Source organism: Sceloporus occidentalis, unplaced genomic scaffold (genome assembly GCF_023333645.1).
Source record: "Sceloporus occidentalis isolate IW3139 unplaced genomic scaffold, rSceOcc1.0.p SCAF_2, whole genome shotgun sequence".
Lineage (NCBI taxonomy): Eukaryota > Metazoa > Chordata > Lepidosauria > Squamata > Phrynosomatidae > Sceloporus > Sceloporus occidentalis.
In genome coordinates, this window is record NW_028316982.1 from 21,259,809 (window position 1) to 21,509,044 (window position 249,236).

Sequence of the window (249,236 nt, forward strand, 5' to 3'; positions counted from 1 at the left end):
AAATGATGAATGTTATGTCCTGCCACCATTTTGAGAGGGACTGCAGAAAAAACAGAGTTATTTGGGCTTACTGTGAAGGGAGGGAAGAGAGGTAGGCACTTAAAAATGATGAACAATAATTTTAATATTTTTATCTGCAATTATTTTAGATGTATTAGTTTTAATTTTGTAAACTGTCTTAAGCTAAAATCTTGCAAACTCATGACCACAGCTTCCTTGACTGAGTCCATCTACCTATAATGCTGTCTTCCCTTTCTCCTGCTACCATCTCCTGAGATGTCCGAAATATGACAGCTCCGGTTCAGTCCGCTGGGCATCTAGGGAGAATTCAGGCTTGAATTGCTCCAGGACCCATTCATTTGGCCGTACATGGTATTCATAGAATCCTTCTCCTTGCAAAGAGTTTGTTGTTGTTGTTGTTAACCTCCTTTAAGTTGATCTCGAGTCATGGTGATCAGAGATTTCCAAGAATTGCTATCCTCCACTACTCTGCTTAGTACCTGCAGATTCATACTTGTGACCTCCTTGATACAGTTCATCCATCTAGTATGCAATCTCCCTCTCTTTTGACTTCTCTCATCCTTTCCTAGCATTATTGTCTTTCCTAATGATGTGGACAAAATATGACAGTCTCACTTTAATTTTGGCTTCCATGAAGATTTCAGGCTTGACCTGTTCTAAGACCCATTTGTTTGTCTTTTTGCTTGTCCTCTGTATCCTCAGCACTCTTCTGCAGCACCCCATCTCACATGAATTGATTTTCTTCTTATCCACATTTTTGGTTGTCCATGTTAACTGTCCAACAGAGTACACTGGTTTAAAAGTTTGGCTTTTGCAAAGGCACTTGCACCAGTCTACATACATTTTACTATTTACTTGTGTTCCTTATAGTACAGAGGTTGCAGAATGTAAACCTAAATCTTGTCCTCCTCCTCTGGTGTTCCATATTAACCCTTGTTGTGCTATGTACCCAGTGTAGCTTAACACTCCTAGCATACTGAAAACTATAGGCTAAAATCAATTCATCTCCCTTCCAAGTGAATTCTGGAATCTGTAGTTTAGAGAAGTATGGGCAAATGATTTCTAACAGCATTCTTTCACCAAACTAGGCCCTGTCCTGACATCAGGCAGAAAAAGGCTGCTGTCTCAACCAGCGCATGCTAACAGGCAAGCAACAGAGAAAAGGGGTATATTCTACACTGTATAAATAATGCAGTTTTACACTACTTTAATTGCCATGCCTCCGTCCTACAAAATCCTGGGGATTTGTACTTTTGTGATGCACCAGCAGCCTTTGGCAGAGAAGGCTAAAGACCTTGTAAAGCTACAAATTTCAGAATTCCATAGGATGGCATTAACACACTTAAAGTAATGTCAAATTGCATTTTTTCCTATAGTGTGTAGATGCACCCAAGGTGTGTGAGGACAGAGCTGTGTGGGCCATGGAGAGCTATATTGGTTATCTTTTAATGGTATACTTTAGTTGATAAGCTTAATATATAGGCATTTCTTTTGTTTGATGATATCCATTAAAATATCCTATAAATTCTTTGAAATTATTTATATTAAGTGTTAGATAAGTTGTACTTACATTAAAATTATTTCATGTATTGAAAAACTGCATATAGATTTCCACTGGGAAACATGCCATTCCGTTTTCCTTCTCTTTACTAATTCCTAATATTGCACTTTCTACTTTTTCTGATGCAGCACACTGGGTTGACCTTTTCACAGGGCTTTCTGCTGTGACCAAAATATTGTTTTCTGAGACATAATTAGATCCCATCGGGGTCTATGGAGAGCTGCATCAGGGCTAGACCTACCAATAAGTAGAATAAAACAACGGCCTCTGGCCACACTTCTTGAGAGGTGGGAAGCAACAGTAAGTACAGACCTGTGCCCTCAGCCCTCCAAACTAGCTTTCTGCCCTAAATGCAGTGGATGATGTCCTGTTGCCTGTGCAAATGTAGGATTCACTTCCCAGATCATTTGTTTTTGATACATGGTGTGGGGAGAGGGGCAATCACATCCTTTGCTTCAGGCAATAAATGTTCTGTGGTATCCCTAAGTTCTAAACTATCAAATGTAATACTGATGCAAAATCTTTCATGTAATCTTACCCTGGGTTGTATGATTAACACGATTTAATGATGAGAGGAGGATGCTTGTCTCCTGTGTGATAAAGTCCATGATCCCCCAGCTACCACAAAAACTGGTCATGTGAACTGAGGCAGTCTGGAAGCTATAGCCAAAAAATAACTTTTACAAGCTCTGAGTAATGATCATTGCAGCCCAAAACATCTGGAGGGCAAGAGGCTGCCTATCCTTTGGTAACTTCATATGCTCCATAGTTTAGTGGCTGAGCATGTGGTTTACAAATCAGACCATAGGCCTATGTAGCCCATGACTTTGTGCCCACAGCAACCATCCAAATACCCTTCATGGAAAGTGTGTAGGCAACAAGACCCATTTTGTGGCTCCTGAAAAACCCCAAAGCCCCAGGCCCCTCAGTTTTTTCTCCTTTTCTCTTTTTCTTTTTTCTTCTTCTTTTGCTCCCTGGCCTCCCTCAGTGCTCCACTCGCATCCCATCAAAATCCAGAAATCATCCAAAAAATGATATAAAAAGTGATATCATATTACTTCCACTTGTATCAGGTACACCAGAGAGTGCAGTGAGAAATGTTCCTTACCCCCATTTACTATGGCCCATCACTGGTCCATGGAAAACTCAGAACAGGACATTAATGCGTTAACACACTCTGCTCAGAGTTTCCAAGCAGTTGGTATTCATACTGCCTCTGATATTGGAGGAAGTATACAGTACATCAATCATCCCAGTAACCAATGACACACATACATTCTATTAATCTAATCCCTATTTAAGGCTATTCAAATTAGAAACAAGTAGCTTGGAATAGCAAATCTCACAGTTTAACTGTGCACTGTGTGAAGAAGGAAATTCTTTCATCTGTCTAGATGCACTTACTGTACTGCTTCAATTGGTGACCTAGCATTACAAGAGAGGATGAAACAAACTTGTCCTTATCGACTACCTCCACTATGCATTATCTTCCAGCTTTCTATCATGTACCTCTTGCTTTTTTTCAAATGAAGCTACAGAGCCTCAAATGTTGTAGCCTTTCTTCATAGCTGCTCCAAACTCTTGTTCCCTTTCTGCATTTTGTCCAGTTCTAGAACATCCTGCTTTACGTGTGATATCCAGAACTCTGCACGGTAAGTGTGTTTGCACACTTGCATTGATGTGCACAAGGAGGCCAGTGGACAATATAATATTGGGAATTTTATTTTCAACTCTTTCTTAATAATCTGCAACAGGGTATTTGTCTGTTTTTTCTTTTAACAACAACTATTTCACTGTGTAAATAATCTAATTGAATTTTTCAACACAGCCTCCAGATCTGGTATTTTTATTTAAAAATGGTCAACTAAAAATTATTAACCTGTTGCGAAAGACCTGTTTGTAAACTTAGAAAACAGTGTAAACACACCTGGTAGAAGAAATCATGGTCTGACTGATACATGGCAACATCATATGTTTATCCAGAAAAGGGATGCAGAATACCTCAGTCCTTCAGACTGTTTTTGGACCTCTACTTTGAGAAGTCCTGGCCATCACACCAAATGGGTAGGGGTTATAGGAGTTGCAGTCTAAAACATCTGCAGGGCAAAAGGCTCCCCACTTAATCCAGAATCAGTAATATCATTTTTGGATTTTCTGATCTTATTCCTGCTTGTATTCATTGTATTCCTTGGGAAGTTCCATTGCAGTGAGGCAACCTTTTCTCTAGCATTTGCGTTTTCTGCAGGCAAAGCATTAGCTCCAAACAAAACTGAAGAACAGAAATAGGGAGCTGAAACTGTAACATTTTATAAATATCTTATGGAAAACTTGGTGCAGAATCTAGACCACATGGCATGATCTTGCAGTTTTAGCTAGGTTAGGCTGCAAAATTTGGCATATAAACTTTCCACTGGATCAATAGAAAAGAGAAGAACAAAGTGCTGGTCATTGCCAGGTAAAGGGAGCTAATAATACTTAGCTGGAAGAAGGACAACCCAAGGCCATTTTAATAATAATAATAATAATAATAATAATAATAATAACTTTATTTATATTTTCCTGCCTCTCCCTATGATCGAGGCGGGATTACAGCCAGTATCAATTCACAATTTTGATTTGTTAATGCGTTTTAAGAAAAAAGTAGAAAGGAATAATCTAATTATCTGTTCTTCTCTCCCTTCTACTCCCCATCTGCTTTCCTATTCCAGTTGACCCTTCTCCTCTCCCTCCCTCCACCCATCTTCCTTGCTCCCAGGCTCCCATATACAGTAATCCAACCTAGATGTTACCAGAATTACTGTGTGACTGGACAATCTCTGTCCACGAAGGAATGCCAACTGAAAGTGGTGAAAGGTACTGTGTGCGATGGATGCTGCTAGTACAAAAGGTTGATTCAGGAGTATCCCCCAAGTTATGAATGTGATTATCTAGGGTAGTGGTTCCCAACCTGTGGGTCGGGACCCCTTTGGGGGACGAATGACCCTTTCATGGGGGTCGCCTAAGACCATTGGAAAACACCTATATAATTACAGTTATGAAGTAGCAACTAAAATAATTTCATAGGTTTGGGTAACCACAACATGAGGAACTGTATTAAAGGGTCGCGACATTAGGAACGTTGGGAACCACTGATGTAGGGGGAGTATAGAACCTTCACAAATAGTTCAGTACTCTTCCTCTAGGTAGAGATGATATTAACCAACAACAACTTTCTCTTGTTTAGATTGTACTACACATTGATGTCATCTCTCATTCAACCCACAACTCTAAGAATCTGCACATTGATAGCAGACCTTGGGACAGTTTCTCTTAAAAGTATCATGAAAATTTCAAACAGCATCATGGATTTGACAGAACTTATAGAAGAATGCAGTTCAGGAGTAGAGAATGTCTGGGCCTCCAGAAGCTGTTGGAATGCATCTCCCATCAGCCCTAGCCAACACAACCAGTAGTGAGGGTGGATGGTACTCACAATCCCACAATATCTGGAAAGCCAGACTGTTGCTAACAGTTTTTTCAGCACAATTGTCATAGAAGTGATGAACTATAGTCAACCACTAGAAACTGCCCCCATTTCTGAGAGGGAGAGAGAGAGAGAGAGAGAGAGAGAGAGACTGCATTTATTTATTTTATTTATTTCATTGATTGCAGTCAATCATATTTCTTCAAAAATGGGATCCAAGGCAGCAATTTCACCTGCACCCCCCCCCCCCGGCCCAAGTCTGGTGACCTCACAAGAGTTGAAGTTATAACATTGCACTGTTTTCTTTTGCCATTTTTGCTGACTGGTATTTGTGTTTGTGAATGTTCGACATGGTAAGAATATTTTCTTTACCTTTTTAAAAAAAAGTTTTACATGGTTAATGTTGGGATTGTGGAGATTTTCTCAAACCCCTCCCATTTCTTTGACTTACCCAAGTTTCAACACCCCCCAACACACACATTTTTCACCAAAACGGCACCAAACAGTTAATAAAATTTCACCACACTGTAAATTGCTGTTCTTGAATTATATTAATACAATCTGTCCTATCACCTTACCACCGCCACCCTGCAACCAAAAAAAATCTGGCTGGCAGCACCCAAATTGGCCCCAAACAGCATTGCTTCAAGCTGCACACAACTCCTTTGTTACAGCAACTCCGCTGGCTGCCAATGTGTTTCCAAGCCCTTGTTATGGCCTATAAAGCTCTATATAGCTTCAATATAGGTTATTTGAAGGATGATAGCTTCCCATTTGAGCCTGCCTGAAGTGTAAGGTCTTTCTGTGAGGAACTTCTCTCAATCCCATCACCTTCAGAAGTACATTTGATGGAAAGGTAGATGAAGGCCTTTGCAGTAGCTGCTCCATGCTTTTGGAATTCCTTCCTTAGGGAGCCTAGGTTGGTTTCCTCTTTGCTGTACGTTTTTGGCAGAAGAAAACGTTTGTAATCCAGCAGGTGTTTGGGAACTTATTGTTTTACATATAAAGGGATTTTTCTTTGAATGTGCTGTACTACTTTTATTTTCTCCCTTTAATGTTTGACATTCTAATTCTGCAGAGAGTCAGTGTAGTGGTTTGGGTGTTAGACTAGGACTCTGGAGACCAGGATTCAGTCCCCTGCTCAGCTATGGAAACCCATTGGGTGACCTTGGGCAAGTCATGCTCTCGCAGTCTCAGAGGAGAGCAATGGCAAACCTTATCTGAACAAATTGTCATAAGAAAAGCCCATGATAGGGTCAGCGTAAGTCAGAAATGACTTAAAGACACATCACTACAAAATCAGCAACAACAAAATTCTATGCACAGTTTAAAAATGATGTTAATCATAGGGGGGCTTATATGTTTTAGTTACATGTGCTTATGTGTGCTTCTTTTTATCTGTAACCTGCCTTAAAACCCAACCATGAGGGAAAATAAAGGGTGATTAATTGATGACATAGCCCTCTGTTCTTGTGCAGATTGGCCCCACACATGCTCTAAATTGTTGCCTGTCATTGGGTTACTGCAATATAATTTCTTTGAATTCTTTAAATACTAAATCACTATAATATCATGCTGTATTTTCCTTGTATGTCCAGGCAAAATATTCTGAAACTTCTACAGACATTTGGAGTCTTAAGGCAAAAACTATTGTGAACGGTTCAGTAGGAATGATGAGACCAAATTTTAGCAGATCAGTTTGTATGAACAAATGGGATAAGGAGACATCTTTCCAAAATTTTACCCAAGAGCTACTGCCAGGACAACATCCAGCATCTGTGCAATTAAAAATTAAACCCTTCAGCCAAGAAATCGGTTTAGGAATACAGACAAATTAATGTGCCTCCCAATGTAAGTTGAGAAATATAGGCCAATTAATAGGCCTCCCAATTAAATGAAGTGTGGGTTAAAAGAAGAAGAAGACAAAGCTTCCCTCCCAACATGTGTCTTTTGACTCAAGGTGACTTTATTACCCTCCTCTCTTACTCTTTCCCACCTGCATACTAGACCCTCTGGCTCTGAGAAAGCCTCCCGAAGGAGTAACATTCTCTAGATGCCAATAATGTATATGTAATGCTACACTTCCATTTCAGTTTCCAACAGCTTACTGACAAGCTAGGGACCTGAAAAGTGGATGTCTTGGCTTGCTAGCTCCAAAGCTTTATCCATCAACACACACCAGCTATCAATAATAAAACTGACCCTTGAAAGCATGTTAGGGAGGAAAGGGGACTGACAACATGCTAATGTCAGAGAATTGGCTTCTATATTTATATTAAAATTATATTTCATAATTCTTCCAAAAACCACAGTTTCCAAAATGTAAAGCAATGTACTTCAAAATAATACATAATAAAAAGAGAGGAATCATGTTACCATGTCTACATTTCCTAATATTTTTATATTATTATATTTATACTATACAGGCTGGTCTTTAATGTATCTTATGTTTACATCCAGCGGTAGCCATGCTGGCTATTTAGCAAATCCAATAAAAAATCCACCAAACAGTGCTACTTTTATTGGCCCACCAAAATGCACAATATACATGCTGCAAGCTTTCAAAGCCTCACTGGCTTCTTCATCAGGCAAGGTGTTACAAACTAAACAGGAGAAAAAAACTGAAGATGTTAATCATAGGCATGAATTTTGCTGTTTCTGTTCTTAGTTAAGATGGGAGGGAGGGCCAGCCTGCAAGATATGCCCCTCCATGCCATCTTAACTAAGAACAGAAACAGCAAAATGCAGGCCTATGACATCTTCATTTTTTCCCCTCCTGTTTGGTTTGTAACACCTTTCCTGATGAAGAAGCTAGTGAAGCTTTGAAAGCTTGCAACAAACCCCAGCGTATAACAAGTGTCCACTGTAGTAGACTTAATGTTACTTGTTGACAAGCAATTCAATGAAATGGCAAACCACTCATTTGGTCAATTTACCAAGCTGTATAGTCTTCTGCATAAAAACAAAGAAATGCAAAATAATGGATCTAACAGATGTCATCCATATCAAACTGTGCTGGTTTTCACATTTTAAACAGCAAAAACAAAATCAATGGGGACTGGAACAAGAATCTCTCTTGTGTCAACAGACAGATTTACATTACATTTTAATCCTTTATACAGAACTTGGCAACAGTAATTGGAGCTTTATGCCCTATTGCTCTGCTATCTCAATAAAAGCATCTATTTACTGTCATTTTCCCCAGTGTGACAAAAAGATAAATCTCTATAAATATAGGATGTAAGAATTGTGATTTTTTAAAAATACCAGGTTCTGGTAACTTGCAATTGTCCTCTTTTAAAAATTATATTCTGTCTTTTCAAAATGTTAAAAATGCTTAAGAAATAATATATATGTATATGGAAGGATTGAAATATAAAACGGGGATAAAGGAAAACATTAAAACAAATTTACTTAAAAATGTTGATGTAGCAGCAAACCCCAGATATATAAACCCATGAAACCAGCAGTAAAAAGCAGTTCTAATTCAAGTTCACAGGAGTCATTTGCACAGGATCAGCTGTATTTAGTAGCTTGTAGTTAGTTCTGTATTTGGGCCAAACAGGACGTCCCAAATCCCATATTCCACAGCTTGTTGAGATCAAGCACTAGCCATGTTCCCAACAAACCAATTTTTGAGCATTTGATACATGGCAAAATGGTCTTATGTGCCAAATACCTGTGGTCCCCTGGCATTGTGGATTGTATGGTGCCACTCTATAAAGAGGAACAGTTGGTACAACATCTTAAGCCGGGGCCGGCTCTAGCATATAGGTGACATAGGCAGTTGCCTGGGGAGCAAAAAGATCAAGGGTGGCATTTGCGCCCCTTTTGGAGCGCACGCACGTACAGCTCCAAACCCAGGGCACTGAAAGCGCTCCTCCTGGCTTTGCTGAGCTGTGCGCCGCCAGGAGAGTAAAGGGTGCTTGTTGGAGCATGCATGCGTGCACATGCACGCAGCCCCAAACAAACTCCAGGGCGCCACTTGTGCTCCTCTAGGCTTCAGAAGGAGCACAAGTGGTGCCCTGGCGTTTGTTTGGGGCTGCGCACGTGCACGCACGTGCTCCAACAAGCACCCTTTCTTCTCCTCCTGGCCCTGGCAAAGTCAGGAGGCGTGCAACTGCTGCCCCTTTTGCAGGGCTTGAGGAGGAGGCACCTGAGGATGAAGCCCTGGAGGAGAGGGAGGGAGGGACAAGAGGCTGCATCAGGCTGCATCCACACTAAAGAAATAACCAGGTTTGGCAGCGCTTTAACTCTTTGCTGGCTCATGGCTATGGGATTTTGGGAGTCTGGGGTCCAGATATCCAGGTTTTGACTCTTTTCTGGCTCATGGCTGTGGGATTCTGGGAGTTAGAGTGTGTTCTGGGGTCCAGATATCCAGGTTTGATTCTTTTCTGGCTCATGGCTATGGGATTTTGGGAGTTAGAGTATGTTCTTGGGTCTAGATATCCAGGTTTGAGTCTCTTCTGGCTCATGGCTATGGGATTTTGGGAGTTAGAATATGTTCTGGGGTCCAGATATCCAGGTTTGACTCTCTTCTGGCTCATGGCTGTGGGATTCTGGGAGTTAGAGTATGTTCTGAGGGCCAGATATCCAGGTTTGATTCTTCTCTGGCCTCCTTTTATAGGACACATCCTACATGTCAGACTTCTACCCAGAAGGAATTTCAAAATGTCATTTTTTGTAAGATGAGCAGATGTCCTCCTTTTCTAGGACGTGTCCTATGTTTCAACCTTCTGGCCAGGATGAATGTAAAAATGTCTTCCATTTTTGGTAGGATGACCACACGTCCTCCTTTATCCAGGATACAGCACACATTTCAGCCCTGCCCAGGAGCAATGTCAAAACGTCCTCCATTTTACCAGGGTGACCAGACATCATCCTTTATCCAGGGCACGTCCTACATTTCTGCCCAGGAGGAATTTCAAAACATCCTGGTTTGTTCAGAGAGTTTGCCTTTGCCAGTCTTTCCTTGAGGCTGAGAGTTTGTGACTTACTTGCCTAGTTGGTCTTCTTGGTTTGTTCAGGGAGTGTGCCTTTGCCAGTCTTTCCTTGGGGCTGAGAGTGTGTGACTTACTTGCCTAATGGGTCTTCTTGGTTTGTTCAGAGAGTCTGCCTTTGGTGACTTGAGTGTGTGCGAGTGTGCACCTTCAAGAGGTTTTCTTGGGACGTTTGTTCAGAGAGGGTTTGACTTTGCCATCCTCTGAGGCTGAGAGAGTATGACTTGCCCAATGGTTTTCTTGTTAGATTTGTTCAGAGGGGATTTGCCTTCACCTTCCCTTAAGACTGAGAGAGTGTGACAAGTGCTGTGATGTCCCTCATGCGCTGCACCATTTGGACATGGCGCATGAGCCACGTCATTGACACGTGCCCCGTGTAAGATATTTAGCCTTCTCTGTTGGGGAGAATCAGATTTTCATCGATTCCTGGTCTCCAGAGTCATAGAATCGTAGAGTTGGAAGATACCCCCAAGGGCCATCTAGTCCAACCCCATTCTGCCATGCAGGAACTCTCAATCAAAGCATCCCCAACAGATGGCCATCCAGCCTCTGCTTACAGAACTCCAAAGAAGGAGACTCCACTACAATCTCCGTGGAAGGAGTGTGTTCCACTGTCAAACAGCCCTTACTCTCAGGAGGCTCCTCGTAGTCCAACACACAAAGCTACAGTCATCCATTTCAAACTGGCTTCAGAGCGGGATATGGAGTTGAGACTGCCATGGTCGCCTTAGTCGATGATCTCCATCTGGGTATCGGCAGGGGAAGTGTGACCTGGTTGGTGCTTTTGGCCATCTCAGCGGCTTTCGATACCATAGACCATGGTATCCTTCTGGAACACCTGGGAGAGTTGGGTATCGGGGGCACTGCGCTCCAGTGCTTCCGTTCCTACCTCTCGGGCAGATTCCAGATGGTGCAGTTGGGGGACACTTGCTCCTCTAAGAGGGAACTCACATATGGTGTCCCTCAGGGAGCTATTTTGTCCCCCACTTTGTTCAACATTTACATGAAACCGCTGGGAGAGATCATCCGGAGACACAGAGCGCAGTGTTATCAGTATGCCGATGACACCCAAATATGTTTCTCTGTGTCTCCGACTGATGCAGTGACTAAGGATGGTGTCTCTCCTCTGAATGCCTGCCTGGAGTCGGTAATGGGCTGGATGAGGGAAAACAAACTCAGTTGGAATCCAGAGAAAATGGAAGTACTGGTGATAGGTTCCCCAGGCCCGGGGAAGGAAGTTTATCCACTTGTCCTGAATGGGGTCACACTTCCCCTGAAGGACGAAGTTCGCAGTCTAGGAGTACTTCTGGACTCGTCCCTGCAATTGACATCTCAAGTAGGTGCGACGGTCAAAAGTGCTTGCTATCAACTTCAGTTGATACGCCAACTGCGACCCTACCTGGGCCCAGGGACCTTGAAACTGTGGTACATGCTCTGGTAACCTCTCATCTAGATTTCTGTAATGCGCTCTACATGGGGCTACCCTTGTACCAAGCCTGGAAGCTTCAGTTAGTACTAAATATGGAAGCCAGACTGGTCACCGGTACATCTAGGTTTGACCATATAACACCTATTTTAAAAGATCTTCACTGGCTGCCTATTCGCTTCTGAGCGCAATACAAGGTGTTGGTTATTACCTATAAAGCCCTACATGGCTTGGGCCCGAGTTACTTGAAGGACCGCATCTCCCCATATAATCCGCCCCACACACTCAGAACCACCAGGAAGAACTTGCTGGAAATTCCACCTTCTAAATATGTTATTACTTCCCAGATGGCCTTTTCAGTGATGGCCCCGCGAATCTGGACTAGCCTTCCCGAGGAGCTCCGTTTGACGACCCCCCTAGAAACATTTTTAAAAAGGCTTAAAACCTTCCTTTTTTGTCAAGCCTTTCCCCCGATAAATGAAGTTGTGTATGTTGATGTCATTGATTCCCTGCCTTACCTTGCTGTATGACTGTGTTTTAAATTTTGTATAATTGGTTTTATCTAGAGATGTTTTGTAATGGTTTTTTTATGGTTGTAATGGTTTTCTACGGCTGTAAACCGCTTTGATCTGTGGAAAATATACAAATAAAATTTATTATTATTATTATCCCTCCATATTTGCGGCTTTGATTATTCACGGATTTCATCAATATGTTCTCTCTAGGACTGTCTAGGTCTTCCAGTGCAACTCTGTGGTCAACTTTAACTAAAAGTTGCACTGAAAGACCATTTGTAGCTACTCCCGTGCCATTCTATGGTCAGTGTATGTTGGATATTGACCTACAGAGTTGCACTGGAGGACCTTGAGATTCCTAGAGAGGTGTCCTCTCAGGTAAAAACAGTGTTTTTATTATTTGCGGTTTTTCCATATTCACGGGGGTCTTGTTCCCCTAACCCTAGTGAATATGGAGGGACAACTGTATTTTCCAACTTCCTATCCAGGAAGAATGTCAAATGTTCTCCATTTTGAGCATGGCTGAGAAACATGAATTTATATTGTTTTTTATTAATGTTTTTGGCTTTTAGTTGGTTGTGTTCTCTATTTTTGAATGTTCTACAATTTGTCCTACATTTTGTTGTACATCATGTCCTATATTTTTCTTACATTTTGAGGGGCTACCGGGGGGGGGGGGAATATTTCTCGCCTAGGGTAGCCAAATATCTAGAGCCGGCCATGGCTTAAGCAAACCTAATATACCTAGTAATGGCAGTTACTTTTGTGTACACGGTCAAAGGAAGTAGTACAGTGGATTTTGCTACCATAGTATGTAGTGATACATGCCAACTTAGCTAGCTGAAAGAGGTATCAGCCACAATCAGGGAGAATGGTCTATAAGGGCTACTAGTCATGGATGTTACAGACTACTTCAAGGCAGTATGTCTCCATATATCTACTACTATGGACCAGAGATGCTGTTGTACTATCCCCCGCCTGTGATCTTCCCACAGGTGTCTTGCTAGGCACACAGTAAACAGACTGCATTTGGTTTCAGACAGCATGGCACTTCTTATGTCACTATGATTTATTCCATAATTTGATTCACAATGGACATGGGCATGGATAGCCCGCTTTATTGAGAAAAACAGTGTTTTCCATTTGCATTTATGAGATTAGATGTTTAAGTGAACTTCTCATTTTACAGATAAAAAGGAAAAAGTAAGGAGTAGAAAAAGAGGAATCTAGCAGCATCTTGAAGACTATTTTAGCATGACCTTTCATGGACTGATAACATGAAAGCTCATGCTAAAATATAAACCAGTCTTGAAGGTGCTGCTAGATTCCTTTTTTCCTCCCCCTTTTTATGATGCAACAGATAACATGGCTATCTTTTTTTTTCAAAAAAGAAAGAAAGAAGTAAAATAATATGACTTCTGTTAGTGAGGCTGTCAAAGTCTCTTATTTTCAGCTAACTTAATTCTTCATGCTTCATTCTGCCTCATGAGGGAAGAGAGATCAATTCTTTTTAAAATCTGGCAAGTTGTTTAAACTTTTTAATGATAAGTAAAAACAAGCCAGGTTTTTATTCTAATGGAAACAAAGGCCTGTTACAGACTGCCAAAATAAAGCTGCTTCGGGTCTCTTTGGAGGTATGCTGTTTAAATGATGCATGCATCCTAAGAATCCGGAAGCTGCACCAAAAGCTGCACTCCAGTGCTTAGGAATGGAGTGTGGCTTTGGTGCAACCTCTGGACTCTTAGGACCCATGCATCATTTAAATAGCATATCTCCAAAGAGACCCGAAGCAGCTTTATTTTGGCAGTCTGTAACAGGCCAAAGAACATCCTATCAGACACTTTTGGCATTATACAGATACTGGTCTACTTGGTTGTCTATCTATCTATCTATCTCTATCTATCTATCTATCTATCTATCTATCTATCTATCTAATTAAAGCAGCATTTCTAAAGGCACTATTGGAAGTAAGGCTTGAACTTTGGGTTATATGCATCACAGGACTGCTGCTGAAGGCACATTCCTACATCAAGTTCTCACCTGGGATGTGAGAACACTCACTTCATGATGTGATGCCATCACTTTCTGAGTTGCTCCCCCTCCATCTGCCAAGTAATGTCATGGAACAGGGGCAGATAAACACACAGTGTGGTGACAACACAGCATGGTTTGAGTGGCAAAGGTGAGAACACAACATGGCGAGATTTCAAAAGTGACTGCTGTTGTTGGCGGCATCCCCATATCTGATGTAGTCCAAGGAATTGGAAATAGCTATTTGATCAATTTCCTGTAGGCAGAGTAAGAAGAAATGAAAAGGAGGAAACAGAGCAACCTTACCAATCACGTGGGTTAGTCAATTCCAAATCTGTATTGCAGTCAATACCTTTATTAGGTTAACTAAAAAAGATACAGATGCCAGTGCAAGTTCCTTTCCTATGGCAAAATGTTAGAAAAACCAGGCAGGGGAAGCAGGGAGTTGACATGATCTTAAAGTTATATCATAGTCCATACTGGAGTGTGTCAAGAGGAGGGTGATGAAAGGTCTGGAAACCATGCCCTATGAGGAGAGCTTAGGGAGTCTAGCCTGGAGAAGAGAAGATTAAGAGGTGATATGATAGCCCTGTTTAAGTATTTGAAAGGATGTCATACTAGAGATGGAGCAAGCTTTTTTTCTGCAGCTCAAGTGAATAGGAACCAGACCAACAGATTAAAATGACAGAAAAGGAGATTCCACCTCAACATTAGAAAAATGTCCTCACAGTGTGAGCTGACCAACAGTGGAATATGCTGCCTCAGAGTGTGGTGGAGTCTCTTTCTTTGGAGGTTTTTAAAAAGATGCAGAATGGTCATCTGTTGGGGGTACTTTAATTGTGTATTCCTGCATGGCAGGGGGTTGGACTGGATGACCCTTGAGGTGTCTTCCAACTCTATGATTCTATATTATCTTGAAAGATAGCAGAGAAGAAGGGACTGAAGATTTTCAAACTGGGTTCATCAGATATTAGATTTTACCTTGAATGGTCCCAGGATTGCTGGGAAGAATAAAAGTAACAGAAGTAACTTTAATTTGTCATTTTGAAAATACAAACACTTCTCCTTCCTGAAAACACAGAAGCATCTGTATCCAGTGCAAAGGTCACAGCCTCCTCTGAAGCCAAGTTCTTCATGCATGCATCTCACATAGCACTTAAGAATTATGCTTACAGAACAAGGTTTTCTTGGAATTACCTCCCTGGGGAGGTCTGTCACATTTGTTCCCTTTAAATTTTTAGAAGATCAGTTACGTCATTTTTTGTTCTACAAAACATTTGGGTTGGTTGTCTCTTAAAAGTTTTAATTTTACTTCTGGCTTTTTGTTATTGTGATACAGTTTATAAGACATTAATATTTTTATTTTTAATATAATTTTACTGGCCAGTCTGAAAGCCTCTAATGTTCAGAAAGAAAGGTAACAAATTCAAGAAATAAAAACATTAGCTTTTACTTTACATATCATTTAAGAGGCACCACTATTTGCATTCTATGGGCTCCATTTGACACTGATTGACCAATGCTGAAATTACTCTTGTTGGAAACAGAGGGGCTACAGTGAACTTTCCAAACAGAATAAATTCAATAAGTCTGTAATTAAAATGACACATTCCTTCCAAATGCAAGCAGCCAGTATATTTTAAATATAATTCCACATTGGGGCAACTTTGATTTGGCATCACCCTAAGAGTCATAAGCATTGTGTCATAAAGTGCAAGAGCAGAGGCGGTTGCATTGAAGCAGTTTTGAGAACAATTTTAAAAGTCAGGGCAAAGTTGACAATGTTCCAGACAACTTGACAACATGGTATTATCCAATCTTGTTTGGGGAAAATGTGTTTCCCCTGAAAATTAAACTATTAAAGGTCTCTTTCTTCCCTCCTGTTTTCCTCATTTTCTGTTGATTACTCTACTTTCTTAAAAATTACAGCACAGGTTGTGCAACACATGCTCACCTATGCAGGTGTGTCCATCAACATGAAGTCTATAGCCTGTATCACATTCACAATGGTAGGAAACTAGGGTGTTTATGCAGGTCTGCTGGCAGCCTCTGCTCTTCACTGCACATTCATCAATATCTAGAAACGGGAGAATATGTGGAGAGTCATGACAGAAATGCATATTACTGCAGTAGAGCCTTGCTATGCTCCAAGCAGTACATACTTCTTATTTGCACATGATCTACCCCAGCACTGAACATAATCTTGGTTCTCTTTGGCTTGATTATTTCACTGCTTGCTTTCCTTTCCTTACCTCTCACTTTATGACTTACTATGTGATGCTTCCTTCAGGTCATTCTGTTCTCCTAGATACTTTCCATCTTCTTTGAACACAAAGGTTACATGGCATTTAATTTCACAAGGGCAAGACCTTGCTCCCTGCCTTTTGTGATCTTCCCTTCTCTGTAAATCTTTGAGATATTTTTTTTTTTACTGTTGACTTGAAAGCACACAAAATCTAGGCCAGGGGCCACTGAAATTCAATAGTATTCTGATAATTCACAATCCTGAGGATGACAACTGCCTCTCCTAATGTTTCTCACTCCTTGCTAAATTCTCTCTGTGCTTTTTTACACTAGGCCACAATTCATAAATAGGTACTGCTGTCGTACCTCAGTTCAGCAAAGACACAACCATCAAACCAACTGCTTTATTAGTCTTGATTTGAGGAAGATGAGAGGTGAAAAGAGAAGTCTTGAGTTCATTTTTAATCAATATGTGCCCAGTAGTAGGACCAACAAGTAATAGGATTTACTAGGTTGTATGGGATTGCTTCCACCTTTCCAAACTGATAATAGCTATTCTTTCAGTTCTCTGATGCCACAATTCTTTTCAATCTCCCCCAGCCTCTTTTTAATTCTCTGCTTGTCATTAACAGCTGGATTACCAGGGCTGACTTAAATTGTGCATTTTGGTAAACAGACCACTAGTTACGGGAAAAGGTCTTTGAGAACAATATGTCTTTCACCATGAAAGACAAGGGAATCACATTGTCTGTGTATCATACTCAGAGTCTGTATCAGAACTAAGAATTCCTGAACTGGGAAGGAAAGGATTTTTAAGGCACTAAGAAGTGTTGTCTTCCTCTTCAACTTTATAATCTGAGCAGTATGTTAGATTTGAAGGGAATAAAGTTATCAATGATGCATCTTAGGTGCAATAAGACAACAAAATTAGATGAACACATGCTTTTCTTCACTAACAGAAAGTGTTATGGTTTGGTCTTGGTCTGAATGACATTTCAGGAGTCCCTTGTGACCTAGACCTTTGAATGCAAAGTGATTCAATACCCTTCTCATGTCCATCACTCTTGATTTTAAGATTTCATTAAGTAGAGATAATAGGGAAGATGCTGGGAGGTAAAATCTCTCAATAACTTGAAACAGGCAATGAATATCCAGCAACATTCTGATGATGTAATGTGAATTCTGTGCATTTTAATTGCATAGTATCAGTGTTTTGTGGATTCTTTTGTATTCTGATGATGTGTTTCAGTGGGAATTGGGGTGGCTCAAGAGGCATAGGTGTCAGGCATGAGTGACTCTCACTTTTCTCTTGCTTCTTCCCTAAGGAATGGGCTGAGTCTCAGCTGAGAACAAGCAGGAACACGCTTGGTCTGCTTCTGTCCTGGAGTGGGATTTGAAAAGGAGTCAGGGTTAACTTCTCACACTGCAAGAAATTCTATGGTGTGTTTGATGGGTGATACTTTTGCCATGTCATTGCTGTGAACCTAGACCTTATAATTTAGGCTGCAGGGAGAGAGAGACAGACAGAGAGAAGTATAGTGGTAAATTTTGCATTGCAGACCCTTTAATAACAGTCCAAGCAATATCTGCAAAGAGACTTCAAATATGCTAGCAGTTGCAGTGATCTGGGGGTGGGGGTGGGGGTGGGTGGGAGTGGAGATCAACAACCATTACAAGCATATGCAACAGTATGGTATTTGTTTTACAAAGCTAATAGCTTCAACTTCTCAAATCCAAGCTAAAGTATTTTGCATTATAACAGGGTTGGCTCTTACCCATGCACTGCTAATGAGAAAATCCATTTTCCATCGAGATACTATGGGCTTCCAGCTAAACTCAGAGGGAAGAGGCATGTCCAAGGATGGTGGTACAGAATCCCAGGATTTTGATCCTATGGGCACTGGATTCACTACAGATGATTGGTCTAAAGAAGCATGAGTTCTTGTGACATAGTTCCTTGGGTTGCATTCAGTTTGATGTGTATTTATTCCCACTTTTCCATTCTTCTGGGAAAAATTTTATAGTAATTTCTTAGATTTGCACTATGGCTTTTCCAAAGGATTTTTTTTAATGGGGTTTGATTTGCTGATGTGGTCCTATGGTTTGAAGGGTAAATTCTATCTATCTCTCTTTAATTAGAGTCAAAGAGTTAAAGTGCAAAGTATGATTTCACTGATTTTTTTAAAAGCACAGGTAGAAAGTAGTAGAAGAAAAAGGAACACATTGTTCCAATGTGTCCTAGAATTTTTTAAAAATCCACTCAACTGTGGGAATATAATGTAGCAGCTAGTGACAGAAATTCCATTTGGACCTTTGCATACTACAATCTTCTAATGCTTTGCCCTATCAATATAGCTGAGATAGACAGGTACATAGCTAGATAGATGTCACTTTCATTGCTTCTAGACAGGTTGCAGAGTCACCTAATTTGTAACATTATTTTGATATTTATTAATTATTGAAATGCTTTTAACCATTATATTGCTTTTGTTGTTTTTAGTGATGGTTGTTAGCTGCTGTGGAAACGTAGAACTTATCAGAGACACTTCCTTGCCTGTTCTCATCTCTTTGGCCGCAGCAGGAAAGGAGAACCAGCTGCTCACCTCAGTTAAAGCCTGGTCAATGTGACAGGGCAAGGAAGCCAATAAAATAATATCTCTGAAGGAGAGGCCCTGGAAGCTAGAAGACACAAGGTACAAGAAGGAGTTTGGTGTCTGTGTTGAAGGGGAAGGTAGGGTTGTGAGCATGGACTTGTGTAACAGCTGGACTGAGGCATATCTTGGATTGCTGAGTTGGAAGGACACTCAAGAGAGCTACAAACCAAAAGTGACTTTGAGGCAGCATGAAGATAAACCCCGCTACAAAGGGGTAAGATAGACAAGTTGGCAAAGAAAAGAGAGGACCCGGAGCGGCTGAAGTGTAGCATCCTTTTGTGTCTTGGCAGATACCTCCTCTTTCTTGGTTTGTTTGTCCTTTTGCTTGTTCTTTGGGACTATAAACCTCCCTATCCTGGGATCGTCATCCTGCAACTACATAACAGGAGTCCACCAAGGTCTGAATCCTGAAGCTACCTACCTACGTACCATTTGTATTTATTCTGCAGCCATGTACATTGCCCATTTTCTCTATCTGACTACTTTCTGAACCTAGAATAAAGACATTTTCCCTATGTGAGAGGCTCAGGGTATGACTGGGAGGTCATGCATGTTAGGGGACTTTGACATACCCCTTTCTATAGAGGCTATGACCTTTGCAACATGGATCATTCACACCCTTTTAAAAAAATGAGAAGAAACAATTAAGGTGTAATAATGACATAAAATAAAGGAATCATGGGCAAACTTCTCTGAAACTTTTCCCTGCTTGAAAGTGGGACATCAGCAGGAAACAGAATGGAGATACTTTGACTACTGTAGTTTTGGCACAAGGAAAACATTAAAAAACTGTATGGGAAAAGCTAGGGCTTGTTCAGAGCATGGGTGGCTAACAAGTAACCCACAGGCCACATTATTTCTTGCCTGTTCTCATGCATGCATTTAAAAAAATCAATCAGTGTTACCTCAACAGCTGGAAAAAGCTGCAAATTGCCTTATTTACAACCTGATTAATATTTCTGAGAAGATTCATGGAGTATGAATCACTTGTAAAAAGGGGGAAATAGTTGGTGTTAGTCTGTTGCAACAAAAATAACTTAAATATTAACAGTTTTGTTTGGCATCAGTTTTTGTAGACTGCAGCCTGGTTCATCAAAGCCATGGAGTGTTGCTTCAGTTGGCAGTTATTTAGCACATGCTCAAGCGGAGAAGGATGTGAGGGAATGTAAATATAAAAGCCTCAAACATTTAACATTATCTTAACAAGGGGCATGTACAAACAGTTGTTGGGTGGTAATGCAGACAAGCTAGCAAAGATGAGCAGATAACATGAAAAAACTTTGGCCTGCCTCATGTAACAGGAGACAGTAATGTTATTTTTAGTGTTGTTGGGTTTTTTTTTAACCTTTAGCCCTCCACATATTTTTGACTTCAAATCTCAAAGGCCCCAACAAACATGATCAAAAGAGATTCTGTGACTTGAAATATAAAATATCAAGAAGGCCAAGTGCTGAATATTCTGATGCTGCTGGCCCTTAGTATCTGCAGGGGTTCTGTTCTGGTCCGCCTCCCCCACCGCGGAAGGAATAAAACCAGGCCATCATCTTGTGGTTTTCAGTGGCCTCATGCACATGTGGCCATTAGGGGTAATGGGGGTTGCTATCCATGAATGGCAAGCCCATGCTTGGGGCAGGTGGGGTGTATGCATGAGGCTTCTGACCTGACTATGGGACCTATGTAGAGAACTGGACAATGGTATGTGTCTCTGTTGGTCCTGCTGGATCTCTTGGTGGCTTTGGATACCATCGACCATGGTATCCTTCTAGCCACCTCTCTGAGATGGGAGTTGGGGGCATTGTTATGCAGTGGTTCCAGTCTTTCCTGGAGGTATGAACTCAGAAGATGGTGTTGGGGAACTCTTGTTTGACCCGTTGGCTGCTGGCCTGTGGGGCCCCTCAGGGTTCTGTTCCATCCCTCAATTTAGTTAACATCTACATGAAACCACTGAGAGAGGTCATTAGGAGATTTGGGGTGTAGTGTCACCAGTATGCAGATGATACCCAACTCTATCTTTCCTTTCCATCTTACTCCAAGGATGCTGTCTCTGTATTGAACCAATGTCTGTTGTCACTAATGGACTGGATGGAGGGCAAACAAATTGAAACTTAATCCAGACAAGATAGAAGTGCTCCAAGTCAGTCGTAAGGCAGATCAGGGAATAGGGACGTTGCCTGTGCTGGGTGGGGTTACACTCCCCCTGAAATTTTAGGCTCGCAACTTGGGTGTTCTCCTGGACTCATTTCTGAGTCTGGATGTTAAGGTTTCAGCAGTGGCCAGGACTGCATTTGCACAGTTAAAACTAGTGTGCCAGCTGCACACATTCCTTGAGAAATCAGATCTGGCTACAGTGAGACATGCCTTGATTACATCCTGTTTGGATTACTGTAACACACTCTATGTGGGGCTGCATTTGGAAACTGTTCAGAAACTTCAACTGTTCCAGAACGCTGACCAGGGTCAATTATAGAGAATGTTCCAGAATGCTGACCAGGGAAATATATATATAATCCCCTTGTTGAAACAGCTTCACTGGCTACCAGTTCATTTCCGAGCACAATTCAAAGTGTTGTTCATGACCTAAAAATCTCTACACAGCTTAGGTCCAGACTATTTGAGAGACCGGGTCTGCCCATACGAACCTACTAAAACCCTAAGATCTTCAGAGGTAGGCTTTTTCTCGGTCCCGCCACCATCACTTGGTGAGGACATGGGAGAGAGCCTTCTCAGTGGCTGCTCCCAGCCTCTAGAACTACTTTCCATGGGAGGCTAGACTGAGTCCCTCCCTGCTTGCCTTTTGCAGACAAGCAAAAACCTTTTTATTTAGGCAGGCTTTTTAATATAATAATCAAGACAAGGTGGTTTTACATGGGATGTTACATTTTAGTTATGTTTTATTTTTTTGTATGTTTCTAATGTTAATTTTATATTGTTTTAATTAGATTATTTAAATTGTTTTAAACATTTTACTCTAAAGTTTTTTTTAAAAAATGTTTTTATTTTGTGAGCCACCTTGGGTCCCTTTTTTGGGGGAAAGGTGGCATAAAAATGAAATAAATAAATAGATCTTATATTCATTAATTCTAAACCAACCTTATAAGTTTGGAAGCGAAAAATAGAAGCAAGAAGGAACAGTAACTGTTAAAAATAAAGAATTTAAATAAATGGAACTTTTTCTGGCCTTAATTCAAGGTTCTTACAAGGTCAGTTGATACTTCATGTGTGAAACTTGCTTGTCTGAAGTAAGAACTGGAAATTACTTGAGTTAATTTTAAAACTAGAATACAAGCCCTTCTTTATCACTCCCACGTCAGTCTTGTACGCAAATATACTCATGCGTGGGGCTTTACACTAGACATTTCATTTTTGTTCAAGCAAACCATCTGGAACCATTTCAGCACTATTGGATGTTGTTTGATATGTAAATAATAAACAGAACATAATCTCCAGTTCCCTTACATTAACAAAGTTGAGTAAAGTTTCTGTATGTGAAGACTGACATTTATTATAACAAGTCAGTCAGAGAATGCCATTTCTTCAAGAACACCTAATCATCATGAGCAAAATGAGGCAGTTCTATTTCTGAGGAAATTAAAGGTTTTGGTTTGTTTGTTGTTTGTTTTGTTTAGAGGTAGCAGGTGACAGTATAGCTGGTTTACATTCCCACCTGCTTCACCCACAGACATTGGCAAGCTTTTTCTGAAAAGGAAATTTTCTGAAGGATTAGGAAGAAGCCTGGATTCATACTTCATGAGACTTTGGAATAAGTTTTGATTCTGATACACTGCCACAGTGTAGGGGTGTAAAATACATTGGAAGCACAAGGTAAAAAAAAAATATCATGTATGCTATATAGCTTCAGTAATCTGTGTTTGAATCTGTCTGGGGCAGGTACAATTTGGGGTGTATATAAATAAGTGGCCACAAGTATTGCTAAGAAACATTTCTTTCTCAGCCCTGAGTCCCAGGATGTTATTGTGCAACCTGCTCTAAATTTCCCTTGCCCACCAACTAGGTTTTCTTACTGCCTGACTGCTTGAAATGCACCAAATGCTCCTTGTTAACTATCATCAAGGAATCTATCCTCACTCCAAGCAGTGTAAAATATTAGCGACAATGCATACTCAAGATTTAGTTTCTTTTGCTGGAAGGATAAAAGAAGGAATATGGCATTTAGTAATAATTTAAGTTCATTTAACAATATACAAGGCTGAGGAAGGAGCACAGTTATACACAAGACCCTTAGTACTATAAGCAATAAAATCTGTTGTACATTACATATCTAGAGAACAGAGTTCGCAACAACATGAGGGCATTGCCCCCCTCATAAAAATTCTGCCTTGCTCAAAATTTTCTTTCACTCCCCAAATTTCTAGCATTGTGGAGACTGAGACCTTTAATACCATTCACATTATAACGCATGTTTGCTATGTTCATATTCCCTTGGTAACTTTGCCTGTATTTTTTGTTTGGACTCTGTTTGTAAATGTTCAACTGCAGTTTTAAGTGATAGCATTGCTAGAAATGCACATACCACAAGCCTCTTTCAACTTTCCAGAGCTCAAAGTTCATTTTCTCTTTCCTTTCTATCTCAAACTGTCATTTCCTTATTCTTTTTATACATATATCTGTGTGCAGAGGCACAAAGAGCTTTGGCAGAATAATAGGATGTGTTATCTTCCCTGTGTCTTGATAGGTTTTAGCAGCAGCAGCAACAACAACAACATGTTAAATAATCACCAAAGGAAAGTAAGCTGTAAGCTGGAATGTTTGGCCAGAACTGTTTCACATTTTAAAACAATTGTGTTTTGTAGAATGTATTAGCTACTTAGCTGAAACTCCTCTTCCATGATGTCTACCCTCCAAAGTAGCTTTCCTCTTCCCTTTACATTGCTTAAAGTGAATGGAAGCATTTTTTATTAGAATCTGAAAGAATAACATGATTTTCATGTAGGATACAAAGAAGATAGTCTCTGTTGATCTGTAGGCACAACCCACTACCTAATGTCTAGTAAAGAAGCAGCAAATTTAAACCAAAGTGTGCTGCCTAAAAATAGAGTCAGATTCTTATTTGTTTTCCTTCTCTGACCTGGGCTATATTGTTGTAATCATCAAGATTGCTTGGTGCATAGTAAAGTAGCAAATATGGTTATGTTTGCTCTGCAGGTTCAGGCTGTCGCAAAGGGGCTTATTCCTAGGCATGAGCAGACTGGGAGTTTGTTTTCCCTGACACCTGGCTTGACTGTACTATATTTGAAAATAATCTAGGGATCTTGGTTCGCACAAGTCTACTCAGATGGAAGAAAGAGAAAATGAACTTTGAACACTGGAAGGCTGAAAAAATCTTGCAGTATGTGCATTTCTAGTATTGAAATGATTTAAAACTGCTGTTGAGCATTTAGAAGTGTGTGTGATGCAGCAGGAAAGTAAAATATAGACTGCATCAACAGATCTACAGATCAAGCAGTGCTGTCACTAGGGGGCTGCAGTGGTGTGGACCACACTGAGTAGCACCTTAGAGGGGAGTGTCACCTAGTGGATAGTACACCTTGGGGGGAGTAGGTGCAAGGTCGCTGGGGCTGCTGAGAGGGGCGAGCACCCCCCCCCCTTTTGCTGCTATGGCACCATTTTATGCACTGTGCAACAAGATGGGGGAGTGCCCTTTTGGTCCCTCTCCCAGATGCCCTGCTTCCCAAACTAGGTGAAACCCTAGGCAGGAATGCCACTGAGATTAAGGTTTAGTCAGACCACACTGAACTTTGTTCAGTTCTGGACAACATTTAAGTACGATATCAACAAGTGGGAATAGTGTATATACTCATTTAGAAGTCTAGAATTCTTAGTCAAAAAATTGACTCAAAAAACCTAGGTTGACTTATGCACTGGTCAATGTAAGCACTGTACGTTAACTCTCATCAAAAAAGGAATCATGCCCTGGTGAAAGGTGAGAGCTTAATCTCTTCTTGGAGCACCTAAAATAAGTACCAACTCCTCTATTCTCTCATCCATCCAGTCTTTAGGGTGAGCACAAACAGTTATGCCTGTCAACATTTTAGAGATCTTTAGCATGGTTTTCCTTTGCTTCATCCTTATATCCTTCATTACATGGTGTAAGTTTTACCCTCAACTTATCCATGGGTCATATCAAAATCCATAATTTTGGCCTCAAAACCTGCCCTCGACTTATACATGAGGTCAACTTAGAGTCAAGTATATATGGTATGTCTAGAGAAGGATGACTAAGATCTTTTCCAAGACATAAAGCAAGCCCTAAGAGACAAAGTTGTGGAAATTGGGTATATTTAGCCTGAAAAAGACAGAAATGTTATATGATATGAATATGTAGTTGTCTGAAAGGCTGCCAGGTAGAAAGTGGAGCAAGCTTGTTTTCTGTTACTTCAAAAGGTAGGATACCTACCAAAGGATTCAAATTACAAAATGGATCAAGATGGGGCCAACTTCCAGGTGGTAAGAACCAATTAGTAGTGTAATAGTTTACTTCAGAAGGTGGTGAACAATCCTTGGCCCAGTACAAACCGCCAGGACGCAGAGTCCTGGCGGCAATACTAGGGTTAGGGAGTGTGCACCAACTGTACGCTCCCTAACCCTAGCATGTCATGGCGGCGGCCTAATGGTGGCCTCCCGTCCACATGGGGGCCACCATCATGACGTAAGCAACACACAGTGTACAGACATTGCTGCGCATCGTTTACGTCACTGGTGCACCACAGTGCACCAATGGCACACTTGTGATGTCTGCCAGGCACCGGAAAAAGAACCTGCTTTTCTCAGGGTTTTTTTTTCCCACGCAAGGAGGCTGCGCGGTTTGGCTGCTGCTGCCTCCCTCCTCAGGTAAAATGAGTGGCTCCAGCCCACCCTTTTGGGGTGGTTTGTTTTGCCCCCTTGTTGGAGTTTTTAAAACAAAGGTTGGATGGCCATCTGTTAGGGATGCCTTAGCTTGCAATACCTGTACTGGAATAGACAACCCTAGGGGCTCCTTTCAATTCTTTTTGCTGTGCCTTTAATTCCACTCACTATCAGAATATGGCTTACTTGAGACCCTTGCCAAATTGGAATTTGGCCCTTAAGCTGTAAAAGATTTCCCACCCTGAATGTGATGCACATCCATCCACATAAGTAAATTTACAGCGCTTCATAAATAAAGGTTAATAATAATAATAATTAGACTAATTTGTGTTTTAAAAAAAACCTGCAGCAACAGTTGGGTGTGTTCAGAACCAGTAGCTTCAAGTTTCAAGAGTAAAAACTTCAGTTGTGGTTCCCTTTACAAGATAAGTTAAAAGAATTAAAATGTCAAATAAATGGGGAAAGGCAAGCATGTGTTTGATAAGGAAACCTAGCTGTGACATGAAAACAATCTTGAATCCCAATGCACCTAGTTAGCATTTCAGAGCATGATATTAACAACCACAAAACCCACCCAAATTAAGCAAATTCTTATGAACTGTCATTTAACCAAGAAGTCAAACTGGGGGATTAAAAAAAAAGAAAGCAGATTATTCATATATGGGAATTGGTGATATACTCACATGGCTGTAAGGAAACATTACCTGTCTTCTGTGTGGCAAAAAATAAGAGAATTGCACATAATTAACTAAAAAAACTTTGTAGTACTTCAGAGCTGTAAACAAAAATTTAGCTAAAGAAGAGCCATAGAGCAATTATCTCTACTAAATTTTGTACCATATGTCTACATTTCTAAAAAAATAGTGATAATATTTGATTTGTACAGAGGAAGACTTCCATTTTGAAACAGGTGTCTCCCTCCTGTAGACATAAATGAAGGAGATGACACATGCAGCAGCTTTGATTGCTCCATGAAAACATGTGACATTGACAGAGAGCAATCCCTGAAGCAGATCGGTGAAGTAGGACACATTAGTTGCAGCTGCATTTCAGCTTCGATGACAGCAGCTCACATTAGAAAAGCATTTGCATGAGCATGCCTTTCTTGTATAGCTTGCCTACTGTGTGATAACATGGTGGGAAGGAAAGCTCCGAAACTGAAGTTAGCCCCTACTGAGCTAGGCAAGAACACATCTGCTTAAGCTGCTGTCGAAATGTAGAGATTTTCAAAAGATCAGATGTTTTCTTCTGTTTTTTTCTCCTAGCATAACTATATTTTCAAGCAACCATGTCCTGCTGAGAGAAAGATATTGAAGTCCCAGTTTGCAAATAATAATGGCACTTTCTTTTTTAGAACTTAAATACGGCCACTGATGGGTTGGGGTGTGTGTTTATGTGTTGTTTACTATAAAAATCAGAGCATTGGCCAAAAGTAAGCTATTAACCACAGGACTTCAAAGGAAAGCTTGTTGCACTTGGCGACAGGCTTGCTGTGCTGGAAAACTGAATAGCAATATTTGAAATTGAGATCGATCGAGGGGAAGGGAGTTGGTTTTTAGGTGGAGTTAAGGGGAGTGAGCACAATGCAGAGGGAAAATATACTTGGTTCCTTAGTCTAGTCTCGCTTCTAGACCACAAAACTGGAATGTTGCTTACACTTAACAGAGCAAGCACTTTTCCAGAGGATATCCCAATTGTTTCAAGTGATTCAAAATATGAAGTGTGTTACCAAGTCTTCTGTTTGTAAGCATGCAGAGACATAATGTCAGTTCTTCAGGGCTTCCAAAGCATGCTTACCATATAGCCCTGTGGATCTTTCCCCATTTGCTCAGGGCATCAAACAGACCCAAACTAGACAAATCAAGAAATGCATGCTGGTGTTTCACATGTCAAAGAGAGAGAGATAAAACAGGTGTAGACAGGACTGTGGTGAAGCCTGGGCTTGTAAAGTCAAAGCTGTCGGGCATTTAAATTACTAGGGACAATAACATAATCTTCTACACACACTTCTTAGCTTCTCCATGTCTCCAGAACTTTGCTGCAATTGGTGCAGTAGCTGAAGGTAGAGACTGGATGTTCCTAGTGACAATATATTCTAACACAAGCTTACAAACATATTGAAGAAATAAGTGGAGGGTTTTTTTTTGTTTTTGTTTTTTTGCTTAATTCTCACACCACCTAAAGTGTAAAGGAATACTGCGGGAAAGGAACTTCTTTGCAGAAGTGCCCAGTTACAGCTATGTGCACCTCAGGAAAACTAGACTAACATTTACTGTGTTGCCAGTCAAAGACCTTTTTATTCTCCTAAACCTTTGAACAACCTATAACTCATGACTATTTTATTACTGTTTTTTTTTAATTCATTTACTCTTTTTTTTTTTGGTATATTTTACCTTTTTTATTTACTATATTCAGATCCCACCATGGGTAACAACCATAAAACAACAGATTCAAATAGGATTAAAGGGCCTGGGAGAATACCGCCCCCCCCCCCCCGCACCACTGTCATTAGATGGAATGTGGAGAGAACTTTCCACACAGCCTCTTTTCCCATTGCTATCGCACTTCTGCCAGTCCATCAAACAGGATGTTTGTCAGGATGTTAGGAAGCCTTTGGTTCTTGAAAAGAGACTACACAAGGTGAGTCACCATCACACATTTCTTTCAAAGTGGGTTGTGCTCTAGGCATAGGGACCCTGGAGCTGTTTTCTCTGGGTAGGGAGCTCAAGACTGACAGTCAAGTCATTATGAATTTTGCATACTTGCAGATTCTAAGCTTTCATTAAAACAAGCAAGAAAGCAAGCAAAAAGTCTCAGAAGCTGCTGCCATGCTGCAGAATTAATGCAGTTTGACACCACTTTAACTGTCATGGCTCCATCCTATGAAATCCTGGGATTTGTAGTTTGTTGTGGCACCAGAGCTCTCTGACAGAAAAGACTAAATATCTCACAAAATTACAAATCCCAGAATTTTAAAGTATTAAGAAATGGCAGATACAGTGGTATCTAACTGCATTAATCCTATAGTGTAGACAGAGCATAATTTTTGTCAGAGTTGAAATATGGGGCAAATATGCTGTCACTGTTCAGCCCAATAATTTTGTGAGCAACAAATCTACCACCAACTTTTGATCTGTTTGGCCAATGGGTAAATTCTCACATCTTTGACCAATTTTTTAATTATTTTTTTTTAAAAAGAAAGAGATTTATAAAATTGTAAACTTGGCCTATTGTCTCCCAGTTCCAGTTCTCTGGGCCAATGTTAAAATTCTGAGGAAAGTTCCCATCTGGTCCCCATCTCCCTATTAACCCCCCACAACAACCTTAGGAGGTAGGTGTGACCAAGAGGTGGCCCAAGCTCACATCAAGGAGGGATTTACCATGGGTTTCCCTCTTCCAAGTTACAGCTTTTTAAACCTTATTTTATAAAGGTTCTCTCAGATCGGTGGTTAGCATAAAAATGGTACCATGGCTGAAACACAGTGATAGAACAAATGTGACAATTAATGTGCATAACCATAATGAAAATTAGAATAATATGCCCAATTAGAATAATTTACATAACATGCACATTAGGTGCCTAGATTTTAGGGAGTTGAATATGCGAACCCTACAATTGTACAGTTCTATGATTCCATATTCCTACAAGCATGGACAGTATATAAAAAAGATGCTGGCATTTTCTGAATTACATTTTTCCAGTGGTTTTTACTTCAGAGGACACCACATCCTCTGGTGTGACAGTCATTGTTATGCCTTTACCAAAAAGTAAAATGGCTCTCACTGAGCTGCAGATTAGAAGATGACACTTTTTAAACAAATACACTGAATAACAAACTATAATTTATGCATTAATAATTGCCCATTAGCTTACCAGTCACCTATTTAGAAACAATATTCCCTTATGTCTGACATTCTAAAATTATTTCTGCTGGAGTCATCCCAATGGCTTCCAAGGGGATTAATTTGGTGTCAAGAAGAAGAGAAGTACAGCCATGAAAAATCCTCTCAACATACTTCCCCCCTTGGAAAATGAATATCCATTTATTCTTGACAACTCCAAAGTGTATTCCTATAATTGCAGAGATAATAGTCAGGCTGATTACATCCATTTGTCAATGGAAACAACTCTTCCTCCCTTTTCAAACAAACAAATTACTGCCACTTAGGATTCAGGGATCTCAAGATGGCATACAATAAAATAAATGTAAACAGTTTAATGCAATTTAAAACAACAAGAATAATTTAAGCTGATTAAAAGCATATTAAACAATTTAGCACTTAAAACAATTTAAAAGAAAAAAAGACAATTTAAAACCACAGAAATGTGCAAATTTAGACAATATCAATTAGACCCCAAAGGCTTTGGTAAAAAGCCATGTTTTCACATGGTGATGAAATGATTTGCCAGTTAGATATTTAAGGAGAGGGTATTTGACAACTGGGGTGCCACAGCAGGGAAGGCATGTCCTCCCTTAGTGTATTGCTACCAATGGTGGGACATAAGAGGAAGGCCTTTTCAGCAGACAAAAGAGAGGGGTATGTGTCAGGTAATAGGTTTGACTGTTGTGACAGGGCAGAAAATTGTTACTTAGTTTAATTATTGTATTTTTACTTCCAGGAATGGAGACAGATATGCTAATGGGATTTTCTGCCTCATGTGCTAAAAATAACTTGACCTGAGTTTTTTGTTGGTTTTTAGGGCTATGTGCAGTTTCTCTCATGTTCTTTGATTCGTGTTTGAATGCTGAATTTGGTGGTCCCTATGTAGACTTCTCCACAGCTGCACGGTGGACATCAGAAAAGATCAGTAGAGCTCCCAGACCCAGAACAAGTGAGAAGACAAACAAGCACCCAAAAGGAAAGTATTTTACCATACATCAAAGAAGTCACAGATAGAATAGGGAAAGTGATGAGGAAACATGACCTCCAATGATCTACAGACTGACCAAGAAAAACCAGCAAATGCTGCACTCAGTGAAGGATAGGAGGGACTATCTTATGGCTGTAGGGGTCTACTGCATACCATGTAGCTGTGGATAAGTCTACATAGGGACCACCAAACGTAACATTCAAATATGATTCAATGAATACAAGAGACATGGCAGACTGGGCCATCCAGAAAAATCAGGAGTAGCAGAACATGTTATAAACCAACCTGGGCAGAAAATGATATTTGAAAACACTGGAATTCCAGACCATCCCAACAACTATCAGGTTTCCCTGCAGACAATGGACTGCTACTAGTAAATACACTTACATATCCTCTTGCATATCCTCCCACCCTCTGACCTTGCCATTCAACAATAGACCAACACATAGATTAACATGTAAATCACCTCCTCCAAAACAAGAGTCACACAGTATATATACCCCACTCACTCCCATGACACCAACCTCTGAAGATGCCAGCCACAGATGGAGGCAAAATGTCAGGAATAAATTCTTCCAGAACATGGCCATACAGACCAAAAAACCCACAAAAAACAATGGATGCCATCCATGAAATTCTTCAACTTCACATTTAACTTGACCTGGTTTGGGTACTAAATAAATAAAATAAATTAAAAAATAATAAAATAAAAATAAAAAATAAAAATCCTATTACTGTGCACTAGGATGTGGATGAGTGGAGTTTATTGTTAAAAAATAAACTTGTGGAGAGAGAGAAAAAAAATCACTTTTGTTCACTGAGAGGTGAGCACAATCAATGCAGATCTACGATCTCACACTGTTACTCTAAATGACTGTTATTTAGTTTGGTTTTGTAAGTACTATGATTTACCAAAACTTAGAAAGGCCATGAGAGTGGTGTCTCCAGCATGCGACACTGCTGCTTAAGTGAACAATGTAGCTCCAAATGTGAAAGAGACTAAAAATCCTGGTTTAGCAATCTCTGTGCTTTGAAATTGAAGGTTTTAATGTCAGACTCTTTTATTACTGCATACATAAGCTACCTTGAAAAAATGGTTGTAAGTTTTAAAACAAATAAATTAGAAGTGAACTGACTTTAAAATTAATGCAGAGAATGAAGATAAGCTCACCTCATAAGGTACCATTCATCTTAGTTTTCTACCTGTCTTAATCTTTTTAATTATTCAGGCCTAATCAATACCAGTTTCAACCCTTTTAATTCTGAATCATTGGGTGCATTTATTTACATCTATTCATAGGCTACAATTGTTACTTTTTCCATTTAATTTCTTCCCATTACAATTTTAAATTTCCAACTATTGTCTACTTCAGGATAACTCAGGCCCGATACAGACGGTGTGGAAGCGCCGTCCTCAAGCCAAAACTAGGGCTGGGGAGAACGCATCATCCGCACGCTCCCCAGCCCTAGTTCGTATCGACTGTGCCATTTTGGAAGCGTGCTGTGCATACAGCGCATGCAACAATGGCGTCATAAACGCACCACCTCCACATGGACCGGCGTGTGCGTGACACCACTGCGGTGCTGCAGGGCACTTGGGACGACCTTTCAGCATTGTGGGAAGGAGCTCTGAAATGGAGGTCCTGTGCACATGCATCGCTGGCATCGCTTCTACATGGCCACACCAGCGATGCAAAAGAGAAAGGGGCCAGGTAGCCCCTTTCTCCTTTTCGCCGCATCTGTTGGAGTGTCTGGAGGCATGAAGCCTCATGGACACCTCTTTCCAGGCCACGGAAAAGCAGCATTTTGCCGCTTCTCCGTGGCTTGGAAAAGCGCCATTATGGGGCCACAAGGGCTGCCGGTGAGGCTGCCCTGCCTGCAACCAGGCAAGAAAAGGGTTGTCAGTGCAGGTGGATGCGACAGTCAGGAGCACTTGCTACCAGCTTCGGCTGATACACCAGCTGTACCCCTTCCTCAAGCCAGGGGACCTTGAAACAGTAGTACATGCACTGGTAACTTCTCAATTGGACTTCTGTAATGCGCTTTACTTGGAGCTACTTCTGTGCCAAGTTCAGATGGTACAAAACATGGCAGCAAGACTAATCATAGGTACTTCCCAGAACGATCATAAAACACCTGTTCTGAAGTCCCGTCATTGGCTGCCAATCAGTTTCTGGGCAAGGTACAAAGTGTTGGTGATTACCTTTAAAGTCCTACATGGCTTGGGTCCAGAATACCTAAGGGAATGCCTTCTTCCGTACTGTCTGTACATTGAGGTCCTCAAGTAAGAACTTACTTCAGTCAAAAAAGCTAGGCTAACATCTGTCACTCAAAGGGCCTTCTCTACTGCTGCGTTGAAGTTGTGGAACAACCTGCCGGAAGAGAGCTGCCATATCTCCACTCTTACAGACTTCAAAAAGGCTCTTAAGACAGATCTCTTCCGACAGGCCTTCCTAACCTAGCCAATAAACTCCAGCTTCCTCCCTTGTGTATGAATATGATCTCAATTTTCTGATGTATGTCTCCCTGCCCACCAAATTGTTTTTAATTCTAACCTAATGCTGTATTGCATTTTATTGTTTTTAAACTCTGATTGTTTAATTCTAGTTTTAATATTGGGGAGGGGGTTGGGAAGGGACCATTTAGTATTTTATTGTAATGTAATTTTACTGTTGTAACCCACCCGGATTCCTAGTGATTGGATGGGCTATAAATAAATAAATAAATAAATAAATATTATTATTATTATTATTATTATTATTATTATTATTATTAAGCTGCGGGGTGAGATCATCCAGAGACATGGGGGTGGTGTTATCAGTACGCTGATGACACCCAAATCTACTTCTCTGTAACTCCGACTGCCACAGTGACTAAGGATGGCATCTCTCCTCTGGATGCCTGTCTTGGATCAGTAATGGGCTGGATGAGGGAAAAAACTCAAGTTGAATCCAGAGAAAACAGAGGTACTTGCGATAGGTACCCCAAGTCCAGGGATGGAGATTAGTCAACCTGTCTTGGATAGGGTCACACTCTCCCTAAAGAATAATGTTCATAGTTTGGGAATACTTCTAGATTCATCGCTACAGTTGTCATCCCAGTTGCTCCTCTATGAGAGAGCTGACATCTGATGTCCCTCAGGGCACCATTCTGTCCCCCATGCTGTTTAACATTTACATGAAGCCGCTGGGTGATATCATCTGGAGACATGGGGCGGAATGTTATCAGTACACTGATGACACCCAAATTTATTTTTCTATGTCTCTGACTCTTGCAGTGACCAAGGAGGGCATCTCCCCCCTGAATGACTGCCTGAAGTCAGTAATGGATTGGATGAGGGAAAATAGACTTAAACTGAATCCAAATAAAACAGAGGTACCTGTGATAGGTAACCCCAATCCGGGTATGGAGATAAGTTTGCCAGTTCTAGATGGGGTCACACTTCCCCTGAAAGACTTCGTCTGCAGCTTGGGGGTGCTCCTAGATTCGTCACTTCAACTGTCTTCTCAGATTGATGTGACAGCCAGGAGTGCCTGTTATCAGCTTTGGCTGATATGCCAGTTGTGCCCCTACTTGGAGCAGCGGGACCTAGAAACGGTCGTACATGCTCTAGTAACCTCTCATCTTGATTTCTGAAATGCGCTCTACATGGGGCAACCTTTGTGCCATGTCCAGAAGCTCCAATTGATACAAAATATGGCAGCCAGACTGGTCGCCGGAAAATCCAAGTTTGACCATATTACACCTATTTTAAAATCACTACATTGGCTGCCTATTAGCTTCTGGGCACAGTACAAGGTGTTGGTTATCACCTATAAAGCCCTACATGGCCTGAGTCCAGTCTACTTGAAGGAACGCCTCCTCCCATACGATTCTTCTCGTACACTCCGATCCTCCAGGAAAAACCTCTTACAATCTAGAAAGACCAGGCTGGCAGTGACCTCCTGGAGGTCCTTCTTTGTCACCGCTCCAAAAACATGGAATGACCTGCCGGAAGAGATTAGCCAATTATCCTCACTCGAGGCTTTTAAAAAGGCGACAAAAACCTTTCTCTTCTGGCAGGCCTTCCCTGATTGATAATGTCCAGAACCAATTGAATCCCCCTTCTTTTATTATTTTTCTTATTTGTTGTTTGTTTATTAATTTTGTCATATTGTTATGTATTTTAACCATGTTTTATTGTTTAATTTTATATTTGGGAGGGAGGGTTGGGCCGGGGTCTTGTGGGGCTTGTTGTTTTTATAGTTTTATATTGTATAAACTCTGCTGTTACCCGCCTCAATCCTCAAAGCGGAAGAGGCGGAATATAAATAAATAAATAAATAAATAAATAAATAAATAAATAAATAATTATCCCAAGTGGATGTGATGGGCAGTGCTTGGTACCAACATCGGTTGATACGCTAACTGCGTCCCTACCTGGACCAAAAGGACCTCAAAGCAGTGGTACACGCACTGGTAATCTCTCATTTAGATTTCTGTAATGCACTCTACTTGGGGCTACCCTTGTACCAAGTTCGGAAGCTTCAACTGGTTCAAAATACTGCAGCCAGATTGGTCACCGGTATACCTAGCTAAGGTCTCTTCACTGGCTCCCAATTAGCGTCCAGGCACAATACAAGGTGTTGGTTATTACCTTTAAAGCCCTACATGGCTAGGGCCTGAGTTACTTGGGGAAACGCCTCTCCCTACATAATCTGCCCTGCACACGTAGAACATCCGGGAATAATTTGTCGGAATATTGTAACACTCGATTAACCACAACTTCCTATAGAGCATTTACTGCCGCAGCCCCTAAATTGTGGAATAGTCTATCAGAAGTGATCCGTTTTATTACCACCTTAGATGCCTTCAAGAAGGCACTTAAAATGGATCTCTTCTGGTGGGCTTATCCACCGGACACCGTATAAAAGATTATGGTTAAAGCTCCACCCCAATTATGATTGTATAACCATTTGACGATTGGATATTTTACGGAACTAATAGGAATGTGTAATTCAGTATTAGTATTTTATAGATTGTTTTTCTGGATTGTACTGTATTATTTTACTGATGTAATCCCGCTTTGATCCTTGGGAGAGGCGGGAAATATAAATAAAAAATATTATTATTATAAAGAATCTTTAGTAATATATTGATGTTACTGTTTCGTACTGATGTTACTCATAACTTATAATTCCCACATATCAATGAATGTAATGGAAGTAGTTGTGATATATATATATATAACTTGCAAAATTAGAATTGTATCTTTAAATTGCAGTATCTTAAGTACAGTCCAAATATTTTTATATTTACATAGTTTCATAGGAGTAAATTCAAATTTGGTAAAACGTGATGTTTTTAAAGAAAATTTTAAAAGAGTAAAAAAAAATTAAAAACTGCTAAGGCCTTTGTTTTCTTCACCCACTGAGCATTGCCCCACTCACATCTTCTCTTCTTCTGAGCTCCAGTGTTTTATTTTTCCTTTATTTTTTAATTCCATTACTATTAATACAATAAAAAATACTTCCAACTTAGTTTGCATATACGGTAAATTTACATTATTGTTATAGTAATAAATTTGGAAGTAGTAAAGCTCCAAGGTTTTAATGAGTCAATTTCTGCCAAAAGGCAGACATTTGGGGAACAGTGGTATCAATCCCCCTTCAGATGTCACCCAGCATGACTTGCAACTGCCATGCCTCCTAGTGATGTCTCTACCTGTGGGAAAAGTTTAGGATGTTTGAAGCTAAAAGGCTTTTTTAAAAAAGGTGAATAGGAGGGACGTGACAAGTATGTATAAAATTACACACGGTGTGGAACTTGGAGTCATTCATAGAATTAGAACATTAGGAGATTCAACACAGATAAAAGGATGTACAGTACCCAGTAAACTAGGGAATTTTCCACCCCATGACAATAATGAATCTGGATAATTATAAGAAGAATGGACAAATTCATGGAGGATAGGACTATCAGTAGCTTTCAGTAAGGATGTCTATACATTGTTTGCAGAACTGGAGGCAGCATACCAGATGCTCCCTATCATCTGGTATTCAGTGGCATGCTGCCTCCCGTTCTACAGATAATGTATAGACATTCTTACTGGAAGCTACCAATAGCCTGTCTTCATGTTTCCTAAGTGGAGTATGCTGTTGCACTACAATCAAAGTCACAAGATATGCTCAGCATATTCGATCTGACTCTTCCTTGGATCTTGTGAAGGTAACTGTGGTTGGGAGGAAAAGGAGCTTAATGGCAGGGAGGATGAAATCCTATAATTGGCCAACTGTGACATCCAAGATCCTGAGGCCTATGTTGCAAGTTATACAAGAAATGATACCAAGCAGTTGCAGGAGTTAACTCGTGTTTTTGCTTTCTAAAGCTTCTTGGAGCTTGGAAAGTGTCCCTGACATGCTTTCATTGTCCTTCTGTTGGAGAAAGATTATTTCAGGATTTCACCCCCGTGTTGTGAAACCCATTCACACAACTAATTTTCAACTTGTATCAATTAATGAAAAAATTGTAGCCATCCATTGCTTTATCCAGAGTTACCTTTAACCCAAATAGGTGCCTTTCTCCCATACTATAATGCCTTAAAAAACACAAGATAGTGAAAAGTCATAATAATGAACTTTCTTCCTAGAAGTTAGAGAGACAGTATGATGAGTATCTCCTGATATGGATATGAGTCAGAATAAATTAGTTGACTCATGAAGATTTTGTAGGCACAATACCATAAAGAGCTCAGTGTGATGAAGCTCATGATTTTTAATAAGTTCATTAATATTCCTGTTTTGTAGATAGAGAACTTAAGCTGGGTGATAATCAATGACTGGACAAATCAATGGCTCAGTGCATAACAGGCTTTGAATCCACAGCTTCTCAGTCAAAACTCAATATCATGATGAATTGCACTGATTTTCATGATGTTCACAATGACCAAAGTGCAAATCATAGTAAATTAGCTAGGTTTTGATTTACAATAAAGGGGTACAATGACCTGTACCAGTGAAGCACTGAACGTATGACTGTGCAGCTGATCAAAGGAGTGGCCACACAATGGGATGGCATCTGGCTGGACATGGGAGGTACTTGGAGGTTGCAAGTTTTTTGTGTGATATTTTTGTGTGATGATGCCCATATATGTTGGGGAAGCAACAAAAAACCTTACCCGGACACAAGGCTTGACACCATGTGGTCAGACCATTTATATTTGACTCGCCTTGAGATTTTATTTTCCATAAAAACAGATAGATTGCATAAAATATCCACTTTTTCCAAGTCCTATTTTACTTCTGTTGCCTACTACTTCTTTCTCCTTTCTGCTCTACTCATAAAGAGAGATCCTACTTAATCAGTGATCGCACAGTGAATGGAATGGAATGACTGCACAATACAGTCAGTCAGCTTTAGATTATGCAATGTAATTGTGAAGATTAATGTGAATGATGACAAATGAAATGAATAAGCAAGTATTTTCAGAATAACTGTTGTAAAGTTCATATATTTTCCAGCAGAGCTACAGCACACACACACACACCTTTAAATATCTGAAGAGATATAATACAGAAGATGGAACAAGCGTGTTTTCTGCTGCTCCAGAAGCTAGAACACAAACTAATGGATTCAAATGACAAGAAATTAAAAGAATACTGAATATGTTAATACAGTAGGCCCTCGGTATCCACGGACTTGCTGGCCGAAGATCCTAGTATCCATGGACAGCAAGCCTGCATGGGGGGGGGGGGGGGGGGCAAAGGAGAAAGAGGTAGAGGAGGAAGAGGAGGAAAGGCAGTGGCATGGAGGGGGGAAAGAGGTGGAAGAGATGGAGGCGGCAGCAGAAAGAGGAGGAAGAGGAAGGAGGAGGAAGAGGTGGCGGGGTGGGAAAAAAAGGAGGAGGAAGGAAGAAGAGGCATTGGAGGCAAAGGCAGTGGTGGGAAGAGGCAGAGGAGAAGGAGGAGCAAGAGGGAGAGAAAGCAGCCCCTTGCAGATTGCCTTGGTGAGAGCAGTGACACAGGCTTTAGGCAGCCAGGACAGCAAAGTCCCATTGTCCCCAATGGCCACCATTGAGGACAATGGGACTTGAACATCTGAGGATTTTGGAATAGTTCCCCCTCAGATACCAAGGGTGACTGTACTCACTTGGAAAAACTCTCACCTCCTTCACAGCATCAGAATTTATGGAAAGATACTCTGTATGTTTAGACATTGTAGTTAATGGTAAGGCTCATTATAAACTATTTTAATTAACAAATTTATTGATAATTTGTTATCAAATGATAATGATAAAAGAAGAAGAAGAAGAACAAGAAGAAGGAGGAGGAGGAGGAGGAGGGGAGAGGGAATAGGAGGGGAAAGTCAACATAAACATTAAGAAACCTTTTACACTCCCTCGGAGTGTAGTGGAGTCTCCTTCCCTGGAGGTCTTCAAGCAGAGGCTGGATGGCCATCTGTCGGGGATGCTTTGATTTGGATTTCCTGCATGGCAGGGGGTTGGACTGGATGGCCCTTGCGGTTTCTTCCAACTCTATGATTCTATGATTCTAAGAGCTTTTAGAGTGTGGTGGACTAATTCTTTGGAGATTTTTAAACAGATGTTGGAAGACCAGTTCACAAGACTGCTTTGTTTGGAATATTCCTGTGTAACGGGGGCTGGATTATATGGTCCTTGTGGTCCCTTCCAACTCTGTCATTCTATAATTCTATGACACTCCCATGTTCACCAAGATAGATTGTCTTTGCTGAGAACTGGACAAGGGGAAAGTATACCTATTGCTAATGTTGGGCCCCTGAAGAGCTTGTAGAAGATGAAGTGAGTTTGTTCTCTGCTGCTCCAGAGACTAGAACATTAACCAGTGGATTCAAATAACAAGAAATCAGAAGAAAAGAGATTCCACCTAAACATAAGGAAATAACTTCTTGTAAGAGCTGTTTGACACTGGAATGAACTGTCTCAGATGGTGATCTGTCTCAGAGGGTGATAGACTCAACATCTTTGGAGAGCTCTAAATAGAGGTTGGATGGACATCTGTCAAGCATGCTTCATTCTGTATTCCTCCAAGACAGGGAGATGGCCTTTGTGATTCCTTCCAGCTCTGAATTTACTCTGATCTACTGTGCAAGATTTACTCAGAGGAGGTTTGCTGCCACTACCTTCCTGAATGTGGCTGCAAGAGTGACTTGCCCAGTGTCATGCAGTATGTTTCCATGGCTGAAAAGGGATTTGAATCATGAGCAATTTCAATCCTAGCCAGTATACCATGTTTCTCAAACAACTACATCATACTAGCTACTCATTAGGTTTACTTTCCTTTAAAAAAAACCTCTACTATTCCTACTCTCAAAAGTAATTAAAATAGAAACTTTTTTTAAAAAAAAATCTGAATGCTTCAGGGATATACACAACACATGTCCTGATCCCATGTCTGAAAATCCATGATTGAACATAAGGCAACAGCACAAAACAAGCCTTCAATCATGTGATATCACTTCATGTGTCACATTGTGTAACCTAAATATAAATTAACTACAAATTACCATTACATAAAAAAAAAATCATTAACTTACAATTTTAATGTGATATTGGCGGGTTACAAACTGCCGAAAAGCGGCGCTCTGCCGCCGCCGCCTGCTGCATCCGGGAACCACAGCAGCCAAACTGCGCGGTTCCCGGACGTAGCAAAGAAGAAGCGCCAAAATGGCGCTTCTTCTTGTGCCCCGGATGGGACGCTGCGAGGCGCTACTCATGCACTCACGGCATCACATCCAGGGCGCAATGTGCGGACGCTAAGCGTCCAGCACGTAAAGATGGCGGTGCCCGTGTGAATAGGGCGCCGCCATCTTTACTCCCTCGTCATGTGCTAGGGGTGAGGCCGGTATGGACGCTAGGTCCTCGGCCAACCCCTAGCTCGTGACGGGGCGCCGCAAAGGCCCGTTTGTAACGGGCCATAGCTATCTTTTACTTCCTGGAGAAAGGCACTCATAGATTGTAACTAGCATCTTCAACGCTCTGTTTGGTGCCTAGATTTTGGCTCCTCATAGAAGAAAAATGTCCAAAAACTTGTTTTAAAAATGGGAATTGCCATAAGCTAAGAAGGTGTCTTTTTAAAAACATCTCAAGAATGTTTGTAGCATGAGTATTACACTTGTCAGTAAAACAAAAGATCCATTTTATCAACAAGTGATCATAGGTCATCGCTCCTTTCTGGCTTTAGGAGATTTGATGGAAGAAAACTTGATATTATAAATCAGAAATGACAATCCACTGAAGGGAGCTAAGCATAGGGGTCATGAACTTTTCAGCTAATTTCTGAAGCTTACCTATGTGAAGAGACAACTCTATTTTCAGCCTGTGCTGCTCACTCTAGAAATAAGAGTATAGAGTATGCTGGTGTCTTGTGCTGAAATATTTACTAATTTCTTCTCCAAAAGAAAAAAGAAGATAATAGTCTCTCCCTTCCCTCGCTACATAATGTAAATTAACCATTTACAAACATACACTTGGAGGACACACTCCTATGCTCACTAGGGATGAGGAATATATGTTGATCATAAGGCAAATTCCAAGTCTGCATAGTGGTAATACTTTAATTAGGTTAATCAAAAAAGCACAAAATTATGTATATAACCTTTTAAAACATACTTTCCCCCACCAGTCAAAGCTAGTAAAGAAATGCATGCAGGATGAATCTGAGAAGGTGACAGATCAAGTGATGCTGCTAGGCATGTGGCCTACATGTAGTTCTGAGCTGTTTCCTTCATGTCATGCAGTCTGTATGACACTTTATCTCACTCTCTGCATGTTTTTTTTTTTAGAAACCATCTACACTTGGTGAAAAAAACATGCAGGTATCACAAACTTGCACAACAAAGTTTGTGCCTTTTCATTCAGCTTAATGTAGGGAGGGTTAAGAGCTAAGTTTCACTTTGATTCTGCTAAGAATTTTTCAGATTTACAGATTTCTCTATTATTCATTTTAAAAAAACAGTTAAAGAGAGAATGTTGTGTAGCATTTAGCATTTGCATGTCTATACTGCTTCATAGTGAACTAAGCACTCTCTGAGCTATTTACAATCTATAAGCCAATTGCCCCCAACAAGCTGGATACTCATTTTACCAATCTATGAAAGGTTGGAAGACAGTCAACCTGAGGCTCCTTGGGATTGAACTAACAATGTTGTGGCTGCAGTATTTAACCACTGCACCAACATTTAATCACTGCACCAGCAGGGCAAATGTAGTGGTTTGAGTGTTGGACCAGGATGCTGGAATCCAGGGTACAACTCACCTCTTGGCCATAGAAACCCACTGGGAGATCTTGGGCAAGTCAATGTCATGGCCAGCCAAGAGCAGGTCTCGGAGGATGAGGAGGAGGATGGCGTTCCTCCAGTGCAAGAGGCAATTGAGGCTACACCAGGTGTTAATCCTGCTCTGCCAGAATCCAGCCCTGATCTCCCAGCCCCAGAGGAGGCTCAGCCAGGTCCTAGTGCTGGTGGGATTCCTCTGGTGGTACAGCAGCCTAGTGGTGACTCTGGGGAGGAACCAGGCTTGGAGGTTCCCTCCTTCAGGCAGCGCAGGGCTGAAAGTGCTAGCAGACGCAGATCCCAGAGAATTGCTGTCAGGCAATTAGCTAACCAGCCTCCCCTGGTATGGGGGCGGGTGTCCCCTATTTAGGAAGCAAAGAGACGCCAACTCATGCCAGAGTTTATTGCACAATCCTTTGGTGTGATTGCTGCCGGCACTGGCTTTGTGTACCCTGACTCCTTGTTGCCTTGACTTTGGAACCGACTGGACTCTCGTTACTTTCTGTCTGCCTTGACCCTGGACTAGACTCTTGTTACCTGCTGGCTGCTCTGCCCCTGGACTGGACTGACTATCGTGATCTCTGTTCTCCTGACTTTGGCTTTGGCTTTCGGTTGCTCTTTCTCTCAATCCCTGCAAGGTTTGTGGACTGTTTCAGCTGCTTGCTTTGCTAATTACCATCCTTATCAGTGGTGTTTGTGTGTGCTGGCTGCAGTCCAGGACAGTCATACACTCTCAGTCCCAGAAAACCCTTAGGGTCACCGTATGTTCACCTTAGGGTCACTGTAAGTTGGAAATGCTGAGGACACACAACAACAATGAAGGTTTGCCCACAGTTTCCATACTGAACCAACTGATTAACACATCCACTTGTCCAGTATAGTGGTCACCTTGAGGTTGAAGTAGCAGATCCAGCAAGGGATATTACAGGTAAAGGGGCAAGGAAAGTGATAGCAGTGCCAAAGTGTTGAAACTGTGAGGCCAACTTGGATAAGGGTTCAGTCAGATTTGCAAATTCACAAATCACATAGGAAAGGAAAATGACAGAATTTCTCACCCCAACATGCAGAAAGTAAAATATGATTCTCTTTAAAGATGCTGCAAATTAAATGAAGCTGTCAATATCATTTGTGCATTTGGTACCATAGATTGCTAATTGGAGGTTTTATCTTTATAAAGATGAATGCATTAAAATTCTCCAGTATTCAGTGGGGTTTCAGACTGTAGATGAATCCACATTACATAATTTTAGATATTTGATATCAATTTAAATGACATGGCATCATCCTATGGCATCCTAGGATTTGTAGTTTGATGATGTGATTAGACATTTTCTGCAGTGGAGTCAATTGCTTTTGTTATGGGAAGTGGACTAAAGAATTCTAACAACCTCATCAAACTACAAATCATAAGATTCCATAAGATAAATCCATGGCAATTCCAGTAGTATCAAAATTCTGTAACTGAGCAATGTAGATATACCCTATGGAGTCTTAATAAATGGAGGGGAAGTATTCAGTCTAAATCAATCCCTCAGGCCTGTGGTGTTCAGAGTATATGCTGTTCCAACAGAGGTTGCCCCCATCTAAATTATATGTATCTACCCTGAGGACATTGCAAGGCATGAAGACATACAGCGAGCCTCTCTGTAAACAAGCATGATACAAGCTTTCAACTCACAGCGGGGCACAAGTAGTATTCTCTATTAGATATAAAGTTCAACACAGAATAAGAAAGCCAGGGATTGAACTCTTGGCCACCCTTGCCCTTCCGGTTTCTCTCTCTCTCTCTCTCAACATCAGTCCCTTCATGAGCAAAAGGGAATGACAAGGACTACAACACACTGCATGCTAAAAAGTGCTAGCTGAATGGCAAATAAGAAGATTTGTTTCCAGTGAAGTGAGCAAGAAAAACGACATGGTAGAATACGATTGCTTCTCTTAAAATTCAATGCAATTCCAATTACTTTACTAGAGAACCGTTCACCTAGATTTTGCATAACCCCAAATAAGGCAGAAAGGTCCCCCCCCCCATGTTATCTTCTATCTATGCTTTCTAAAGTCTGGTTTCTCATTTCTGAAACTGAAAAGACATTTATTGTCACAAGACACTTTGCAGTATGATTTATTCATTGCCATGTTTCTCAGCTTCTAATTGCCCTAAAGGTTATTCTGATAATGCAAGGGTGGCGAGTGTGAATCTTCATCATCATCATTGCTTATAAATTAAAAGAGAAATACAATTAAAAACACAAGTGAGCATTAAAAATAAAATTATATTTGCACACTATTAAAACACATCATTCCTTTAAAAAATAAAATACAATATTTTTTTTGGCGACGCTTTTGCCTATACACCCATTTTTCCCCACTCAATAAAGGTCAAAACATACATATATACATACTTTTATCTAAATACCCATATTCCTTATATCACATGACCATGGTGGTATAAATAAAATCAATTTAAGTGAATTAAAGGTAAAGGGGTCTAGTCATAACCATCTGTAGGGGGCAATTCTCATCTCCATTACTAAGCTGAAGAGCCAGTGTTGTCCTGGTAGTCAAATGGCCAGCATGACTGCATGGAAAGCTGTTACAGTCCCATCAAAGTGGTACCTATTTATCTACATGCATTTGCATGCTTTTCAACTGCCAGGTTGGCAGAAGCTGGGACTAGTGATAGGTGCTCACCCTATCATGCGGCACTTGGGATTTGAACTGCCAAACTTCCAATTTTATGATTGTCAGAATTGGCATCTTAACCACTAAGCCTCCACATCCCACTTAAGTGAATTAAAACAACTTAAAACAATAAACATAATTTTAACAGACTAAAATCATTTTAAAGTTAAAAACAAGATTTAAAAACTGGAAATTATTTCAACTATGTACATAAACAGTTGCTGCTATGGGAGGCCATAGCAAGCTGGAAAACCACTTCAAAATGCCAACAAAACCCTGGAAATCATACCTAAAGTGACTTCTGGTTCTGCTTGCTGGCTTCTTTTTGCCCACAAATCAATGCAATCCACCACAGAAGCAAGGAGAGTGATAAAATATCCTCTGGGCCCACTGCAGTTGACCACCCTAAACTGATGGTTATACAGAAATCCAACTTCCATTGACCTATTTTGCTGTCTTTGAATTCACTCATACTATGGACTTTCTCAGTAATGCTCTGCAACCAATGTAAGCTAAAAACCATCTGAATGAATACACAGTGCCCTACAATGCAACTGTCCTGGATTGGGCTCTGTCCCAATTAATCCTCTGTTGACCCATGTTTAAAACATTTTTAAAACTGCTTTTAAAATGTTCTGGTTTTCTCTCCTACTACTACTTTTCTCCTTGGTCCTTGCTTATTTCATTTGCCCTTCCTTGTAGAGTTAGGTAAAAGCAACCTGTTGCAGACACTCCAAGCTTGTTTGTTAATAATCTTTGTCTTCTTGACCACACTCTGATGTTTCTTAGCCATGTTTGTCTCTGTTTTCATATATGAAATGCTGAAGGGTACATCTTTGCCCTGCCCAAAGGTAAACATCCTATGTATTTATTTTTATTTTTTTAGAAAAATCTGTTATTAAAAGACAGGGTTCTGGATTCTAGCATTTACTGCTAAATGATTGTGAATGTGGATCTGAACCCTAAACTTAGTATTTAAAGTTAATTTTATAGAAGCGGTTTTTGCTAGATATTAAATCTGAATCCACTTTTACAAAGTTTGTCATATGAATATTTTACAACAATTGTTTGTCTAAGCAGTGGGATATAGGAGATAATTCTATCTTAACACAACAGATCCAGAATTAGCTTAGAAAGGCTAATCAGTACACTCCCTGCAGCATTCTCATTCAGCTGTGTATTACTTCACTAAACTGGAATTTACACTTCAGTAATTTACTTCCAGATGTAAAGGCTGCCCATACCAGTGTACTGAGAGAATAAAACATTTTACTCTGTAAATGAATGGCAGATTATGGAAGAGGTTCTCAAACTGTTGTAGTAGGCTTTCTCAAATCAAGGGAACTCTTGAAAGATCTGAACCTGGCTTTAAATAAAATAAAAAAGGGAGACAAGAAAACAGACAGTAGAACTGAACAGCTGTATAACAGCCACATATAAGTAATATATGGTAGCTTGTCATTGTTGTTGTGTGCCTTCAAGTCACTTCCAATTTATGGTGACCCTAAGGGGACCCTATCACCAGGTTTTCTTGGCAAGTTTCCCCAGAGAGGGTTTGCCATTGCCATCCTCTGAGAGAGGATGAGAGAATGTGACTTAGTTTTTTGTGGGTTTTTCGGGCTATGTGGCCATGTTCTAGCAGAGTTTCTTTCTGACGTTTCGCCAGCATCTGTGGCTGGCATCTTCAGAGAATCTTTCTTTACACTCTCTTTACTTTAGAGGAATAGTATGGGGAACCTCCTCTAAATAAATATTGCGAAGAAAACCCTGTGAAAGGGTTACTATCTCAGAGCCAACATGAAGACTTCTACCCCTCCTAGGAAATAGTACACCCCTGTGTTACATTGCACCATATTGTGTACCATACTGTAACACTGTTTTTATATAATCCAGGGTTGAGAAACATGTAGTGTTCCAGATGTTATTAGACTTCAACCCTATTACTATTGGTATTGCTCAAAGACCAAAAAACATATGGAGAATCACACATTCTTCATCTAAAAATATTGGTAGCATTGTCTAGAAAATGTCTCCCACAGACCCCTTTATTCTGTGTCTTATTACAGTCCTGAGATTTGGGGTTATAGGCTTTGAGAGGAGGCATTACCTCTCTCCTCTAGAGAGAATCTGAAATCCTAGAAACTAGAATTCTAAAGCTCTGCCAGTCTTGGCTGACATAAATGGACATTGCTTTGACTCACTATACAGCATCTTCCAACATATTCTTACTGTAACAGTAAGTAGCGTTATGACAGATCTATCTTTATGTTCAAAGAAATAATGAGTGTCTGCAGGATGTATAGATTGAGTTGGTTTAACAAGCTAGAAAACCTTATGTGTTCATTAATACAATGAGGGATAAAAAAAATACAGTGATGCTCATGCACCATAACAGTATTAAGCCCACACTGACCATGCCAACAGAATACAATGTTAACAAGCCCTATGGATTACTCTCCCTCTTTCTGAATGTGCAAATTACATTGGACATTCGGGGAAAAACCTGTGTGAGTGCTGGCTGGAAACCTCAGTTTTTAAATGAAAGAAAACCCAGCACTCTCCTTGTTTGTACATTTCACCTGCCACAGCTGTTAGTTTCCCTAGCATTCCAACATGGCAAAGAAGAGCAGGAGGTAAAACTTAACTGCAACAAACATTTCCACTGCTGTGGATCTAAGCTACTGAAAATACAAGGAAACAACAGAGGATGATGGAGTTAAATCCTAGGTCAGACAGCCATGTAGGGCAAGAGCTGTATAGAAAAGCGCTGCAATGGCAATTTATGAAAAATTCATTTAGCTTACAGGAGCACTCTTATCCAGGAGAGCAAATGCTGCATGTTTTATATAAACAACTCTACTTTCAAGGATAGAAAAAACTATCCCATAATGAAATCCAGGCATACACACAGCTTAAAACTGACCATCTTTATAAATGTCATAAAAGGAGGAAAAGCTCAAACAATGCTATTAAAGATGCATAAACATGAAAGTTTGGCTTCTTGTAATGGCAGGAGATTGGACTGAATGGCCTTTAGAATTCCTTCTAAATCTAGGATCATATGAGACTATGATCTGAAGACCCAGATATACAAACCAGTAGTACAGTATAGTAGCAGATTCACAGCATCGGTATTTCTTCTTTGTTGGTCATATATATACTTCCAGAATATCAAATTGCTGAAGCTGTAATTACAGCTGACATGCTGCAGGATAATGTATACAGTCAGCAGTATCAAGTGATAGATGTTTATCCTAAACTGGATTGCTTCAGCCTGCAGAATGAATGTTGAAAAGTTCCACAATCCTTCCCCCATCTCTTCCAAAAACTATTTCTAGCATGTAGAAAAATAGCCTTTGTTGGAAAGAAAAAAAATACCCCATGGGAAAAGGTCCTATCCTCTGTGGTCCTGTGCCCCTAAAAGGCTGATTGTGGAAGATGCTCCAGTGGGTATAGGGGCCATGTACTCCACTCCACTGCCACCAGTACCCAAAACTGAACTCCAAAATGACTAGAGTAAGTCACATCCAGTATTTAAGGAGAGGGAAACATCATTTGGGTTTTGCCTATGGGGCTAGAGCATGCCTGACATGAGAGCCAAGCTGCTTGGCATATGATTCTAATTCTAGATTTTTTAACAACAACAAAAAATATAGGAAAAAAGGGTAACAGTAGGAAAGGCCTCTGTGACTTCAAAAGGGTGGATGCATGCAGACTACACGACTGATCACCCCTCAGCTACTGCTATCAGCACTTACTCCCTGTCTCAAGGTAAATAGCCTGGACTTGGGGATAGAAAATGTTGGCAGTGGTACCATACACTTGCAAAACTGAAGCAAAAGAGTCTTATACATAGCTGGCTGCAAACAGGACCCAGCTTACCTCACCCTTCTGGGGGTATTCCAAACAGATGCCACATGGTATAATGGTTAGAATCCTGGACTGGAACCCAGTAGATGAAACTCACTGGGTGGCCCAGGGATAGTCACTTTCTTTCAGTCTGAACTATCTCAGAAGGTTTTGTTAGGATAATATGGGAAGGAATAAATTAATATACATCACTCATTAGAGAAAAGGTGCAATATATATGTAAGTAGCTATAAATAAATTCACTTCTCTAGAATCTTTACTCAAATACTGGCCATTCCTGTTTCTATGTGCAAGGAACTTTTCTTTTCAGTGGAGGCCATTCAAAGATGCAACCACTTTCAGGACACAACCCTCTAGTCTACAGTGGTAGAGTCCAAGGGAATTTTTATCACTAGCTCCAGTTGAGTGTAAAAGTCTGCTTATCCTAACCATATTTACAAAGAAGGAAATGCAGTAATTTGTAAAACTGAAGCCATAAAACAAAGCCTCCAAAAGTTTTTGAGTCCAGTTTCCACCAGTCTCAGCCAGCGGGGCCAACGGCAAGAGGGTGCTACTCGGGGACTGTAGCTCCAGTAAGAGGTACCTCACTTGTGGGGTTCCTCAGGGGGCTATTTTGTCCCCGATGTTATTTAACATCTATATGAAGCCGCTGGGTGAGATAATACGGAGTCATGGTGCTGGGTGTTATCAGTACGCTGATGACACCCAAATCTATTTCTCCGTATCTCGTTCGTCGGCCTCGAATTCCGATGGCATCTCTTCTCTCAATGAATGTCTTCAGGCGGTAATGGGCTGGATGAGGAAAAACAGATTGAAACTGAATCCAGACAAGACGGAGGTGCTCATGGTAGCGGCCCCGAAACCAAGAATTGGGTTGCAACTTCCAGTCCTGGATGGGGTCACACTCTCCTCCAATGACTGTGTTCGCAGTCTGGGGGTGCTCCTTGACTCGTCGCTCCTGATGACAAATCAGGTAAATGCGACGGTCAGGAGTGCCTGTTATCAGCTTTGGCTGATACGCCAGCTGCGCCCTTTTCTGGAAGTAAGGGATCTCGAGACTGTTGTGCACGCGCTGGTAACCTCACGCCTTGACTTCTGTAATGCACTCTACATGGGACTACCCCTGTGCTTGACTCGGAAATTACAGCTGGTTCAAAATATGGCAGCCAGGCTTGTCTCAGGAACATCTAGGAGGGACCACATTACTCCGGTTTTGAGGTCCCTCCACTAGCTGCCTATCAGCTTCCGGGCCCAGTACAAGGTGTTGGTTATCACCTTTAAAGCCCTAAATGGCTTGGGTCCAAGCTATCTCAGGGACTGCCTCCTCCCGTACAATCCTCCCCGCGCTCTCCGGTCCTCTGGGAGGAACTTACTGCAGCCTCTAAAATCTAGGCTTGCGTCGACCTCCCAGAGGGCGTTCTCTGCTGTCGCCCCCAAACTCTGGAACGACCTGCCGAATGAGATCCGTCAGATAACATCATTAGACAGCTTTAAAAAAGAGGTCAAGACGGATCTCTTCCGACAGGCCTTTCCAGATTAACCATCCCGGCCCAGGTTCCCTGACTCCCTCATTCCTCCCGTGGCCCCATCTTAGTGATGGTTGAGGATCAACAGAGGGATATCAGGGTTTTTTAGTTTTTAATTGTTGTTTTTATGCATTGATATTGTGTTTTAATATGTTATACTGTTTAATATTGTCTTAAGGGGGGGAGGGATAAAGTGTTTTTAATTGTCATATTTTATATTTTACTGTTGTTAACCGCCCGGATTGGTTTGCCAGAGGGTGGTATACAAATAAATATTATTATTATTATTATTATTATTATTATTATTATTATTATTATTATTGTGAGAGTTGACCAAAACATCTGGAGGGCATCAACTTGCCTGACCTGAGAAAACACAATAAAATGTAAGAAACTGGTCTGTGCTTATATCGTTTAAGCTACTATCATTTTTAATTCCTTAAAGTCTATAAGCTGGGTGAGTATGCACTGCATAGATACTAGAGATCTTTTTGCTTAGAAACTGTAAGCTAAAAGTAAATTCAACAGAGCCTGGTGTTCACTCTCATAATGCAGGATAATGTCAAGTTTGAAAATCTGATGGTTGATATGGCAGCCTCAACAACAACACCATAATGAGATATTTATCTGCCTTGGAGGAAGGGGGGAAATGAATTATCCAGCCTTATTCTTACACCCCCTTTGCCCCAAACAAGCCATTTAGTACCTTAAAGTATACTGATGTAGAAGATTATTCGACTGAAGTTCAGATGCATTAGATCAAAGTCCTTTATGCTCATGACATTAAGAAGAGCATCTGTGTTTGGATACTGCAGGGGAAAGATGCACATTGTTATGGCTAACACAGGAGGCACCTGTTTAGAGGAAACATGCCTCAGGACCCTTTCCTTCTCCTGAGTCAATTGCAAACTCTCATTCAACCCAAATCGACTGCCTGAATAAAAAACTAGCTTTAGGCAAAAATAACGATTGCAAACTAATACCAGTTCATTTCAGATACAGCAAGCTACTCAGCTGAAAACGATTCTGAAACAAATGCACTCACATCCCAAAATATAAATAATAATAATAATAATAATAATAATATATTTATATTCCACTTTTTCACAGGGAATCAAAGTGGATCACAATAGTAAAATGACACAGCATACAAGTAAAATTACAATTAAAAAGAAAGATCCCCAAAACCCAGCCCTCCCCCAATTGTAAAAGCATAAGTCCAAACCACAAAATAGGATAAAACAGCAGATAGTATAAAACATGCCAATACAAGCATAATAAAAAAGAAAAGGAAAAAAACTTGTGGGTGAATTGTGCAGGAGAGTTTATCCTATAGGAGAGGGGGCAGGGATGGTGATATTGGTACCAATGTCAATATCAATGTTAGGAGCAGTGGAAATAACAGCAACAGTAATGGTAGTAGCAGGGGGAGGCAGATCAAGGAGGCTGATCTGGGAAGGCCTGCCGGAAGAGATCCGTCTTGATTGCCTTTTTAAAGGCTCCAAGGTGGTAAGATGACGGATCTCGTCCGGCAGGTCATTTCAGAGCCTGGGAGCAGCAGATGAAAAGGTCCCCTGGGTCACTGCAGACAACTTAGGCCTGTTCCAGACTGCCAAAATAAAGCTGCTTCGGGTCTCTTTGGAGGTATGCTATTTAAATGATGCATGGGTCCTAAGAGTCCGGAGGTCGCGCCAAAGCCACACTCCGTTCCTAAGCACTGGAGTGCAGCTTTGGTGCAGCTTCAGGATTCTTAGGGTGCATGCATTATTTAAATAGCATACCTCCAAAGAGACCCAAAGCAGCTTTATTTTGGCAGTCTGGAACAGGCCTCAGTTTTCTTAGGTTGTAGCAGATTCTTCCCAGAGGACTGAAGTGTGTGGGTTGAATTATATGGAAGGAGGCGCTCCTGCATGTAGTCTGGACCTAAGCCATGTAGGGCTTTAAAGGTTAAAACGAACACCTTGTATCTTGCCTGGAAACTGATAGGCAGCCAGTGGAGAGATTTTAGGACAGGTGTAATATGGGCAGTTCTAGGTGTGCTGTAACCAACCTGGCTGCCATGTTTTGTACCAATTGAAGCTTCCGAACTTGGCACAAAGGTAGCCCCATGTAAAGCGCATTGTACAAATCAAGCCAAGAGGTTACCAGTGAATGTACAACTGCTTCAAGGTCTCTCCTTTCCAGGAAGGGGTGCAGCTAGCATATCAGCCGAAGCTAATAACAAGTGCTCCTGACCGTCGCATTCACCTCCGCTGACAGTTGAAGCGATGAGTCAAGAAGCACCCCCAGACGGCAGACAGACTCCTTCAGGGGAAGTGTGGCCCCATCCAGAACTGGCTGACATAACTCCATTCCTGGACTGGGGGTCCCTATTGCAAGTACCTCCAACTTACCTGTATTCAGTTTGATTTTGTTTTCCCTCATCCAGTCCATTACCAACCTAAGATAGGCATTCAGAGGAGAGATGCCATCCTCAGTTGCTGCATCAGCCCGAGACATAGAGAAGTATATTTGGGTGTTAGTGTACTGATAACACCCCATCCCATGTCTCCAGATGATCTCACCCAGCGGCTTCATGTAAATGTTCAATAGCATGGGAGACAGAATGGCGCCCTGAGGGATGCCAAATTTTAGCTCTCTTTTAGAAGAAAAAATTAAGCAAATCAACTCATCCTGTAACACTCTTATCTGAATATATTATCACCAAGAAGACAGTGGAAGGGGGGAGGCACATCCTGGAATCAGATCATCATAAAGAACTGGGTTCTGAGCAGTTAAATGTTAAGAATTTAGATAATTTTTAAAACTCTGCACTGATCTTTGGTGGTACTTAGACCTCCTGCCTTCTTCCCTGCTGTTTTGCCTACAGGGGCAACGTGCTGTGACGGAGAACTTTATCGTACGGGCCCTAGAATGGGAATGTCCGGTGGCAGTGGCAGCGATCCTCTGTGCAGTAAGATGTGTCCTTAGCCCCATCCCATTCTCGTCATGCCCCCTTTTTGGAATGCAACAGGCCCGTTATAGGGCCAGTGCGATAAAGTTCTCAGATTGACTTGTCTTTTAGGTCATCTAATGCACTGAAATAGGACTTGCCATTACAGTTTCTCTAGGCTGGGATGTTGTTGTTGTTGTCTGTGCTTTCAAGTCATCTCTGATTTATGGCAAACCTATCATAAGGTTTTTGTGACAGGATTTATTCAGAGGAGCTTTGCCATTGCCTTCCCCTGAGGCTGAGAGTGCATGACTTGTGCAAGGTAACTCAGTGGGTTTTATGACTGAGTGGGGATTTGAACCCTGGTCTCCCAGAGTTGTAATCCAATGCTCAAACCACTACACTTGTCAGGAGACCATAGCAATCTTTGGAGCAGTAATGTCTAGCTTTCCAAGCTGCAGCTAAAGAACGGAAATAACAAGTAATACTTCCTCAAATTGATTTGTTTATCTGGTAAGAATAATCTCTGGTTCTAACACATTCTGTTGCTTTGCAGAAATCAATCCTTTTGCATCATTCAGGAGAGAATGGGCCACTTTGTTACACCAACTAGGCAAATTATAAATGTATACATCTTGAGACCTAGAAACAATAGTTGGAGCCAGACTTAGTCAAGGTTAAAATAAACTTGTTAAAATTAATGGGACAAGTTATTCGTAACTAATATAAATCCTACAGATTTGAAGGAATCTCTTATAAGCATGACTAAGTCTGTATCCAAACAATATTTTATTTGTTCTGTGCCTGAAATATCTCAACAGCCCAAAGGAGTCCATCTGGCCTCCTGTTTTAATACACTTCTTTCCCTACAGAAATATCACCAAGGATACCTCATAGTCCCTCTTCTTTTTTTTTTTTCTGTACTTTTACAAACTTCGCACCATATCCCTTACCACTTCTCAGCCTCTCCAACTCAGGGATCTCAGCATCACTACCTCCTCTCCAGTTTTCTAATCCTTTAAAATATTTTCTAATCAACTATGACAGCATCTATTCTTCCTCTTCCTCCTCTTCTTCTTCTCTAGTGCTGAATAAAAACAGGTGTAGATTTTGATGTAGACTGATGAGTAATGGCAGGGTACCCTTTTTGCTTCAAGAAATCACTCCCTCCAATTTAGAGGTTGCACTCAAAACTGACTACTGACATTCAAATAACTGTCATGGCCAGCCAAGAGGAAGACTCGGAGGATGAGGCCGTGACTCCTCAGGTGCAGGAGGAACTTGAGGCCATACCAGGTCCCAGTTCTGCCATGTCAGACCCCAGCCCTGATCTTCCAGCCCCAGTGGTTGAGGCTTAGCCAGACCCTAGCTCTGTGGGGTCGCCTCCAGATGCTCAGTAGCCTAGTGTTGCCCCAGTGGAAGTGGAAGAACAAAGCATGGAGGTTCCTTCCTTTAGGCAAAGGAGAGCTGAGAGTTCTTGCTTGCACAGATCTAAGAGACTTGCAGAGAGGCAATCTGCAGATAAGCAACAGCTGGCACAAGGGAGTGCATCTCTGATTTAAGCAGCTGGAGAACGCCGACCCTTTGCCAGAATTTATTGCAGATCCATCATATTGGTTGCTGTTGGCACTGGCTCCTGGACTTCCATGTTTCTTGAATCTTTGTCTGCTCCTGAACCTACGACTTTGGAACGGACTTGACTAATCCTACCTTCTGGCTACCCTGACCTTGGACTGTACTGACTTCAGTGACTTCTATAATCCTACTTTGGCTCTGTAGCTTGGCTTGGACAGAGAAGAGGTTTGTTATCTGTTGGCTGTTCAGCTTAGTTCTTGCATTTAGCCATCTTATCAGCAAGTGTGTGTTTGGGTGCTGGCAGCATTCCCGGACAACAACAACAACAAACCCTGACAAATTAAGAGGCACTAACATGATGTCCCAATAATTTATGGTTTCCACAGACCCACAGATATTCTCTTTTAATATTATAGATTTAATTGATAGCAATGTTCTGTTTATTTTATTTGACATACTATGATCTGAGTAGGTTTCCACAAACCACAAATCAATCCTTTACAGCTGTCATTATCATCATTATAGAAGCACCAAAAACTTAAAAAGCATTGATCAATACATCTAAGAATTTCAAGGCAACATGTGACTGCCTCATTACAGCTGTTTTTTTTATACAATTTAAAGTTTTGTTTTTTGTTGGCTTGCTTTATATCCCACCTTCTTCCAAATCGAACTCAAAGTAGCTTGCAATATAAACTAAAACAGAGCATCTAAAACAACATGGAGTACAAAAGTTCGAAAGCATTAAACCATCAGACCATTTTAAAAATTACTTTTAAGGCAATGTAAAAAAACAATTAAAACACAGGGAATGCATACAGAAAACAGCATGCTAATTGCACATCCCTATTCAGTTCAGACTGAAGGTCTCTTTAAAATGGAAGTTCTTTTTCTGCCAAAGGAAACAGAAGAAAGGGGCCAATTCAACTGTCCCTCCTCTAATTTGACTGTTAAAGTTGTGGCTGATAAAGCCCTACAGGGCTTGGGGGCAAGCTGTTTAGGAGACTGTATTCTCCCTTAGAATTCTGTCTCAGTTTAAAGATCTTCAGTGATTCTCTGTTTAGTCTTGCCACTTTCGGAGGCAGATGTAATGAAGATGGAAGAAAAGGCTTTCTCAATGGCTTCTTCCAGGCTCTGAAACTCCCTGCCAAGGGCAAATAGAAGTTGGCCCTCTCTGTGTTGTTCTGTCATTAGCAGAGGAAATAATTTTTATTTAGATAGGTCTTTAGCATGTAGGATCTTAGAATCATAGAGTTGGAAGGGACCATAAGAAACATCTAGTTCAATTCTTAGCCATCTAGGAATACAAAATTCCAGCAATCCTATAAGAGGCCCATCCAAACTCTGCTTAAAGACTTCCAAGGATGGAGAGTCCACCACTCTCAAAGGCAGTTGAACAGCTCTTTAAAAGTGAACAACTTCCACCCCACCATCAACATCAGCCTAGAACTATCTATTGCACAAGTTCACTTTCTGGACAGCACAGTACAGCTACAAAATGGACAGATAAGCACCACACTATATCGCAAAACCACAGACCACTACACATACTTACATGCCTCAAGCTTCCACCCTGAACACACCACTAGATACATAGTCTTCAGCCAAGCCCTCTGATACAATTGCATCTGCTAAGACCCACAAGACAGGGATGCGGAACTCAAGGAATTACAACAAGTATTCCTCAACTACAGCACCCACCACATGTAGTGAATAAACAAATAAAGGTGTGTACCCAGGACTGATATATTACAGAACAAATTGAAGAAGGAAAGTGACAGAACCCCACTAGTGGTCACATACACCTCCCAATTGGGACCACTCAGGTGCATCATCAATGAACTACAACCTCGCAGTAGCAGAGGTTGCTTTCATCGTCCCTTTCCCTCAAATTTCTGAGGATGGGAGCTAGATCTTGCTTTCTAATACTGTTATATAATTGACAATGTAGCAGGTAACTTTAGGTGCCCCATATATACAGAGTCTATCAAGAAAAGGAAAATCGTGGTATCTTCCTTGAATCACATTTGAATCCCTTTGCTCAAGGCGAAGTTTGGCAAAAGCCTTCCGGTGTTCTCTTTTCATAAGGAAAAACAGATATTTTTCTTCCTGGAAGAGCGTTTTGGCCCTTGATAGCCATTTCAAGGATTTTACTGAGGCCAGAGCAGCTAGATCTAATTGTGCTCTAATGTCAAGCACTCTTTGTTTAAACAGACCTTTACTCGCCTGCAGACAGCCTCCAAACATCCAACAGGTACTCACTTACAGGACGACACATGACACAGATAGCAACACAGGTACTAAGTCTTGCCCACACATTTATCCAGGAAATGTCATCACAAGACCTAATGGTATCACCCATAATGTTAGGAGGAACTTCATGTGCTCATCCTCCAATGTGATCTATGCTATACTGTGTCAGCAATGCCCTTCAGCACTCTGCATTGGGCAAACAGGCCAGTCCCTGCACCAGAAATGGACATAAATCAGACATTAGAAATGGGAATACACAAAAACTAGTGGCAGAACATTTCAATCTCCCTGGGCATTCCATTTCAGACCTCAGAATAGTGGTCACTGAACAGAAGAGCTACAAAGATAGGTTGGAAAAAGAAACAGAACTGGAATTCATCCATCTACAGTCCCTCAGCAATGGATTGAACAAAGACAATGGTTTCCTGACACACTACACACACATCGTCATGGAGGTGCCCTACATTCACCTATTCCCCTCACCACAGGCTAGTCCCATTGCAAAACTAGATCTGCCAGTTCATCTCCATGCACAAAGATCAGTTTCCTATGTCTTTGTGCACTAACAACCACCGTTAAAACTGGACCTGTAACTTCATTTCCATACACAAAAGATTTGCAGTTTGCATTGACATCTTCATATACCAGTGGCATATATATGTCTGTGCCTGGCTTTCACTCCACCAAATGCATCTGAGGAAGTAGACTGAAAACCCTGTATAGACTGACCTGAAAGGCTGGCCTGGGGACAGAGTTGCGGTGTTGATTCCTGATGATGCACACTCTACTCCACCACCACAACCCCCGGGTGCCCTGATGCCATGTGTAGCTCCAGATGGCATGCAGGAACACGATGTGCCTCCGGCGCTGCATCCATATAGCCATGCTGCCATGGCTATGGTGCTCTTTCGAGGGTGTAAAAAGGAGCCACTTTTGTGGCTCCTTTTTGCATCCTCGGAAGGCTGGATCAAGGCTGCAGCATGAGGTTGCTGCGGCCCCAATACAGGTGAAGAAGGGGCAGCTGGAGGCCGCCCCTTCAGGGCTATTTATACAGCCCCCGAAGTCTACAAAAGTTCATGCTGCCAATTTCTTTATTTCACTTAGTCTCAAAGGTGCTACAAGATCTCTCTATGTATCGATTCTATAGACTAACACGGCTATATTGTTGAATTCTAGCTCTTTAAATGGTTTAATTGAAAAAGTAGAAAAGTTGGGTCCCACTCCAGGAGGAAAGTAACATATAAATGGAATGAATCAATGAATGAATCTCTTTTCTTGTAGTTTGGGTCTGATTACGTCTAGTCTATGGGTTAGTAGGGAAGAAGTTCACAAGAAGATCATTTACATCTTCAGAAGATGTACCTCTGTGTGTTTTTCATGTAAACTGAGTTATAGTTGAGCACAGTCCTGTTTCTTTTTTAATGACAGATTTTTAATGTTTAGTGCTATTAGTTTTCATTCCTGTTAGCCACTTGTGAGTACCATTCTTTTCTTTTTTCAGGAAGCCGAGATATAAATTTAACAAATAATACTGAAAAATTCCTGTATCTAGACATTCAGTATCAAAACTGAGGAAACTGTTCAAACTTTATCCACAGTCTGAAGTGTCCTTCCTTCCAGCTGGTGCTTTATAAACCAGATACAGTGGATCCTTGTTATACACTGGGGTTTGGTTCCAAGATCCACCGTGTATAACAAAATCCGTGTATGCTCAAGTCCCATTAAGTATAATGACATAGCAAAATGGTGTCCCTAATAAAAAATGGAACATCAAGGTAAATTTATACTTTTTTGGAACATTTTCAAACCGTGTATGCTTAAATCTGTGTATAAAAAATCCGTGTATAAGAAGGGCCGACTGTACAAGTTTACATTTGTATACTGAAGTCAACAATTGATTTCCCAAAAGCAAAGCCTGTCTCTCCATTCAGCATGTTCCCATGCAAAGGTCACCACACAGATTGTTACCTTCACATGATTTCTTGTCTTCCCCCAGTTTCTGGCCAACTGGACATTTACAGTAGAAACTGCCAATGGTATTGCAGCATTGGTCGTGACAACCTCCATTCTCGATTGTGCATTCATTGACATCTACAAAGAAAAATGAATTTTTAATTAAGTTAAATTCAACAAATATTACTTGTACATTATCATCATCTTATAGAGGTTTTATAAAGTATTTTATCCTATTTGTCAGGATATGTACTTTCACAGAGACTAACAATTCTAAAAGTAGCCTTGTTTACTCTGAAAGGCAGCCTTTACTAGCACAGGATCACATAACTGACTGTGTGGATGAGTGGTTAGCTAGGTATTTGCTGCCGTAGCAGCAGCAGCTATCATTGGTATTACTGTGCTGGAGCCTTGTTTCCACCATCCTAGTCCAGCACTTCATATCAACATTAAACTTGTTTGTCTCTTGAAGATCTGTGCAACTCATGCAGCATAAAATCATGATTTAAATCACTGAAGAGTTTTCAGATCCCTTTTAAATCTGATTTCTTATTCTAGAGTCAATATGATTCCTAATTATTTCAACAATAATTTATTGTCGGTTAGCAATTTAAAGGAGTCTGAATGCTACTTAGGAGGATAATCCAAAGCCTTTCGTGTACATCTTACTAACAATCAGGGAATTCTGCCTAACTAAAGGAAAACAAGAGGAGGCAAGTTTGAATTGATTTATTTCACAAATAATGACTATGCAAGATAATTTACTTAGAATTGCAATCCTATACACCAGAGTCTTGATTATCCATCCTTCGGTCATCTGACATTCCGGATTATCTGACGTCGCGGCTGCTTGGGGGCATGGCTGTAGACATTTCCATGCCCCTGACATGACCCCAAACACACTCCCAAACAAAAAATGTTATTAGTGCAACGTTACTGCAACATTACTTTTACTGTTACTGCACTAAAACTTCAATACATTTGCAATTCATAGTGATTTCAAGGCTTTTCTCGAACCCTTCAGATTATCCAACATTTTCGGCTATCCAATTATCAGCTCGCCCGTTTATGTTGGATAATCGAGATTCTACTGTATATTCTTACCTGGGAACAAGCCTTCCTGAACTCAATGGAATTTACTTCTCAACAGAAATGTACAAAATAATGTACCTATGCCCAGAAGTTGGGGAAGCAAGAACTAATAGGCAAATAAATGTAATGAAAAGTCAATAACTATAGGCATAATCTGTAAAGAATAAATTAGTCCCTGATGTAACAATCAACCATGATTTGCCATTATGTGCACAAGGTCTGGTAAACATGGTTGTTGTTGCTGTGTGCCTTCAAGTCTTTTTTTACTTATAGCGCCCCTAAGATGACTCTCTCACAGGGCTTTATTGGAAGAATTTGTTCAGATGTGGTTTGCCATTGCTTTGCTCTGGGGCTGAGAGATTGTGACTTCTCCAATATCACTCTGTGGGTTTCCATGGTTGGTTCGGGATTTGAACCCTGGTTCCCAAAGTAGTTGTGCAATGGGTGACCACTATGCCACACTCATACAATTTTGTAAATGTGGGCTCATACAATTTTGCCATTTCTTTCATTCTTCCTTGTTTCAAAAGAGTAGAAATCCAGTAGCTTCTAGTTGCAATAAAGCATAGTAGTGTGTTTTTTTTAAAATTGGGAACAGTAAATTGAGGTTTTTGCCCCATATCCTGTTCACATTCCAGGAGACAAAGCCTATAATCTACAATCAATGCATTACATGTCCCCCAAGCGTAAATTTATATAACCACTTGGCCATTCTTTCTTCTAGAAGAAAATATTTTTTATTAGACCTGTATATTTTCATTAGAAAAAAGGAAGAAATTATTGTATAACTGCTTGCTTAGAAATCTCACCACCCTGGAGATTCCAATCCCCCCTTAAGAAATTGTGATAAGTTGTTAACTTGGCCTCTGTCTCAGCGACCACACTCGTAGGGCTAACTTATTCCATGAACCATAATAAACTGACTTTGGTGAATGTCATAGCTCACTGGGCTTGTAATAAACTACTGGGGTGGAATAAGCTCTCCTAAAGCATTCAGATTCTCAGTTTAACAACCCATAAACAAAGTGCCAATCAGTTCAAGTGGTGCCTATTGACTACTCTACTGTGGTTGTGACACATGATAGCAGACTGGGCAAAAGACTGAAGTCCACAACTATTATATGAATGGTTTGGTCTAATAATGAAGAAATCACATGATAATTCATTATTCCTGTAAACAGGTTATACATCTATTTAAAATGCTAAATTTACCATCAAACTTACTCAAATTAGTGCAGTTTTCATAGGCATGTTTGTTTAAGCATGAAAATGAAAGTAAGGGATAGAAGGAATCTAGCAGCACCTATGAGACTAAATGATTTATTTTAACATGAGCTTTTAGATTTCATTACACAATATACAATGCAGAAGCACTGCTGATCCCACAGCCCACATGAGGAAGTGGATTGTAATCTACAAAATTTCATGATAAATTGAGATAAGTGATTCTTAGATGCTAGGATAAACAGAAAAGAATTTGCTTTACACTTAAACTAAAGTAATGACAACATTAGGTAGGATTCCTTAAGAAGAGCTTTCTAAAAGTGAGGTGTGACCACTCAAAAAAACTGTCCAGTCACTACTGTCTTTATTTCAGATGGCCAAGGGATCCAAATAAATTAGTATATCAGTAGGTGGGTGGATTAATATGGGAGAATGTATTGTACTGCAGCTGAAATTACATGCTGTAGGCAATCTGGAGTCTAGCATCAAGCATACCCCAAAAGATAAAACAATGCCAAAGCTTTTGCTTCTATAGTGTTTTAAAGGCACAAAAATGTTCTTGGTCTTAAATGATATGGTGAGCTTTTCTAATTGCTTTAAAAAATGCAGCCAATCCCAAGCAAAGTTCCAAATATCTGGAACTGTTTCTCAGGGCATCTGGCTGAATGCTATGCAACTATGCTACTTTTTCTATTGCAGTAATTTTTTTGCCATAGGTGCAACCTACCACAGTGTAAGAAATGGCCCTCCAGATAGCATATTGTGTTTCCTCTTTTTCCATAGAAAAAAGTAAATTATACTTCCAATCCAACTTGTCGCTGGGTTTTTGAGACAGTGAAATTGGCATTTCTGTTTCCAGAAACTTTATCTCAGTGGCCCTGGAACGGGCCTGTAGCATTCCAAAAGGGAGCATTTTGGGGACGCTCAGCAACAGGGAATGGATTTTTACTGCACAATGGGAACACTGCAGCCGCCGCCGCCAAGCATCCCCATCACATTCCAGATGCATGGCAGCAGCAGCGTTCCTGCTGTGCAGTAAAATCCATTCCCCACCGCTGAGCGTCCCCAGAACATTCCCTTTTGGAACGCTACAGGCCTGTTCCAGGGCCACTGCGATAAACTTCCAGTATCTGTGCAAAGATGTCAGTACAAAGCACTTTATGCAGGCTGAATTACCCACAGCTAAAAAGCACACACCCATCATTGTCCTGTGTAGAAGTAAAGGCCTCTGGAGAAGCATCAGGATATAGCAAATATACTATACAACAGTATTCTTCATACAACAGAAGAAGTGGCATGCATCAGTGTATTTCAGCTGAAATAGAGACTACAGGGCAGTTGCCTTGGTTTACTGTTGAAAGCAAGCAATAGCTAGCCTCGGGTTCACACATTCTTCTCTTTCTTCCTCTTTCACGTTAGAGGGTAGGAAACCAAGAGCTTCCACATTATGTTTTGAATAAATTAGTTTCCTGCTAAATTTCAGCTTGAGGAACTGGGGGCTATGCTGTGATTGCTTCAAGCAAAACAGGATCAAACTGGTTTCACATCCTGGATTAATAGCTTGCCACACTTGTAATAAACCACAGTGTCCTGAATTTAGATGTAACATGAAACTGTAGTTCAGTCAAAAACTAAAACAAAACCTTTGGGGCTCGACAGACTGCCACTAAGGGGCGGCTTCCAGGCGCCCCTTTTCTAGCTGAATTGGAGCCACAGCAAACTCATGCCACTGTCCCAATCTGACCTTTGAAAAGCACAAAAAGGAGCCACAAAAACCAGCTCCTTTTTGTGCCCTCAAATGGACACCATAGCCATGGCAGCATGACTAGGTTTCTCCTAGGTTTCATCCTCCCCAATCCATTTTCATTTTCTTCTACATACAAGGGGAGGGGGTTCAAAGGCCCTTTACAGACTGGCCTGAAAGGCAGGCATGGGGACAGAGTCAGAATGTAGCATCCTCACAATGCATGGCCGACTCCGCCCCCATGGCGCCCTGATGGCGTGCACCATTCCACATGGTCTGCATCCAGATCCTTTGGTGCTGAATCATCTGGACGCAGACCATGTGGAATGGCACACGCCATCAGGGCACCATGGGGGTGGAGTCGGCCATGCATTATGAGGATGCCACATCCTGACTCTGTCCCCATGCCTGCCTTTCAGGCCAGTCTGTAAAGGGCCTTTGAACCCTCTCCCCTTGTATGTAGAAGAAAATGAAAATGGATTGGGGAGGATGAAACCTAGGGGATCATTCTCATAACACTAAGCTTTAACACACAACAAACATCTATTCAAGTGTTTTTTTGCACTCAAGACTAAGCATGAGGAACATGTTCCAGGACAAGAACATAACATGGAGTGTAGGATGATTCTGATGTGGGTCAGAAGCCCTAAATTTGCACACAAGGGAAAACAAAGTCCCTATTTGCTTGAAATTGCAGTCCTTCTGGATTCAGAATGGGAGTATAGCAGGAACAAAGCAATAAAAAATACACACCTTTTGACTAAGTTTTTTTTAAAAAAAACACTGCAATGCTTGCACACTAGATATTAAAGTAATATGTAGTTCAGCATAGTTTGCAACTTTATGCCAGTAAGCAGCAATTTCATGGCTTTGTAGATGTGATTCAATTAAACAAAGCAACAACAATAATAATTCATTTTTAGAATCTTTACATAAGAAGACACAGAATCAACCATTTCTTTTCTAACATCTTGCTCTACAAAAACATTTTTTCACCTAAAGGTAGCAAAAATCAGAACTAACTTATGTAAGCCTTTCTTATTAATCAGGAAGTTTCCAGTATGCAATTACTCCTCTCAGTCAGATGCGTACTTCCTTTATATTATTACTGGAATTTTAAATCATCCGAAATATTCCAAATTAGTCCATGAAGACGGGATTTTGGGTGATACAATATGGTATTTGATATGATATGGCTTGGTAGGTACTACAGCAGCAGATAAATAGCTTCTTGAGAAATCATTAAGTAAATTATGCTTCCTATTTACCACCAGATTAATCATTTATTTGGGCTAGGCAGGGAATTGTGCCACACCACCATTGGGGAATAGGTGATGAGCACTACTGCCTAGGCAAGAGAGGCCCAGCAACAGTCATCTATCAGAGGCAGGTCTTTTGGGATAATGGCATCCATTTTATGGAACAGTCTTCTGGAGAGATGAGCCAACTCCCAACACTGGTCTCCTGTTTCAGAATATATGTGGATTCTCTTTTGAGGACTAATTGGGATACTGTTTTAATGTTTTGTTCTTGTTGTTGTTTTGATTGAGATTGGTGCACTATGTTTCATTCTCCCCCTCAACTTTTACTTGCTGCAGGCTCTCCACTCCATGGCCATTTAATGGCCAATCCAGAGAAGAGAGTATTGAGGAAGCATTTGGCTGTATCCCTATGACCACACACAGAACACTGACATCATCTGACAAGACATCCAGATGATCCTTGGAAGTCTCAGTGGATGGTTCAAAGACATGTCTGTGTTAATCTGAAAAATCAGTATGCAAAGAGTATTTACGGCAGCTTTGAAACTAACTGAAAGAAACTGGCACCATGAGCTTTCCTAGATTTGAGTCTGCTTTCTCTGATGCATTGATGCATCCATGGATGATGTCTTTGTCTAACAATGCCCCCCACAAATGTTCAGTAAATGGCCATGGACTGGGTGCTTCAGTAGCTAAATAGTGAGTCCTTGGGGGATTCTTAGCTGATTTCATGCTTGAAGAAAACAGCAAGCAATGTGAGCAATTTCCTTCCCATTGCAAGAAATTATTTGAAAACTGAGCAGTTTTCAAAATCCATTTGGGACTTATTCTGCACAAAATTAATGCATGACATTTTCGCTTAAAAACCAGCCTAATCTGCTGCACTGGACTTTAGTCTGAACTTTTTAAAGAAACTACCCAAATGCTTATTTGGGGGATAGAATTCAGAATCCTGGCTACCCCCTTCCAAGTTCAGACTGAAGTCCAGAGCGGATTCACCACCCCTCTGAAATAGAAGCCATCAGCTGCCACAGGTTGAATGACATTCTTGACTTGATAGTTTTACCTGTTGAGCCACTAAAATAACCAATAGACTGAAGGTGTGCATATAAAGCATATCATTTTTGTTTTCCCTTCCTTTTTCTCACTATGCAACCCATACAAGATGCATTCATAGCTGCTTTCAGAATATTGTGAGGATATTCAAGGATAAGGCAGGATTTACACCCAGCCCAATGAAAAAGCCAAAAAGTAAACCAAAAAGACTGCAAAAATCTGCAGTTTTGCCTGTTGCCTCTTAGAATTCCTAGTGCCTCTGAAAGCTATCGCATAGTATATCAGGAACAAGAGGGAAGCCTGCAGCTTGCTGTCTGACTTTCCTGATTAAGTAGCAGATGGCACAAAGAAGAAAAACAGCCAGTGCTAGATTATAACATTTGGCACCCTGCCAACTTCCTCCTTCACTCACAGCAAGATCCCTTAACTTTCTTGCCCCATATTCATTACAGAGGAGGGGGGAGCCAACAAAAAACACCAAATGGAGCAGTCTGTCCTGTTAAAAACAAGGTTACTTTATTGGACCCAGGGAATAAATATAATGGTGGGTTACTTTTGAAAGGGTAGGCTTGCACTTATAATACTTAAGGAGGCTCATATAGAAGTGAAGAAGTCTCATAGAACCAAATATGATTTGTTGTTGCTACTGCTGTGTGCCATAAGTCATTGTTGACCTATAGTGACCCTAAGGTGAATTTGTTCAGAAGGGATTTGCTTTTGCCTTTCTTGGATGCTGAAAGATTGTGACTTGCCCTAGGTCAACTAGTCTGTTTCCATGGCAGAGTGGGATTTGAACCCTGGTCTCCCAGTGCCCTATTCTAAACCTCTGCACCAACCACACTGGCTCTCAAATATGATTTACTTCTGACAAAATTTCCTTAGAATCATACCGCCCACAAGTTTCTAGCACCTTTACCCTTTGTCATCGACCCCGGAATCTGTATTTTGACTTCCCAACTGCCTGCCCCTTGTATTTGACTCTGTTTTTTAACTCTGTTTTTAACTTTGTATTGTTATATTTTTCCTGTGTATGTATGCTGCCTTGATCAGGTTACTGGAAAGGCGGGTTACAAATAAAACCTATTATTATTATTATTATCATTATTATACAGTCATCCTTTTTTTAAGTTCAGTAAGCGCTCTTCTTCTCCCTCCTTTTCCTTCTCCTCCTCCTCCTTCTTTAATTTTGCCCAAGTAGTCCCCTCTTGCCACTAGAAAAAGGAATGCCCTTATGTCCCAATCACAGATGAAAGATAACATGAGGATTTGTCCCTACCCTGTCCTCCCAAATGGGAAAGTGAAGAAATCTGTTTTGTCTCAAGTGATGGGAGATAGCACAGTGTTTATTTATTTAATTAATTCATATCTTACCCTTTGTCCCACCAATGAGACTCAAGGCAGTTTACAATACAATTAAAAACAATACAATTTAAAATATCAGTAAAAAGTATAAAAATATTTTAAAACCATTAAACAAGCTTACAAGTTAAAAGACTACATACCACAAACCACAAAACAGCACAGCACAGAAAGCCCATCCCAACCAGTTTTTATAACCTGAAGGCATAAGAATGTTTTGACTTGTTGGTATAAGGCAGGGACCAACCTAGCCTCCTAGGGAGTGAGATTCAAAGTCTGGGAGCAGTCACCAAGAAGACCATTTCCCTTGTTTTCACAGATAAGTCTGATAAATTGGTGTGACACAGAAAAGGACCTCTTTAAAATTTCAGAGCTTCGTGTTGTCTATCAAAATCTGGAATTTAGAGAGAAGTATTTAGGTGCTATAGCCTATATTTCAGAGGAAGGAACTGGCAAAACCACCTCTGAGTATTTCTTGCATAAGAAAACACTATGGAAGTCATGGGGTTGCCATAAGTCAACAGTTGACTTGAAGGCATATACACACATGTTTAGACGTCCCAGCCAAACAATTCAAATATCCCCAAATTCCATGGGAAGCAGCCATGTGAAATAATCCCAGGTAAGTCCTTAAATGAAGTTCAAGTCCTGCTAGAAATCTGGCTTCATTCCTTTCACCTCTCCCATCCTATTCTTCCTCCCAAATGAGAATGTGAACACTGTGGAAGAGTTCTTTCCACTCACTTGTGGCCTTTCACACTACACAATTATAGTGCTATGCTTCTCCTTTAACTACAGTGATTGAATCCATTGGAGTCCTTGGGTTTGTTGTTTGGTGAGACAATAAAGCTCTCTGCCTGAGAATTCAAAATAACACTCCTTAAACCCCAGTTTTCAGTTTAAAAGACTGAGTTGAAGGCACACTCACTACAATTCAGAGAAATAAGGCACCAGGAATGTATGGCATACCAAGAATTCCACCAAGCCCCTCCATGCTACAGAGACAGAATTCACTTTAGTTCCAACTAAAATCTGTCAACAAACAAGGAAAACAAAACAATGGTCCACAGACTGGAAATGCTCAGTATACATTCCAGTCCCCAAGAAGGCAAACACCAGGAATTGTAGCAATTGCAGGATCATTGTATTAATCTCCCATGCAAGCAAAGTGATGTTCAAAATTATACTATAAAGACTCCTACTATATATACGAGAAATGTCAAACTGGGTTCAGGAAAGGAAGAAGCACTAGGGATGATTTAGCAAATATATTCTAGATAAAGTTGGCCCTCCTTATACACAGATTTTTTATAAACAGATTCAAGCATCCACAGTTTGAAAATATTCAAAAAAAGTATAAATTTCAAGTATCAAACCTTGGTTTTTCCATTTTATATAAGGGACGCCATTTTGCTATGCCATTATGTTTAATGTGACTTGAACATACACAGATTTTGTTATTCACGGGGGTTCCTGGAACCAAAACCCTGTGGATAACAAGGGTCCACTGTAATAGAAAGTACCAAATAATTTCAAAATAAAATCAGTCTGTGCTTCACAGGTTTTAGCAAAGCATATGACTGTATAGATTATGTAAAACTATGGATCACTCATAAAGAAATGGGTGTGCCAAAGGGCAATGGCACCAATGGCGCCTCTTCATCCTGGAGAGAAGTGACTAGTGGGCTGCCACAGGGTTCTGTCCTGGACCCAGTCATCTTTATAAATTGCTTCAATGCAGGAATAGAGGGCATACTTATCAGATTTGCAGATGACCCCAAATTATGAGGGGTTGCCATTACCGCAGAGGACAAGATCAGAACTCAAAATGAACTTAACAGATTGGAGAACTGGACCAAAATTAACAAAATGATTTTCAATAGGGAGAAATGTATGGTACTACATATATTAAGCACTACATACATATTTAGGGAGAAAAAAATGAAATGTACAGATACAGGATGAGTGACAGCTAGCTCAACATCAGGCAATGTGAAAGGGATCTAGGAGTCTTACGCCTGAAACAGATGAGCCCAAAGGAGTGGCATGAGGCCACACCAGGTCTGTGGTAACCACAGATGCCCAGTCCCGATCAGGGCCACTGCTGTGGTTTTGAACTGGTCCACTGGAAATAGTGGATTCTATCCAGTCCTTCTTGGCCTGGTATGTTTTTATTGGCACAACTTCGGGACAGCTTCAGGCCATGTTTAGGGTGTGTGTCATGTAAATGGCATGCCCCCAACACGGTCTGAAGCTGCATCAGTTTGCCCATATGTTTTGGGCCTTAGGAGACTACAAGCTGACCATGAGTCAACAGTGTGATGTAGCAGCTAAAAGGCCAATACAGTTCTAGTCTGAATCAATAGGAATATAGTGTCTAGACTGAGCAAAATAACAGTACCAATCTATTCTGCTTTGGTCAGACTTCACCTGGAATAGTGTGTCCAGTTCTGAGCACCACAATTCAAGAAGGATAATTATAAGGTGGAGCGTGTCCAGAGGAGAGCAACTAAAATGGTGAAAGGTCTAGAAACCATGCCCTATGAGGACTAGCTTAGGAAGCTGAGTATGTTTAGCCTAGACAAGAAAAGATTAGAAGGTGACATGCTTAAATATTTGAAATGATGTCATATTGAAGAAGAAGCAAGATTGTTTTCTGCTGCTTGAGAGACTAGGACACAGACCAATGGATTCAAACTACAGGAAAAGCGATTCCACCTAAACATCAAGAAGAACTTCCTGATGATAAGAGCCATTCAACAGTGGTATACACTGTGTCCTCTCCATTGACACCCCCTTGTCATGGGGGAGAGGCCTGCGCACCCTAATGATGTTGTGAGCTATGCTGGCGGTGGTATAATAGCCACCGGCAGGGCCTCGCATGCCAGACAGGTCACAACCGAAGGGACTGACCAAGAGTGCCAAAGGGCAGGATGGGCTCTCTAGCCTTATGGCAACCATCCTAGGAGAAGGAAAACTCTAATCCCAAGCCCGGGCAGATGGTGCTTGTCTAACCCTGTAAGGTCAACCATCTAAGAGAAGGAAACTCTAATCAAACCTACGACTGAGGACCTCGCTGCTACCGTCCATGCTTGTCAAGGCCTCAGCAGACGAACCTCTGGTTTAATGGGTGAGGCCAGTTCTGTGCAAGCTGCGCTCCACCAGAAAAATCCATTGCACAGTCTTGAAGGATACATCCAATCTCTGAAAAAGCCCTGTAGCGATAGGTGAGGGATGAAACGGCAGGTGTAAAGATGCACTGGAAGCCGCAGACCCAACCCTGCACGCAGGCGGTTCAAGACTTCGGTCACTTGAGACTGACTGGGGATGACAGTCTTGTTTGGCAGCATCCTGAATGACCAAGCAGCCTTTTTTAAGGAGAGCACTGCTTGCTCCATATGGAGAGGGGCCTAGAAAAGGTGGCCTAAAGAAAGCTCATCCCCAACAACCCGGTTGGCCAACGGGCATCTTCTGATGCGGTCAAAGACAAAGAGACAAAGGCACACACCAGCCTCCAAAGGTGCAAATAGACTAAAGGTTGCATGCTGGAACATCAGAACCATGCAAGATTCTGCAGATAGTGGACGTCCTGAGTGTCATTCTGCCCTAATAGCCCATGAACTGTCATGACTTAACATCAACATCGCTGCTCTTAGTGAAGTTCGTCTCCATGAGGAAGGCAGCCTTAAAGAACACGGTGCTGGCTACACACTCTACTGGTCTGGCAAACCCAAAACGGAAAAACATCTTTCAGGTGTAGGCTTTATGATCAAAAACTCCATTGCCTCCAAACTCAAAACTTTGTCAACAGGACACTCTGATCGCATTATCTCCTTACGCTTCCCACATATTGTTCTCTTCAGTATATATGCCCCAACTATGCAAGCCGACCCTGCAGAGAAAGACAAATTCTACTCAGACCTACACCATCTTATACAGAAAGTCCCTGCAGAAGACAAAATCATTATCCTTGGTGACTTCAATGCCAGAGTAGGAAAGAACTTCGAAGCCTGGAAAGGTGTTTTAGGCAAGCATGATGTTGGAAACTGTAATGATAACGGATGCCTCCTGCTAGAGTTTTGTGCAGAACAGCAGCTGACTCTTACAAACACCATCTTTCAGCAGAAAGATAGCCTGAAGACAACCTGGATGCATCCCCAATCCAAACACTGGCACCTCATTGACTATATCCTAGTGCGCCAGAGAAATATTCGCGATGTCTGTCATACCCAAGTGATGCCCAGTGCAGAATGTCAAACAGATCAGTGCCTCGTAAGATGCAAACGAAATCTTCATTTTAAGTTGAAACCTAAGAGGGGTGGCATCCTAAAGAGGAGACTCCAAGTCAACAATCTTCAACAAGCTGCCATAAGAGACAACTTCCAGGGAAATTTGCAAACAAAACTTGAAGACCATCCTGTAGACTTTTCTCCTACAGTGCTTTGGCAACATATCAAAAACAGAATCCTGCAATCTGTGGAAGAATCCTTAGGGTTCTCCCTCAAGAAAAACCAAGACTGGTTTGATGAAAACAACCAAGAGATCCAGGAGCTGTTGGCAAAGAAGAGAACTGCTCACCAGGCACACCTTGCCCAGCCATCCTGCCATGTAAGAAAATCAGCCTTTCGCCTTGCATGTAGTCAACTCCAACAAAAACTCCGAGACATTCAGAACAAGTGGTGGATCAATTTAGCAGAAAAGACACAACGTTGTGCAGATCTGGGTGATTCCAGAGGATTTTATGAAGCTCTTAAAGCAGTGTTTGGATCTACATATCAGATCCAAAGCTCCCTATACAGTACAGATGGCCAAACATTAATCACAGATAAAGCTTCCATTCTGAACTGATGGGCTGAACATTTCCAAAGCCTCTTTAGTGCCAACCGAGTAGTCCAAGACTCAGCTATTCAACACATGACACAACAACCGATGAAGAAGGAATTGGACATAGCTCCCACTTTAGAAGAAACCTTTAAGGCCATACAGCAGATGAAAAATGGCAAGGCTGCCAGGACTGAAGGAATTCCACCTGAAGCTTGGAAACATGGAGGTCATGTACTCCATGCTAAACTCCACGAGCTCCTTGTGAGTTGCTGGGGAAAAGGCGAGCTGCCATCAGATCTCCGAGATGCAACCATCATCACCCTGTACAAGAAAAAAGGAGCAAAATCGGATTGCTCAAACTATCGAGGTATAACACTGCTCTCCATTTCTGGAAAAATCCTTGCAAGGATACTGCTGAACAGATTAGTCCCTGCTATTGCAGAAGAACTTCTTCCTGAAAGCCAATGCGGCTTTAGAGCCAATAGGAGCACTACAGACATGGTATTTGCCCTTAGACAACTGCAAGAGAAATGTAGAGAGCAGAACAAAGGACTCTATGTAACATTTGTTGACCTCACCAAAGCCTTCGACACTGTGAGTAGAAAAGGTCTGTGGCAGATCCTGGAATGACTAGGATGCCCCCCCCCCCCCCCAAAATCCTCAAAATGATCATCCTGCTACATGAAGGCCAGCAAGGTCAAGTCAGATATGGTGATGCTCTCTCGGAGCCCTTTCTAATAACTAATGGTGTGAAACAAGGTTGTGTTCTCGCTCCAACTCTATTTACAATCTTCTTCAGCATGATGCTCCAAAGGGCTATGGCAGATATCACAGAAGAAGATGGCATTTATATACGCTACTGTACTGATGGTAGCCTGTTTAACTTAAGCCGCCTGAGGGCCCGCACTAAGACTCTGAACTATCTAGTCCATGAGCTGCTTTTTGCTGACGATGCTGCCCTCGTTGCCCATACGGAAGAAGCTCTGCAGCGCCTCACATCTTGCTTTGCAACAGCTGCAGAGCTCTTTGGGCTGGAAGTCAGTTTGAAGAAAACGGAAGTCCTCTACCAGCCGGCACATCTGTGCTTAAGTCCGTCTAGCAGTTCACCTACCTGGGAAGCATCATCTCCTCAGACACCAAGATTGATAAAGAGATCGATCACAGACTGGCAAAGGCATATAGTGCATTCGGAAGGCTTCACAAAAGAGTCTGGAGTAACAAACACTTGAGGCGAAGCACAAAAATCAGTGTGTATAGAGCCATTGTACTGTCTATTCTCCTCTATGGGTCTGAAACATGGGTCACCTATCGCCAGCAGCTATGACTCCTTGAACGCTTTCATCAGTGCTGTTTACGCACAATTCTAAATATACACTGGATTGACTATGTGATGAATGTTGCTGTCCTTGAGCAAGCAGGGATCACCAGCATTGAGGCCATGCTATTGAGGATGCAGCTGTGCTGGGCACGACACGTTTCTAGGATGAAGGACAAACATATGAGCCCTAAAGCAAAGCAAATCTGAACTCTTCCTAGAAGTCAAGATATAAACTGAGACCGTTGTACTTTGAAGACATGAGAAGACAGGAGTCACTAGAAAAGGCAATAAGAAAAAAAGGAAGAGTGAATTACAGATAGACAGACTCAATCAAGCCACAGTCTTGCAAGAACTGAGCAGGACAATAGGGTGAAGGGTGAAGGATAGGATGACTTGGAGGTTTCTCATTCATAGGGTCACATAAGTGAAGTTGACTTGACAACAACAAAAACCACAATTCCATAGGATGCTAACAAGGCCATTCAAGTAGATTCATAGCACTATAATTGTGTCATGTATCAGGGCCCCTGCAATCTGCAAAACAAAGAGAACATGCCTTTCTCCCTGGAGGCACCACCTGAGAGCACTTTACTCCCTCTCAGCCACTTCTTCCTTGACACCTAGTTCCTTGCTGAACTGCCAGGGACTCTCATGACAAGTAGCCTAACATAGATGTTTATCACACTATGCTCTTAAAGAGCTACTATTCCAGTGTGACTCCTCTAGCAGCCTCCTGTTGCATGCTGGGATTGGCAGTTTTAAGGAGCTGAACTTCTCTGCCTGAGAATTCTAAATACCCCTCCTTAAAACTGCCAATCCCAGCATGCAACAGGAGGCAGCTAGAGGAGTAACACTGGAATAGTACCTCTTTAAGAGCATAGTGTGATAAACATCATAGTCTGGGTCACAGAGGACTGTAGGTACAAGAATCTAACCCCCACAACCCATTTCAGTTCTCTGCTCCAGAGCTTCATTGTGGACTACAACGCCAAGAACCTTTTACCAAAAGTGTCTAGTTTTAAAAAATCCTTTTTCCAAACTCTGAACAGGGGAATTCATTTGAATCTATTCTAGTTCCTTGCTGTGATGCCAGCTACAGTGGATGAAATATAGGAACAAATCCCACTACTCAAACAGCTGCAGATCAAATAAGCATGCTAAAGAGTGACGGTTAGTACACAACAAAAACAATGGAACCATACAAACATCTAACCATTTTTGAAGGGGATCATGTGCCCTCATTAGTTTATTTAACAAGATGTTCGAGAAGAACTAGTGGAGGAAGAATGTCAGAGCTATTTGGAGGGTATCCCTTCCCAGGTTTTTTAATGGCAGCTCTTTCCCATCAAGGGCAAAACAACACACATAGAAAAGATAATTAGATTCTCATCTATTTAAAATTGAGAGACAGACTCAAGGGGAAGCTATTGTTCCCTGATATTTCAATAGCCTAATTAGGTTTGGGAAGCTTCCTCATCAACGTACGGCCAAAGGGGCGAGACTGGAATCAAGCACACTTTAGCAAAATACTCCTGTCTAGTCACATCCATGAAGGACAGATGGTAGAAAAAAGGAGGGGAGGGGGACTAATAATTTGTCATTTTCAAGGTATCCAAAAGGGAGAAGAGCCCTTTTGAAGAAAACCTGCTAGCTGATTTTTTCAGTACCCACCAGCAAACAATTATTTAGCATTAGCTGAATGAATTCTGGGTACATTTCCACAATCTGAAATAGTATTTTTGAACTTTTAAAAGAAACAGACAAAAAATACAAAAGAAAAAAAAAACCCTATATGTTTTCAGAGCTATTGTAGAGGTGCTAGCCTGTACCCCTTCTGCAACCTGGCAGAACTCCTGGACTTTTAACAGCTTCATTGTTGCTGTTGTTATTACTGCTGTGTGCATTAAGTAATTTACAATTTATGGTGTCCCTAAATTGAATCTGTCATGAGGTTTTCTTGGCAAGGTTTGTTGAGAGGGAGTTTGCCTTTGCCTTCCTGAGGCAGAGAGAGTGTGACTCGTCCAAAGTCACCCAGTAAGCAAGTGAGAATTTGAACCCTAGTCTCTAAAGTCACAGTGCAACACTTAAACCATCACACCATGCTGACTCTCTATAACAGCTACAGAGCTGGTAGAATTTAAACAGATACAATTATTGCTGTTGTTTACTGTTATAGTTATACCTGCCTTCTTCCCAAGAATGAGACTCAAGACAATTTACATTTTTTTAAAAAATGAGTGCAGATTAAAAACATTAAGAAAAAAAGTCCAAACAAAAATGAAAAATGTGCAGAATTGCATATCATGCCTCTTTCATGATGGGAAACAATTTGTTTGTTGAATTTTTCCTGGATGTGCCAGGAAGGGGAAAAGTGGGGTGGGAAATATGAAGCTGAGCCAAGAAAAGATGTGGCACACTGCTCCTGACAGAATATTCTGTGAGAACAAATATTTCTATACATAGTTTCGGTCAGCCTTTGTAAATAATTCATACAAACCACTGAATAGGAAAATGGCATAAACTCTTACAGTTCAACTCTATAAAATCCATTAAATCCTCTACTAATTCTTTATTAAAGAGTGACATATGGATAGCTGTATTTCCTTCTTAAAACACAGACGGTTTAGAACAGAATTGCTGTTTTGTATACCATATATAAAGCAAATATCCTGATTTTGAATAATAGGAAGAAAATAAGCTTGATATCCTGCAAGTTGTATCCACAATAGTAAGCAATCTCATGTCTCCACGCTTATCAGATGTCAAGGGTGATCATAAGCAGAAATGAAAGGCCGCTTAATTTCCAAATCTAGTTCAGCTGATAAAAACGATTTGTGTGGAGGCCAAGAGAAGCCAATAGAACCAGGTTTTCACATCCTGTTGTGGATTTGACTTCATGAGGCAATGAATGTTCACCCCTCTACTATTGATGTACAGCCATAGCAAATTAATTTACATCCATTGACAAACAGAATTTTGCTTTCCTCAATTTGCATTTTCCACTACAGTGCAAATATAATTTCTTTTTGATGCTTTGTCTTGCAAATGGCAACATTTTTGTTGTCTGCACTGTTTACAGAGGAAGAGTTCTTAGATTCAGGGTGATCATCTGTATGAACAGGGTAGGACAATTATAACATATGTTATAATCAAGATAATGCATAATGCTGTTTACTTATGTCTGATACATCACACAATTAAGCAACCAGAGATGTACTGTAATTTATCCCTACTTTTCAGAAACAGCAAATTCCTTTTGTATCTTGTAGCATTTTTGAGACTAACTGAAAGAAAGAAGCTGGTACCCTGAGCTTTTATAGACTTGAGTCTACCTCCTCAGATGTATCTAAGGAAGAATCTGAGATACACCCCATGCATCCCATGAGGAAGTAGACGCAAGTCTATGAAAGCTCAGGGTACCAGCTTCTTTCTTTCAGTTACTCTCAAAGATGCTACAAGATCCCTTTGCATACTCATTTTCTAGAATAACCCAGCTATGTCTTTGGATTCCTTATGTAACTGATAGTCAGATACACACTGGCAGTGAAAACTGTCAGTGTGATCATCAGTGAGAACATCCTTAAAGTCCTATTCAGGTATTTCTTTATCCAGACAAAGAAAAGAAGCCAAGGACATATATGCCCCTCTTCTTTTTCTGCCCCCTCCCAGTGTTGCCAGGAAGGTCTGAAAAGGAGTTGAAAGGGCTACAGAGTAGGGTTTCTGACCATGTAGAGCACATCACAAGAACAATTCAAAGTCCTAGATTTGACTTATAAACCTATACATGGCTTAGGCCCAGGCTGTCTGATAGACTGTGTATGACCCTGCCCGGGGACATGGTCACACAGGGGATGGGACATCATTGTCTCGTTCTTCTTGTGTGATCGTGGGAAGTACTTTCGCATGAAATCGCGCTTATCTGGAAATTGTTCCATCCAGAAAGTGTGAATGACAGCAATCATAGAATCATAGAATCACAGAGTTGGAAGAGACCACAAGGGCCATCCAGTTCAACCTCCTGCCATGCAGGAAATCTCAGTCAAAGCATACCCAACAGATGGCCATCCAGCCTCTGCTTAAAGACCTCCAAAGAAGGAGACTCCACCACACTCCGAAGAAGTGTGTTCCACTTTCAAAGAGCCCTTACTGTCAGGAAGATCCTCCTAATGTTGAGGTGGAATCTCTTTTCCTGGAGCTTGCATCCATTGTTCTGGGTCCTGTTCTCTGGAGCAGCAGAAAACAAGCTTGCTCCCTCCTCAATATGACATCCCTTCAAATATTTAAACAGAGCTATCATATCACCTCTTAACCTTATTTTCTCCATGCTAAACATCCCCAGCTCCCTAAGTCATTCCTCATAGGGCATGGTTTCCAGACCCTTCACCATTTTAGGTGCCCTCCAGTTTCTCAATGTCCTTTTAGAATTGTGGCGCCCAGAACTGGACACAATATTCCAGGTGGGGCCTGACCAGAGCAGAATACAGTGGCACTATTACTTCCCTTGATCTAGACACTATACTTCTATTGATGCAGCCTAAAATCGCATTGGCCTTGTTAGCTGCCACATCACACTGTTGACTTATGTTCAACTTGTGGTCTACTTGGACTCCTAGATCCCTTAGTTTCATTCAGCCAGTTGTCCCCCATCCTATATCTGTGCATTTTATTTTTCCACCCTAAGTGCAGTACCTTATATTTCTCCGTGTTTAATTTCATTTTGTTAGCTTTGGCCCAGTCTATTCAGGTTGTTTTCTAGTCTATTCAGGTTGTATTGAATTTTGATCCTGTCCTCTGGGGTGTTAGCTACTCCTCCTATTAGGCAAATGACTGTCACATGTAATCATGCTGATCCTGTTTTGGTCCCATGAATAAAAAGGAATTGTCCCCTCATTTCCTGTCATTTTGCATTATTGGAAGATTCCATTTAATGCAATTCCTCTTCATTCACAGGACATGGATGTTCAGCGCTATCTCGTGAGAAAGCTTTTCACGAGAGAAGGATGGGATAAGAACAACCGTCCTCGTGCTATAGTGTCCTGGGCTTGAAGGGTTCTTTCCTCAATCTCACTACCTTCAGAGGCACTGTGGGAGTAGAAATGAGATAGGACCTTTTCAAATGCTTTCCCAGGGCTCTGGAACTCCTGTCCTACAGAGTCTCTGCAACCCTTTTGGCCACAGCCAAAGACTTTTAAAAAGTCCCTATAGGCTTTGGAGAACAGAAAGGTTTTTTAAGAAAGGGTTTTCAAGGGGGTGCTATACTGTTTTAACTGTAATTTTTTACGACTCCTTTTTATACTTTTTAACTATGTTTTAAATTACTTTAAAATGTTACTTTATTTCAAATAATTCCATCTTAATTTCAAATAATTTCATGTTCTTGGTGGTCTTTTGTGCATTTTAAACTACATAATGTTTTAATTTGTATGCCATATTCTTGGTAAAAATAGCATAAAAATAAGGAAGATGGCAATGATAATGTTGATAATATCAATAGCAAGTACTTTTCTATACTGCTTATTAGTCCACTTAAGCACTCCCTAAGCAGTTTACAATGTGTATGCTAATTGCTCTCAACAAACTGGGCACTTATTTTAGTGACCTAGAATCATAAAATCGTAGAGTTGAAAGAGACCACAAGGGCCATCCAGTCCAACCCCCTGCCATTTAGGAAATCACAATCAAAGCATCCCCGACAGATGGCCATCCAACCTCTGTTTGAAGACCTCTAAGGAAGGAGACTCCACTACACTTCGAGTGAGTGTGTTCCACTGTCAAACAGCCCTTACTGTCAGGAAGTTCCTCCTAATGTTGAGGTGGAATCTCTTTTCCTGCAGCTTGCATCCATTGCTCCGGGTCCTAGTCTATGGAGCAGCAGAAAACAAGCTTGCTCCCTCCTCAATATGACATCCCTTCAAATATTTAAACAGGGCTATCATATCACCTCTTAACCTCTTCTCCAGGCTAAACATCCCCAGCTCCCTAAGTCATTCCTCATAGGGCATGGTTTCCAGACCTTTCACCATTTTAGTTGCTCTCCTTTGGACACGCTCCAGTTTCTCAATGTCCTTTTTAAATTGTGGTGCCCAGAACTGGACACAGTATTCCAGGTGGGGCCTGACCAGAGCAGAATGGAGTGGCACTATTACTTCCCTTGATCTAGACACTATACTTCTATTGATGCAGCCTAAAATCGCATTGGCCTTGTTAGCTGCCACATCACACTGTTGACTTATGTTCAACTTGTGGTCTACTTGGACTCCTAGATCCCTTAGTTTTATTCAGCCAGTTGTCCCCCATCCTATATCTGTGCATTTCATTTTTCTGCCCTAAGTGCAGTACCTTACATTTCTCCGTGTTGAATTTCATTTTGTTAGCTTTGGCCCAGTTTTCTAGTCTGTTCAGGTCATTTTGAATCTTGATCCTGTCCTCTGGAGTATTAGCTACTCCTCCTAATTTGGTGTCATCTGCAAATTTGATAAGTATTCCCCCAATTTTGTCCTCCAAGTCATTGAAGTCATCCTCAGAAGGATGGTAGCCTGAGTCGACCCTGAGCTGGGACTGAACTCACAACCTTGTGGTTTGTGAGTGAGCGACTACAATACAGGCATTTAACCACTGTGCCCCCAGGGCTCCTGTATATGTATATGCATCTGTGTATATGCATATGTGCATGTTATTGTTGTGTGCCTTCAGGTTGTTTCTGACTTATGGTGACCCTAAGATGAACATATCATGAGGTTTTCTTGGAAAGATTTATTCAGAGGAGGTTGGCCATGGTCTTCTCTGAGAATGAATATATACAGAATACATGTCTGTGTGCGCGCGCACGTGCATGTGCAAAGAAAGAGAGAATACATGTATATACATATAGAAACAAATACACTTACATTATAAGAAGAATAGATATCTCTCATATTTTACTGCTATGAAAATCCCATACCCCCCCCCCCCCCCCAAGCTACTTTGAGAACTGCAACTCAGTGGAGAGGGAACAAAGAAGCCAGAGAAAGTGTGGTGGGAGACACCTTTGTCCCTTATGAATCAAGAAAAATTCCCAACAATTTGACACTCAGCTCTGGCTTCACTAGAATGTTTGAGACCTTAAGTCTGATGAATGGCACCTGAAAAAAATTACTTTGTGATACAGATAATGAATGCCTCAAATGAACAAGAACAAGGGTGATTATAAACAGCAGGATCTTGCAGGATCTACTTTGTTTTTGAGGTCAACTGGTGCAGAAGTTATAAATGCAGTTAGAAATGAAGATTTCTTAGGACATGATCACAGGAGGCTTGAAAAGTGGTATTAGAGCAAAACAGTAGCTTCTGTTGCTGCACTGTGTCACATGACACTGTGTTTTCCAGTAGCTGGTCTGTAGTATATCCATTGCTGGAACATTCATTTTCATTGACAGAAAAAAAACCCATCAATGCCTCCCAGCTATTTCTCCCCCCCCCCCCCCCAAAAAAAAAATTCTTTTCTTTACTTGTTATTTTTACTTAATGGATTGCCATGGTTATACAACTGCACCAAATTAAAACTAAATTAAAACAAATACTGACCATAAGGCATGCTGAGCTGAGGACAGGGCAGGGAGACAGGACTGTGCAGGCCAGTGTAAGAAAGGCAGAGACCGAGATAGAAGTAGCACCAGGATGATTTTGAAGAGCTAACAATAATTATTGTCCCCAACCCGGTATGTTTGCATTTGCTAGACTAACACAATTGTGGTGCCTTATAAGCCTGGTGTGATAAAGTCCTTAGCCCATGAATTTGTTCCAAATACCAGACATAAATTCACTTTATAGTCTTTCTGCAAAAACAAACAAACAAAAAACAACCCTGAGATTTCTTGCTTTCGGACATTTTATAAGGGGCAATGAGTGACACACTCTCTAAGCTTCAGAGAAAGGCAAAGGCAAAACCCCCTCTGAGCAAATCTTACCAAGAAAACCCTGTGTTAGGTTCACCGTAAGTAACAAATGACTTGAGAGTTGTGGAGGGGGGAGTCTTTTTGCAGTAAGAAATCCTCAGAAATCTACTCCAGATCACCCACAGATCTACCAGTAGATCTACACTGAAGTATAGAGTACAAATATTTGCATTGCATGTGCTAGTTTCACAGGAGACTTTCTGCTTTGATGTGGTATACTTTGTGTGCTTTTGAAGGTGACAGTATCTCTAAGGAAATTACAGGTGGTGCAACTATTGGATTCACAGTGATCCAGAATGGATGATTGGTGGTTTTTAATCAACTCTCACAAGTAATTTGTATGGGTTAGGAGGGGGCGGGCGGGCTGGTGAGCATCCTTTGATTGCTTCCTGCAAGATTTCAGTTTAAATTCTCCTGCTCTAGTCTTGGCTAAGGATGGAAAAGACACTTGCTTTAACCAAGTTTTTTTCCCTAAACAAATTTATCCAGTTCATACTCTGTGAGACTATTTGAGCAAAATGTGCATGTTTAAGGGAAATGTGTATGTTTCTTTTGAGAAACTAAATTAAAGGGCCTTTTTATTTTGGGGTTATATGCAAGTTAAATGCAAAAATATGTATGAGAACCACAGTGGGCTACTGTAATGTGCTCTACATGGGACTGCCTTTGAAAAGTGTTCAAAAACTTTAGCAAGTTGAAAGAGCTGCACCTAGCATGTTAACCAATGCAAATTATTATGATGATTTGTTGTTGTTGACAGGCACCATATTAGTCCCCTGTTACAACAGTTCCGCTGGCTGCCAGTTTCTTTCTGGACACAATTCAAAGTGCTGGTTATGACCTATAAAGCTCTATATCGTTCAGATCCAGTCCAGAATACCCAGCAGACCTCATCTCCCCATATGAGCCTGCCTAGGCCCTGAGACCATCAGGAGAGACCCTGCTCTACCACTCTCATAAGCAAGATTGGTGGGGATGAAAGAGAGGGACTTTGTAGTGGCTGCCCGTAGCCTCTGGAACTCCCTTGGTCTTCTGTTGGCATGCAAAACCCTTTTTATTCCAACAGGCTTTTAAAACAGGACAATTTTGAATGACGGGCTAAGGAGTACTATATTGTTTTAAACTGAACTGTTTAAATAGCATTTTATCTTTTTTTTAATTGTATGCTTTAATTGTTTTAATACTTTGAATATTTTAATTATATTTTAATGTTTATGTTTGGTATGTGTATTCTTCTTTTCAAAGTTATAAGCCACCTTGGATGTCAGTTTTGGAAGAAAGGTGTTGCTGGTGTTAACTGCCCTCAAATCAACCCTGACTCATGGCAACTCTATGGATGAAACATCTCCAAGCCCCCTTGTCCTCCACCGCTCTGCTCAGGTCCTGCAAATTCATATCTGTGGCCTCCTTAATAGAGTCCATCCATCTAGCATGCAGCCTTCCTATCTTTCTACTTCTCTCCACCATTACTAGAATTGTTGTCTTTTGTAATGAGATGTGCCTTCTCGTGATGTGGCTAAAATACAACTTCAGTTCAATCATCTTGGCTTCCAGGGAGGTGAGGCTTGATTTGTTCAAGGACCCATTTGTCTGTATTTTATGTTCCTATTCACTTTCCTCACTGTCCAGCTCTCATATCCATACATGGTGACAGGAAATACAATGGCTTGGATGATTTTTAAGTTTGGTTGTTGTTGTTGTGTGCCTTCAAGTCATTTCTGACTTATGACGACCCTAGGGTGAAACTATCATGGGGGTTTCTTGGCATGTTTCTTCAGAGGAGGTTTGCCATTGCCATCCTCTGAAGCTGAGAGAGTGTAACTTGCCCAAGGTCACCCAGTGGGTTTCCATGGATGAGCCACGATTTGAACCCTGGTCTTCAGTCCTAGTTCAGAGCTCAAACCACAGCACCACAGTGTTCAGTTGTATATCTTTACACTTTAGGATCTTTTCTAGTTCTTTCATAGCTGCCCTTTCCATTCCTAGTCTTTTGATTTCTTGACTGCAATCTCCGTTTTGATCGATTTTTAATCCAAGGTACAGGAACTCTTTTACTATTTCAACTTCTTCCTTGTCTAGGTTGAATGTATGTAGGTCTTCCATGGTTGTTGTTGTTGTTGTGTTGTTGTTATTCAATATTAAGCCCGCCTTTGCACCTTCTTCTTTGAGTGTCTTTAACATTTCTTCTAAGAATAAATATCATTGTCACCTGATCACCTGGGCTCTCAACTTGTGATACATAGTATAATCCAAGCAGGCAGAATTCGCATCAACATTCATTCTACCTAAGCACTCTTAAGTACTGGAATCTCAGAATATTAAATATTAAATGAGCAAGCTCTCTTTTAGTTTTTTAAATCTATTTGTATATATACAGTCACAAATATGCATATGCACACACACCACTTAGGGAAGAATACAGACTTTTCATTGTCTAGGCACATTACATTCCTTAAATAACATTAGAGGTAAAGGCATCATACATGCATAGAGACTGAACCTTTACATCTTCTTTTCTCTAGAAGATATCTCTTCTTCAGTCAGCTTCCTACTTAGTTGTAAGCTTTGTTTGCCTCTTGTGGCAATTAATAATAATAATAATAATAATAATAATAATAATAATAATAGGATTTACTTATATACCGCCCAATCACTGGGAATCCGAGTGGTTTACAACAGAGGGGATAATAGACGGTTCCCTGCCCTCAGGCTTACAATCTAAAAGACAGGAGACAAAAGGAGAAGGGAATGGTGAGGGGGGAAGGGGGAAGGGGATCAGGTCCAGCACTTCTTCTCTCCCTCTGAGGCCTGGACCAAGACAGATGGACTGGAGGGAGGGCTCTTCTTCTTCCAGGCAGGCCTGGTGGAGCTAGCCTGCCTCTCTCTCCCTCAAGATGGTGGGTAAAGGGAGGGCTTGTCTTCTTCCAGGCAGGCCTGGTGGAGCTAGCCTGCCTCTCTCTCCCTCAAGATGGAGGATGAAGGGAGGGCTTGTGAGCATAGCCTATCCCAGAGACTCCTCTTTCTATGGCTTCTCCACAGGGTCTTCACAATCTGTTCAGCAACCATGAGTGATTATGTATGGGGCATTAGTATGCAGTCAACTGTTTTGAGCTGTGCAATGCATAAGAGTGCTACCTTTGCAAGTCTTTTCATGCCTCGCAGTACAGGGGGTTCTGTCCTGCATTCCAACACTCTGATCAGGGGTACACACAGTTTCATATTTATTTTGGCATCTTCCCAACAGCTCATTAAGCCCCAACAGTTGGGGTTTAATTGCAGATTCACCAGCTCTCTCTTTGGAATTGTATTAGCTGCTGTGTGCCCCATCTTGGGCAGCACCTGAAATAAAGTTCAGCATTTTTGATAGCTCCTTTAAAGTTTATGCTAAAATTCAAAATGGATTCATCACCCCAGTGACAACCCTAACAGCTGCCTTTGGGGATGTGCCATGAAAAGATTAAAATCTACCTCTCAACTGTTTTACACAAGCAAGTTATTTGACACTAAAAGCTGCACACAAATAGCATACTCCTCAGCCTCTTTATCCACTTCAACATATAAAGCATAGTTTTGCTATTACACTTTTTATTTTCCTGCCCACATGGTCCCTTCCATTATCTGTAAGCTACTGATTAAGTTCCAAAGCATACGCACATTCAGAAGGAGAAACCCCTCCCGCTCATATGTAGGAAAAATATATAACTTTTATAGAAGTCATTAGTGCAGCAAGTGAAAATTATTTCCCATTTGTCAAAGACTTTGGGGAGGTCAAGAGATAATTGGAATGACAGATGAATAGAAGAGATTCTCAGCAAATGAACTGTATTGCAATGAATCAATGTCATTTATGGAGGCTTTTTAAATATAGAATTATACCTTATTCAAGTAACAGTCTGTCCTCTTTGCATTTCTCTCTTCAAAGGCTAAAAATGTATACATAAATTACAATACTAAGTGTTGGACCCTTGTTTCCTCCATTGAATAACACTGCAAGCCAACTCATGCTGATGCAAATGTACCATAGTTTTTAGTGGGTCTTATTTTCTAGTGGGGGGGGGGGTGAGATATTCTGTAAATATGCGGCAGGCTGCTAGATATTAGGTTTGGCTTTAGTTAATTAGTAGCAAGGCACAACTCCATTGTTCCTGAGCTTCAGTGGCTGGGGAGAACCCCTCTCTTCATATTTCATCTGCAGTTGTTGCGGCCTCTGGTGGAGAGCCACAACTCCATCATGTCTGGGACCCAGTAGCTGGTATGAATCCTCCCTCCACATTCAGATTGCCACTGCTGTGGTTTCTGAGAGAGAAGAAAAGTAGCCAGGAACTGCTGAACTTAATTCCCATCCTGCCATCTCTTTTACCTTGTGCATCATGTCTTATTAAGATCCTAAGCCTGAGAGTAGGTAACTGGGAACTTTTCTGGCTGAAGGGCACTCTAAGGGATTCAAAATCACCTCTCTTTCACAGGCTTGAACATAAACAGTTTGTGGACCAGTAAGGGTAATATGCCTCTGCCCACCATTCTATCCCACTGAGCTACAACACAGAGAAAGAGAGAGAGAGAGAGAGAGAGAAAGAAAGAGCCTATTGACACACATATACTGGGAAATGTAGTCCAGAGGCTATATTGTTCAAAAAATTCTGAAAATTGTAATCCAAAAAAGGACAATTTTCCAAGTTCTATTATAAAGTAGATGTCTTTTTCCACCCAGCTTCAGTAAATGGATCCCAGCATCTAGTAGAACATACAGTTGTATTTAAAGTATTTATTGAAATATTCATAACCCACCCCATATTATGGGAGCTCTGGCTGACCTATGAATAAAATAGCTGTTTTTATTATAACAGTTTCAAATTTAAAATAATAAAAATTATTTGAACAGACAAAACGCATATCAAACAATTTAACAAATTAAAGCAAATTTAAAAGATTGAAAGAGTTTAAAATCATAAATACTTATATGATAAATGTACACATTTTCTTTTTAGTAAGGCCAGTGGTCCCCAAAGGCTTTAATAAACAGCCGTATTTGTACTGGATGCTGGAACGAAGCCAGTTTCTGCACCACTTGGGCCTCCAAGGGGAGAGAGTTCCACAACTGTATTGCCACATCTGAGAAGACCCTTTCCTTGTCCTCATACAGTGTATGCGACCCAGCAGTGGAGAACAAAGAAGGGTCCCTACAGCAGACTTCAGGTTTCAGGAAAGCATAGATTCTGCAAGCATAGATTCCTCCCCTGAATCTGACGGATCTTTAGACTGATCTCGCAAATCTGATCTTCATACTCATAACCAGGAAAGATAAAAGAAATATGGCACCTTGATCTTGCAAGTCACAAAGCGTGTTTGATGACTAAATCCTCACAGCTCCTGAAACCAAGTATGGGTCGCCTTCTAGTTTGTTCACGAGGTCTCACCCAACCTTGATTTCTGGAGCCACTGAGGTTGCCAAACAAGAACTGATTTATTTCTCTGCAGGGAAAGCAACAGAGGAGAGAAGAGAATATGCAGTTCAAAAGGAATTAATTTTAATTTTAAATAAACACCGCGTGTCCCCAGAACTCTACAGGTGATCTAAATCTCAGACGGGGGGTAGTAGCTATGGGGGTGGGTGGGGGTGGGAAGGCGCATTGCTTCCTAAAATAGAGCAATGCTCCCTAAAATAAGAACTATTCCCATAAAATGTCCCTTCACTCCCCAAATTTCTAACGTTGCAATAATCCGAAACATCAGTTGAGCAGTTAGAAATGTAGTTTAACCATCCAAAGAAAAGGATCAAGGGAAGTTAGGAAGCGAATACAAACACAGCAAATAGAAGCATTCTAGGTGTTAACCATTTTAATATCTCCCTCCCTGCAATGCTAGACATTTGGGTATTGAAGGAAAATTTCATTTTCAAGGACAGAAAACATTTGGTGGGGGAGTAATGTCCTCAATCCCTACTCCACCTACACCCCAAATGTCCAAAGGAAGAAAGTAAATTACTGAGATAGGGTTAATTTGCAGAGGAAAGGATCATGAGAAAACTCCATTGCAGCTATGCAATACTTCAACTTCCACATTTATGAAGCTGGTAATAACAGAAGTTCAGCAATGAGCAATTTAATTCAGAGTGATGCCACTGATAGCCTTCATGGTGTTTATTGGTAAACATTGAAGTACAGGAGCACATCATCAGTTTGCTATTGCTCCAAAGAGTCCACAAATGGAGGCCATGTTGATCAATACAAGGTGTTGGTTATTACCTATAAAGCCCTAAATGGCTTGGACCCAGGGTACTTGGAGGACCCCTCTCCCCATATAATCCGCCCCGCACTCTCCGATCGGCTGGGAAGCAATTGTTGAGGGTTCCTGATACGAAGTACACCGTGACTGCACAGAGGGCGTTTTCCAACTCGGCCCCGCAGCTTTGGAACTCTCTTCCCGGCGAGCTCCGCTCGGTTACCTCCCTTGACCTGTTCAGGAAGAAGCTGAAGACCTTCCTCTTCCAACAGGCTTTCCCCCAGACGCTGTGATTTCTGCTCTCTCCCCGTTACACTAGCATTTTAAGCTAGTTATTGTTGCGGTTTTTAACCTTATAATTTTTATCTTGTTTTTAATACTCTGATGTATTGTCATCGATTTTTTATGTGGATGCTGTTTGTAAATTTGTACATTGTGTAGTAATTTTGTTGTAACCCACTTTGATCTCTTTGGAAAAGCGGGCTATAAATAAACATTATTATTATTATTATTATTATTATTATTATTATTATTATTGATCCAATTTAAAAATCAAAGTTCTAGCAGTTTTCTATCAGGAACAAGTCTTTTTGTAAAGCCTCAATTGCCTATTCACAATCAATCAGCCTCAAAATACTGTGTTACATGATTTCTGGGAAATTGATTCACCTCCTATCTAGTATGAAGAATGAAACTAAATGATGGGAATTTGGAAGTGTGTTGGGACAACAAACTAACATGGCTGTAGTTTTTTTGTGGGGGTTTTGGTTTAACATGGCTATTTCTTTGAAAACTACCACAGGCTTTGTGGTTATTCAGTGTCTGACCATTAATCAAAACTGAATCCAATGAAAATGATGGTTAGCTGGCCTTATAATTCACTTCCGATGATGATGATGGTTACCTGGCCTTGTAAGTCACTTCCAATGATGATGATGGTTAGCTGGCCTTATAATTCACTGCGTACCTGATCCCAGACTGCTCTTGACAGTGAAAATTTCATATACAAGAGATTTGTATATTTCATATACAAAAGCTCTAATTTTGATAGGGATCAACTGAAATGACAACTTCAAATGATTGATCTGGTAGTTTAAGGCACTGGTTAACAGGCAACTTAAGGCACTAGTTTTAACACATGAGCCATATAATGTCATGGAAGATGCAAGATTTGATGTCATGAAAGATGTCATATGGCCCATATGATGTCAGTTGCAGAGTTACATGGAAACTCATGAAGACAGAAACTCAAACATTGCCAAATGCAGTAGAGGAGAACCTTATTTTGTCATTGTTTCAGTAACCAAAAACAAGACCAGAACAGATTCTTAGACATGTGATTGTTGCAATGACCTAATATCAGCACCTTCACCACTAGTGTCTATGTTGACAGCAACATTCTTAGCAGTATTGAGCACAGTCATGGTGATGGTGTCCAATGGGCACCAACTTCACATTAAACTAGTTGATGGTTAGTTGGCCTTGTAATTCATTGGAGATTGCATGACAAATGTGCATGACAACTGTGGGGTGGAGAAGCCTCCAAGGAGATACCATTTACCAGAGAACATGTACTCTGAGTTTGTTTTTTAAAAAACAAACAAATAGTAATATTTTTTTCTGGGTTCCACATTTTGTCTTTGTTCTTTATCTTTCATTTTTGAAGTTTGTTTTCCTGCTGATTATTGGTGGGCTACACTTGCCACTCATGCCAGGATCAGAACAGGATGGAAAGCAAGTGAATAAAGTAAGATAAATAAATTCCCTGCACAATTTGCCACTGGCATCATTTTGTGTTGTCTTTCCTGCAATTTACAGAGGCTGATAAACATTCCTTGCTCGTTCAGCAATATATATTCTTCCTTCAAGGAAGTCTATTTTCTATTACCATGTAAACTACAGGATTGCCAGGCAGACTAGCCTCATTAATCTTGTCCCAAGGTAGAAGAGTTAGCACTTCTGTGCAATGTTTCTGAGCTTATATCTTATTCTAGACCCCCTCCTCACCCATGCCCCTAGTTCAGTGGAAGAGACCTCATCTGTACATGATGTTTCAGTTTGTAATGCCATAAACCAAAGAGGTGACCCTTAAAAGCACAGGACTGAATTTCTAATAACTCGTGAAGTCAAAAGAAGTCCAGTTAAAACCGTTGTTATGGTTTGGAGAAACTCAACAAGGACAATGTTCCCCACAACAATGAGGAAGGGGTCCATAATTCTGAGGCACTTTACTTTAAAGAAGCTGCTGAATACTGAGTCCTCCAAGTTAACTTGGTGATTATGTGACCTGTTTTAAGGGAACAGTCCTTTGTTTGAATGACAACCCTTTTTGTCTACACCATGTCCAGTTAAAGATATAAGAAGAGAATTCTGTACATTGTAATTGCTCATTGACAGCTATCACAGAGAGTAAACTGAGTAGACAATTTACATACTTTTTCTCAATATGCTGAATTATGTATAGATCTGTACTTAAAAATTAGCATATGCATGCTTTATGAAAATCTGCTCCTTCTCTCCTTTGGAGATGCATTTCATCTTTGAGGGCAATATGCAAAGTGTCCATCCTAAAAAATTTCCGACTTTGTACTCTTGATAGTTTCTTGGCTTACTGTTACAACTAAACGTCACTGGTTTCCATTCCTAGTTTGTAGATAACACCTTTTAGAGTCACACTGGCTACCCATCAGTTTCCAGGTCCAGTACAAGGTGTTGGTTATTACCTTTAAAGCCCTAAATGGTTTGAGTCCAACCTATCTTCAGTACCGCTTCCTTCTGTATAATCCACCCCATGCACTCAGGTCCATTGGGAGGAACTTGCTGCAACCTATAAAAACTAGAATGTCTGCAACCTCCCACAGGACCTTTTCAGCAACCGCTCCCAGTTTATGAAATGGCCTGCCAGAAAAGATCCGTCACATTACCACCTTAAACAGATTTTTAAGAACTGCCAAGATGGATTTTATCCGGCAGACCTTCCTGAATAGATAGATACCCAGCTACCAAAAAAAGCCTAATTTTCTTACCCCTAGTTCTTCTGTTGCTATTGTCTATCTGTTTTGTCTACTATTTTAAATTATGTTTTAAACTGTAAAATGTTTAAGAGGTGGGATTATGAGATATAGGAATGTATGTTTTACTCTTGTAAACTGCCCTAGTTGAGTTGCATAGCGGGGTGGGATGACAATAATAATAATAATAATAATAATAATAATAATAATAATTTTAATGAACCAGGATGTATCTGAAAATCTGATAGTGTGTGTTCTGGTAAATAAACTACGGCTTCAAAATCTCTGGAAATTAAATCACTGGAGAACTTTACATTTGGCCAGGTCACCCACAAGCTCTTCTCTGCCTTTCCTCCCTATCTTATCACTGCTCTATCTCCTCTTCCTTTTCTTGACCTCTCTCTTTTCTGTCTGCTTCCCACCCTGTTGTCTCTCCCACTGTCAACATTCAGACTACAAATATCTTGGATTAAGGATTTTCTTGCTTATTTATTAAACTCCATAAAGCACCATGTCCATTACAAAGTGATGGATTTGTTGTTGTTTTTAGTTACTACTGAGCTTCTCAATTTTTTTTTCTCAAGGAAATTGCACCCCCTGCACCACAGCAGTTCACGTGATCCAGCCCTTTGATGAGATCAATCCCACTGTACAACTAAATTAGCTTTTTTAATCTTCTCATACTTATCTAGCGACACAGATTAAGACTGTTTTAATTATGATTTCCATGCCCAAAGACTGTGTAAATATTTGTGGCTTCAGATGTTCTTTCCTTGACACTCAATATAGCTGTCCTGATTCACCAAACAGCTACGCAGGCTGACTGGGAGGAAACCATCAACTGATAATGTAGGCAGAGGCATTGAATTACAAGTAGCTGGAAAGCATCCTTGCCTGTGAGTGTCTGTTAAGAGAAAGGTGTTGGTCAAGAAGTCTGAGTCGAGGGAAACAACAAGAATCAAGGTCAACATGGTCCAAGGCTCAAAGAAGCCAGAAAGTCTAAAGTAGGAAGTGCAGGAGTCTACAAACATGTATTAGAGACAGGAATGCTGACTAGAAAACAAACAGGTTACTTCCAGCAGCTTGTCTTAGGCAAACTCAGCTCTTAAATAGCCTAACACCAGCTGGTTCTAATCAGAGCTTGCTTGCTGCTTTGCCAGCAGCCCAGCAAAGCACCTTGGTGCTATCTTTTGTTGGATCCTTTTGTTCCTCCTCTTTGATTGAGGACTTAAGACCCCAGCTGTGTCTTCCTCATCATCAGCAGGTGAGTCTTAACCTTGTCCTGCTGGCTCAGGTTGCTCTACCACAGCATGAGCTGGCTGAGGCTCTTCAGTAAGGAGAGCAGGCTGGGGCTGCTCTGCAACGGGGACAGCTGCAGGCTGTTACCTGTCTGGAAGGTTTGCTCACCTGTGTCATCACTCTTCCTCCAGGCCCCAGTCCTGCAGCTCCTGGCCCATGACAATAGCCTAGGAAATGCTCATGCGTGCAGGATTATGCTTGTCTATCGAGATGAAGGGGAAGTCGGAAAAGGGGAGCAACAGCTGCTTGGGTTATTTTATTTTGAAGAGCAGCTATTGCAAAGCAGTTAGTTTGCATAAACCTTGCCCTTCGTGGTTGACTGTCCAGGGAGGAGAAGTAATAAAATCCTCATTACTTGCGATAATCAGTATTTCTCTGCGAGAGGGGACATTTCCATCTGCCTTAAAACAGGCCATAGTAAAACCAATTTTGAAATAAAACCTTCTCTGGACCCCTTGCAGATGAGTAGTTACAGACCAGTCTCCTTACTACCTTTTTTGGGCAAGGTGACTGAGAGGGCAGTTGCCTTTCAACTCCAAGCTGTCTTGGATGAAACCGATTATCTGGACCCATTTTAAACTGGCTTCAGGGCGGGATATGGAGTTGAGACTGCCATGGTCGCCTTAGTCGATTATCTCCATCTGAGTATCGACAGGGGTAGTGTGTCCCTGCTGGTGCTCTTGGACATCTTAGCGGCTTTCGATACCATCAACCATGGTATCCTTCTGGAAAGCCTGAGAGAGCTGGGTATCGGGGGCACTGCGCTCCAGATGGTAAGACTGGGAAACAGTAGCTCTTGGAAAAGAGAGCTAACATCAGGCGTCCCTCAAGGCGCCATTCTGTCCCCCATGCTATTTAACATTTACGTGAAACTGCTGGGAGAGATCATCTGGAAGCATGGAGCTCGGTGTTATCAGTACGCTGATGACACCCAGATCTATCTCTCCATGTCTCTGACTGATATAGTGACTCAGGGAGGCATCTCTCCTCTGGATGTCTGCCTGAAGTCAGTAATGGACTGGATGAGGGAAAACAAACTCAGTCTGAATCCAGAGAAAACAGAAGTACTTGTGATAGGTTCGCCAAGTCCAGACAGGGAAATTTGTCATCCAGTCCTGGATGGGGTCACGCTTCCCCTAAAGGACAAAGTTCGCAGTTTGGGAGTACTCTTGGACTCATCGCTACAGCTATCATCTCAAGTAGATGCGATGGCCAAGAGTGCTTGGTACCAGCTTCGGCTGATACGCCAACTGTGACCCTGCCTCGACCAAAAGGACCTTGAAACAGTAGTACATGCACTGGTAACCTCTCGATTAGATTTCTGTAATGCACTCTACATGGGGCTACCTTTGTACCAGGTTCGGAAGCTTCAGTTAGTTCAAAATGCTGCAGCCAGATTGGTCGCCGGATCTTCTAGATCAGATCATATAACACCGGTATTAAGATCTCTCCACTGGCTGCCTATTAGCTTCCGGGCTAAATACAAAGTGTTGGTTATTACCTATAAAGCCCTACATGGCTTGGGCCCATGTTACTTGAGGGAACGCCTCTCCCCATACAATCCGCCCTGCACTCTCAGAACTACAAGGAAATGCTTACTTGAAGATCCTAAGACGAGGTTGGCATCAACTCGCCAAAAAGCATTTTCATCAGCAGCTCCCACATACTGGAACAAGCTCCCGGAGGAGATAAGGCTTAGTTCCTCCTTAGATGCCTTTAAGAAAGCCTTAAAGACCCATCTTTTCCGGTCTGCATATCCTTCTGACCCCTTGTAGAAATTATTCCTGTTGAAAGATGCTCTTTATGACTGACAGATGTTATTAATGTTCTTATACGTTATTTTAAGGAAGTTTGTTTAATTACGTATGTACTCGTGGTTCTACTTATTTTGTATTTGATATAATGTGCAATTGTATTTGATGTTATGTGTATTTGATGGTCGTGTGAACCACTTTGATCACTACGGAAAAGCGGTATACAAATAAAGTTATTATTATTATTATTATTATTATTATTATTATTATTATTATTATTATAAAAACATTTATAACTTTTGCAATCCATACCATCCGTAATGCCACCCATTTGATACCGCAGCCTATCTGCTGCATAACTGAACCATCGGAATTTATGCATCCTCTCCACAATATTCTTCAGTACATGAATTCCCCAATCATGCAATTGCACAAAAGTGACTATTTGTTTTCATATTTTATGCATACCTTGATCTATCTCAAAGACTGTGGGGCAAGGGTGCATGACAATGGTACTACTAGGGAATACAGTTTTCATTCCACAAGTATAAATAGATTCCTGGCTTCATTTTCACATGCATTTCAGGAAACAGTAATTGCTCAGACAATGTTTTCTTCTCAGAACCTGAGAATAATTGTGAAGATAACAAGAAAGCTTTGTATTTGGGAGACTATTTCCATGAAAGATTTAATTGATCTCTCTGCTGTGATTCCTTATCTGGAAATAAATACCACTACTAGCAATTTCATATTTTCAATTGAATTTTTTCCATATATATGTGTGTGTGTGTGTGAGAGAGAGAGAGAGAGAGAGAGAGAGAGAGAGAGAGAAAATCAATGAAAGTATCTACATGCCATAATGCTTCTTAAAACAATGCACACTACACTGCTGGAAAGCTTCATGGAGATGTAAAGCAAAGATTTATAAGTCATAATGAAGGCTTCCTCAAATAAGTTTGATCTTCAAAGAGAAAACCATATTTCAAATAGCAATTACTTTGCTAGTAAGAAGGTAGATAAAAATCTCTCCAACTGAGCCCATAAAGTACAATGCTTATTTAAAACTCAACCTGATAGGCTATATTATTCAATATGGTACCTATGTCTTGTAATATGACATTGTTAAAATATTGTGTGTGTCTGTGCCTTCAATTTGCCTGTTGACCTATGGTGAACCAATGAATTTCATAGGATTTTCTTAGGTGCAGAATACTCAGTGGTGGTTTTGCCAGTTCCTTCCTCTGATATATAGCCTACAGTACCTGGTATTTATTGGTGATCTCCCATCCAAGTATTAACCAGGACTGACCTGTTTAGCTTCCAAGATCAGACAGGATCTGGTGCCTTTAGGCTATTTAGGCCTCTAGATAAAACTGTAAGCTAGTTTGCATACTGTGATATATCTGTTTAAAATAACCTCTAAATACATTAAGTGCAAATCTCTGTTCAGTTACCTATGTGTAATCTCACCTGTCTTGCTTTTGATTCAACACAGATTGAGTTGGGCCATCATGATTTTTAACTGGAGAGTCTCACTGAGTATAGAAAGACTTAGGCAGTATGGGATTACTGCCTAAATAATTTTGCTTCATCTTGGAAATGCACCCAAATCTTGAAGATAATAAAAGTTTATAAAAGTTTATTTGCAGATTCTTTTTTCTACCTTATCTTTCAGTTTGGAAGATTTCCAAATATTGGTTTATTCAGGTTCCCCACTTTTAGATACACAGGGTTATTTTGTGATGACACCCTGCTTCTCATTTGGCTGTTGGCTGAATATACATACCAATCTACAAGAAAGGAAATAGAAAAGACTGCAGCAACTATAGGACGATAGCACTAATTTCACATGCAAGCAAAATAATGCTCAAAACTACATGATGAAGTAGTCAAGCTCCAGATGGCAAGCTGAGCAATGGCACTGGACAATCCACTGCCTGGTTAGACATTTTTAAGTCGTTGCTCCATACTCTTATTTAATAGTGCTCATGAATCCTTTGGAATTTATCTTGGAAAATCATTCTGAGAAGATTGTTGAGGTGATGAGCCAAGTATGATGTATCTGGAGGTTGGAAAAGGTTGGATGGACATTTATCAAGGATAAATGCATCTGAGGAAGAAGACTTAAGTCTATGAAAGTTCAAGATGCCAACTTCTTTCCTTCAGTTAGTCTCAAAGGTGCTACAAGATCTCTCTACATACTGATGTATCACGAATGTTGTAGTTGCATCCTGCATTGGGGATCCTGAACTGAACAGGGAATTGGATCAGATCACCTCCAAGGTATGATTTTGTGTTAAACAGTCTCCAATTAAACTCTGTTTTTTGGATTAGATTCATAGAATCTGTTCTCACATAAAGCAGCTTGACTCCATGGGGTGGTGTCTAGAGCAGTCATGCTCACTCACTCATGCACATTAAACACATTTACTGAACCTCTGCATATACTACCCTATTGATGCCAAATCATGAAAAAATGACAGGAGTTTATCCACTTGCTGTATTTGTTCTACAGCAGAGCAATGCTACCACAGTACAGAAATCAATGATTCACACTGATGTTTATGAAGGATGATCTGGGGCGTAATGGCTTTGAAGGAAGCGCTCGCTGTTTGGATCAAAAATTTCTACAACTGAATAAGCAGGATTCCTAACATAAAAAATTAAGATGGGGGAAATAATTGCTTCTCTCTGTGAACAGTACATTTTCACAAGCTGCTTCTGTACAGATAATATTTAATCAGTCATAAATACGAGACACACAGCAAGAGACTTCATTTTCCTGCACTTTATTTTCCTGGGAGATGCACAGGGGAATTTTGCTCATGAAAAGAAAGAATCATCTATCATAATCATTGGTTTTCCATATCAAAGGACACGAAAAGATTGTTTCCCTCCAATCTAAGGGAAGAACTATCATAAAAATTCCAACATGGATTGGAAGAGTTAAGTTGTCACTGTAAATCAGGAATTGCCTGGGCACAGGCCATAAAACTAAAAAGTAGCAAAGTGTCTGCTCTCCACCCATTCATTTTATATGATTTATGTTTCTCTAGTTATACAGTGCAAGAAAGTCCAGAGGGGCTGGAAGTGAGGATAATGCCTGAGAATAATCTGCAGTCCTTTGGTCCACACACATCATTCACAAGCTTCAGCAGGAATACACAAAATAAAATTAATCACCAACATCTCATTCTAGCTACAAGTGGTAAGTAAAACATTCAGGGGTAGTTCAGATACTTACCATCGTTGATACTGGCAATGTGACTAAATGCAGCCATTACATGTGACCAAGGTATAATGTACTTATGGAGATACAAATCTCTTGAGTTTAGAGTTAGATAATTCTCCTTCCTCAACCCCAATATAAAAAGGTGGAATATTTGACCAGAAAATCATGTATATCAGTATTTGCATACAGCTTGGTCACACACAGCTTCACTTGTTTTATAATTAGCAGTTAAGATATGAAATTGAGGCTGTCTTCTTTTTGTATTTATTACTGACATTTCTACACTACCTTTCTGACAGTGATCTCAGGGCAGGATATATGGCTCCCCTTCCCACCACAAACTTTAACAGCAACCCTGTGAGGTACTTCATGATGACAGGGAGTGACAAGATCAAGGTTGCCCTGTGACCTTCATGGTTCACAGTGGTTTGAGCTGGAGCTCCTAAATCTTGGTCCTAGAATTGAACTTCTACAGTACACTTGCTCTTGCCAGCCTCAACTGGATATTCTATTTGTGTGCATCCTTCAAAGATAGGAAACTACTGGAGCATTGAAGGCTATATTGGTTTCCCATGTGATCACCTGAATTGTGTTTTTAAAACTTCTTTGGAAGTTTTTCTTTAATACTAAGGGCTAAGGGTAGAATTTTGCCATGTTTTGTGGCCTTGTTTTATGCTCATAAGAGGCCTCTTTTTCAACCAGAAAGTAAAACAGGTAGTAAAATATCTTGGTGGTGGTGGTGGTGGTGGTGATGATGGTGGTGGTGGTGATGATGATGATGATCATCATCATCATCATCATCAGGAGAGGCCTACTTCAGCCACAAAAATCTAGACTTTCGACTACCTCCCAGAGGGCATTTTCCATCGTCGCCCCCAGACTGTGGAATGGCCTGCCGGATGAGATCCGTCTACTTACATCCTTAGACAGCTTTAAAAAGGCTGTTAAGGCAGATCTCTTCCGGCAGGCCTTCCCGGAATAGAGAACTCGGCCTTAGAAAAACGTCTGGGAAAGATACAGCTGCTCCCACTGGTTGCTTGTTGGTATGATGTTGTTGACCTTCTGGTCAGTTTTTAACTTGTATGTTTGTTTGTTGTTGTTTTTTGTTCTGTGTTTTAAATATCGCATTGAATTTAATACTTTTTTAAGGAGGGGAGGGTACCAGGGATTTTATATGTTTTGTATTTTTAACTTTGTTAGCCACCCCGATTGTTCTCAGAGGGGCGGGATACAAATAAATATTATTATTATTATTATTATTATTATTATTATTATTATTATTATTATTATTATTATTATTACAGGTAGTAAAATATCCTGGTGATGATCATTTGTCCCAGTGCATTAAACATGGATTTTTGTTTTCCTGGCTCCTTATATTTCTTTAAATTTGCCACCTTCTCATGCCAGTTGTGAGAACTGTCAGGTGGAATAACAACAACAACAACAACAACAACATGCAAATGAACTAATGGGACAGGAACAGTCCACTTGAAATTTGATGTTCTGGATGGTTTTATGGTTTTATTGCTTCTTTTACTCCATTTATTGCATTTAGGGAAAATAAAAAATGGGTGCCATGGGGGCTTCAAAATACTCTAAGGTTGCTGTATGTGGTTCATGGGCTGCTCCTTTCTTTCTCACAGGCTATACCATAGTGACTTTTACAGTGACTGGATAAGCAATCCATATATGACCTTACTGCTTTTAGGCTATTATTTGGTGGTGAACTCAAAAGATAATTTCAGTAAGTAAAATCCAACTGGTGCCTCCAGATCTCTTAAGACAGTTGCCTGGTTCCTCCCTCCCTCCCTTTAATTGACAATCTACCATGCTACTGACTTTCAATCTTTGCTTATATCATTTTTAAAGCTCTTTCATGAAGTTTTGGTATTTTATGGGAAACTTTTATACTATTGTTTTACAAATTCTAGTGGCTGTTGTGTACTTTTAATGTTGCATAGTATTTTCCATACTTTTAAAGTACAAATGTGTCTGATAAATTCAGTCAAATGAAAACTAAGCAAATAATAGTGAAATTAGCTGCCTAATACAGGTTTAGCATTTCAACATAAATAAAATGCAGCAGCAACTGATACTTTTTAAAAAGAGACATCTAAATCTTGCATTGCTTTTAACATCTGAATTTTAATTATTTGTTGCAACACAAAAGAGCAACAGCGCCTGTAAAGATAAAAGCCTTAGTTAAAAATTGGTTCCCCCTATCCTCCTTTTATCTCATACCTAAATACAGCTCAAGGGTATTCCATTAACACTCTTCTCACATTTGTCATTTAAGTATTTTCCCTTAGCATTTCAATCTGTTTCTTCCTCTTTGCGCCTTCTTAGGAATAGTTCACACAACCACTTTTGAGTTTCTTTCAATCCACAGGGCATATTTAGGGCACCGTGTACCCAGAGCTAAATTGGGGGCCAGGGAGGGATCGTGAATGTGGAACAGTCCCACCAGGTTTACAGCTGAACATCAAGAAAATAAAAATTATGGCCATACACGATCTACATAATTTTGTAGTAGATGATGAAGAGATCAAAATTGTTTTCCATAGCTGGGCTCAATCATCAGTCATAGCAGAGACTGCAGTCAAGAAATCAGAAGACTAGGACTTAGAAGGGCAATTTTGTAGGATTTAGACAAGATGTTGTAGTGTCTTGACATATCATTGAATATCAAGGTTAGGAGTGTCCATGCCATCATAATTCCATACATAATTTCTATGTATGGTTGTGAGAGCTGGACAGTGAAGAAAGCTGATAGGGGGAAAATCAACTCATCTGTGATGTGGTGTTGAAGAAGAGTTCTGAGAATACCATGGACTGCTAAAAAGACCAATGGATGGACCCCAGAGGAGATCAGGCCCAAATTCTAACTGGAATCAAAGATGACTAAACTGAGGTTGCCATATTTTGGGCATACCATGAAAAGAAAGGACTAGCTAGAAAAAACTGTAATGTTTGGTAAAGTGGAGGGCAATAGGAAAAGAGGAAGACCTCATTCCAGCTGGATAACCTCAATGAGAAAAGTCAATAAGAGAATCTTCAGGGGCTGAGAAGGACAGTTGAGGATAGAGTAACTTGAAGGTCTCTCATACATAGGGTCACCATGGATTGAAGTCAACTCAAACATCATTAACAACAGTCATGAGTGCATATATTTGGCCCATGGTTGTTGTTGTTTTCATTATCTCTGAACGAAGCATCTCTCATTGAAGCAATTGGTAGTATAGCTGATATTAAACTCTATTTTCTTATCCTCCATGATTTATCAAAAATCAGGAAAATAAATTTTAAAAATGGGAAATTCTTCTAATACTTCAGTGGTGGAAAGCTCTTCAGATCTTTTCCCTTATTATTTGCATCCTGCACACCAACCCTTCCTTTGAAAATGGGAATGCCATAAATAAACAGGTAAATGTTCTTGGATACCAGAACCTAAAGGAAATGGCACAACTATACATCACAGAAAGAGGACACAACATGAATCCTAAGCTCAGTTTGGGATACCAATCAGTCTTTTTCAATATTTCCCCTCCCACCTGTCTCCCACAGTCCCAAGCTGGTAAGTGAAGAAAGTTTTAGCTCAAAAAACTATTTTGAATCTTTGTTTTTGGTTTCAGAATATTGGTTTTGCTAAGTACAGAAGTACAAGTGAGGCCAATAAGATATGTTTGTCATTTTGCTCAAACTAGACTGCAATCTGCAATGTATTATGTCTTATTTTTCCACTCCTATAATCAAACAAATCAGTCTTTGTTATATTTCCTTACTCCACTGTACCAACAAGGGCAATTATTACTTGTTTCTAATTAACCCCCCATGATATGGTCAAACACCATATCAAGTAAGGGCAGATGGCTACATTAATAACTGATGCTATAGCTATTGCAGGAAGTTATCCATGAAAGTAATATTTGCAAAAATTCACATTGTTTCATCCTGGATAAGGAAGGATTGTACTTTCCACACTATACATGAGGGTTTGCAATTCTGCAGCAGTAAATAGTAACCAGTGCCAACTGAAGCTGTACATTTCTAAGCATTATATATATATATGAGGGGGCTATGGCCATTCATGTACATTTTGGTACATGTCCAGTTCTAGGCCAAATTCAAAACATCACAGAAGTCTAATTAGGATCCAAGCCAATGGCTAGCAGCTGAACAGAGCGAGAAGCCAGTTGGAAAAATAATGCATGGGTGTATTACAACTACTCACTTTCTCCTGATATAATGGGTTTGCATATAGTTTACAGATGTCAGGGGTTGGCCCTGTCCCCAGGTTTTTTTTTTAAATCGTCTTCAGGCAGGAGAGGAGGGTGCAAGTTTGCCAGTACATTCAGTTGTCTTCACTTATCCTGAGCACATTCCTACCTGCTGGCATCTATGCATATTCTGTTGGCCACATGTAGGACCAATGCAAATTAAAATGGTGGCCAAGGAGCAAGTATCTGCAAATTCTCCAGCTTAGCTGGAGATTTCAAGCTCAGCTAGTAGAGCAGCATTCTTGCTACAGTTTGCAAGGCCTGATTCACTGGTGCAATTCACTATGACTACCCAGGGGTGTCTATGTATTTACTTAGTTAGCTTTCTTATTTTATTTATTGTATTTTATTTATATCATACCTTTGTCCTTATACAGGATGCAAGGCAGATTAAACATATAAAAAATCAGGGTTTCTTGTTTGTTGTTGTGTACATTCAAGTCATTTCCAAGTTATTGTGATCCTAAGGCAGTTATCACGGGGTTTTCTTGGCAAGATTTGTTCAGAGGAAGTTTGCCATTGTCTTCCCTTGAACATGTGAGCCTGAGAGCCTGTGATTTAATTTTAAAAAAAATCATATAATTTTTTTTAAAAATATTCATATATTTTAAAAAAATATATATTCATATACTTGTTTTTTAAAAAATAAATGACAGTTCAGTTAAAAATACAAGGTTAGAACAATATAATACATAATTAATCACAGTAAAAAACAGATAAAAATATCTATCCTTGCTAACCATTGTGGCTCACCCTCCACTCTCCTGGCAAGTAAAGCAAATAGGCTAGAATAAATGTTCCTTGCTCTGCCTCCCTAAGAAAGTCAAATGGAATAGCACCCTCATTTCACAATGACCCAGAAACAGCTACTTTAGCTAAGATTTCTCTCTTTGTGTATATTTGAGTGATTCAGTGACAAGCTATGAGCAACTGTGGTTGGTGCTAAATATATAATGCTTAATGACAGCAGGGGCCATCCCTTGGTCCCAAGTCTTGGCCCAGAAACCTCAGGGCCTGTGATCATCCTGAAATGAAAGCTTCATCGTTTGCGCTGCTTACAACACACTTATATTTGATTATCTAATTCTGTATCCTACCTGGGCCAAAGAGACCTTGAAACTGTAGTACATGCTCTGGTAACCTCTCGCTTAGATGTCTGTAATGCACTTAACATGGGGTAACCCTTGTACCAAGCCCGGAAACTTCAGTTAGTACAAAATATGGCAGCCAGATTGGTCACTGGTGTTTCCAGGTTTGACCACATAACACCTATTCTGAAAGATCTGCACTGGCTGCCTATTCGCTTCCGAGCACAATACAAGGTGTTGGTTATTACCTATAAAGTCCTACATGGCTTGGGCCCGAGTTACTTGAGGGACCGCATCTCCCCATATAATCCGCCCCGCACACTCAGAACAACCGGGAAGAACTTGCTAGAAATTCCATCATCTAAATATGCTACTACATCCCAGAGGGCCTTCTCAGTAGTGGCCCCAAAAATCTGGAACAGTCTTCCAGAGGAACTCCGCCTGATCACCCCTCTAGAAACATTCAAAAAGAGGCTAAAAACTTTCCTCTTCTATCAAGCCTTCTCCTCTGGAAAATGAACTAGTGTACTTTGATTCCATCAACTTCCTGGCTCACCCTTTCGAATGACTGTTTTAGATTTGTATATTGTATTGTGTTATTGGTTTTATCTATTTTATGATGTGTTTGTGACGGGTTTTAAATTTTGTGTACACTACTTTGATCTTCTTGAAAAGCGGTATAAAAATATTATTATTATTATTATTATTATTATTATTATTATTATTATCCTGAGCTCCAGAGATACATTACATTTTATGTGTATGGTACAGAAAGCTGATGTGAGGCAGGTGTGGTTTGGTCAGTACCTGGATTCTGCAAGATAGCTTGAGAACCCTACATATGTCTTCTTGAGTTCTATCCACACTGTAGAATTAAACCAGTTTGGCACCAAGTTAACTGCAATGTTCTATCCTACAGAATCCTGGGATCTATAGTTTGATGAGGCACCAAACCTCTCTGACAGACCAGGATGAATACCTCACCAAACTACAAATCCCAGGATTCCACAGGGTGGAGCCATGACAGTCACACTGCTTTAATTCTGCAGAGTAGATACATTCTGAGATAATAATGTGTAAACAGAGGATAAGAATGTCACAGTCGGCCCTCTGTATCCAAGAATTCCTTATCCATGGATTCAACCATACACCACTTGAAAATATTCAAAATATACTGTACATACATTCCAAAAAGCAAACCTTGATTTTGCCCTTATATAAAAGGAACACAATTTTACTATTCCACTCTATTTAATGGGACTTGAGCATCCATGGATTTTGTTATCCATGGGGGTCTTCGAACCAAATCCCAATGTCTATAGTTTTTGAGTTATAGCTCTCACAATCCCCCAGTCAGTGTGGGCAGTGACCATGCTAATTGGAGAATTCTGGGAGCAAAACTTTTTAAAAAAACTTCCTCAAGCTCTAGTTGCTGATAGATGTCAGTTGGAAGGTGTTACAAAAACTACCAATGACAAGATTCCATAAAGCATCTTTTGACTTGCAGGTGCTGCAAAGGATGAAGTCTCAGAATTATATGGATAACAAAGTATCAGATTTCTAGCTACATCTGACCCCTTGGAAGTCAAAGAAGCATTTCATCAGGAGTCTTTAACCATGCCCTCAAAGCCTCCTTTTCACTTGGTTGCCGATGCAAGACTTTTGATTACAAAGAAGCTTTCACCCCGAATTTCACCTCAAGGTGACTGCCCACCTCACAGAGACTGCCTTCTAGCTGTTCTTCAGATATTGGAGAGGTATTCAGGCATAGCATGGGTGACTTTTGCACAATAGGCATGCTAGATTTTTCTGGTTAAATTATAATGAAATTGAAATCATGTTAATTTTAAATGATCTTCTAACCACTGTCGAATGTTTTAAGCAAAAAAAAAAAAAAAAAAAAAAAAGGGGGGGGGGAGAAAAGCATCACTAAAAAGCAATGTGTGGCTTCATGCACAGAACAGATTACATAGGTATAGCTTCAATACAGATGCCAAATATAAACAATTTGTCTTATTCTCATCACATACTGTAAGAAGCTATCATCAGCTCTGCTGTCTTATAATGTTATGCACACAATGGAAAATATACATTTCTTGTGTCCAATAGTGTACATGAGTGTGGGAACCATGTGTTTCTCCAGACATTTTGGGCTACAGTTCCCATCATCCAACCAATAGCCATGCTGACTGGGGATGATAGGAATGGTAATTCACCCAAATTTAGAGAGCTACAAGTTCCTATCCTCTAATGCATATAGAAGGGGTGAATGCAGGTCCATACCCAAAATCTGCATAATGGTAGAAAATATATCTTGAGTGAAACAGCTCTGATTCACACAATAAGATTATGCAATGGCTATAGTTTCTAGATATATTTTTATAGCATCACATTGCTGGGTCATGTTCCTAAGTTGAATATGACCCAGCAATGTCATGTTGTAGCAAAGAAAGCAAGTAATATTTTAGCTAGTATTCATGGAATTGAAGTTTACATTCAAGGAAAGTAATAGTCTCACTGTATTCTATGCCAGTCAGGCATTGTCTGGAGTGCTGTATTCAGTAAAGATATAGACATATTGGAGAGGATTCAGAGAAGGGCAACAAGGATGATAAGAGGTATGGAGAACAAAATATATGAGGAATTGTTGAGGGAGTTCAGTATTTCAGTCTAGCAAAGAGAAGACTGATGGGTGACATGACTGTAATCTATAAATATCAAAAAGGGTGTCACAGAGAAGAGGCTCCAGGTTTGTTCTCTGCTGGCCCAGAGGGTAGGACCAAGGCTAATGGTTTTAAGTTACAGGAGGATAGATTTCAATTAAAAATTCAAAGGCACTTCTTGATAGTAAAAGTGGTTCAGCAACAGAACCTATTTTACTACAGAAGTGTTGTGATATCTTTTTCTAGATGTCTTTAAAAAGAAGGTGCAACACAATAGGGAAAGCACCATAAGTGGCAAAAGATTAAAAAAGAACAAGTGGGATGGTATGAATGAGCCAGAATGGTGTCGTGTTTTGAGTGTTGGATTATGGAGACCAGGGTTCAGTTCTCAGCTCAGCCATGAAACCTACTAATGATCTTGGGCAAGTCACAGGCTCTCAGGGGAAGGCAGTGGCAAACCTCATTTGAACAAATCTCACCAAGAAAACCCATGATAGTTTCGCCTAATTTGGAAATGGCTTTAAGGCTGACAACACCTAGTAGGAATAGAATATATATACAACACAGAGAATATTATAATGAAAACATATATAATACAAAACATATACAATGTATAAAAGAATATCAAAACATATTACAACACAATAGATTTCCATTTTGACTAAATGGGTCTTTTCCCAAGTATAGAGAAACAGCAACAAGTTCTGAGAACAAATCTTTATCTCAGATGAGACTGGAAATTGGCTCAGATCTCTTTCCTTTATCTAATCTCTTGCATCATCTGTCAACCATCATGGCTCCATCTTACTGAATCCTAGGATTTGTAGTTTGTTGTGGCACTAGAGCTCTCTGACAGACAACACTAAATATCTCACCAAACTACAAATCCCAGAATTCCATAGCATTGAGTCATGGCAGTTAAAGTGGTATCATACTGCATTAATTCTGCAGTGTAGAGGAAGCCTGATTCCCTTTTCATATTTCTAAACTGTGTTTTACACTGAAGTTTTTCATCTGATTCACAAAGAAATTACAACATTGCCACTCTCCCTTTACATTCAGAAAAATGATGGCTTCCAGGTTCTTATACCCCACCCCAAAAAGGATTTCAATTTTTGAAAGGAGAAAAGAAAAGCTGCAGTCCTTTTTTCAGAAAGAGAAAATGGCATCATCCTCACCATCACTACCACCATTGCGACTGCTTCACAGTACATAGAGATGCAGTGACTTTCAAATGTACTTGTAAGGAAGATCGGGAAGGAGCTATAAGGATAAGAATGCCCAATGCAGAAAATAATGAGAAACCGAAACCCACAGGCATATCACCAGGAAAGAGTGGGATGAGTGTGTGCATGACAGAAGGTCGATGCATTCTGAAGATGATGGAATAGGTTGAAGTGAGAAAGAGAAGAATGAATGAGGCCAAATAGGCATGAAAATGGGGGAGGAAGATAGAGGCAGAGTTTTAAAAAATAAAATCTTGACAGGCAAGTTTGTTATAAAGTAGGATGTTGCAGAGGCCCAGTTGCAGATAGCAATGGGGCTCAAATTGAGAGCCATCCTGTTTTTTTGTTTGTTTGTTTTTGTTTGTTTTTTTGGTTGTTTTTTTTTGTATGCCTTCCAGTAATTTCTGACTTTGGTGACCCTAAGGCAGGGTTTTCTTCAGAGGGGATTTGTCATTGCCTTCTTCTGAAGCTGAGAGCATGTGACTTGCCTAAAGTCACACAATGCATTTCATGGCCAAGCTGGGACTTGACCCCTGGTCTCCAGAGTTATAGTCCAACACTCAAACCACTATGTCACATTGACTCTGGTATACAAATAATGTGTCTTATTCTCTTCATAAACATACTGAAAGGAGCTATCCTTAGCTATGCCTTCTTACATTGGAGTTTATCACATGGGATACATTTCTCTTAATTTCGAATGAAAAGAAAGTGGGGCTAGAACACATTCACTTGAATTCGCTAGTTCAGCGAATTTACGTGAATTCGAATTGCATTCGAACTGACTTCCCATTGCCCAAAAATAGCTTGCCATTGCCTGAAATTGTGTGTGATCACCTCTCATGCAATAACGTGAAACCCCATGATTGCGTTCGGACTGACTTCCCATTGCCTGAAATTGCATGCGGTAGTCTATCATGCAATAACGTTAAACCTCATGATTGCATTTGGATTGCCATTGGATTATACTTCCAATTTCCTTTGTCTGATAACGTCCAATGTTATGCACACAGTGAAAAAATATAAACATTTCTTGTGTCCAATAGTGTACATGAGTGTGGGAATCATGTGTTTCTTCAGCCATTTTGAACTATAGTTCCTATCATGGCCTATCATGGGTTTACATAACCAAACTAGGATCCGAACCCTGGCCTCCCAGAGTCCGAATCCAATGTGCAAACCTCTACACCACACTGCTTCCCCAGGAACTACCCTAATATAGATGATATTGCTGTGCTGTATCATAAGCCACCAATGCTGCAGTTTGGTGCAAGATCTAGACAAGAAGGAACCACCAAAAGAACATTTGGAGAACATGAGTATATGAAATCCCCTGGAAAACTGAGCCCTTGCATCCTACGTGAGTCTGAACACTTTCCAGGTTCCACTCCCTTCACAAGGAAGGTTCTACTTAGGCTCTACCTAGGACTAGTCATCTTTGTGTTAAGCCCATTTTATGTAAGTGTCTACACAGTGACATCCTCTCCTGAAATCTGACTTGCAGGGAAGAATTTATTCAGAAGTATAATAATAATAGTAGTAGTAATAACATATTATTTATATCCCGCCTCTTCCCTTTTGGGGATTGAGGCAGTTAACAACAGAGGTTAATACAATACAAAATAATCAAACAAAACAAACTCCCGAATCCCCCCAACCCTCACCCTCCCTCCCTGGATAAAATTACCACAATAAAACCATATATAAATATAGATCAGAAAAACAAGTTAAAATCAATTAACACATAACAACAGTGGTGAGATTTAATCAGAGAATCAGACTTGTTCTAGTTTGAACAAAGGTCAGTCTGGGAAGGCCTGCCAGAAAAGAATTGTTTTTATCACCTTTTAGAAAGCCTCAAGGTAGGTTATTTGGAGAGTCTCTTCTGGCAGGTCATTCCAGATTTTTGGAGCAGCAATGGAGAGGGTCCTCTGGGAAGTCATCACCACCTGTGGAATATATAGTATGCAATCCAACCAGAATACAAAAGGAAAAGCCTACAGGAAAGAGGATAGGAAAGCTAGAAAACACTCGCCATGGGCCTTTCATGCTAAACAACTAGAGCACTATGATTCCACTTTAACTCCCAGGACAACATCCCATGGTATCCTAAGATTTGCAATTTAGGGTGGGTGGACATGAATTCTCAGCAAGAGAATTCCAATATTCACCAACAGTGTTGCCAATAAACCTCAAAGATATTCCCCAGAATGTTTTACCAAACTCCAAAATCTCTCTGATAATATTATTATTATCCAGTCAAAATCCCCGGAAAGAAATTAATTAAATTCCCTGATTCCGGGGAATTCCCCGAAAATTGGCAACACTGCTCACCAAACTACAAAGCCCAGGATTCCACAGGATGGAAGAATACCAGCTAAAGTGGAATCATAGTGATACAATTGTGTAGTGTAAAAGGGCCCCATGTCATATCACAAGTGTTCCAGTTATGTACTTTGCATAAATTTGTCCTATGGGAACAGGTGGTACAAGTTTCTTAAGTGTGTGGACCAAACCTAGAGACTGTAATGGTTCAGGACATGCATTTTAAAATGGAACTAAAACTATGAGCAATGTTTTAAATACTGTTGCTTGTCTAAATTATAACTTAACAAAGGTTGAAGAGTCTGGAGTACAATTTTAATACTGGACACTGTAACTCACCAAATATATTGAAAACTTTGGTGAGCATTCTGCAAAACAGTTCCAAAAATAATTAATGTGTCACCTGCAAGTTTTTTTAAAAAAAGATTAAACAATAACATTTTCTGATAATATCCACAGTTCTGCAGTGGGTTGAAGAGAACAGTTAATACGTTGTTCTTCCTTCATAATCCATATCAGATGTTTAAAATATTTCCATTATTGTAGAATTATCTTGTTTTAAAAGAGAGCTTGAAAACATTGATAAATGCCATTGTGTGAACATAAAATCTAGCTTGAATTGATCATGCACACCAAACACACACATACACACACACAATTTCACAAGGAAGAGGAAGAGAGAAGTAGAAGAAAATGCATGTTAGAAGGGAGAAGATTATCTGAGATGGTTTCCTTAGACAGAATTAAATGATGCAAGAAACATTAAGCTGCTGACCTATGTGTCTCCCCACCCTCGGAATATCTGTTGAAATATGTACTAGAAAACTTCCCTGTGCTCTGGATTTCCATGCATCTGTTTCTCAGTGCTTTTGGGCACATGACATTCATGGCATTGTGAACTGGGGTAAAATGTACTAAATATTGTAGGTGGAAAATTCAACACATACCTGTAATTTCCATTAGTAGCCTTAAGTTTATTATATAACGTTTAGCTCTGCCTTTAAATTAAAGCTGTCAAGCCACACCATTGCTACATAAAGCAATAGATTAATGATCAGCTCCACACTCTTTCACTCTGTATTAGGAGCGCAGGCTATGATTTGGTACCAGAATACTCAGTTCAACTCATTGTTTCTCAAAGATTTCTCCCACTTAATCAACTGAGCAATATGCTCTTTGCTCTAGATATGGTTGTCACCTTTAACAGAGGTTACACTCGAGGAGGAAAAGCTCTGGCCTGCAGCCCTAATCTGTTCCAGGAAATGTCCAGAATTGGCCCACAAAAGGTCCAGAGGATATTCTTTCCCTTCCTGAAGCCACCCTCAAAGCTCATTGGACTGGATGGTCCTTGTGGTCTCTTCCAACTCTATGGTTCTATGTTTCCATGAAAAACAAAATAAAACAAAAATCCAAGCCCATCACTATCATGCGGAGACTATGAACCTAGGAAGCCTGACTAAATAGTATACTGGACATGTCCAGTTGATAGTTCTTAAATTACCAAAAGGGAATGCAAATAAGAAACAGGAATTTCTCATTGGGATTTCACTCTCAAGTGCCTTACCTCTCTAAAGGACATTTGCAATAAAACATTGATAACCAACCATGAAATGATGAAACCAGACACAAAGCATTGGGTTAAACAAGGTCCATTTTAATTGACCTAAAACCTACTTATGGAACTGAACCTGGGGATAAGTGGTCCATCTGAGGCCTGGTGTCAACCTGTGACCACCTCCTCAGCCTTTCTTTGGGCAAAGCACTTGATGCAGAAGACAATCCAATATCATGGGTTGCAGTAGAAAAATACATTTTTTAAAAAAACGAAAACTCAGCATTTCTGTATAAATAAACCATATTGGTATTTCTGTGCAGAATAACTTGCCAGAATACTTTAGGATGTCCAAATATTGGGCAAAAACTGAACACATTTTTCAAATCTATTATTTTTCCTTACTAGGTTTCAGAGAGTTGAGAAATTCATTTTTCAGCTAGGCAAACAACAGTTGGCATCTTTGTATCCCTATCTTGGAGTGAGTTTGACTTGGCCAATGGGTTATGCTTGCCCAGTAGGAGCTTGGATTTTACTGTTTTGAACCAAGTTTTTGTTTTGTCTTTACTCTGGATCTGGATCTCCCTCACTGGCTTTATATTTTCTTTGGTATGTCATTGTTAATGTCACTCTTGCATTCCTTTTAGACCTTGCTTTTCCATTTCCCCTTGCTCAGAGACCTATTCCCTTTTCAGACTCTACTTTGCCTGGATTTTGTTTCCGGAGCATCTGGTCTTGTCTTTGACTGGAACAGCAATACTGTCTCTCAGAACCTTGTCTGAGAGGTGTGTTACTCCATTGGGTTCATTCCTATTGGGACAAACTGCTACCAGTGACTGGCCTTGCCTTATTTGCCTCATGTACGTGGAAGATTAGAAAATCATGGGACAGTAGAACTAATGGTTAATTAATTGCTTAGCTAAGTAGCTCCATTATATTTGCACATCCATAGCCAAAATTCAGTGGACAACAACAGTATTAAGAAAGTTGAGGCTAGCTGTTCTTTATCAGCTTATCTCTGTTCTCATGGTCTGGTGATAATTGTCTAGTGTCCTTCAGTTGTTTTGTTTATAGCCAACCAACAGAATATGTTGCTAATACTGTTAAAACTTGAGCTTATGGGGAAAAAACATGGTTTATAGAAAAAGCATAAAGCAATGAGGCCCAGTAAGATTCTGGATTTTTTAATGAGAATTTGAACTTTAAATCACTTGACCAAATTCAGCAAATCTTTATACGCTTTAGGAATTCAACTATAAAGGAGAGAGAGAAGCATGAGAAAACTGGGTGTTACACTAGCACTGAGCTCTCATGTGTAAACATCCATGCAATTCTGTCTCTCAGGATCAGAGGGGATTAATGCTCAGATAGATATTGCTGCCAAATGAAAAGAGGGGATATTCATATTTTGTGATCTGCAAGTCTTACTTCATTTGCATTCAAATTCAAGTCATTTATTTGTTGAAAAGATGCCTCAGTTTAACACATGCCATAGCTAAAACTCTCCCTCCAAAACCCATTTTAACCCTACACAAACTCAGTAATACAGCTAGGCAAACAATAAATGTGAGGAATTAAAATTCTCAGCATCCAATGCCCAATCCTGATTTTTCTTGTTAGAGCAAACCCCAGCTGAGGCTGTGTCAGAGGCAAGTTCTCCTCTTACAAGAACAGAATATTTTGTGCTTTCCTAGGACATTATCTGACATCTGGTCAGGAGGCTGTCCTTTAGGCAGGAGGCAGAGAAATTTTTCAGCTCCAGTGGAAAATGAATCAAGATTGGGTCTCTGTCTTTTAGACGGTACAAATGATCCACTCCTACACTCAAATTACAGATCACTAGTATATAACAAAAAGTCAGTTAAACCAGAACTGAACTGAGATCTGATCACAAATAAATTATGCTAAACAATCTGAAAATGTATTTCATTTAAATATTGTAGTACGTAAATCACTTCAAAGTATTTTTATTGTTGTTTAGAAGCAACCATTTCTTTGTTAGTGCAGTGAAGGATGAGACCCAAAAATTTTTGCCAAAGGTAATGTCTCTTTGTTGGACTAGGAACCACAAAGGTTTACACAAGAATACAGGTGTCAATTTAGTCACCACCTCTTTCACTTAGGGTTTGACAAAGTATCCCTTATGTAAGGATTGTCAGTGCAAGCTGTGCAGGACATGATTTTGGCCCTTCTTTGTTTTAAATATCTAAATGAAACAATGGAAACGCTAATAGCAACTTGGTTAGAAACATGAGGTGATGGTTTTTTACAGAACACAGGGATATTTGATGTGGTTTGCAGCCTGAAAAAGCAGTAGCCTGCTATGAAGCCAAGCTGTAGTGTATGTGTACAGATTTCATGTATTTTGGCAGTTTTCAGGCTGCGAGAGGGGCTGCAAGTGGCTGGACTTTCTCCATTACCAATTTATATCACAGAGGGCTTAAGCAATTAAGTTTAGCATTTCACAGGCAAGAATCCCATATCCTCCAACATTTCACATATCTAAATCAGGACATTTGTGACAAAACAATATTAGAGTGTGCTCAAGATGGTAAATGTTATTAAATACAAGAACACACAACTAGAGGACGCTTCAGCAGTTTGCTTTCACCTGAGTCTCCTGGGAAGGGCAGGATTCTGCTCCTCTTTTCGTCTCCTCTCTGGTGAGTTAACTGAGAACAATGTTTGTACTGTACTTTGAACTTAATTTTCAGTAAGCTGAGGACAAAGGGGGAAAGTAAGAGGAGTAGGGAGAAACCAGAACATTTTTAAAGTAGTTGGAAATATAGGTTCACAGAGGATTAACTGGGACTGCCCCTGCTAAATGGGGACAGATAGAGCGTAACTACTGCCTTCCAGATATTTGCAAATAAAGGTCCCATCATCTCTACCTTTGCTAGTTCAAACTGATGGAGCCAGATGCTAAGATCTCATTGTTAGTTGTTAAAGGGCATGATCATATTATTACTCCTGACCATTTTTCAGTTGTTCTTGTAGCAGAAATATCCACACTCTAAACATTACATAAACAGGAGAATTAAGACTGCAGCAAAATGCATGCATACTTGGAAGTTAACCTACTGGCCTCAGGAGAACTTGCAAAGATTATTCCTAATATGTTTGCCCGCAACCAATTTCATAGCTTTTTGGTACCAGGGGAACACCATTTTTTCTTTAATGCCTTCTATGTATCCTTTTTTTTTAAAGCTCGAATATCACAGTTTAATGTTTTTACATGTAGTAATTGCTACTGTTTCATATTGTATTCCAATGTTACTTTATTAAGCTATGCAAAGAACTGCTATTACAGGCTAGCTACAGAAGACTTGTTACAATACAGTAAAATTAAAATGTACCACACTGGTTCTCTTCCAATATTTCACTTATACTTTTCAGTTTGCTTCACTGGGGTACAGTTTAGGTTTCCGACCAATTCTTGTTCCTTCCAGTCCATTTTTCGCCACACAGAGTTGTTTCTGAATGTCACCTGCTAAATCCACTGCATTACTTCAGACTACAGAAACAACACAATTATTGGCTGCAAGGGATAAACAGGGGAGAGTGATTAATAGGGGTCTGCTGATTCCACTACTGTGCAGTTATGCCAAGATATTCTTCAGTTCACCTTCCTTTCAGGGGGATACTCACAGCAGCACTTTTCTGGCATCCAAAAGACAAAACTAATGAGCATATACATTATAGCTCTTTGCTTCTGCTTCTTCTCCTTCTTTTCCTGGGGAGGACTGGCTATTTTGGGAAGAATTATAATGCATTTCTAAATGACTTAAATTATATTCACCAAAATCATTTATTAATTATTTATTAATTCATTACGCCAGTAATATTGCCTTCCTCCTCTGGGGGAAATATATTTTTAACATTTAGAATTAGAGGTTAATTTTACCCCACATTCCACCCTCACATACAAAATCCTAGCTATTGCTTAAGTGTTTTTTGAACAGCCTTTCCCCTTACTTGATGATTTTAAAAAGAGAAGCAATTGGAAAAATGGAGAAAAACATCTCCAGATCTCTCCTCTATGTATTGTGCTGGTTTTGGTTGAGAGAAATGTGGAATTCATTCGAAATGTTAGCACTCAACATCTCTGCTCAGGTCTTGCAGACTCAGTGCTGGGGCTTTGTTGATTGAGTCTATCCACCTGCAATGAGGTCTTCTTCTTTTCTTATTGCACCATTTCATTCTTTCTCCCACCTGGCTTTGCATCTTCCCTGCTCACTGTGTGGCCATTGAGTACATTCAGCTTTCATTGGAGTGTGTGTGTGTGTGTGGTGTGTGTGTTCTCACTCACTCTTAGGATGTGTTTTCTTTTCCTAAAGAGTTGAGATCTTTCTTCAAACCATGTTTTCCCCTCCCTGTCTCCACTTTGTATCAAAATTCATAAAAACTAACAACTATATTATGGAATGGGCTTTCACAGACTACAGTAGAGCCTTGCCTTACACGAGGATCCTTTCCGGACCCTCCACGTGTAAGGCAAATATTGCATAAGCTCAAGCCCCATTCAATAGAATCCAACGCTGAATCCATCTGCATGGCCATTCCATGCTTCACAACAAACAGAAAGAATTGGAGGAGTTTTTAGTGGGTATTTTTCTGGGTATGAGGCCATATTCTAGAAGAGTTTCATCCTGATATTTCTCCAGCAGCTGTTGCTGGCATTTTCAAGATAATTGGTCTGGCTACCCCTTCTCATTGCCATATGTACAATGATGACATCAGTGCTGAGATCCATAGGCTTCTTCTGGAGATTTTCAATGTAATCACTGCACATCTGACTGAAAGGAGGAGCAAGATACTTCTCTGATCCTGCCTATTCACCTTGAGCCATGGAATGCCCATGTGAGGTGGCTTTGGGGATTTACAGTAAGCCAGGAGGGGGCCTTAAGTGCTGCATGGAGATTAAGGGAATACCAGTCCCCCCATAGTGCCCCAAGAAGCACATTATGTAAAGGACACTTAACATGTGTAGCCAAGGTATAGTAAGAAATCTTGATCCTGATGCAAGCCCTGACTACTAGAATATCTTAATGAATTTAAAGTCATGCCAAATATCCATAATTTTAAGACACGTTATTCCACAATGGTTATTTTAAGGTCAGTGGCAGCACCTACTGGGAGACTAAAGCGTTCCCAACTGTAGTTTTTACATGCTATCATCTCAAACGATCTCTTGCGGGCCAAGACAAACGGCCTCTACTCTATTCTCATTCTTCTTGATTTGTCTGCGGCCTTTGACACTGTTGATCACTGTCTCCTGGTTGATTTACTTTCTGACCTTGGATTCTCCAACTCTGCTCTCAACTGGTTTAAATCTTACTTGTCAGACAGATCTTTTGCAGTGGTCACGGGTGGTCCTCTGTTCCCCTATCTGTTGGAGTTCCCCAGGGCTCTGTCTTGGGTCCCCTTCTGTTCTCTCTATATACACTGTCCCTAGGTAAACTCATCAGTTCTTTTGGTTTCTCCTATCATCTGTACGCTGACGACACTCAGCTGTATCTCTCCACCTTTCGATGGGGCTTGAACAGCAAGTTTCTTCTTGTCTGACTGCCATCTCTCAGTGGATGCGGCTTCGGCACTTGAAGCTCAACATGTCTAAGACTGAGCTTCTTGTCTTTCCACCTAAACCCACCCTTCACTATTCCTTTTCTGTCGACGACAGTTCTAGTCAACCGGTTCATCAAGCCCGCAGTCTTGGCTTCATTTTTGACTCTTCTCTGTCATTTATTCCCCAGATCCAGGCCACCGCCAAGGCCTGTAGATTCTTTCTCCACAACATTGCCAAGATCCGTCTATTCCTCTCAGCCTCTACTGCCAAGACTCTAGTCCATGCCCTAGTGGTTTCGCGACTAGATTATTGTAACCTCCTTCTGACAGGGCTTCCTCTTTCACACCTCCATCCTTTAATCTCTGTCCAGTATTCAGCTGCCCGTATTGTCACATCCGCTCGCCGCTTTGACCATGTTTCTCCTCTTTTATCCTCCCTTCATTGGCTCCCCTTCCCCATCCGGTACAAGCTTTTATTATTGACTTTCAAAGCCCTCCATGGATTGGCCCCTCCTTACTTATCTGACCTTCTTTCTCCTTACATTCCTACTCGCACCCTCCGCTCTTGTAGTCAAGGTCTCCTGTCACAATGTAGGACTACCACTTCCCCCTCCCGAATTCGTCCCTTCTCGCTTGCTGCCCCTTACTCCTGGAACCTTCTTCCCACACATGCACACCTCATCACTTCTCTACCCAGTTTCAAAACTGAGTTAAAGACTGTATTGTTTAGAGAAGCATTCCCAGAGGCTAGCCCCTATGGCCCAGGAAGCCTCATTTTAACCATTAATTAAGAAGCCAAGCACTTCCTCCAGTCCATCTGCCTTGGCCCAGGCCTCGGAGGTGGAGAACTGCTGGACCTGACCCCATTCCCCACCACCACTCCCTTCTCCTTTTGTGTCGTGTCTTCTTAGATTGTAAGCCTGAGGGCAGGGAACCATCTAACTAAAAGATTGTATGTACAGCGCTGTGTAAATTTACAGCGCTTTATAAATAAAGGTTAATAATAATAATAATAATAATAATAATAATAATATCATTTCTGATGTCATGTTCCTATAATGTTGCATAGAGATTGGCCTGTCTACCCTATGAATACAGAATACCACTGCAACTAGAAGAACGTTTATATTATATTGGATGATGAACAAATGAATGAACCCCCTGATGCTCCGAGTGACACATGGTACTACCAGAGTAGATGTGGGACAGAGTTGCAGTCTACAGTCATTGCAAGATTTGACCATCTTGTGTGTGGGTGGTACCTGAATGCCTGAATCCTGAAATTAAAGAGGGTATGATAGGGGGATATTGGTTTTTTCAAGTCACAACTGCATGCAACAGGTCACCTAGTGGATGTTTATTCTCATCAGCATCCAAAGAAAGGCCTAACTAGTTAGCTGTAAAACTATAAAATGACCAGTACAGTGTAGGCAATAATATGATTGCATCTGCACTGCAAAAATAATGCAGTTTGACACTACTTTAACTGTCATGACTCAATACTATGAAATTCTGGAATTTGTAAGTTTTTTGAGCTATTTAGCCTTCTCTGTCAGAAAGCTCTGGTGCCACAACAAACTACAAATCTTAACATTCCATAAGTTGGGGCCATGACAGTTAGAGTCACCAAAGTGCATAATTTCTGCAGGGCAGATGCAGCCTAAGTATGGGAAGCTTGCTTTGATAAACATATCTTATTAGCGTGAATAAGGGATCAATCTCCCCCAGGGATTCTGTAGCATGAAAACAAAATAATCACAGTTATATCAACTTTAGAACTTGGGATGAATGTGATAAATAAATCAGGAGTTTCTAGGTTTCACTTCACAAATTAGCTGGGCTCCCCTTGTAATGCTTTTGGATAATGTAGAATACAGTGAAAACAAACTGCAGGAATCCAATGTGCAGCAGTTGCATGAGAACCCATACATTTAATCACTGAACTGTGTGAAACAAGTCATTTCTTCTTCTGAAATCTTTTCTCTGCTATATAAATGCAGTGGCCTATGAGCACTTTCCAGTTAAGCTGTGCCTGGACAGTGTTGTGCATAGCAAGGACTTCCAGGAAATTGACTGCTCTTTCATTAGAAAGCAGAACTTACTTTGTCCTCTCAGTAAGAAAATTACTTCAATTAATCTTCATAGTGATGTGGAAACCAGTTTTAGGACATACCAGAGTACAGCTTTAAGGAACAGTAATTAAGTGCAAACCCTGATGAGTGGCTGTGGCAGCAAGTTTTTGGAAGTCAGTCATTAAAGCAAAGATAGCAATATCTGCTTCCGTTGTTTAATAAGATTTATGAGAGCAGGATGGAAGGTGGGCTTTCAAGGGGAGGGGAGGAATGAAATAGTAACCCCCAAAGGTGAACACATTATTCATTAAGTATCAGATTAATAATTCTGCTTTCTTAACAGTTTTTCTGAGTTTAGACTTCTCTCTCTCACATTCTCACTCTCTCTCTCACACACACACACCCCTGCAAAACCAACTATCTTCCTGTTTTAGCATGCCTGCTCTTTCTAGGCAGGAATTTCTGCAGGAATGCATGCAATCTTTCTATTTCTTCCTTCCTTCTGTTCTTCACTATTTCTTCCTTTAATATTTCTGTCTCACTGATCAGATCAATGGAATTGGTATGTTACCCCAGGTCTAGCCTCCGTCACACACACACCTTTTTGATATCAGTTGATATTTAAGGAAAGTTTTAGGCAGATAGCTGAGAGGACACCTCCAGTGTAGGAAACTAGCCATGCCATATAAGAATCATATTTGGAGAACATGCTGGCTCAGCATGGAGGAAGACAGGTCACTTAGCCGGGATAGGTCAATTAAGGTCAGAATCTGCATAATCCCTTCACTGTTATGAGTGATGTTGGGTGATAAACCTTGGTCTTACACAGAACAGAACAGAAGTCCAAGATGACCTCCCTTTGGGAATGAAACTCCTTTGTCAAGGAACATTCATAGTGATTAACCAGCCATTCATAGACCACCAGTTCTATTCTTCCCTCCTGGGAACTTCATCTTAATCCCAAAACTGCCTCAGGATACATTTTGGCCTATAAGTATTCATAGAGTCATAGAATCATAGAATTGGAAGAGACCACAAGGGCCATCCAGTCCAACCCTCTGCCATACAGGAACTCTCAATCAAAGCATCCCCGACAGATGTCCATCCAGCCTCTATTTAAAGACCTCCAAGGAAGAAGATTCCATTACACTCCAAGGGAGTGTGTTCCACTGTCGAACAGCCCTTACTGTCAGGAAGTTCCTCCTAATGTTGAGGTGGAATCTCTTTCCTGCAGCTTGCATCCATTGTTCCGCATTCTAGTCTCTGGAGCAGCAGAAAACAAGCTTGTTCCCTCCTCAATAGGACACTCCTTCAAGTATTTAAACAGGGCTATCATATCACTTCTTAACCTTCTCTTTTTGCTCAGTCATTACTAATTTGGACTTGTTTTGAGGTCAGACAAATACTCTGTCTCTATCTTGCCTGACTCCTCAGCATTTGCTGGCAGCTGCTGAGCAATTTCACTTCACAGAACCACCGATTGGAACCTCTGCTTCTCGAATCAGGTACCGTATCACCCTTTGCAATCTTAAAAATCACTATTTGCTACCACATTTTATATCACTATGTGTGTTTGTGTGAAAATAGATTGTCCTTTTGTTGTTACAAATAAAACTATAGTGTTGTACAGACAGACTCTACAGCCCTCCCTTCAGCCACCATCTTGAAGGGGAGAGAGGCAGGCGAGCTCCACCAGGCCTGCCTGGAAGAAGCAGAGCCCTCCCTCCGGTCCATCTGCCTTGGTCCAGGCCTCAGAGGGAGAGAAGAATGCTGGACCTGATCCCCTCCCCCCTCACCATTCCCTTCTCCTTTTGTGTCGTGTCTTTTAGATTGTAAGCCTGCGGGCAGGGAACTGTCTGGTTAAAAATAATAATAAATGTAAGCCGCCCTGATAGCCATTAGGGCTGAAGGGCGGGATATAAATACCTAAATAAAATAATAATAATAATAAAAAATTACGTGTGAGGGGCGGCACTTCCAGACCTGACTCGCCCCTCGCACGTGTGTCAAAATGGCGGCACCCTGTACATACAGGGCATCCGCACGTCCTGGCACCTTTGTGATGCTGCAAGTGCGCCATTGGTGCCTTGTGGCATCACAAAGGCACCACAAGAAGAATCCACTTTTTGAGGGTTCTTTTTTCTCCATGACGGAGCCACACGGTTTGTCTGCTGCAGCTCCCTCACAGAGCAAACCAGGGCGCCGGGAGACCGCCCTTTTTGTGCGGTCTGTATCCCGCTTATATTTGGAACTTGTATTCTAGAGTTCAGTTTTTCAGAACCATTATACACAGATTTCATCCCAGCTTTTAGTTGCCCAAAGCCATCTCTGCAGCTTCACTTGAGCTAATAAAATTCCTCCTATTAAATACTAGCTGTGAGTGCCCCCTGGGACCATGGTATTTTTGATAATGGGTATACCTGCCAAAGTGGATGTGGTGCTTTTGCAAGAACAGAATTTTGTTATTGTAAATCCTATCATTTGTCCCAAGTTAAAGGTGAGAAATAAGCCTTAGACTAGTATGACAGCAGCATTGAAAATAAGAGGCTGTAGCACAATTGTGTGCAAATCCTCATTCAGTAAAGCACACACCTAGCTTAACTATGCATAATTCTGCCACAGAAGTAAGCAGGTGCTAATAACTGGCATATGGGTTGTGGCAAAGGGCAGGCACTAGATTGCTAATGTCTGACTTTCACTAGCTCTCAAACTTGATTGAATAATGTCAGGCTCTTGTTGTAATGGGTATATTGTCCACACACAATGTGCATGGATGTGTAGTTGACAGGCATATAGAGGCTTGCATTGTTATTCGCCTGGTTTTATGAGAAGGCCCCTCTAATTCACCTGAAATGGAAGCATATCCACTCATGGACTGTTAATGGCATTCTTGTCTTTTCAGTGAATTGGTAGAATTCTCTGCGGATGAATGCCTGGATGGAAATAATTTTTACTGAAGTCAACATTCTTCAGGAAAGTAGTATTTTTACTATTTCTAAGACTCATTATGACAACTCACCTCATGTGTCTGCACATTTGTGAGGTGCACATGGCATTTCCAGGAAATAAAAAGTGCCTATATATTACAATATGCGCCCTGGAAAGAAACATACTGAAATACCCTAATCAACAAGCAGGAGTTTCACAAATCAGACAAATCGCATAAATAAAAACACAAAAACAGAGAAATATGTTTTTAAAAATCCCAAAATATTGGTGAGGGCAGAAAACAAAGATATAGAAACTAATAGAAAACAAGAATAGAGAGAAAATGCAGGTGAAAATTGAAGAAATTCAGTGACACTGAAACCATTAAATTCTTCACATCTCTAGAGGGATGAAAAAAGGTTCATTCCTCTTCTCCACCAGGCCATCTAGTTTCCATGCTAGCTGCACAAAAGAGATAGGCTTTTCCTGTATGATCATCACTGAAACATAGCAGGCTGTTGGAGGAAGGTCAGACTGAAATATCCCTCCTCCATCAATCCTTTAGTAGAAAGTAACTTTTTTTTTACTGGTCTACTAAGCTGGACTGCTTAGCTTGTTCATTTGCCATGAACAACAGGTAAATTCAGGCTGCTATCTCTTGTTGTTGCTTTTGCTGCTGTTGTGTGCCTTCAAGTCATTTCCAACTTACCACAGCCCTACAGCAAATCTATCATGGGGTTTTCTTGGTAAATTTCTTTAGAGGCGGTTTGCTATTGCCAACCCTTGAAGCTGAGGGAGTGTGATTTGCCCAAGGTGGGTTCACATGGCTGATTTGCGATTCGAACCTTGGTCTCCAGAGGCATAGTCCAACACTCAATCCACTACACCACACTGGCTAATCTCTTACAAGGGCCTAAATAACCTAAAGGCACCAGATTCTGTCTGATCTTGGAAGCTAAGAAGGGTTACCCATGGTTATTACTTGGATGAGAGGCCACCAAGGCATAGCAGGTGCTGTAGGTTATATTTTAGAGGAAGGAATTGGCAAAAGCACCTCTGGGCATGCCTTGCTTAAGAAAACCCTTTGAAATTCAGAGTCACTATGAGTCAACAGGTAACATGAAAGCACATACATAATCTGCAGGCTGGTCATCTGACTTCCTTTTTTCCTTTCTTTTTCATGCTTAAGAAGATGCATGTTCCGTATTTTCCGGCCTACAAGACGGAAAATCTTCCCCAAAGTCGGGGGTCGTCTTGTATGCCGGAAAGCCCCTGGGTCCTAAAGAGAGCCCTCGGCAGGGAAACCTTCTCTCAAAGGCAAAGGAGCATCCTCCTCCGTTCCTTCCCTTCTTTGCTTTTCCCCTCCCTCCCTCCCTTCCTTCCCTCCCTCCCTCCTTCCCTCCCTTTCTTTTTCCCTCCTTCCTTCTCTCCCTCCCTACTTCCTTCCTTCCCTTTTTCTTCCTTTTCTTCTCTTCCTTCCTTCCTTGCTCCCTCCCTTCCCTTCCTGTCCTCAGACAGCAGAAGGTCTCTCTATCTTCCCTCCTGACTGGCAGTGTTGCCAATGTGGTGACTTTCACATAAAAATGGGGTTTTTAAAGAGCTTTGGGTGTGATTTTGGTGCCTGGCTCTATTTCAGGGCAGATTTGGTGACTTGCCCATTTTGGCTCCAGCAGCCTGAGAGTGAGGCTGGCTAGAGAGCAACCAATCCTTTGGAGTCACACACTCACAGTTTTCAGCCAATCAGAGAGAGGGCTGGAGAGTGGTCGCCACCCCACCCTCAGAAAAGGGTCTCTCTTTCTCTCTTTTAGCCCCTGAGTCCCTCTGAGAGCCAGGCTACAGAGCAACCAATCCTGTTTGGATGGAGTCACACTAACAGCCAATCAGAGAGAGGACAGTGGTTGCCCTCCCACCCTCACAAACTACAATTCCCCCAGGATTCCCTGGTTTTTCAAGGGAATTGCCTCCATGCTTCCAGATCCCAGCCCCAGAGATAGAGTCTACAGTAAATCAGTGTTGCCAATTTAAGTCCACTTCTGCAGGTGCATTTGGATTTAATAATAACAATAATAGTGATGATGATAGAGAGAGAGTTCTTGTAGCACCTTTGAGACTCACTGAAAGAAAAGTTGGCAGCTTTCCTAGACTTAAGCGTACTTCCTCAGATGCATGGAAATTGTAGTTCATTGTGGCACCAGAGCTCTTTCTGATAGAACTACAATTCCCAGGGTTCCCTAGCACTGAGCCAGGGCAGTTAAAGCAGTCTCAAACTGGATTATTTCTGCAGTATGGATTGGACCTTGAGCATTTTTAATAACCAAGGTCCAAAACACACTGCAGAAATAATCCAGTTTGTGACCACTTTAACTCTCCTGGCTCAGTGCTAGGGAATCCTGGGAATTATAGTTTGTTGTGGCACCAGAGCTCTTTCTGATAGAGAACACTCAATGTTTCACAAAACTACCATTCCCAGGGTTCCCTAGCACTGAGCCAGGGCAGTTAAAGCAGTCTCAAACTGGATTATTTCTGAAGTGTGTCTTGGATCCAACTCAGGCTGCATCTTCACTCCAGAGACAATCCAGTTTCATACCGTTTTAACTGCCATGGCCCAGTGCTATGAAATCCTGGGAATTGTAGTTTGTTGTCACACCAAAGTTTGCTGAGAGAGAAGGCTAAATATCTCAGAAAACTAGAATTCCCAGGATTCCATAGCACTGAGCCAGGGCAGTTAAAGGGGTGTCAAACTGGATTATTTCTGCAGTGCAGTTGCAGCCTAACACATTTCTATTTGGCACAAAGCTTCCTGGGCTTTGATTCCAATAGGAGCCACTTGAACTGCCACGGCTCCATCCATACAGAATCCCTGGGACTTGTAGTTTGGAGCAGCGCCCCCCCCCCCCGCATTCTTTGGGCAGAGAAGGCAAAAGACTTTATAAAACTACAGATTCTAGGATTCCAATAGGATGGAGCAGCAGCTTTTAAAGTGGTGTCAAACTGCATTAATTCTAAAGTGTAGATGCACCAAGAGGAAGGGCGGGAGGAGTTGTCGAGGTGGGTGAAATAATGTTGTGTATGCTGTTATTTCAAACGTGAAACAGACTCCTTCCTCAGAGTATAGTGGAGTCTCCCTCCTCTTCCCCTCCTTTTCTTCTTTCTCCTTCTCCTTTTTTCTCTTCCCCCCTCTTTCTCGTCTGTCGCTGCTGTTGTTGTTGTTGTTGTGTGCCTTCAGCTCCTTTCTGACTTATTGTGGAAGAGAGGGGTGGTCTTATACGGTGAGTATATCCCAAACACTCTATTTTAAGTTGTAAAGTTGGGGGTCATCTTATACGCCTAGTCGTCTTATATGCTGGAATATACGGTATTTCATTTTCCTCCCTAATCAGTCCGGTGTGAACCTGCCTTTAAACACACACATCTTTTTGAGCTTTGCTTTGCACATACAATTTAGTTCTGATCTGAATCATCATTCAATAATATAATAGTGGTTCACAGTCCAGGTTACATATCGTGGAGCTGTCTCAATTTGGCAGGACAGTCCCAATTAATCCTTTGTTCAGTTGCTTTTAAAATGCCCCCAGTCCTGGATATTGCTTGGCCATATGTATCTCAGTGTTCATCTGTGAAATGTTGGAGGGTATGCAACAGGGAAAGCTCCTTTATCTATTGTCTTAGAGTAATGTTCCCCCTTAACAGACCACAGGCCATGTCTGCATTAACTCAGTAGAATACTTATTTTAATAAATATAGCCAGCAGATCCTTTTAGCTAACTCTGAGCCAAGGCATTTTAAATAACAGTTGTGTTCCCAAAACAACAGTTTTTTCTGGCATTTGGACACTCCTTGAAGACAAAAGAATATTTTCCATTTAATTAGTCAACCATGTGATTCCCAGCCCTGTTTCAATGGCTTCTTCAGGTTACCGGAAACAAAAACAAAAACAAAAAATGATTCCCAAGTATCTTATGCTATCCTTGAAAGTTTGAACCAACTTTTCTAAATCTTGGTAAAAGTTCTAGAAACTGTTCTTTTTTAATTCAAGTATTTTCTGCTGGTGAGCAGGTTAGTAAAAACTGCTAAGATATTGATATGTTTAAATGTTTTTACAGCTCAATATTGACTTCTTCTTCTTCTTCTTCTTCTAAAAATATACTTTCAGAATGCCAAGACTGTTTGTAGTGGAGAAGATCCACTCTTGAATGTTTTGAATGGGAGAATAAACACTCAGTAACTATTTCTTTTAAAAGATCTTGTTCTGTGAAGATCTCAGTTTGAGGAGATTATCAGATTTCATAACACTGCTGTTTCCTCTGCATTAACCATCCAAGGCAGCTGTTACATTCTGCCTAATGAAAGGGCTGGCCCTGCTTAGAATTGAATATCTTGTGGCAATATGAAGACTGGTACATATATTGTGGGCTGATGTTTTGCAGGCTACCAATCATCTCACGGAATACATTAGCACTTGATATGGGAAATCTATTTCCTTTCTCTCCCCATAAACAAAAACCATCTTTCAAATAAAGTTGAAGGTATACATTTCATGTTAGCATTCATATTTCTCTTACCCTGTAACCTGTTTTAAGCTCATAATTAATTTCATAATTGTCTCTTGACAACCCTTTCTAATTTATTTCCTGTGATTATTTCCCCTACAAACTGTGTCAATTGAGTTAAATATGTTAGCCTCTGTGCCAAGATTTTTTTTTATTACAGAAAACTGACCTAGAAAAGAAACTCAATTTACACATTTAATGAAGCAAGCACTGAGTTGAAATTTCTTCTAACCAAATAAAAGTTTAAGCATCTTAGTCAGCAACAACTTCCAAAGTTTTGCAAACATGATTCATTAAAGAACTGAGGTTTCCACCCTCCCATCTAGATATTTACAAAATTTGATTTTGTTATGTCCTCCAATATTTCAACACTGGACCTTGCATGCTTAGAACATTCATCCACAAAAATGGATGTGGTTTTCCCAACAGAGGGCTCTTCCAGATTGTGAGTTCTCATGATATAGCTCCTTGGTTTTTGCTAGCTGTTGTCACCTCTGCATCTACATTTTAAACAAGCATATGGTTTACTAAGTTGGTTGTAAGAGAAAATTTTCTCTGATTTTTTTTAAAAAATTAGAATCATAAGGTTATAATCCAAAAGTGGTATTTTACTGACAGATTATAGCATGGCCACTCTAAAAAAACTAGAGAGGAGAGAAAGAGAAAGTAACATCTTGTTTTGATAGCTTGTGGAATTAAAAAACAAACAAATACCTACTTGATGTTGGGAACAAAATGTTGCATTACATGCCAGGAAACCCCCCCCCCCCCCTCCCACCGGAAAAAAATAGTCTGGCACAACAGGAACTTCATTTGGATTTTTAAAAAGAATTATGGCAACAAATACCACAAACTCCTGACACATTTGTCCTGTCTGGAGAAGCCTCAAGAGGAAGTGATTTGGTAGTGCCATAAAAATGTGTTAGTGTAACACAAGCACACTCAGTTTGTCAGGGTTAACTTAAGGTATCTAGTCCTCTGAAACTTCAAGGTCTTTCCTTTTCAATGAAAAGTCTTTTCGTACTACTTGAATCTTACAGATGTCTCAGGAAATACCAGACGTGAACTGCAGAGTTTTATTCCTGACACATACATCAGAAAAGGTGATGGGACCCTGACAAGAGATATAACATGGAGACCTGAGGCTTCAAGCATTCTTTTCATTAACTCCTATGCTTTAACTGCTAGAAGAGAACTATTCCTTGAGACGACAAGATCAACAAGTGTCAACCGCATCTATCATTCATAACAATAAAGTGATGAGAAATCCTTCAAAAATGATGAAAACACCATTATCTCTTTTGTACAGCATGTGTGAGAACTGCTTTCATAATTGTATATGTGTATATAAATGTTATATTGTGTGCCTGGCAAAAAGAGGTTACAAATTATTCACAATGGATCATTCCCTGGCCTGGAATATGAATAGGATAACCAGAAAGTTTTATTTTGGCCACTCCCTTTGAGTTCTTTACACATAACTACATCAAGAATATCCTACATACAGGACTTCCATTGAAACCAAACGGGTTTAAGTTAGTCATGACCAGAAGAACTCTCAGTGATTTAGGTGGATAAAACTGAAAGATGACTAATTCTGGATGCAGGGAATGCAGGGAATTGGACGAGGGGAATGTGTCCCTGTTGGTTCTGCTGGACTTCTCAGCAGCTTCCAGTTCCGTCTACCATGGCATCCTTCTGAGTCACCCCTCTGGGATGAGGCTTGGAGGTACTCTTCTACAGTAGCTCCGCTCTTTCCTGAAGCAGTGGTCTCAAAAGGTGGTGCTGGGGGATTCCTGTTTGACCATTGCCAGTGGAGTCCCTCAAAGTTCAGTCTCATTCCCTATGCTATTTAACATCAACTTGAAACTTCTGGGAGAGGTTGTCTGGAGTATTGGGGTCATGTGTCTCTGATATGCTGATGATACCCAGCTCTATTACTCTTTTCTATCTAATTCCAAGGAAGCTGTTTGTGTTCTAAACTGCTGCCTGGCAGCTATAATGGACTGGATGAAGGCAAACAAAAGGTGGCTTAATCCAGGCAAGACAGAGGTGCTCCTGGTCAGTCAAAATACAGATTTGGGGATAGGGATTCAGCCTATGTTAGATGGGGTTACACCGCCCCTGAAAACACAGCTTCACAGTTTGGGGGTATTGCTGGATGCCAATCCATTTTGGTGCACAATTTGAAGTGCTGGTTTTGATTTCTAAATCCCTATACAGATTGGATATACAGGTTATCTGAAGGACCATATTTCCCTGTATGAGCCTATTACATTACTAAGATAATTTGTAGAGGTGCTTCTCTCTGTCCCACCACCTTATTATGCTCATTTGATGGGAACAAAGGAGAGGGACTTCTCAATGACTGCTCCCAGACTTTGGAACTCCCTTTCCTGGAGAGGGCAGGATGACCTCATCCTTCCTCTCCATCCTGTAGCCAAAACATGTTTATGTCATCAGGCTTTTACAAATGGATAAAGATTAGGCTTTTAATATGATACAGTGCTGTTTTTAAGGGGTTAAAGTGTTTGCATATAGTTTTTAATGCATTTCAATATTTTTATGTTTTAATGTTATCACTCATAAATTGTTTAATAGTTTTAAAATCTTATATTTATTCTTTTATTTTGACTTTTGTATGGTTTTTAACTTGTATTGTTTTAAGTATGTTGTTAGCTGCCTTGAGTCCCATTATCTAGAGAAAGGAAGGATATAAATGTTTTAATTATATAAATAAAATCTTTGCTTGGATTCCTTGGCCTGGAGCTCTATAGATGCTTTGGATTACAGCTCCAAGATGGCCAATGATCAGGACTAATGGAGCTATAATCAAACCCATCAAATTGAAGAAGGTTGATAGATACAGTGGGCCCTTGGTATAAGTGAATGCTCAAGTCACTTTAAATGCAATGGTGTAATAAAATGTGTCCCTTATTCATTGTTGTTGTTAACTGCCCTCAAGCCATTCCTAACTCATGATGACCCTGTGTATGAGACATCTCCAGGACCTTCTGTCCTCCACTGCTCTACTTAGTTCCTGTAATTTAATGCCTGTGACCTACCTGATTGAGTCTTTCCATCTCGCATCTTCCTCTCCCCCTCTTTCTATTGTCTTCTCCCTTTCCTAGCATTATCGTCTTTTCCAGTGAATCATGCCTTTTCATGATATGACCAGAGTACAAAAGCCTTATTTGATCATCTTGGCTTCCAGGGATATTTCTGGCTTTATTTGCTCAAGGACCCATTTATCCTCTTGGCTGGCTACGATATTCTCAACACTCTTTTCCAACACCTCATCACATATGTGTTGATTTTCCTGTTATCTGCCTTCTTCTCCGTCCAATTTTCACATCTGTACATGGTACTAGGGAATATAATGACTTGGATGATTCCTACTTTAGTGTTCAGTTGTAAATCTTTGCTCTTTATGATTTTGTCTAGTTCCTTCATAGCTGCCTTTCCCATTCCTAGTATTCTTCTGATTTCCTGACTGCAGTCTCTATTTTGATCAATGTTTGATCCAAGGTAGGAGAACTCTTAACTGTTTCAGTTTCCTGATTGTCTAGATTGAATTTGTGTAGTTCCTCCATGATTATTATTTTGGTTTTCTTTATATTCAGCATTAAGCCTGCCTCGTGGAAAAATAAAGGTTTGCTTTTTGGAATTAATATTTTAAAAAAGGTTTTCATATTATAGATGGTTTTATCTGTGGATACAAAGTGCTGACTATATTTTGTATTACATGTTGATATGGATGTCAGTGTAAATGCAATACCATTCATTTCCAGTTTATAATCTGTCATAATTGATTTCTTCATAGACAAGTGAATAAATGCTGTTTCTATTCAATCTATACATCTATCCAAAAATCTCATTATGTATTTTTCCCTCAGAGAAGTGATGCTGCACATATATGGTGTGTGAGAGTGAAATCTATATTGCATTGGTCCTTTTCTCTCTCAGAAGTAAATATATCCGATATAGTGGCTTAATTTTTAAGGCAATTTCTCAAAGCATACTTATATCACAAACTTTGATAATCCCTGCTGTAGTGTTATCAACCATTCATTGTTATTTTTATGTATTAGTTACACTTATATCCCACCTTTCCTCTGACTGAGATCAAGGAAGTATACATTACTGTCTTCCTTTCCTATTTATCCTCACAACCATCCAGCAAGGACGATCAGGCTGAGAGTGTGAGATGGGCCCAAGGTGGGCATCATTGCTTTCTGGTGACTAAAACCTGGATACCCCAGAGCCTCAATCTGACAGCCGAAGTATACTAGCAGATAGACCATTTTCACACCCATCATTTCCTCCATAACTATTGCTGAACTGAATAGTACACTAAAAATTCATCTTCTCCTGTCACCAACATCCAATGATGTTGACATGGAGAGATGCAGAATATGACCTCTTCAGAAAACAGTTAAGTTCTATTAGATGTTACAAAGAGAGGAAACTAATCACACAGCTGGTTTTGTCAACATCTACACACATACCATAATATTTCATTTGCTCCTGAGTCCTAGTAAAATTAGTGGGATTTACCCGACATTCAGTAAGAGCCAAATTGCACCTGTAAACAGGATAAGTTTCAATTGTACCTAAATCTACTTCTAAAATTAAGTCAATGGTATAGTTCCCCTCTCTTCTAACTGCATGCTTATTCATCCAACATTAAGAAAAGAAGAGAGAGCACTGCAGATAAAAGAAATCAGTGACACACATGGCCCTCACTTATCTTGGCAGAAAAGATATATAATTCACTTTAATTTATGAAAATGGTATCATTATGCCCTGCAGTGAACACTTGGAGCACCTGTCCTGTGCACATTAGAAGGTAAATAAGATAAAATGAACAAACAAAGTGAAAGACAGTCAGAGAGGCAGACGCACAATGATGGCCAGGTGTGTAATTAAAACACAGGGAAATGGAGTGTGTGAAAGGTTCTTTCTCAACTATTCTTACAAGGCTTTATTTAATATTTTTACATGATATTTTATATCCCTCCCCACAGTTCCTAATGGAACCAAACAGGCCATCCCTTTCACAGACTTTAATGGAAACAACAGTGAGTCCAAAAATCAAATTATTTTCATTTGGAAGATAAAGCTGTCACCAGGGAGTGCAATCATTGTCATGCTAACAAAAACACCAGATAAACAGCTTGTCATTCAATCTCTCCCTTTCACTTCAGTTACTCCCAGTGTTGATTTATAAGCAGTATAGGGAAATACAGACTTGCTATGCATATGTGGCAGCAATAAGCAGAGAGTTATTGCCCTGTTTTTTAATCCCAATGAAAAGATGCAAAATAAGCATCATGCTATCTTGTAGTGAATCAGCATCTGCTGTTTCCTATTAAGCTGTTCTATAGCAGTGGCTTCAAAAGTCCCAACTTGCAGGAAAGCCCTATTGCATCATGTGGTCTGCTGAAAAATGTTAACACAGCCCTAGGCTAGAAGGCTGAGCCTGCGGTTTTTTGGGGAAAGAGTGTGGAAGGTAGTGGTTACCATGACATGAATCCACTCCAGGCTTTAGTCTGAATTATAACATGTGGTGATGAATCCAAAGTGCTGAACCATATCCCCCACACAGGTTCAGCACTTTCACAGACTCATGGAGTTGGAATAGGCCACAAGGGCCCTTGTCCAACCTCCTGCCATGCAGGAATCCCTTTGTATGCTTCCTTTGAAGTATGGGAATAAAAGTGGAAGGGCATCACCACCCCACTGATCTGCAAGCCACCAGTCAGAGCCAATTCTAAATCCTTATATGTGATGGATCTCCACTCCAAGCTGGTCCCACACTTCTAACCCTTGGAATCTTGTACTCACCCTGCCCTTGTTCCCTCCTCAGTCCATTCCTAGATTAGGAGCTGGGCCATTACATTTCCAATTTCTATGTATGGCTGTGAAAGCTAGATAGTAAAGAAAGCTGGCAGGAAGCATTAGGGAACCATAGAGTTAGAAGAGACCCTAAGGGCCGTCCAGCCAACCCCCTGCCATAGGGGAACACAGAGTCAAAGTAATCCTGACAGATGGCTATCCACTATCTCTGGATAAGGAGAATCCACCACACTCCAAAGGAGCACATTCCACTGACAGCAACAGGTTGTTTGAAATGTGGTGCTGGAAGAGAGATTGATGGCTACCATGGACTACCAAAAGGGCAAATAAATGTGACTGAGAAAAAATCAAGACTGAAGTCTCCTTAGAAGCCAAAATGACCAATCAGAGGCTGTTGTGTTTTGGCTATATCATGGGATGATATGATTCATCATAAAAGATAGTAATGCTTGGTAAAGTGGGACACAGAATAGAAGCTTACAGCCCTGAGTCTACAAGATCTGAGCAGAACTGTTGATAACAGGGTGTCTCATTCGTACAGTCACATAAGACAAAGCTGACTGGATGTCAATTAACAACAGCAACAAAAGGTTGGATTAGATAACCAAGTTCTATGGTTCCATCTTCCTCCCTTGGTGCTCAACATACCAGAAACACAAAGAGCAAAAGCTGCCTGCATGAGAGTGGCCTGAAGTAGAATGAAAGTAACCTGTTACAGTTACCTGTAATGAGTTACTTGCAGAGGGGGCAACAAGGGTGTAATGAGGTCACCTTCTGAAAATAATGAAGTCGTGATATCAGTAACATTTTTAGATCCAACTTGTTGTAATTATCTGAGTGTTGGTCTATGACTCTGGAGAACAGGGCTTGAATCCTGAACTGGCCATGGAAACCCACTGGATGATATTGGGCAAGTCACAATCTTTCAGTTTCAAAGGATGGTAATGGCAAACAACCTCTGAAGAAACTTGCCAAGAAAAACCCAGAAATGACGTGCAGAAATGACTTGAAGGTATGCTACAACAAATAAATTTTCAGAGCTATTATGACAGGGTTTCCCCCCAATATTTAGCCTCTTATCAGTTCTACCCCTCAAAAACATTGAAAATAACAGAAAATTATGGCGCTAAGGAAGAAATAATCTAACAGGCTAGTTTTAAAATACTGTGATGAGTAAAAAAGATCAACTCTTCTTTCAAACATCTTATTAAATTATTGGAATAAATTACTTTTTAGAAGTGAGTTTTCATACACTAGGCTGCTGAATCTGTCTGTGGGGGGGGGGACAGAGGAACTCATAACCCTAGTCAAAGCTATGGGGTTCTGCACGTTGCCCAGCTTAAAGCATGGTAGGCTGATAAGTAATAGAGAAAAGGTGCATAAAGGGAATGAATTTATAGACTTTTACATGAAGATCTGCTCATCACCATGCAAAGTTGTACATTTTCCCCACTGCTGTAAGACTGACTTTAGAAATCTTAATGATTTAACACCTTCTTTAAATTGTCACAATTTCTGTTCTTAAGATGGAGGAATCTCTGCACTGCAGACTTAAACTGTAGTAAATAATTATTGCTCATGTTTGGGATAACCAGAACAGAACACTGGCCCAAACCCTGTTCAATGGCTGTGTAGTGTATACTTACACCAGCACAATTATACTAGCATTACTGAATTGCACTACTAGTGGTATGGTTTGGTTAAAATGGCTTACACCAGTGTAAAAAAAGCTTTTGCCACCATGAATAGTAGGCAACTCAGAAAATACAACTACTTGCATAATGACATCTACACTATACCAGCAAAAAGCAAAAAACAGGATTCTGGCTCCTGTTACAGAATTCCTTACTCTCTCCCCAAACACAACTACCTGAACTCATATAAAAGCAGTGCACATTTGCAGCATACAAAGTCCCAGGTGTTACTTGGCAGGATTCTCTTTTAAACTGATTATTATTATTTGCATGATATCTATGACAGAAGGATGAGCCTTCAGGGATTATTTTGGTAGTGGAAGAGGAGAAAAGAGCAGGAGACAGATGCAGCCTCAGCTTCACCTTGAGCGTGGCATTTGAGTTTAATGTTAATAGGAGTTTTAAGTATGATGAAAGCTACGGTAATGATTGATTTGCTATGTATTAACAAGCTTGTTGCTACTGGGGGATAAGTGCTACTCAATTTGATTCTGTTTTAAAGTCCTCTTAGGTACATACATTCCACTCTTTGTGATATTACCAATTCTTTTATATGCAGAGTGGTAAATATATGAATGGAACATTTTTAATGTTAAATAATATTTAATACCATCATAGATTTTTTTTAAAAAAAAAACAGAGTGTTACACTGCATTGAATGTCTCTTCTCAGATGGCATATGACCTGACATATAAACCTTTAAAAAAAAGACATAATGATTCTAAAGCAGAGGCAGCCAGATTGTGTGGGTGTGGATGGCAATTCTATCCCATCCAGAGATATCTACATGCAAATGGAGCTTCCTCTCATTGTCCCCACCCCAACTCACCAACTGCCCTAGTGAAAGCAGAGACTCAGAACATTCTCCTATAGATTTAATGCATCCCTGGCCCTGCTTTGAGATAGGGGATATCCAGAATGGATGCCCATAACCAATGATCCTATCTATCTATCTATCTATCTATTAGAAAGCATCACACATTTATGCGAAGCATCTAAATTTTCAGTGCTGAGCAAGAAACCCTGCTGTCTTGAGTACCAGCACTGGGGGAAAGGTACAGTAGAACCACAGAAATCAATAAATGGAATAGATAAATTCCTGTCCTGTCTCTGTCTCTGTCTAGAAATATGATAGGTCTTAGCTAAGCTATGGAGAAGTGTAGGTATTTTCTCTCTGCTGCACTGAAGATGCAGACTGGGGCCTTTTCAATCTTCTGCTCAATTGTGGAGCAATCCTGCATGTCATATCCTTCTTGGCAGGTGAGCCCAGTGTGCCACAGTGGGGATGACAACAGGGATCCCTATGTGGCAAAACTGAGTTATGGAGAAATCTCAACCTTAACCCCCATCCTGATGGACTGGGATGGAAGGATTGAAGATGAAAGTGTTTCCTCATCTCTGTGGGAATGTGTGAAAGAGATAAGAAACAGACAGGATGGAAGGATGGACTGTGTGAGTCTTTGTCTGCACATAAGGAGCCACTGGCCAAGATCCTTCAGTTCAGACAATGAAGCAGCAGTTGGTCTCAGCTCAGAAGGAAAAGAAACAACAGTGCACCCTCCTCTTCTTATTCCTGGGAGCCCAGGTTAGCCAAATCATTGTATGAATTGTCTTCCTGATCCTAAAGTGATAGAATCTCACTGGGTGACCTTAGGCAAGTCACACTCTCTCAGCCTCAGAGAATGGGAATGGCAAACAGCCCCTGAAGAAACTTGCCAAGAAAAATCTTGTGATAGCTTTGCCTTAGAGTCACCATAAATTGGAAGTGACTTGAAGGCACACAACAATAACAAGGTTAATCTGCCATGGGGTTTTCATGGCAAGATTTGTTCAGAGGGTGCTTGCCTTTGCCTTCCTCAGGGGCTAAAAGAGTTTGACTTACTTGAGGTTATATAGTGGGCTTCCAAGGCTAAGTGGGAATTTGAATCTTGGTTTCCAGAATCCTAGTCCAATGTTTAAACCACTACACCATGCTCTCTATACAGCAATATACATACTCTCTATACAGCAATGTATATTGTCTCACACACAAACACACACACAGCAACCAGTGTGGTGTGCTGGTTTGAATTGTGGACTATGGCCCTGGAGTCCAGGGTTTGAATCCTTGCTCAGCCATGGAAACCCACTGGGTTAATTTGGACAGATCACACTTTCTCAACCACAGAGAAAGGCCAACCCCCTCTGAACAAATCTTTCCAAAAACACCAACATAGGGTAACCATGAGTTTGAAATGATTTGAAGTCACACAACGCTGTCTCTCTGTGTGTGCATGTACACGTGCAAGGATTTGCAGATTTAATCAATTTAAATTCAATTTTATTTACAATGTAAATTCTATCAATTTAAAATTCATGTTTCATAATATTTCTTTAATCAAGTGAACATACTAGCAGTGACATTATTAACTAGATATCAGTCTTGGTGAAATACACTTTAAATCTGTTGATTTCCAAGATGGAAGACTGTATTTTTGTCCAGTAACCATTTCTGTGGTTACTGTATGTTATTTACAAGTTTTCTATAGATATGTGCAAGGCAGTAAAATCCCTTAATATATTGCTTTGACAGAACAGGAGCATCAGTCATAGCTGTATACCTCTGTCTCTGCTTGGATGATCACTTAGCTGGATTCAAAGGAACTACTTTTCTCAAAAAACAAAACAAAATAAATGCATTAATTTCCCTAGAAAATTCTGAATTGGATTTGGATCACATACACTATACTACACATATAAAATCTTTGATGAAATGACATATTGTGATGAAATCAAGGATTTTTCAAGTTCTTGCCAATACATTTCAAAAACAGAATATAATACACATAAATGAAAGGCTTAAAGAGAATTTTTGAATGAAATGGTTTGCTAGAAATTATCACAGTTCTAATGATTGTTTAGTAAAGCCTTTCTTCATTTTGGGTGTCCACATGCTGTTGGATGACAATTCTCAACATTCCCAGCCACCATGGAAAACTGTTGAGATGAGATACGTAGTACTCAAATGGCAAACTAGGAAAAATTGGTTTAGTATATAACTGTACAAGTAGATATTTTACTTGTGTGTGTATTCTTTTTTTTTCTATTTTGCAATTTTCCAAAATATGGAATTAAAGATTCTTAAATACTGGATTTCAGTCCATGATATGTAAGAATATGGGTGAAGATTTCAGCATATTAGTCATTCAAGAGGCTTTCTCACTTGATAAATCTGCTCTCAGGTATATGATTATCTACCTCCTGTTCATATGCATGACATTAACTTAAAAATTATGGAAACATTACAGATCTTAAAACAAAACAAAACAGAAACCAAACAAGAGAGATTTCATAATTCCAGTATGAAGTAATATTGCTGTTTAGCAGAAAGAGGAGCCAGCATGGTGTAATGGTTTGAGTGTTGAACTATGATTCTGGAGTACAGGGTTTGACTCACGACTCAGCCATGGAAACCCACTGTCACACTCTCTCAGCTTCAGAAAGGCAAAGGCATACCTTCTCTGAACAAATCTCTCTTCTCTTCTCTTCTCCTCTCTTCTCCTCTCCTCTCCTCCATCTTTCTCTCTCTCTCCTTTTTTTTTAAAAAGAAAATGCAACCAAAATGTGCAAGAGCTCATGGAACAGCTCTGAATAGGTTAGGGGGAAGCCATAGAAAAGATTTGCTGGCCTGGAGAAATGACTTGGAGGCACACAAAAACAACAACCAAATTTAACAACCAAATACTGAACTAGCTCATATGTACAATACTACATACTTTGCAGTACAGTACAGTTGCCCCTTTTAACTCACAGATCTCAGATTTGTGCCCTTGAAAATCCACAGCGGGGCAACCTTCACTATTTTCAATGGGGTGCGTGACCGGCACGCGTGCCCCGAGCCCATGCATGGACACATGCCCCATTCAAGCCTATGGGGCTTGAATAGGTGTGAGCCTCCACCTTCACAAGGAGGGGGGATCCAGAACAGATCCCCTACAAAAATGGAGGGCCAGCTGTATATGATAATGTGTTCATAGGAGATTATGGGACTTGTAGTCCAAAGCTCTGGTCAAAAAATGCACTAGGGGGCTTTTCTGATTTGGCAGCATTGATGTCAAGCTACACACAGTGCCTGATTCATGGCATGTTTTCAGAGCACCTGTAACAATTCATTCAACAACTGCAACAAAATAGAACCATAAGGCCAGTATCCAATTCACTGAAAAATTAATACAGTCATCCCTCCATATTTGTGGGGGTTAGAGGGACAAGACCCCTATGAATATGGAAAATTCGCAAATAGCACAAGCCGCACCCACCTGCTCCTCTGATGCCTGGGACAGGTGGGTGGGTGGAGCTGGCACATGTGCTGCCTGTTCTCCTTCTTCTGTGCTTGGGACCAGCTGGTCCCAAGCACAAGAGAAGAAGGTTAGTGGGGCTCACACTGAGATCGCGAACAATCAAATTAGCAAATCTTAAGTCCACAAATATGAAGGGACAACTGTAATCATGAAATGGGCAACAAGTACAAGGGAAAAAAATCAGATAACTGCTACTGTTGGCTTTGACTAGAATCACAAAATCATAGAATCATAGAGTTGAAAGAGACCCCAAGGGCCATCACATCCAACACCCTGCCATGCAGGAATACACAATCAAAGCACCCCTGACAGATGGCCATCTAGCCTCTGTTTAAAAACATCCAAAGGCTTCACCACACTCTGAGGCAGCATATTCCACTGTCAAAGAGTTCTTTACTGTCAGGAAGTTCTTCCTAATGTTGAGGTGGAATCTCTTTTCTTGTAATTTGTATCCATTGTTCCATGTTCTAGTCCAGGGGTAGGCAACCTTTTTGAGCCGGAGGCCGGGTTGGTGTCCCCCAGACAACGGCGGGGGCCGAAGCCAATAAGTAAATAAATAAATAAATAAAATAATATCATATCGGACAACATTTTCAAATGTAGGACACGTTTTTTAAAAATGGAGGACATGCGAAAAAATTTGATGATTTTTTAAAAAATGTTAATATAAATGCATGTTTCTTAGGCATGATCAAAATGGAGGACATTTGGGCATTATTCCTAGACAGATGACAGAAAGGTTCACATGGCTATGCATATTGAACATGTCAAGGTGGTCTCACAAGAAGTGATTTGCCCTCGGGTTCAACTGTTCTTCTCAGAAGTGTGTACTTGGTCAAGGGACTGTGATTTTTCTTCACTGTGCTTGAGTTTGTAAAAATCACAGCAACTGACATTGGCCGCGCCTCTGAAGCTGGCTCATATCAATATCACCATCACCATCCTCCTCCTCCTGCTGCTCCTCTTCTTCTTCTTCTTCCTCCTCCTCCTCCTCCTCCTCCTCCTCCTTCTTCCTCCTCCTCCTTTCTCTCTCCTCCTCCTCTTCCTTCCTTCCTCCCTCCTCCTCCCCGTGCGCCTGCGTGAGAGGCCAATGGCTCCGCTCGCCTGCGCGGGGCCTTTGCCCCACTCTTGCCCACCACCAAAGGCCCTGTGGGGCCTTTGGCAGCGGCAATCGGTGGCAGGACCGAGCAGGGGCTGGTCCCAACCGCTCGGCGGGCCGCATGCGGCCTGCAGGCCGTAGGTTGCTGACCCCTGTTCTAGTCTCTGGAGCAGCAGAAAACAAGCCAGCTCCCTCCTCAATATGACATCTCTTCAAATATTTAAACAGGGCTATCATATCACCTCTTAACCTTCTCTTTTCCAGGCTAAGCATATTCATCTCCCTAAGTTGCTCCCACTGAATTGATTGAATTCAACTAGGTGTTGACTCACCTTTCAACCATTTATTCAATGAATCTATTCCAGTTGGAACCAACCAACAAAATTCTAGCCATTATGTCAAACAACAAGATGGGAAAATGGAACAAATATGGGTGGATATCAAAAACTCAACTGATTGGGGTGCCATTTTATCTATGGTTACGTCTCATCCTAACCAGATATTGGAAAAGTTACATTTATGGAACTCAATTTCCAGAATCCCTCAGCCATCAAGCTTTCCAAGCTTTGATTCTAGTAACACACTTTTTCACAGCTTCAAAAACTGGTGTCTCATCATATTTCCCATTATACTGGAGTAAGAGCTCACAGTAAATGATTAGGTTACTTTCATTTTTCTCCAATTTAAGACCAAGATAGTATTATGTAAAATAAGTCAACCAAATTACAAGGAGGAGAGGAAATAAAAATTTGTTCATTATCTCTTTTAGCACAAGCTTGCTTAGAAATTACAACCACTTCCAATTATTCACTTTGTAATCCAGGTATCTACCTGGATGCAAAACAGAGACAAAGCACATCATTTGTAAAACAGCAGATATGTATATAAATTGCTGTATTTCCCTTTAAAAGTATGAGCATGGATGAAGGTCTAATAATTTCCCAATTGCTGGTAGCAAGCCTTGAATATTGAACAGGGAAAAATGAATTGTTCACAAAAGTCCCTCATACCAAAAGCAATATGCCAAATTCTATCCATGTGGTCAGCCTCCAGTATGTTGTCCTTTATGTTTCATCCGTCATTTCCATCTCTGCCATACCGATCAGTATATTTTGATATAGATTTTTGTCCAAACCATTTTTCTTTCCTTCGGCTGCTGTGGCTTCTGCCTCCACTTGACCCACTCTTACCAACCTTCCAACTGTCCCAAATTTGGCAGGGAAAGCAATAGTTTATCCTCTATTGTTGCTCTTTTTCACTATCTTTATGTCCCAAGCTGAGGGAAGTAACATTCTCACTATATTCTGCACTGGCCATGCCTCATCTAGAATACTGTGTCACTTCTGGACACCTCATTTGAGTAGGATATAGACAAGTTTGCGCTGATTTGGAGAAAGGCAACAAAAATGATAAGAGTTATGGAGAACAAAACATATAAGAAAAGGTTAAAGGAGCTGGGCCAGTTCAACCTGTTCTCTGCTGCCCAGAGAGTAGGGCCAAGTCTATTTGTTTGAATCATAGAATCATAGAGTTGGAAGAGACCACAAGGGCCATCCAGTCCAACCCCCTGCCATGCAGGAAATACAAATCAAAGTATCCCCGACAGATGGCCATCCAGCCTCTGTTTAAAGACCTCCAAGAAGGGAGATTCCACTACATTCCAAGGGAGTGTGTTCCACTGTCGGACAGCCCTTACTGTCAGGAAATTTTTCCTAGTTTGAAGTTATAGGAGAGTAGATTTCAATTGAACACTGGAAGTAACTTCTCGAAAGTAAGATTGGTTCACCAATGGAATCAATTGCCTAGATAGGTGGGGTCTCCTTCTTTGAAAGTCTTCAAAAAGAGTCTGGAGAGCCTCCTGCTGGGAATTAAGATGGCCCATGAGGCCCCTTTCAGCTCTATGATTCAATGACTCTATGACCCCCTTGTGATGTCACAGGGGGCACATCCTTGTGATTTTTCAAGGGACAGCCCTTGTGATATCATTAACCATCATACATTAAACAGATTTGGACAGGATATGCCCTTTAAATAAAAAATAATAATCCCTTAAAACAAATGGAAAGCATATACGTACTTTTCAAGGCAGTAATCTCATCCTGAGATTCCATACACTCCAAATGTCATAATTTTGCAGGGGCAATCCCTTTTAATCTTTTAGTCCCATTTTATCAGCTGCATCTTAAAATATCCCAGTTTTTCTCCCCCTCCCCCTAGTTCCCTCTTTGTCCTCAGCTTACTTCCATTGCTGCAAATAGAACTCAAAGTGAAAAGGTAGCTTGCACTCTATCAACTCAGCAAGGGGAGGCAGAATCCTGCTCTTCCCAGTAGGCTTAGGCAAAAGCAAACTGCTGCAACTGATAATGGCTTGTGTACTCTTTTATCATTAATAACATTTGCAATGGTGACCACACTTTGATGTTGTTTGGCCTCTTCTGTCCCAGTTTTTATCTATGAAATGCTGAAGACAATGAAATGTGTTCTCTTTGCACAGGGCAAGGGGAAAGGGTCCAGACCCCGAGATATGACCCAGGAACTGAGATCTAGGAACATTTCCAATGAAAGAGAGCCCACCACATTCCAAGACAGGCTACCCCTCTGTTGCAGAATTCATACCTGCTATTATTTCTTAGATTGTACACCATGGGCAGGTTTACTCATATCTATTTTATTGTTTGTATGTACAGCGCTGTGCAAATCTACAGCACTATATAAATAAAGCATGATGATGATGATGATGATGATGATGATGATGATAATAATAATAATAATAATAATATACCCATCCTTGTCTTGTCAAGTTTTCTGGGCAGATATTTTGGAAAGGAAAGATGGCATGCCAAGGCTCCATCAATCACTTCCAGAAAATTCGAGTACATTCTTAGAAAATCATTTCCCCTCTCCACACCACACAGATCCCCCCCTCCCCCGACAAGGAACAAATGTAGTAGAGAAGGGGAATGAGGTTTTAAAGACCTTCAGCCAGGTGAAATACAGTGACAAACTTTAATCAGAAATGCGAGCAATTGTGGAGAGAAATATCACTCTCTGAACTGCTAGCAAGATGCAGGACCCCCATCAAAGAAAAGAAAGTACGTATCCAGTCCCTATTCAACTATGTGCCTGATCTTCTGATTTCCACTAAGCCAGGAGCATGGAACAATGAGAGGGTCAAGGGCTCTCTGGCACACCTCCTGGAAGTTGGATGATTTCAGGGTGTATTTTGCTCCTTTGAAACCCTTTCTCCCTCTCGTAAACATGTTGGCCTTTACACAGTACTGTAAGACTAGGTTGGTTGGGTTTTTTTTAAAATTCAACAAGTGAACACACTGAGGAAACTATTTTGATTGAGTTATTTATTTCCAGGATTTAATCCTGCCTTTCACAATAGTTCTTCTCTCTAAACAACACTGTGCAAATCATTCACCAGTACCTATAACAAGTGCATAGGCCAATATGGCCACTTAAAATGGCCAGGACATGCACATTGTCTGCATCTTTTCCTCCCTCCCCCCTGACAATGAGTTAACTAAATGCAAACTACTTTTGCATTTAGTACTCAATCTGCAGTAACTGAAGTAAATGTAAGACAAAAGGGGGATGTGGAAGGAGAAGGAAAAAACTGGAACATTTTAAAAGCATCTGAAAAAGTAGGGATGACACGGTCTGTCTCAGTCAAATAAGGATAGGTGAAGGGTTCATGTCCACATATCTGCAAGGAGCTGCTGCATATAAAGCTCTCTATGGACATCCAGACAATCATGTGCAGGATAGGGAATAGCACATTCTGCTGCTGTCATACCCATCCTCCACTCCATTCAACAAATGCCTGAAAGGAGGCAGTATATTATTGCCTAGAAAGGAACACTTTCTGCAGGAATATTTGTATTCTGGAACATTTTTAAGCAACTTCCACTGTCTCTATAAAAGCTAGGTGCCACACATACATATATACGAGAGAGAGAAAGAGATTTCAATCAACAGTTGCAGTGCAGATTTTCTTTTCTTTCTCCTGCTCACACAAATAGTTAGTGTTTCTTTCATCATCCATCTTACTGAAAAGATGAACAAATAACTCTGGCAGGGACTGAGAAGGGATGACAACTGGGCATCAGAGTAAAACGAAAAATCAGAGCATACACACTTCATATACTGGGAGAGCACTTGGATCTCCTGTTGCTGAAAATTTTGTTTTGCTTAGTACTTGCCCATTGTATCAAGTTACAACCCAAATCTTCTCCAGCTCAAAGCAGTACCATCATTTTAACAAATGTTGAAAAACCGATCCATTAAATTCCATCAAACAATATATGTCTTTAAAAAGACCACACTGTAATCCGGTCTCTTCCCACTTTTTAAAATTGTCTACCAAATTTGTATGGCAGTTGTGTTTTCCAGTTCGTAACTATCATACTCCTCTTGGACTTGACCATTCTAAAAGTATTCAATTCTTGTAAAGTTCAAATGAGAAGGTCTTATTCTCTCTACCCCCTTTTCTTTATTCTAGGGGGAAAAACAGTTTGTCTACCACATAGTCCTTTGGCACTGCATATCTATTGTATTATGGGACATAGTTTACAAGACCCCAGGAAAACCATGCTGGACATCACCACTGCCTTGAAAAATCTGAGATGATGCCCTAGTACAGTATTACTCAAAGCACCAGTCCATTGACCAGTGTCAGTCCCTGAGCCCTTTCTCCCAGTTTAGGACTCAATGTGGCTTACAACAGTTAAAACAAATACAGCTAAGAGTTTCCTGCACATAAAAAATTAAAAATGTAGTTAAACTATCAAAAAATAAAAACAGTTTAAACATAGACCATTAAGAAGAAAACAGAAAATCAAAAATCCATTATGAAATAAAGAAGCAGTTTTGGGCAATGGGAACAAATATGATATCAGTCCCCTGAAAAAAAATTCAGTCCACCATATTAGAGAGCCTAGAAAAGGAGGAATCATATGACTCTCCAGATGTTGCAGAATTCTTAGCATGGGCAATGACAAGGAATGCTGGGGACTGCAGTCCATTATTACCTGAAGGGCTCCATGATTTCCTTGGGAATGAACACCATGGAAGAAGGTCAGCAATCAAAGGAACAAGATGTCTTTTAGGATGGAATACTGACTGTCTAATGGAGGAACTTCCCCAAAATCTTCCAGTAAACCTCAAGGTTTTCCAATACTGTTATTTTAAAAAATTAAATATGTTTAATAGGCACTACAGATAAAAGTCCAGCACATCCCAGTAAAAAAGCCACACCCCATTAAAAGCTAAAGGCTTGTCTAAATAGAATGGCTTTTCTTGATGGTAAAAGGAAAGCCCTGGAGATTATCACATGGGAGGGACAGTGTCCTTCTCCCATCCTTCTCTCGTCCTTAAACTTGGCTAACAGCGCAATCGGGGATCACCCCCCTGCAAGCTTCTCCTCTCCTTCTCCCATGGGTAAAGTGTCATGAAGCCATCATTTGGTATTAAAGGGAGTTCCCATTAATACCAAATGACAGCTCCATGACACTTTCTCAATGGGAGTAGTGCGTGGGACAGCTCTGTGACACTTTAGCCACAGGAGAAGCACACAGGGGTATGACCACACAATTAGCTGAATTTAAGGACAGGAAAAGGACTCTGTCCCTCCCATGTGATAATCTTCAGGGCTAAATTAACTTGCAGTGGGAGGGACTTCCATAGATCAGGAGCAGCTATCTAGAACTCTCTTCTGTGTCCCCAAGAAATGATGGTAGTGGGAATGAGAGAAAGACCTCTTACAAAGATCTTAAAATTGAGGAGCATCATATAAGGAGATTCAGCCTTTCAGATCATCTGGATCCACTTTTGCCTGCTGTGCTTCCTGCTCACCACCCCCAAATGATCTTGACAGAAGGTGTCATCAGTCTGCATCTGGCAATAGCATATAGCCAGATGCTTCTCATATTCCACTCCCTGCTCTCCATCAGTCAGTGGAACCAGTGGTATCACTGGAAGGTGTGCAGGGTGTGGATCACACCAGGTGACACCGAGAAGAGGGGTGACAACTGGTTGGGCTTCCTCTCCGGGACAAAAGCCTAGGGATGGAGGAGCAGGAGGGGTACACAAGCACTCTTCCCACACTAGGTGACATCAAAGTTAGTGATGCCCCTGAGTGGAACAGCCATGCATGGGGCCACCACAGCAAAACTGTGAATCCTAGGGGTAATAAACAGGCAGTCACAGCAATGTTCCACTTGCAGAACTCTTAACACTATACTGGGCAATATAGGATCTCAGCAAAGATTTTCAATCCATAAATTATGCCATACCCTCCAACATCAGAGATGAAAACCAGGACAAGTCTAATCAGAGGAAAAGTAGTGAAGTGAGTCTATTCAGCCCATTCTGGAGTTGGAAAGGTTCGTTTCAGCTACTTCCAGAATCCCCCCCAGCCAGCATAATCATTGGAATTTGGTAGACCAAGCAACTTTTTCAAGCTTGGAGTGTACCCTCCAACATTTCACAGATGGAAACTGGGACACGTATGACCAAACAATAGCAGAAGTGGTCAAGGTGGCAAAAGCTGATAGTGAAAAAGAACACATAAGCTAGGAAAGGCTGCAGCAGTTTGCTTTTGCAAGGTACAAGGTGTTGATGATCACTTTTAAAGCCCTACATGGCTTGGGTCCAGAATACTTAAGGGAACACCTTCTTCCGTACTGTCCGTTCCACACACTAAGGTACTGGGAGAAGAATCTACTTCAGCAGAAAAAATCTAGGCTAACTTCAGTTACCCAGAGGGCCTTCTCCACTGCTGTTCCGAAGCTATGGAATGACCTGCCAGAGGAGATCTGCCACATTTCTACTCTTACAGCCTTTAAGAAGGCTCTTAAGACAGATCTCTTCTGGCAGGCCTTCCCAACCTAGCTCCTCTTCCCGCATACTGTGATTTTTGTTGCTCTGTCCACCAATTTTTTCCCTAATTTTAATACTATTGTATTCTATTGTTTTTAAATTGTGATTATTTAGTTGTACTTTTAGTATTGGGATGGGGGGGTTGGGAAGGGACTATTTTGAATTTTATTATATTTTCTCTGTATTTTAATTGCTGTAACCTGGATTCCTTGTGATTGGGTGGGCTATAAATAAATTATTATTATTATTATTATTATTATTATTATTATTATTATTTGCAAGTCTCCACTCCATGTCTTCTCTCCCATTCCCTTGGTGAGGTAATAGAGTACAAACTACTTTTTCACTTTGAATTCAGTTTGAAGAAATTGAAGACAACCAAGGACAAAGAAGAATAGCAGAAGGGAAGGGAAACTGAGACATTTTAAAAGCAGCTGAAAAATATGGGACAACAGAGCTTTAATTTGGACTGTCCCTGCCAAATTGGAACAGTTAGAGGGTATATAGTCTCCCCCACATTTTTTCCAAGTTCCATTTTTGTTGGGGGAGGAATGAAAATGTTTGGTTTTCTCATGTCTTGAAAATTTCCCATGCCTTGAATATGTCCAGAAATCTTGTATTTCCAGCTGCCACATCGTAAGAACATAGAGAAGAGAGTTCTGGGGAGTCACTATGAAGCCCTCCCTCAAGACTCCCAATGCTGTTAGCTATAACTAAAACAAAATGGAGAAGAAACAGTATGCACATGAATTTAATTGTGCAAATGTGACCTATCCCTATACATTTTGCTGCCCTGAAAACCAAGAATTGTTTCTCCCTTTCTTCTGGGCCTCTTTAAGGTTCAAAATCCTAAATCAATACAGGAAGCAACTTACAAAATCAAATAGCTAAGCTGTCTAGCAGAAGCAAAGTTCCTGCCAAGCCCTTGCCTCTTGTTAATAGAGTTCCCTACTTTTTTAATGAAAAGATCCCAGACTCTAAACAGCAGCCTTCTGTTTTGTTTAATAGTTACAATTTAATAAAGCAGATATAATCCAAAGAGGCCTTAAGGGAAACATACATTGGATAAAATCCATGTGTTTTCAGTTCTCTTCCAAGAAGACTACTGGTTTTATTCTCATTGGGGGGAAATGTATGTACATAAAGCAGCTCCTTCTTAATAACTATTTATTTATTAAGCAGTGTGGGAAGTATTTATGTTCTTATCAGATATTAAAATTTCCATCAAGTTGGACATGGGACAGCCTCAAAGGTTCAGAAACTCAACTGGGATGCACTTTCTAGTGTTTATCCAGCCTGCTGAAAGACAACTGTAGCTTGGAGAGATGGAGGAGGATGTGGTTACAGTACGACCAACCAAAGAATACCAGCAGATATCTGAGGCATGTTCCTTTACCACATTCATATGCAAAAGGCTTTTGTCTTGTTATCTGCTATACACAACTTGAGCCATTACTTTTTTGAACTACAACTCCACTGACCATGCTGTCAGGGGATTCTGGGAGCTGTAGACCAATATTGTAACTTTCCCAAGCGCTGTCACTAAACTACCTGCTGTCTTTTCAAATAAGGTACTTTATATGCTCATTATAGAGAATAGTATACCAAAAAGATAAGGCTGATTCCCATTGTTTCTGCAATCAATTAAAGACTTATCTGTCTATACAGGCACATGTCTGTCTATCCTGATTACCAATCACCCTACATTTTTAAATCATTTGTTGTTAATGAACTTTGTGACTTTTATTATTTCTGCTATTGGTTTTACTTTATTTATTGTAAACCAATGAGGGTTTTTTTAATGGAAAGTGACACGATAATGTTAACAATAAATCAAAGAAGGTAAGAGAGAAGCCAACAATTAAGGACCAGTCAACCCCGTGAAGAAACTAGGGGTATGAGCTACCTTCATTATCTCTCTCAAAAAAGAACTAACACCACACCTTTCCTTATGCAAGAAATACAGTTACCTTGCCCTGTTGTGAAATCCATAAAGACTTTCTGAGCAAACTGAGCCCTTGGTAGCCTGAACCTTTTGTCCCACAGAAACATAATGACATTGATGTACAACATCAGGAAAGAAAGAACCGGGGGGGGGGGGGGGATTTTAGGTCATCCTTACTTATCCTTACCCTGCCTCCAGAAAGAAAGGATAACATAGATCCTGTAGACAGGAATGCACAAATCGTCTTCCTTGTGAAATATCTTTTACACTACATAATTATGGAATAATGATTCCACTTTAACTATCATGTCAACTATCCCAGGATTTGCATTTTTTTTTTTGGGGGGGGGGATATTTAGAATTCTCAGACAGAGAGTTATAGTGCCTCACCAAACTATAAACTCCAGGATACCATAGGATGCAGCCGACATAATGTTTTTAAGCCTTTAAGCTTTATGAATTGAGTCCATTGATAGACTGACCGGAGTAGTTTATTTAATAGTACAATACTGAGTGAATTCTGGACTGGAAACCTGGAATTCCACCCCAAACAAGCTACTAAACCAACTTTATATAGAATTTTTGCAAAAACATACAATAGCAACAACTGAGCAAAAAAAGAAAAAAGCTATGACATACATATTAACTTACCAACAAGGCATAAGCACTATTTCTAAACTATGTCACACTTGTCCACTACAGCACCTCATTGTTATCATATCAGCAGAAAAGTCAAGATGTTTTTGAACATGGTTCAGAATATTTTATACATGTATAACCTAACTTGAAATCACTAGGAGCTTACAACATTTTTCTGAGTCTAAGCGAACTGTTTAAGCCCTATGGTAACTTTGTGATTTTTATGCTTTACAGCCATAGCAGTTAAAGTGGAATCATGGCACTATAACTGTGTAGTGTGAAAGGGCCCCTGGAGACATTAATTAAGCCTGTTTGATCATATTTGCAGGAATGTTCCACAGCTTTCAGGCACTTAATGCATACCTTCCATCTATCCCAATTTGGTACAGACTGTCTTGATTAATCCTCTGCTGCCCTGCTTTTTCAGAATTTGTAAAAAAACATTGTCTCACTTTCCTCCTTTGTCTTAGCTTAGTACCCTGCTTCAAATGGCATTCAAAGTGCAAAAGTAATTTGAACTCAATTAACTCATCAAGTGGAAGGAGAGGAGGAGTCAAAATCCTGCCCTTCCCAGTGGGCTCAAGCAAATGCAAACTGCTGCAGCCTCTCCTAATGTGTTCCTTTCCTATTGGTTTTACTGCATGTAAACCACTGAAGATTTATATGGTTTGTAAACTGAAAGTTTACAGTGTGTGTGCTGTGCTGACCACACCGTGATGCTGCATGGACAAAATTCTGCTGGTTTTTTCATCTGTGAAATTTTAGAGCATACGTAAATAGTAACCTATTAACAACTGACTGTATCTCCTCCTTGCTTCCTGTTGAAGAAGCTACTGTCCTACTAATAGTAGTCTAATTTGATGACGTACAGTACTGCTATAACATTGTGCAATGAAGAATACATTTGGTCTAGTAATACATGATGTCAGAATTTTAATAGAATGAAAGTATATTGTACAGATGGCCTTTTGATATCCACTTGAAGCAGACTGGTTACCTTCCCATTTCACTTTGGTTGAGGACCTACTCTGCAAGTGCATACATGCTCATTCTGCCCTTCACTGACATAAACGTGGAGGGCTTTTGCTACATCTCCACTTAAGCAGGTATGCAGGACCCCTGGGCAGAGCCAAAAGTACAATCTTTGCCTTTCAGTAGTTCCCTGCCTCTTTTTCTGCCACCACTGAGTACACTCAGTAGTCATGTATAAATTTCAAAGCATATTTGGGAGCAAGCCATGTCAGCATGCTTTAAAAGCAGCTGTACTTAGAAAAGGTCTAACAAAGATCTTCTTGTGAATCGGCTACAGGTATATTGGAGTGGGTACATTTTCCATACCAAAAGAGCCCTGGTGGTGCAGTAGTTAAATGCCTGTACTGCAGCCAATCACTCACAAACCATAAGGTTGCAAGTTCAATATCAGTGAAGGGCTCAAGCTCTACTTAGGTTTGCATCTTTCTGAGGTCGCTAAAATGAGTACTCATATTGTTGGGGACAATTAGCTTACACTTTGTAAAATGCTTAAAGTGCACTGATAGAAGGTATAGAAATGTACTTGCTATTACTATAAATTGTCCCATCACAATTCCTGATATTTCTAAGTAATATTAGAAAACGCCTGTTTGAGAAATCCTGGGGACTGGTTGCCAATTCAGTGAAAACCAGGGTTTGGCAATATGTGATTGTGTGTACATCCACAGATACTTTGACTGATGCTTACTGGACACAATACCTCTCTCTATCTTTTGTTAAGTCTCTTCCTGATAGCTGTGATTATTTCAAAGGGAAGAGTCAGCAGCATCTTTACTTCCCATGGATATCTCTAACCTTCACATGCATCTAGAATTATCCTTAAGAAATTAAGAAATCATGGCATCAGGCCGCTTTCTCCTGGAAAAAGAGGGCAGGTTCTGGAAAAAGAAGCTGTTGGGACATACGGAACACCTGCATGGGTCATATGTGAGTCATGAGCTACACAGTTCAAGCAGCTATCACAGTGGAAGTGCTTATTGAGCAGCCATTCCCCATCAGTCAGACTATTTAACTCAACCAGAGGCTCCCTTACATCAGACAAAGGACAATATTGCAAACTCTTTCTTACATGCCTTGCATGTAGGTAACTCACAACTTGAAGAAGGAATGTTTTGAACGGGGACCTGGAAAGAGTTGGACCTTGCTATGTTAATGCTAGTGAGTCTGTGTCTTAAGGCACTGGTGGGGCAACTTTGGCTCTCCAAATGTTTTGGACTTTGGCTCCCATAATTCCCTTTCAGTGGCTATGCAGGATGTGGCTTCTCCAGTCTGGTCAAAAACATCTGAAGAATCTCCATCCCTGACATAAGGTAAACTGTATGGCTGCCAAAAAGTTCAATGATTCCATGGAACAAGATGTTCTGCTTGATTTACACATGGATGCACACAAACTCATATATGTGTACACTTAGAGAAAGAGGAATTATTGCCTTAGGGACATTATATTTTTAAAAAAGTAATAGCAATCTAGTGCTTCATATTTGCTTTTTGAAAATTAAAGAAAAAACATGGGCCATTCATCAAGAGGAGAGTGATATATGGAAACTTACAATACTGCCAATTACCATCTGAGCTTCAGAGCTGTTATGAATGGTAAGACCCTCTGGGTTTTCATGCACCTGTCATCACAAGCCTTCTGCAGTCATTATATTCCAGACAATCTTCTGACACAGGCAAAGGATACTTACCTAATGACAGATGGATAGAATTTAGCATGCCACTTCACAATATATTGGATGGATGGCTTGTCACCTGAATTTCAGCAACATGTCACTGGCCTCTTCTCCAATTAAGGAGAAAACCTTCACTCCAAGAAAATGTTAGCCAGTATCTCTTCTGACATGGGTGCCACAGACCAATGACTGAGAAAAAGAGTTGTGTGAAGAAAGGGGTTGTTAATTCTATCTAGTAATGTGGGAATGAGAGCAAAAATGAGGAGTTTCTCTGTAACCTGCCACATACTGTATTCCTCATGTTCATTTGAAAAAGATGATGGCTGTTTGGATAAATTCACAGTTCTGAATTTCAGGACCCCAAATATTGTTGGACTACAACTTCCAGAATCCCTAACTATTGATGATGTTGGCTAATGCTGTTGGGTCAACCCTGAAAGAGCATCTTAATTTACCTCTATTGGTTAAAAGGCAATATTTACAATGGAAACATCCATTGTGGTCCAGATCTGGCCCTACAACTTTTAGCAATTCAAAGATTTCCTTAATATTAGGAACACTAATTGAGGCTGGCCAAATATCAAAATCAATTGTTGATATATAAACATTTTTGTTAACCATAAATAAATATGACATATGAGGTTCACCAAATTAGCAAATTGGAATGCCAAGTCTTACTTTTACAACATTGTCAGGGATGAAAATCAGCTGGAACTCATACAGTGCCAAAGTACTCCTATGAACATGGTATGTTCTTAGAACAGCAATAAGGTCTACATCAGCCTTGTCCAGACTGCTATCTCTAGATCAGTCTTTGATTCTACAGCTGTGAACCACTTTGATCATTTTGGAAAAGCGGTATATAAATAAAGTTTTATTATTATTATTATTATTCTACTTCAGTTCCCAGAAGCCTCCAGTAATATAGCCATTAACAGCAGATCCTGGGAGCTGAAGTCCAAAACATCTGTAGGACCAAAGGTTGAAAGCCATTGCTCTAGATATTCTAGACTAGAGCTCTCATAATTCCTGATCATTGGCTGTGCTGGGTAGGGGTTGAAAAGAGCTGTAGTACAAAACATCTGGAAGGCACCAGTTTGGTAAAATCTAACTGGTACTATTTAAAAATAAGTCTGTTCTTCCTGTCCAAACTGAATCTGTGCTTTCCCATCCTCATATCCCCTCATAGGAACTGTAGAATTTTCTCCACTTGCATCATTTTATAAACTTCTTTCTTCTTGATCCTCAGGTCATGCCTTTAGTGAAATGCACAAAGAAAATACAGCATAGAGTAAGGGCAATGACCTAACCTTGTTCTGAACAGCCATGACATATGTGAGCTAGCAATATCTGCACTGAACAACCTGACAATAACAACCTTGCTTTATGACAAATCACTAGCAATGTGCCAATAAGACAGCTATGTCAAAGAAAAATTTTCTTCAGCTGATAAGTGGGAACCTGAGTGTTACATATGCAGACATTTTCCTGTTGATACTTTGATATCTGCCATTTAAAAGAGAGCTCAAAGTGAGACAGATGTGATACATTAACATTTTACCAGGTTATTGTAAATTAATCCTAAGGGAATATGCAGACTAGCAGGGCATCAGCTAATAAGGAAAATGTGCAGACACAACATAGTTCTCAACAGTTGCAAGTGAGCAAGAATTTTCAAGGGCCTTGCAAATGCATGCATGCTGTCATCATGTACAAAACACTTCCAGCTACAATCAAGGCCAGCTCTATCACACACCAACGAAGTCCAAATTAGAAAAAGGCTGGTTTATTATCAGGAAATAATTTTTGGGTAATAAACAATAAGCACACTTCCAAGCCACCATCCTGAAAAATGTTCTTCCTGCTTGGCAGCCAAATTAAAAAAAAATCCTCCCCAAATGGAGAGTAGACATCATCACACAAGCAACATAAAACCTGGCAGGAGGAGCTCTACATCTGATTCTCATTACCATCCACATTACATTTCTGATAGTTTAGGGTCACCATCCATTTGCCACAGCAGTCCATCACTATCCTGCCAGCCTTCTGGCATTATCATTTATCCTGACAAGCAGATAAATGGAGAAATCTGGGAGGTTTCATGACGGATTAACTCCTATGTCTGAGGAAACCAGTGAACTAAGTCATTTGGATTGCGTTGATGAAACAGAGCAGAAAAGCCCTCCCCCAAAGATCTTAAAGTTCAGACATTCATATAGGAAGTCATCTTTTGGACAGTCAAGACCCAAGATTTGTAGGGCTTTAGGAGTCATTTTTTTCAGTCCTACCACCATCACAGGCATGTTTGGTGAGAACAATGGAGAAAGCTTCCTCAATGCCTGACCCCAGGTTGTAGAATCTCTCACATGGGAGGTTTGGTTGGTCCTTGTCTGCTCTTTTAACTTTTAAAAAACAACAACTGTGTTTTAAATTGTTTTAACTTTTAATATACAGTTGTCCTCCACATTTGCAGTTTAATCCTTCATGGATTTAATTATTCAAGGATTACTGTATTTGCCCCTCCCAGTGAACAAATATGTTCTCGCTAGGCATCCATACAGTGCAATTGTATGAGCAACATCACCTAGAAGTTGGTAATAGAGTTGCACTGGGAGACTTAGAGATGCCTAAAGAGAACTTTTTTAAAATTATTATTTTTATTAATAATTACATAAACACATTTGGTCTTACACATAAATTACTCTGATGGCACAATTACATTACATATTTACTGACATAACGTCTTTACATCCTCCTCTTCTACATGGAGTAATCTTCTTAATACGCATTCCCTCTTAGTTATCCAGATTAAAATAATTCCAATGTTATATTTACACATCGCCTTTTAACCCTGAATGAAATAACTTCTTGATTACCCTCCATTACATGTTCCAATATATGTTTAAACAATCCTTACATTTATTCCCCTTTATTTCCCCTGAAATAGGGTCCTTTAGTGGTCCCCTTCCCTTTGTTTTTTCTGTCTTTTCTCTTATGTTGTTTATTTTTCTATAATCATCCTGCCTCCCACCCACCCCCACCTATTACTATGTATGCTTTTGAGATAACGCCTTTTCTAGGCGTCTGTAGGTCCTCATGCTGGATGATCTACAGATGTCTAGAAAAGCATTCCCTCATGTAAAAAATAAATAAATAACTAGCAGGTCTATATGTATGGTTTTTTCACTTTTGCAAGGGGGATGTACCCCTGAAACCCATGAAAGCTGAGAGCTAACTCTAATTGTGTTTTGTATAAATGTTTATTTGTATTTCTTCTTTAAAAAACTTGTTTTGATAAGATTTTAACTATATTTTGTTTCTGTTTTTTCTAGTAAGCCACCATGGGTCTCCAGTGGGAAGAAAGGCAGGATGAAAATTACTGGAAAACCAAGCATTCTCTCTCTCACATGCACACACCCTTTCTTTGCTGCTAAAGCAATTGGAGATTTTAGACAGTGTAAAGTCTCCTGCATGCTTACACTCAGCTCAAGTTTTCCCATTTGCTCTTCCATCTATTGCAATGCATGGTCATAAATACTTTGTATTTTAGCAATCAGATCATGTAACCCAAGAAACTAGGGTCAGTAGTCATATAACCACTCCCATTCCGATCTCTGTGGACTTTTCCTTTTCTCCTTCTGTTCTTTTCAGCCTCAAGATGGTAAAATGAAACTCATGGGGGCTCTTCCTATTTTTTTCATTAGTAGGTTAGGTATTTCAAGTATATGTAGATTCTAAAAGCAATTACTAAAGTTCTTTAGCTTGTAACTTGATGCTGCCTGCTTGTTCTTTCTTCACTTAAGTTAGTCTTAACCAGGATTTTATTGACGATTGAGACATATTGCTTCTGCTAACCTTCCACATCCTCACATACTAAATACTGCTTTTTTGATCCCCCCTTAGCATTGCATCTACTTAATTGCCCTGTTTGCCTAAGCAAACTTTTTACTATAGTAAACTATCAACCGCTACTACCAGAGTCACCCAAAGAAATGTTACTGCTGGATGCAGAACAGTAAAGGCAACTCTCTGCTCACCAAAGCAAGGGGCATAATGCCTTAGGCCGGCCTGATTGTTTCAGCATCTGAGGAACAACATTCTTGGGAAGATTCTGGTGGTGATGTTTTTGTTTAGTTTAGTTTAGTTTTGTTTTACAATCCTGACCAGACTCAGAGATCATCAGACAAGACACTTTTGTTAGAAACACATTCAGTGCAAGAGAGGACCTTCTCTTCTTGGGTGCCATTCCCAGGCTGTTGAAATCTACAGTGAGTGAGGCTACACTGGACCTCTCTTTGTTGTCTTTTCTGCAGCAGGCAAAGATCTTTTTTTATTGAGACAGGATTTTGCTAGTTGCTAATATTGTCATATTGCGCAGGGAGCAAGCTTGTTTTCTGCTGCTCCAGAGAACAAGACCCGGAACAATGGATGCAAGCTACAGGAAAAGAGATTCCACCTCAACATTAGGAGGAACTTTCTGGCCGTAACGGCTGTTTGACAGTGGAACACACTCCCTCGGAATGTGGTGGAGTATCCCTTTTTGGAGGTCTTTAAACAGAGGCTGCATGGCCATCTGTCCGGGATGCTTTGACTGAGAGTTCCTGCATAGCAGAGGGTTGGACTGGATGGCCCTTGTGGTCTCTTCCAACTCTACGATTCTGATTCTACGATTCTAAGCAAGGGGCTTTTCACAAAGAGTGTGCTGTATATGTCAAATACATGAAATGAATGAACAAGCACCCCCAAAACTCACTCACCCTCCATCCCAATAAAATACAGCAGTAATATATTAAGAATCTAACTGCCTAATGGACAACCACCAATCCTCCCTTTTCCACCAATCCTCTCATCTAAGGGACAATCACACATTTTCTCCCTTTGTTGCAAGTAGAAGCACATACCCTCCAAATGTCCTGATTTGGCAGGGACCATCCAAATCAATCCTCTGTTATCCCATTTTTTCAGCTTCTTTTAAAATGTCCCACATTCTCTCTCTTCCTCCCTCTCTCCCCTTTTTCTCCAGTTTACTTCTGTTGCTGCAAGCTGAGTTTGAAGTTTGTATGTTCTTCTTCATTAATTCTTTGCCTTCTTGACCAAATTTTGATGTTGTTTGGCCACACATACCCTTGTTTTCATCTGTGAAATGCTGGAAGGTATGCAGCAAAAGGGCAAATTTCAAAGAGCGAAGCTGTTTCATTGCAATCTGCATCATTCCACTTTCCCACCCTCTCCACATCCTTTGATACCTTGTGCTGCTCATGTAAAAGGAAATGTGGAGAGAGCTGAATATCAAGGCATGTGGTATTCAACATAACAGGGTCAGTGGTTTCCTTGCCTTGACATCTTGGTTAACTACATTTGTGCACGAGGAAGAGAGTAAGACAGTCTCAAAAGAACCTTTCAGGAGACACCTACATCAAACAAGATTGCCATTTACCTGTTAGAAAGAGGTTATTGAGAATGCACACAAAGATGCTTAACTTTATAATGTATCATAAATCTCCTGCTCACACCTGTTCTCTTTAATGTTGGAAATGCGCCTTTCAACATTTTCTGCTAAATAAATAGGCAAATGTAAAATCTGAGGCATATGGGTATGTGCACACCTGAACATGGATTACTTTTCCTCCACATTAACTGATAATTACAGTTGCACAGTTCTGTATCTGAAATCAAAAATGCAAATTTGAATGACACATGAAAGAAGGTAGAGTCCAGAAAATATATCTTGTGTGAGATCTATTGTTGAGTCATTGTAACCTCATGAGGTCTTTGTACTTAAAAATCAACCACCACCACCCTATTCAGGCAAATTAGACATTAGATTAATTTTGTTTGGTTATGGATATGGGGTATAAACACAGTATAAACAGTGTGTGTGTGTAGGGGACAATTTTTGGTGATCTATTTGTCACACCTCCTTCTTCCAAACACGTTCTCAAAAGCTTTTTTTCCCCAGTGCTTAATCCATTTCCCCCATATCCATCACCAAACAAAATGGAGCTGTAAGTATGTGGGATCACCTTTTCCTACACTCATCACCTTGCCTTGATCTTCTGTATTTTCTCTCATCAAACTTAAGCTCCTTGGAGAAGGTATTTATACTTTCTTCATCTTAAACTGGATTAGCAATCCCAACTACTAACTGAATCAAGAAAAATTACTTTAATCATTCAGCAGTTCTGAGCCTAGTACTTTTTAAAAGCTTTCTGTACGGAGGCTATATTTCAGAGACAAAACTGGCAAAATCAACACTGAATATATCTTGCTTAACAGAACCTTGGGAAATTCAAGAGTTGACAAGCCACTTGAAGTGTGTTGGATCAAGCCACATACAAAGTTGAGTTGACAAGCCACATATAAAGTGTGTTGGATCAAGATGGCATGGGAGAAATGTATTAGATTAGATTATTTATGTAACACCAGGGTTCGCTGGTTTAATCAAGCAGGTTCAAACCAAATGACTTTAAAAAACACTTTAAAATATATTATTCATATATATTTTTTAAAAGTCTGGCTATTATTTTGGGATGTGGTGGCTTAGAGGTTAAGATGCCAATTCTGGCGATCAGAAGATCAGAGGGTTGGCAGTTCGAGGCCCAAGTGTTGCATGATGGAGTGAGCTCTGTCACTAGTCCCAGCTTTTGCCAACCTAGCAGCTCAAAAGCATGCAAATGCAAGGAGATAGACAGGTACCACTTCAGTGGGAAGGTAACAATGTTCATTGCAGTCATCCTGGCCACTTGACCACCAGAGCAGTCCTTGGACAACGCTGGCTCTTTGACTTAGTAACTGAGAGGACCACCACCTCCTACAGTGAGTTACGACTAGATATTCATGTCAAGGGACTACTTTACCTGGCTGCTATTATTATTATTATTATTATTATTATTATTATTATTATTTTCCAACCCTCTTACTGGAACAATAATGACTATTTGAATTTAAGATTTAACTTTAACAGTTCATTGGTAGTTGTTTATTGTTAGACCAGTAAGCAGTGACAGTTGTTTCCTTTTAACCACTTTATTTTATACTGCAAGTCATGCCATTTAGAAATAAATCTTTCAATAAACCTAAGTTGAATCAAAACAACTTTTTAAATAAAGCCCTTATATATATACATATATATAAATATATATATATATATATATATATATATATATATATAGAGAGAGAGAGAGAGAGAGAGAGAGAGTGGCCTTAACATCTGAATTACATTTTGTAGCTTCATTTTCTGATTTAGTTCCATATTGGTATAGTCCTATAGTCCTACATGTAGGCTTCCAATGTGTCAGTATAATGTCCAAAGTTTTATTGAAAGATGTAAATCAACTTAAAGCCTAATAACTTTGGATTATTAACGTTTGAAATCATTAAAACATGGTTAATCATGCTTTCTAGTATATAAAATTATGTTTCTTAATATGAATATAATAATATTAAGTATATATGGTATTAATATAATATGAGATCAGTTTTTTTCCATAAAAACATTAATGCAAAAAAATTGTTTAGAAAAAAAATAAGAGGTTTTTTTAGGGGGGAGTAATTTTTTTTAAAAAACTGTGACACCCCCAACCGAATCTGTGGAGAACTACAATGAAGACAATCTGGACTATTCTTCATCACTGGAATATATAGAATTGTTTAGACCTCAGCTTTCTATCAATAATAATATTCCCTCCACCACCTCCTCCCCATTTAGCTTTAAAGGATGCAGAGCAAAATGTCGGCAATCTAACTGATGGATATTGCCTCTCCCATCCCTGTCAGCTTTTCTAAGCTCCACAAGGCTACAAAATTACTGTGTGAGAAAACAGATTCAGGTCAGCAACCCTGAATATAAAGTGCTTACAATATCGGCAACAGCAAGAAAGCAATTGCCTGTGAATTCTTGTGAACCTGAAGCAATTAGATTCACAAAAAGGGAAACTGTTAGAAATAAGTTTCTCTATAAAATGCAAGCACCAATCCCATTCCCATTATTTCAGTACATCAAGAGTGAAAAACATTCTCAAAACATTTCAGACCTATGGAAAGAAGCAGAGGCAGCTTTGCTTCAAGGTGACCAGGATACAGGGGTGTTGGGGGGGGGGGGGCAATGCTGGTGTTTTCAACTCTGGTTACCTAGAAAAGCTGCTTTGTAATAAATACAATCATGGTAAAAAGGCATTTTATCAGCGTAATGGTGAGGAATATTGACATTCTTTCTGGAAGAGATACTTCCATATTTTTTTAAAGGGATTTATATTTCAGCAAATGTGGAAGGTAGGAAACTTGAGGAAGCTGGGTTAAAGTATGCTTTTGCTTCTTGTTGTTGTGTGCCTTCAAGTCATTTCTGACAACCCTAAGGTGAAACTATCATGGAGTTTTCTGCAACTCAGAGTGTGTGGCTCACCTAAGATCACCCAGTGGGTTTCCACGGCCCAATTAGGAATTGACCCTTAATCTCCAGAAATGTAGTCTAGTGCTCAGAACAATACGCTGTGCTAGTGTCTGCACTAGGCATTTATTCTGGAATAGCCCAGTACTGTTCATTCACTTTTGGTGAGCTCTGTTCTGTTCACTCCCACATGATGCATAATTACATGCTTAGGTCCAGGCTATCAGATAGTCTGTATGTTTAGGACCCTTAGGGTCCTGAGATCCTCAGGAGAGGCACTTCTCTCAGCCCCACTACTTTCCCTGGCACAATTGATGGAGACACAATGCAGGCCCTTCTCAATGGTTGCTACCAATCTCTGCAGTTCCATTCACAGGAAGCCTAAAATACCCACCTTACTGTTGTCCTCCCATCAGGAGGTAACAACTTCTGTATTACTCCAGGGTTTAAAGGTTTCAAAAGAAAGGTTTTTAAAGAAAGCTAGCAGAAGGGCTGTTGCTGTTGTGTGCCTTTAAATAAATTCCAACTTATGGCAACCCTAAGGCAAACCCTAGCATGTGGTTTTCTTGCCTAGATTTGTTCAGAAGGAACAAAGGGAAAAGTTTTCCAATTCTAAAATAGGGGGTATGCTTTGTAATAAGGAAGACCAGGCAACCCCAATTAACACCTTTATACCTCTGGACATTGTTTTGTTATGTATCTGCTGCATAAAAGTCAAGCACCTGTTCAGCCTCCAGCAACACTGAAGTCATTGTGGCCCAGCCCTTCTTGAATGGACATTGTGCTTGCTGTTATGGTCTGCTTGTACTTTTAAAAATTATTATTTAGATTTGCTGTAATTAACTGATACGGAAACTGTTAAACTAACATCTTGGTTGAGAAAAGTAACAAAATGTCTGAACAACAACAGGAAAAGTAACAAAGTAAATAGAAAAAATAAGCAGTAAAAAGAGATCAAAGAACACAAAGCCGTAATAGCTGGGCCATAACTTTTAGATACACTGTGTCATTCTGAGGTTATCAAAATGGATTTTTTCAATTTTTAAGTTGTGAAGATGGTGGCTGTTGAGGGGATGTTTCTTTATGAGCAAATAAAATGAATGGCCACCAAATTGTCTCAAATGTATCATTTTCTAAGTCTCCACATCTTTTTTTTTCCATTCTGAATGTCAGTTTGTCTAAAAGAGTCACGGACCACATTCTATCCATCTATCTCCTATAGCTAACTTGCACTTTTGTTGTACAAGATACTCTTTAAAATCTAGCTTAATTTATTTTGATCACTCTATCTAATTTTATACAGTTAGCATCTCGACAAATTTAAGTTTACCTTCTCACAGTACAGTAGTATTGGAGCCCAATCCTGTTCCACTTTATGCACATTTTGTCTTTTTAATCTGGCCGGTAACATATCCATACTCATCATATCAACTAATTTCCAGATCCAGTTTTCAACAGAAGGCACCTCTATTGTTTTCCTATTTATTTATTTATTTATTTATTTATTTATTTATTTATTTTGGAAAGTTGGGAGTTAGCCAGAAGAACACAATTTACTAGATACCAGGAGTTTTTTTTAAAAAAGTATTACAAAATGGAAAATCACTGGTACCAAACCCCAGTAAAATTAGCAAAAACTTATAAGACATGTGGGAATAAATGCTGGAGGTGCAAGAGTACTCTGGGTGGGTGGTACCATATGTGGTGGAATTGTAATCTAGTTACATTTTATTGGGAAAATAGTCATAGAGTGATATGTGGAACATTTGGTATTTTGTTTTGTTTCTTTCATTTTACTATCAGTGTTAAAACTGAATCTTACAAAATGAAAAGTTAAAATGCAAGTATACCGATATTGTTGTGTGCTTCCAAGTCATTTTTGACTTACTGTATAGTGACCCTAAGATGAACCTAGCATAGCATTTCTATATAGATATGTAAGTATATATACCACTTTTTTCTCTGAGGTGCTGAGTATCAACGAATTTATAGAGATTTTTATGAAAAGAAAATTAAAGGGATCCCACTTTCCCCCCAATCTGCAACATAAATAATAAACTTTCACCCCCACCCCCCACTAAACAGCTGTAGAAAACAATAATGTAGCAGTAATTTTAAAAATGTAAGTTATTCAGAACAGAGACAGATTTAAAACAGCAAGTAAAAATCACATACCACATACATTGCTAAAGAAAGAAGGTCTCAACCAGGTTTTTACTTATCAATAAGTAAGTAGGAGAGACCCTCCATGAGAATGCACAGAGGCTGGAAAAAATTACTTTTTTGGACCATAATTCCCAAAATCCAGCCTGGGGAATTAGTGCAATTGTAGTCCAAAAAATAAAAAATAAAAAACTTTTCCAACTTCTAAATTCCAGAGCTTGGGCACAGTGGTATCAATATACACCTAAATTATTTACCAACTTTACACTTTACACTAAATTGCAAAGCCTTTTCTTGTTCTGTGCTAACTGGCTATTTATTTATTTATTTATTTTTAAACCTCAGGGCTGCTGAAAAAGATGCATCTAGGTCATAGCTGGGACAGAAGTAATATAAGAGCAAGCAGTACAATTTGGAACTCTTCGGGGTTGCCATATCATCTGCGAAATCTTTGTTCCTGTTAATACTTGTTCAGCAAGCTTCCTCTCCAAATGACAAGATCTATTTAAATACACACACACCCCTCATGGAAGCAGGTTGTGTTGGAGGCTACTACCATTATCCATTCTTAAGCAGCTGTTGCTGAAGCCACAGGGTTGCTGGCTCCTAATTAGATCCAGCTGCCCCTACTGTGTGCTCACTCACTGACGGGGAGCGGGAACAGTGAGGAGTTGATGGCAGGTCTCTTTTCTGATTTTGAGACAAACAGCGTAATTAACTTTTCTGCCCCTCCTGGAGAAACAAGGCAGCAGAGCTAGAAAGTGACTCTAAAACATCACCTATGCATAGGAATTGAAATGATTAATCACAGAACCACAGGGAACTGATTGGTACAACCCAGTCCAGGCGAAGTGAAGAAAAGATGCCGACTCTGGTTAATTCCTACACACAAGCTGCCATCATAAACATAGCAAAAAACACCAATGTCATCGCTGGGTGCTTGGTTCCAGACACAGAGGCTGTGGTGCAAGGTTCAGAATAGAGGACAGTCCACTCTCTGGAGAGAATCTGCCAGTCAGAGTAGGCCATGCTAAGCTAGATGGACAAAATACTGCCATCCAGGGGTCTGAAATAGTGGGAGAGAAAGAATGCAGAATTAGAATCATAGAATTGGGAGAGACCACAAGGGCCATCCAATCCAACCCCCCTGCCATGCAGGAACTCACAATCAAAGCACTCCTGACAAATGGCCATCCAACTTCTGTTTAAAGACCTCCAAAGAAGGAGATGCCACCATTTTCCAAGGGAGTGTGTTCCACTGTTGAACAGCTCTTACTGTTAGGAAGATGTTTAGTTGGAATTTCTTTTCCTGTAGCTTGCATCCATTGTTGCAGGTCCTATTCTCTGGGGCAGCAGAAAACAAGCTTGCTCCATCTTCAATATGATATCCCTTCAAATATTTGAACAGGCTAAACATACCTAGCTCCCTAAGCCTGTCTTCATAGGGCATCGTTTCCAGACCTTTCATCATTTTGGTTGCCGTCTTCTGGGCACAGGCTAGCTTGTCAACATCCTTTTTGAATTGTGGTGCCCAACTCTCATAGAATCATAGAGTTGGAAAGGACCACCAAGGCCACCTGTCATATAGGGGATACATAAGCATACAACCCTCTGTCATATAGGGTATACACATGTAAAGCTCTCCTTAGAGAAAGCTATCCAACTTCTGTTTAAAAGCTTCCAAAGGAGGAGATGCCATCATTCTCCAAGGTGGTATTTTCCACTGTCAGACAACTCTTACAATAAAGACTTCTTCCCAATGTTGCATTACAATTTATTTTTTTTTTTGTAATCTGTTGTTTTCTTGTTGTCAATGGAAGCTGCCTTGGGTACCAGCCTGAGTGAAAGGTGGAATATTAATAAAATAAATGAATGAATAAAAATAAAATATTCAGAACCCATTGGTTTGCATTCTGGTCTCTGGAGCATCAAAATCTAGCGTGTTCCATACTCTGCATCAGTGCCTCTAAGCCTGGCGTGGAAAACCAGCAATTACTTTCTTCCGATACACCAGGGGCCAGCAACATATTTGTGCCCACTGACAACAATTCTTTCTTTCTTTCCTGGAAACTTGCCAGGAACAAATGGCCAATGGTTCAGGGACCACCACTCTGAGTAGCACTGCTCTATGTAACAGCTCTTCAAATATTTATTAAAATTATTTCCATGTTACTTTTCAGTTGTCTCTTGTCTCCCGAGAAGCAGGCTCTATTAGGCTTTGTTTTCCCCCAACTGCCATGCAGCAGCCACAAAGAAGAGGATTGTACAGCAGACTGTAGAACAGAGCTGAGGAATGTGTGGTTTGCAACTCTCTTTAAACCTCAACCAGAGGGACCAAAGATGATAGCAGTACCTCAGTATTGAGGGCCAGTTTTGTCCAACCCTTCACAGTCATCATGAATAGCCAGCTCTTTGGGGGGCCTTACCTCTTCACAGCTGTCATTCTAACACTAAGGAACCACTGATATTAATCCAAGCACAAGTTCTTATTCTTACTTTTTCTTCTTCCCTCCTCCTCACCTTTTCCTTTTCTGTCATGCTTTTCCTAATTGTGAGGAAGGATGGAATTAAAAAAAAAACATGCACCACTCTTTCCAGCTGTAGAATACACAATCAATCAATCTGAGTTGCTATAAAGCAGTTTGCTGGGAGGTACACTGAAAGGGCCAAAGTTGGGGCAAAGAGGTTAAGGCCTCAACCAATGTTTTATGCAAATTAATTTATTAATTAAAATATTCACTCCTGCCCTGTAGCCAAAGATCTTTGGACAGCAACTTCAGAACAGGTTGAATGCAATTTTAAATAGCTCCAAGATGACAACAACTCAGCAATAGTAAGAAGTCTTTTCAATACCTGGAAAAAGTAAACAACAGAAACAACAATCATTGGTTTGAGCATTGGACTACAACTCTGGAGACCAGGTTTCTAATCCTGGCTTGGCCATGTAAACCCACTGGGTGACCTTGGGCAAGTCACACCCTCTCAGCCTCAGAGGATGGAAATCGCACACACACACCTGATGAAACATGGCAAGAAAATCCCATGATAGGTTCACCTTATGGTCTCTATAAGTTGGAAATGATTTGAAGGCAAATAACAACCTAGAAGGAAGGGAACACCTGCCCCATGTCACTAGCAGTGGACAGCCCAGCAGCTATCAACACCATCTTGTTAGCCTCCTCCTACTGGGTTACTGCTATGCACAGTTCTTTCCTTCCACATACATAAACATCCTAAATATAGCCTCTTCACCATTAATACAGTAGCAGAGCCCATCTTATTCTGTTTCTGCTCTTCCTGCTCATCTTTTGCCACATTTGCTTTCCCATTTATCCAGTCATTTTGAAGACCAGGAGCCAGAGAAGAGCACACTGATTTCTGCTTAGCCCCCACTTTTCCCAGCTAGCAAAGTAAACAGCCTCTTCTGTTGCAGGCATTAAGGATGCATTTTGTTCTCAACTGGTTATTCTTGAGTGCATTTACTGTTGTCACATCCATTCGGCAGTTTGCTGTTCCCCTGCCTGTCTACCCTTCGCTCAGCACTAATAGCTCTAAAGTTCAGGTACTCAAGGGCAGTTTGTCAAGACGGGTGGATTAATATCTTGTCACATCTGGGCTGGAGCTAGGCAATGATTTTTCAATCAGTGTTTTACAGTTTTCATGGGAAAATGGCAAAGCTTCATTCCTTCTGCCTATATTTTTTTTAGTAGATACTAGAGAGAACTTTAATTCACAGAGGATATATATATATTGCATGGTAGCATGGGGCAGGGTGGGAGAATTGTTCCTTAACTGCTCTTCCTCTGCAAATTTAACATCAGGATATAGAGATGCACATATTACAGCCATAACTCCTCAAGACAAATGTGAGACATTCATAGCTGGAATGACTGGGAAGTTTTCTTCGTGTAAGTTCTGCTATAACCTGATAGCTATGTTCCTTGAAATGTCCAAGTTATAGAAGGCAGGACTCCCACTCAACAGCTGAGATTAAGAGAGGTACCAATTTTGACTGCTCAAGATGGACTCATGCTATGGCCAATTAAGCATTCATGTTCTGCAATCAGTATTCCTCTATTAACTAATCATGTTACTGACAATTTGTATTGCAAAAACATTATTGCAGAACTTACTGTGCTTACAAAGATTGCTTCTTCGCATTCCTACCTTCCTTTCCTGCAAGGAGCTCAAGGTATTGTTCATCAGGGCATGGTCAAGATGGCAAAAGGGTCAATACACAAACAAAAAGAGGCTGCAGCAGTTTGCTTTTGCCTGAACCTATGAGAAGGGCAAGATCCCCTTTTCTGTCAAATTGAGTGCAAACTACTTCTGAACTTTGAACTCAGTTTGAAATAACTAAGGTAAGCTGAGGAAAAAGGGAGAAAGGAGGAAGAGAAAGGAACTGGAACATTTCAAAAGTAGAAGATTAATCAGGACAGTTGGTAGGTATGTCTGACTGTGCAGGATAGGGCTGGATTTTTACTGATTCAGTTGGTGCAGCTACTACCTCTCTATGGCTAAAGAGCTGGTGCTGAAAGGAGAGATGGAGCTTCTCCCCCAGAGGCTTATCTTGCTGCTTCTTCTCCTCCTTTCTTAAATCCCTTGACATTATTGTTATCATATGTGTGTTCCTTGAGTAACTGAGCAAAAATGCATGGGATTGGATTATTAGTCTCCATGAAGTTTCCTGAATGCAAATGGGTTGGTGCATGACGATTTTTATGCGGCTGTCTGAATATACTGAATATACTCATGTATACGTCTAGAAATCTAGATTAAAAAATGACCAAAAAATCTGAGCTGACTTATCCACAAGTCAATGTAAATATTGTATTTTAAATCTCATTTAAAAGAAGGAACCATCCCCTGGTGAAAAGCAAGAGTATAATCTGTCCTGGAAGCACTGACAGTCTCTACTCTCTCATCCATCCAGCCTTAAGAGTAAGCACAAAGAGTTATGTCTGATGGAATTTTGTAAGTTCTTTGACTTTGTTTTGCTTTGCTTCATCCTTTAGATCCTTTGCTATATACCCCTAAGTTTTACCCTCAGTTTATCCATGGGTCACAGTAAAATCTATAAATTTGGCCCCAAAACCTGTCCTCAGCTTGTACATGAGGTTGACTTATAATCGAGTATATATGGTATTTCATGTTTATTCTTTTATTGATTTAATTTCGATGCCTCCACTCCTAGAACAGGTGACCATAATTATGGAACAATAAAGAATGGGGTCCAACGTTCACAATAGGATTGAACTGAAGAAAATTGAAATTGAAGATGATATAAACAAAAATGATGTTAAACATTGTGTCTGTTTAAGGGGAAAATAATAATAGTATATTCTGATGAATGAATAAGTGACTGACACAAAGCAGAAGATAGAAAAAGGTTAGGAAGTATTTAAGTCTTGGTGATAGGTTTGGGGTTTTTTTTGGTTTTGTTAGTGGAGTAGATGTATTTGTTATGTAATATCTGTGATATTTGTTTTAATAGGAAGTTGCTATATGTGTTTTTTTTAACTTTTGTTAATAAAATTTAATCATCATCATCATCATCATCATCACCATCCTTGAGTGGAGTAAAGATGGGATAGTTGTGCAACACCTTTTAATAAGCAGTTAGCATTTGTCAGTCTTTAAACATCCTAACTAATCTCTTTCATATTAAGATACTTGCTTGTTGTTTTTTTGTTTGTTTGTTTGTTTGTTTTTTGCTATTTCATGCTCCTATTAAGACTGAAGAGTCTTGGCATGGTACATATAGCAGGGGTGGGAGTGGATGGGGCAGGATTTAATCTGACAGTTAATAGCTTAGTTGTTGGCAGTTGAGCCCCCTCAGCTAAAATGAGAGAAGTAACAGAGATCCTAGTCAAATCATTTGAATTATACCACAAGCCCTCAGTGCTTTGACTGCATATTGTAAGTTACACCCCTGTGTCTCTTAAACACCATTATAGATAATACTGTGCTCAGATTTAACAAAACAGTACAAAAATTAGTGGAGTGTGCAACTCGTGTGAGGCTTTAAGAACCTTATCCTTATCATGGTGAAAGAATCTGCAAACCTAATAAAGTTCTTCCAACAAATCTCTTGCTAAATAAATAGCAGTTATTGAATTCTTGCTATGATTTGGTTGTTGGAGCTGCTATGCCAGTGTCTTCTTGTTTCTTTTTTCCTTCCTTAGAGATATAACTAAATAGATATGCCTTCAAAATATACACAAACATACACACATGTTCCACTTAGTCCTTGGCAAGCTTTTTGCATCCCACTCAGCAATACATTTACATTCTTGCCAGGTTCCTAGCATCACAAACTGTTCTGGAAGGTCAGGAATAACCATAAGCGTTCTGACAGAGCCATCTCCCAGTAAGTGTCATTTTTTAAAACAAGGGGTTATTATGAAGAGAGAAGAGGTTTGCCTTGTCTGAAAACTGAAACCTATATTGAGGTTATAGTGAGGGAGTAATGTTGAAAGCATAAGCTATACCATCTTTGTTGTCAACAAGACAAACAATGCCTTTTACTGCAGTTACATGGAAATCTTTCTTTTTCCTTTCTTTTCCCCCCACAATGGTCCAGGTCAGAGTCTCAGCAATATATTGAAAATTGTCAGAAAGGCATTAATTCAGCTGATTTTTTTTTCACCACAGAGAAAAATACCTTAAGAGATATTTGAGCCTCCTGCTGTGGCTTTTGATTATGAGCCAATTATTGTTGCGTTTGTCATGAATGCTTATTAGCTGAATTTAAGGAACAGGTTGCTTTAAAAAAACTCAGACTTCTAGATGTAGTTTGTTCTCTAGTAGAAAATTGAGGTCTCAAATACATAATACAGTAACTATAATTAGGAGGCAGTGTGGCATTGTTGTAGATGAGAGCTTGGACTAAATGATGTCATTTAAAGAAATACAAACTATTTTGGGGGAAAAATATAAAGTCTGCAAAGTCACTTACAAAAGACACAAATGATGAGTAACACCTAATCTTTCATAGCCTCCGCCCTCTGTCTTCTAATAATTTTTTTAAGATTGGGTCCTCTCCTTTCTCTAGCTCAGACCACCTTGAATACCAATTGTCTTTGCTATCCTTCTCATGGCTGGATACATACCATTTGTTGTTTGCAAGCTATTTGCCCTACTCAGCTTTAGCACATGAAGCTTAATTTGTTAATGAATCATAGAACTTTGGCCTGTAAAGTGTGGCAACCTGATCTGGTTACAGTGGTACAAGATCCAAGGTTAAGCAAAGGCAGAAATAGTTTCTGAGGAAAACACATCTTAGAAGTGCAAGGTCCCATAGAATAGCCACCATCTGGGAACCTCAAATGAGATTTCAGGGACGGAATGTGGAAGAGGACGTGATTTACACTCAAATTTCCACATTCAGTTTCTGGCATCTCTAAAAAGATAAAATAGTAAGTGAAGCAAATTGTGTCTGCTCAAGGCCATAGAGAACCTTTTTTTTTAGACAGAGAAAGCAAGGTGGATCTTTTGTAATGGAGCTTCCTACATTTCATTGTAGTCCCTTTCCCTTCAGTTAACAAGGCTGCATCTGCACTGCAGAATTAATGCAATTTGACATTGCTTTAACTGTGAGGGCTCAGTGCTATGGAATTCTGGGATTTGTCATTTTGTGAAACATTTAGCCTTCTATCAGATTGCTCTGGTGCCACAACAAACCAAAAATAGCAGGAGTCCATAAAACAGCCATGGCAGTTAAAGTGGTGTCAAACTGTATCAATTTTGCAGTGTGGCAGCATCTCAAGACCTGGTTTTGCTCAGACAAATATATAAATAATAGTTTCAAATTTCAATCCCAGTACTTGGCATCTCACTGAAGAATTTCTGAGGAGAGGTACACACCCTTTATTTGTCCAAATTTCCCAGTTAGAAGTATGAAGAGTTCTTAAGAGAATAGTTTGGTTTAGACATCTTAAGTCAGTTTTCTTCAAAATATGTCAATGCCCTGATTCATGAAAGAATCCACAATGTAGATATTAGGTGCCATTTTCTTTGGCCCCTTGATGGTTCTCTTTTCTGAGCATCCCATGTGGCATTCATGGATTCTGGAGGAAGAGCAGGAAAGCTGGGTTAGGCTAGGCAGCAGATTTCCAAGGTGGAGTAGAGGCTTTACTCCAGTCCCCTTTTGTTTGTTCATGAAATTTCCATGACCTCCCCCCCACCCCTCAGTTCTAGGCTTCATGCTGCTTGCAGTATTACGTTTCTTAAACATCTGATTTGATACAACTCTTATGGGTCTCATACGGGGCCATATCCAGAAGGTTGCTGTGCCTATCTGACCCAATATGAAGAGTCCCCATAAGGAGTCCTGGAAGGGGTGCAGGTAACCAGGGTTATGCCCAACTCAGGAGTGGTTGATTCTACCTTATTTCCAAGTGTTAGTAGAATCACACTGTGATTTCTAGCTAAGGGGAATTTCATGTCTGTTTTCCATGGTTAACCAACAGGTGGGCTGGGTTTCCATCAGCCAGCAGGTAGGTTGACTTGATATCTGAACCCAGACCAATGCCAAGCTGAGCTTCTTGCACTATAATCAGTCAAGTTCTACCATTTCCCATTGCAGCAATGTTGTCTCTGTTCATTCTGTGCAAAGCAAGGCCTCTCTAATAGCACTCTCAAATACATTTCTTGCTTATGGTGAATGAAGCAGTGTGTTGGTACATACTGCCTTACTGTACCCATTGCAAGAGGAGGATGCTTTAAAAAAATTAAACATCTGTTTCAGAAAAAAAACCTTCATTTTTTAAAAAGAATACAAAATCTCAGCCCAAGTTCAATCCATTAACAAGCAGCTCATCCTAAATACCCTCTTTGCTTCCCCCCTGCTACTGCTGAAGTAGAAAGATGTGAAGAGAATGCATTTCTACTCACCATTTTGCAAACTTTATTCTAGGAATCATAACCAAGATAACCCTGACACTGAAATAGCCTTGCATTGCAGGCATATGAAATACGCTATAACATCTCTCAGGGCGTCATTAAGCTACCTTGCAAATTGCAAAGGAATCGCTCCCTATTACAGATTGTTATGATATCCCTGGGCTGTCCTCGGTCATGTCAGTGAACTGTTAAAAGCTTTCCAAACCACAGTTAGATATAATGCATTAATAATGGCTTCATTTTCAAGAAACTGCTCACCACCTTTTCCTCCCATTAAGCTGCTGTGGATGGCCAACAGTCAAGTGAAAAACTATTTAGGTTATGAAATTTAAGAACTATACATTCAAAAACATAGTTGAAGTAAAGAGGTTTAACCTATCCCTTCTGTCTATATGTAAGCCTGGGGAAATTTTTTTACTGTAGCTCTCAGAATCCCTCAGCCAGGAGGAGTAGTGCTTTCTGCATTATTAGATTCCTAAAAAGTAATCTTTTCAAGCTCTGGTTCTGGAAAAACACAAGACACAGTGTCAGCCAGAAGTGATGTTGCATCTTTAACTTCAGATGCACCAAAATTTCATCTTCTGGCCTGTGAGGGACAGAATAGGCTGGCCCAGGGCTAGCCTGAAGAAGAAGAGCCCTCCCTCCAGTCCATCTGCCTTGGTCCAGGACTCAGAGGGAGAGAAGAATGCTGGACCTGATCCTCCCCCTCACCATTCCCTTCTCCTTTTGTGTCGTGTCTTTTAGATGGTAAGCCTGAGGGCAGGGAGCCGTCTATTATCCCCTCTGTTTCCCAGTGATTGGGTGGCATATAAATAAATCCTATTACTATTATTATTATTATTATTATTATTATTAAAATGCACCAGTATGGCCAGATAGGCAGATGCAGAATGGAAAACTGCCCCCCACCCCTTGTGCGGTTGCCCACCTTCGGCTAAACTAGTCATGTTTTTTCTTTTCTGTTCTGTTCTTTCCAAAAATATTTAATCTTCAAGATGGAATGAATATCATGGTCCAGCCACTCACTCACAAACCACAAGGCTGTGAGTTCAATCCCAGCCAGGGGCTCAGGGTCAACTCATCCTTGCATCCTTCTGAGGACGCTAAAATGAGTATCCAGCTTGTTGGGGGCAATTAGCTTACACATTTGAAACTGCTTAGAGACTGCTTAGGTGGTATGAAGTGGTATATGAATAAGCTGCTATTGCCATTGCTATAGAGAGATGGCATATATATCTCTGTCCCTGGTTTCCACTCCACTATACAGTATGCATCTGAGGAAGCAGACTGAAGTCTATGAGAGCTCATGCAGCCAATGTCTTATAGCACCTTTGAGACTAACTGAAATAAAGATCTCCCTACATACTGATTCTACAGATTAATCACAGCTCTGTATTTGAATCATAGAGACAAAATTCCAACTATTCATTAATTCAAAAATGGGCAGCCTTTGAGGATGGAAGAACACAGTGCACAGCATCCTCTTAGTGACATATGTGCATGTAAGTGTAGATTACATGCACATATGTCTCTTTTTTGGATGGAGCATAAGGAGTTATTCTTTAGCCCTTAGCACTCTATCCAACACCCCCACCTCCACTGCTGTAAAGACCAGAACAGCCACTCATGTTGGTGCTTGTAGGAAGCAAAGAGGCAATTCAGACAATGAAGATGTGGCTGCTCTGGACTTTCAGGAGAGAGGAAGAAGGGTAAGCACACCTTTGTTTCTCTTCACTCCAACTGAGACCAGCTTCATCATCATCTAAATTACCTCTCCCTTCATCCCTCCTATCAGTAAGCATCAGTAGTTGATACACCTCTTGGGGATTGCTGGGCTACAGGGAGGACCCAGAACCACAGAGACAAAGCATTATGGTCCATCTGCTCAATATAGGATTTTTGTAGCTTGGGAATTTTATTCTCTCTCACATCATTCTCTCAGAATGAAGAAACATCACCCCTAAATACTCCCACTTCTGGTTGCAACTGTGTATTTTAGATGATGATTTTATTGTTACGAACTGTATATTTTGAGCAATGTTATTGTTTTACTGTATGGATTTTAGATGTTGTTATTGTTTTATGGTTGTAATCCTTCCTCAATCCACAGGGAGAGGTGGAAAATATAAATAAATTTTATTATTTATTATTATTATACATGCACCTGCACATGCACACAGAGTAACAATCCCCCAGTGAAATTGCCTGTATCCAGGATTACTGTATGGGAGAGAAAGATTACCATCTCCCCCTCCCCACCGCTTAGTCAGTGATCCTAGTCCCAATTGTTGCTACCAAGTGTTAATAGCAGTGCAAGAGCAGCCATCCATTCTCTGACTCCCAAGTGATGGTAGTGAGAAGGGTGGGCTTCTCAGTTCACATGAAGCCTATTTTGTTGCACTAAGTGGCAACAGCAATTTTCATTGCTTTAACACAATGCCATAACTAACAAAGGGTTTAACAATACAATAAAACATGACTAAAATTTCCATGGTAAGTTCAAACACATTGAATCCATATACAGTATATTAAAACAATATCTTAAAATAGTAGAAAAACATCAGCAGATTATAAAGTTAATAATTCAGTATCTAACAAAAGGATGCAAAGAGTGAGATGCCTGGTCCAGTTGTCAATGTTGCCACAGAAATTTTAGGCTTGAGCATTGTCTTAAGCTTAACAACTAAGTAGTAAGCCTTGCCATTCATGATCTGATAATTTGCATCAATAATTTGTACACATCTGTTATTTCTGATATTATTCTAAAATGGGCTGCAGAAGGCTTGCTTGGTCAGCCAAAGGCACTAAAATATCCTCAACAGAGTTGTGTCTGCAAAAACAAGTTCTTTCATGATAAGGAGTCCTATTCAGCAGTCTTCTAATTTGCCAAGTGGCAATTTGCTCAAACATCAAAGTTTGAAATATCATTAAAATATGATGGAAAGCTCAGAGGAAAAGCATGATATATTCATAAAGGTTACCTGATCTCATGGTAGAGAATAACCTTACATCTGTTTGAACAACCCTATTTCACAATTTTTGTTTAATTGAGAGTCTGACAGCCTAAAAATTGAGACTGCCTATATACTACTCACAAGACTCAAGCTTACCGACCAAATTTAATGAAAATCTCTATCATGAGTTGAGATTCTTCTCATTATATGTTAATATTTTTCAACCTCCCCCCCCAAAAAAACTGCAAGAGTACAAAATAAATTTTTTAACAAGTAATTGATTATTGCTTTCCATATGAAAGCCATTATTTGTAGTAATGATAATTCCAGTCTAGTTAAGGTTTTCAGTATGGAAGTGTCTAATTTATTTTGAACATCTTATAGTGAATGTAACTTACAAGTCTCAAAATTGCAGCTCCATAGAATTTTCTGTGGGACACAAATATTTCAAAGAATATTTGTCATAACTGGAGGACCGAGCAGCCTCCTCTAGCTCAACAGAATTTTATAATGCCAAATGTGACTTTTCCAAGTTTATTTAGCAAAATCAATATATGTTGTCCAGGAGTCAGAATGATGAAACATCACCCCTAAATACTTACAACATGGCAACTATTCCAATAGCTTCCTATCTACTGATCATTTTGGGGGCTGGGGCTTTGTTCTAAAAAACATATTTTGCACTCAGCAAATTTCACTTACAATAATCACAAGCCTATTTCAGTAATCGGATGCCTAGATTAACATTTTCAGAATTATTCAGGCCATAATAATTTCAGTTTCTGTTTATGGTTGTGAAAATGAGACAGTGAAGAAAGCTGATAGGAAGAAAATTAACTCATTTTGCAGAAAATCAACATGTCTGAGATGTGGTGCTGGAGAGTTCTGCAGATACAACAGAATGCTAAAAAGACAAATGAGTCCAAGAGCAAATTAAGCCTGAATGCTTCCTAGAAACCAAGATGACTAAACTGAGATTTTCATACTTTGCACATATTATGAGAAGACATGACTCACTGGAAAAGATGGTAATGCTTGGTAGAGTGGAAGGTATCAGGGAGACCTCAAGTGGACTGATTCATTCAAGGAAACCATGGCCATGAGTTTCCAAGAGCTGTGGAGGGCTGCTGGTAAATGTCTCTCTTGGAAGTCTCTCACTTATAGGATTGCCATAAGGTGAAGCAGACATAAGAGCACATAACAAGTCCATCATCTGCATAAAGTAAAATTTGAATAGCTTTTCCACTTCTCTTACTGGGGAAAATGTTGGTTGTGATAGAAAATCTACTGTATCATTTGTTTATCAATTGAAAAGCAACAGAATCAAGATACAACCTTGGCAAACCCATTTTGAAGAGTTGGACAACTGGCCATGGATGTTAATTCTGACTCAGTGTTAAAGTCTGTGATTTAATGTAACAGCCTGATATCTATATTTAAGCTGACCAAATGTTCTCTTACTGTATTACAGGTAATCACGACTTAATTTCTGTAATGTGCTCTACATGGGGCTACCCTTGTGCCTAGTCCGGAAACTTCAACTAGTGCAAAATATGGTAGCCAGGCTGGTCGCCGGAAAAACTAGGAGTGACCGAATAACACCTGTCCTAAAATCTCTTCACTGGGTACCTATTAGTTTCCGGGCACAGTACAAGGTGTTGGTTATAACCTTTAAAGCCCTACATGGCTTGGGTCCAACATATTTGAGGGATCGCATGCTCCCATATAATCTGTCCCGCACCCTCAGGTCCTCTGGGAGGAACCTATTGCAGTCTTTAAAAACCAGACTAACTGCTACCTCCCAGAGGGCCTTCTCTGCAATTGCTCCCAAATTATGGAATGGCCTGCTGGACAAGATCCATCAAATTGCCAGCTTAGACAGCTTTAAAAAAGCTGTCAAGACGGATCTCTGCCGGCAGGCCTTTCCTGATTAAAGTGCCCAGCCACAGAATGACTGCCCCACATCATGTATCAGCCCACCGCTCTGTCCTTGTTATATTTTTATTGTGTTTTTTAATTGTGTTTTTAATAGATATTTTAATTGTAACACGTTTAATCCTGTTTTAAGGAGGGGATTTGGGATATAATGCTGTAAATGTGGATATTTTAATATGTTGTGAGCCTCTGATTGTTTAATTACAGAAAAGCGGGATAAAAATAAAAGTTTTATTTATTATTATTTATTTATTTTAAGATATTGTAAAAAAAGAAGAGTGATCAATAACTGAATGTTCTGGTCTAAATCCAATATTCAGGAGCTGCTAAGCTGTTGTCAAAGACCTAGTCCTCTATAATTTCAAAAAGAGATATCCTGCATAAAATTTCCGTACGATATCAAGCAGACATGCTGGTTAATAACTGGCTGGTAAAATAGGACAAAAGGAAAGGATAAGACCTAGCTCACTGAAATGAGAAACAAATGGAAACAGTTAAGATATGAATAAAAAGTGTGTGTGTGTGCGCGCACAAATATTTAAGCAGCATAATAAATCTCTAAAATAATCAATTATTCAGATTAAAAATATGCAATCCGAACTATAAATAGCAATTTGGGAGAAGATCCATAGTACATAAAAAAATCTGTTGAAGGAAAACAGATGGCCCAAGGTCTTATCAGATTCTTCTTACAAATAGAAGTCAGATGCATTTCAGCTCTCAGTCTTCATCAGTGGACAGTGAAATTTTTATGTTGTCCAATGCTTATGTTGTCCAAAAGGCAAAACTGGAGTACATATTTTTACAGAAAAAGAGAAATACAACATCTGAAGAGGTCATTCTTAGGAAACATCCCAAATTATCTATTTGAGGAAACAAACTGGCTAAAAGAGGGCATCACCAACTTTGATAAGCTTTAAAAAAATAAAGTTTTTCACAAGGGCTTTGTTGTTGTTGATTGCAGCATTTTTAAACTGCAGCAATAAACCTAACAATAAAAGGAGGCCATAGAGGTTTTAAAAAATAGGAGGCACTAATATGAATGGTTCAGTCAGATCATCCACCATCACCACCAAATTATTGCTCCCTGCTGTTAATAGCAGTTTAGCAGCTAGTGTCTATTTCCTGACATCCTTGATGGTTATTCAACTGGATGGTGATTAAGGGTTGCTCCTCAGAATGCATACAGCCCATTCTTTTGCATTCATCCAACTCCTTAAATACAGGTAGCCCAATGAGCCTGAAGTCCTGGTTGGTCTGTAGTGTGAATTGCTGCCTCCTAGCCACACACTTTCAGAGAATGGCTTAATGAGCCTGTAGACCAAAGATTGGAATTTTGCAACCTAGAGTCTGTTAGACTCCAATTTCCAGCACTCTCCACCACTGACTATGTTGGATGGGATGCCCTCCTCTGCTACATTCCTGATCCGAGTTACATTCTATTGAAAAATAAGGGTTTTCTGTGGTCTAAAATGGCTGAAAATATGCCTGGGGGACATGGGAGTATAGAAGCAAGGTCTTTTAAAACATTTTTTTTAAAAAATTGGGAAATGTTATAATAATAATAATAATAATAATAATAATAATAATAATAATTTTATTTATATCCCTCTTTTTCTAATACAACAATCAAAGGGGCGTACAATATGGATCACATATGGCTCATAAATTATACTTTCCTTATCCCTCTCTAGATGGTGGGCAAGAACTATTTTCAATTCCCCTAAAGATCACAGCCTAGGTTAAAATGTAGAGTTTTGCCATTGATTATTGTTTTAAAACTGGAAATGACCAGAATTTCACTTCTAATTTTTTTAAAGTTTATTAAACAGATTAAAAACAATATAACAGACAAATAAACAAATATATATATATATATATACATGGAGCCCTGGTGGTGCAGTGGTTAAATGCCTGTACTGCAGCCATTTACTCAAGACCACAAGATTGCGAGTTCAAGACCAGCAAAAGGAAAAAAATGGAAAATCTAGAACCACCTGAAGATTGTATTACTGTATCATATTGAACAATAGAGCCAGTGTGGTGTAACGTGTTGGACTATGAACTTGGAGGCCAGGGTTCAGTTCCCCAGCTCAGCCATGGAAACCCACTGGGTGACCTTTGACTAGTAACACACTCTCAGCCCCAGAAAACCCCTTAATAAGTTCACCTTAGGGTCGCATAAATCAAACAACTTGAAGGCACACAACAACAACAACAACAACAACAACAACAGAACAGTATATGGAACTGCCTTGGTAAACTACTTAGACTAGCAGCTGTGATCTTGCTTAAATATTAGGAAATAAATCCTACTAGTGCTTACATAATCACACTAGCTTCAAGTCCAAACCTGATTCATCTTTAGTACGAGCAAAGCCCAGCAGGATGATGCAGTCCTAGAAAACCAGCAACATAGACCTTGGAAATATTATGATAAATGAAAACATTCACAGAACCAATAATCCAATCCATTTGCAATATGAGGTCACCTTGATTTTGTGGTAGTGAGAGAGAGGGGAGTGTTTACACATGCAAGGGTGCTGAACTTGCTCTCATTGTAATTACTCCGAGACAATATATTTCATATTGTGCTTTAAGTACAGAAAAAATAATTCCAACCTTCAACCTTTCTGCCTTGAAATCACTTGAGCATTGCCCTGAAAGCTTTCACCAACTCAGAGCCATGTCTAATGGAGGTGCTTCTGAAACTTTCCTGTTTTCCTTCATTTCCAAGGTGAGTGAATACCCCTGGCCATTGTGTTCAGATGGAATTTAATCTGTAGTGCCATTTACAAATCTGCTTCTGGCAGGCTTTCAAGTGCACAACATACATTAGAAAGTTGAATTCAAAGACATAGCCATACATCTGAGGAAGGTTCAAGTCTATGAAAGCTCAGGCTACCAGCTTCTTTTTTCAGCTAGCCTCAAAGGTGCTACAAGATCCCTTTGCATACTAGAAAACTGATCACTTTTAAAATTCTTTATAGACCCTCAACATTTGGTAGAAATGTGTACAGACTTACATGAAACCAATCCCAGTTTTGAAGAACTAGAAATATGTGGGTAACAGTGTTGTTTTTAATGGAGAAATGTCAGCATTCTAGTCAACTTCCTTAGAGACAACAAACTACACAAATTTGTTTTGATACCAGATTCTGAACTTGTGCCTGCATATCCCACAGCTCCATTTATTCCCTGTCTTGGAGCACCATATGCCTTGCCTGCCCCAGGAAATGCCTTTATGTTTTAGACATTAAAGTAATCATTGCATTTACAACTGGAAATGTGAAACAGCTCAGATTCTTTTGGCATTTCCATTTTCAGAAGCTTCTGCTGATGCGAGCACTGTGCAGATGTCAATGGAAACACAATTCTATTTGTGTAACTCCAGCACATTGTTCTGCATTCTCCAATACACAAACTACTGCGCCTATAAGAGCTGTAGGTACTCTTAATTATCACTCTTAGTTATTCCTGATGCAATTTAGTCTCCACACTACAGAAGTGAAAATCACACCCATGTCAAACATGTATCAACATCATTGATCGGTTTGTAACCCCGGCTCCATCTGCAGGGAGAGGCGGGGAAATATAAATAAAATAATAATCATAATCATAATCATTAATCTACACCAAGACACAGCTTTTCTTGGGCTGAACACACGCACATTTAGGCTGTCCACAAGTGGGTCAACCCATTCATTTTTGTCTGCACTAGCATCCAAGTTCTGATTCAGTATCTAGCCTTCATTCCCATAATGTATGGCAGACAGGTCAGATACTCTTGCTTAGCATTCACTATTACAAATTCACAAACCGGACCGGGAGGGGGGGAATAAGCCAAGTCTAATGGATGACTATAGAATTCAACTCTTGGCAAATCCCAGATGATCACCTGTAGATCAGAAAATATGTGGCAGTCACTGTAATCTACCTGCCCATATCCCCCAGCATAAAATACAAAAAAACAAAAACAAAAAAAAACCCTACTCAACAATCATTGCATTCTTGCAGAAGCTCTTGCAGTTCAGTAATTCAGAAGGACATTCCCAGCAGTGTTACATGTGTACAATGTTATTATTCTTTGATAGATTTTGTTTCTGTTTATCCCACTAAAGGAACCAGGTGTGATGAAGTGGGTGTTACCATATCACAAAGAAACCACTGGAACAAAATGAAACTTAACTTACCATATTGGCAGCGTGGCCCCTGAAACCCCACTGAACACTGGCACACTGGGGAAATTCCTTCAGAGCATTTCCCTCCATTGAAGCAAATGCCTTGAGAGCATACAGCTGAAGAGAAAGGATAAAAGAGACAATAAGGAAGCAACTTTTATTTACAAAATACAAATGTTCCTCAAAAAAACAATGTTAAAAATTATTATTATCTGTCATCATCATCATCATCATCATCATCATCTATCATTATCAAACCCATCTATCATCATTTTCTTTGACACCACAATTCATTTCCAACTTTTCTCCCTGCACAGGAGGATCCATGGTGGCTTACAATATATATTAAAATGAAGTAAAGGTTGAGCTTCCCTTATCCAGAATTCTGACATCCAAAATACTCCAAAGTCCAAGGTGGCTGAGATATTAACACCTTTGCTTTCTGATGGTTCAGTGTACACAAACCTTGTGTCATGTGCAAAAATTATTAAAATATTATGTCTAAAATTACCTTCAGACTATGTGTGTAAGGTGTATCTAAAACGTAAATGAATTTTCTGTTTAGACTTGGGTCCCATCTTTAAGACATCTTATTATGTGGAATTATTCCAACCCCCTTCCCCCCAAAAAATCCAATTCAAAACACTTCTGGTCCCAAGCACTTTGCATAAGACAGATTCAACCTGTACATCTAAAAACCTAATAACATATTGTTTTAGTATTTAATTTATATCTCACCTGCCTCCAACACAGGCAGAGAACATTTTAAAAGCACTATACAACTTCAAAAACTGTTAATACAGATGTTAAAACACATTAAACTAAATTTCTATTTTAAAACACAAATTAAAAACAGCATTAAAAAGTTAAAAACCATACTTAAAAGATACTTAAAAACACAATAAAATAAAAACAGTAACCCCCCCCCCCCCCCCGGGCACACATATTAAAAGCTTTATCTGCTGCATACACTAAAAACCAAAAGCTTCCTTAATATCTGCCAGTGGAAAGACAGCAGGAAGGGGGCCATAACTTGGGAGCAGCCACTGAGACAGCCCTCTCTCGTGTCCTCACTAGAGATTCATGGGATGGTGATTGGACCAAAAGAAAGCGTTCCACTGCAGATCTTGGGAAGGCTTATATAGGGAGAGAGTTTTCAGATTGTCTGGACTCAAGTCTGTAGGGCTTTAAATGTCATAGCCAACACTTTGAATTCTGCCTGGAAATGGATCAGCAGCCAGTGGAGCTGTTACAAATGCCATTTAAGAACAACTATGCACAATACATCCTTCCAAGTTGAAAAGCAAGCACTTCAAACAAAACTACATTTGAGGCCATTTCCACACATCACATCTCAAGAAGCTGAAATTTACCACAACAAGCCAGGGTCAACAGTATCTTCCTACTTGTCTTTCCAAGTGAGGAAATTCCTTGTGTAATCTCTAATCATTGACCAGTGATAATATAGGAATATCCTTCCTTTTCAGCTTTGCCACTAGGATGTCAAGTTGGGTTGGGAGACTGAGATTCAGTCATATTTTTATTATTTATTCACTCATTTTATTTGTTCAATTTATATCCCACCTTTCTCCCAACAAAGAGAGTGGCCCGTGGGCTGCATGTGACTCTTTGATTCTACTTTTGTAGCCTCCAAAGCTCCCACCAACCCCCTGACAATTCCCACCTCCTTTTACCCACACACAAAAAGTCCACATATGTGTGAGTGACAGGAAGTTATATTGTCATTTTGGTTCCCATTTTGGGAGATATTACAGAAGAAAACCAAGATATTTGGGCTTACTGGTCAGGGAAATGGATAGTGAGGAGGGCTGGGAGAGGAATTGGAGCTGCATCTTATAAGTTTCTCAAATATATTTGCACTTTTCCACAGTTGAATTTACCTTTTCCCCCCATCATTTAGACTTTAAAAAAACATGTCAAGCAGCCCCTGATATTCCATAATCATAACTTACAGTGTAGACATCCAGGCTCATCATCATTCTTCCTATTCCATCCAGGGCAACACTTAAAGACAGTGTGATGTTCCATTTTGTATACTTGCTTATAGATCGTATAATAGCTTGTCCTTTAAAAAGGGGAAATAAAAAAGAGGGTAAGGCAGAGAAGAGGGTAAGGCAATGTTACTACAGTAACATTGTACTGGATCTGCTGTTCAAACATCAGCTCTAGGTGGATGGAGATTCTAGACTCCATCCAGCATAAAACAAATAGCATACCAAATGTTATTTCAAGGCATCCTATCACTCCCAAACTGTAGCAGTTATCAAACTTCCTGTCCGTTGGAAACCTTACTCTCTATGCACCTATCATAGGATCCTGTGCATGTTCCAGAGTGGAGAGGGCAAAATGTACATCTGGATTTACTGGGTAGGTCTTTGGGGAATTTGCAGTAACTTTTTAAGCCCAGTGTCATACAATCATAGAGTTGGTGCTAAAAAAATGGACTCAGATTCATAAACTGATAGAGGACATTCTGAAAATTACACTTCAATTAGATTGTGAATGATTTTTATTAGGACATTTAGACGTCTCGTGGAAGAATACTGTAATACATGACAACTACAACTAGATCTATGTGCAGATTGAAAGAACTAGAGAGAACTCCTCTACCTTTAACACTTGCATAGAAAAGGTAATTTCAGCAGGTGTAACTTGTTCCTGGTAGAATGATAAACAAAACCTGCTGAAATTCCCTTTTCTATACAATCATTTGTGACAATTCAACCACAAAAAGGCCCTATTGCCATGCCCAGTTGAAGACTGAAGGGCCTGCATTGTTGTTTGGTTGTATTGTTTTTGAAATTGCCTATTGTCAAAAAGGAATAAAAGAGGAGCCCAAAATAGCTTCCCACAGGACGTAAATACACAATGTGGGAACAGTCGCCAAGAAGGCTCACCCACATGTCCATACCAAATATACATGCAAAATTGGTGGGATGGAGAGAAGACCTTCCCCTGAAGTTCTCAAATCTCAGGTATGCACATAAAGCGAGAAAGTCTTTCAGATCATCTGAACAACATTTTGAAATGCACCTGGAAATGAACCAGTAGCCATTTTGTTGCAGCTCTAGTCATATTTATTTTAACAGCATGTTTCATTTTTAAAAATGCATTACCTTCTCTCATAATGTAAGCACCACCTTTGCACCACACAGTCCTGTTTCCATATTTTCATCATGCGGGTGAATGTTTGAACACATGGCTGACGATGTCCCACCATTGCCAATTCATGTTCAGGACACACATTAGGCCTAGAACATTGTGCAAAAAAGGTTGGATCAAAATGACACAGATCAAATAACAGTCAGCATTGGAAATGTGCAAGAGTGACATCAGTTACTCTTGTTTTCCTCATGCCAGGCATACTTGTAACCGCTTGTTATGAAGACAGCACTTAGTTTTAGCCCAGTCTTCTGTATAGTCTAGTTCTCCTATCACATATGATTATCTTATTGATTAATTGCTCACTGCTCAATGAGTAACAGATAAATACTTGAATTTAGCATATTAAAAGCATGACATCCAAGATGACATCAAGCAAATATACCAGTAAAATCTTCCAACATAAAAGCAAACAATTTGAATAATTTATTACGGCACATAGCCAGCACATCAACATAAAAGCAAAGAGAAGAGTTTGCACCCAACTCTTCCTCAGCAACATACTGTATAGTATATTCATTTTTCCCAGAGAAAACACTGCAGCATTTCCTCTTTTATGGAACAGCATATTTTCATAAAAATACCCTCTAGAGAAAGAAAGATTTTAAATTCTATGTCCTGGCGTTTACAACACTTTGTCTCCAAAAGCCTCTGTAGCCAAGGAGGAAGAATGGCTTCTACCTACATAGATATCCCATCATCCCATCTTCACTGAAAACAAACATAACATCTTGACAAAATGCAGACTTACGACTACAACACTGTCATTTTTCTTTCTTTCTCCTGATTGATTTGATTTTTAACAGCGTTGCTTCATGAAGAAGGTGGTACAACTCTGAAAGCTTGCATCATATATTTTGTGCATTTTGGTTGGCCAATAAATGTTTTGTTGTTTTGTGAGTTTTGTATTACAGTAGTGAAGTATTGTTGATTAATGACTTATTGCTCAATGAGTAGCAGATGTCATCCAAGGTGACAATAAGAAAATACAAGTGTGCGTGCGTGCGTGCGTGCGTGCGTGTAAAATATATTAATTCTTAAAGACTCATGAGTGGCTGTCAAAGGTAGGAGTCTTCCAAAAGTGACTGATAAAAGGAATTCCATTTTTTAAATTCTTCCCCACCTTGTTTAGCCTTTCTAAGGCTGGCTCTGAATCAAGGAGGAGCAAACTGTTGGACTGCAGCTTCCATGACCCCCAACCAGGATCACCATTGGTTCAGAATGATGAGAGTTATAGTCCAACATCTTGAGGATCAAAGATCTTCACTGTGTTCCACAAAGACCCTAGCAACATATATTTTCTACAACTCAGAACCCAATGGGAATGCCTTTTCAAATCCAATGTCAAGGATATAGCTACTAGGGCTCAAAGTGAGGGCACTTCCACTTGAATAAGAAAGCTGTCCTACCATACAGTATTCCTTCCATTCTCAAATTTCTAGCATTGTAGCAATGTATAATGTCAGCTGAGCATTTAGAAATACAATTTAGGCATCCAAAGCAAAGGGGCAGGCAAAATTACTAAGGGAATGCAAACACAACAAATAGAAGAGGTCTACGTGTGAACAGTTTTAAATGTCTGTAGTGTTAGAAATTTAGGAACTGAAAGAAAAAAAATCATGAGGGAACAGAATTCATATTGGGGGCAATGCTCACATCCCCCACCCCATGGCTACACCCCAGTCCAAGATCCAGGGTGTACTAAAATGCAAAGAGATCCTATACATGTGGACTGACTATTCATTCACTTTAATGGGTGTGGTAATTCCACTGAAGTGACTGAACATTGTATGTGCACTGGAGTTAATTCAAGAGGATAGTGGACTGAGAAATGTACTCCTTCAACCAAGAATGTATCATAGGACTCTTTATGAGAATTCTTCATATTTTAATCCCTTCTCATATATTTATTAGGAAGGCAGGCAATATTCTCATTTATTTAGAAAACTGGTAAGAAGCCCCATCTTAAGTAAAAATTGTATATATCATGTTGACAACTGTTTATTTTCCCAATACATTTCATTGTCTTTTCATGCCAAACAGCACATTTTACCTTCTGAACATTTGAGTTGTGCATTAAGGTAACACTAATACAAAATGTTAACATTCAGCTACAGAAAACATCTGGCTAAATTGAAGCTTCAGCTGAAACCTACTTTTTATTTTTGGCCTATTACCTTCTGCCTAGTCAAGCTTGTATTACACCCTCAAGTTGAAAATATGTTTATTTGCAAGATGTTGTAAAAGTACAATACAGCTGAGTGGACTCAAAGCTATCTGCATAAAATGTTTTTGAGTTACTTTATGTGCTATCTTGCAGGGTTTCAGCAGAGAGAATCAGTAGGTTAATTCGTTACAGCTGAACCCATACCCATGAAATCATTTCTCTCTGAACAACCAATGCTAGGATTTACAGGAGTTAACCATGGCAGTTAAAATGGAACCATAGTCACACCCTCTCAGCCTCAGAGGAAGCCAAAAGCAAACCCCTTCTGAATAATTTTTGCCAAGAAAACCTTGTGATAGATTCACCTTAGGGTCGCCATCAGTTGGGAAAGACTTGAAGGCACCCAACAACAAACACTATAATTACATAGCCTGAATGTGGCCCTGAACAATCAGCATCAAAAAGCAAAAGGAAGCTAAAAGCTATGCTTACATCTTACTTAGAACAACATAAAGGATATTAACATGAGTACCAGCTTTTGGGTTCTCCAGAACTTTTCATTAGGCAAGTTATCTGAGGAGAGATCTGGAATTCTGGAAGACCTGCAGGCATTTTATATTCTATTGCTTGTCCTAATAAATGTAGTTTTAATGTATTTATTTATTTGGATTTTTTCTTATTAGTTTTAATCATTATTAGGACAACACAAAACCATTAACAATGTGTAAACCTTTTAACATCTTCAGATCTCTTCTTACAACTCAGAAGTAACAAACTATAAATTACATAATTCCAGCCTCACAAATGAGGATAAATAATTCCCAGCGTTCTTTGCACTGTGGAGAAAAGGAATATTTCTGAAGAGCTTCTCACCCAATATTCACATCTCACAAAATGTTTCAGGAAATTATTTTGCATAGAAAGACTCACAATAAAAATAATAATAAATCTTTATTTTTATACCGCTTTTCCTTGGAGATCAAAGTGGTTCACAGGCAAATACAGATGTAAACACATCGTATTACAGCATAATATACAATAAAAACATTCCACTAAAAACCTCGTATAAAAACATCCTATAAAAAACATATTGAAAACTCACAATCTCATATCTTACAATCTCATAATTACAAATTAACATCACAGATACTCATAACTTTGGAGGATGGTAGGGTAGGAGGATAATTATCTCTATGAAGGATCAGGGGGATATGCCAAGCGGAATAGGTGAGTCTTCAACGCTTTCTTAAAGGCTTCCAAGGAAGAACTGAGACAAATCTCCTCAGGAAGTCCATTCCAACATGCAGGAGCAGTAGATGTAAATGCTCGTTGGTGAGTTGCAGACAATCTCACCCTAGGATATTCCAATAGATATTTGCCTGTTGTTCTGAGTGTGCGGGGTGGATTATGTAGGGAGAGGCGTTCCTTCAAGTAACTCGGGCCCAAGCCATGTAGGGCTTTATAGGTAATAACCAACACTTTGTATTGAGCCTGGAAGCTAATTGGCAGCCAGTGAAGAGCTTTTAATACTGGGGTTATATGATCTGCTCTTGGAGTCCCAGTGACTTATCTGGCTGCAGCATTTTGAACTAATTGAAGCTTCCGAACCTGGTACAAAGGTAGCCCCATGTAGAGCGCATTACAGAAATCCAAGCGAGAGGTTACCAGTGCGTGTAATACTGTTTCAAGGTCCTTTCGGTCCAGACAGGGACGCAGCTGGCATATCAGCCGAAGCTGGTACCAAGCACTCCTGGCCATCGCATCTACTTGAGATGATAACTGTAGGGACGAGTCCAGGAGTACTCCCAAACTGCGAACGTTGTCCTTTAGGGGAAGTGTGACCCCGTCCAGGATGGGTGGCAAATTTCCCTGTCTGGACTTGGGGCATCTATTATGAGTACCTCTGTTTTCTCTGGATTCAACTTGAGTTTGTTTTCCCTCATCCAGCCCGTTAGTGACTCCAGACAGGCATCCAGAGGAGAGATGCCATCTTTAGTCACTGTGTCAGTCGGAGACATGGAGAGATAAATCTGGGTGTCATCAGCGTACTGATAACACCGTGTTCCATGTCTTCGGATGATCTCTCCCAGCGGCTTCATGTAAATGTTAAACAGCATGGGGGACAGGATGGCGCCCTGAGGGACACCAGATGTTAGCTCTCTTTTACGAGAGCAGCAGTCTCCCAGCCTCAACATCTGGAATCTTCCCGAGAGGTAGGACCGGAGCCACTGGAGCACAGTGCCGCCGATGCCTAACTCTCTCAGGCGTTCCAGAAGGATATCATGGTCGATGGTATTGAAGGCCGCTGAGATGTCCAAGAGCACCAACAGGGCCAAACTTCCCCCATCGATACTCAGACGGAGATCATCGACTAAGGTGACCATGGCAGTCTCAACTCCGAACCCCACCCTAAAGCCAGTTGGAAATGGGTCCAGATAATCAGTTTCATCCAAGACAGCTTGGAGTTGGAAGGCAACTGCACTCTCAATCACCTTGCCCAAAAATGGTAATAAAGAGGCTGGTCTGTAGTTACTCATTTGTAGGGGGTCAAGAGAGGGTTTCTTCAGAAAAGATTTCATTATGGCCTATTTTAAGGCTGATGGAAATCAACCCTCCTGTAGGGATGAATTAATTATACGAAGTAGTGAAATTGTTATTACATCCCCTCCCTGAATGGTCAAGCCAGGATGGGCAAGGGACCATTCAGGGAGGGGATGTAATAACAATTTTGGTCCAGACAGGGACGCAGCTGGTTTTTTATATAAGAAATGGAAGTTTCATGCACAAAACAGTGTTTCCATACAGCCCATGTGTTTTTTATACAAGATTGCTGTTTTCTGTACAAGATTTTTGCTGTGTAATATTGCCAGGTTTTGTATAGAAAAAAGTAATCTTGCACAAAATAAAACCAATTTTTTTTTGGGGGGGGGTCTGCAAATCCCCAAAATTTTCACGTAAAAAGCCACTTGCATTTCTGTACAGAATACTTTCCTGGATACTTTGAAATGATTTAATAATGTGCAAAAACTGAACAAAATTCTTGACACCATATTATTTCTGAATAAGTGTTTGGAAACACATTTTTCAATCAGGAAATGAACAACAGTAAATATTCTTTCCATCCCTGCATCAACTGTATTTAGTTACTTTGCGACTAATAAGAGTGTGATGGAGTTACACTTCCAGGGGGAAAAAAAACAACTTAGGTTGGAACAAAGTTATTTAATGGGTTTAATTAGTTTCTTAAAATTTAAGAAACATACTGTAATTAACCCATTGCTCCAGCTTGCTGGAAAATGGAAGAAAAGCCAAAACCACTAGAAAATACAATAATGCTAGGGTAGGCAGAAGGCAACAGAAACAGAGGAAGACAACATGCCAGATGGATAGACTCAGTCAGGGAGGTCACAGAACTGAATTTGCAGGACCTAAACAGAGCAGTGGAGGACAATGGGTCTTGGATATGTCTCATCCACAGGGTCAACATGAGTTGGGGCTGACCATTTATTTGTTTGTTTGTTTGTTTGTTTGTTTGTTTGTTTGTTTTCTATGCCACCTTTCTCCCCAAAGGGACCCAAGGTGGCTCACAAATAAAAATTCTAAAAACATATTGCAACAATTAAAAGATCAGCTAACAATATAAAATTACAAACATTTAAACCACAATAAAATCACAACACTCATCCCATATAAAACCCATCTCATGACTACACATTAAAAGCCTGCTTGAACAGAGCCATTTTTGCCTGCTGACAAAAGGCACACAAGGAGGGGGCAGCCTTGCTTCTTGTGGAAGGGCATTCCAAAGGGCAGGAGCAGCCACTGAGATGGCTCTCTCGTGTCCTCACCAGGAGAGCCTGTGACATTGGAGGGACCAAGAAAAGCTTTCCCTGGAGGATCTTAGGGCTCTAGTGGGTTTGTATAGGAGAAACTGCCTCTCAAATAATCTGGACCTAAGCCATGTAGGGCTTTATAAGTCTTAACCAGCACTGTGAATTGTGCCTGGAACAAACTGGTAGCCAGTGAAGCTTTTTCAGCAAGAGAGTTAGTTATGTGGTCCCTATAACTGGCCCCAGTCAGCATTCTGGCAACAGAGTTTCACATAAGCTGAAGTTTCCAAACAGTTTCCAAAGGCAGCCTCATATAGAGTCAATTGCTGTAGTCCAAATAGGATGTAATCAAGGCATGTGTCACTGTAGCCAGATGTGATGTCTCAAGGAATGGGTGCAGCTGGCGCACAAGTTTTAACTGTGCAAATGCACTAATGGCCACTGCTGAAACCTGGGCATCCCAGCTCAGAGTGCCAAGGGCAATTAACAACTCTGTACTTTTTTAAAAAAAATGGTAATAGCTTACAAAAAGGGGATAGCAAGAGGAGGTCAATAGTGGCTAGAAGGGGACCTTAACTGTTCCCACTGTTTCACTCAGTGGCACAGACTGGTTTTCATTAAAATCAGAACACAGTGCATCTGTTCTTTGCATCATAAAAGGATGAATGAGCTGAGCCATCACTGGGCCCAAACTCACCTGAAGGAACCACAGTGGAGACAGAAGGGTTAGGTCATGGGCTAATTTCTACCCTTGCACACACCTGGGGCAGGATGCACCTGTTTTGATTGGGAGGCAAGGGAGCAAATAAAACCAACCACATTTTGGTGCATTTTGTGATAATTTGGGTGATGCTTTGCCTGGTTATATTAAAGGGAGGGGGTCTGTGGGCCTTGAGGGGGGCAAAAAGATTGGGTTGGGCCACACTTTGCTCACCTATGGTTTAAGTCTTAACTGTAAGAGCTCCACCAAGGACTGCTAGCTATTTTTTTTAAACCCAGTGTTCATTAAATGCACCCACATAAAGTCCTGTTTGGTACAGCTATAGGACTCTGCTTTCATTACCTCTTTCTTATTATACCTACCTATACCAAGCTTTTGAGAAGTCCCCCGCTTCTTTTGTCAGCACTTACTGAAGCTCACTATGGCCTGTTACAGACTGCCAAAATAAAGCTGCTTCAGGTCTCTTTGGAGGTATGCTATTTAAATGATGCATGGGTCCTAAGAATCTAGAAGCTGCACCAAAGCTGCACTCCAGTGCTTAGGAATGGAGTGTGGCTTTGGCGTGACCTCCAGATTCTTAGGACCCATGCATCATTTAAATAGCATACCTCCAAAGAGACCCCAAGCAGCTTTATTTTAGCAGTCTGTAACAGGCCAATAAATCCTTGCTTGATTCCTAGATCTCTTTTTCATGGCAATTCTGTTCATTGCAAGACAAGACAGTCTACTTTCCTCAGATGAGAACACTTCTTCGGAGACATTTGCCATAAAGTTAATGCCGTATGGAAGCCTGGAAATATACTGGAAACACATCATGGGACACTGGAAGTAATTGTGTGATGTGTCATTCAGGTTGCATCACAAATGTACCCAGAAGTAGTCATCAAAGTATGTAACAGTCACTTTATTGACATTTTTATCAAGGAAACACTAAATGAAAAGCTGCAGTTGAGGCATTTCACACTCTGGGTAATATTTAAATAAACCTTAATATGAGCCAACATGGAAAACTAAGATGACTCCACCACCTCTGAAAAAAGCAGTCTTCCTGTGAACTCAAATGTGTTAAAATACACACTAGCTGCAATTATCACTTGATAATCAGAGTAGGCGATTGCTAGCAACAGTATCTACATTAGTCAATATATATATATATACACACACACATTCTAGATAAATATCACTTAAATAACCTAGAAAATTAGTCCTCATTTTTTCATACCTGCAACCCATCTTTAATCTGCAATGTACCACGTGGTAACTATTTTAAATTGTTTATTATTTATTTGTTACATTTAATATCTCACCTGTCCGTCAGTTAGCTCAAGATGGCTCCCCTTCTCTTCCTTTCATTCTCACACCAACTCCAAAAAGGAGGTTAGATTAGGCTTGCCGTATCGAAAACTGGAGACAGCTCCCAAATCTTTAATGGTTGTGCAGAAAGAGGAATATCAGCAGTTTTTCCTTGTCATGCAACCAGGTAATACCAGCTGAAATTCCTTCATTTACATAACTATTAAAGGTACAGGAGCCACCAGCCACCTTCAGTTTTCATTCTGACAACCTTAGGTGAGACTGACAGAGAGAGAGACTGGCTCTGGGCCTTCGAGACATTTCTGGCTTATTACAAGCCTACAGCAAACCCAACATGAATTTTCTTGGCAACAAATATTCACAGGGTGTGATAATGAAGATCCTTCTTCCCAGCTAACAAAGGGTTACACTTGGGAGGAGAGATACAATGACATTAATGAAGTTTAGTGTCATGAGATAGCAATTGCCCGATAAGATGACCAGATGGGCAGACACTCAAACCTTCAAGATGCTTCTCAGAAAAGGTTGTTTTAAAAACCTGAAAAGCACCACAAGCGATCTCTCTCTTACCAGAGCATGAGGTGAGCTCTAACAAGGGAGCTTGGAAGAATGGACAATCCTGTCCCCCTTATTAACTAGTCAAGGCTGGACAAAGGATTCTAAACTCCCACTCCCAGTAACTTTCCAAATATCAAAGACTACAAATCCCATGTGGTCTGTGAATAGGTTAGGAGAATGTGTTACATGGGGGTTCCCCACTGCCTTTAAGGCTGAGGATAGTGTCTTATCCAAGGTCACACAGAGAATTTCCATGGCTGAGCAGGGATTCATACCCTGGTCTCCCAGAGTCCTAGTCCAACACTCACACCATACTGGCTCAGCTACAAAAGTTGCTAGCTCACAAATATTTTGACCCACCTGTTGGAGACTGGCAGAGAGGGAGGGTAGAGATTGCTGCCCTTTCCTTCAGAAGTCTGTTTTATTTTTCTTCTGAGTGACTGATTAGGGGGCACTCCTTACTTCATCAGCATATTGACATACCAGTAATCCTTGCATAATTTCATGTGCTCACCTATGTCCAGGGAAGAAATAGTCCCACTATATTTTGGTCAGGTAGGTCTTCATCTGTAGTACTGCATTCAGTTCTGGGTACCTCATTTTAAGAAGGCTATAGACAAGTTGGAGCCAGTTTAGAAAAGGGAAACAAGGATGGTAAGAGGTATTGAGAACAATACATGTGATGAAAGATTGTAGGAACTGGGTATGTTCAGCTTCGTGAAGAAAAGACTGAAGGATGATGACATGACTGCACTGAGGGGGTGTCACAAAAGGGATGGGACAGCTCTATTCTCTGGTGCCCCAGAAGATCGAACAAGATCTAATGGTTTTACTTTTAACTTACAGGATGGTAGATTTTGATTGAACATTAGAAGGAACATCTTGACAGTAAAAGTGGCTATTGCAATGGAACCAATTTCCTAGAGAAGTGGTGGGGACTCCTTCTCTGGACAGCTGCCTGCTGGGGATGCATTAGCTGAAGATCCTTCATTGAGTAAGACGATGGCCCACAAGGTTCAAAGATTCTGTGATCTTATGTGCAGTCCCTCACCCCACCATTTGTAACTGGGATGGAAATGATACATCCTCCAGACAAAATCCCATGCATCTCTCATTACTCGATATGCTGGCTACGGCTTCTAGGAATTGCAGTTCAACAAATGATTTCCATCCTCATCTAGAGCTACCAGGTGACTGCTTAAATACTAGCCCTTCTCATTCTCAAAAAAGAGAAGAAAGGGGGTTATTTTAAGAGTTATTAAGCCATCACATTAGAACAAATTACCTGTTATAAACTTGCAATGGAAGTACTTAGTGTTCTTTTGAATTATTAAAAAAAACTTGTAGACAAGAAAAACTTGAAATTAATTGATAATTTATTGATAGCAGCTTAAATTCCAATAGTGAAAACATAGTTCTCCCACAACTCCATTATCTGAATAGTTTGCTAGAATATAGACCACGGTGATGCCAACACATTATACAAGAACAAGCAGAAATTTATGTCTGAAACTCAATTCAGTGAGATGGGAAATTTTGTTGGTTTTTTTTAAATCATAAGAGTTGGAAGTGACTACAAGAAAGATAAAGCAAAAGATAATATCCTCCTCTATGCAATATTTTCTACTTTGTTTCAGCTTTAATATATGTTCATTACAGTGTGCGTTTGTTAACTGAACTCAAGTTGACCCTATGAATAAGACATCTCCAGAACACCCAAATCCTTAGCAGCTCTGCTTGGGTTTTGCAGACTCTGGGTCCTGGTTTCCTTAATTAAATCTATCTGTAATGTGAACTCCATCTTTTCTGACTGCCTTCTGTCATGCCAAGCATAACTGCCTTTTCTGCCCCTTTTCTTTTACTAAGGGGCTTGTTTGTTTGTTTGTTTTTGGCTAAATCAAATACCATTACGATATTTATCATGCAAATACTGCTTGTTTATATCCTGCCTCCTCCTCAAAACTAAGCCTTAAGATGGTCTATGAAATCAAAATACATGAAAGACAAATAAAAACACATACTGAAACTATCTACAGAATTAAATTATTTATTTAAAGACACACACATAAAAAACAGAAGGGGGGGGGGAAACCCAGTAAAATAATGCACTATTAAAAGCCCTTCCAGTCAGTTCATGAAAGCTTGTAGAAGTAGAAAAGATGAATTAAAAAATAAAATAAAAATTAGAGCGGGATAAATAGCATGCAACGTATTTAGAGTGCAATTCCCATTATTATTCTCCTTGGCTATGAGCTGTGTGTTGGGAGTTGCAGTCTAGCACACTGTGATTCCATGGGTACCCAAAGCTGCCTCTGGTGTGATCCATCTTATGTTGGCCCATGATCCACCCAGTAATGCAGGAGTAGAGAACATCATATCATGGGGCTAAAATCCAGTCCCCTCCAAAACAAAACAAACAAACAAAAAACACCCGAGAGAGAGAGAAAGCCTAGGCAAACTGGTGACAATGCTATATTGATCCCTTGTAAAGCTTTGGTGAACAGGGTGCAATACAGGTACAATCTAGAAATGTCCTGAAAGGTTGAAATGTCTCACCATAGGCTTTGCTACTATCAGTAAAAGCCTTAAGATAGAATACACTTGTAGTCTTGATGCCACCCTCTTGCCTTTGGCCTGCCTGGAATATCCTTTGATAACTTCTCTGAAACTTGAGTTTGGCCTCAGTCTGAAAGAGATTTCTAATCCTTGCAGCAAAAGATACTAAACCAGCAACTGAAGATCAGCATCCCATCCGGTATACAGATTTATTTTTGTGGTAGTAAGGCTATCAGTGCTAGCCTGCTATCATGGTTTAAGCGATGGACTAAGACCCTATGAGACAAGGATTCATATATCTACTCAGCCATACAAATCCACTGAATGAACATAGGAATTCTACACTCTATCACATCTCCTCTGAATAAATATTGCCAAGAAAACCCCTATGATAGAGCCACCATAAGTTGAAGTCATCTTGAAAAAACGTAAGAAAAACCACAGTTACATCTTATGAGGAATGACTTAGGACAACTGATATGTTTAATTTAAAGGAGAAGACTGGGAGGCAATATGATTCTTGAGGTGGCGGTGGTGTGCCTTCCAAGTCATTTCTGGCATATGAAAACTAAAATGAACCTACTACAGAGGTTGCTGAGGCTGAGAGTATGTGAGCTGCCCAAGGTCATGCAATGGGTTTCCTTAACCATCTTTGAATATTTAAAGGGATGTCATACACTAACCTGCCTTGAATCCCATTGTGGGAAAAGGGTGGGATATAAATCCATGAGATAAAACAAATAAATACAGAAGATGGGGCAAACCGATTTCCAACTGCTCCATATACTAGAAAACAAACTAATGGATTCTAATTACAAGAAAAAAGATTTCACCTAAAAAAACTTCTTTATGGCAAGAATTGTTTGGCAGTGGAAAATACTGTCTTGAAGTATATGGTCTCTGGTTTGTAGACGTCTTTAAAAAGAACACATTTTAAAATGTGCACATTCCAAGAGTGCTTTAGTTGTATATTCTTACATGATGTGGGTTGGACTAGGTGACCCTTACAGCTTCTTCCTGCTCTATGATTTTATGATTCTACTAAAGCCTAGGAATTTTTCCATCTTTCTGTGACACTCTCCCCAACATAGAAAGCAGAAGCAGTTACCCAAGTTCTAAGAGAATAGTTCTGGGACTGGCCCCTCAAACATGAGGAGGCAGGTGATCTTCCAAGAGGAAGCAATCTGCTACATTCATCAAATGGCAACTGGGGCTGGGAGGTTGAGAGCCTGTGAATACTTAGGCTTCTCAGAACAGTTCGGGGGGGGGGGGGGAGATGCTTGTAACATACAGACACCAATATGCTCACCCTCCCCTCTTCTTTTCCCACCGCACCCATGAACTGCACATCTCACTAATCGCTTCTCTGTTTAATAACCCCTGGAGACCTGAAGTCTGCAACTATTGCACAAAACAGCTGTCAAGAAAAAGAAATCCAATTAAACTTTTTGCCATGGGGCTGACCCCAATTGTAGGCTGCAGAAAAGACTATACAGTGTCACTCAAGCATTATAGAAGACATGAAAATGGGCAAGGCACCACACACACCATGCACAAAGCCACCCTCTTTGACTCCAATTAATTAATGCAATATAATTAAAGCCCTCCCAATCCTTCATTCTTGTCAAATTACCATTTGAGATTATCTTCCAGCAGTTCAATCGTTTTATTACTTTGACTCAGTACAAAAAGCAATGTTCCCAGCCTCCATCCCAAAGCTGGCAGGTGAGGATCAAGCCATAGATTTTCCATTCATGCCTGAGTTGCCTTCTTCTAGCATCTGCACCAGTACTAATTGTCACTAAATGAAATCCAGATTGCCTTGAAGTCATGGTTTCATAAAATGATACAAACAAATAAAAAAATCATAATTCATATTTCACAAAAATGAAATATAAATAAATAAATGTATGCTTTGAAGTGAATCTGCAAACCTTGGTTGATAACACTCTGGATATAATGTTACACTGCAAACCATCAAATGCTAAATTGTATTAACAGCAAACAGAAAGAAGGCAATTTATGCCTAAACATAAATGCATCTGAACAAGTACTAATTGTCAGTAAATGAAATCCAGATTACCTTGAAGTCATGGTTTCATAAAATGATACAAACAAATAAAAAATCATAATTCAGATTTCACAAAAATGAAATATAAATAAATAAATGCTTTGAAGTGCATCTGCAAACCTTGGTTGATGATTATTTGTACATAATGTTACACTGTCATATAGCAAACCATCAAATGCTAAATTGTAGTAACAGCAAACAACAGAAAGAAGAGATTTATGCCTAAGAAGACAGAGAGAGGAGATGCATAAGAATGTGTCACAGAATGAGGACTGGACTGTGTTGTTTGCACAGGACTTTGAATGTTGTAAATATACATAAAGCCCATAGAATTACATGTGTTTCCTGCTCAGAGAACTCTGCATTCAGAAATCACTTCATAAGAGTAATTGCATTCCGAAATCAATATAGAAATCATCTGATGGAAAATAAAATAAAATAAGCCCCAACTGATTCATTATAATGTTGTGATTCTAGCACACTTTCCATACACTAAGCAACTTTTGCACCTGACATTTTTCCTGTTACTGCTTGAGAAATGCAATACAATGCTGCTATTAGCATGTGGAGACAAGAATCTTTGCATAAAGGCATTTATACTAGATTCCACAGGAATAGGATTGAAAACCCACCTCCCTCCCTACACTGAGAGCAACATTGCAGTTCTACACAGGTTTACTCAGGAATAAGCCACAAAGGGCTACATCTAAGTAAACCTAAGAGTTCAGACCAAGGGAATTTTCTATATTGGATTCTACAATGAAAGCATCACTTTTGGGAGAAAACTGCAGGCACTACTAGCACTCAGAGCAAAAATGGTTTATATATGCCAATAGACACACCGGGACATGCAGTTGCTGTCATGGCAGTGAATTTTGTCCTGTACAAAACAGTTGTGAACTCCATCAATGAGACTGGAGTAACAATATCTGGAATGGAATTGGGATATTTATTGCCTTAAGTACTTCATCTGAGATATGCTTAGTGTGGGAAGAACAGTAAAAGTTCTTAGACTCTAGCTGCAATCCTATACCTAATTTCTTGGGCAATGTTCCTACTAAAGGGAGTCTTAACCATTTGGGGGGCTGCTGGTTTTATTGATGTGTCAACTTCATCCTTCATCTCTCTCTCTCTCTCTCTCTCTCTCTCTCTCTCTCTCTCTCTCTCATATATATATATATATTCTTTTATTCAAATATTAATCTCCTCACCTTCTTAAGAGTGGCATTTCAGGGATCAAATTAAAAACAACAACAGATAAACTTCACCAGACTTGATCCTATGAAAGGAGACAGAAGAGGAGGTAAACCTGGGGGGTGGGAAACATGTCTCCATCAACTGGCTTTCATTTTTAGTTAAAAAAAAGTTCCCAGGTCCATCCCTTGCCATCTGCAAAAAAAAAAAAAAAAAAAAAAAAAAAAAAAAAAAAAAAAAAGTGGGGGGGACCTTGAACAGACTTCTCCCAAAACCCAGGAGAGCGGCTACCAGCTTGAACAATAATTAGGGGCAGAGAGAGAAGACAAAAAGGTCTCACCTGGTTACAGGTCAGCAGCTGCACCTTCACTTTTTATGCCACAGTCACTTGTTGTCATTGCATACAGAACCAGTGTGACATAGTGGTTTAAACTCTGGACTGTGACTCTGGAGACCAAGTTCCAATTCTAGGTGAGCTATGGAAAGCCACTGGGAGACTGTGGGCAAGTCACACTTTTTCAGAGCCAGAGGAAGGCAACCGCAAACCCCCTTCAAACCCATTCTGCCAAGAAAGCTCAGTAACAGGTTCATCTTCAGGTCTCCATAAGTCACAAATTATTCAAAGGGACACAACCACCACAAGATCATCATCTGTCTTCCAGAAAATAGGGCGAGCAAGAATTTTATCTAAATAACTAAGGAGACAGGCAGTGCGGCATAGCAGTTTGAGCCTTGGACTCTGGAGACCAAGATTGGATTCCCAGCTCAGCCATGAAGGTACACTCTCTCAGCCTCAGGGGATGGCAATGGCAAACCCCCTCTGAACCAATCTTGCCAAGAAAACCCCAGGATAGGGTCGCTCTAAGTCAGAAAGGACTCAAAGGGACACAACACACACAACCAAGAAGGAGAAGGGTGCCATCCCAATGAGAATTTGGATCAGGGAAGGAGGTAAAATCTTATTCTCTTCCTGCCCTTTTTCTCTCTCTCCCTGCATCCATCCAATTGCTTCAGAGTTTTGTTGAGACTCAGACCACATTCAACCATCCCAAAGTTTGCCCTCCTGCCCCAGAGTGACCAGATGTCCTAACTACAAAGGAGGACGAGGCACCACCAAACGTAGGACACCAAGGGGAAATGTAGGCCATGACCCACGAAAAGCTAAAAACACACCTGTTGTGTGCCTTCAAATCATCCTCGACCTACGGCAACCCTATCATGGGGTCTTCTTGGCAAGATTGCTTTGGGGGAAGGTTTGCCCTTGACATCCTCTGAGGCTGGGAGACTGTGACTTGCCTGAGTTCACCTGAAGATAAATCTATTACAGGTCTTTCTTGCCAAGGTTGGTTCAGAGGCTTACCTTTGCCTTCCCCTGAGGCTGAGAGAATGTGACTGGCCTAAGATCACCAGTGGGTTTTGTGGCCGAGCTGGGTATCCAACCTTGGTCTCCAGAATCCAAGGCTCAAACCCCTATGCCACATCGCCTCTCCCTGGAGTGATCTAGATAAAACCCTGACATCCTCTGAGGCTGAGAGAGTGTGACTTGCCCAAGGTCACCGACAGTGCGTTTCCATGGATTCGAAGAACCCTGGTCTCCTCCAGGTCTTAGCCTAGATCCAAACCACTGGAGATGCAAATCTCTGCCGCTTAGTCCTGCTCAAATTGGAGGGCGCTTTTGGAATGCCTCCTGGGCAGGAGATGGAAATGGAGGACAAGTCCTGGAAAAGGAGGACTTGCCTGGTCAGCCACCCACCCGCCCCCGCCCTTTGCAAAGACTTTCCAAAAGAGCCACTCACATGCCCTGCTGCAGTTGCCCCGCGGCCACCAGGCTGCCCATGGTCCACCAAAGCCAGGCTCCGCTGGGCTTCATGTCTGTGGATACTGGGCTCTGCAGGAAGAGGAGGAGGAGAGGCGAAAGTTCAGCTTCCAGGGCCAGCTTGGCAGGGAGACAAGGAGGCAGGAGAAGGAGCTGGCATGGAAGGAGGCAAGAGGCTTCAGGAGAGGAGTCTGTCTTGGATGCTGAGGCTGCAGAAGACTGGCAACAAAAACCAAACAGGGTCTCTTTGCTTTCTGAGCATCCACGCCACTGGGCCACCAAATCCCGCCTCCAAAGCCCTTTTAAAGCCTCAGCGGGGCCAATCAGGGGGCTCGCGGATTCCCAGCCCCGCCCCCTAATTAAAGAGAGACAGAGGGCAGAGCCTGGCTGATCTGCTATTAAGGCATCTGCTGCATCCACACTGTAGAAATGATCCGCTTTGATACCGCTTCAACTTGCCATGGTTCCAGACGAGGGAATTCTGGGCATGGTTCTGGCACCAGAGAGGAGTGATTTCTACATTGATTCAGGTGACTTTCGCATTGCTTTTAGAATGCAGTTACTCAGAAGAAGTGACTTCAGAAGGCAAAGTTTTTGAGATAGCAATCTAAGCAGGTGAGGAGAGTAATAGCTGAATAAAAGCATATATATATATATGATGAAGGATGCAGCTGACACATCAATAAAACCAGCAGCCCCCAAATGGTTAAGACCCCCTTTAGTAGGAGCATTGCCCAAGAAACTGGATTGCAGCTAGGGTTTAGTAACTTTTACTCTTCTTCCCACACTAAGCATTTCTCAGATGAAGTACTTAAGGCAATAAATATCCCAATTTTGTTCTAGATACTGTTACTCCAGTCTCCTTGACTCGTTGATGGAATTCACAACTGTTTTGCACAGGACAAAATTCACTTCCATGATGGCAGCTGTGTGTCTATTGGCATAGATAAACCATTTTTGCTGTGAGTGCTAGTAGTGCATGCAGTTTTCTCCCAAAAGTGATGCTTTCATTGCAGAATCCCATATGGAAAATTCCCTTGGTCTGCACTCTTAGGTTTACTGAGGCATAGCCCTTTGTGGCTTATTCCTGAGTAAACCCGTGTAGAACTGCAGTGTTGCTCTCTGTGTAGGGAGGGAGGTGGGTTTTCAATCCTATCCCTTGTGGAATCTAATATAAATGCCTTTATACAAAGATTCTTGTCTCCACATGCTAATAGCAGCATTGTATTGCATTTCTCAAGCAGTAATAGGAAAAATGTTAGGTGCAAAAGTTGCTTAGTGTATGGAAAGTGTGCTAGAATCACAACATTATAATGAATCAGTTGGGGCTTATTTTATTTTATTTTCCATCAGATGATTTCTATATTGATTTCGGAATGCAATTACTCTTATGAAGTGATTTCTGAATGCAGAGTTCTCTGAGCAGGAAACACATGTAATTCTATGGGCTTTATGTATATTTACAACATTCAAAGTCCTGTGCAAACAACACAGTCCAGTCCTCATTCTGTGACACATTCTTATGCATCTCCTCTCTCTGTCTTCTTAGGCATAAAATGCCTTCTTTCTGTTGTTTGCTGTTACTACAATTTAGCATTTGATGGTTTGCAGTGTAACATTATATCCAGTGTCATCAACCAAGGTTTGCAGATTCACTTCAAAGCATACATTTATTTATTTATATTTCATTTTTGTGAAATCTGAATTATGATTTTTTATTTGTTTGTATCATTTTATGAAACCATGACTTCAAGGCAATCTGGATTTCATTTAGTGACAATTAGTACTGGTGCAGATGCTAGAAGAAGGCAACTCAGGCATGAATGGAAAATCTATGGCTTGATCCTCACCTGCCAGCTTTGGGATGGAGGCTGGGAACATTGCTTTTTGTACTGAGTCAAAGTAATAAAATGATTGAACTGCTGGAAGATAATCTCAAAGTTCCCCAACTTTGGTTCTCCAGATGTTTTGTATTTCATCCCTCAGAATCCCTGGCTATTGGCCAAGCTGGCAGGGACTTCTGGGAGCTGAACTCCAAAACACCTGGAGGACCAAAGTTGGGAAGCCATGGCTTTAGACCCAAATATAGTTGTTCGGTCCAAAGCACCCTGCAGAAATAATCCAGTTTGGGACTGCTTTGACTGCCCTGGCTCAATGCTAGGGAATTCAGGGAACTATAGTTTGGTGAGACATTGAGCCTTCTCTGTCAGAGAGCTTTGGGGCCACAATCAACTAGCATTCCCAGGATTTCCTAGCCCTCAGCCATGGCAGTTAAAGTGGTCTCAAACTGGATTCTTTCTTCAGTGCATTTTGGACCTAGTTACCAATTTGTGTGAATGTGCCTTCCAGTTGACCTAGAGGTACCCTATGAAGGTTAGAGGGTTTTCTTACGGTGCATGGCCACGTAGTTTCAGTGTTGGACTAAAACTCTGGAGACCAGGGTTGGATTTCCACATTGATCATAAAACCCTCTGGGTGACTTCGGGCAAATTGCATGCTCTCAGCTTCAGGGGAAGGGAATGGCAAACCCCCTCTGAACCATTCTTGTCTAGAAAACCCCATGACAGGTTCACCTTAGAGTCACGATAAGTCAGAAACAACATGAATTCAGACAACACTAAGTGTAGCTTGCATTCCACTGTAGAAATAATGCAATTTGACACTACATTAGTACTGTAGCTCCATCCTAAGGAATCCTGAAATCTGTAGGTTTACCAGGTTTGTAGCCTTCTCTGCCAAAGAGTGTTGTTGCTATTTGCCCTCCAGTGGAAGCTCAGCTCAAGGCAACCCTGTGGATGATATATCTCTAAGACCACCTGTCCTCACTGCTCTGCTCAGATCTGTAGATTCAGGCCTATGGCCTTTCTGACTGAGTTCAATCTTCTGGCATGCAGTCTTCCTCTCTTTTTAAAATCCTTCTTGTTTCCTAGCATTATTGTGTTTTCTAGTGAGTCCTGCCTTCTCATGATATGACCAAAGTATGACTGCCTCAGATTGGTCATTCTGGCTTCCAGGGAGAGTTCAGGCTTGGTCTGTTATAGAACCCATTTGTTTGTCTTCTTGGCCATCCGCAGCACTCTTCTCCAACACCCCATCTCTCTCATATCCACCCATAACAATGGGGAATACAATAGCTTAGACAATCCCTATTTTACAGTCCATTGTTATATCTTTACAGTTTAGGATCTTGTCCAGTTCTCTTCCCAATCCTACTATTCTAATTTTTTGACTGCAGTCTCCATTCTGATCAGTATTTGATCCAAGGTAAAGGAGCTATTTGACTATTTCAGTGTTCTCATTATCTAGGGTGAATTCTTCCATGGTCATTATTTTTGTTTTGTTAATGTTCAGCATTAAGCCTATCATTGACACTTTCCTCCTTGACCCTCTTCAGTAATTGCTCCACGCCTTTGTTGGTTTCTCCTAGTAGTATTGTGTCATCTACATATCTCCCTTCTGAACAGTTAACTCCTCCTGTGAATCTAAGCCTGCTCTGGGTACAATATTTTCTGCATACAGGTTGAATGAATGGGGTGATAGTAAGAAGCCTTGCCTGACCCCTTTGCTGATTGGAAACCATTCTGTTTCTCCATATTAAGTTTTAATAATAATAATTTGTTTTATTTTGTTTTGACTGCACCCTCTTGTCCTGAGTTACACATCAACAGAATCAGATGTCGTGGCACCTCCTTTTCTCTTAGAGCATTCCATAGCTTTCTTGAAATCTATGCTTTGCTGTACTCAATAAAGTACATTCAGATTTTCTTTTGTAATTTCCTACTGTGCTCCGTTTTCCATGGTGCTGATGCCTGACAAAACTACAAAGCCCAGTATTCTGTAGGAGGGAACCATGTCAGTTAAAGTGGTGTCAAAATGGCATTGTTCCTGCAGTGTTTCTACAAGCAAAGAAGGTAGTCTTGCCAGTTTCATCCTCTGAAATACAGCCTACATCACCTGATGTTGGTTGTCCCCCACCTAAGTAATAACCAGGGCTGGTCCTGCTTAACATCCAAGATCAGAGGGGATCTGGCACCTTTAGGGTATTTGTTGTTTGTTATTGTGTGACTACAAGTCATTTCCAAGTTATGACAACCCTAAGGCAAACCTGTTCTGGGGTTTCCTTGGCAGGATTTGGTCAGAGAAGGTTTGCCATTGCCTTTCCCTGAGGCTGAGAGCATGTTCTTGCCCAAGATCACCCAGTGGGTTTCATGACCAAGCAGCGAATCAAACCCTGATCCACAAAGTCATAGTCCAACACTCAAAGCATTATGCTACACTGGCTCTCTTAAAAGTATTTAGGCCTAATTAGAATAGGCCCACCATAAATTTTGATGGTACCTTCTGGTGGCATCCAAGACAGTGGGATGGTATGTTTGTGCCAAGTTATAGCTATCCATGGTCCTGAAACCTTAATACTTAAAGAAGCCCCTCTCCCCATAGCAATGATACCTAAAGTGGGCAGTATGCACCACCAGGGAGTAGTGAGAAGATCCAGGGGGTTAGTAAAGGGGCAAGGGGGCAGCAGAGGGACGTTCAGTCAAAGCATTGGTGTACAAGAAAGGCAAGGGTAACCAGCAGCTTTTAGGCCCATGATGGAGATGAGGATTGCATGAAACTTAATAATAATAATAATAATAATAATAATAAATTTTATTTTTACCCCGCCTTTCCAAAAGGATGATCAAGGCGGCTTATTTTCAGGGTCCTTTAAAACTACAACACAACCCCGCTAGTCATTTAGTTTGGTGGTGTCTCCTGCTCTGCACAAGCTCATTCCCTCAGCTGCATCTTTCACTGGTGACAGCAGTGGCAGTTGGAAAACTCTTGTGAGGCTTGGATGCAGGACATTGCTTCTATGGCTTGGAGCTGTGTGATTTTGGGACAGTCCGACTGACTGACTGGAGCAAGGAGTTAGAGTATGTGGGAGTAGTGGAGAAGTAGCAGTAAAAGGGAGCTTTCAAATTTGGGACCCTGCTTAAGCTTTTCCAGCTTTGCTAGGACTTGGCTGGCAAGTTGGAGCTTCTCTGATGCTCCTGTTTTCTTTCACTGGATGTGCTGAGAGAAGAGGTAATAGAAGAAGCAATATTTGTGTATTGGAGAAACACCTGAAGATGTGTGCATGAGACCTGTGAAGGAGAGGAAGACATATCTGGGCTCAGTTCATGGAAAGAGTCGATTGCCTTAGAGTAGCTCCTGTAGTTAAAATCTCTCCCTTTCCTCATCCACACCAGTCTCCAGTCCAAGACATGTGGCCTTTGTAAATCCACCAACATACAATGAAGGTGCACCTCTTCTCTGCCCCAATGAAGAAGGATTGAGAGTCCTTCTTTGCTGGGGAGAAGCTTCTCCCTTGCACCTGGTCACCTTGGGAGCAGCAACTGAGCAGCAGCCAAGATGCCTCTTGCCCACACTAGCCTTTGCTGCAAGGTGAGGGGCTTCTTGGTTCCTTTTCACCAGCTGCTCAGTTGCTGATCCCAGGGCAATCAGGTGCAAAGCGACCAAGATTGGTTATTTTTGCAGTAGAACAGTAGACCTAATATCAAGAAATATGCCCAGCAGTGTATGTGTGGGTGGTAGGATTTTACCCGATACAAAATAGGGTGGTAACTGGAAAAAGTTTGGGGACCACTGCCCTATAGATACCTGGCCAAGGATTGGGATCTGCAGGAGGCCCTCTCCTTTGTGATCCAACACAGTGGGAGGACATGAGAGGGCCTTCTTGGCTGTTGCACCCCAATTGTGGGATGCCCCAATTAGCACCAAGATTAAACACATTCTAGCACCAAGAATACATGCTTAAAACAATTAAAGACTTTGGAGCTCAATTTCTTTTAAATGTACATATGCTGATTTTTAATTGTGCTAGTCTTTAAGTTGTTTTAATGAGTCATATTGAACATATTTATCCTCTTTGTGCTATTTTGTTTTAATATAGAATTGTTTTAATTGTCTATGGCTTTGTCTGCAGGTTGCCCTAAAATCACAAATAAAGGGCAAGATGTAAGTATTTTAATAAATAAATAAACTATTCAGCACCTTGAATAGCTCCTTTAAAGTTCTGGCTCAAGTCTAGTTCAGATTCCTTGCCTCACTGGTATGGAAGTCACCAGCTGAGTTTTCAGTGAGTCAATAGACTACGCTAGCTGGGATTCACAGTTGGATTTAAACTTTTGTTTTGTTGTGTTTCCATCAGAGTTAGTTATGCCTAAGTATGCAAAGCCTGTTGAGAATAAACACACACCTTGGCCACTTCATTTAACCATGCCTGACTGATCAAAGATTCAAAATGAGTTGCAAATTCTGTGTGAAGAAATATTAACTGTGCAGCTAACTGTGTACGTATTATTCATTCTGGGTGCAAAATGTGGAAGGCAGAGGAATAACATCCATGTTGCATTAGCACAGATATCAGAAAAGATCTAATAGGCCCAGATATGTAAATGTGGGATTGTAGCCTTAGTAGTTAATTATAAGGCTTATACTAGTGCAGAAGGGACCTGGTGAAATGAACATTTAAGCTACAACCCTTGTGTAGTAGCTCCACAGTATAGAGGGGCAAATCTGTCAGTTTCCCACATTTGAATTTTGCATATTCTGACATACAGTATTCCGGTAAGGTGATCAAAAACAATCTGAAACAAATGTTCCACCCACTACACACAACAGATAAATTCATACATGTAAACATCAGAAAAGACATAATGATTTGCTATTGTGCACTGCAATTTTGCTTGTACTTACTGAAAGATTTGTCCACAGTACTTTACCACAGAGATTGTTTTATCTGAAATGCTTGCACTGTTTTTTGAAAAGGTAATTGCAGGCTACATTGAAGTGTACAATTACTGAATGATTATGTACTTTCTGACATTTACAGTATGCATATTTATATGTCATTTTGTAATATTTATGGGATGCAATGCATCAGGCTTTTTAACAATTAAACATCACCTTGTGGCACATGAAAAGGGACAGGACTCCTGTACCTTAATAGTTGTGTGGCAGAAGAAATTTCACTAACTGTAGTTTGCATTCCATTTCAAGGAACTCAAAGTGGTAAACAAAGTCAGCAGCATTTGAAAAATTTTAAAAACCTACTTATACAAGCAGCATCAAGTTCATAAAACAGACGTTAAATCATGAGCACTAAAACACATGCAACAGCTGCTAAAATATATTTGAAAGCCAATATTTTTCATACTGCCTAAAACTAGAGTTCCCCAGTCTCAGAGACAGGACCCTCTCTCCTAGTCCTCAGGGCAAGGGTGCAGTCTTGGAAAGTGTGTTTGTGTGTTTGTTCCTCATTTGCTAGTCTTGGTGTTTATTATTTGAATGAAATACTCTGTACAACTTTGGGTGATGCTTAATGTATCATGGCAAAGGATGTCCCTTGTAACATAACTCTTGTAAGATCACCAAGGTCTACCCTATGACATCACAGGGATCATCCCTAGGCTTCAGTTTGGGCCATGAAATCTCAGGGCCTGGCATAGTCCTGACCTGGCAACCCTATGATGTACCCCGACAGTATAGTGTCGGACCTGATGAATTTATTTGGCCTGAGTATTCTATGCATTGGGTGCAATGACTGAAAGACCAAGGGAAGGGATTAATTTGAAGGTCTGGATCTGATTCTCTGGGGTGGAGGGTCAATCCCTTAAGAGACAGGGATCTCTGTTACACCCAGCCAGGAAAGCAAAAGGGATAGACATTTGTGGGATGGGAATGAAGTGTGTGTGAATGCTGCCATTTCTGTTCAGATCACCTGCCAAATTATTGCAACCTCATGAATTGTATAGGGTTTTCTTAGGCAAGCAGTATTCAGAGGTGGTATGGCATCACCTCCCTCTGAAATATTCCCTACAGCACCTGATATTCCTAGATGGTCCCTCATCCAAGTACTGACCAAGCATGACCCTGCTTAGCTTCCAAGATCAGGCAGCATCTGATGACTTCAGGGTATTTAGGGCTTACCACTAATTTATCTGAAACTTTGTGGTGGTTTGACTCTGAAGAATTTCAGAGGCTGACAAAAATTCAGTATATGAAGCTGTAGAATATAATTACACCATACTGTTATATTAGTCCTTTCCTGGGAGAAAGGAGGGTTATAAATTAAATAAATAAATTACACAAACAATAAATGAATGGCAGTGTGAAACCACTTTAACTGTCATGGCTCTACCTTATGGAATTTTGGGATTTCTAGTCTGGTGAGGCACTTAGACCTTTCTCCTAGATAGCTCTGGTGTACTCTCTAAAACTTAATCACTTTCTCTTAGAAAGTAGGTAAAGGTAGCCCCTTGACATAAATGTCTAATCATAACTGACTGTAGGAGGCAATGCTAATCTCTGTTGTCTGAGGACTGCTCTGGTGGTCATGTGGCCAGCATGACTGCACCAAACACTGTTACCTTCCCACCGAAGTGGTACCTATTTACCTACTTGCATCTGCATACTTTCAAACTGTTAGGTTGCCAGAAGCTGGGTCTAGTGACAGGCGTTCACCCCATCATTCAGCACTTGGGCCTCAAACTGTCAACCTCCCAATCTTCCATCAGAATTGGTGTCTTAACTGCTAAGCCAACACATCCCTTAGAAAGTACAACTTTTTTAAAAGTCACATTTTACTTCTTAAGCTCCAGGAGGGGTAAATAATTTTGAACAGAGTTGCAAACCCCTAAATCAAAACTGCATGGTGCATCTGAAGTAATATACACTTTCCTGGGACTTCATCTCATTGAACTCAGTGGGATTTAGTTCTGATTAGACATCCAGTGTGTTGCATTGTTAATTACAGCTGATATATCATCTTAACCTAGAACTAAGTTGAAGTTCCCACTGAGACCAAAAGCAGGAGGAAAAACGAAAAAAGAATCAGCCAAAAACACACCAGCAATCATTTTCACCCAGCCCACTGCCTGCAAAGATTGATTAGCCTTCCAACAAGGTGACTCCCAAAAATATACTTGAGAACATTTATAAAAATAAAATTTTGACATTCTTTTAATACAAGGCCTAAAATATTACTCTGCTCTCTATGTTAAAAATGTTTATATGCAGCCTTATCCTATGCATGCTTAGTCAGAAATAAGTCTATTGTAGTGAGGCTTGCCCCCTTATATGACTGCAGCCAAGAACAAACGAGTAAAGGAACATTTAGAACAAGAGTACATTCTTGAGTAGGGGATTCTCCAATAGAATTGTGAATCTCAGTTTCTTGTGAGATCACCACAAATTTCTTATCTACAAGTGTAACAATTATTTAGGAGATGACCACACTGCACTCTTTTAGTGCCATTATTTTACTTTGCTGGTTGCTTCCTGTTGCATTCTGGGATTTGCAGTTTAAGGAGGGGCATTTAGAATTCTCAGCCAGAGAGCTCTTAGGCCTTACTAAACTAGAAAGCCCAGAATGCAACAGGAGGCAGCCAGAGCAGTAATGGAATAATAATAATAATAATAATAATAATAATAATAATAATAATTTCTATACCACTATTCCAAAGATCACAGCAGTGTACAACAAGTAAATAGAACAATAAGAACAACAAACCCAATACCCCAACATACACAATATCATATTACAATAAAACAATAAAGCAGTTAACAGTTAAAAACAGTTAAAACCATGCAAAACAACCCCATACAAATGGCTGAAGATGGATTCCACCAATTACATTGCCAGGGGAAAAAAAAGAATACCAACAGGCTCATGGGCCTGGCAGAATAAGAAGGTCTTCAGGTAGGGTTGCCATATCCCGCCCCCCCGGCGGGACAATCCCGGTTTGGGCGGTGCCATCCCGGTCCCGGTCCGGTTTGGCGCCCAAACCGGGACGGCCCCGCCCACCGCGGCCACCTCCGCTGCCACGGCGGCTCCAAGGCCTTTCTGAGGCCTGGGAGGGCTCTCCGCAGTTGGAGCTCCAGCCGTGGAGACGCTCCCTCCCAGGCCCCAGCAAGGCCAGGGAGGAGGAGGAGGAGGAGGCCGCTTCCCACCGCGGCGATCACCACGATGAGGGGCGGCCTCCGCCTCCTTCCCGGCCTGGGAGCCGGCCGAGGCTTGCTCCCAGACCGAGAGGAGGAGGAGGCCGCTTGCCACCGCGGCAATCACCGCGATGAGGGGCGGCCTCCGCCTCCTTCCCGGCCTGGGAGCCGGCCGAGGCTTGCTCCCAGACCGAGAGGAGGAGGAGGCCGCTTGCCACCGCGGCAATCACCGCGATGAGGGGCGGCCTCCGCCTCCTTCCCGGCCTGGGAGCAGGCCGAGGCTTCCTCCCAGGCCAGGAAGGAGGGGGAGGCCGTTTGCCACCGCGGCGATCGCCGCGATGACAGGCGGCCCTGGCCCTCCTTCCCGGCCTCTATGGAGGCTTGGGCCTCCACAGAGGCCGGGAAAGGGAGTGGGGGCCGCCCGCGATCGCGCCGATCACGCCGATCGCGGACGCTCTCCTCCCTCCTTCCCGGCCCCTATGGAGGCCCAAGCCTCCACAGAGGCCGGGAAAGGGAGTGGGGGCCGCCCGCGATCGCGGCTATCGCGGGCGCTCTCCGGCCTCTATGGAGGCCCAAGCCTCCACAGAGGCCGGGAAAGGGAGTGGGGGCCGCCCGCGATCGCGGCGATCGCGGGCGCTCTCCTCCCTCCTTCCCGGCCCCTATGGAGCCCCAAGCCTCCACAGAGGCCGGGAAAGGGAGTGGGGGTGCCCGCGATCGCGGCGATCGCGGCGATCACGGGCGCTCTCTTCCCTCCTTCCCAGCCCCTATGGAGGCCCAAGCCTCCACAGAGGCCGGGAAAGGGAGTGGGGGCCGCCCGCGATCGCGGGCGCTTTCCTCCCTCCTTCCCGGCCTCTATGGAGGCCCAAGCCTCCACAGAGGCCGGGAAAGGGAGTGGGGGCCGGGAGGAGGCTGCTTCCCACCGCGGTGATCTCCACGATGAGGAGAAGCCCTTGCATCCTTCCCGGCCTGAGAGGAGGCCGAGGCTTCCTCCCAAGCCAGGAAGGAGGAGGAGGACAAGGTTTTAAAATGTAGGACCTTTAAAAAAAATGGTCCTACATTTTTAAGCCTTGTCCTACATTTGTCCTGGTTCGGAGCTCCTCATTTATGGCAACCCTATCTTCAGGTTCCTCTTGAAACCATCAAGGGTGGTAACTGTTCGGAGCTCATGGGGGGAGAGAGTTCCAGAGCTGAGGGGCCGAAACTGAAAATGTCCTCCGAGAGGAATTAAGCCGAGCATCTGGAACTCTTAAAAGATGTTTCCCACCCGATCTGAGAGTGCGGGGTGGATTGTATGGGGAGAGGCGGTCCTCCAAGTACCCTGGGCCCAAGCCATTTAGGGCTTTACAGCAGCGTTATAGGAGTGTAGTGCAGTAATCTCCTCTTTCCCCCAACAGAACATTCAAAAGTGGGTTCCTCGCTTGTAATTGTATAAGCCACTCTGTTTGTTTCCTCGGTAGAATGCCTTATGTGGATAACCTAAGGAAAACCCAGTGGCATAGGCTGCATCTACACTGCAGAATTAACACAGTTTGACACCACTTTTACTGCCACAGCTCAATGCTATGAAATTCTGGGATTTGTTGTCTTGTGAGATATTTAGTCTTCTCTGTCAGATAACTTGGTCATTAATTCTGCAGTGCGGCAGCAGCCTGTTAACCAAAGAAAGGTGGGAGACTGGGGGTATTATAGTATTGCTTTAATTGTTGGAGAAAGTACCTTTGGCAAGAGGTTCAATAATCTTTAGGACCATTTGCACCTATATATATGGGTAATAACTGAAGAGAACTCCAGGTCTGGGGTGAATTAAAGATGTTTTATTTTTTAAATGGAGAGTGCAGTCTAATAATAATAATAATAATAATAATAATAATAATAATAATAATAAATTTTATTTGTATGCCTCTTTTCCATAGATCAAAGCGGTTTACAGACCATATAAAAACCATTTAAAACATCTCATAAAAATAGATAAAATCCACTAATACTAATATATAGGCCCCATTCCCACTGGGCAAAAAAGCGGCTTATTTCGCTGCAATTCTGACTTGAATCTGACCCATTGTTCCCATTAAAAATGGGTGCAAACAGATCCGGGTTTTTTTTAACCCCTGTTTTCGTTCCCATTGGTATTTTCCCTGTGGTAATTTGAAGTGGGTTATTTTGCTCCCCGTTCCCATTGCCCTTTCGGAACCTCTTTTTTTAAAAAATCAGATGTCAATCAAGCGCTTAAGCGCTTGACATCACAGCCAATCAGTCACTTAGGTGCTTTTCCCTTCCGTGAAAGGAACAAGATGCCTCTATTTGCCCCAAATCCCTTCCCTTCCGAGGCTCTTCTGTGTCTCCCCATAGTTCCTCTGGGAAAGAGAGAAGAGGACCCTCTATTTGCCCCAAATCCCTTTGCATCCGAGGCTATTCTCTGTCTCCCTATAGTCCCTCTGGGAAAGAGAGAAGGAGCCTCCATTCCCCCAAATCCCTTTGCCTCCCCCATTGCTCCACGGGCTGTCTGGGGGGTGATCAAGCAGGCATGCACTGCAAAGCCCATCTGCTGCTCAGGCGCTCAGGCAGAGGGAAAAAAGGGAAAAAATTAAAAATAATAGTTTAAAATGGTGTTCAATGGCTCTCCTCACACATCCATCTATGAATGTGGAACAGGGGGAGGTTGCAGGGGGAGTAATGTGTTTACTGCGTTTGGAGCTCATGTAGCGTGATCGCCTTACCCTGCTTCCCAATCCAGCAGGAGAAAGGCTATGCGAATGGAAGAAAATGGCGCCAGTAATGCAGGAAAGAGAAGAAGCAGTTGACACCCCCCAGGCCAGCCCCTTGAGCACTGCTCCTCCTAACCCCAAGTTCCTGAATCAGACACCCTTTCGTTCCCATTCGTATGCCACGAATCAGACTCGGGAGGCACAGGAAAACTCACTAAAAAGCCGCTGTTTTTTTAAACTGGTTTATCGACCAATAATTCGGGTTTTTCAGGATAAATCAATTCAGATTCAAATTCCAATGGGAATGATATCAGAGCAATGCGGATCAAATGCGCTCTCAAATGGAAATGATGCACCCATGTTTCGCATCCTGATCCACGTTATAAGCCAGTGGGCTTATAGGTGTATTGACTGCATCAAGGAAGCCGTGCCCCTGAATTTGCCCGAGCAGATTCGCTTGGAGTTCTTATTTATTTATTTCATTTTTTTGCCACCTTTCTCCCAGAATGGGACCCAAGGCAGCTTACGGGATAAAAACATTTTAAAAACTGATAGTAAGAATTTAAATACAATTGATAAAATCACCATCAGTTGAAGGGAACTTGATGGCAAATACAGATGGACCTTGGTATCAACTGGAGGTTGGTTCCAGGACAACCGTGGATACCAAAATGCATGAATGTTCACATCCCATTAGATATAATGTCATAGTAAGATAGTGTCTCATATTAAATGGCATAATCAAAGTTTGCTTTTTTGAATTTATTTTTTTAAAAAAATACTTTCAAGCCATGGATGATTTAATCTGTGGATAAAGAATCGGTGGATATGGAGGGACGACTGTAAATAATGAACGCCTAAATGTACGTCCCTGCCCACAACATAACATATACATCTACCTGTTGTTTTCTTATAATAGGCCTAAATCTAGTTTATCACTAGTGAAAAAGGCCAACTAGCCCAAGTGATTATGCAGAGCAGGTAGCTACCCATCTTATTATACAACTCTAATAACAGCAGCAAGCAAGCCAATTTACACATGCAATTGATAAGAAAGCTTCCTTCCAATTCAAGCTTCTGCTGACATAATTGAACTTCTTAGTGAATTGTAACTCAGTAGTGTCTGTCCTTCTAATCTCTCTCTGAAGTTTCTTTGCTCCACAGTGGTCACTATAGAATCAGCGAAAGTCTGTCCTACAAGATTGGATTGTTCTGCCATTGGTTTCGGAATACTGCTATTTCTGACAGCAAATCCACATCTTTTTACTGATTTGTGTAGAGACTGGCCTGATTGCCCTCCACAGAAGGGAAGTGTTGGTTGAAGAGAGCGTATATCAAAGTGGAAGATGCAAGATGACACAGGACTCTGCTTTTGATGCAACAGACTTACCATGGAAATGCTTGGAAATTTCTCCAGAAGATATTTCCAGAAATGGGCACATATCTTTTTCCCCTCTCACATTCCATCTTCTTAGTTAAGCATGATGCAATCCAAGCGTCTCTAAAACAAAAAAAGGGAGGGAGAAGTACCAGGACAGGCCACAGTTTGAGTTTTGAGAGACAGAACAAAAAGCACAGAGACAAAAAGGGAAATAAAGCTTCTTTAAATATTTTAGAATTCTGCCTATCTGCTTAGAAATCTGATGTGAGAATCAGATAAGTATTTTATTTTACTCCAGAATTGGGAACCATGGACTTTGGAGTGTTTAAGCTCACCTTGTAAATTTGTAAATAAATACAAATATTTTACAATATTTTAAAACATTTTTAAAAGTTCCCATAAGCTTCCACAGCTCAATAATGAGAAACCTCCTACTATATGGATAAATTGGATTTAGTTCAACAATAGGGATATAGATTACAGCAAAATGTTAGCAAAATATGAGAGCTAGTGTGGTGTAGTGGTCTGAGTTTTGGACAAGAACAATGGGAGACCAAGGTTTGAATCCCCATTCAGACATGGAAACCCACCTGGTGACCTTGGGCAAGTCATACTCTCTCAGTCTGTGGGGGGGGGGGGGGGGAGGCAAACCTCTTTTGAACAGATCTTGCCAAGAAATGAGTTTGCCTTATGTGATGTGAAGACACATAACAACAACAGAAATGAGCAGGGGAGGGAGAGTCTGCATACACATGGACATGTGATGATGTCCCTATTTTCATCTGTAAAATGTGAAGGATATGATGTTAACAGTCTCTTAAAAGTAAAATCAGAAAAAGAAATCCATGTCCATGCCTAATCCACCAATTCGTAGTAGAAAGAAAGCTATTAGCAAGTGCTATGGTATAAAGAAGAGGAAAATATCTTTTTGGTATTTGATGACCAGACTCGCTTCCCTTTATCCCCAGAAAAGCCGGATCTTGGAACACTCTCTCCAACCCACTTTCCCCAATCCACCCCTCTTTGTACAAAGTGTTCCATATATAACATGGCGAACATTCTCATATCTAGGGAACAGAACGGAGGAAGATGGATGAATAAGCCTTAATTTTACGCTCCCAAGGGTGGCAGATATTTGCCTGTGCAGTTGGTGTTGGCAAATGGAAATAAAATAATTGGAAATGGGGAGGGAAGTCTGATGACCATGCTTCATAAAAGCAAGCATACAGCTGCTATAATAAAAGGCAGTGATTTCCCACATGTTCCAACACATATTTGTCTGCAGCCTTAAGAAGTCTACGGCCTGATACAGACTGCCAAAATAAAGCTGCTTCGGGTCTCTTTGGAGGTATGCTATTTAAATGATGCATGGGTCCTAAGAGTCTGGAGGTCGCGCCAAAGCCACACTCCATTCCTAAGCACTGGAGTGCAGCTTTGGTGCAGCTTCCGGATTCTTAGGGTGCATGCATCATTTAAACAGCATACCTTCAAAGAGACCCGAAGCAGCTTTATTTTGGCAGTCTGTAACAGGCCTACGTTAGGTGCAATTGCTGCAGTTAGATGGTTTCCATATCAATGGGGTGATGAATCTGCTTAACCTGTTTTGTAGATAAGTTTTACTACGTTGGATAGCCCTTTTAAAGTTCAGGCTAAAACACAGAACAGATTCACTGCCACACTGCCAAAGGAGCAATAATAATAATAATAATAATAATAATAATAATATCAACGATACAATTACACAACCCATACTACATAAAGTAATCAATTAAAACATGCCAAGATGCAAAACAATCATCAACGAAGCCAAATCGTCATCTGTTTCTGTACTGTTGAATCAGGTGTAAAAAATTCTATAAGATCCACTGTAAAAGATCAGGCAGATAGGCCTGCCGGAAGAGATTCATCTTAAGTGCCTTCTTAAAGGCTTCTAAGGTGGTAATGAGACGGATCTCTTCCGGTAAGTTGTTCCAGAATGTGGGGGTCGCGGCTGTGAACGCTTTACAGGAAGTTGCAATTGGTCTGGTCTTTGTATATTCCAATAAATACTTCTCAGATGTTCTGAAAGTGCGGGGTGGATTGTGTAGGGAGAGGTGTTCCCTCAAGTAACTTGGGCCCAAGCCATGTAGGGCTTTAAAGGTGATAACCAACACTTTGTATTTGGCCTGGAAGCCGATCAGCAGCCAGTGTAATGATTTTAATACTGGAGTAATATGGTCAGATCTAGATGTACCTGTGACCAATCTGGCTGCAGCATTTTGGATCAATTGAAGCTTCCGAACTTGGTACAAAGGTAGCCCCATGTAGAGCGCATTGCAGAAGTCTAGACAAGAGGTTACCAGTGCGTGTACCACTGTTTCAAGGTCCCTCTTGGTCAGGTAGGGACGCAGTTGGCGTATCAACCGAAGTTGGTACATTGCACTCCTGGCCACTGCCTCCACCTTGGATGACAGCTGAAGAGACGAGTCCAGGAGCACTCCCAAACTGCTAACTTTATCCTTTAGGGGAAGTGTGACCCCATCCAGGAGTGGTTGACAAATCTCCATCCCTGGACCAGGGGTACCTATTGCAAGCACCTCCGTTTTCTTTGGATTCACTTTGAGTTTGCTTTCCCTCATCCAGCCCATTACCGTCTCAAGACAGGCATTTAGAGGAGAGATGCCATCCTTAGTCACTGCAGCAGTCTGAGACATAGAGAAATAAATTTGGGTGTCATCAGCGTACTGATAACACCTTGCCCCATGTCTCCGGATGATCTCACCCAGCGGCTTCACCCAGAACTGTATGAGGACTTGGACATCTGCAGACAAATACTTGTCCCAGATCATTGCTGTTTCTTGTGTCAGGTGTATGCTTTCTGTATGGAGCCCACATCATGAGAGGCCGCTATATCTATATTCCCATCAGTGGTGTCACTGACTGCGGTAACTCATGGTGTCACCCCACCCATTGACCTCCTCCCATACCACATGATACAGAATTGTTAGTAATTTTTTTGTAGTAATTTACTTATAAATCATAATTCCCATATATCACTGAATATAATGGTAATAATTGTGGCATAAACAGCAAGTGAAATAAAATTTATATCTTTAAAATATGGCATCATACACACAGAATAAATGTGCATACATATACATAATTTCATGTGATTAAAATGAAGACTTTGTAAAATGTGATGTTTTAAAAGATTTTTTAAATATATTAAATTAAAATGTCTCTTTTTCTCCTCCCACTGAGCCTCACCCCACTCATACAATCTCTTCATCATTTTAAACAGATGCGGGCAAATGCCACAGCAGTTTCTGCCAAAATGCACATGTCTGAGAAGCAGTGGACAACCCTCCCTTTAAGTTGTCACTAGGTGCAGTCCGCACCCCCCACACCCCTAATGATGCCACTGATTCCCATTGTTAGATACCTAAATTTTGTCAGACAAATCTGATGAAATGGATTGTAGTCCAAGACAACTCCCAAAGGGAGTAAATTCATTTCATATGTACAATTGAAATATTGTCAAGGACAGTAAAAAAACAACAATGACAACCCGCCCACAAGCCCCCCCCCCCTTTTGAAAACACAATAGCACATTATTTCCTCTCCTTCCTCCCCTCACCTCCCAGTGTGAAATGTAGCTTTGCAGCAATGACACAGTTAATGGATAACCTCTGGGTATGCGTATCACATGTTGTCTCTCTGTGTGCACTGCAGTTACAGACCAAATAACTCTATGGATGCTGAGCCAGGCTGTATGCTGTCTTTTCATGCTGTCTTGTTTCTTTGTTGATGATTCTCTGTTTGGAATAGTTTTGTCCATGCATCACCGACTGTCTTTTGTTTTTGCTCTGTTGGGAGGACTGAGCTAATCCATATATTACCGGGGGGGGGGGGGGGTCCACAGTTCCTCTCTGTGTGATCATTTCCAAGCATAGCTTTTTGATTTATTGCCTTCCCCCACTCTCTAGGTAATTTGTTCACTAACCCACATAAATGTCCAATGGGTTGCTATTTCATTATCTGATTCAAAATGTACTTCTCCAGAATTCTGATGCTGGACTATCATGTAGTGGCAGAAAAGACTGCATTTGTGGGAATTCCGTAGTCTAAACTATAGGAAGAAATGTCAGTGGTTTGGTGACACCTCAGCCACTAATGCACATGACAACCATTAGGATGTCACTGTTTTCTCTGCCTCTGTCCATAGATTTTGTAATGTGGAGATAACTATAGCAATGGAATAGTTTTTCATGTCTTGCTAAACATTATATTATATGTGAAATATTTCATATATGCCAAAGTGCTGTATCAGTACAAACTATAGCTTGTCACTGGATATAATCAGTGATTTTGACTTTCCCCTCTGCTAGAAATTAAAGCACTAACACTATGGAAGGTAACCTAAACAGGGGTGGAGAGGGAGTTAGGTACAGAGTGATTGCTTTGTACCCTTGTCACTCTAGATCTATGTGGTGATTGTGAAACTCAAGATTTACCATCTTCATCCTCTGAGGTCACTTGCTATTATTTCCCCCCTCCCTGATAGAGAGAGGCAGGTGTCATATTGAATCTCCATAAAATAGATTTGAGTAGATTTGCACACACAAAAGACAGATTGATTTCTTGAAACAATAAAAATAAGATTTCTATTTTGATCTGAATAATAATAATAATAATAATAATAATAATAATAATAATAATAAATTTTATTTATATTTCCCACCTCTACCTGTGAATCAAGGTGGGATTACAGCAAAGAATAAAAACCACAATACAATACAAAATACAATATTATCTAAAAATACAGTCATTAAAACAACAGCAATATTACTACCAATCATTTAAAAGGCCAAATCGTCGTCAATTTTCCGTGCTATCGTCAGAGTGGGAATGTTCCATGAAATCAGCTATAAAAGGTCAGGTGGATAGGCCCGCCGGAAGAGATCTGTCTTGAGTGCCTTTTAAAGGCTTCTAGGGTGGTAATGAGATGGATCTCTTCCGGTAAGTTGTTCCATATTTAGGGGCCACGGCTGTAAACGCTTTAGGGGAAGTTGTAGTTAGTCTAGTTTTCATATGTTCCAATAGTTTCTTCCCTGATGTTCTAAGAGTGCGGGGCAGATTGTGTAGGGAGAGGCGCTGCCTTAAGTAACTCAGGCCCAAGCCATGTAGGGCTTTAAAGGTAATAACCAACACTTTGTATTGCGCCTGGAAGCTGATTGGCAGCCAATGAAGAGATCACTAAGCTTACAGCACTTATCAGAACATATTGTATATTTATAAAGGCCCTAGAATCAGAAAATCATAGAGTTGGAAGAGACCTCAAGGCCCATCCAGTCCAACCCACTGCCATGCAGGAACTCACAACAAAGCACCCCCAACAGATAACCATCCAGCCTCTGTTTGAAGACCTCCAAAGAAGGAGATTCCACCACACTTTGAGGCAGTGTGTTCCTCTGTCGAATGCCCTATTCAAGCATTTATTTAAAAGTCCAGGTTGCTTGGCTGATGTTTCAAATCATGGGATCAAATAATTAGGATAGGGTTTCTTGAAATTTGGGGGTACTCTGCTATTGAATGAGATGCCCAAGAGAATTTAGAGAAACTGACACCTTTCCAAATCAGTAAATGGGCAGAGGAAGAGAAGCAGGAGCATTGGCAGTTCTGGCATCACAGAGCCAGTGTGAAGGAGCTGTTAGTTGGCTACAGATGAAGCACTATGGAATGCAGGAGATCTTTTAGCTAATAGATCAACTGCCTTGGGTGAATGTTTGCCTCCACTTATGCTCTGCTAGTATATTTTAGGTAAAGTGAATATTACAGAGATGCCATAAATCTCTAGCATTCTTTCTTGAACAAAAAACCCAAAGCTGAGCAGCACTTTCTCTTGAATGTTTTATCTTTTGGGAAATGAGAAATAACAAGGCACTCTGAAATACAGGTCTCTTTCACACTACAAGGTTATAGTACTTTGATCCCATTTTAACTGCAATGGCTACATTCTACAGAATCCTGGGATTTGCAATTTGGGAAAGTATATAGAATTATCTGCTATAGGGCTCTAATGCTTCACCAAACTACAAATTCCAGGATTCCACAGGAGGGACCCATGGGAGTTAACATAGGATCAAAGTGCTATAATTGTGTACTGTGAAAGAAATCTAAATCTCTTTACAATTTCTGCAGATTAGGAATTTTTCATATTGTGCACATTCATTAGTACAAAATACAGCTCTTCCACCAGATAAAAGGCATCAAACTGTGATGTCCAGGCTACTAGCTGGGGATGGTTAGGGGGAGCCAATAACTCCCTTGTTGCAGTAGTTTTTACTCATTACTGGTCTGTTTCCAGGTACAGTTCAAAGTCCTATCAAGTCCATGCAGCTTGCATCTAGACTATCTGAAAGATTTGACTTCTCAATATAAACTTGCCTGAGATTTGAGACATTTTGGGAAGACCTTCTCTTAGTCCCATCAATTTCACAGGCACATTTGTTAAGGACAAGTGAGTAAGCCTTCCTGATGGAGTTCCCAAACTTTGGAATTGCCTCCCATAGAAGGTTAGCTTGGCTCTCTCTGTGCTCAGTTTCTGTCAGCAAACAAAGACACCCCAGTTATGGCCATCCCCCTCAAAGAAATGTACACAGGGCCGATTTTTAAAATCATTTTGAAGGGCAAAACCCTCTGAACAAGTTCTGCAAATAAAATCCTGTGATAGCTTCACCTTAGGGTCACCATAAGTCAGGAATGACTTGAAGGCACATAAGAACAACAACAAAAGCTTTAACTTCCAATAATAACTCAGTTTCTCCCCTTGTTCCCACCTTTTTTCTTTCTTGGGCTGAACCTTCTCTATCCTTTTCAAATTTCTGTTAAGATCATCCTTTCAACAGAGAACAAACATTTCAGAATGAATTCAGAATAAAACACAAATAATTCTGTGAATAATTTCATTCTTGCACAAGGATATGTGGTGATATAAACTGTTGAGATTAATTCTAATTACTCCTGCACAAAATTTATCCGAGATAGGGCCATGACTGATTCACTAATAGTAGCAGTAGTAAAAGTTTCACATATAATAAGGATTGGGGCTTGTGGAGAAGAAAATTCAAACCAGAGATGTGTGTCTACACTGTAGAAATTTGACATCACTTTAACTGTCATGGCTCCATCCTGTGGAATTCTTGGATTTGTAGTTTGCTGAGGTATTAGGTCTGGTCTGTCAGACAGCCCAGGTGCCTCTCCAAAGTACAAATCCCAGAATTCCACAGGATGGAGTCATGATGAATAAAGTGGAGTCAATCTGCTTTATTTCTGTAATGTGGATGCATCCTAACATATCAAAACCTAACCTTAATGCCATTCACTCGATTTCCATGGGCTCTCAGGTAACACCTTCTGATTCATTTCTTAAAATTTGTTTCTAGACATGTGTCCTAGTTTTAGAAAAGGAGTGGAGCAAAATAAGACCATAAGAGTCAGTTTGGTGCAGTGGTTCGATTGCTGGACTATGACTCTGGAGGACAGGGTTTGATGGCCCTGGTTGGCCATCGAAACCCATTAGGGGACCTTGAGTCAGTCACACTGTCTAAACCTTGTAGGATGGCAAAGCCCCCCCCCCCCCCAAAAAAAAAAGATTCTTGCCAAGAAAACCCCATAGTATGTTTGCCTTAAGGTCTCCATAAATTTGAAACAACTTGGAAGGCACACAGCAGCAGCAGCAGGACCAGCAGCAACAGTAACATTTGGCTACCTATAGCACTTCCTAATTTGTTTTTGACTGTTGATCCCTATAGCCTCCCTGGACCATCCTTTTTATGGTTTAAAAATAAATCAGGGTGAGTTTCCTCTCCTGGAGCAGCAATTCACTTTCCAAATAGGTTGCTGGGCTACCCTATTTGTTGTTATGCCCCTTCAGTCAACTCCATCTTATGACTTTTTATCATATCTTATCCTATCATATCCTATCATATGACTTTCTCAGCAATATTTCATTTGCAGGAGGTTCGTTGTTGCCTTGCACTTAGGCTGAGACAATGTGACTTGCTCACACAATGGATTTCTATGGTTGAGCGGGTTTTGAACCCTGGCCTCTAAGAGTCCAAGTCCAACATGCAAACCATTATTCATGGATGGACAACATGTGGCCCATGGCCTACATTCAGCCCCCAGGGCCATTTTACTGGCCCTCAGGGCTTCCGGGGGGGGGGGGTGTCAACATTTTGCCTCCAAATCCATCCCAAATTGGCCCATTGGAGGATCTTAGGCTCAGGAATGGCCTTTTAAAAAACTGGAAGATTTGATAGGGCCCAGGCAGGTGTGTGTGTGTGTGTGTGTGTGTGTGTGTGTGTGTGTGTGTGTGTGTTAAAAATGTAAAAAGGCCACCCACACTATACCACACTGTCTCTCAGTATATGCCCCCCATTCTCTTTAATATAATGAATCCAAAAGTGGTCAGGTCATCAAGTCTTTCTTTCTTTTCTGGCACTCTTGGAAGTCTCTGTGGCCCCAGAGAGTCCCTGAACCTAGTACAGACTTCTTCTCATGTTGTAGGTAGACATTTTGTCATTTATTCTAGGCATACTGCCAAACACATACATCTACTACATTCATGATATCCCATATTTTTTTTTAAAAAAGCAAATGCACAACTATTTTATCAGAAAACTAAAGAATCTGGCAAGCTAGTGTTTACACAGTAGAATGCCTGATACTTTTTTCACCTAATTTCTTGACCAGCATTCAGTTTCATAAGTGGGCCTCCAGGGCAATAATGCCTCTATTAATATTTAATTAGGAATCCACAGTTTCATAAATCAAAGGTGATGATGCTGGCAACTATCTATAGAGATAAGACTTTGGAACATGTATTTATTGGCCAACAACCTTTACAGTATGGTATCTAACTACAACTGAAGTGAGATGCACAGTACAGGTCTGCATTAGCTCAAAGAAAACAAAACCATAGCAGGGTGAAAGTTATAGATCCACTATGGGCAAGACAAAAAGCTTTCTGCCCTATGAAGTTCCACATCTTTCAAGAATGGTTTAGTTATTCATTACAATATTTATATTCCACCCAATATCTGGAGATCTCGGGGTGGAGGGCAGACAATAAAAGCAATTTAAAATACTTACAAGACTGTTCAATAGAATAAAGAAAACCAAAGGTCTAAAACAGACAACTCTAAGGCAAACTGCATTCACTGTGCCTTTCAAGTTTCAGGTTCTGTTTTTTTGACTTGACCCCAAAATGAGTCCAAAGGAAAGGCATTCAACCATTAGGATGCCACAACAGAGAAACAAAGAAGCCCTTCTTCCATGTCTCCACTTAATGTATTGCCTCTAAAAATGGGACTCAGAGGAGAACCTTTTCAGCAGATCTCATTGCTCATCTGGAAAAATGCAAGGAGCCCTTGAGACAGCCCTTGTCACATTCCATTTGGGTTCCATCATATTGAAGACCAAACCGACCTCCATGATTGGACACACTAGAATTTCAGAATAAGGTTCATTGGCTGTACATTTGGCTTCATCCAGGGCCAGCCTCAGATTTTAGGAAGCCCTAAACAGTGCGCATTCAGGGTGGGGGCTCATTGGTTGATAGATCCTGGTTGGTTTAGCCAGGAGTAACAGACAACAGTGTGAAGTGTATATTCCTGAGTAAAGTTCCACTAAGAATATTGTGGAACATTTATTTTTTTTTGGGGGGGGGGGGTGTTGTTATCAAACTCATAATGAAAATAGTATCTCTTCTCTGACAAAAAAGTAGGAAAATGGGGAAAGGAGAAGAAAGGAGACAAGAGGAGAAGATTGGATAGAGCTCTGACCTTTCACATACTCTTTCCATCTTTCTCTGTTATGGGATTGTGACTGGTTAAGAGGAACCCTTAGGTGTGTTCAGTTCTGGGTGCATCATTTTAAGAAGGATGTAGATGAATTAGAGCAGGTTCAAAGAACAGCTACAAGAGGACAATGAGATTTCAAAGAAGCAGCTGTACTAGGTAGCATCTACACTATCAAATTAATGCAGCGTGACACTGATTTAACATCCATGGCTCAGTGCTATGGAATTATAAAATTTGTAATTTTGTAAGACATTTAGCCTTCTCTATGAGATAGCTCTGATGCTACAATAAACTACAAATTCCAGGATTCCATAGGATGAAGCCATGACAGTTAAAGCAGTGTCAAATTGCATTAATTTTGCAGTGTAGAAGCAGCCCTAGTCTCTTCCAACATAGAAGAAAGGAGAGGAGGAAAAACAAATGTAGGCTAAAAAGCATACTTTACAGTTGTAGGGCAAGGGACATGCATCTTTCTTGATCCTATTATATTCTATCCCACTCCCACAATTCTCTCTCTCTCTCTCTCTCTCTCTCTATATATATATATATATATATATATATATATATATAATTTGCTTTAATATCATTCTGTAGTGCATCTGAAAAAGTGGATTTGTATCCATGAAAATTCATGCTAAAATAAAAACCAGCTAGTCTTAAAGATGCTATTACATTCCTCCCCCTGCCCATCACTTTCTTCTTTTTAGGGATGATAAGATGTATGGAGAACAAAATTTATGAGGAACAGTTAAGGAAACTAGGCATGTTCAGCCTGTTGGAAAGAAGACTTGAGTGTGACATGACCACATTTTTTAACTACTTCAAGGGCTGTCACAAGGAAGAGGGTACGGGTTTCTTCTTTCTTTCCCCAGCAAGTAAAACCAAGGCTAATGATTTTAAGTTACAGGAGGGTGGATTTCAATTGAATATTAGAAGAAATGTCTAGATGGTGAGAGCAGTTCGGCAATGGAACAAATTACCTAGAAAGGTGATAGTGTCTCTTTCTCTGGACATCTTCAAAAAGAAGTTGGAGAACTAATTGTTTGGGGTGCTGTAGCTGGAGTTCCTGCATTTAGCAGAGGGTTGAACTTTATGGCCTGAGAGGCCCCTTCCAACTGATTTTATGATTCTATGATTCTGTCGCTTTCCCACCCTGTGATTCTTAACTTTTCATGTTTTTGCAAGTAAAATTGTTGCTTTGGAATGCCACACAGCAATGCACCTTAACAAATGAAAAATTATTGTCTTTAGCTGGTAATATACTGGTGGTGTATCTCATGCTAAAAAAAACCCAAGGGGAGCTCACAAGATCATTGTAGTTGACCCACTGTTATTCTCTCCCCCCCCCCCCCATTAGAAGGATGAAGGGAGAATCAAGGAACAAAAGGACAAGAAAGGGCAAATACACATGTTTTAGCACAGAGACTCTGCAAGAATCTGAAGATGCTGACTCTTCACTCACCTATAAATTTAATGGGGGAATTGCACCCATTGCAGTAGTATAAGCTGTGAGACACCAACTTTGATTAGCCTTTACATTTCTGAAAGAAGTCCTAATATTAAAATATGGCAGTAAGCCTCAATTTACCTTATTTAAAGGAAACTGAGGGCCTGAACAGACAGGCCAAAATACAGCTGCTTTGGGTCACTTTGGAGGTATGCTGTTTAAATGCTGCATGCGTCCTAAGAAGCTGGAAGCCACAGCAAAGCCACACTCCCATCCTTAGGACTGGAGCACAGTTTTGGCGCAGCTTCTGGCCTCTTAAGATGTGTGTGCCATTTAAACAGCATACCTTGAAGGTGACCCGAAGCAGCTTCATTTTGACATGTCTGTTTGGGCCCTAAGATTTGTATAGATTCTTTTACTCCTAAAATCTCTTTCTGCTCCATGTTGCATATGCATGCAACCAAGCCTGGTTCTATCATTGGGCAGAGTAAGGGAGATGCCTCAGGAAGATGATTTCAGGTGGCATGAAAAGGAAGGCAATTTTTTGGTATTATTTTATCACAGTTGTATTTTTATTGCCAAGGAAATGTACTGGATGTGAGTGACAGAGAGGTGAACAGAGGATTTTCTCCCATGGGTGCTAAAACAAGTTGACTGGCAATGAGTACTATATGCACTTACTCTGCTAGGTGGGGAGCAGGTTGTCTTTTGCTGCTCCACTTCAAACAGCAAAATATCTTGGAACAGTCCTGCACATTACCATCTCTTTAGCATGCTGCATATCAGTGGGTCAGCATCCAATGCTTGAAGGCTCATAGAAATGTTGTTCTAATCTATAGCAACACTTACTTCATTGAAGCATTATCATCCTGCAAGGTCTGAATCATTCTTCACCGTAATTTGTGGATCACCTAAAAAACTTCAGAGCAAACATTCTGTGTAATGTTATACCAGGAAACCATGAGCTATGTCTCACTGCAAACCACAGGAGTCTATAAATTGATATGACTGTCTTGTCACCATGAGAATTTGATCTTTGGCAACTCTGACAATGTTTCCCTGCTTCCCCCCTGCAGACTTTAGATATGCTTTTTATTGTAACAGTATTCCCCAGGTGCCAAGGCCTTGCTTTCTGTTGTCTTTTATTCTAGCACACAGTTTAAAATCTGCATTGCCAGCAAAGTTTTTCTTTTGTTAACACAAAGGTAGCCTCCTTATTTGCATTTGTGGTTTGTAGAAGCACTAGGGGATTGTCTTTGTATGAGTGGAACTAATGGTTAATTACTAGTCCTGTCTTTGTGCTTTAACTGACCTGGTGAATTTCAGCTCACAGAAACACACAAAAGAGGCAACTTGAATTAAAATCTCAAACATGTTAGCGCAGCCCGGAGAAATGAATTGGGTGTACCATTGTATGTAGCCCATTATTTCTGAAATTTAGATTCAACCTTGCAAATAAAAATGTTCTGGCATAGTTAGAACTGTGTTGTGAGCATTTTGTCACCTCAGAGTGTTACAGCCAGGCACTTGGGATTTATCCATATGATAAAAGGAAGCAGGTCTGAATACCATTTTAGCTGTCCTACTTTTATTTTATGTTTTAAAAAGAATATCTCTAAGGACAGCTTTTATCTATGTTGTGCGCCACCTTGGGCCTTGGGAAGGGGTGGGTAGGAAACAAACAAACAAACAAACAAATGATCACACCATGCTGTTTTAGCACTATTATTTCACTTTAACTGCTATGGCTGTGTCCTGTAGAATCCTGGGATTTGAAATTTAGGGAATGGTATTTAGAGCTCTTAGGCCTTGCTAAACTACAATCTCCAGAATTCCACAGGAGGAAGCCATAGCAGTTAAAGAGGAATAATAGTGCAATAACAGTGTAGTGTGATAGTCTTAGGCCTGAAACAGATGGGCCAAAAGGACCACAGTGGGAGTGCTGTGACACTGTTCATGCTGGGGCCACAGAGACTACATGGGCCCAGCCCTGATTCAGGCTGCCACTGTGGGCCTGGACTGGACTGCCAAGAAGTAGCGGATTTTTCTGCTCCTTTTTAGCGCGGTTCTTTTGAGAAGGCATGGCATTGGTGCTGTTTCCAGCCATGTTCAAGGTGTGCATCATCAAAACGCTATGGCCTGAATGAGGTTGGAAACCGAGACATTTGGTCCATCTGTTTCAGACCTCATAAGAAGTGCTTTAGCCTTCCTTCATGTTAGCCAAAGTCAGGTCTGGCCCACTTTGCTCCTTGAGGTAGCACAGCAAATGCTGACTACACACTCACTCAAGCTGAGATGCATACAGAGTCTGCTATGATATTATGGCACATGAGGCCAAAACCCCCACAAATCCCTTTCCCTATTGCTGGGGGTAAAAATACAATAGTAACAAAATGAAAGCACAGAATTTGCTGTGCTTTCATAACACCTAAAATGTTCCTGAGGTGGTCACCTCACCCTGCCATATGGTAGGGCTGGCCCTACTGTAAGATCGCCATGAAGAGTAAAAGCCACTATAGGCCATCATGAGTTGTAAAACGCTTCCTCAAATGTTTCCTAGTAATGAATAAAAATACCAGTAACAGAATAATTAATGAGTAAAAAGCAACAAGATGAAAATATTTTTTCTTGTTTGTTTCTAAATCATAGGCTGAATATGAGAATAGCACAACACCTGAAAAATCCTGCTTTAAATTCTTGCTTTGAAAGTTATATGGAAAAGTTGTTGTTGTTGTTGTTGTTGTTGTTATAATTATTTGTATCCCACCCTTTCCCCAAAACTGGGATTCAGAGCAGTTTATAAATTATAAGAAACCATTACTCCTACATAAGGAAAGGGAACAATGCTACATCTTGTTACATTACATAAGAACTGTACAACAATTATGCCCTAATTACAACAAAACAAAAAATAAAACAAAACAAAATAAAACCCATAACAAGTTATAGCTAACAACGTTACGTATAATGTGTTATTTCCAAGCTCTGGAAGCAAGCACTTGATACAAAGCTGAAACACTAGTAACAATTACAACTAAAATAATTTCTAACCAGACACTCAATAAAATCTAGTTTAAGAGAAAGCTACTAAAAATAAATATGCCTTTAGGACTCTTATATGGGGAAAACCAGCACCCACTCACCACCAAGGGACCAGGGACCAGCATCATATTGATGCTCCTTAACTACTATTGTTTTTTTCTTTCCTGGAAACTCATCAGGGTTTGTCAGCCAGTGGCCTAGGAACCAGCACCACTCCAGAGGTAGGCCTATTCTCTGCTGCATCAGTGGGCAGGACCAGGTCTAATGGTCTGAAGTTACAGGAGAGTAAGTTCTTATTGAACACGAGAAAAAATGTATTGACAGAGAGGGCACTTCAGCAATGGAATCAAATGCCAAGAGTGGTGGTGGGGTCTTCTTCTCTGGACATCTTCAAAAAGAGGCTGGACAGTTCCCTGCTGAGGATGATTTAGGTGGAAATGCTTTACACTGAGTGGGAGTTGGACTCAATAGCCTATGAGTCGCACTCCAACCCCATGATTATATTCTATGATTTTGGGTAGTACTGCTGTAGGTGGTGGTAAAGATGGTACCTGCCCCACCTGCCCTCCGAGGTGAGGGCAGAAGTGTTAGCTTGAGTCTCCATCCTCTTTGGTTCAATAGAAATCACAACTTAATAATAAATAAAATAAAATAAAAACTTTATTTATATACCGCCTTTCCTGTAGATCAAAGCGGTTTACAGTACAACAGTTATGTGACACATGTCACAGTACAAGACAATAAAAATTCCGTTAATTACAAATCACAATTTCATACAGATTGCATAAAAACCTGAGCCATGTACAGACCATTAAAACCATCAGTTATGGGGTGGGGGGGGGACTTCCTCATCTAATCAGAGTCAGAAGGAAAAGCTGCTTGAAAGAGGTGGGTTTTTAATGCCCTCTTAAAGGCTTCTACTGTGGAACAGAGTCAGATCTTTTCTGGGAGTGTGTTCCAGAGGGTGGGGGCTGTCGCCATATAGGCCCTCCGATGGGTAGCTGCTAGTTTTACCTTGGGGCAATCAAGTAAAAGTTTCCCAGTTGTTCTGAGGGTGCGGGGCGGATTATGTAGGGAGAGGCACTCCCTCAAGTAACTCGGGCCCAAGCCATATAGGGCTTTATAGGTGACGACCAACACTTTGTATTGTGCCCAGTGGAGAGATTTTAATATAGGTGTTATATGGTCCGATCTTGGGGTACCTGTAATCAATCTGGCTGCAGCATTCTGAACTAGTTGTAGCTTCCGAACCTGGTACAAACGTAGCCCCATGTAGAGCGCATTACAGAAATCCAAGCGAGAGGTTACCAGTGCATGTACTACAGTTTCAAGGTCCTTTCAGTCCAGACAGGGGTGCAGTTGGCATATCAGCCGCAGCTGGTATCAAGCACTCCTGGCCATTGCATCTACTTGAGATGATAATTGTAGAGATGAGTCCAGGAGTACCCCCAAACTGCGAACTTTATCCTTTAGGGGAAGTGTAACCCCGTCCAGGATAGGGTGGCAAATATCTCTGTCTGGGCTTGGGGTACCTATCACAAGTACCTCTGTTTTCTCTGGATTCAACTTGAGTTTGTTTTCCCTCATCCAGCCCATTACTGACTCCAGGCAGGCATCCAGAGGGGAGGTGCCATCCTTAGTCACTGTATTAGTCAGAGACATGGAGAGATAGATCTGGGTGTCATCAGCATACTGATAACACCGTGCTCCATGCTTCTGGATGATCTCTCCCAGCGGCTTCATGTAAATGTTAAACAGCGTGGGGGATAGAATGGCACCCTGAGGAATGCCAGATGTCAGCTCCCTTTTATGAGAGCAACTATCCCCCAGCCTCACCGACTGGAACCTTCCCAAGAGGTAGGATCGGAACCACTGGAGTGCAGTGCCCCCGATACCCAACTCTCCCAGGCGTTCCAGAAGGATACCATGGTCGATGGTATCGAAGGCCGTTGAGATGTCCAAGAGCACTAACAGGGTCACTTGTCCCCTGTCAATGCCCAGATGGAGATCATCGACTAAGGCGACCATGGCAGTCTCCACTCCGTGTCCCACTCTGAAGCCAGTTTGAAATGGGTCTAGATAATCAGCTTCATCCAAAACTGCTTGGAGTTGAAAGGCGACTCCCCTCTCAATCACCTTGCCCAAGAATGGTGGTAGGGAGACCGGTCTATAACTGCTCATTAGCAGGGGGTCAAGGGAAGGTTTCTTCAGAAAAGGTTTTACTACAGCCTGTTTCAAAGGCGATGGAAATATACCTTCCCGAAGAGATGTGTTAACTATAAGATGTAAAGCAATTTTTATGACATCTCCTCCCTGGACGGTCAACCAAGAAGGGCAGGGATCGAGAGGACAAGTTGTCCTTTTCACCTGACCAAGGAGTTTGTCCACGTCCTCGGTATTAACAAACTCAAAGCGATCCAGAATAACCTTGTTTTCAGAGTCATTGGAAGCCTCTGCTATAGGTTCTGTCAAAAGACTGGCATCGAGATCGGCCCTTATCTGAGAGATTTTATCAGCAAAAAAGTCATTAAAAGTGTCACAGCAGGCTGTAGTTGGTTCTAATAAAGGGTTCAGGGTGGTTGGTACTTGTGTTAATTCCCTGACCACCCTGAACAGCTCTGCTGGGCGAGACTCTGCCAAAAGAATATATAGAAGGCAAGCTTTACTTCAGTGTGAATCCTCTTATGGTGGATTTCAGTAATTAAAATGCTGGAACAAAGAAGGATCTGATGAGGAAGAAGGGTATGTTCTTGGAGATGGTCCGTACCCATTTGCAAAGCCTACTGAATTATCTGCTTCAAGAAAAAGTGGATGGTGATCCTCTAATTGTTTGGAGATAGTTAAACTTGGGACCCTGGCTTCTCTCACTTCTCCCCTAAAAGTATGTTCTTACAGTTTAGAACTAGGGTAGAGAACCTCTTTGAACCTGAGAGGTAAATTTAATTTCACAGAGGTTATTGAGTGCTGCATTCCAGGGATGAATGAAGCAAAAAGGGGGAAAAAAAGGTAGGACCAAAACTATCAGCACACTTGTGAGCTTAAACCTCTTCCTAGCACTGACTCTGCCTTTGCAGATGAATTTCAAGCATTTAGGAAGCAAGACAAATTGACATAAGTTTGGAGGCCATCAAAACAGAGATGCCACAGGAAAGAGGGCATGGTTTTCAAGGATCTTAAGGGCTGGATTCAACCTGATGTTCCTTTGCCCTGATATAGATCTATGGATAATACTAACGGCTTGTATTTCCCAAACTTCCTCACAACCCTCTATGTTAAAAACACATCCTGAAGAATGTCAAGTGAACTGATCCTGCAGCTTCTCAGGATGATAAAATCTTGCTCTTCCTCTAGCTTTGGTTTAGAGTACAAATATGTGTTTCATTTCAGATTGTTTCGTCATAGGGGTTTCATGGTAAAAGATATTCAGAAGTGATTTACTGTTATCTCCTTCTGTGCAGTACTAACAGGAGTGAGCTAAAGTGCCACTTCCATTGTCTTTGAGAGATTTTCTGCCAGTGACAAACCTCCACACCCACAAAAATACTGCTGCTGCCCATTAGTTATTTGGAACATTTAGGGGTTGTTCTCACTAGGTGAAACCCCGCGTTCTGAATCGAATCCAAGGAGTGGCGTTCCTATTAGGATCCGATTTAAACCTAGAACGGTTCTAGAGCAACCCGCAATCGTCTCCACTACAAATCGAATTGTAGAGCGGAATAAAATTTTGATTCGAGTTTTCCTCATTTAACACGTGTTAAAAAAACACTAGGGTCTGACCTACGTTTTTCCATTGATTCGATTTAGGAACCGGAGCATTTAAATAGGAACGACAGCCTTTGAAAGCGTTAGATGAATGGGAGGAGCGGAGTGCGATGGGGCTGTCCTTGGGGGAGTTGCCCTTTCTGTCCCCATCCGTCTGGCTGTCGCCATTTTTGCTTCCCTCACCCCTTTGTCTGCTGTGGTCTTTCAATAAGAGATAAGGATTATTTTTATTTTTTATTTTAATGGTTTACAGGTGCTTAATCTCTTCAGCGCTTTAAACACCTGAAGTCCCGGCTGCTCAAGGCTTCCCCCGGTGGATTGCAACCTCCCCTCTGTGTGGGGAGAGCCCATTTCTAACGGAGGAGAGGCAGGGAAGGGATGGCTCCTCGCGAGGAGACATTCCCTGCCCGCTTGGGCACTGATCTCGCCCAGACAGGGAAGGGAAGGCTCCTCGCGAGGAGGCATCTGATCTCGCCCAGGCAAGGAAGGGCTCTGATCAATGGGGGGGGGGGGGGGATAGAGCCTTTCTCCCTCCATTTCTCAAATGGAATCTGCCTTTTCCCCCAACCCTGGAAAGAGAATCTTTGGGAAGAGTGCTCCCTCCCTGCTTTTCCAGCAGCCTCCTTCATTGATCTCTGGGCTCTCTGAAGGGATTCTCCCTGGCTGTCTTTTGGGAGACATGAAGAGGGGATGCTGTCATGCAAAACCTATCCCATAGTTCCTCTGGAAAGAGCTTGGGTTTCTTAAATTCGCTTTGCCAGAAGCCTCCTTCTTCATTGATCTCTGTGCTCTCTGAAGGGATTCTCCTTGGCTGTCTTGGGAGAAAGGATGCTGCCCTCCAAAACCTATCCCATAGTTCCTCTGGAAAGAGCTTCGCTTTTTGCCAGAAGCCTCCTTCTTCATTGATCTCTGTGCTCTCTGAAGGGATTCTCCCTGGCTGTCTTGGGAGAAAGGATGCTGCCCTCCAAAACCTATCCCATAGTTCCTCTGGAAAGAGCTTCGCTTTTTGCCAGAAGCCTCCTTCTTCATTGATCTCTGGGCTCTCTGAAGGGATTCTCCCTGGCTGTCTTGGGAGAAAGGATGCTGCCCTCCAAAACCTATCCCATAGTTCCTCTGGAAAGAGCTTCGCTTTTTGCCAGCAGCCTCCTTCTTCATTGATCTCTGTGCTCTCTGAAGGGATTCTCCCTGGCTGTCAATGAAATGGAAACGATGCCAAAAGATAAATCGCTTCCAAATATTCCGGATTAACGTTACGTCATTCTGACGTACTATTGATTGACAGCTCCAAATAAGGTATGGAGGAGAAGAATCTCTTTATTTAAACACCGATTTCATGCCAAGTAGGAACGCTTGCAGGTAAAAACTTCGATTTAAACAAACAGATGGGAACGATGAACAAAGCGAATTGGATAGCGGGATAAGAACAGTGTTATTTTGAATCGATTTTATTAAAAACGTTGTATTTTAAATCGTTTCAAATCTTAAGTGGGAACAACCCGTTAGTCAGGCTCCTCAACAAAAATCGGTCTGATGTGAAACTCTACAGCAGCAGCACTACCAGGGCCATAGTCTCTTGTCTCACAGGAACATCCAGTGCCCTCAACATCAAAAGTTAGTTCCAAGACTGTGCTGAAATTGTAAAGAGCAAATCAAACCTGAACTTTCACTAGATGGCAAAATGACCAAACTGTGACAATTATACTTTGGACATATTATAAGAAGACATGACTCAACAGAAAAGATGATAATGCTTGGCAAAGTGGAAGAGAGTGAGGCTCTGTGCTGCCTGTCTTTCTTCCTCGTCGGTGCTGCAGCAGCCACACCGTACAGCACTAACGCACTGCCAAAAGCTCTAAGCGGCTTCTTTTCTGCGGCGCCATAATGGGGAAAGTGGCACCACTTCCTGGAAGTGATGTCTGGATGCTACACTGCGGCGATGTCATCATGGTGACCACCATGTGGACAGGAGGCCACCATGATGACAAAGTCTGTACGGAATGGGGTTCCAGAGCGTGCAGTTGGTGTGCACTAAGGAACCTTAGAATCATCACTGACACACCACTCCCTGCCCATCTGTACTGGGCCTAAGAAAGGACAAAGAACATACAGCACGCCATCGGCTTACGTGGGGGATCAGTTCCGGACCCCCCTGTGTAAGCCGAATTCCACGCATGCTCAAGCCCCATTGGAATGAATGGGGCTCATGCATGAGGTGGTGCAGCGACACATGCCCTATTCATTCCAATGGGATGCGCCACCCCTTGTGCCCCGCACGCTCCCGTGTGGCTTACTGCATATGGCTAAAGCCACGTATAGAGCGTCTGCATAGGACTCGGGCGCATTGCACTACAGATGAATAGATTAAATCAAGAAAGCCTTGCAGATGGCCCTGAGTCTGCAAGACATGAGCAGGACTATTAATGACAAGGTGATCCTGAGGACTCTTTCATAGGGTAACCATAAGTCAAGGTCAGCTTCATGACAGTGAAACAACAACAATAAATGTGTGTGTTTGTTTACATTTACATATACACATTTCCCAATGTTTCTCTTCTTTTTAAGAACAAACAGTGATGGCAACATAAAACCAAAGGGAATAATTAATTGATTATAATTAGTTACAATGAATTAACTTTAATTGTTGTCCAATCCAATTCATATAAGGAGTAACAAGACATTATCTGGAATGCAGTATCATATGAAGTTGAAAAGCAAATGAGTAATCCCGGGTTTTATTGGATCACTAATCAATAATTGATTAATAGTATAATTATCACCAATTAAGGCTTTGCAACCATTTATAACCATTCATTTGTTTATGGGCATACCCAAATACATTGATAGTAATAAAAGCAGTGGAGCTTATTTAGTAGTGACTCCCTTCTGTCATCACTATTGAGCTGATGCCACCTGGTGGATTCCTTACAGCTCTACAGAATGACCTGAAAAATATTGAATTTCTTGAAGGGTATTTAAAGTTCTTTAAACTAGGAAACAACACAGTGTATTATGTCTCCTGAGGATGAAGTTACCAACATTTTAAAATGTTGCATGGCATGAAAAATAGGATTCCAAAGAAACAGTTTGACACCATTCCCATCATATCTCCTTCTTTCCTGACCTTTCTTGCTTTCTACAACATTTCCTAGTCTTTTGTCTCTAGATCCAGTTATTATTACTCTCCCCTCTCCTTCCTTGAAATACAGCCCACCCATCTGATCTAGAACCTGGAAATGCAGTTATCTTGGATTATAATCCCAGAGATTTTGAGATTGTTTCCAGATTGAGGGTTCCTTGTGCTATTAATAAAAAGCCATAGCTCAGTAGCTATCCCTAACTGGACTCTAAGGACAGGACAAACCACTTGTGGAATGGAGAGGCTTGACATTCTGCTTCCTCATGCAAGCAGTGGTGGAGGTGGTGGTGATGTTGGTTGAGGATGAAGCTTTCTGAAAACCACCCTTTCCATGAATGCCCCAGTGTCAAGATGCTATGGTAAGAGTGGTTTAGAAAAAGGGGGCAGGCAGTTTTTCCAAACCACATGATTCAGAGTTCCCTGGCTTTGAGGAACCCATCTTGGTAAAGCCAGGCATTTGTAGACTAGAAAGCTGAGAGCAAGCTGTATCCTTCTCTTATTTTGTTTTATCACTATTTTTTCTTTCTTCATTCTCTCCCATTCCCTCCCTGTCAGTCTACCTCTAGTGTATGCATGAGCCATATGCAAGAACAAAAGGTCATACCAGTAGTGGGACATTAGCCTAATATAAATAGATACCAGTGTGAGCAGTACACAATCCTTGATAAAGTATTTGGGATCTATTTTAGGGGAAGGTGAGGGATTAGATATTGCACTTGTTCACTTTAAGCCCATACCACCAATTAAAACAGTCCACACACAGAAATGTACAATAACATCCAAAATCCACAAAGCAGCAATACCTCTATTAGACCAACCAAAATGCGCAAAATACACAATGCAAGCTTTCAAAGCCCCATTGGCCTCTTCAGCAGGCAACTGTGTTAAAATCATATAATAGAAAGAAAAAAAAGATGATGAAGGTAGAGCTACAGGCCTACATTTTGTCAAGATGTTACTCTTGATTTCCTTTTTCTTTCCTTGCTTCACCAATCTTCCTTTGTTTCCCTTTTGTCAAAGTTTTAACTGGAGAATTTAAATTGGCCACGGTGTGGATTTTTGTAGTTGTTCTTTATAGAGATGTTTGAATGCTGCATTCATATGGTATAAGTAGGGATACACAGATCAGATTTGTATTCTCCTTTTAATCTCAAATTGTGCCTTGTTCTATATTTATGAAGAAATTTGTGAAATCTGGAAACGTCCTGTCAAATGGGACTGAGTGAAACGCTCACTCATCTGCATTGCCCAAATTTGATAAGCTATTTTTAGTATGCAGAGAGTCATGCTGTAACTGCCTAACTTGGAGCTTTCAAAAATGAGGAGCCTGTTTGCAAAATAAAATAGCAACTTTAATTGAGTATCCTAAACATATTAGAAAATACAAGGATTCAAACTCAGACTTTAAGAATGAAAGATTCAAAATTCCCTATCTAGATGTGTGAATATGTTTCCCATCCATCTTAGGAGCAGCCTGCAGGCACCCCTTTCCTGGCCAGATTGGGTCCATGGCAACTATATGCCACGCCCCTATCCAGCCTTTCCCCATTGTAAAAAAGAAACCTCCTTTTTGCAGCACGGAAAAGGCGCCCTAGGGACCATGGTTTTTTGCCGCTTCTCCGCCACAGTATGTGTAAACACTGTGCCAAAGACGTGGTGTGATGCTGACCCTCTGGTCAGAGGGTGGCATGGGGGTGGTGTGGGAGTGGAGTCGGGGTGGTCGGCATGCAGTTGCCATACACACACTCTGCCCTCATGTTGGCTCTTTATGCCAGTCTGTACAGGGCCTGAATTTTTCAATCTCATATTCTTTACACTCCATCTATGAAGATATATGTGAATTTTGGAAAGAGCTTAGCAAAAAATGAACTATAGGAGCTGAATAATATTCTCATCAAGCCCTAGTTAAAAACACAAGTGTAGAGGTGAGAGTCAGTGTTGCATCAATTACCTTTAGGGGATGCATCCCACAGTGGTCCCATAATCAGTTTCCATGTGAAGAGATGTGAGAAATAAAGCCCTGGAGATTATTATGCTTGGCGTTTAAACAGTGACAACACCTGGAAAAAACAGTCTTGGGGATACTTATCATATGATGATAAGTCCCATATGTCTCCATTCTTTGTGAGGTCACAGCCACTTTTGTTAGGCAGAGAACACTGAATCGCTCAAAAGAAGCTTTCATGCTTTTCTATTAGGAAAATGTTAGGTGCTGTTCTGATTAAACATGCCAAATATAGTCCTTTTTTAAGAAGAAATTTTACCTTTGTTGGAGGTAGAAACATAGCAAAGTACCAGTCCACTGGCTCCCTCTTTAAGATCTCTCATAGTGACTATAATGCAGCATTTCACATATTCAGGGGAAACATATTAAGGGTAGCTATGTTGGCTCTTATCCAAAATCTACAAAATTGTGTTACCTTTAATCAGCCAACCAAAATCAAATGAATACATAATGCAAGCTTTCTAAGCTCTACTGGTTTCTTCATCAGTGCCTTTTTTATTGCTAATTGAATTCATATTTTATCTCTTGGATTAGGATTGCTTTGTTTCCAGTGCTACATGTCCAGAAGGATGAGGGACCCACTTACATAGATACCCCACTAAAAAACAACACCTTGAGAAAATGCAAGCCTGTGACTAACATTGTGATTTTATATATTTTTTCTCACGTATGATGCATGATGAAGACACCAGTAGAGCTTCAAATGCTTGCATCATGTGTTTTGTGTATTTTGGTTGGCCAATTAAAGATATCACTGTTTTGTGAATTTTGGATGTTATGGTATTCTTCTATATGGCAGGGTTCGATTCCCCACTCAGCCATGCAATTCACTGGGTGACCTTAGGCAAGGGGTGTGCTGGTGGGAGCGGCACGCATATAGCCGGCCTGCCTGGCTTCCTTCCCCATCCCACCCCCGTGCCTGCCTCGGAGGAACTGTGTGTGCTGCTGTTGCTGCTGCCGCTGTTGCTGCCGGGTGCCTCCCTGGGCGGAGAGGACACCAGCACAGTTGCGCACTGCCACAGGGAGGACGCCTTCGGACTGGACCATCTTCGGCACCTCAGCAGCGAGCCAGAACCACCGAGGGATGTGTAACACCTGGGGGAAGGCGGGGAAAGGGGCGTGCTGGTGGGAGCGGCACGCATATAGCCGGCCTGCCTGGCTTCCTTCTCCGTCCCACCCCCGTGCCTGCCTCGGAGGAACTGTGTGTGCTGCTGTTGCTGCTGCCGCTGTTGCTGCCGGGCGCCTCCCTGGGCGGAGAGGACACCAGCGCAATTGCGCATCGCCACAGGGAGGACGCCTTCGGACTGGACCATCTTCACAACTGCGCAGTTGCGCAGTTAAGCAGCCATCTTGTGCTGTGGGGGGCAGGCACTGAGTTGTGCCCCGGCTAGCGTGTTGTGAATTGATGTTGTATTTTTATTGATTGAGCTGTTTGTTGCTGGCTGTATTGAGATATGTATTGTTAAATGCTATTGCTATGTATTGAGGTATGTATTAATATGTATTGTATTGAGATATGTATTGTTTTATTTTCACTGTTGTACACCGCCCTGATGTTTCGAAGGGCGGTATATAAATAAACCTTTTATTTATTTATTTACTCTCACAGCCTCAGAGGAAGACAATGAGTAACCTCCTCGGAACAAATCTTGCCAAGGAAACCCCATAACAGCTATACCTTAGGATTGGAAATGACTTGAAGGCACACAACTTCAAACAAAAATATGGAAACACACCTACCCCTGAATATGATCACCAGTAGAAACAAAAGTAAACTCCCTTTGAAATCTGGGCCATCTCTATCAACAAAATGCTTCTCCTTGTTTTTACTTTAACAATCCATTAGGTGGCACCCAATATCTGACATTTCCCTTTCGACTGTCTGCAGAGAAGCCTTATAATATTTATAAAACAAGGCTTGGTATAAAAAAGTGCTATCCAGTATCTTTATGTTCAGAATTGAGGTGAAGCTTGATATTCTGAAATAAGAGACATCAATTTCGTTCTAAAGGATTGCAGTGATCTCAATCTATTTAGGTTACTGTTTAAAGAGAAATATTATTTCTGTAGATCAGAGGTGAAAGATTTTTCAGATGTAACCCAAACAATACCATACACCAAAGTTTGCAAAGTTACTTTTGATAAGTAATTTGTTCCCATTACTTATTACATACAGTGTCTGAAAACTAACACATTGTTGTAGCTCACTACAATGTTAAAAATGTAACTTGTTATTTTGCTTGCTGTACTGCTTAGTATTTTTTTATTATTCTTTCTATTCCTCTTTTGTGGAGGATGAGGGATGGCATAAAACTTGGGAAATTACTATCATAACACCTTTAAATGTCTTTTTAAAAGAACTATTGTAAGTAACTTTGCCCTTCCTAAAGATATCAAGGATTGAACCTTAGCTCTTCAGCAGACAAAGAGTAAACTACAGTCCCTGTTGCTAGCTAATGATTGTTCATCCTTTCTACCATGCTCTTACTTTTCATTCCAGCTATAATCTGCCCTGCAGAGTTATGTCATCTTTGCACCATTTTAATTGTCATGATTTCATTCTACAAAATCCTGGGATTTGTAATTTGGTGAGCTAATGATGCTCCTCTATAAATATACATCTTCAGAGCTCTTCAGGAAAGAATCCCGCCTACCCTACCAAACTACAAATTCCAGGACCCATAGGATGGAGCCACAATAATTAAGGTATTATCAGGCTATTGTCACTATGCTGAAAATGTCTGTCAAAAGAATGCTAGTGTCAAGATTATGTCAACACCAATGTCAAGATCAGTAAGACAAAGCAGAGACGCTTCCAAAGTTCGGTTGGTTCTATTTGTATTGCATTGGTGATATTTGAAAAAAGTGGAATGAACTCAGGGAAGGACAGATAAATGAATGACATTGCTAACAAGCATCAAGCTAGTGTCTAGGATCCATGTACAACTGACGTAAACCTTCCCAATTAAATGCAAATGAAAATAGGATGATTTTTTTTATTTTTATTTTTTTTTTGTAATCTAGATCCAGTGTGTTTGTTTCAAGAACAAAATCCCTTGTGCTTCCTCTTAGCTTCCACAGCCAGTGCTATGGTTGTAGCATTCACTCCCTTTTTTATTTTTAAACTAATGCCACCAGATTGTCAGCCTTCACCCAAATATGTTAGGGGAAGGCTGTGCTTTTTCACAGGTCTGATGTGGTGACCCAATCATGATGTTTAACTGAGACTACAGAAAGCATCCTACATACACAGTTCACTTATCTCTATATTTATTTTCCCCAACAAAAAAAGAGGAGAAATTCAAACATTTAATAATAAGCCACCACAAGATTGTAATGTGAGAGTAAAACAATTAATGAAATAAATGGCTAATAAAATGTATATGCTGAAAAAAAATGTATATCAATCAGTTAGAAGAAATGTACTTCTTGTTTGTCTTTCCACAGACAACAAACACTTTTCTGTGCCAAGAAGCATTTGATGAGTGATTATACAAGGCTCATCTTGTACAATGTGCTCAATATTGCTAATTGTTGTGCTGGCATACGTATATATTGAAATGATATATGTTTTAACCTGGGTTTAATTTTTTTCCTGATTGTTTAACTGTGTTTTAATTTTTGTATTTTGTGGATTTTTAACAATGTCTTGTAATCATTGTAATCTGCTTTGAATCCCAATTTGGAAAAAGTGAGATAGAAATAAATAACAGAAGTAGAAGGAGAAAGAGAAGATAGTGAGGAAAAGTACAGAGAGAACAGTTCCATGAAAGAAAAGGTGCTAAAAAGAGGAAATGTGTGCTTTATAATTGCTTAGTTACTCTCAAAGGATTTGGTGCTGGCATGAAAAGGAGCTGTACTTTTTTTGTTTTTAGTTTGATAAAGGATGGGAAATTCGAAAAACTGCTGCAACTGCACTGCCTTGTAGGAGTATTCACTCCCCCATTGACTTTTCCACATTTTGTTGTGTGATAAACTGAAACTGAAATGGATTTAATAAGCATTATTATCACCTGCTGTACACAAGATACTCAACACTGTTAAAGTGAAAAATATATTTATTCTGGCACAAAAGTTAAGTAAACAAAACCAAGCTAACATTTGTTGGCTGCATAACTATTTAACTTCTAAGTCAATATATGGTAGAACCACCTTTGGCTGCACAACTTTGTCTATATGACATGTGCAGAGCTTCAAATGTGATACAGCTGAAATGTGTATGCACCCAAGTAGATAACTCTCTTGGATCTGCAACCTACAAACATAGGCAGGTCTCACTTTTGTGTTATGGTTGTGTGGGGGGTGGGAATCACAGGGTTCAGTGGCATCACTATCAGGATGCAGTGGGTGTGTACCAAACCAAGTGACACTCATCAAAGGGGGTGATACTTCCAGGGAGGTGGTACCCCTGATGTCCTGAGGAGATCGTCCTAGTCTTTGGGGGAAGGGTGGCAGGGCCAGTGGCAAAGCATCTATGTTGGCTTTTGTCACCTTCGTCTTGTCAGCCTATGCCGCAGCTGTTCTTGCTTGGGAAGAGGAGAGAGAGGAGGATCCACCATTCCTGCCCCCCTTGCCTTGGCTGGGCCAGTCATGTATCCCCAAGGGTGGCCCACAGTGAATAGTAGCACCCTGTGTTGCCAAAAATGTAAGGGTCCCAGGAGAGCATCCAGGAGGGGGTTTTATTAGCTCAAAGGCAACTGAAGTGGGGATTAAGCCTGTGTAGAACTGTTATAAAAAAATAGGATTCCCAAATGCAGGTTCAATGCAATTATATTTATAGTCAAAGGAAAACAGCATTCACACAGGACATCCACTTGTGCACACACTCAAGAACTAATGATATAAAGATGGTAGCAGACAGCAACTTAAAGGTGTTTGCAGAGGGTAATACTGTACTGATTCCAGATGTGGCGATCCAATTGGGGAATGCTGTCTTGAGTCCCTATGTTGGGAGAAAAGCATGATATAAAATTATTATTATCATCATCATCATCATCATCATCATCATCATCATCATCATCATTATAATGCAGTGAAATGGAGAATGACTCAGCAGCTGTCTTGGGACCATGGGGTGGCCAGCTAATGCTGAGGAATCAGGTGAGAGATGGACAGTGTTTCTGTCTCAATCTCAAATGAGACAGAATTGGGGGTGCTTGGGCAGGCACTTTTATAGGGTGAAACATATCCTGTGGCAGGTTTTGGAACATGAAAAGATTTCCAGGAGGGAGAATGAGCAAGGAATTTGAGAATGGTTGGAGAAACAGTGCAAATGTCTTTGGACAAAAGAGTATCGTTCCCAGAGAGGAGTGTACTTGGATTTCTGTTCATGCATAAGTACCAGGTCAATTGTCCACCATCACTTCTGTCAGTGCAAGTATTATGCAGACTCCAATCTCAGTCCATCTATCCTATCTACACACTCTTGAGCTTCCCCCTTGCTGAGTTTACTGGATTTCCTTATATGACAAGGCAATTTCCCACACAGGGGCATCCTCACAACTATGTTTTAAACATCTCATTGCTATCAATTTGATATTGGCACAGAGGAGGGGTGCAGAGGGCTAGACACAACACAGAAGTTTCATCTTCTGGCACTATCTTTTATTTCATTTTGGATTGACTCATTATAGGTTTTTCATGGTAAAGGATTTTCAAAAGGGGCTTACCATGTTGTTGTTTACCTCTGCTCTATTCAGCGTATTGCTGCTCCTGAACATAGAAGCCCTATTTATCTGTCATAGTGAATAGTGAATGATACTCAGGTGAAACAAAATGATTTAATCTGTTTGCCCACCTCTCAACATATATAATGACTTGAATCCCCCTGTTAGTCCCACTAAATCAGTGGGTTTTATATAATTGTTGACTCATTTCTGTGATGACAGGTTCACAGAAATAATTATTATTATGAGACAAAGTGATTCAATGGGTCCAGTTTAGTATAGAAATGTACAAGCTATACTAGTATTCAGAGCAACTTCAGGTCAACACTTGCTCTGAGCAGACATTGCCACTTCCTGTGGTCTTCATTTTCATAAAGCTGCCCTGTCTGTGAAGGAGCACTTTCTTTTATCAAGATTCTCAAAGGTTAGCAAGAGGATCTGAGCTTATATTTACATATGCCCAGGTACATATTTCAGATGGTGGTGGTGGGGAGGGGGGAGAAATTATTTGGGAGCTCACATTACATACCAAACACTGGGCTGCAGCAGTCTATAAACCAGTAGCACAAAGAAAAACCCAAGCTGTACACATCTTTGCATAGGTTTCTGTGTGCCTAAATGCCCTAGGGCCCCATTCCAGCTCTCAATACAAGACATGTGTATACAGGTGTGTAACTGTTAAGCAGTTCCAGAAGCCTCTCCCCTGAAATCCCAGATTGATTTGTTGATCCCATTTTGACAGTTGATTGAGTTTGTCACATGTAGAGTTTTGGATATCTCATTCCTAAGAACAAAAGAAAAACCTTGTTGGATCAGGCCATCTAATCCTGTTTCCTGCTTCCAATGATGGGAAGTCTAAGAAGATGTTGCCAGGAAGCTCACACATGCATGGCATAAAGTCAACAGCCCTCCCTCTTTCTTTGCCTTCAAGCAACTGATATTCAGAGGTACGCCTTTGAACCCTGGGGCTGCGTTTTGCTGCTATGGTGCAAAGCTGTTGATAGATGTTCCCTCCCTGGATTAATCTAATTCCTTTTTAAAGCCAACAAAGTTACTTGCCATCACCACACTATGTAGCAACAAATTCTGTACATTAATTAGTCACTATATATGAAGTACTTTCTTTCGTTTGCCATGAATCTATTGCTCATCAGTTTCACAGGGTGACCTCCACCTCTTGTATTATCACAAAGGAAGGGAAACACCTCTCTTTAAGACAGTGTTTACCCCAAAGAATGATAAAAGATCGTCCAAGGAATAATACAAGTTGCCTGCAATCTGTCCTATGCACACTTACTTGGGGGTAAATTAACACTAATTTGTCACTTCTACAAATACATTGTGTTTGAAAAAAATCTTCCTATTAAAGGATATTTCAGAGATAATGGATAGGAAAAATACTCTGCCTTTTCTTTGCAAATACTTGCAAGATTGTTGTTATTAGGTGTCCTTGAGTTGACTTTGACTCATGGCAATCCCATGTAAGAAAGTTTTATTATCTAAAATATTCAGTAAATATAGTAACAGTAGTTTTCTGGCATCCAGGTAAACAGTTTGTGGTCAAGGCAATACACTGTGCCAGAAAATAAAAACAACAAGTAATGTATATACTGCCCATATATATATAAATAAAAATAAATACACTACCAATGTACATAGAAGATTAGAGATATATTAATATTAAATGACATACACAATATAAAAATATCCAACATTCAAAGTGCATGAATGAGCAGAAGTATATGCACTTCCAGAGGACATGTAATATAAGAGAGAACAATAAAACCAAAAGCATTTCGATTGAACGTCTTCCTCAGTGGAAAATTAAGTTGAAAAGTTTTTATATTACTTGTTGTTTTTACTTTCTGGCACAGTGTATTGCCTTGACCACACACTGTTTACCTGGATGCAAGAAAACTACTGTTACTATATTTACTGAATATTTTAGATAATACAACTTTCTTATGTATTACTTTTTTATTTCTTTTCCCTAGACTTTTCTAATTTCCATACTGTGTTTTCTTGGTTTAGGACAGCACCTTTTTTGCTTTGACTACAATCCCATGTATGGGACATCACCAAACCTCCTTGTCCTCATCTGCTCCACTCAAGTCCAGCAGGCTCAGGGCCATGGTCTCTTTGATTGAGTCTATCCATCTGGTTTGTGGTCTACCTTTATTTTTACTGCCTTCTACCTTTCTTAACTTCATTATCTTTTCTAATGATTCATGCCTTCTCATGATGTGGCCAAAATACGACATCCTCAGTTTCGTCATCTTGGCTTCTAGGGAGAGTTCAGGCTTTATATGTTCAAGGACCCATTTGCTTTTTTGGCCATCCATGTGTCCGGAAAGTGGCCAAATGGCCAATAAGGCCAGCTCAGTTCCCAAACAAACCCCCGACTGGCAGAGCCAGAACTAAGTAAAAAAGGTTTTGAGAATAAGTGCAGTATCACAAGAGGTGTTACCAAAAGAATTGTCAAGAAGTGTGAGGTCCCGGGTATCAGATAAGCAGGTCGATAAGGCAATCCAAGGTCAAGGGTTCTAGAGGCTGCTGAACCTCTGGAGAGGCCCCAGACTCTGCTACAGCAGAGCTAGGACCTACCTCTGCTAACTGAATACTAAAGTCAGGGCTGTTCAAGCCATTGTTTGCCCTATCACCATGTACAGATGTGAGAGTTGGACAATTTATTTTCTTTCTATCTGCTTTCTTTATTCTACTGTCTATAGAAACCTCTCTGGTTCTTCTCATAAAGTAGATGTCACAATACTCCAGTTCAAAACATTACTAAGGATCCTGTAGGGTGTGGTATGGGAGGAGGTCAATCAGGAGTGGCACCATGAATTACTGTAGCAGATGATGCCAACTCTAGTGCCACTGGGGAATTCAATGGATTGCATGATCCTCACTTTAGTGTTCAGAGTTATATCTGAACTTTATGATCTTGTTCAGTTTTTTCATAGCTGCCCTTCCCAATCCTAGCCTTCTGATTTTTTTTACTACAGATTCCATTCTCATCAGTGCTTGAACCAAGAAATGGAAACTCTTTGACTATTTCAGTTTTATTGTTGTCTAGGCCTAGGGTAAATTCTTGTAAATCTTGGTATCCACTGGGATTTGGTTCCTGGACCCTCTGTGGATACCAAAATCCATGGATGCTCGCATCCCATTATATGCAATAGCATAGTAAGATGGTGCTCCTTATATAAGTGGCAAAATTAAGGGTTGCCTTTTGGGATTTATATATTTTTTAAGTATTTTCAAAATTTGGATGCTTGAATACGTGGATAAAAAAAATCCATGGATATGGAGGGCTGACTCTGTGTCTGTGTGTGTATTTGTTGTTGTTGTTAACTGCCTTTCTATGTAACATTTGTCGACCTCACCAAAGTCTATGTAACATTTGTCAACCTCACCAAAGCCTTCGACACTGTGAGTAGAAAAGGTCTGTGGCAGATCCTGGAACGACTAGGATGCCCCCCCCCCCCCCCCAAAATTCCTCCAAATGATCATCCTGCTACATGAAGGCCAGCAAGGTCAAGTCAGATATGGCGATGCTCTCTCGGAGCCCTTTCTAATAACTAATGGTGTAAAACAAGGTTGTGTTCTTGCTCTGACTTTATTTACAATCTTCTTCAGCGTGATGGTCAAAAGGGCTACGGCAGATCTCAAAGAAGAAGACAGCATTTATATACACTACCGTACTGATGGTAGCCTGTTTAACTTAAGCCGCCTGAGGGCCCGCACTAAGACTCTAAACTATCTAGTCCGTGAGCTGCTTTTTGCTGACGATGCTGCCCTCGTTGCCCATACGGAAGCAGCTCTGCAGTGCCTCACATCTTGTTTTGCAACAGCTGCAGAGCTCTTTGGGCTGGAAGTCAGTCTGAAGAAAACAGAAATTCTCTACCAGCCGGCACCACAGGAAAAACACTACCATCCCCACATCACCGTAGGCACATCTGTGCTTAAGTCCGTCCAGCAGTTGACCTACCTGGGAAGCATCATCTCCTCAGATGCCAAGATTGATAAAGAGATCGATCACAGACTGGCAAAGGCATACAGCGCATTCGGAAGGCTTCACAAAAGAGTCTGGAGTAACAAACACTTGAGGCGAAGCACAAAAATCAGTGTGTATAGAGCCATTGTACTGTCTATTCTCCTCTATGGGTCTGAAGCATGGGTCACCTATCGCCAACACCTACAACTCCTTGAATGCTTTCATCAGCGCTGTTTACGCACAATTCTAAATATACACTGGACTGACTATGTGACAAATGTTGCTGTCCCCGAGCAAGCAGGGATCACCAGCATTGAGTCCATGCTATTGAGGACGCAGCTGCGCTGGGCAGGACATGTTTCTAGGATGAAGGACCATCGCCTCCCCAAAATAGTATTCTACGGTGAACTCGCCATGGGTCAGCATAAGAGGGGCGCCCCAAAGAAGAGATACAAGGACTCCCTGAAACAACATCTCAGGCTTGGCCAGATAGATCACCAACAATGGTCCTCCCTGGCCTCGCATCGGGAGGCATGGAGACACACTATCCATGACGCTGCAGCCTTCTTCGAAAGCTCATGCCGAACGAGCCTCAAAGAGAAATGACAATGCAGAAAGAACCGCAACCTGGAAACATCACCCAAGGAGATTTTCTGCAACCAGACCTGTTTATCCCGAATTGGCCTTTCTAGTCACCAACGCACTTGTACAAAGCGCGGGATGAGTCCTTCCTGAATCTTCGTTCGTGAAGCAAAGCTAGAGTAACTGCCTTTACATCGATCCTGACCCATGGTGATCCTATGGATGAGACATCTCCAATCCCCCCTGTCATCTACTGCTCTGCCCAGCTCCTGCAAACTCATATTTGTGGTTTCTTTAATAAAGTCCATCCATCTAGCATGTGGCCTTCCTCTCTTTCTACTTCCCTCCACCTTTCCTAATGTTATTATCTTTTCCAACGATTTATTCCTTCTCATGATATGCCCAAAGTATGACAGTCTAAGTCTTGTCATTTTGGCTTCTAGGGAAATTTCTGGCTTGATCTGCTCTAGGACCCATTTGTTTGTCCCTTTGGCTGTCCATGGAAGGCTCAGCACTCTTCTCCAGCACCACATCTCAAATGAGTTGATTTTCCTCCTAACTTCTTTCTTAACTGTCCAGCTCTCACATCCATACATGGTAATAGGGAATACAATGCCCTGTATGATGCTGACTTTTGTGCTGAGTTGTATGTCTTTGCATTTTAGGATCTTGTCTAATCCTTTCATAGCTGCCCTCCCCATTATTAATCTTCTTCTGGTTTCCTGGCTGCATTCCCCATGCCGATCATTGTTTCATCCCAAATATGAGAACTCTTTTATTATGTCTATTTCCTCATTGCCTAGTTTCAATTTGTGTAAGTTCTCTGTGGTCACTATTTTTGTTTTCTTTATGTTCAGCAGTAAACCTGCCTTTGCACTTTCTTCTTTAATCTTCCTTAGTAGTTGTTCCAGGTCTGTGAGGTTCTCTGCTAGTATTATGGCATCATCAGCATATCTCAGATTGTTATTTCTTCCTCCTATTTTTATTCCTCCCTCTTCCATATCCAAGTCTGCATTCCTTACAATATGTTCTGCATATAAGTTGAATAAGTAGGGTGATAGGATACAGCCTTGTCTGACTCCTTTTCAATTGTGAACCATCCTATTTCTCCTTATTCTGTCCTGACAGTAACCTCTTGTCCTGAGTACAGATTCCTCATTAGAACTATCAGATGTGTTGGCACGCCCATGTCTTTAAGAGTGTTCCATACCTTTCACGATCTATGCAAAGACTTTACTATACTCTATAAAACACATGCTGATTTTCTTTTGGAACTCCCTGGTACACTCCATTAGCCATTGTAAACTTGCAATGCGATCTTTGGTGCCTTTTCCTTTCCTGAACCCTGCTTGGACCTCAGGGATTTCTCTCTCCATGTATGGTTGGAGCCTATGTTGCAGAATTTTGAGCATAATTTTGCTTGCATGGGAGATTAGCGTTATGGTTCTATAGTTGCTGCAGTTTCTTGTGTCTCCTTTTTTGTGCATGGGGATGTATATTGATTGCTTCCAATCTGTTGCCCATTGTTTTGTTTTCCATATCTGTTGACATATGTTGGTTAGCACTACAGTTGACTCTGTCAGTGTGTATGTGTATGTATATATACACTTGTCCCTCCATATTCGCTAGGGTTAGGGGTACAAGACCACCGTGAATATGGAAAAAACTGCAAATAACAAAAACATCATGTTTTTACCTGAGAGCACACCTCTCTAGGAATCTCTAGGCCCTCCAGTGCAACTCTGTGGTCAACATCCGACAGACACTGACCATAGAACTTTACCCCAGGAGCTACAAATGCCTAGTAGAGTATACTCTCTAGGAATCTCTAGGTCTTTCAGTGCAACTTTTAGTTAAAGTTGACCATAGAGTTGTACTGGAGGAGCTAGATATTCCTAGAGAGAACATATTAATCAAATCCGTGACTAATCAAATCCGCAAATATCAAAGCCACAAATATGGAAGGATGAGTGTGTGTGTGTATGTGTATGAAAGTCCTGCACCGTAAGGAGGTAATCATATTCCATGCAGGCACACCACATGCATGAAAAGCTGGAACACACACATTGCAAAAGACAAAATGGAGGGAGGAAAAGACCAACTAAGTAACAGGAGATATATAGACATATATCTCTGGGGTTAGCTATATCTCCAAACCTCTCTATCTTTCACTGCTTTGCTTAGTTCCTGCAAGTCCATGCCCATGGCCACTCTGATTGTGTCTTAAGTGCCATCTTCCTCTCTTTCTACTTGAAAACTCAAAGAGATCTTTGAGACTACCTGGAAGAAAGAAGTTGCTAGCATGAGTTTTTGCAGACTTGAGCCTACTTGCTCAGGCACTCAAGTCTAGGAAAGCTCATGCTGCCAACTTTTTCCATTAGTCTCAAAGGTGCTACAAGATCTCTTTCCATACTGATTTTACATGGCTATACCTTAACTGTCATCCTTTGGTCTGTGAGGGAGAGAATAGGCTGGCCCACCTCCATCAGGGCAAGCCTGAAGAAAGAGGCTCCTCCCTCCTTAACTGTCATCTTCCAGCCTGTGAGGGAGTTGACCAGGCAGGCCCAGCTCCACCAGGGCTAGCCTGAAGAAGAAGAGCCCTCCCTCCAGTCCCTCTGCCTTGGTTCAGGCCTCAGAGGGAGAGAAGAATGCTGGACCTGATCCGCTCCCCCCCCACCATTCCCTTCTCCTTTTGTGTCGTGTCTTTTTAGATTGTAAGCCTGAGGGCAGGGAACCATCTATTATCCCCTCTGTTGTAAGCTGCTCGGTGATTGGGCAGCATATATATAAATCCTATTATTATTATTATTATTATTATTATTACCTTTTAATTCTTTCTACCTCAGTGCTTTTCCTACTTGCTTTATTCACTGTCCAACACAGTGATGGGGAATATGATGGCTTGAATGAATCTAAGTTTAGTGTTCATTTGTATAGCTTGACTCTTTAGGGTCTTGTCCAGTTCTTTCATAGCTGTCCTTCCCATTCCCAGTCTTCTTCTGATTTCTTTACACAGTCTGACCAATGTTTGCTCCTAGGTATGGAACTCTTTTACTATTTCAGTTTTCTCATTATCTAGGTAGAATGTATGTATTTTTTCCATGGTCATTATTTTGACCATGGCCATGTAGTAAAGTACAATGACATCCCAAATCCACAAAACAATGATATCTTTATGGGGCCAACCAACATGCACCAAATACATATCGCAAGCTTTTTAAACTCCACTGACTTCTCCCTCAGGCAAAGGTATTAAAAATCAGACAGGAGGGGGGGGGGGACGGGAAATTGGCCATAGAAAAGTATCACTGTTTTGGAGATTTTGGCTGTTGTTATACTTCAAAATAAGTTGCAGTGGTTTGTGCACTGGACTATGTTTGGACATCAGGGTTTGAATCCCACTTGAGCACTGAAACCCTCAGGGTGAACATGGGCAAATCACACTCTCTCAGACTCTGGAGATGGCAATGGTAAACCCCCTCTGAAGAAATTTGCCAGGAAAACCCCATGATAGGTTCGCTTTAGGATCACCATAATTTAGAAACGAACGCACACAGCACATACACAGAGGCTCCTCTTTCTTCTGGAGTACCATGTAGGTATTATTATTATTATTATATCCCATCTTCCTTCCCATATAGGGACTCAAGGCAGCTAGTAGTGGTTCTGGTAGCACTTACACAGACAGACAGACACAGAGGTCTCTCTTCCTTCTGGAGTACCATCTGTATATTAATAATAATAACAATTTATATTCCATCTCTCTCCCCATACAGGGACTCAAGGCGTAGAATCATAGAGTTGGAAGAGACCACAAGGGCCATCCAGTTCAACCCCCTGCCATCCAGGACATCTCAATCAAAGCATCCCCGACAGATGGCCATCCAGCCTCTTCTTAAAGACCTCCAAGGAGGGAGACTCCACTACACTCCGAGGGAGTTTGTTCAGTGTCACAGCCCTTACTGTCAGGAAGTTCCTCCTAATGTTGAGGTGGAATCTCTTTCCCTGTAGTTTGCATCCATTGTTCCGAGTCCTGTTCTCTGGAGCAGCAGAAAACAAGCTTGCTCCCTCAATATGACATCCTTTCAAGTATAATAATAATAATAAAAATTTATTTATATACTGCTATTCCAAGGATCACAGCGGTGAACAATAAAAGATAAAACAGTTAAAACAACATGAGCCCCAACCCCCCCCCCCCAGCAGAATTACAACAGCTAAGAACAATTAGCAGTCAACAACAATAAAAATCCAACAGCACCCCAAGCAAATG

At 40.7% G+C, this 249,236-nt stretch overlaps 1 protein-coding gene across 1 annotated transcript; it reads right to left on the reverse strand.

Annotated features, from left to right (window-relative positions):
• Positions 1-55,352: 55,352 nt before the first annotated feature.
• Positions 55,353-197,600, reverse strand: LOC149318035 (EGF-like and EMI domain-containing protein 1). Its single transcript, XM_089508898.1, has 6 exons — positions 197,392-197,600; positions 181,139-181,273; positions 179,975-180,087; positions 178,014-178,118; positions 58,748-58,870; positions 55,353-55,418 (listed from the first exon to the last, which is right to left on the reverse strand). The coding sequence occupies exons 1-6, from the start codon at positions 197,463-197,465 to the stop codon at positions 55,399-55,401; spliced, it is 570 nt and encodes a 189-aa protein (XP_089365024.1). The 5' UTR covers positions 197,466-197,600; the 3' UTR covers positions 55,353-55,398.
• Positions 197,601-249,236: the final 51,636 nt, after the last annotated feature.

Coding starts and splice junctions, on each gene's coding strand:
- LOC149318035 (XM_089508898.1), bottom strand. CDS start 197,465: ATGAAGCCCAGCGGAGCCTGGCTTTGGTGGACCATGGGCAGCCTGGTG. Junction 178,119..179,974: donor TGAGCCTGGATGTCTACACT/GTAAGTTATGAT, acceptor CTTTCTCTTCAG/CTGTATGCTCTCAAGGCATT. Junction 58,871..178,013: donor GGGGCCACGCTGCCAATATG/GTAAGTTAAGTT, acceptor TTTTCTTTGTAG/ATGTCAATGAATGCACAATC.